Source organism: Oenanthe melanoleuca, chromosome 2, assembly GCF_029582105.1.
Source record: "Oenanthe melanoleuca isolate GR-GAL-2019-014 chromosome 2, OMel1.0, whole genome shotgun sequence".
Taxonomy (NCBI): Eukaryota; Metazoa; Chordata; class Aves; order Passeriformes; family Muscicapidae; genus Oenanthe; species Oenanthe melanoleuca.
In genome coordinates, this window is record NC_079335.1 from 119,935,942 (window position 1) to 120,165,229 (window position 229,288).

The following is a 229,288-nucleotide window of genomic DNA, read 5'->3' on the forward strand; positions in this document are numbered from 1 at the left end:
TCACCCATCCCCCCAAACTTTTTAATTTCACTTCTTTATTTTTTACTGGAAAACAAAGGCAAGAAATGACATGAAGTAGAGGTGGGCTCAGGAAAATAATACAGTGTTCAGATCAGAGAGCTGGCCCACTTGGAAAGCTGGATACCTACCAGAAGTAGGGGACAAATGATCCCAGAGGAAGCAAGCTTAGCCAGTTGTCTTACTTTTTTCATTGTCCCAGCAAGTAACTCCTCTCTCTATTGCTTTTTTTGATGTTGCACACAAGTTGATTACAGAAGTGCAGAAATCATACTACATGAAGTCTAAAAAAACTTGGAGGGATTTAAAATACGTTGGCAGGGTTGCTAGATCTTAAACAAATACTACATTTGAGCAGAAGGAGAAAGCATCAGCTGTTCCTTGGTCAGCTACACATACAAGGATCATACCTGGTCACCCACAACAGCCTGAAGAATTCCCCTTCACATTCTTCCTTTGTCTGTGCATTCAATTTTGTGAAAAACATTGAAATACTGGAGGATCACCTTGCTGAACTTCTTTGTAATTTTTTTTATTCAATGGAAGGCACCACATACACAAAACTGACCCGTCCTCAACAAGTGAAACACGTCTGCAGCAATGTTGAGCTCCTGGTTTCCTGACTGTGTTCACACAGATACAATGGTGACAATTATCTATGTGCATCTAGATGTTCTCTTATTTAGAAGGAGAGGATTACCAGCTGGATTGTTTTATTTGGTGTCTACACTGCAGGCCATGGAGCACCCAATTCCAAAGTCAGAGGGTATTTTCTGAAGGAACAGCAGCCTGTGGACAGGCCACACAAGAAAAACTGCAACCCATAGAAAGGACCAGTGGTGGAGCAATGAGAAAATTGTAAGGAGTAGGAAGCAGCAGAAAGGGGAGCAGCAGAGAGGAACTCTTCTGGGCTGTCCACAAATTCCCATTGCCCATTCTCCCTGCACTGATTGGGGTGAAGAGGAAGTATAGGAGGTGGAAATGGAGGAGTGAAGTAAGCCTGGGGAAAAATGGGCAAGCAGGGGGGGAAATGCTCCTTTTTTTTTGGCTTTGCTTTTCATTATATAAATATATTCTCATTGGAAAGAAATTAATTTTTCCCAAGTAAGGTCTGTTACCCTGGGACGTCAGCTGGATGTTAGCTGGAAGTGATATACCATCTGTATCTCAACTAACAAGTTTTTAAATTCTATTTTCTCCCTCTGTACAGTTGAGAAGAGGAAGTGAGTGAGCAGCAGTGAGTGGGAGGGTGTCTGGCTGCTGGCCATGGTCATTCCACCACAGATGAACATTTTTCTGTTGGTACTGGCTATTAGTTACACTGCATGGTTGTCTCAAAGCTCCAGCTAAAACATGAGTGAGTTCCTTTACTCAAGATGTTTCTTACACAAATCTCTTCTCAGTCTCTACCAGCCACAAAAGGTTAATAAGATGTAAGCTAAAGCACTAAGAAGCCATCTCAAGAAATGCTTTAATGTCACTAGTTTTCACTTCTTTCCTTTCAACTCTTATGAAGTGCTGCATGTATTTCACACTATCTGGCCACGCCCTAAAGAACAGACTTCAGCCTGGTGTTTAGCATTACTAAAATCTGGAGTAATAGTGTCTTTCTTTTTTTTTTCTTCCCCTCCAAATGTGCTTTAATTAACAAAGTCTTCAAGCCTTGAGAAGAGATTTACTGCCTGTCAGCACATGAATTCATGTTATTTGGGCCCATAACACTTTCTCTGTTATTTCATAGCCGTAATTTACTACATTCGAGCATCCTATTTGTTTTGCTAACTTCAAGCATCCTATTTGTTTTGGTAACTACTGATGCATATTGGCCAAACACATTTGCTGAGATCTCTGTTTAATAACAGGGTCCATGAACAGAGCTGAGAGTTGGGAAGCTCTGGTGGTCTGCAGTGGCTGAAGACATTATACCCAGAGAAATCAGGACAGACAGATCCTCAACATTTCTATCACACTCAAAATGTCTCTCTTCTAAGTTGCTTTTATAAATCCACTTAGATGTGCAGTTTTCATAAATCCACTTCGATGTGTAGTTTTCACTACAGAGCTAAGATAGGAATTAAAGCCTCACATCTTGACCAAGGAAAACCTAGTTAGAACTGGCTACCTGGCAATCACTTTGGAAGGTCAGAAGTGACTGCACTTAATGCCAGCTGCTCTGACCACTTATGGAGTGATGACCTGCATAAATTAGTTTGTTCCTGGTGCACAAGCCCATAGGATTATTTGGACAAGGTGTACACAGAAGCTTGAATAACTCTCTGTCACAAAACCAAACTCACTCTACCCTGTGTTGTTATACTCCATAAACAAAATATACAGTGGCATTCTTCCTTTTAATAATGGATTGTCAGGACCCATTGCATTCTTCATGTATTTAATCTCTCACCCCTTCCATCTTTCTCCTCTTTTGTACTCCTGTAACAATCCTTTCTTTCATGTGAGAAATAGTCTCCATCCAAACTGACTTACTGGCACAAGGTCTTTGACATTTTTCAAGGTAAATCAAGTTTCTGAGCTTAAGACACAAATCTTGAGACTGAATGGGTCCTACAGGTAACATCCCAGTATACACTGGAAATTTCTATATTTATTCAACACTGTAGTGTTATGTTTTTCCTGAATACTGCCATGTCTTAAAAAAGATGCAAGATGATTATACTTTCTGTGCACAGAGAAGTATGTGAAAAAATGTTTGTTTTCCATATGCAAGAACTCTATGAACTGTTTTTCTCTAAATGCCTTCAGAGTTCCATGACCACATGTGAAAATGTTTCCTGTCATCCCTTCATGTTTCCTATAAAAATCCAGTATGCTGCCATAAATGTCAAGAATGAGGCCATATAGTTCCAATTACTTGTTTCAAGAAGATGCCTTTTCAATCACAACTTTGTACTCAAAGGGCAGCTGCTGGGGTCACATTACACGTCAAGAGGCAGACTTTGTGATTACTGAGATGTTCTGTGTGTGTAAAGCCTCAGAAGGCAAGGAAAAGCAGACTGCTTACATAAAAGAGCATTTCATTGTAGGAATTACTTCAGATACACGGGCTACCACTGAGAGGATGGAAATCTTGATAAGAATATCCCTGTGCTGTACGGTTTATTTTCATTTGATATGTGTCACTGTGGCTAGAGCTGCATGGATCTGCAGTCACATCATTCCAATGTCCCCAGCAGAGACAAGAGAGGTTTAATAGATGTGATTTCTTCATGGCCAAAAATTGTGTGAAGTCTCAAGGACAAAGAAGAATTTAGGATGAGGGTGTTGTTTTTTCTGATTTAGCCAAGAATTTAGAGAAAATGCAAGCAGCAGGCCTGCTTACAGGTGGCCATGTACATTTATTTTTTCAGTTTCTTCCCTTTCAACCTAAAAAAGCTCATTCCTGAAGTCAGAAGGATCTGGAAGGTATGTGTCATGTTAGAAACAGGACACTTATATGTGGTAGAGCTAGGAAACCTTGCTGAGGTACACCATATAAACCAAATCTGCTGGCTTGCTTAACCTCTGTTAGTTCATTATTTGAAATAACCTCCTGAAAAACTGGGATAACACAGCCTGGCTGTAGAGCTGGCTGGTGAGGTGGCTTCAAAGGAAGGAAGGCTCCATTTCCTGCCTATAGTCTCTAACAGAACTGGGGGCATCCATGAACAAAGGCTCTCCTGCTTACTCAAAATATATTCTCTGTAGACCTGCTGTGGACTTTACATTAGCCAAATATTCCCACAAGCAGAAGTCTTCATTGTGCTTTTCCAAAATCTCTTTCTCACCCTGCCTAGATGTGAGGTGTTTCTGTGAAGCTGAAATCTGCCCCACAGGAGCAGGTACACACCTCCTTCCACAGCTTCCCTTAAAACTGCTTATCCCTTCATGCAATGACCTAAACCAACAGCAGCCCCAGGGATCTCCTCCACCTGTGAAAGGATGTGGGAGAACTGACAGCAACCAATGGCATCAACAAATCAACACAAATTTTAAATCCTCTTAATAAAAATTAAAATAATCTTTCTTGTTCTCATAATAAGAATTTTTCTAGAGCCATCAAAAACGTTGCTTTTTGCAACACAATACTGCCATGGTTATGAAAAGAAGTCCTGTCTGGATATTTTTAGACATACCTAGGCTTGATTCATCACTAAAAAAAATTAAGGCACCTTGTGGTAAATGCAGATTGGTTGATACAAGTTGTGGTTTGTAAAAGTTCTCTTGCACATCCTGTTCTCTGAACCAAAGAAGAATGAAGCAAAACTAGCTATAAAGAACTTCAAACAAGTTAACTTTTTGTAGTAGAAGTGTACATCTGTCTGGGGTGAGGCAAAACTGACTGCATACTGGAACTTCCAGGCAGCACTCTTCCAGAGATTTCTGAAAAATACTTTGCCAGTTAATCTCCATCTTGATTCAAACGTTAATTATTTGCTCTTTGTTTTCTTATACTGTTCCTTACCTGCATTGTATGCTAGAAGCTCATGTTTTTATATAGTTTGTATTTAGACAATTGTTTTTATCACAGCCATTGTCACAAAAATACAAAAGAATAATTTGGGATGAAGTTTCCACACGATGAATGACCAATTAAATTAATTAAATCTGCTATTACAGTTCATCTGTTATAATAAACAGTAACAGTGAAAATATTACTGTTGTTTTTTCCAGCTTTCCAGGAGTTTCCCTGAAACTGAACTACAGCGTCACATGCCATAAAAACTCCCACATCTCTGTGTCAGAATTGTTCAGTGAAAGCTCTGATGGTCATAATTGACTGTGAAACAAAATTATGACTAGAACTGATAGACATTATCATCATGACACATGTATTATGAATGTATTACTATGCAATTCCCAGGGGCAAGAACATACCAAAAATACTGAGACACCATAGCATATACATGGGTATTTCCAAAATAATTTATGAAAGGAGTAGTGGAAAATGCAGTTCCTGAGATTTATCATGAGCATAACCAAAAAGTAACACCACATAGTCAGAGAAAGGATAGCTCAGGCAAACATGGGGGAAATTATTTAGGCCAATATCACACAACAGAAGATATACCCACAGAAATGATAAAATACTGATTAGTTGGTAGAATGTGGCATGAATATTGAAAGATTTAATCAATTCCTTGGAAAGCAAAATATCAAAGTCACAAGAACAGAGATTCAAATGGTAGTTCCAGAAGTTAGGGATAAGAAGCATGTGAAGCAAATCATAAATATGATAAAACACCATTAAATTAATTAGGCAAGTGAATGAAATAAGAGATTACAAGAAATCTACATAGCTCTTTCAATTTGCTTTTTTTTTAATCCATAGAAATTTGTCATAAGTAACCCACCTTAGGTCTTTACTTTTAACATAGAAAAGATGAAGCACTATCAAGATGTTCACACATTTTTAAGGTGTTTGTAGAGAAGATGAAGGAAAAAATAGTTTTGGAAGTGACATTCTCAATCATCTCTCCACTGATGCAAATTATGTTACAGCAGTAAGCAGAGTAGATACCTTTCTTCAGTAATAATTATCACAGAAGAGGTTCACATGTCTGTGTTCACAGCTATAAAATATATTATTTTATGTAGTAATGCTTTCAGACTGAGAATAAAAGAAAATATTCTTCCTTCTAGTCCTGCCCAGAGACAAAGGAAATGCAGAGCCTAATCTTCACCTGTTGGTCTGGGTTATTCCTACAGTGCCATGTGATGGTGAACAAGCCAGTACTACATGCACTTCACCAATCACCACCTCCTGGCCTCCTCCAGAGCACAGGTGACCTCCCTGGTGCAGGATGGAACTCATCTGAAAGAAAGAGGACATGGCTAGACACTGGGGAGCAGGAACCTGGTGCTGTGCTTTGGTGTTGTGGTATGGCAGGCATTTCAGAGCTGGGAGTGTTGTGCATAAAATAATGTGACAGCTGGGAGAGCATAAAGAACACTTGGAACCTTTTTGCATTCCAGACTCCTCTTGTGTGCATTTTGGATAGGCCTGGAGAGATGGTTTGAATAACCTGAGTCAGTTTACTCAAGCCTAAACCTTCATTTTTAGAATTAATTACTGCACTTTGGGAGGAAATATAATTATTCATGCCTCTACAACATAAATTACATAAACATAAACAATAAACATAAATTACAAAATCACTGTATAAACTAGGTTGGTAAAGACCTTTGAGATCTTAGAATCCAACCTGTGACCTAACATCACCTTACCAGCTAAACCATGGCACTGAATGCCTCATCAAGTCTTTTTTTAAACACCTCCAGGGACAGTGACTCAACAACATCCCTGGGCAGCCCATTCCAATGCTGAAGCACTCTTTCTGTCAAGAATTTTTTTCTAATATCCAGTCTAAACTGCCCCTGGCAGTTAGCTTGAGGCTAAATCCTCTCTTCCTGTCACTGGTTTCCTGGGAGAAGAGAGTGACCCCCACCAGACTCCAACCTATTTTCAGGCAGTTCTAGAGAAAAATAAAGTTCCCCTGAAGCTCCTTTCCTCCAGGCTGAGCAGATCTGGCTCCCTCAGCTGCTCTGCATAAGGCAGTTGTGTAATTTCAACACTGTATTTAGGTACTGTGGGTTTGTTTTCTGAATTACTTAGTAGTTTCTGTAACAATCAGCCTATCAGCAGAATATTGGTACTCTGGCAGTGAAGCAATCTGAAATTTGGCTGGGGTATTTGATATTTTTGTTCTCTTCAAGACATTCCACTATTTCTTCTGCTCTTTACCTCATTCGATAGCTTTGTCCAAATGTTCGCTGTTTATTTTTCCTTTATGTAATTCCTCAGTAGTTTTGAAAATACTCATTGTTTACTATGTGTAATGATTAAAAAATAGATCAAGTTATGTTATTGTCACTATTTCACAAATAAATAAATAAAATTCAGATACAAAGCTCACCAAAGACCTTATGTGCAGTATTTTCATAAAAAGCAAAAACTGAAACCAAACAGTAGTGGACTGGATGAAAAATGCCATGGGAGACCAGTATAGCTGCAAAATTAGGCCAACTGGGTACTCAGGGTAGTCTGAGATGACTAATTCTACAAAAAATTCCTTTTTCTTTCTTTATAATACCTACATTTATACATTTGCAATGGCATTTCTCACAGTACAGTTAGTTTACTAATTTCAATTATGCCTGATGAGGTGATTTTTTCCAGGTTTTTCTGTTCTTTGTCATGTTAAAAATGCTTTTGAGGTTCACCTCTGGGATAAATTCTGATTAAATATATAAATATATATAAATATATATATATATATATATATATATATATAAAGTGAGATATTTATTTATTTATTTATTTATTTATTCACAAGCTCATTTTCCATATGTGAGACATGATACTATCACAGGTAATTTTAAGAGTTGCTTACAGATTATACCATGGATAAACAGAAACATAGTTTGGTTCTTCTCGTACCCAAGAACTTTTCATACCTTTAGGGCATGGTTGTGAAAAAAGAATATTTGTGGATGAGATGTTGCCGACTTGAGCTTTAAATCTTTAATTGTGAGCTGCAAAATCAAACTGAGAGATTGCCTCTAGGTCCCTGCCTGGTTTTAATTGCATAGTTTTAATCTGTGGTTGTCCTATTCTAACCATTTCTGCTTTTCCATTGTGAGCATTTCTGCTGGTTGTTTGAGTGGGGTGAGGAACTAGATATGCTTTGTTCTGAGTCTAATTTAATGTGGTTATATTTCTGGAGTTTCATGAAATTCTAAAACAAAAAAAAATGCAAACTGCTGAACCTGGGATGAGCTAACACATTGCAGTGGGGTAGTCTGGAGGCTTTAATAGCAGCTCTGATGAAGAAGACTGGGGTCTTGCTTGCCTATATGCTCTACATGAGCCAGCAGTGTGCCCTGGCAGGAAAAAAAGGCCAACAGCATCCTGGACTGAATTAATAAGACTCCTGCTACTGGTTTTTCTCCTTTGCATGGCACTTATTGGACAGCATATGTAAACCTGTATCCAGTTTTGTACCACCAACTACATGAAAGATGAAGACAAACCTTGGCAAGGGTATGTAGAAAGATTCTGCAGAGAGTCAGGAGCTGGAGCAACTGACCCATAGGGAAAACCAAGAGGCTTTGGACTTGACTATCCCAAGGAAGAAATATGTTAGGAAGGACCTAATAGAAATTGTTGTGGGATTGGAAGAAGGAGGCAAGATTTTAATTGGGGGAAGAAAACATAAACTGGAACAGGGAAGGTCCTATCTGGATTCAAGGACAAAAGAAAAAGAATCTCTGAAGATAATTAAACATTTAATTAGGTTACCGTGGGAAGTAATGGGAACCCTTTCCTGGAAGGTTTTCAAGACCCAAATGGACAAAGTCCTGAGCAATGTGGTCTGAATTCAGTGTTAAATCTGCCCTGAGCAGGAGAATGGACTAAAGACCTCCCAAGGCCATTTCCAAATTGAATGTTTCTGTATTTAAACACCACTAACAATTTTGGAGTAAGTTAGGAAACAGAAAACATATTCCTCTTTAAATAATTGAAGAAAACATTGATTCCTCTATTTTTGAAAGCCTGTATTGGAAAAAGTCAAAATACCATGACCTGACAGCCAAGAAAGAGAGTTTTATAAAGATGAGAGGAAGATAAAGAGGCAAGAAATTACCAGGTTTTAGAGCATCATCCTATTACCCAAATGCAATCTCAATGTGGTCCCAGTGAAACATGTTCGGTATAGTACAGGCATCTGCTAATTTTTGCTGTTGCTGTCATGACTGTTGTCTTTGCTTCCAGTTTAATTTGGTGGATATTGCCAATCTAAGGTACCTCCCTTCAATAAGAGCCCAGGGTCAGCTTTCTGTCCTTGAGGATAGGTTCATCCTGGCAGTTGGCTGCTGCTCTCCCTCTGTCATCCACAGCAGAGACATGTGGGACAGATTTCCCTGCACAGCTTTAGTACAGATGTCCACAGTGCACACTTCCATATCTCAGCTGGTCAACCTCCATCAAACTGCCTCGTTATCAGTGGAAATGCAAAATCTTGAGATCTCTACAAACCTATTTTAGACTTCTTTATTAGAAGGCACCTAATCACAGTGCATTTGCCAGAGGGAAAATCCCCATGGCATTTGCATCATGTTCATATTGGAGCAGTGGTTTTCATCCCACCTGAAGTAAAGAAGTATGGTCAGTTGTGCTGTGGCATCCATTTAGCACTCTCATGCAACTTATGGCTACTGGCAAGCTCAGCTAGAATTTAATCAACATGCAAGAGAAGGGGAAAGTATTTGTAAGCCACCAGCATTCCCTCATACAGTCCATGTCCCACTGCTGATGGGCTCTGCCCATTACCACTGCAGTAACACTGCACTCCAGACTTTGCTCAGCCTTTGTTCTACTTTGTGCTTTTATGACAAATAACAGACATTCTTTCCAACAAGTTTCCAAAAGTTCACTATTTTCCTTTTCATCATGGAAATGTAATGTGGTAGAAGCTGAGTGAACCCCAGGGCTGTTGCAGCCCACACCACACCACACCACAAACCACACTTCCTGGCACATGGCACCAAAACCTTTCAGCCAAATACCAGTTACAATATTTTACATGTATATGCAACAATAACATATTTTTCATTCAATCAAGGAAAAAAGATGAAGTCACTGGAATCTCTAACATCATCCTTTGTGCAGCATCACCATCATAAATAACAAAGAACTGTCAGGTTACACCTGTCTAATGATACACCTCACTAATTCAAGAAAAAGGTTATACTTTATTCTGAAAAAAAAAAAAGCATATGTGGGAATGTACCACAGCTGGAAGCTATTATGCAGGCCTTGGAAATGATTGTCAGGAGAATATCAGTTAAACAAGTGTATGGTGATAGCTAGGGCATATAACAGATTCACTAAGGTTAGCTTTAGTATTGCTAACACAAAATTTTGTGTCTGAGATATCTAGTTCCTTGGGTTTAAAATCTGTTAAGTAGGTTTTGGATCTGGGGTTTTTTTTTTTTTGAGATCTAACATTATCTATTTTGATGTAGGTGCTAAAGAAGAATGCAGATATAATGAGATCTTCCAAAAATGTGACTGGAAAGATATCTAAAGAGACTAACATCAACTGATGGAAGACAATCTCCTAGGGTGTCTTTACCTGGTACCTCCCATCCAGATCCCATCTGGCTTCTCCAGATGGTGACTTAGAGTAGACTTATCCATATGTTTGCAGTCATCTCTGTTGTCTCCATTGCCTAAAGTGGTGGTTTTAGGGAGACCAACTGCTTTAGGCTAGGCATAGCCTGAGTGAACACTCCTACAGAGGAAAATGCAAGATGTTCCAGTTTTCCCCACTGGCCTCAAGGCCAGCTCATCCACATCTTATAAAGATTGTATAAGACAGAAAAGGCACTCATATAGAAAATTCTTTTCACAGAGGCTAGTGGCAGATATTTCTACTCAACATTTGAGCCTCAGAAATTGGGAAAGGTTCTGGAAGAAAAAAGATGTGGGTGTCATGGGATAGATTGTATTAAGATTAATCATTAGTAACCAGTATATAAAAAAATCTGTAAGAGAGGCAAATGTGACTCAAGGAGAAGTAATACAACATATTTTCAGAGAGATAATAGCTGCACAGGCCCATGTGTGAGACCATATCTGTAACTTAATAGTACATCTCTGTTCAGGAGTTCTGAACTCCTGCTAGAATAGATGCAGAAAAGACCAACTAGATGTGGTAAATGAAGAAACTCAAAATCCTTTCTTTGTTCCATCCAGAAGAAAAAGGTGAAATTGAGATATGATTTCTCTGCAGACGTACTTGAGAGCAAGAAAGACAGAGAGAAGCAGCATTTGGGGCAATGCTGGCAAAAGGGCACTTGATCAGAAGTTGCCAAGTCTATGTTCAGGCCAGTTAAACCAGAGCTTCTCCAAAGGAGTGAGTTTCAAAGGCAGACTTGAGAAAGAAGAATGGCACAATTCCTAAGTCATTTTAATGCATATATAAGCAGGATATTATGATGTGGCTGCCTCCAGGAGTGGAGGACAGCACTTGATGACTCAGTCCAATGTTTCTGTCTGTCTCCTATTAATCCTTGGCTTTATAAAAGCAACAGCAAGAAAATACTGTAGCTAGAAGCTAATCTGAAGCTAAAATTTTTTCTGCATCAATTATGTGGGCTATAAATGTAACAAAAAAAATAGCAAAAGGTTATGCTTGGCCAGGCTAAAAATATATTCCACACTAAAAGCAAACTGTTGCTCAGTAGAAGCCATACTGTGATAATTACCAGTTTTTAATGGCCATGGAGATAAAGAAAAGCAAAACCTTGGATACCTGTCAGCACTTCAAGATACTTCCACATGTTTTTACATGTTTGCCATCTCCACCTTTGCCACTCAAAGTGAAAATGTTTTCAGTTAGGTGAGGCTAACTTCACCCTGCTTTTCAGATGTGAGTTGTAGAAAGAGGGGACCACAGCAAGCCACAGAGTTTTTTTGTTTGCTTTATGTTTTATAAATATTCAAGTTTTCTGAATATGCTGTGTAAATAAATATATAATACTGAATATAAAAAAATATCTGTCAGGATTGCAGTGAATGAGCTCAGCTTCTCAGCTTTAGGGGAACAGCTGAGCACCAGCAGAGGGGTTGGTGCAGGCACCCCAGGCTGCAGCTCTATGAGCTGCTCAGGTGAGCAGTTCTGCACTGTGATGGCCAAAGCTGAAGCCTTTCTGTAGCTAGAGCAGCATGGTCTGCTTAGGCAGTGAGGAATGATCTGCTAGAGCCCCTTTTTGGCAACTGGCTGCTGGAGATAAACATTACTGCACCATGAGAGGTCCACATCAGAAGAGAGGCTTGTCTGGCTTCTTCAGCAGAAGTCTGCCTGGACACTTGCCAAACACCTCAATCCCACACTCTCTGGTCCAGCAGATACACTCAAGAACATGCCTCACTGTAAGCATATGAGTGACCCTATGGACATCAGTGGGGCTGCTGAGGTGCCTAAAATTCAATATGTATTGAGTGCTGTGCTGGAATGGGACCAAGGACTCAGAAACTTGCAGGATCAAGGTTTGGCCAAAGAACAGAGAGTATAGAGGGAGACAAAAGCTGAGAGATATCATGGCCTCTTGTGTCAGTCCTTCAAGGAACCCCTCAATATACTAAATGGAATATCTGTGCAGAAAGCCAAAACACTGGAAGATCCTGTACACACTCATTTTGCAGCACACCATGTCTTTTGCTTTTTAGATGGCATTGCATTTTAAAGCAGGTATAGTGATGTCACTGCAGGAAAACATTGCAAAAACATTGCAGCAACAGGATTTCTTTCAACAGAGGCCTGGTTGACTCACTCTCACAGCTGCAGCAAAGTAGTACAATGTGTTTCTGGAGAGCATTCTTGCTTGTGAAGTCTTTATTGGGACACTCTGACTGCAGGGAAATGCAGCCGCTTTTCATTTCTTGTGGCAGTCAGAAAGTTTCATTGAATATTTCTAAGCTCTCAATCTCTTCCAAAACATATGCTGAATTTCCTGGCTCTCTTCCTTAAAATCTGGTGTGGGTTTCTACCCCTGTCACCTCTCAAATTACTTTATGAGCACATATATTAAAAAAAAATAAAACTGAATTTTTCTAAATTGATTTTTAATTGCTTTTTCAAACTTTGTTAATTTTTATGTGCATCCATTTTTATGTTTAAATTGTCTGTATTCTGAACTTTTCACTGGAATAGAGCAAAGTTGAAACAGAAAGAGTTGTTCTTTTGCTATTAGTAATGCAACACTGCCAACTAGAGGCACTGGTAATGATCAAATTTTTGTCATGTGGAACACATGGATAAACCTAAATGGATTGCATACCTATAAATATTGAAAGATCATATTTGCATTACAGAAGTCCCACCCAAGTCCTTCAACTACAGTTGTACTTAACATATCAATTCTTTCAGTAGGTTATTTATTGAATCCAAGCACCACATCACATCATCCAGAAACTCAGATCAAATCAAGTCAGATAGCAAATTACTTTGGGTTCCTCAAAGAGTTATGGAGTCATTTGAACAGCTTTTGGGAATACACCTCCACAAGACATTGCAAGAATTAAAAAAAGAAATAAATGAGATTGTAATTTTCACATAAGTTCTAGATATTTTCTCAACTCATGATTTAAATAAGGCTTCATAATTTATTATTGCTAAAGAAACCATAGTCTATTCAGGTGGTCTAAAACACAATTTTTGTGAAGGTTTTCAGCTCTGTAAGGTGGCATACACCTTGAGGATAGTGTTTGCTCACAGCTGAAGGAGCAATACTGAAAAAGGAGAAAGCATGTCCTTGACCAGAAGGCTCAGCTACTGCCTGTCCCATGTGGTTCCCTGATGTGTCTGTGGTGATTGATTCACTGTGTGAGAGGGGCCAGTGCAGAGCTGTCGGTGTTTGTGCTCTAAAACAGAGCCTGGTCCCTGCAGTGCTGCCCCTCCTGCTCCCTGCCATGCCCAGGATGGTCGGGCACAGCATCCCACAGCTGCCCAGAACACAGCAAGAGGGAGCTGGAACAGAGCAGGACAGGGACTTCTGCAGGTCCTCATGCCAGCCCAGGTCCAGCAAAGCCTTGGGAAAGGCCCAGGGGAAGGAGTGTGGGGTACCCCTCTTCTGGGCTGGCAGTGTGTGTCCTGGGGTGCACCAGCAGCTTGGGAGCCAGGGTGGCTTCCCAGGCTTTGCCTGGCATGCCTGGAACCACACTGGCACAGAAAGATCTGCTGGTAGAAGGGCAAGTCCTGCCTGCCAGGGCTCTCACAGCATTGAATAAACAGTCCAGAACTGTTTGTACTTTTGGACTGAAGGAAGGAGCCAACAACATCTAGCTCTGATTTCCTTTTATTTACCAAAACACATTTATTCCGTAAATCTCAGCAAAATTCATGAAAAACAATAAATTACTTTTTTTCCCTTCCAGTCTTCAAAGCTTTGTGTCTATAAAAAGTTCTGGGAAATCCGAGAAGCCTAGAGGACAGGAAAATAATCTTGTTGAGAAGTGGGAGCCAATAGACAGCAGTGACTCACAGAGGCACAGAGCTGCAGAGCAGCTGAGAGCGAGGTGTCAATGAAGCCTGGAACCAAGTTTTCCAGGGTCTGTACCACAGGGCAATTTAAGGATGGAGGGGCCAGTTTCCAAAAAGTGCAGAGAAAACCTTGGAGGGGTTGGAGGTGACAGTATTGGAATAAGTTGAAGGCTTGAAAGTGAAAACATGGGCATTGGCCTGGGAAGCAGAGAAAGCAAAGAACACTGTTTGCAGCCAGTACAAACTACTGTAAAAACTAATCCAATAAATGCTTTTCCAGTTATATTATTATGCTTATGTTCTATAACAATATCTTTACAAGAATACAAAGCTGAAAAGGTGCAATGGTCAAGCAAAAGCAAACAACTGGCATGCAGATAACATTGGAGTAGTTTGTTCACTTGAACAGTACTTAGAGCTCTGCTTTTTGGGAAGGGGGTGGGGGGAAAGTACATCTGCAGTGAATCAGCTTGTAATACCAGAAGAACTATTTCCACAATTATGACTATTTTGAATGACACACACACAGAAACAAACCACCATGTCATATCTAGATCTCTTTAAATTACTTTATTGAAATGACCCAGAAATTAATTTTTGGCTGTCAGTCAAGACCTAAACCAAATGGATATTTGCAGGGTTTTTCCACTTATTCCTTTTACTGTTTGGCAGTGAATGCTAATGCTCAGCACTCTAAGCCCCAAGAGTAGTTCTCTGCTCTGGTACCCTGTGATGCTTGAATGTGCACTGAGGTCCAGACTAAGTTCACACCAAATACCTGTGTTAACAGCCAGAAGTACCTCCTATACATGAAAATATGTGTTCTGCAAAGTTTTCTTACGTTGTTTAGTGTAAAATTTGTTTGGGCATTTTTGGTGGCACATCTCCCCGCTCCAGGCCAAACTATGACCTCTCTTTTTCATCTCCTAATTAATTTTGTATTGATTTGCAGAGGCACATTGATCACATGTAAAAGTCTTTGGCAGAATTGCCAATAAAGGTTGAGGAATGATGCTGAATTGCAGCTGTCACAGGAGCTGTGATCTCATGCCTTGCTCACACAGGAGCTAAGGTAGAATTTGAGCGAGTAAGAAATTCATCAGCAACCTAATTTTTGCAGCATTCCATGAAGTAAAGTTTAAAAGCCACTTTCATTTTTCATAAATGGGCTACATATAAGAATACTTACCTAGACTTGCTGCTGCATGGCTCACACAAAAGCAGCAGCTTGAGATTCCAAGTGCCAGTTACTCTGCAACATCCTTCTCTCTCCAGGAGTCTTTTTCACATACTTTATTGCTGCCTTATTCTGCCCTACTTTTAGATAGTTACTCCATTTCCTAATTTTGTCTTAGATGTAATTGTGTATACACAGTTAACCCATAGTTGTTGCTCCAAAACTGATCTTTAGAGTGGAGGAGAAAAATTGAAAGACTTTCCACCCCCTTTACCCTGGAGCCTAAGCTGGCCGAGTTCAATGAGTGGGAGCACACGAGTTCAGTGAGTGAGTGCAGAATTGTGTGCTCTACACTGCAGAGATTGGATATTTGGCTGGAAACTGCTGCTGCACAGGTTGGTGTTTGACTGCCAGGCAGCACAGATGGAGCTGGGATGGAGCTCAGGCTTCACACTCCGTTCGTGAACACACAGAGAAGAAACCAAGGACAGGCAGCTGGTAAGATCCACATAGCAAGCAGTGACTGAATAGGAACACTGAAGGCAACCAGCCTGGTTTTATAAATTATTACTGTCATTTTCTTTCAGCATTAAACCATAACACTGTCTTTTTGACCAGGGCTGCCAATCTCTCTAGCAAAATTGACAAAGGCTGAAATCCTGACCTTCAAACATAGAGGCAAATTGCTGAACATGATCCTGCTAAAGGGAACCACGGGTAGCTCAGCAATGATTTCAGTCTATATGATTGAATGTCTACCCCTTTATGTCTTACAATAATAAACCTGTGACACGAAAAACCCAACACCTCGGAGCTTAAGAACACAAAATCTCAAAATTACTTCCATAATTTTGGAAAAAATCAATATTTCTAAGAAATGCAACCATACAGTCCATATAAACAAATGCACAGGAGAAGAAGAGGCAAAAGGGGATTGCTTCTGATTACCCAGCAAAAGCTATTCAAGGAGGAGATAAAGGTGATCCACTTCATTCCTTCTTTGTGCAAAGGTGATGAATAAAGGACTTTGCTTGTATTCATCAAGTTCAGTAAAATTATATCAAGCACCATGTCCAAAAAAACAGATATTTATAATTTACAACTCCCAGGAGAAATAATCATGTAGTTTAAATCATAGCTCTTAAATAAATAATTTTATTTCCCTCTTAAAAAAATAGTTTGTTTTATTTGTTAATTACACTTCTCTACACAAAGTAGCCCTTGTGTCTTCCTATTAGGTTCATTCCTATCTTCAAGCATCAGTGAACTCTGCCATTCTCTGGGAACAAAAGCACCTCCAGTTCCAGCTTTCATTGGTGGTTTCTTTTTTCACTGGACATAAGCCAGATCCAAACTGTTTGAGGGGGGAAGTAGCAGACACACACAAGCCACTATTTATTTCCAGTCCTCATACAAGACACCTGATACAAGCCAAGATGAAGAGAAATGCAAGGATTCGGTGTATAAGCATGGGAACTTGCAAGAGAGAAAGTTGGAGGCATGGCAGAAAAGGAAGGGGGAGGGAGGAAACACATTATTTGGGTTTGCAGCTCAAAGCTTCCTCTCATTTTTTCCCAGGTGAATGTGCTGCTGTTGCTACACAGAGGCCTGGGCAGCTCAGGTGTGCTTAAATTACTGATTTTTAGCTAACAAATTCCAGGGAAAGGACCTTCAATCAGGAGAACTTGTTGCTGCTGGTGGGCAAGTATTCCTCATTCTTAACTCTCCTTTAGTAAAGCAGTGAGGTTTGGTTCACAAATGCCTTACAAGCCTAGTTATACTAAAAGACAAATGATAGATGCATAGAGATTAGCTAGCAAATGTTTGTTCTGGCAGGGAACTGAAGGCAATCTATATGGTGTTGGCTGTCATTTTTTTTCTCTGAATCAATTAAATAGCATTGGATCATGTAGCATCAAAAAATATGGAATATTAAATTTAAACTGCCTCCAGCTGCATTTTCAAAGCCCTCTTGATTTTCAATAGGATAATAATAAATTATTATGCTTTAGATTATTATACCTGTGATTTAAAGAGATTAACACTTTGATTTTTTAATGAATACATCGTGAAAGACTATTTCTTACTTCAAAATGACAATTCCTTTTTTTTCTTAGCTTTTGCATATTTTAATGTACTTTTTCTCCAGCCACCTAAATAGAATTAGTTTCTCCAACTGAGATTGCCAGTTATTAGAAATGGACTTTTGATTTGTTCACAAGAAATTTAACTGCTAACAGTGATTCTGTGATGTGATTTATTAAAACAATAGTTTTCATGCCTCTCAGTCCTAAAAAGTATGAAGCATTTTCTTTTGCCAGTGCTTAGGGTTGTAATTCCATATTAATATCAATTTTAAATGCAAGTTAGAGGTTTTCTTTTTCAGTACAGGCACAAATGTCTTGGGGGATTTATTTTTTTTTTTTGCGAGGCAGGGGTGGAGGGTCGTGATTATTTTTGTTCATTTGGTTTGGGGGGATTTTTATTTAAGTCAATGCAATTTCTCAGTGGGGTATCCTAGTGGTTCCTAAAGCTCAAAAGTGGAATCTACAGCAAGATGACTGAGTGGTATCCTGGCCTACATGCATTACATTTCTTAACTCAGCTGAAACCATCTGATATCCACCTGAATATCAGATCTTTAATACCTAAAAGTGATTGTACTGGCAGAAAGGAGACTTAGCAGTTTTAAAAGATTTGGCTTCATAATGCTTTTTCTCAGCTCTTGCTTTTGTTCTCTGACTTTTATCAAGGTCAGAAGTTACTGAATTTCTTATAATGATCTTGGTCAGGAAGAGAATACTGAACCAGCCAGAAACACAGATGAATTGTATTATTCAGAAGGAGCTGAGCTCAAATTCAGTGTACAAGATACAATGAAGAATGGGAAAATTTTTAAGTGGAGACTTTAAAATTACCATAATTTCAACATTTTAGGTGGATTTGACAATTTAAAGAGTATTATACTTGAGACAATACTTGCCAATCTTCCTATTTAATTAAGAACAATATTATGAGACACCTTTCAACAAAAAAGCCCCAGTGTAAAAAGAAATAAAAAATTCCATGCTGTTATATTTCACTGAAATTTAAAAACCTGGAGAAGAGTCTTGAAATTGTTGTGACCCATTATTACAACATTGTACTAGTTCATGAGAATCCCATGAGAACAGTACCCTGCAGCCTAATTTTGACTGCTGAAAGTAGCATTGCACAGTATAATCAAGGACCTCCAGTTTTCATTTTCCTCACAAAGGAAAGCATTTCTAGAAATAACCAAAAGTGTCTCTGAGGTACAGATTGTTAGGATGCCGCTAATATATTAATTTACACTGCACCAGGTGAGAAATTCATGTGACTTAAGCTGTTTGTTTGTTTTCCAGTCTCCTTGCACTGGGAGGGAAATAATGCTCCATTCTACATTGGCCTTGTCCCTCCTGCTAATTGCAGTCACTTCCAACCTTGCAATGGCAATTAAAAAGGAAAAACGAGCACCTCAGACACTATCAAGAGGTACTGCATGCTCACTGAACATAGTTATCTCCTTACCTCACCATATAGACCAGCAAATATTTTTATTTTGAATGTACATTTACAGAACATGTATCTATATATATGTGCACACACATATATTTATAAAACATACATAAAATGTATACATATATATATATTGAGGTGTGTTTTCTTTAGTTTTAAGTGATGCTCTAATATATATTCTTATTTCACTTTTGACTATATCAGTTTATTCTTAAGGATATGACTGAGGGCCCCATATAACCTGCATAATTTATGTTACTCATAGTGATCTAACAGAAGCAAATAACCTAAAACGAGTCTCTCAAATCAAGATGTACATGATGTATCAGTGAAAAAATATTCTTTCATAGACCCTTCGAAATTGTAACCTACCATTATTATTGTAACCTACCATTACTATTGTAACCTAGCATAACATCAGTTGCTATGGAACAAACTTTCTACAGACTCATTTTTGTACACAGAACAATTTGAACCACTTTTTCCTGCATGACTTTCTTTCTGCATGACTTTTTTTTTTTTGTCTTTTCATCAGATGTCCACTGCAAAGTGTGACTGTGTGTAATTCACTTCCCCGTGGTGTATAGTTTTCAAGCTGGATGTTAAATAAAGACCCTGTTTTAATAATTTCTATCTGATCAATCCTTAGATATACAAGCAGAAAAATAGCTTAGCAAGCTCCCTTCCCCATTCTTTTTTCTCCTTTTGGGACTATTCAGCAAAAAATCTCCATCTGCCTTCCTAATCTCTTCTGCAAGCTGTGCAAAGCCTGCAAATCCCACAGCTCACCTATGAATTTTCCCTATCCTGGCAAAGTTGCACATCTCTCAGAGGTTCCATCTGAGCCTAATTGCTCAGACACCACTTGACAAATTCATGCACCACCTGGACTAGCCTAAGAGAAAACACTTTTTGTAAGCAGTATCCCTGGGGAAAGGTCATTATCATCTGGGATGTTTTGCCTATTTTGCCTAGATCAGGATTTATTTTTTTTCCAGTAAACATGGACAAAAAAGATAACAAAATATTTTGCATTACATCAGTTTTGAGGGAAAAAAAACAAACCAAGCAAACTACAGAGCAGTCACAGAAAATAGATGTAACTTTTCTAATTCTGATTTCAGGCCAATTGGGATGCCTTGAGCATTTTACCTGTAATCTTCACAGGAAATTCTGATATGTGTACTGAAAGAAGACATGATCTAGAAGCATTACAAGCAATTGTCTTATGAGAAATCCAGCAGCAAATCTGGGCTGGTCCAAGCACTGTCCAGACAGCACAGAAGAAGCAGAGTTTTAACCTTGTCTAGGTCCAGAAATTGTTCTACAATTCCCATGAGAGTTGCCATGAGTGGAACCACACTGCCTAGGATGCAGAAGGGACCTGGGTGCTGATTTAGGGACCTCTGAGCAATTAGAAAGATAACTAACAAGTCTGTCAAAGGACTTGAACTGAATACACAACCAGCTGATATTTTTGGGGGGATTGGGTTGTTGGATTGAGGTTTTTTAACCTTTAAGTGTATCTGTCAGGAGAGGTGAAATTAGCATACCCACAATGTTAGAGGACCTTTGACTAAAAACCCCAAATATTATTTGCATACTAAAGTTGATTGGCATAAACAAAAAAGAAAAAGAGTAAAAATGGAATTTATTATGAGTTACTTGCCTGGCCAGCAGCTTGTCCTTTTGTTTCATTTCTAGGGTGGGGAGATGAAATTACATGGGTACAAACTTATGAAGAAGGGCTTTATCAAGCAAAGAAAAGGTAAGAGTTTAAAAAGTAGTATGAAGACAAAGTTGTTACTCCATCCTGCTGGAATATACAATAATGAGACAGAACAAAGAAACACCATGAGAGCTGATCTGCAGACCACCCAGTTAAATAAAAGCAGACTCTGTCTATAAACAAAAGGACTTGTAGGATTCTTATGACTTTGAAGTAACATCATGGGCCAATAATGTAATGTTGTCATTTCTTTGCCACAAAAGAGGTGTTGTCATTTAAATTATTGATCATAAATAGAGACCATAATTTTTTAAACTACATCTATTGTGTTTTAATATAATGTACTTCTGATTATTTCCTTGAAATCTGTTACATTTACTCTTGCATGGTGATCTACTGCCTTTGATGTTTCCCCAACACTTTATTAGTTGGAATACATTCATGATACATTTTCTCACTATCTTGATAGAAGTCCCAAGCTCAGTCTTCTCTGAGACTCAGCTGCAAATATATTTGAGAATTCATAACAATAGTTATTTAAATATCCTTTACAGTTTATTTTAGATCACAATAGTGTAGCATGAGCTATTGTTAAATTGAAGGCAAATTATTTGTAAAACAAAAGACAATTAATTTAATGTACCCTGTGTGAAAATGGTTAGAAATTAACAACCCCTGACATTGAAAGCAGACCAAGAATTAGTAACTGACCTGCTGAACAGTACATATAGTTTAAAAAAATACAGGAGAAAATGCAAAGAACTTGTTTATGTTTTGACATCCAAAATATAAAATTTTAACACTTTATTAAACTATTTACAGAAGTATTATGGATGTAGTATTGATGATAAACCAAATCTCATAAAACCTACTTTATTCCAGTTCATATGTATTACTTTTATTTTCTTAATCCTAGAGAAATTCACACCTAAGCAACATTAAATACTGACTTTGTCTGATTATTTACTACCTGGGAATGAAATTATGGTGGATCTGTTGCTTGTTTCTTCTAGAAACTCTTACTATAAACAGCCTATTTAGATGTAGAAACTCTGTTTCTATATTTCTTTCTTTTATGAAGTGTTTATACACTTTTCCCCTGCTCAGAAATTTCTGTGATATTTTACAGAATCTCTATATAGTTTTACTGTGGGTTAACATATGATTAAATGTAGTTTGCCTTTTTCAGTATGCTAGTAAAATCATCCATCTGAATATATGTCAAATGACTAACTACATCTTTCATTATTATTAATAAAGTAACAAGCCACTGATGGTAATTCATCATTTGGAAGACTGTCAATACTGCCAAGGTAATTTTGATTTTTTGTGTGTTAAAATTTCCTGAATATTTTTATAAGAAACTGAACCTACCTATATATTTACATAGCACTTACTGAAAATTATTCAGAAAAACAGGTAAATAAAAATGTATCTGTAAAGTGAAAAATTTATTACCATTATTTCCAAAAACTGCACTGTGAAACTACGTAATAAAGAACATGAAAAATTCTCACTGCTGCTGTAGTGCTATCCTGAATGCAGCACTCAGCTTAAATTAAGAGGCAAAGATTGGCTACTGACTCATTGAACAGATTTAATATTGTTTAGCTCTCCTGAAATGGTAACTAAAGAAGGAGGCAAGGACAGGGCTGCTGAAATTGATCTAACAAGAATTTTCTGAGAATAATGCTCTTTTGTCAAGACAAGACATGGTATTCATTGAGACAACAGGCTCCATAAATAACAGAAGAGAGCTTCCATTTTCATAGCCAGAGGTTGTACTGCCATAGGCCAAAAAGCCCCCAAAAGCAGATAGAGCCCTAAAGTGTCTCCTCAGGAATGTGAATCAGCAGAACAATGTGCCCCAGTCTCTGGCCAATGTGGTGCCCAAGCACAGATGGAAAGGCAGCGTTTGAGATGGATTTCAAAGTGATCCTGTCTCTTCTAGCACTGAAGAAAGCCTTTGCAGAAAATGAAGAAATACAGGAAATGGCCCAAAATAACTTCATCATGCTGAATCTCATGGTATGAAGGGTTTGGGGCATTTGACTGCTATTGTTTCATGGTCTGTGTGTTCTCTTTCTTTGTCTTGTTTTTACACATCATTTTAGATAATATATCTGAGATTTTAGTTATTTGAATAGAGGCATTTGTGAATGTGTATTCACACACAAGTAGTACCTATTTGGTTTTGTCTTCTGGTACAAGGTTATTCACAGATGGTACTATTTCAGCAAAATTTACAGAAATTTTTTAACAACTAGCCTTAATTTTTATACCAGCATGAAACCACAGACAAAAACCTGTCACCTGATGGACAATACGTGCCTCGAATCATGTTTGTAGGTATGTAAAATATTTCTCTATCGTCAAAGTTGTTATATCTGAATTATGCCACTGTTATCCTGTGGGGACATCAAAATTATTCATTTTGACAAAAGAAAATCTCTCTGCCTCTGTTGTATACTTTGGCTCTTGTAAACTTCCTCAGATTACAGATATATCCTGGAGGGTACTAATTTGGGCTTGAGAGCAAGATGTTTAAAAGTCTGATAATATCTGGGCTTTTGCTGTATGTGTTTCTTGCTAGTGCTGTTAAAGACAAAGTTTACTGGAAAAGTCAAATATCTGACTGAATGTAGATGGCTATAAAGTGGACATTACCACAAAATAGATCAATAGTCAGTGGCATTTAAGGATTTATCCCATTGTAAAGCTGACTTCTGGAATGGACCAAATTAATTATGCCCCAGTGTGCCTGTTCCTTCTCACTCTCTGTACAAAGAGCCTGGAGTGACTAGCTCTGGGATTCAAAGTTCAGCCCACACTCAGAGAGCAGTGTACTTACAGCAATCAGTAAATTAACAAAAAATTTGGGAGGGTAACTAAGAGAAGAGAGGTTCACAACAACTGATTCCCACTCTGGGAACATTAGGAATCAGAAGATTTTCATTCTGAAGGCTCTAGGTAAGCCATAGATAGGCATGGCCCCCACTACGTGTGCATCTGGTCAGATTAACATCTTCTGATGTAAACTCAGAACCTGTAAAACAGGATATTTTTCTTTAAATATGCATGAAATGCATAAGTAACCTAGCACTTAAAAATAGCTGTGTAATATAAAAATGAGCATTAGCTTTTGTTCAGGAATTCTCCAAGTAAAGAGCAATTGTTGGGAGCAGAGCGTAACGGCCTCATAATTGCTGCATTGATGAAATCAGAAACAGGGCTGCCAAAGCAATGCCACACCATCACCCTCAGCTCTCGTGGGAATGGAAGGCAGTGTTTAACCCAAATACTTTTTCAGACCCATCTCTCACAGTAAGAGCTGATATCACAGGAAGATACTCCAACCGGCTTTACACGTATGAGCCACAGGACATGACATTCTGTAAGTGCCCTTTGCCTTGTTACTCTGCATTTCACATTGTGAGCTGCCAGACACCCCCATCCTGATCACTTGTGTGCTTGAGAATCCATTGGGATCCCAAAGTAAAGAATAAATACCTTGTGAGAGCATTTGCAATAAATTATAATGGTCTAACCTGTTCTAGCAAAACAATCACATGCATTGTCCCGTTGAATTTATTGGGACTACTCAAGTAAGAAAAATTGAAAGATCATGGGTGAGAACCTTCAGGATCAAGGTCTGAGCAGTTTTATGGAGAATGGTGAAAGTCTCTGAGCTCAAAAGTATTCGACTGTACAATGTAAATAGCCGTGGTGGGAGGGAATCAGTAAAGAAATGCAGGTGGTTGTGTTCATGCCCCTAACAGCCATATTTCAGAAAGGAATGTGATTTTTCAGGTTGAGCCAGTTCTTACTCTATGCCATCTATTTGACACCAATGCAGTATCTCACCACAAATACACACATCACATCTGATTACCAAGCTTGTTTTGAGAAATGAGGGAGGTGAAAGGATTCTTGTCAAATCCCTTAAGTTAAACATTTTGATTAATGAAATTTTTTTTACTTTCTGTTTTAGTATCAATTAAATAATTTTCAAAATAGAAATCTCTAAAATAAAAGGTGTGACAAATCAATTTCAGTGTGAATAATTTACTAAATCAAACTAGGTGGCGTTTTTTCTAATTGTACAAATGTACTTCTAATACATTTTCACAGTTCTTATTTGTTTTTCTTTCAGTAATAGAGAATATGAAGAAAGCACTACGCCTCATTCAGACAGAACTGTAACCAGTAACAGTGAAATGACCATAACCTCTATGAGGTGAAGCTGCACCTCTCTGTCTCTACTTGCAAATTGAACTTTTATCAAGCAGATTTGGTATATCAGATTTTATAAAAAATGTATGTGTATAACAAGGAGAACAAACATAGAAAGACTAAAGCATCCATTTGGAAAACATGAGGAGAAATATATAAAATGCTTTGAAATTAATTATCTAAACAACTGAAAATGATGGTTTTCAGTGCAGCAAATTTGAGCTGTGTTTTAGCAATCCAACTATGACTCTGTTAGATCAGCTATGACTTGTGAAGAGGAGTTATAAACAATCTCTCTGATGTCTATTTGCAATTTATTACATGAGTTAAAACCTGAATCTTGCCTCTCCATTTTAACTTTTATTGCAAGAAGCTTATTAATTGCTTTATACAATCATTTCTCATTAAAGGAAAGGATACTTTGCTGTCATATCAGACCAGAAAGGTCATGCTATAAATTTTGGAATAGCTTACATAGAGAAATAGGCAAAAAAAAGTGCTCTGGGCTTAGCTTTCCTCTGTATAATCCTTTAACTTTTGTTGTGGTAGCTGAAAACAGAAGAGACTGAGCATGCAGTCTCAGTGGGGTGAAAATAATCAAAAAGCAGTTACATATTTTGCTTCAATAAAGAAACAGTGAAGCAAGAGAGATGGAAGGAGATAGACCCAGAACTCCAGTCCTGAGGCCAAGTGATGTTTGTAAATTCTACCATGGGAAAAAATGAGGAGGTTTGTCCTAGCTCTTCAAGTTTAAATGGAATCTCAGTCACGGGAAGCTCATTCCAGGTCATGCTTCCCTTTTCTGCAACATTCCACCATGAAGGTGGCTGCTTATTGAGGGAATCTGGACATACAAAATCTTGGCAAAATTTTCACAGGATTACTGTATGCAAGAGTGGACACTTGTTCTGAGTAAAAAGCTAAATTCGGTTGAAATGGTTTATTATCCCAGCAATGTGGGTTTTTGTTAGAGCAAAACAGTCAGCAATTCACCTGCAGTAGGAGCATGTATGTTGTGTTTCATGTAAAGCACCCATGTCATTTGTTTATGCCACCTGTGTTTGCTGTGATGTTGCCTGTGTGCATATAATAGATGAGAGAAGGATCTCTGCAGGAAAGCTCTGCTAATTCACAATACCTAGTATTAATATGTCATGAGTGAGTTATATTGCACACATCCATGTCTTCATAATTATGTAAAATTTGAATATAAGCATATATTCTAATGGAGTGGAGATAAATGACCTGTACACTAAAAGAAAAAAAATTATTTCAGTTATTAGAAATGTATCATCTTTACAATCAGTATGATGTTTCTAACCTATGGGGAAAATGCTAGAAGTAAAAATTAACTGCAAATCTCATTACTTTGATTTGTGCTGATCTCTACTCATTTATGTCTATCTGTTCCAGATTTGGCAAGATTTCCCTATCTGTAGTCATAACCTCTTTTGAGCGTGCCAGAGATATTCTGGAGCAAGGAATGCAAACTAGCTGCCAGAGATGACCCAGGGCAGCCATGGCAGCCATTCACCTTCCTTTTCTCCAGGCTAAACAGCCCCAGTACCCCAGTCACTCCTCATGAAGTCACTCCTCTGTGCCCCAGACCCTGCACCAGCTTCATTGCCCTTCTCTGGACACTCACCTGCCTTATTGGCCTTCCCCCAACTCTTACCCATAAACACTCAACCCTGCCATCACTGTCACCAAGCTCTAGGCAATCAAAACTAACATACAGGGTTTCCCATTCCTTGCCTGTCTGCTTTGAAGAGTTTGTAGCCACCCAGTGCAGCACTCAGTTGTGCCAGTCATCCCACCATGTTTCCATGATGGTAACCTACACCAGTTTTCCTGCTTCACAGTGGCTTCAAGTTCTTTCTATTTGTGCCCATGCTGTTTGAATAGTGTAGATGCACTTCAGCTGGGCTATTGATTCCCACCTTTTTGAGGGGAGAAGCCCTAATTCCTACATGACCATTCCCAGGCACTTTGTGGTTTCTAACATCAATAGCCCTGGCTCCTTTGGTGACACATGGCTCTATCCTCTACCTCCACTGAGAGGGCAGACCAAAGGATCTCACTAGCAACTGTCCCTCAAACATTTTTGTGCCACTACCAGACTTAACTAACTCCAGGGAGCCTCTTCAAATCCAGCTTAAAGTTCTTTATTCCATTCATAAGCAAAAAGGTGGCTGTCAAGAATGCACAAAGCTGGAATCCCAAAATATTTGTGATACAGGACCACAGTCCAGATCTTGCTTGATCTCAGGAAAGCTTAACTTCATAATCTCTCTCACGTCAGTGCTGTAAAAGGAAATAAATGGTAGAATTACCACTTATTGAAATGGTGGAAAAAACAAGTAATTCAAATCTGACAGAAAACAAACTATGCGAATTAAACATAATAAATAACCAAATTTTCAGGACAATTCAATGACCACTGACTTAATTGTCAGATGAAAGCTAACCTTTAGATTTACACTGCAGTGAATGTTATTTTAACATTTAAAGAAAATCCAGGTTCATTTCCAAAGGTATTATCAACAATGGTTGCATCTGTAACCTTGAACAGTATTTGCTGCTGTGGAAGTTGGTAACAGTTTTAACAAACCACTAGTTCAAGCAGAGAGTAGCCACTTTCTAGAGATGTCAGAGGCACATGAGTTATGCTGTGTCAGATGAAATGTCTATGCAAAGTAAATAAAGGGGATTTTACCTCCTTCTTTCCCTTCTCAAATCCCCATAAGTACCATGCTGAACCTCTTCTCAGTTACAGCCTTCAAAAATGGGACTAAATCTTTGAGATCCCTAAAGACTCAGATTGAGTCCTTTTGGTGGAGCTAGATATTCAGGTAAAAGACACTCTGTATGCCCATATTTTTTATTCACAACTTAGTTCAACACTCGTCCTAATTTTAGAGCTGTTACTACATTTCTGCCTTCTTTTTGAAGACTCTTTTGCCAGGTAATATTTCTGTTGGTGGAACAGAAACTCAGATCTCAGATTCAAGTCTCATTTCTCTGAGATAGTAAGCCTGTAACCTGTTCAATAACAGACATAACACGATTCTTTCCCCTCTTTTCCATTGAAATGAATGGCAATCCACTCTCTCTTTTATTCTCTGCTTTTCTGTTTGCACAGCACACAAATTTATTCACAATATTAGTGGGGAGATTTTTATTTATACTCTTTACTTTCCACTTTCTTAAGGAAATAATTAGAAACTGTTCCTTTTGTTCCTTGGTTATCTGGAACTAAACCAACCAGGTTAAAGTTGAAGGAAGAAAATAAAAGACTCAAAATGTGAATGTGAGAGCAGAAGTTTTACACAGAATAAATTCAGTCACAGTATAAGGACCAATAGATGAGAAAACTATCTGTGTAGATTGTGTGCTTTTACAGAATTCATAACCTGTATTCTCTATGTTTAGATGTTAATATTCACGTGGGCATGATGCAGCATCACATGTGGAAATCCAAGTTTTATACAAAAAGTTTTCTCTGAGTTTTGCCTTTGGTATGAACACAGCATATCCAGGGAAGCAAAATGACTGCCACCTGTTCACATATCCGTCTCTACTTTACTGTCTGGAGTTATCTGGTGTAATCAAGAGTAGACAAACAAACGTGGACCTAACGTCAGTGAGGTGAGGCTCAGGAATTGAGAAGTGACAGAACAGGATCCTCCCCTGTGTATCCGTCTCAGCCAGAAAGGCGTTCCCTTTTCCAGGCAGATGGCTGATCTGTTGGTCTGTGGAGCTAAAACATTTTCCCATGTGCAAATATTTGCACCTGACAGAACAAAAGAAAAGGCACCATACCTTTGTGTACTGTGGAGGTGAGAGACTGTGGGACACCTCAGCACTTAAAATGCAAATGGCCTTGCAGAATGAGACTGATATAATCAGGCTCATTTCATGTACTACATGTGTTCTTGCCAAAGGCTGACACAGAGAAATTTCCAAATGCTGAGGTGTCCTCCACAGGACCAGCCAAGTCACTGATCTGCTTCCTTTTGTTTGTTCCTTTTTTCAAATGGATATACAGTTCTACAGTATAAGTCAGAAGGAAATAAATAGTCTCCACGGCAATTAAAAAGTCCAAAAGCATCAAATAGAAGGGAAGGAATATTTACTTTTACACCAGAAATTCTACAGAATTTGCAGTCTATCTATTAATTCCTTTTCCTTGTGCTTAAGATGCTCATGCAATTCATCACTTCCATCTTTGGTTGCTGCCATTTATTGTAAAGTAAATGACCCCCTAGTCACTAAAAGTGCACCTATTTCAGCAGACTGTTTTCTCTTATGAGGTATCAGATACTGGTTAGTCCCTTTAGAATCAGAAAAGACACAGAAACTGCTGCTTCTCTTATTTTTGTGTAATTAGAAAAAAACCCAAACAAGCAGAATCATCTTTTAGTTCACACTACCATGTCAAGAACTGTATTTTGAAATTTCCCAATAATGCCAACTCCAGTAGACATTCATCAAGTCACCCTTTGTACACATCTAAGCCTGATCAGTGAGAAGGAGAAATACACAATAACTTTTCAAGTTTATAAGACTCAAAAGGCAACACTCCACATGGAGTGTGTTGGTGCTTAGACTGTGTTACTGTTTTAGGAAAGAGCCTAAAACAGTTTCAAAAAGATTTACCTTTCTGAGGTATCACCCATTACTCCTTAGCACACCCTGGCTACATGTCCCCAGGTGATTGTTTGTAAAAGGCTGGCACACAAGAACCCACCCTGCTATTTAGCACTCAGCCAGCTGCAGAGACAAGTTCACGGATGTATAAAAACCACCAGACTCATTGCTCATGTTCACATACAGGGAAGAGAACAGTGACTGCTTGGAGGAGAAACTACATCCCATGGTGAGGAATATTGCATAGGATGGAGACAAAAGTAGCCTTGCTCTGCTGAGGGATTTTTTGCTTCAAGCCTACAAGTACCTGGGGCTGTGATTTTACACAGCTCTTGAGCATTTTTATCAGAGCATAAGAGTGGAAGAAGAGCATGCATCTTCCATACCTCCACTGCTTCACTTGGAAGACAACTCCACAACTGATATATCAAATTATTATGTCATCAAACATTTTTGTATATACATTCCTACTGAGGAGAATTCTTGCCCTATGGAAAAAAATATTCCCTCAATGGCTTAGCTCTCAGTAATTCATATATTCTCGACCTTGACAAAAAAAATAAAATTTATTCCTAAATCCCATAATGAATTCCCAAAAGGGTTACTCTGGACCTGGAGATTAAATATTTCCTTCCTTGGAAAAACGCCCTTTTTTATTTACCTACCAAACAAATTAATGCAGAGGGAGTCATAGTCCAGTAAAAATGTATTATGGGCTGTCCTGCATTCTTGGACTAAAGATATGAGACGCAGAACAACTCCATTAAAGAGAAATAAACCTTTAGTGTTTGGTTGGTTGGTGTTTATAAAAGCCAAGAAACAGCTTTTTGGATATCTCACAGTGAACTTCAAATGAGTAAGCAGTATTTCACATGCTATTTCTGGAAGGCAACAATGCAAATGTGAACAAATCTGAAGTGTTTATGTGGCAACCACTTTATTAACACCATCAGGTATGACCACTGGGGATTCCTTCAGGCTGCCTTTCCTGACCAAATGTGTTGACTGCACAGATGATGAGCTGAGCTTGTACAGCCCTAGGTACAGCTATAGGGCATGTCTGGAGCACAAAGCACCAAACACCTTAAGCACCAGACAAAGCTGCATCCACAGGCAGCTGTGCTGCCTGAAGGTGTCCTACCTTAATGGCAGCAGCATTAAAGAGACTGACAGCTCCTTTGGTCACTTACCCTGAAGTGAGTTGCAAGAGCTAAGGATGTTTAGCTTTCCATATTTTTATAAAGAAGGAACTAAAACACAAGCAGGTTAATATCACACAAAAAGCAGGTGGCAGGTCATGGAACTGAGGGTGCCTTTATCCAACTAATATCAATGGGAAAAAGCACCAACTAATTATCATTGCCTCTTTCTGACTGTGGGTCTGTTCTATCAGTCATTTGAATTCCTCATATTGAGGGAGAAAAGGCATTGTGCTAAGACAAATGAAAGAGAGCATCCACAATTCTGTAAGCAACACATAAACCATAAAGCCTTTCCTTCCTGCACTGAAGCAAATCAAATGATACGTGTCCTTTGAGAGGATGACTCACCAAGAAAGCTAAAGAAAAGTCTTGCTGTTATATAGTTTCATAACATGGTCTACTGAGCCATAAACCTAGAATTAACAATGTCTTTGAGAAAGAGTGAATTCCCCAAATACTTTTGGTAAACATAATTCCATAGCTCTACCTACATTGGTAGAGGTTAGCTACCATGTCTCCAGGTAAAGGTGAACTTCATTTAAAGAAACTGTGGCTCCAAGTCTGACACTAGCAAGCATTGCCAGAGCCAGTGAATACTTTGCCATGACACTATGTGTATATTTTAGTCATGTAGGGTCAATATGTTTATGGAAGTATGCTGATAAATCATGGAAATATTCAAGCTACATAGGGACTATAAGGGCAAGTTGCCAAAAAGATGTCAGGCTCATAGCCACATTTTGAAACAGCAAAGTTGAAAAACAAGCAAAATCTCCCATAAAAGTAATTATTATAATTTAAAACAGTGCAGAGAAAAATAAAAATCTTACATATTTGTATGCACAATTTGTGAAGGTATTGGCTATACTTGCTAAATTGGGAATAAAAAGTATTCTTTAAGGGGTATTTAATTTATGAAACTGTAGATTGGTTTGCATGCTGATACAGGGCTGGGGGAAGGACAAGTGGCAGGATTATGGCTCCCATCCCTTTTGTGGGTAACCAACACAACTGGGTGCTCTCTGTACTGCCTATCCACAGACACACACAGCATGGGGAGCACATGGGAGGAATTAGAGGCCTGCATGAAGTTGCTGGGCTTACTAGGACTCTAATGGATGATGCAAGGCCAGCTTGGATGGGGCTCTGAGCAAACTAGTCCAGTGGAAGGTGTCCCTGACCATGGAAGGGGGTTTGGAAATAGATGAGCTTTAAGGTCCCTCCCAATTCCCTGATTCCATGGAGTGAGGACAGAACTCAGCACCAACAGCAGCACATATTGCTGACATGAACCCCTTTTTGGCCACTGTGCTCCTCACATGGTATTTGAGGTGAGTGATTACTGCACAAGTAAAATGCACTATTCCTACCCAACATGAAGGGAATGCTATGGTAGCTGTCATCATTGCCCTGCTTGGCTCATTTAGACACATAATTAAACAATAATCATAATCCCTTGATTGTTATGAGCTTATCTGAACTTTAACTAGTAGCTAAATGCTAGTTGGCCTTGTACAAATTAAAGGGAGAAGCTTCTGTTTCAAGGGCAGAGTATCTGCCTAAGGCAGGTGGCAGGAGAAGTAAAGCCTTGGCACTACATCTACCAAATATGAAGCTAACTCCCATTTGGAGAACAAAAATTGCCTCAAAGCAGAGCCTTGGCCTTCAGGGTGCACCTAGATGTGGAGTCCTGAAGTTTCCTTACACATTCTTTTCTCTTTTTAGGAATATTACTCCAAAATCAGAAGTGTTAGCATGAAGAGCTTTGGTTTGAAGAGATGCCTGAATTCCTGTTGACACCTGAAGGGAAGTGTGCACAAGCACATGAGGACCTATCACTGCCTGTGATTTACCTACACATCAAGTGCTTTCATGCAATGCTAATACACACTTGGAACATGTTGTCTCTCCTGTATTGGGTGGTAGTATTTTTAATGACTGATTTTATTACCTATAAGAAGGATATAAACTTACTGTATGAAACACCAAACATATTGCCAGTGTGTTTCTGCAGCCAAATTATGAAGAGTTAGAATCTCTTGTTATAAAAAGCTTGATATAGAAAGGCTGCCTCCTTCTGGCATATGTTGGTTCTAATCACTTCTTTTAGCATCTCTTCAGGCAACAAAAAACATCTGTAATTACCCTCAGTTACCAAAGATTTATTATGTGATCATAACAGAAAATTCTCAAACTCATCTCCTATATAGGCTATACTCTGTGAAACCAGAGTAGAACAGCAGATAGAAATTAGCTTGTTAAATAGAGAAAGGACAGCTTTTACACAGTTGAAGTGACAACACCAGGCAAGAGTAGAGCCTGAATAAAACAGATTTCTTTGTTAATTTTAGGTGCAAATTGATGAAGTAAGTGATAACTTATATAAGCAACTTATATAAGTGTAGCCATTCTACATTAAACTTGAAAAATGTATTCTCTCTCTATAGCTGTGTCATTTCCTTTTCATGTCAACAAAACCACTTATAACATATGGAACCTAAAATTCATCTTTACGGTTCAATTAATTATTTGGATAAGACAGCAAAAGGGACTATAGATGGGGATGATAATTTAGCAACTCATGCTACTAAACCATGAGTTAATTTATTGAAAGGCATTGCATACTAGGGAACATAACAATTATAAACTTTAATTTGTTTTTAAATGTGTACATGCATCTTAATTCTCCAGGTCATTGTTACCACTGCAAAAAATTTGATTTAAGATGAAAAAACATGATTTAAGATGAAAAACATGATCTAAGAGGAAAAACATGAAAGGAAGCAATGTCAAAAGTAAGACTGACTTTGGAAGACTGTAGAGAAAGAAAGGATAAGCTATTCACTGAATGATTCCTCTGTATATCTTAAATGATATTTTCCTGAACTCAAGTCAGAATCAAGCCAAAAATTAAAGACTTGAGGCTGTCATTCTCCAGGAAAAAAGCATGAGTGAGCTGTCAGTGGCTGCCTGGGGAAGGGAGGGTCATCACTGACAGGTATTTAAGACAAATATTGTAACATATACTTGTCCTACTCTAAGGAAGATGGAGTGACACAGGCTGTAAAGAACAACAGTGCAAAATGTGCCTTAATAGGTTCTTTTCTCCAGAGAAGGAAAAAAAAAAAAAAAAAAATTGCATCAAAGAGAGAGTCTGAGCTACTTTAAACTGCCATTTCCCTGCATGGATTTCCTAGGGAAGGAGCTCTGGAATCTGGCCCCTCCCCATTTACAGGGATTACACATTGCTCTTTCTCACATCTCCAGGACATGTAGCTTCCTTGTGTAGGCAGTTTGTGCCTATGCCTTCTCCTCCCTGGAATGAAGAAGGAAAGGAATTGTGGGCATGACCAAAGGAAGGCCACTGGGATTAATTGAGCTGGTAAATGAATCAAAGATGTCAAGAATGTAGCTTCCACAGCAAGAGGTATAAATAAGGAAATACTTCTCCAGTGAATTTCACTCATAAGCAAGTAGAAAATTATTTTATCATCAGGGCACATAATCTAAGTAATATTCATAAATCAAAGGAATTTTCACAAACAGAGAAAAACTGCTATAATTAAAATACATATTTTTAGGTAAAACTATAGGTATTATGGGGGGCTTTTCTTCACCAAAACAGCACTTTGTGGTTTTCTGAAACATATATTTGATTGCACAATTAAAATAACCCAGAAATGGGTATGTATCCATGACAGCAAACTTCCAGCTCCTGCACAGAATTTTGACTGTTGCTCAACATTTCTTTGTCATTGGTTTACTATATCACTTTTTCTATTTATCTCCATTTAGAGATCCCTCTTTCTGAAACACAGGAGAGCAGAAGTGAGCCAAGCCCTTCACAATGCAGCTATTCACTGTGCACTCTGCTGAGCAGTGATCAGGGTTAGTCATGTCAGGAGTGGCTGCAATTGTTCCACAGGGTTTGTGGGAGGTTTTGTGGGAGACAACTGCATCCTTTCCTACGCCACAGGAAGTTCACACCATAAGCACGTGTATCACCACCCTGACTTTTCATTTCCTCCTCCAGCACAGAAGTGCATCCAGGCAGGAAGAGCTGGCAGTGACCATCTCACTCTCCCTTTTTGGCACAAAAAGCACAGGGCAGCTCTCTTCCCTTTTCACCACATGATGACTCCTGTGTTTCATTGAGGATCCTGTGCACGTGCAGTCCAAGCTCCTGTCCTCTTTGCCCTGTCTCCAGCATCCACCCAGCTATGCAAACAGGGCAAGGCAAAGCTGTGCTCAGCTGCAGCAGCAGCCAGCCTGCACAGAAATGCCACTCCCTCTGCAGAGGCACAGCTTCAGCTTCATTTCCAGAACACATCTATCCTCCCAGGTTGGTCTGCACAAAGCATTCTGTGTCCCTTAATTCTTTTCCATAGATAAAAAGCCTTCACTGAATGCACAGCACAGCCTCAGCCTGAGCAATGAACTCAATGTGACCAGCTCAGGGATCAAAGGTCTTACTGCACATTTGCAACACAAAAAGAGTTGTCAAACAGTATGACAGGAATGATCAAGCATTCAAGAATCATTCCCTATCACTTCATTTGATAGGATAAGCTGTTTCCTATGCTCCCTCAAGACCAGAATATTACAGGGGGCAAGAAGGCAGAATATTAATCTTCAGTAATCGGGCAAGAAGGAAACAAATAGCTGGGGTCAGAATGACAGCCATGCCCCAGCGTGGGTATATTTAGGGCCTTTGTTGAACAGGCTACCATGTGAAAAACCTCCCAATAGTCCTCCCAGCACAGCAGCTTAGTGCAGTTGTTTAGTCTCTCATTTCTGAGCCCCTCACCACAGGAGCACAATTAGAGCCAGCACAGAGGCATCCCTCAGGCTGGGCTGGCAGGGCTGACCTCCTGCCCTCCCCTTCACCAGAGGAGCAGTGATCTCAGCAAGCACCAACCACATCACTGACATCACGCTAGGCACTGTAATGAGACAGCATGTCCTTTGTCAAGGGGCACATTCATCCAACTTGGCAGCCCCCAGTCCCAGGCATGGCTTACTGGTTCGGAATAAATTCACTCAGAGAGGAACAGAGCTGCCTGATGTCCACAATGGAAAGACCCTCTAATGGACAGTCTTGATGTCACTCCTCACAAAAAAAAAAAAAATAAAAACTAGAAAAGTTTATGAGGCTTTTCAATTTTGCAAGAGTGAGCAGTTAATAGATAATAGATATCAAATTTTTAAAATTACCACCATGAAAGAAGCTTGTTTCATATTCCCAAACATTAACTGAAAAAGAGGCCTTTTGCATCACTGCTCTGGCAAGACCCTTTGTCCTTTCTGGAGTCTGCACATGTATAGAGATAGATAGATAGATAGACAGACAGATAGACAGATAGATAGATGTTTTTAAAATGTAGATTTGGCAGACAGACATGGCAATTTGAAATCTATGGATCAGATTTTAATGATATATAGATATTTGCCTTTATAGAATCAGTAAACAACAGGAATAAAAGTAAACAAGATTTGGCACAGGTCCGAGATTTAGGACAAATTATTTAAGACTGATCAACCTGGAAATAATTGCTTAATACAAAGGAAGTTCTTTGCAACTTAAATTAGAAGCAGCTTGACAAATTGAAACCATCATGGATAAATATAGCATGGGTATATTTATTCCCTGAAACTTCTTGAAAACATCAAGTCAGTCAGGAATAGGCAGGCAGCCCCTCACAAGCTTACACATTTTCTCTCCATCAGAAAAAGTGATCCTAAAGGGATTTGCATTACAAGAATACTCAAGAGATTTGCTATTGCTTAGCACAACATGCTGCAAATAGAACATTTGCAGCAAACTTATTATCTGACCTCGGTCATCTCCTGATTAAACATATATAGATTGGAAGAGATTAGTCATTAAACAAAGTGGAAGTACAAGCCAAGCTACTGCTTACATGAAGAAACTATATCCAATTAGCTTTGCAAGTGAGCTAAATGCAGGAATTAAGAGGAAGGTAGTTTCAGGACACTTCCGCCAGCACATCCTGTTCAGGATGCCTGAACACACACCTGCTACACCCTGCATTATATTGAGTTACACTTCCATATTCTGTGCCACAGGGACAGTATTTCAAAGATTATTAAATATTGACATCCCTAAAATCAGGAAAAATTAAGGATTAATTTAAAAACCTGAGTCAGTAACAAAAAGTTGCCCTGCCACATTGTTTTCAAACCAAGAGTTATAATCATAAATATGCATATCATCATGGCCTCACACCATTCAGGGAGAGGGCTGAGATCTCACTCTAAGCTGGTGCTTCTGTTCAAAGCCAGTCCCCAGGAACTGGACAGGAACCAGGACACAACCTGACACACAAGCTGTACCTCAGACAGCTTAACCTTAAAACCACTTCTGGCAGAAGTGAAACTCTTCATTTAGACCTGGCAAAGGAAGGGCTGCTCAGCACTATGACAAAGCACACCCAAGAGGAAAGGGGAAGTTCTTCAGTGACTGGAGAGGAGTTTATAGATGAAGGCACTAGTCTAAGCAGCCAACTGATTACCCACAGCCTGGTGCATTTCATCTGTCAAAATGACAGTATGATCACTCCTGTGTCCCAAATAACCCCAGAGGTGCTTAGGCCAATTTTTGCACAGTATTATATCAGATAATAAGATTTACTACTGAAAAGGAGAAGGTTTTCCAAACATTTGTGTGGCTATGCTGTGACCTGCCAATTCCTCCACTTCTGTATGTACTTACAACAACACTCTGCTCCAGTAGCTCTGGCACAGGGGACTCCATCAACATCACAAGCACCCTGTGCTCTCACATCTTCATTTATATAATTTCTCTTTTTTTCATTATAATAGTCACAGTTTGCCAGCACAGTTTAATTGACACAGTTTCATAACTGCTCTGATCTATATGAACAGCTTTAGAGCTTTACAGTTGGTTATTTGATTTCACCTTTGCAGGCATAAACAGTAAAGCTCCATGGAAAAACTGGATTCAAAGTGTAGATGTCATATTGAGATGCCCCACAAGAGCTCTGGAATGACCCAGGTTCATGTCCAAAACAAACTCCTTCAGAATGGTAAAAGCTGTAGTCATTGTGCAGTGCTAAACACCTAAACTACATTTAACAAAGTATTTCTAATCAACAAGAACATGAGGGTGACTTAGTAGAAAGTCACAAGTAAATTTAGTAATGGTAGGCACAAAATGCAAATACAGGTCATAGATCCAAATGTTGAGTCCAAAATTGCTCAGATTTCAGGGGCATTTTGTCCTGAAGTTGCAGGTTGAATGAATAGAAACTTCAAAATTTTGAATCTCTTGTTCTAAAAATTTTTAAAGCCTCTCTATGTTTCAAGGAGCACTTAAATTCTCCATTTTTACTCTATAAGACAAAATTCCACAATCCGATTTTCTACCAGGAGTGGGAGACTCTATGGAAAATTACAAATTTCATGTGTCATGCTGCATGATTTAACCAATTTTATCTTACTGATCTCCCACCAGACTGTTCAACTGGTTGAGTCCTTTCTGAAACACAGACTTTGTAACTGACTCATGCTTTCACTTAGAGAATTATTCACACTGTGGATCTCCACAAATACAAGCATTCTCTGTGACAGTCTCATTTTGGGAAGTGAAGCCAAAATAATTACTTTTTCCAAACAAATTTTTACATCAAGGAGAAATTTTGCAAAAAAAAATCCTACTTTTCGCACCAAAACAGATTTTTCTTCTTTTTGCAAAATGACAATTTGACGCAGCAAAAATGCAAGTCTTTGATCAAGCACTTTTTTTAAATTTACTGTTTTCATTTAAAGTTTTTGGTTGGCAACAACTCTCTGGATCCCCAGTCACACCTTCTAAAAACCTTGTCTAAATCATAGTTTTCATCCTTCTGCAGAAGCCTGAGGAAAAAAAAAAAGAATGAATGAATGAATGAATGAATGAATGAATGAATGAATGAATGAATGAAAAAAGAGTGGTCTGTATCTGACTCCACTGTCATTTTGAAGTTTCATGGTCCAGACCCAATGAATAGGCCCAAGGGCAGGGATAGCTGTCACCTAAACAAAGAACAAGTGTTATTACTCCAGCTCCAAATATGCGTTTATTTCCCAAAATAACAAACCTGGCACTTGTAGCAAATGGTCAAAGAGATGTTGGTGGATCTTTCATTAATATCTTTGCCAAATTCATGACTTAGCATGAACTGGACAATAACACAATCTTAAAACATAGAATAATATAACAAAACCCATAAAACTGTAGAGTGGAGCTTTTGTTTGCATTTAGTTTTATATCCAATTCATTTCCTGATAGAAGAATTGCATCAATATTTTGGTACAACTTAGCTGCAAGCTACTGTTCAACCAGCAGAGTAAGCCCAGCATTAACTTTCACCATCTCAGATTTGCTGAGAGCTGCATTCCTGCATTAAAATGCTGTCTCCAACACATTCAGAATGCAATACTATCTTGCATAGAACACACAATGAGAAAATAAAAGGGTATCTTCCTTCTTGGACAGAATAAACTCTTTGTTCTTTATCTGCTGTAATATTTAAACCTCATTACTGTTATATACCACAGGCAGGCCTGGTCTCTCTTTCTCTCTCTCCTCCTCTCCACTTCCCTAGTCAAACTAAAGGTAGCAATAGGATATTTTCATCATTAATTAAACAAAGCCACTCCCAAATTGCTATGGTGCCTCAGAGCAGAGAACCAACACCCAGGGCTACTGCTATTAGAGATTCCTGCTCGCCAGCTCTGCGAGTCATCCTGGGCAAGACACACACAAGGCAGATCTCAGTGAAACCAAGCAAATTGCAGAGCAGCACTGCTCTGGGGCTGGTTAGAGACTTTGCAGAATTCAGCTCCAACACAATGTATCTTCCACTTGAACCAAAGCATTTTATCCAGCAAGGTTTCTATATAAAGCAGTTTGCAAGGACAGCTGAATTTATCATATCAGCTGATGCAGTCAGAAAAAGCAAAGGATGCTCAGTTTGAGATTCACTTAAGGGCTGATTTGAACATTAGCACTTCTGTACAAATGTTTTAAAATGGCCTTTTGACAAGTGGCCAAGAATAGAGCTTGGCTTTAAAATTTTTAGACATAGCAGTAAGACAGATGCATAAAAACTTGGAAGCTGAAGTCTCTGCACTGAGTGCAAACCAGATCACGGACTGCACTCTCAAAAGGTTTGTTTGCTCACCAAACAGGCAACAGAAAAGAAACATGGCAACATTGTGCACTCTCATGAAGGCAAAACTCTTTGAGACTTTCCTGTAGGGGTCTTTGCTAATAGATTCACCTTGCTAATAGAGTCAGGTACTGCAGAGCAAAAGGAGTCATTTTTCTTTACATGAGCAATGTTACTGACAGGAAGAAAACCTTATGTACAGTAAGAATAATACCCCTGGATCAGTTTTGCTTTTCAATTTAAATTACCTGTAAACACAAAGCACCAGTTTCATTTTCCCCAGACCTTTGTGAATTCAACACTTCTTTTAAATTAACATCTTTATTCTTTTAATCTGACCATAGAAATATAGAATATGCTGAGTTGGAAGGGACCCACAAAGGTCATCAACAACTCCTGTCCCCAAACAGGACAGCACCAAGAATCACACCGTGTGCCCCTTTAAGCATCTTCAGTCTTCCAAGGCATGTGTCAGTTTTTTGAAAAAGATTTGTTAAATTAAACTCTTTTTCCTTATTTCCCAAATCCAAAGGAGCTAAAAAGCCTGTGAGTAATGTAGACCCAAGCTCTGCTAGACAAATGCACATTCAACAACAAATGGCCCCACTAACTTTGCTGGAGCGCCTCACAATGTTAAGGCATCTCCCAGAAATTCTTACAGTCTGCAGCTGAAATAGTTAAAAGGTAGAGCTACTCATATCAGGAGTTTTACATTCCTACATTTTCTATATTTAACAGAGAAAAAAATAGGTTGGTTTTATTTCAAAACCAATCTGACTGACTCAAGGAGACAGTTGGAAAATTCTTATTATTATGGTGAATTCATGCTTAAGTTTCATTGACATAGCAGTGTCAATCACCAAAAGGATGATCTCAAAATTCAAGATGCAGCTTGATACTTCTTACAGTAATTCTTAGGCTTTTATGATGACTCTACTTTAATTTACCAGCTATAAGAATGCTATTTATTTTTTGGGCTGAGCCAGGACAGTCAAGACCAAAAAGTAGGACTGGTTCTGCACAACAGCTACATGAGAAACTAAGTCAGGCAAACTAAATGCTGATCTCTTGCACACATCAACCAGGAAGTTGGCAAGAAAATACAGGTGTGACAATCTTATTGGTGAACAGAAAGAAAAAAATATAAGGAACACCTCTCAAAACTATGAAGGCATCCTCAGTTGAATAGACTGTCTGATAGATTACTTTTCTTCTAAAAGAGGAGGAAAAATAAAGATTTTATAGGAGATCATGCCAAAGGTCTCAGCTCCTAACCAAAGAGGACAACTCTGCACACACACAGTGTGACACTTGCAAAATCCAAGTGTCCACAGGAAGCTCATCTAAAACTGCAAAAAAATTTTTAGCTTTTTAGGATTTTTAGTTAGAAAGTACAGGGAGCTAGAACAGAGCATGGGGCTTATAAGCTGTTAACAGTTAATTATTTAATCATCATATGAGCCAGGTGAAAGTATTGCCTACCATATAAACCTGTAATGTAAATAATAGCAACAATTATTGACTCCCATGCCTGTGGTCTTTTGGCATGTTGTAGCCACATGAATATAGCATTGAATAATTGCTTCTCTCCAAAGAACTGACATCATTCACATGACTGCCGTCCATTACCTTCAGCTTGCTTTTTAATTCTTTTTATAAGACATTTGACATTTTAAACTTAGGACCACTGGAGGGATTAGCACTGTCCTGAACCAGCAGCTTGGATTCAGCCCTGCTAACCAGCCCACCAAAGCAGCAAACAGCAGAACTCCACAACAGCCAAGCAAAGACAGGCATTTCCTCCATTCTTCCTGTGCTGCTGATTTATATCCCCTCCACTCGTTCCACTGGTCCCTGGTTGCTTCTGCCCAGCAACACCTGCAGAATGCAGGAGGCTGCTGCTTGCAGGCAGCTCTCCACCACTGCCTGTTTGCTCTGCAGCTCCAGCAGCTGCAAGATACGAAATAGGAGGGCAGGAACTGAAATCCCAACCTGCTGGTGTTTGTAATGACTCAATGCACTCAACTCTGAACACCTAGCTAGCTACTGCAGGACAGCTACAGATCTCCCAACACAAAACACTTCAACACTTTCTTCTCATTCAGACATGTTAAAAGCAGAAATGGCTCCTAACAGATAATTGACACAGGAACCCTGGTATGAACATTTTTACTTATGTATGGCTCTTAATGAAGTGGTTACTTTTAAGTGATCTGCTTTCAGATCACACTTGCATCTTTATCTTTTTCCACACAGTTTTTTTGGCACACAATTTTTTTGACTTGACTATGTGGGAATTCCCTGCCTCCCGGGGAATCCCCAAGTTATACAGCTAGATAGGGGGAACAGCTGGATGCAAAAAGACCACACTGCTAAGCTTGCTTCTATTTCAGTCATTGTCAGCTGCTGGAATGACCTTGTGGAGAGGGAGGGCAAATGAGAGACGGCTGCCCTGTCCCAGCTCCTGCACCTCTGTGCTTACATAGCTGAAACATATTTCAGCCTTTTGACCACCAAGTATTTCACAAGATTTGGGACAGCATTGCTTATGCCACCACCAGAAAAAAAAAATTTAAACCCAGCAATTTTAAATGACGGTTTTGCATTTGAATGCCAAGATAGAGCCACGTTACCATCAAGCCATCAGCTGGAACTGTGCCAGCAGGAGAATGGGAACACCCATCCTCTATCAGCTCCCTGTGACTGATACTGCTTGTTTAGTGTCACCACCTGTGGGGGTGTGCTCACCATTTCCAGGCCATGATGTTTAAACAAAAATTTAAGTACACGTTGCCTAAAGTCACTCCAGTTGGCTTGAGCAGCCAGCTAGCTGTCCTGATAGGGACATTACAACTGCATTGTACAGTGTATGACCCACACTGTAGTGAAACATGAGTACCCCTGGCTAAAAGTTAATAGCCATTCATTAATGTCCCAGCAATAATATTCTAACCTGTGACCATATTATGGCATTTTCCCATTAATTTAGCTTATATTGGACAACAGATCAGGCACAACTGAGAGTAGGATATGCATGGGTTCAGTTTAAGTTCACTTTTGTACTATTTAAACTTTCTTTTATACATACTACATATGTAGATTCACCAAATAACAGAATTTTTGAATTTGGCAGGCACCTCTGGAGACTGTCTAGTCCAAGTCTCCCGCCTGGGGAGGAGGGGTCACCTCTAGCAGGTTGCTCAGGGCTATACCCAGTTGAGTTTTGAATATGTCCAAGGATGGGGGTTCCACAACTTTTCTGGACAGCCTGTTCCTGTCTTCAATCATCCTCACATTACAAAAGGGAAAAAAATGTACTTTATATTTGCATGTAATTTCCTGGATTTTAACTGACTCTCATCCTTGTCACTTGATGTCAGAGAAGAGTTTGGCTTTTCTGTTTTTAATTGAGTTAAAGAATCATAAAATGGCTTGGGTTGGAAAGGACCTTAAAGACCTTGTAGTTTCAACCCTCCTGGCGTGGGCAGGGACACCTTCCACTAGACCAGGCTGCTTAAAGCCCCTTCCAACCTGGCCTCGAACACTTACAGGGATAAGGCATCCACAGCTTCTCTGGACAACATGTCCCATAGCTTTACCACCCTTTTAAAGGATTTCTTTCTAATATCTAATGTGAATCTACTCTCATTCAGTTTAAGGCCATTAGTCCTTGTCCGATTCCTACATGCTCTTGAAAGAAGTCCCTCTCCAGCTTTTTTGTAGATCACTCCTTTAGATACTGGAAGATGCTGTAAGGTCTCCCCAAAGATTTCTCCAGGCTAAAACCCCAAATCAGTCACTTGAAGACATGGTCCAGCCTTCTGATCATCTCTGTGGCCTTCCTCTGGACAAGGAGGTCTCCACAATCAGATATTGATACATGTTGATGAGATCCCTCTGAGCCATCTCTTCTGCAGCTGAACAGTCCTAGCTCTCTCAGCTCCTCCTCAAACGACAGATGTTCCATCTTTTCACCACCTTGGAACCTTTCTGATGGACTTGTTTCATTATGTGCATATTTCCTTTACTGGGGATCTCAGAACTGGACCCAGTACTGTGGATGTGCCCTCACTTTCTTTGTCCCTGATGATAATTCAGTGGTCTGCAATATGTCATTAGAATATTGTATAACAAAAGGCATTAAATTATATCAATATTTGAAGACAAGGATTGTAGTGAGAAACTTTCAAAAGCATGTTCAACATTCTGCATTAGGAACCACCTTATAGCATGAAGCAGTTGGAACAGGGTGCTGTATTATTTCAAAGTTCAAGTTACAAACAGTTGAAGGTTGGGCAGGATAAAAATACTCTTTCCAACCCCATCTCTGTGCATAATGAATAATGGCATTAATAATCAAACAACAAGTTTGTTGAACAACTCTTTGAAACCTGACAGAAGACTTCTCTGTGTAATGTGCCAGTGGTAAACTATTCTCTTCACAAAGATGAAAAAACAGCCCCCACATTCCCTCCACCAAAAAAAAGAAAAGGTAAGAGGGAAAAGAAGTAAAGTAAGAAGGTGAAAACATAGAGGATTTTATACCTACATTTGGAGAGTTAGTTTTACAACTTTGTCAATGAGACCCAGATAAAAATATAATATTCAGGACCTGGAAAATCCAGCTCATAAATGAGACTGCTAAATCCCAGATTTAACCTTGACAAGGCAACTGTAATTGCCCAAGCAGAGACCCCCACCCAGGTCAGACTGAAGCAGAGGGAGAAAACCATGGCATGTTTGGATGTGGTGGAACATCTGACACAGCAGCTGAGAGCTGGTGCAGAAAGGACTCAGCACTGGGGTCTACTAAACCTGTACAGTCTGTGTGGCTGACTAAAACTGCACATTCTGTGATGAATACACAAGCCAAGGAAATGTCAAGAACTTGGGAGAAGAAGGAGGGTTCTGTGGAGCACATCATGTAGAGAGTGTCAACACCACGAGAGTCTGCACAGCTTGGAGAAAAAAAACAACACTACTAGGAAAGAGAGAAACTCAGCAGAATAAATGCATACACTTCATTGCAGAGGTCATGCTGATTGGGATATTGGTCCCAAAGCAAAAGCAATGTTAAAAAAAAAAAAAAAAAAAAGACACTAGCACACAAGCAACAGAAGGGCTAAGAAAGCAGCTGTGTCAGTGGTCTCAGCTGGAATTTCACTGAAATGTATTTACTGTTCATTGAAAAAAAAATAAAAAGAACAGGATGTAATCCTTCATCTTTATCTTTGCAAATTTCCAGGTAAATTAGCAAGAATAAAGAGAGTCCCATCCATTATTACTTAAGGACCATGAATTCTGGAGTCAGTTCTGGGACATCATGTCACTGCTACTCACTATAAGCCAAACATTTCTGATCTTTCAGGCAAAGCATTAAGAAAACTAAGAGGATCTGGGTTACAGATAAACAGACATAAATTTGAAATAAGAACAATGAATACAAAGGAGGCCTACAGAGAGATCACAGCAAGGTGGCAGCTCTGGGAGACTTGCTGAATTATGAACATTGTGGCTCAGCTACTTGCCTGTAATAGTGTTTAGCATCCAAGGACCAAGGCAGGCCAAAAACAGAAGGGGGCTCAATCTAAAAAAAGGTCCATGTGATACTAAGTACAAAAATAAGCTGTTCGAAACATAAATGCTTTCCCCACTGTTCTCAAATATCACAGCATAACAAAATAGGAACTGCTGGCTTACAGATTTCAAGTTATACTGAAAATTTGATATCAGCTACTCAGAGAAGGAGTCATTGGCTTTAATTTTGTAGCACAGCAAATTTTCTGGCTTTAGATAGAATTATTTTAATTTCTTAAAATGCATTTACTTCAGTATAAAAATTTCAGACATGAAGCATTGCTGATCACAACTGGCTGGTCCAGTTAAGAAGACCAGATAAACAGTCTTCTTCACAGGCTATGGTACAACCCCAGCTTCCCAATCCCTCTCATCACAGAATTCCTCTTCACCCATTCGCCTCTTCCCTGGGGGAGTGAAAAAAATATTTCAAAGCTAAATCTAAATGCTACCAGGATCAGGCTTTCTCTTACCAAACACAACTGAGCAAATAAGTTCCACATATGCTGGAAACCTTGGAACTCCTTGGTGCAATAGACCATGACAGTTTCCTTATTGTTGTGAAAAGGGCATTAAACAGTACAAGAGCAAGTACATTTAATATGGGTCTTCAAATGACTCCGTGATTTTAAAACGTGTCATTCAGCAATGCCTTCCAGACATCACATCTAGACTCAAAACAAAGTATGGGATAAGAACTGGCTACATGACAAACCCACATCTTCATCTAAAACTGTGTAAGGGATGGTCCATGCTTTTCATGACAGCCTGTATCTAGTGGTGGTGATTTGTATTATAAATATCCAGTGAGTGGAAAAAATGCCTCCTGAGATATCAAAATCCTCACAGATTGCTCTTTTGTTTTGCAAGCAGTAATTAAAGAGTTAGACTATTTAAATCCTTAGTGTCTCTTCTTCTGGCCAATTTGAAATATATTACCAATAAACTATAGGTACTACAAGTTAATTGAGTAATTTATTCAACCAAAAAGAAGAATGGGCTGACATATTTTGGAAAACCATCATCCTTCAGACAAATCATCAGATTCCTAGCAAAAATTTACCTGAGCTCCAGTCATCAGCTTTAAATATTCAGCAACAGAAATCTGCTGAACTTTTGTCTTTCCAGCCATATATTGAAATGTTGCTTCGTAATGAAAATAAAGTAGACCAGGGATGGTTGAACCATGGTTTTCCCACTCTCAAGAGAATGTCTGGACCACTTATAAGACATCAGTTTCTCCTTTAGTAATGCTTTCCATTTGCAAGTGTTAGCAAATATTTCCTGAGCCAATGTGAGAAAAATCACTTTCTTACCTAACAGATCATAACTGGGCAGGCCTGGGATTCAGTGCCTGCTCCAGCACAAATGCCTGTCACACAAATAAACATTCCTGGCATGTGTGACAAGGGACATCGATTGTCATGGCATAGCCCAGTCCAGACAGCACCTACCTATAATAGTCATGAAAAGGATTTGAACTATTTCAGGGCAAGAAGGAAACAAAATGGAGCCTGCATCTGTCAGAGGTTTAAGAGGATGTCTCAGCTTCTAAATTTTGGGGTATAAGGCTTTCTGGAAAATTTTAGTCAAATTTGATCCAAAGAGCTTTCAGGGGATAAAAATCCTGTGTAGGGCAATGCACTGACAAGAGAAATTTGACCAGTTCTCAAATAAGTTTTGTTTGCTTTCAAACACTATGTCTTACAATATACTACTACTTTAAGAGCTCTGAAAGATTGATGATTTCCAGATCTGGCTGTCTCTGGCTTTGACTCAGAGCATTGCTAGTGTGGGACTGACTACACATCTCCTTCATTGCTTCTCATTCCTTCCATCTAAATTTCTGATATTTATCCTAAGAGCAGATCATAAGATTTGGAAACATGTGTTTATTATGAAATTAGGAGAAATGCCTGAATTCTAAAACTTCTGTATTGCAAAACACAAGAAAAAACAAAGCACATCAGAGAATGCCTTCAGAGCAGATGTAACATCAGCCACCTGAAACATTGCAAATTTCTGTATAATATAATGAACAAGGGCTCCTCAGAGCAGGGGAACCAAAATTATATTAAAAACCTGATGACTAGTTTTGTAAAGATGTTAATATTTAACAGTAATAAGGTCTATCAGATCTTTATAGACAAAGAGGAAAAACATTCTGGAGTAGTCCTATTGGGTTTGAAGCTCTCTGGGCCATTTCCTGCAGGATTTAGTGACTCAGGCAGAGAAAGTAGCCCATCATAAAAGGCCAGAAGAAAACTTAGCAGCTGGGCACTGCTCAGTCTCAGGGCCCAAGCAGTGAGCTGTGGGAAAGACTGAGCTCCCCCCTCTCCCATTACCAAGGCACAAAACTGGTTTGCAGACTATCTGCATTGAGGTCACTGGGTTTGTGCTGACAGGGAAACCCCTGTGAGTAGCTGTATCTGAATTACTGAGTCTTACAGGAAGCAGTTCTGTCAGAGTACAACAAGGCCATGTGGACACAGGCTAAGATAAATGCATCCCCTGAAAACAGGAGAAAGCAAGAGAGCAAATGAAATGGAGATACATCTAAGGCTGGTGCCAGGAGCAGGTAGGGGTTTAGCTTTGGGGATGCATTGTGTGAGTGAGAACCTACCTGCTTATTATCTCTTCACAGCACCAGAGAGCAATTAGAACTTATTTGACAAACTTTAAAATTACCAAATGCTCTTAGGTTGACCTGAGAAGATAGTCAGCGAGACTGTGTTAAATTACAATTATGAATTGTATAACTTGAGACCCAAATGGGTACCCAAGGTTACTTCTACATGTGCACTAAAGAGGATTTAGAATGTAACCTGAATTGTCCAAAGTGAGTGGTCCCCTGTCCAAATGTGAACCTTGGAGTCTTCTTTTGGTCTATGTTTTGAAAGAAAAGCTGAGAGTTTGGATGGACAATATAGGAGCAAACAAATTATATCTGTAAGTCTTCAGGGACAAGTGCTGAAGGAGAAGAAGAAATTTACATGCATATTCTCAGGAAAACATTCTTATTTCATGAAACATACAGAAGGGGCAGTTAAAATTACTGATATGCCTGGGAGCTTTGGTTTCACCCACCTAATACACCAAGCAGCTAAGCAAAGCATGGTAGAACTCAAATTTTTTTGCTGAAGTTCACCATCTTGCTTCTGAACTTTGTTTTCCTAATTACTATTCATGAAAAAAAAACCCTCAAACCCAAAAAGCAAGCCAAATCCACACTAAGATCCAAAGCTCTTAATTCTCTCAAGTATATTTGTAACAAATGGTTGCTTTTAGCAGCCATCAGACAGCACCGTGAATTTCAAACAGGAAAATCCATATCTGATGGATTTCATCTACCCAGCTGAGAAATGTTAAGCATTTACTGCCCATGAAGAGTGGATTTTAATCTCACTGAAATATATGAGGCATGCAGCAAGGAGAACACACTGCACTGACCTCTGGGGAAGGACCATGTGTGGCCAGTGCAGCAGTGGGAATGACCATCCAGGTCTCATTTTCCTGAGCATTGCACTGTACTGTACGTGCATCTGAAACCAAAGATGCTTGGTTGGACTCATGTAGAAGTTAAAAATAAATGTCTACACAACTAATTAATTGTGGAATTTAAATTAAGTGTTGGCTTAGATATCTGCTTATGAACACAGTTTTTTATTATAGCCTCCAAATACATTTTTGTGGAGACCTTCATAAAAAAAAATTTTTTTAGGTTTGAATACAATTCTGTATGTTGTTATATGTGCATGTGTGCACATATATCTGTATAATGTGCACAGTTATTTATCTAATTAACATCCACAGTTCTGAGTCATCAATTAACTTTTTCTAAGGACTAAAAGGACAGCAACCCATACTGGTTTTCCAACCAATCAAAAAAAGACAAATCACTCTTCAGGCAAATCAGGAGTCTTGACTTAAGCTTACCTGTACTTGGATCTTTGCCAATCTTTTAAAATCACCCTTCAAGAAATATCCCAAAAGTCTACAGAAATGTCTCTGAGCTTTAGATACAGTATCTGACAGGAAGTGGTAATGTTATTTAATTACAAAATTAACTCTGAACGTTTTGGTGGGGAAAAACTCAGAAGTTTAGCTCTTTGAGAGTAGTATTCAAATTCAAATCTTGTGGGTGGAGTTGGGGTGTGAAGGTGCATAAATAGGCAGTAGGACCAGCAGCACTCACACTGAAACCAGGAACACCTTCACATCCTGGCAGGCAACTGAGAGTAAACAAGGTAAGGCACTGCACACTCCCTGCTCCAGCAGGTACCCGGGGAGCTGTGAGCCAGCTGGGGATGGGGATCTGATCACTGGAAAGGAAAGGCTGCAGCAAAGCAGGCAAGGTCCAGCACAGCTTGTTGTGAAGGAAAATGTCTAGAGAAATATTGGCTTTGCAGGTTAAAAAAATAAAGAAACAGAAGAGGGGTAATTTGGAAAGCTTCCAGAGGCAAAGGTTTTAAGGAGCAGGTTTAATGTTCTTCTGTCTTTTCTTTCTGCATGCTGCCTCTACAATAGCCTAAAATGTGCCTGATCTTCAATTTCCTGGTTGTCCAATACTTTTTTTATTTTTTTTTCCTTTTAAGGAAGCATTACTTCTGCCATACAGCTCTAGCCAAAACAATTCTTGAGGCAACCCTGACAATCTAGAGTTTAACTAAACTTCAAGCAATTTCCTTCCTTGCCAAGGAGCCTTTTCTTGTGGCAGAAAAGCAGTCTGCAGTAAAAGTTGTGTTTCATACCATTGAAACAGGCTCTCTCTGGACATTTGAGCTCTATTGGGCATCCCTCTAGCAAAGAGCATTATATCACTCATGGAAACTCAGCTTATGTCTCCTCCTGCAGTTCCTACCTGGAAAAACATTTCTGTTTTCCTGGAGTCCAGTTTTCATTGTCTGAACTTTAAAAACAGTCAGTCTGCTCTGGTGAGGGATTTTTTGGTAGGCTCCTTTCTCCTTTTTTTCCTTTTTTCTTTTCTTTTTCACATGAATCTTTTCAATGTTCTGCACCACTTTTGGAATCTCTTAAATTTTCTCTTGGTACCCATTATATTGGTTCTAGTTTCTAGGAGGAAATGTAATGGGAAAACACAGGGTCATGTTGCTGAAATGATTTCCCCCTTCAGAGAAACATCCCAGCTGAAATGCTGAGGAGTTTTCTATCAGATGTGTCTTGTCTCCATGCCCCAGGCTGGCTCAGGAAAAGCTCTCTGCTTTGTGCTGCTTTCACTCTCAAACTCCATTTCAGTTCTCACTGGGCCACACATCAGCTCCTCCCAACTCTTTTTGTTATACATTCTGCTGGCTTTAAGGATTAGATAATATTTTTAAGGGAAAAGACAGGATTGGAAGCTTCAACAACACCATTATGCCGTGTCTATGTTAATGTTAATTGTAAAGCCTAGCTTAAACTTTCTGTCTTCTCATTTGAGAAGTCAGCAAAATGGGGGAAGAGCTGAGACAAATGAACTTTTCAGCACCTAGAGCTGGGAGATCGAGGTAGAACTGTGAACTTATTAGGACCTGCAAGGACTTTGGGAATTGCTGTAAGTCAGTTATTTTCCTTCATGTAAAAAGAAGAAATTATCAAGCACAGACACGCAAAAGGGCCATAGCCTGGCCGGGGTGGGAAGCAGCCGGGTCCCTCAGGGCGCTGTGCTGAGCAAACCTGACCCTTCCGTGCCTGGAGCTGCTGCTTTCAGCCCTGCCTCGCCCCGCTGCACGTTTGTGACCGAGCTTTGCCTGTCCCGTCCCTATCGCGGGTGCCTCGCCGCCAGCAGCCGTGGGGAGGCACCGCCACCAGCGCAGCCTCTCACCTGTTCCAGGGCAGCCATGGAGAAGAGTTACCTGTCCTTGCTCCTGCTGCTCATTGCCATCTCCTGCGCTCTGGCCAAGGATGCGGCCAAGAAGGATTCGAAGGACGCTACGGCTAAGCCAAAACTGCCTCAGACACTCTCCAGAGGTAAAAAAAAAAAAAATAAAAAAAAATTAAGAAGTGCAATCTGGTGGATATTTCAGCTACTATGCTGTTCTAAGAAATTAATTCTCTTGCAACTCATTCTGCCAGACCTTTCCTAGTATTTCCTAGCCCCTCTCCTCCCTCATTCCCAATTTAAAGCGGGTTTGTCCCAAGCCCCTCCCGCAGAGGTGGGCAAGGGCAGGGCAGGGCTCGCTCCCCGGCCCGCTGTAAGGCTCTGTCTGAGTGTGTGTCTGTCTGTCTGTCCCCCTGCAGGCTGGGGTGACCAGCTCATCTGGACGCAGACCTACGAGGAGGCGCTTTTCCGAGCCAAGCACAGGTACCCGCCCCGCCGCGCCCCCCGAGCCCCCCGCGCCTCCCCGCCCTAACCACCGCTCTTCTTTTCCAGCCAGAAACCCCTCATGATTATCCACCACCTGGAAGACTGCCCACACAGCCAAGGTAATCCTTTTGCACTCGGGAGGGGAAAAAAATAAAATCAATCAAGTGTTTCAATTTTCTGGAAAAACTCTGCTTTAAAGAAAAAAAATTAGATACCGTTCTCTTTAAAACTTAGTGACTACTAGCTTGCAGTACTAGCTTGCACAAGCATAAGGAGTGTTCTTCAAGTTACTCTACCACGAAGGTGCTTTCTAATGTGTAGAAATAAAATTAAAATGGGAATTCAGAATTGCATGATAGAAAATTAATATAGAAGTGAGCACAGGTTTGACCTCTGGCAAATCTGAATTTGGTTCACAGGACAGTCAGCCAAAATCAGTAGCAAGATATAATAATTTGTTGGAAAGACCATATTCAGCTCTTTATATCATCAGTGATTGAGACTGAATCCAGCCAGGGACTAAATCAATCCAGGCTGAAACTGAGCTCTTCCAGGATTTCTGGTAACTGGGACTGCTCTTTTCCCAGTGTCATTGAATTTATCTGAGGACTCTCCTTCCTGCAAGTCAATCCACATGGCTTATCTTTGCATCCATCCATAGCTCCTGTTACTCCAGAAGGGTCTTTGTACAAGCATTTAAACCCTTCCAAATATTTAAGTCTGAAGCCCTACATGCTGTATTATCAAATGCCTTAAGATCTGGGGCCAGAAACCACTATAGTAGAACAGGAGGTTTGAAGGGTTAAATGGTCAAGTTCAAACTTAAGCAGACAAAATTGAGAGCCAGCTGAACCCTCTGAAGGAAGATGGGAAATTTTGCATTATTGTAATTACTCTTTAATGAAGAATATAAATGAATGGATCATGTTCCAATGGAATGAACCGAAAATCTTTGCTGCAGTTGTAAACTGGAAATTCTCATTTTGTTTTATCAGTTTGTTTGAATTTCTTTTTGGACAACAATATATTTCAAATGCATCTTTTTAATTTTCTTTCCCATTTGTTTTTACTCTAGCCCTCAAGAAGGTCTTTGCTGAACACAAAGATATACAGAAACTGGCTGAAAAATTCATTCTCCTGAACCTTGTGGTAAATTCCCCAGTTACACTTAATTAAGTGAAAGTGACAAAGTTCTGCTTTCAATTTTGGCTTCTCTAACTTGAGTTTAATAGCTAGGGTTGGCTAGGAAAATGGCCACTGCTGAAACATAACAGATTTCACAGTAACTCTTTTTCATTTGTAGCTATCATAAACTCAGAATGTGAAAGAATGTAAAGTTTAATAATAATATTAACTGTTACCAGTTTGCAATTCCAGCTGTTAAAAAACTGCAAAATGTATTATTTGAGCTGTGTTTCATAATACAAAGTACGGTGAAGGAAAAAAATACTTATGTAACATGCCCTCCTTGACTAGGAACCTTCTCTATTTTCTTTAAGTATGAAACCACAGACAAGAATCTTGCACCTGATGGCCAGTACGTCCCTCGGGTTTTGTTCATAGGTGAGTACCTCAAGCATCAAAGCTGATCTCAGCACAGAGCCCCTGCTGCACCTTCATCCCAAATCCTCAGGCTGATTAACAGGAATTTATTTCATGAGAAATATAAAGGTTTGAGTTGGTTTTGTGGATCAAAACCACCCAGCTTCACAAGTCCAGCATTCCTCCCTCAACAGCTGATGCCACAGTCGCTGGAATGGGTAGCTCCTCCCATTCCTAATAAACCTACAAAGAAAACACTTAAAACTGAAATGTCAGTAACCCTGTTAGAACAATCTCTTAGTCAGCGGAAGCAGACATGTCTCACAGACACATTTAGGAAGCAAGCAGGAGCGCAGAAAGATTTATTTCCTTTTATTTCCTTCTGCTTGAAGGTTAACCTCGACAAATTCTCTCACCCTTTTTTCCCAGATCCTTCCCTGACGGTGAGAGCAGATATTACTGGAAGATACTCAAACCGTCTCTACGCATATGAGCCCTCTGACATTTCATTGTGTAAGTAGAGTGTTCTGACACATTCTGGAAATATTCTGAAAGCAGTCCCATTTTTCATGCGACAAGGAATAACACCAGGCATTACAGATTCTCACCATCAGGACTTGCTGAAAGACATTTAACTAGGATTAAAATTATACAGGATGCTAGACTTAAACTCAGTGAGATGAAGAAAATTATGGCAGAGCCCTGGAGCTTTAAGCATCCATCTGTTTTAAAAGCAAGCATACATCAGTAGGAACTTGCATAATTCAGCAGTGTTCACTGCAAGCAACAGTGAGAACTCAGGAGTCCCAACAGGCCAGGTCAGGAAATTTTCTGGGAGCAGGGAAAGGTGTTTGCTACAGCCATCCCTCACTGCTGCACAGCTCCAGTCTCTGCCCATGTGTTGGCATTAATGAACATTCTCACCAGTAAATATTAAATCCATGACGTTCACAAATTGCTCGGAAGAGTAAGTGCATCTGACTCCCTATAGTAATAGGCATGTGATTAAAAGCTTTAATAATAATGACATTTTCTCTGCAGCATTTTTGGATGCTGGCAGAGGAAGTTGCAGCAAAAATAACATGCATGAATATTTCATTTCCAGTGTATTCAAATATGCAGAAAGCGCTGAAGCTCCTGAAGACTGAACTGTAAGAGGAAGAAAGCCCTTAAAAATTATGGAGTCTTATCTTCCATCTCTTCTCCACACCTTGATACTGGTGAAGAGACTATTTAGATACTTAGTGATGTGTAGTGATGGTTTCTATACATAAACACTACAGTTTTACATTAGCACTTTTGTACTGGGAAGCATTTTTAAAAGCTGGAAGCTTTTATTTTAAGGCGTACAGAAGAATACTGTATGATCCAACTGTAAAAATGATTTTTTAAAAAATAAATTCATTTCAAGTGTTTACATACAAAACATTGCTGTGTTTTAAATTTTTTCCCTTATCTTCATTTACCATTACACACAGTAAAATCACCATGTTGCTTGTGACCACAGCTTGCATTTTACATTCAAGCAATCTGGAAGGAAAAAGGTTGTCGTAGTTCAATCCCAGCCAGCAGCCCAGCCCCACACAGCCATTTGCTCTCTCACTCCACTCCAGTGAGAAAGAAGAGAGAATCAGATTGAAAGTGAGAAAATGTATAGGTTCAGATAAAGGCAGTGTAATAAGTAAAGCAGAAGCTGTGCGCACAAGCAGAGCAATACGCAGGATTAATTCATTGGCATTAATTCACTGGCAGGATTAATTCACTGCTTCCCACAGGCAGAAGAGCAGGGCCCACCAAATGTAATGGTGACTTGGGCAGACAAACACCACCACTTCAAATGTGCCCCCCTTCCTGCTTCTTCCCCAGTTTGTAGGTGAGCATGGCATATCCTCTTATTCAGCTGTCTCAGCTCTGTCCCTTCCCAACTAGTCTGCAGCCCAGGGCTACTTCCTGGCAGGGCAGTGTGAGAGAGCAGCAGACCTCAACTCTTTGTCAGCAATCATAGAAAACAACCTTGTGTTATCAGCACTGTTGTGGCTGCAAATCCAAAGCACAGCACCACACAAGCTACTGAGAAAAGAATCAACTGCACTCAGCCAAAGCCAGCAGAGGAAAGCAGCTTTTTATCTCCAGTTTCAGCACCTAGCTAAGTTCCCTATTACTCAGCCTACTTTATCTCCAATTATTTTCTAGTAGCACCAGCCCATGTAGCATTTCATTATCAGCCCTTTCTTTACAGCTAAAATAGCAAGAGTCAAAAAATTCAAAAGCTTTCACAGAAAAGTACTTGAGACTAGAGCATGGGATTGTTTGCATACAGGGTTGTTTTTCTTCAGAACTGGATGTATTCTGAAATGATTTAGGATGTAACTACTTCCCTTAAAAGGTACCTGCTTACATCAGATTTCAGTAAAGCCCTGAGATGATTAATAAAGGGATTCCACGTTGACTATGTGGCTGGTTTCATGATTACTTGTTCAAAAGCCCAAAAGGAACAAGGGAAGTCAGAACTAAAATAAATGCCACAGATGAACACCATGAGAGTGTACATTACATAAAGACATATGCAAAAAGGAGATTTTCCAGCCCCAAGTATCTGCTATCTCTGAACTCAGTAGCAGCATCAGTGAGAAACACTTTGGCCATGACCATGCCTTCATTATTCTCTCAGTTCTTTGGCAATAGCAGTATTCTTACCACTTCTATTACCATTACTGCCACTACCAGTCACGGTAAGAACTACAAGAGGAAGATGCTTGGGAGGGCAGGACAGGTGAGAGAAACAAGGGTTTCACCTCAACGGAATCTCTCAGCAAAATCAGACGGCAACACTCTTCACCGTCCAAAAACAGACATTGTGTTTTACTGTCCCCTTCAGAACCAGGTTTGGAAAGCAAATCCACACCTCTGATTGGGAATGTCAATGTTCATGTGAGTGGATGGGTTTGTTTAACCACAATCCCAGAGAGATGATATATTCTTAATACGACAGAAAAACTTTAATCATTCCATACAACCCACTGATCTGTCTTTTGACTACTAAAATAAATTCACATTATGAGACATGAGTTTTGGAAGTGGTAATATTTTCAGTGTTTTTGCATTGGTGCACATTTACACTCCAGTATCATCTACCATATTTATGAAACCAGATCCATCCAAAACTAAGCACTACAAAAGCAATCAAGAAAAAAGAAAGTCAAAATTGAAGCAGCAATGTGGTATTATTTTAAGCTTCATTAACCCTCTCCCTATGACAACTCCTTGGATTTATTACTGTAATGCACAAGTAATGCACAAAACACATAGTCTGTCTGACCAGGAAAATGAACTGTTCCTAAAGGCGGCCATGAAATCACCACTGTTCTCTTGACATGCATTGGGAATGGCTGGGGAGCAGCTGGGGGAAACAGGACAGCAACTGGGAGAAGGAAAGTGCTGTGTACATTGTATCAGACTTCAGCAGGCCTGAAGGCTCTTAAGGTTTCAGCACACAAGTGGGCTTGTACCCTGGATCTCAGGTATGTGCTCAAGCCAGGCACAGCAGCAGCTCCCAGAGCAGCTCCATGAGAAGGTGCTGACCATGGATGCTGAAAACTCAGCTATACCTGAAGAGCTAAGCAGTTCTATAGCAAGTTCTTGACATCCCTCTGCTTTCAGTTTCTGCTCTTCCCCTTCAAAACCTCAAAATGATTCCTTCTTCAGGAGCACTCCGTCCATGAAAGGCTGAAAGTGCTTTGGTGGGCATGTGTTTCAACTTCTTTTTGCCTCCTCTGTAGGAATAAGGAGTGATTTCTCTAGTAAAGGGCAACTATATGAGAATCTACTTCTGTCTCCTGCCAGACTTCCTTTCCACCTTGCTCAGGTACTGTATTTCTTGGCAGAGGGCTTTAACACTCTTCCTCTTTTCTTCCTGTAGACTTGTCTTTCAGGCTACAGCAACTGCCTACCCTGCCAGCAGCAGTAAGTGAATAATGAATGAAGAAAAGGTGCAGTGTAGATCTGCAATTCAGTATGATTAGAAACAAATGGAATATTGTGCACCTTGGGTGTTTAGATGTCTTCTGTTTCAGCTGATGTACCATTTCTTTTACAGACAGCAAGAGGGACCACAGTTTCCTTCAGCTCAGACAATACTTTCTACATGGATAATGTACTAACTTGAATTTTTTGTTTTCAGAAAACAAACTACTGGAAACCATTTTTTGTTGCTGTTTTTCTTTTTTTTTTTTTTTTTACACATCATTCAATCTCTCATGAAATCAAGACTGTTATCTGGATGACACAGAAATATACACTGCTGAGTTATTACAACAATGACTTTACACCATCTAAAAAAAAATAGCTGTACAACAACTTTCCAGATATCAGGTTTCTTACATCAGAGATGACAGACATTGATTGTGCAAATTCACTTGTCAAGGGAAAAAATTTCAAGTTAATCAGCTGCAGATTACATTCTCCTGGTTTTCTTCATTCATTGTTCTCATAATGACAGTATTCATTAACATTGTTTTTATTCTCAACAAAATTCTAAAGCTACAAGAAAAGCAAAACAAACAGGGAAGGGGAGGGTTGAAGACTACAGTAGTCATTAACATACACTTATGTGCACTATAGAAAATAACATCTCTAGTTTCTATTTTTATTTCAACAGGAAAGTGGGAGACAAAAGTTTACAAGAGTACATCCTAAAACCTAAGTAAATCATACCCAACCATCCACCATAAATTTTTATTTTTATGAGAATTCATGTGAATTTTTGTAATCAATGAATACAGCAGAAAATACCTCTGGGGTTTTCTTTTACACCAGATAACTCAGTAGTGCTATAAAACTCATTGTATAGAGTTCACCATATCAATTAACAAAACCTTAACCAGCAGTTCAACTCTGCCCAGCTACTGAATGCACCCATCTACTTTAAGATAGAGATTCTTAGAAGAAAAACAGTAAAAATTAAATATGAAAACTACACATTTCTTACAGAACTTGAGTTTTATTGTGGGTACATGAAGAATATCTATTATGGAGAAATACCAAACTATGGAGAATCAGTATTTTTAAGTAGAGGGTGCAGAGAGAAGATTTAGTCCTTTATAAGTTTATCAAATAAATGCACTAGGGTTTGCACGGGGATCCTTTTGGTTCCTGTATCTGTAGGTCAGCCAGACTCCCAGAATCTGAAAATAAAAACCAAAGATATTATTAAGCAGAGAGTCTCCACCCCATCTTCTAGTTTTACAAAATTTGTTTTAAACATAAAATCACGACAACGAATTTCCAGTATACAGGTTTAGGATATTTTACTGTTGCTAAAATTGTACAAACACACTCCATCTTTCTTAATTAGAAAAAAGAATGCACCCTCTCTCTCTCTGAGAAAAATCATATCCTAGCAACAGAGAGAAAAACAAAACGAAGACCACAAAACTATAAACAAAAGCCAAACCATATTCACAATGCAATAAAAAATTTCCATTGTTATAATGAAAGTTAAATTATTCTTCTCCTCTTCCCAAATAATACTCATAAAGCTGCTTTTAGTATAATGATAAAAAAATTCTCCAAATTGTTTCATTTTACCAGTACCACTTAACTATACAGCTATTCTTGTGCAGTTTCAAATCTTGCTATTCCCCCCAGCTATCTCCCTTCCCTTCCAGCACCTTCACTTTTTTAGCTGAGATGACTGAGGTCAGCATGATTCTGTTTAAGTTGCCATATCTCTCTTGTTGCTGTCATATGTACAAACCTTCTAAAACTCAGTTAAGCAACAGGAAGAACATTTTCACATGCTCAGCTCTGGGATTAGAAAATACTTGCTCTGAGGATTTTATACTCCAATCAATAAAGCAAGTTATGCATTATCATGGCACTAAAGCAAAAAGCCTAAAGAATTTTTAATTTTAACATAGTGTATAAAATACAGTTCACTCCTCATGCAACTCTATCTTTGCACTACAGGTGGCACCAAAAAAAAAAAAAAAAAACCAAAAAACAAACCTCAAAGACCTTATGTGTGCTAGAGTGAGGAACAGGTGGGAAGAAGAGGGAACAAGGTAAAGCAACAGCACTCTTTTTCTGACTGTTGAAGAATGGTACAATTGAACAGCTAACTTTCTGAATAGCTTAAACTTTACAGTACCATATTTTAATGCTGAGGTTTCTTGTCTAAATAACAAAGTTGCCAGAAAAGTCTTCCTTCTGACAGACTTACGCAAGCTCATAGTTTTGAAAAATTTGGCCTAATTAATTATTTGACTACAGAGACCAGACTGAGGTTTCCTGTAATAAACCCCCTAAAACTGTGTTTCACAAAACAAAACTTTACAAGTGGGGAAAAAAGCACTCAATTTTCCAACCATCCACTCACCTCTGTGAAACTGAAGAAGAGTCCTATCCCTCCGACAAATCTCAGCACCATTCCAGCATATTCCTCCATTATCGGTGCACACGGTCTACAGTGGAGAGTTCTAAGACAATCCTGTAGCAGATACAGAGAATTGCTTTCCATTTGCTGATGACACTTTGTTGTTTGAAAGCATCTAGTTTGCTCCAGAGGAGACTGCTACCCATGGATAAAACTCCAGCAGTTTTAAAAGATTCCATGAGAGCAAGTATATATAAATGACAGTGGAGTACAAACTTTGCAGGGTGCCCTGTAATTGTCTTTCCAGTAAATTAAGAGAAGAGCTTAGTGTCACTGCAACAACTACATTACACATCTGTTAAAATGCTGCTTTCTGTAACTGTGAAAACAGCTGTACATTTTTGAACACAGTGTGCAAAAGTTATGGTTTCTCACACTTGAAGAACTTACAGCAGCGCAGGTTGCATTCGAATAGAAAACTCGGAATCCACAACAATTCAGATTTCTCTCAATATCTGATCTTGCACTGTTGGTGTTAGTCCATCCCACCTCTAGAAGTTCACTCTAGAAGCCATAAGCAAACACATATTACATTAATTGAACTGTTTTACACTACAAGCCAATATACAAAATCAAGCTGATAATGCTCTAAAGCTTTCAGATCTTGCTGCTTAACAGGAGAATATAAATATATTAAAGAATGACTGGGGTGTCCAAAGAGGCTGCTGTTCAATGGAAGAACAGCACCTAACAGCAGCACATTCACAGGTATAATTCCTTTCCTTCCACTGTTTTTGCTAAACCAAACAAGATCACTAGTAAAGGGACATGTGACTCTGCCCAGGCTATACACAAAAAGCACCCTCACATGCAAAAACCTATTATTTAGTCACTGTGTCCTTACTCACTTTAAGAACAGGTCTCCATACCACATGGAAGACTGTTTTACTTTCACACATAACTGCCTAATGTAGTTATGACCTTTCCAGTTACATAAGAACAATTCAGTGACTTTATCAAACTTACAGCATGATTACTGTATATTTCATCAGCTTATCTGAAATTGCTGAGCACAAGACATATCCAAGATATCATGCTGCTACACCTGTGACTATAAATCTAGAAAAGAAGCTTAAAAACAAATCAATTTTTTTAAAAAAAAGTCAGATTTGGCCCCAAATGTATTTCTTTCTAGCTGTCAGAGCCAAGCGCTGACCAAGGTCTAGTGCTCCTAGATAATAACGTATTATATAAATAGGACAATGCTGATTTTCTTAAAATATGCTATTTCCATTTTAGGGAGGACCATACACAAATACATGTGTCTCTGTACATATATATTTATAGTGTTAAGCTATAGATTAACTGAGAAGTCAGGAAACTTTTCTTACCTGCTGTTCCTCATTTAATGCCAAACAGGCACAGGAGACAGAAAACTGAACAATAAAGACTAGCAGAAGAATAATCATGTACTGGAAACAATCAGTAGTTAAGGATATACTCTCAAATTAATTCTGCTTTTATAACATATGCATCTAATGGTATTCCTTATTTTACTGCGTAACAGTTAAGTCCTTTAAAACAAAAGAATTATGAGAGCAAATTCTGACTTGATGTGAAAAGATTACCTAAATAATGTTCACAAAACCCAATCACCATGCACTCTTTTTGGCTACTACTATACATAGCTGGTATTTCCGGGTTAGGCATTTCTTGCCTAGCAAGAAAACATGAGCAGAGAGGTTCATAAAAGGAGCTTTGAGAGAAAAATCTCCAGCTATTTTTTCCAGCTTTAGGGGTTTATGTAATTTCAATATATTTCACTTAAATAAAGTAGTAGAGGAAACAATTTTCTGGGTATTGCATATTCAGATTACTTTTTTTTTTTTAATTATATAGTCCCGTAATTAACTACAAAAAATAACTTTAGCATAGATTAACAATTAAAAAAGGTAAGAGTTGCTCTTGGAACACAGCCTCACACACATTTGGACTGCTGCATCTGAAGATGGTATAAAACAGAAGGAATAAATTTTGATACTAAAATCATGATTTGAAAGTTGGGGAGTACTTCAAAATTTGGCTGCTGTGTTCAGAGGCAGATACTTCACACAATTAAGCTGTTTGTAAAGTGGAGGTCAGTTCTTATTAATAGACCAGAGAAGTTAAACATTAATAGTTCACCTACTTTAGCTCTGTGTATGGCTGAGCACACAGTAAGAGGCACCTGCGACACAGTGAGCTACCACAAAAAGCTCTCAAAGAATTAAGAGTCTTATTTTTAAAAGAAGATGTGAATACTTCTATCTTCAGAGCACAAACAATGGGGGGAAAAAAGGAAACTGAAACAAAGTTAAATGGGAAGGAAGTGTAATTTAGAGTGCACTTGACCAAAGCAGGATTGTGAATTTCTGTTGTTTCTGAAGCACTTCCTCCAGCCATCTCAGCTGACAGAGGAGGTTTTTTACATGGCTCCAACAATGCTGCAATCAATGCAATGCATCAGAAGGATACAAAGAATAGCAACACTTGATGATGTTTCACTGCACCAATCAATCCAACTAAGGCAATAAAGAAGAGGAAGACTCCTACTGCAATTACCACTCCAACAACTTTGAAACTAGAGATGAGGCCGAAGCCAATTCCCCATGCTGCAATTCCAATCAGCAGCAGGCTCACCAGCTGGAGGGAAGAGAAAACACAAAGTTAGACTGCATACTAAAACAGACTCCCACACAGAGGTAATTTTTTACATTAAAGTTGTTTCTAGAAAGGTACAATTTTTCTTTCTGGTGCAAAGAGAAGAAACACGACCCTAAATAAACCAATCCTCCATATCATTGTATAGGTAACTTCAGTTCCAGATGTTTTAAGGCATACATATTCTTCCACACTGCCAATGTGGAACTGTTACAACTCAAACTACCTATAAGTGAAGCCATATTGTACTATCAGTGACTGACTAGAGACACTAAACTTTAGATCCTAATGTAATTGACAAATAAGCTAAAAATCATCAGCTTTAATTCAGAGTGGAATAAGAATGAAAATTTCTGATATTTTGTGAAACTGTGGCAGTGTATTTAAAGATAATAGAATATACAGCTGCACAGCTCTGAATGTGTAAAAAAGAGCACTTTGCCAAAACTTACTGCAATCAGCTGTATTAATTCATTGAAGAAGTTTCTATATATTTGATGATGTAACACAACAGTTAACACGGTCACACAAAAATACATTTTGGATCTGAATTTCAAGGATGTTATGCAGTGAAACAATAAGGGCATCCTGTCTCCTCTGCAAATTTCTTCAAGAAAATAGCTCTACTATTAAGGGAATCCTATTTAAATACCCAAAACACTTATGCTGTTTCCTTCCTTTTAAACATAGTATTCAGTGAAGGCAGGCAGGAATCTGTCCCAGTTACTTCACAGAGATTTATTGTTTATATGGGCAGGAAGCTCCAGCCTTTCCTGTTTCCACACCAAAAAAACATGACCTTGAGAAAAAAGAAATTTCAACATGAAAAGCTGCAGAGAAATCAGTAATGAAGTCCAGCAGAAGGGAAGCAGCAGGCAAAGCCAACCTAGATGTCCAAAGGACAAGACGCCCATGACTCTGGTTTGAAACAGACCTATGTGTAACATTGCTCATTACATTCTCTGTTAAATGACATCAATTCAACACGCAAGTTTTAACTTTCCAAAACTCTGATCTCACAAAAAACTTCCCGCTTTATAGCTACTTAAAAAAAAAATCCAAACCAACAGTATAAAACAGTAGGGCACTTAGTCTAGTCCAACTATTTGGCTTTGTTTAGTAACAGGTATAGAGCAAGCAGTTACACTTTCTCACCATTTCCATCCAAACAAGGCACATTCTCACAACATTTTACTGCTTACCCAGAAGGCAGGAAGGATTTAGAAAAAAAAGGTAATTTCCAACTTACCACTTTAGAATTCCCCTACAGCTGGGAATTCTTATTGGTTTTAATGCCAAATACATCTGTACACTTTTTCTATTTAAGTACATGTTAGAGGACTAACCTATGTAATATAGCTCTTGAAACATGGAAATCTAGGATAACATCAAGAGAAAGCTAGTAAAACAACTACAGATGCTAATCAATATAAAAACAGCAGGTGGATTTTTTTTTTTTTGTGTTCACACAGGAATACATCTCAAACTTTTTACCAAAAACCAGTAATCCACACAAGAAATTTAAGAGCCTGCAAAAACAAAAGCAGGATATTTGTCATACCTACACTACTCTCTTAGAACATAAAGAGACAAAAAATATATAACATTCAAAGGAATTGTTGTGAAAATGCTGTATCCAGTCAGGCAGATCCATGATCTGGATCAAAATCATTACTGGCCACTCCTTCCATGCCACTTGAAATTGTGGAAAATTGACTGTTTCAAAACTAACATGGAGACTACAGATTTACTGACCACTCCAGAAACTGATATAGTATTAAGTTTCTGTCTCTTCCACATGTTTACTGAAAGATGAAATGATTATAAAATCATATTCAGGTTTGGTATAAACTATCTGAATGAGAGGAATAACTCCCTCTATATAGTTTTTAGTGCCATAATGCAAAAAACTAAAGTAAAACACTACTACAAAAAGGAAAAGTAACTTGTTTTGAAAAGAGTTTTTACAAGTCTGTAAAGCAATGCAAGGCTCATAGTCCTAGGCACTGTTTAGCCACCAGAAATGACCACTTAACAGTGCTTATTCCAGTGTTTTGAGATGAAAGGATTTAAATGCAATATTTCTAAAACTGAAGCTGCTATGCTGTTATAGTATAATGTAGTTGAAACAAAATTAATGACCCAAACCACTTCAAATGAGTAACATGTACATTCTAAACATACAAGCCTTACCTACGTGCAAAAAGGCCATATATTTCTGTTAAATAAAGGAAGGACTCTCCATTGAGCTTCTGAATGGCACATTTTATTTAATTCAGACCACATTTCACAGCAGCAGAAGTTTGCCAAAGTGTCATCCTTGCAAGACAACTATCTATGAAACTTAATTTTACCTATATGAATTTACTTACACAAAGCTAGCTTTGGTTAGTAACACTTCAAATATTTGCTTGATGCATTTACCAGAAATATCTGAAATAACAGTCCAGTTTTTAGTGATTAGGGCTAATTCAGTTTCCCACAGGAGGGTTGGAGAAATGGCCTGTTAGACTAAATAGCCACAGACCAGATTGCTGAACTTTAAGAACACTAATTGATGGCTCAGCATCAGCTGGTAGCAGGTAAGCATCACCACGAAGGCTGACACTGGAGCCAGTATCACACAGTATCTTCATCAACAACCTGAATATAACACAAAATTAATTATCAGAAAATTTGTGGATGATACTAAACAAGGAAGAATGGTTGACTCTTCAAGAAGAGATTTAACTCAGATATATCTTGATAAACTTGAGGAATAAGCCAATGTTGGGAACCTTGCAAAGTGAAAATTGTGCTCCTGGGTGCTTCAGTGGAGTCTGGGATTGGAGCAGTTGAACAACAGCCTTACTGAGACAGATATGGAGATCAAACTGTTTGTCAGGTTGAACAGAAGCCAGGAGACAGCTCTCTGCAAACAGGGAAAGCCAAGAGTGCAATCAAAGGAAACACAATGCTGGTGAGACTGCAGCTCAAATATTGTGTTCTATTTCAAGTCCCCCAGGCGGAAAAGGAATTTGAGAACCTGGTATGAGTCAGTAAAACGGCATGGAGCCTTGAGAATGAGAGTTCTGAGAGGAGGTGATGGATCTGGGTTTGTTCTACAACAAAGAGGCTGCCTAGGGATCATCACATAGTAATTGAAGCTGAAGGCACATGGAGGCAAACTCTTCTGGATATCACAAGTAACAGCTTGTGAGGTTCAGACTGGACATTAGAAAACACATCTGCAAGGTGGTTTGGCGATGATCTTTGTTCTCAGGGGTTTCCAAGACACCACAGATTAAGCCACAGACAGCAAGCTACTGTTATTCCTAATCCTGCTCTGACCGGGTGCCTGGACTGAAGAGCCCCAAAAATGCCTTCCAGCCAACACTCCCACACACCACAGCCAGCACTTTGACCATGCCGCTCTCTCTACACCAAAAATCAAAGTTTTAACAGGTAAATAAGAGGTGGCTTTAGCACTGATCAAGGACTTTTCTGCACCATCTAGCTCATTGCACAGCTTCTAGAACACCTATCAGCAAAACACCTTCTTAAAAGCAGTAAGAAGGTCTCTCAATAAAAGGCCAATAAACGATTCTTCAGAAGTACTTACACGGCTTCAAAAACACAAGTACAAGTCTTTAAAAGGTCACACTCACTTAAGACATGTTCACATAAAAACCAACAAGCATTACGAGCAAAGAATTTATAATAACCTTGAACTGGAGTAATTTCTGTACAGAATGATGCTATAAGCACATACTGTCCACAAACCAGAAAAAACAATACAAAGCCCCAGAAAGTGCATACATGTGGAGGGGTGGCAGTATTTTGTATTTAAAATCTTCATTTACTACATATTATCTTGTCCACCAAGTCAAGCTCTAGCTACCTTACTTAAAAGGCACACACAGAAATACAGGCTTAGCTAATTTTGACATTAAGTAAATGCTTTACCAAAACAAATCTTTAGGTAGCACAAATTCTAAGTGATGATCAGTAGTTTTCCCTACAAGATAAAAGCATTTCTACTTTAGAGTAAAAAAATGGGAAGAAAATCAAGCAAATTGTCAGTAAAAAAACATTACCCCAATGCCAGTGTCGGTACAGGGAAAATTATAGGCAAGATTTCAGCTGATCAGTGGAAATATAAGACTCCAGTTTAGGTGACTTCCCTTTTTTTTATACACATATATACACACATTTGAACTTCAAAGACATTCCAAAAATAACAGTTTCTCTAACAAATCTCCTAATTTGCTCTCTTCTTTAAATCGAAGTTCTCTTGCAGCACATAGCTGCTCATTTCCCTCAATCCTGTACTGGAAAAAACATATTTCTCTCCACAAGTGCCCCTTCTGTACTTATGTGCAAGTATACAGTCTACATTACAAAAAAGAAACGAAAATACTGACAAACTATTTCTCTATGCAATGCCACGAGAAACAATTCAAATGCTAAAACCACTTCCTCCTTCTTACAACAAGAAGCTACCAACAAATCTGCTGTCTTGACTAACTGGCAACTTTTTGGTATTTCAACTAGCGTGGTCTACTGGCTGGGAAGGAAGTCATATGCAGAAGTTGCTATTCCCACTGCTTCCTTACCACGTCAGTACAAACAGGGGCTGGCAAAAACTGCACTTCAGAATTTAAATTTCCCAAACTACTGACTCACCATTCCCAGGTAAAGAGATTATATAGCATTTATACTTATATCAGTAAGGGAAATATTTACAGAATAGCTGTCAGGGTGAATATGGAACAGGAACTAAAACCAGAGAGATTACACAAATGATGAAATACATACTCTCTAACCTCTCTGCATTTAAGTTCATATTCTAGTACTTTTTAAGGGTGCTTTAAAATTTAAATGTCAAATGGCATATTTACTGAAGGTGGAGGTTTCCATCACTCTCCCCTTCAATTTGGGCAACCATTTCTGCACAGCCATAGAGAATCTAGACAATAATTCTGATTCCTGGCACTTCATTTAAAAACACCACATTAAAAAACAGGCAGTACATAGTGGTGTAACCATAACCTTTAGTGAGTCAAAATTAAACTAAATTGGTTTCTATCACAGGTGTAAGCTACTCAACCTGTAAGCAACTTTATTTCCTTACATTACTACTTCAGCTTTACTGAGAGCAAAGGAAAGCTCTCCAAAGGCTTTCCAGCAGAAAGCAAAATCTTCTACCTTTACGTGACTTACCTAAATGAAGAGTGATCAGTGGTCTGATTACTGAACAGCCTTGAGACACGCAGTCTGGAACAAGCAATTTATGTGAAAGGCAGCATTCCTGACTCCTGTCACAAAAGCCTGTTCTTTCAGTTTCAGGCCTTGTAAACAGTTCTTCACCTTATTGGCCATGTAACAAACTACTTACACACTAAAATGTCAGCTAGATTTAACCCCTGCCAAACACTCTCTGGTCTTTGGAAATGGAAGCTTTCTGCTGTGCAGCAGGAACAATTATGCTCTAAAATGTTTACTTTTACTCACACGTTTGTTCATTGTTTGTTTAAGAGGTTATGAAATGTTTTCAGAAAGCCTCGTGAGCCCACAGATCCCTCTTCCATACATCACATCTCCTTCAACACAAAAACAAGAGTACAAAACCCCACAACTCATGAGGTATGCTACAATGCTTCTACAGGGCATTCAAAGGGGTTCTCAATAATTCTGCTGGTTTTAAAGTGCCCACCTGCACTACCAGGATGGCTGAAAACATCAGCAGTACCAAACACCATGCTCCATACACCCTCGTCCTGTGTGCCCTGTTGTTCTCCTGCTCTTTCCCTAAGGACAGGCTGCCTTCTTGGCTCCAAACGCCACTGCACACTCTGCACAAGAAAATGAAAAACCAAAACACACTCCTGGCTGGTCTATGGACCCACCACCACCACAAACTGCTGCCACTTTGGCTGTAAACTGACACACAGTATAGCCGAGGGCCTTTCCAAGCCCTGGGAAAATATCTTTATCTATCTGTACTTTTGCTGTACTCTTCCATGAGCATAGAAGCCTTCCCAAAATGCCAATGAAAACAAAAAGGCCACAAGACTGACATGACCAACATTACCTTCCTTGACTAATACCTTGGAGCCTCTGTACCAATTTTATTCATATGTCAAGACTACATAGCCCAGCTTATACTGCCATCTTTAAAATGTTCTTGAGAACAGGAATGGCTCCAAGGCAACCCATCCCATTTTGCTGACCATCCAGTCATGACAATGAGTGAGACCAGCACAAAACAGGCTGGTGCTGGGGCAAACCCTCCATGCTGCACACCTAAATGCTGACCAGAGCCTGTCACACAGAGCAAGAAGTGGGTTATCTACTTCTTACAGCTGAAAACAAACTTAAGACAAACCAAAATGGAGCTGCACTCAGAGATCACAGGCTCACCCACCAGTGTGAAAGAAATTGCCCCTTGAGGCAAGAACTGTGCTTCTTTAACTCCTGTCTGCTTGTACCTGGCTCTGTGTAGCCCCTGCACCAGTCAGGAAATATCAGAGAAAAGAAAGGCACATTCCCTTTCCCGAGGAAAATCCAGATGTTCGCCCTGCCTCTGACACCAGGTTTCCCCTATGCAACAAAAAGATGAAGCAGACATTTGCATGGAAGATGCAATATTCTCCAGGAACTTTGAAAAGTATAACAAACATTATTATAAAATAGATTAGTAATTAAAAACCCTCTTAAAATCTTCAAGGCCAGGTTGGATGAGTCTTTGAACAACCTGGTCTAGTGGTAGGTGCTCCTGTCCATGGCAGAGGGGTATCATGATTTTGAAGGTCCCTTCCACCCAAATCATTCTATGATACCAAGCACACACTGTCCAAATCTGAGAACTTCTATACTTATCTTTGCATATTTCCATAATAGAGGGAAAGCAAGTTTGATAAAGAGGGCAGAAAGCCCAAATGCACCTTCAATAATTACAGCATCACGAGAGCAAAAACAGCGATAGGAAAAACAAAACAAGCCCAAAAAACACAATGCTTTGAAAATGGATGCAAAAGTCATTTAATAGGCAATCAAAAAAAGAGGTTCAGTGAATGAAGTAATATAAAAAGTGAATTATTTTGATACGGTACTTTCTACTGTTACAAGTAAATGTGGATGTTTTTATGGAATAAGCTTTGTGCTACTAAAAAAATACACACTTATAATGGAAGAGGTACTGTATGTTTTAAGTGAAATCAAATGGCTGCTCTAGGTGTAAGAAAAACAGAAAGCCTGCACATCAAAATGTGAGATGTTTACATGCTGCCAACAAACATTTCATGTTTCCTGCTGCAGCAATAATTAAGCAGCTGCTTGGGTGACAAAATCAGCACACACCACCTGAATGAACTATCAGTATTTTTTAAATTTGAGTATCTAAACTCATGGCTTACCTACAACTTCAACCTTTCACCACTAGTTAGGAACTTCCCTTTCCAAAAATCAGATTTGAACTGTTTGCACTTCAACACAAACATTGAAGACTTCCTTGGAAGCTTAAGTTTTAAGTTACAAACACATCCCTGAATTTGCATTAATTCTGTGGACAGGCACTTTAAACAGTGTATATGGATTTGCCATTTGATGGGAAATGCAAATATCACTGACTAAATAAAAACTAAATAGGCCAGATACCCAAAGTTAGTATTTTAAAGGTTATTGTATTCAGTTCTTCCATGTAAGGCTTTACTCTGACAATTTGCATCATCATATACCCAGAGTCAATAAATAGTCTAAATTATTTTTTTCTACTCTTCCTCTACGCATAAGGAACCATACTGAAGTCAGCAAGACTCAGCACAGATGCCAGAATTACTCATATAAAATAGATTGAAAAATAGAATCAGTCCCTAAGGACACTAACTTAGTCAGGAAAAGAACAAAAAGTCATCAGCAAAGTAACATCAGAAAAGAACATTAAGTGAGCAATTAGGTTACTGGGTTTCTGGTCTCTTGCCTTAAATCAGTAAATGATTTATTAATGTCAGGACATGTATTTTTCTTGGTGTACTACAAAAAAAACTCAAAAAAGGCAGAATCAAAAAATAAATTAAGGTCCAATATAATATTTTATCTTGGAGTGTTTAATTGAAAGGTAGAATACAAACTGAAACCTCCAATATACAGTTTTCAGGGTTAATTCACATCACATAGATACATCAGTGCTGGCAATAAAAACATCCAAGTGTTATCTATCCCTTCTTACCACACTACTCCCTTCTCATCCCTTATTAGTGAATCTACACTATTTTAAAGAGATGATTATTAAGTTATTGTCCTGATTGTCTTCTGTATTTTTTTTCAGCTGGGAGAAAATAAGTCCATCATTTACTGTGATGCTCCAACCCTTGTATTTCCAGTTTCTGTCTAACCAAGGAACAGAGAATCCCACACATTTTGCTAGATCAACTCTACCAGGCCAACTAAGCACCATGTTATTTCTCCAACTATGGATTTAAAAGCATTAAGTCTTGTAACTTGTCTATAATTAATAAACAATACTAGCAATAACAACTGGATATTCTTGTAACTATAATTTAATGATGTCATTCCTTCCTTTCAGCAAAAAACATTTGTTCTGCATAGGTCAAGTGACACCCACAAAGTAAAGTCTACTCAAGGAGGCATCAGAGATTAAGGCTGTAAATACACTGTACAGGTACCACAGACAGAACTACAGAAGTCCAAAAGTTCAACCCACCCTTGCTGAGGCCAGGTATGTCCAAAAGACCTACCAGACTCATTACACCTGGTTAATATCTGGATATATGCCTACAGAAATAAATGATGGAATCATTAGGGAAAAAAACACCTGCTGTCCACATGACATCACAATAAGATTTGTGCATCCATCTGAGAATGATCCAAATTTCTCTCACTCTTCTGTCACTCAAGGAATAATAGGAATAATAAAAGAAGTCTTGCATTAAGTGAACAGCAAAATTGGGATGGGATAATGCCCCAAATAACCCATCTTCTGGGACAGGAAAATCCCATGAGAAGCTGGCCACAATGATCTTCGGGAATCCCTTTCAAACCGAGCTATTTTATGATTCTAACTCAGCTCCATCATGACACTCTATATACATTAAACTTATCTTCAACTACAGATACTAAACACCTATCTGCTCCCCTGTTCTGCCTGGCTGTAGTCCAACACCACAAGGCATCACAGGGATCCAGGCTGACTTTCACAGTGGGTAGGCTGGGCTGCCTAGGCATGATCCAGACCTTTTCAGGGACATATTTCACTCCTCAAGCTCCTCCAAGGACAGAGATCAAGTAAGAGTGCAGCCTCTCCTATATAAAGATTTCTCTTCTGCTCTTTTCTGAGGAAAGGAGGGGTCGGGTCACCTCATACACCCAAGAATATAACATCAACTAACTGGCTTCAGCACAGGTGCTCCCACACCCCTTCGTGCTCCATCCTGGTGATCACCATCAGGTCCAGTTACTACCAGCTACTGTTTGTTCTGATGAACAGTGTTAGACCTGCTTGGTTCTCCTGTCCTGCCTTCAGCCAAGATCATGCAATGCTTTTGGAAAAGCACAGATACAACTGCCCACAAGCCCTGGATGACCCCAATTTCAGTCTGCTGGAAGCCACTGCCAAGCACAGTTGTTAACCTGAAACATTAGAGGACATTCTACCTCTCCAGATGTGTTGTGAGAGGAAGCCATTACACTTACTCCCGTTTCTTGCTATTTCTGACCCCTTTAAAAATAGATAGCCAGAAAAAAAAAATCCTGTAGCAACACCACAATTGGAAATTTTATTATTTTCTGTTGAAAACAAGCCGTCCAATATGCTGGAGCAAAATCAGGCACCTGCCTGGAGCTCTCCAGCAAAGTAATTTATTTAACATCCTACTTCTTTCCCCCTCCTCACGTATATTCCCACCACCCCAAACAGTCGGACTTGGCAACTCGCTGGTCCATCCCAGGGAACACCGGGGGCGCTGGGGGCCTTGTCACGGACCGAACCGCACTCATTTGGGCACTGATCCTCGGCTGAGGAATTACAAATTCCCTGCTTCACGACAGGATTGGTGCGGCGCCCTTTCCCGACGGAGAAAAAGGGCACGGGCGGGCCGGGCCCCGGGGCCGCTCCTTCCAGGAGATGAGCCGGCCGCCGCCCCGGGCGGGCAGCGCTCCCAGGCCGCCCTGGATTTTGATCCCGAGCAGCCACGTCCGCGCGGCGACAAAGCCCGGCCTAACCGCTGTCACCTCCTCACCCTCCAACCCCATCCTCCCCAGCCGGAAGCAGCGACCGCCCAGCGGCCGCAGCGCGGACCCCCCCCCGCCGCGGCCACATCCCGCCGGGAGACGCGCAGCGAACCCCGCCGCCTCTCCAGCGCAGCACAGCGCAGCCGGCGGCGGGAGCGGCGGGAGCAGCAGAGCCCCGCGGGGTGCTCGGAGACGAGCGGCACGCACCGTGTAGAGCAGGTTGAGGGCGCACAGGCAGTTCTTGGAGCAGGCGAAGCCCCCGCACGCCATCGCTCCGCCGCCGCCGCCCCGCGCGGCAGCCGCTCCGCCAGGAGGCCGCGGCCCCGCCCCCGGCCGCGCGCGGGTGCGGCCGCAGCAGGTGAGCGGCGCCCGCTGATTGGCCGCCGCGGGGCGCAAAGGTAAATGGATGCAAATGAGGGCGGTGACGTCGGCGCCGTCACCCGCTATCCGCCGGCTCGCGCTGGGCGGGTGCGGCCCTGTCCGCTGTCACCCGTCACCGCTGTGGAGACGGCACGAGCCCCGATCCCGATCCCTGATCCCCGATCCCCGGTCCCCGCTGCGGAGACGGCACGAGCTCTGCTCCCTGATCCCCGATCCCCGATCCCCGATCCCCGGTCCCCGATCCCCGATCCCCGGTCCCCGATCCCCGGTCCCCGATCCCCGCTGCGGTGACGACACGAGCCCGGGCCTGGCCCCCGCCCGCCGGGCCCCGCTCTGTTCCCCTCACGAGCGACGGCGCCTCGCCGGTGCCGCCGCACCCCTGTAATCCGTGGCCCGTGTAATCCCAAGGAAAACATCCAGGGCTTTACTTGTACAGACCGTGAAATTGTTCGGAGTGCTGGTAGTTCCACCAGCGCTTCATAGAATCATCAAGGTTGGAAGAGATCGTCAAGGCCAACCGTCAACCCAGCGCTGCTGCTGTCCTCTTGGTTCTAGTGTTAACATATTTTATTTATTTATTTATTTATTTATTTATTTATTTATTTATTTTCAGTAGTATCTTTATACTCTGCATTCTTACATATTTGTGGATTTCCTTATTTTGAAGGTTAATTATTTTCAATTACAATTATTCTACTTTACAAAACCTTCCACCTGTGTCAATAATTTCCTGCTTTTCAGTACCTGGTTTTTATTAAATGTTCATACTTAGCTTGAGTAGTGTCCTGGTTCACTACAACCATCCAAAATCCTGTCTTCAGAGTCCCCGTGGGCTGCAGCCTGCTAAATGATCTTTATATTGAATACAACAGATCTGATATCTGCAAGCTATTCCAGTGTGGACACGTGTTGCCAGATTAGTGTCCAAGATTGTTTCTTATCTTTTTTCCTGGGCTTCACAAAGAAACAAGGACATTCTTGTTCCTCCCTTGGGATGTCTGTAAGGGTACGTGGCACTGTAGTTTTACTTTATCAGGTTTTGATGTGTTGATCAATTCCTAGTAAGCAAAGGAAGCTGCATCTATTCTCTGATGAATTCATGACAATTCTTAATAGGAACTTGTCATCAAAACAGTTCAGGGAGGAAATTCAGAAAGTGGGTTTTTCTGTAATTTGGCTGACCTTCATCTCCTAAGGAAGCCCCAGCAGGCGAATAATCCTTGCCAGCAGTGAGACAGTGAACAGCAGCACACTTTGTCTTTCCTAGTCTGTCACTCAGATCTTTTCTTTTTAGTTTTAAGCATCTTTTTTCCATGCTCCTTGGTATTTTGCTAGACTTCTCTTAAATACAATACACTGGGGGTTTTTTTCTCATGCAGTAACAAAGACCTGTTGCTTTTCTGTTGATGTATATATCCACCTTCCAGCTGCTAGACAGACAACTAATTCAGATTCTGCATTATTTGTGACCACAAATTAAATCTGAATGCTCAACAGCTGCTGAAGCTTTATGTTTGGTTCTAAACTTGACATCACTGCTGCTGGACCTTTGTGAAATTACACAAAGCATTAAAAATATGTTGAGATTTTTTTTCTCTGATAATTAAACTGACTTAATGTTGTGGCTTATTTGTCTTGTTGAATATGCAGATTTACTGACTGGAGCTATTGCCGTTACTGGCCCATGCTTCTGATCCTTCGGGCTCAACTCTGAAAGCATAAACCCAGTGTAAAGTCACTTGTTTCAGCTAATTTTACTAGCAGCCTAATATTTTATTGTAAAGACCGGTTTCAGAAATTGTCCACTTGATAGGAAAGTGTATTTTGGATGTATGCCCTTTCCTGAACACAGGCAGCCATCAGCATATCAAATGTTTTTGTTGGATTTTGTTGCAAATGCTAACATCTAAAGTTACTGTGCCATTGTTGCTTTGGTTATAGTGCTGAATTATTCAATACGATCATCCACTGCTCGTCTTTTTAGAAGATCTCTTTCACTATTAATTATTAAAAGCTGTACCACCACTTTCTTAATTAATGCTGGTGTTTCTTATTAAAGAACCCAGCTCCCACAGCCTGCTGGGGTTGGGAAGTACCTTTTACATGTTCACTGCTTCATGCTCAGGTAGGCATCTAACCACGTGTGATGCAACGTGGTTCATACCCACCTCTGACCATAAACTCTGGGGCATAGTTCAGCTGATGTAAGCACTCAAAGGCTCCAGTTACGTAAATAGATCTATGACAAATGCAGCAGGGCTCCTTCCTCCATTCCCCTTCCAATTTTGTTCACAAGCTGTAGTACAAACTTGGAATAATATGGTTTGGATTTAAAATAACACTTTTGGTGATACAGCAGTCGGCTATGTTGTCTGTAATTTCTGATGGTGGTCAGGAGTGTGTCTGTGCTCCCATTTCACATCAGGCTTCACTACTTAGCTTGTATTCTGGCTAGAACTAAATTGGCTCAATTCTTTTAAATGGCTTATTATGACTTGCTGGTTTTGAAAAGACTCTCCTGCAGCTGGAGGGAAATCTGTCCTTCTTTTTAGGGAAAATATAGATAGTGATACTTTGATATTTTTTTAAGATTAAGTACCTGGTCCAAGTGAGGATCCTAGGTATTTGTCTTCTCAGCCTTTGTCTTTATAGGGGATAAATTCTGCACTCCCATTCTGTTGCACAAATCCAGAGCTGCTGGACATAACCAAGAGCAGAATACGCCTTTTTCCTTTTCTTTCCTCCCTTTTTTTGTCTTTCTGGTGCTTATTCTCCGCTTCCTTGCACACTCTTTGTTCTCCTGCCCTTCTGTGGTGTGTTTCAGTGGCGCTGCTGGCAGCAGGAGGAGCTACAAACAGTGTGCATTAGATTTTCTTTCATGGGAAACTGCAGTGGGGGGAGAGTACCCTGGGCACTTGTAATGCTGCTGACGTGCACTTACAAGACAGTACAAAAAGTAAATGCTTGTGCAAAGGGAGAGGGGATGGAAACACGGAGTTACTGGGGCTCAATGCTGGCACAATTCTTACTAGTCTGAAAAGCTTAAAATGAAGCTGTTTGGGTAGTTTACTATTGATTTCCCAGTAAGCTCACATCATCTGGATTGTTCTCTGGAGGATTGCTGCATGAAGCCTGTTACTGAAACACACTAAATGAAAACTCAGCTCATAGGTAAATCTGTTCTGTTTCTGTAGGCTGTGGTCTCATGTGGGCACACTGGTTTCTGTTAGCTATGGTGTGATTGAAATCTAAAGGTCTGTGACACTTCTGAGGCATGAATTTGAAAAGTGAAGGCTCAAGTATGTACAAAGTTCTCCTAAAGTGTATACTGCTGTCTTAAAATTAAGACAGTGTGACCTTTTTTGTTACTCTCTGCTATTACGGGGTGTCTAAAATGTTGTGAGTGAAACATTGTTTGCAGAAAATGATTTTTATCACTTTATTTTTCCCAGGTTTACAATAAGTCGTTCACAGCACTTTAGGTATTTCATTTCACTCTTTGTCTTGTAAAGTCATTTTTCTTCCCCTCATTTGTATAAAGTCTCTCATGCACATCAAAATCAGGGAGGGGGAAAATAGGGTTTAAGAAAGCCAGGCGTTTCCAGGAGTAGTATTTATTGTGTACAGTTGACATATTTAGATGTTAGTCTTGAGGTGAACAGTGCGTACGCCCAACAAGACAGGGTTTCAGCTGGGTTTACTTGGAGTAAATAAAGTGCTTATCCTTCCTTGGCAGTTGACCATTAAAGCATGTTCCCATGCCAGTTAAGCATGGCTGAAATTTGGTGATGAATGTAGAATCTGTCAAGAAAGTCTGTGAAGTAAAATGCTGTTTATCATCGATCGTATTCCTCCATGGATGCAGAGTTTCCAATGTCCACTCATTTCTTGTGTCAGTGGGCAGGAAAATCTGAGTCATCTGAGTCACCTGAACTGCCTCAGTTATTGAGTCACGTTAGTCAGTCACCTTAGTTGTCAGTAACCTATGACTGAACATATGGAATCAATTAAACATACACTTTAAATGTTATCTGCTGTAACAATCAAGATTTTTTTTTTCTCAAATTCAGCGCAAATATCCTGTGGACATACCCCAGTTATTTCCTGAGGTGTTAGTAATGAACTGGCTGCGCTGTGCTGCTTGCTTGCAGTCATGAAATTCTCCCTGCTTCCTGGAACAAAACCAATTCCCAGCAGTGCTACTGCACTTGTGCCATTCCATTGCCAACCTTAAAGAAGCCCTTTCTGGCACTAGGCAGTGAGGAGTAGCATGAGAGGGTGGAGCTGTTGCATGGATCTTTGCTGTCTTACAGGTTGACATGCAAGGTGTTGTGGTGCTGATTCTTGTTAGTGATCACTACGAGCCAGACACTGTGGAGAGGCAAGCCTGGCATACAGAATAAATTTGTCTATGTTCTTTGGATTGGAGAATCTTCTCTGCAGGGAAAAAAAAAAAATGTAGAGAACTGTTTGGGATTTTTATCCCAAAACTGTTTGGGTGAAGTGAAGCATTGTAGACAGAGAAAGGGAAATTAGGACAGGAAAATAGGCCGCTTAAGTACTGTGGCTAGGGCAACCCACAACTAGGTCAGAAATTAGCTCCTCCAAAAGCACAAAGACATAGCTTCTGTTCAGTTTAATAAATCTAACAAGTGGCTACAAAGGAAATAATGGTTTGTTCATCTTTGCTCTTGGACAGACAGATAATGAGTGTATTCTTTGACAAACTTTCTGACCAGAATCCAAGTGGCATAAAGCTCTTGGATTGAGTCTGGGAAGTTAAATTGCTGTTAGGAAACTACCTAGAAGGGAGACTTACTCAAGCAGAAGCAGCTACAGGCAAAATCCAGACTTACTTGGCCTGTTATGTATAGTGTACTTGTGTGTCTCTCTGGAGAGGTGGATAACTAGCAGGAAAGTAGCCTTTCAGAGACTGTGTCTATCATTCTTTGTTTCCATGGGAAGGGGATCATGGCAACATGCTGGTACCTGACCCACTGCCACATCTATTCTTCAGGTCTGAAACAAACCCAGCAAACTTCAACAGCAAATATAAGTTAATAACTCTGTAATGAACAGGACATTTTAATGCTTGTGGACTAACACTGGAGTGTAAGCTGTAAAGAGAGTAAATAGCTTTCAGATTAATTGCAGGTTTTATTGGGTTTATGTTATGTCTGCTGTGGAATCTCATTACCATTGCATCCCAAAGAGTTCCTATTTATCACATTCTGGTGATAAATACTACCTTTTCAAGGGAAAATGGATGCTATCTGCTGAATCCCCTTCCAGGTGATTCCCTGGGAGACTTCCCAGAAAAGAAGCAGAAATCCTAAGCCTGTATAAATACAGAGCAGAACAGAAGAGGGTGGTTTGTCCAGGACCTTGTATGGTGGAGGCATAGGGGTGGGGAGAAAAGCTGGGCGACACAAAGGAAATTTGAGCACCAAGGTTCTGATGTAAGTTGATTTGCTAAGTGATCATCACCAGGTGTGTGTTGGCTGTGTCACTGTTCTCCTGTGCACGTGAGCTGTGTGATGAGCTGTGTTGTGCCTGTCACTGAAGCATGGAGAACACAGGTTGGAGGGGACTCCTGGGGGCTGATCCAGCATTCAGCTCGAAAGCCAAAGCAGTTTTCCCAGAGACGTGCAGTCAGATATTGAATGTCTCTAAGGATGAAGGGCAACATCACCTTGTTCCAGTGGTTGAGTACTCTCACAGTGAAAACCTTTCCATTATCAGAATTAACCTTGTTGCAACTTGTGGCTGTCGTCTTGCTCTTTTGCTGGGCCAATTGAGAGGTTTGGCTTTGTCTTCATTCTAACTCCTTTCTGGATTTAGAAGAGTCTTCCAGTTTCTGGAGTGGAAGACTGCAGTAAGATCTACCCCCAACCTTCTATGTAGACTAAATAAAGACAGTTTCATTGTCATTCCTACGTCATTTGTCCAGGAGCCAGAACAGTAATTTTCTTCCCTGTGATATCATGACTGGTACTTTTCTTTGATATCCTGCTAAAGAACAGAACAGAGAGAGAGATAGAGACATTTCATCCAAATCAGCAATCCCTCGGTGAAACAAATTCACAGGGCAAAGAGAAAGACAGAATGCCAAGTTCTGGTGAATCTGTTATTTCTTTCTGTGGTTTCTGTAAAGCACAGCCAGTGTTCTCACCCTCCTCTATTAGTGTGGCTTAGCTGTGGTAAAGTTAGCTGCTGTGCTCCTTTGGTGAGGTAAGAACTTTTCAGAAATAGACAGTTTGGTTATGAGCAAAACCTTGAAATCATGAACAATAAATGGCTCAAAATTCAGAAGTTAAATCTAAAGAACCAATTTTTTTCCTAAGATCAAATCTTAAACCAGTGTCATAACTAAATTTAGACACGTGACATACATTTTGAAGCAGTCGGTTCAGTGATAATGCTATATGCCTCTAGCAAGTCATCTTTAAAATATCTCATTAGAGTAGCCTAGATTCTATTCTTGCAAACAGAAGACCTATAGCTGTGAGCTGCCAGTAATGTGAATTCAGCACTTCTGAGCATGCGTGAGGAGCATATAGAAAAAGCTGTGGCTCTTTAGTTAGGAAAACAACCTGCTGCTGCCAGCCAGTTCTGCTGCATCACCCCCATCATCTGTGTGCAAGCTGGGGACAAGCTGGGAAGCAACTTCATCATCAGGTCTTTTCCCTTGACTGCACTGAAAGTGTACCAGGTCCTCACATAAAAATTTAAAGCAACAAGAGTGCTCAGGAGTATGTTCATCTATAGGAACAGCTCTTTATTTTCCAGTAGTCTTCTTGCAAGCAGATAACACTAACAGCAGAATGGGTATCTAGTAACATGGAAATAGAAGAAACAAACCTTGTTTGTTACTTGAAGTGTCAGATGATAACCCAGGGTTTGACAGTGAAACCTTGAAGTCTCATGCTTATTCTGAATTCTCTGCTTTGCTCTTGAGCTATTATAAATCCAGCTCCAGTGCAGTGGCACACATATCACTGCAAAAATCAGCCCATTTTTGTATGTGTGGAGTGCATTTCTGGCTTTATGTAAGCTAAGCAGTATATGGGCTTACATATTTAAACTTGGTTTCTTATTTTATCCCACAAGTTAGCTGCTTATGGAGTCTACTGCCAGTGCTTTTTGCTATCAGTGCCCAAACATCTGCATTAGGGAGATGGCACAAGCTGACAGTCAGATACTGGTATCTGCAATAAGTAATTAATCCCTTAAGCACACAGGAATTTTCTGCCAGTCAAATTGTCTTGGTACAGTTTCTGTAAAAGAAAAATAAAGCTGATAGATCATGGCTTATCTTTCATCAAAGTTTCTTCTTGGCTTCACAAGATTTGTCTCTTTTTACTGCCTGGCTTCCCAGCTGCAATCCACTTTAGGGTTTGCCCTTTTGAAACTGTGGGTTTCTGTCGGTGCTGATCAAGATTGCCATCAGTTAAAATGGTTTTATATTAATTGGCCAGGTATTAGCTTTGGTTTAATTTTTTTTATATGCAATTGTTTTTTACTGTGCAGTTTACACAAAGAGAAGTGTTCTGCCAATGTGTTAATACAGTTTCCATTTAATTGTGTACTTCACATGGATCAAGAACCTTTCTGCAAGAGGGTAAGAGAAGCAGTTAGGAATGATAACAGTTAGGAATGAAGGAAGAATAAATTGGGTTTTATACAGTTCTACTTTTTTTTTAAAAGAAAGTAAGTAAAGATTCCTAAAAAAGAGTATTTGCATTCTGTGCTTTACAGAATGCACACTGAAATCTAAGCAACTCTAAAGGTAAATCTAAACTTTATTCTGCAGACAATTTTAAATGATGGTGGATTTTAATATAGTTAATAATTAGTTTACTTCCTACTATCAGCTGGAAAGTGTTTTTGACACCATCTTGTGTTTTATTTCCACCTTCTGTGTGTGGGTGAGAGATGGCAGCTTGGGAAGCTGCCAGCCTGTTGCCACAGGAGTGGCTTTTCTCCTAGACATGTATTGGAACTCAATGGCACAGTTTCTGTAGAGCAGCCCAAGTCCTGGCAGCTGGCAGTACACCTGGTGCTGCTTCCTTTTGATGCCACCAAGACAGACACAGCAGCTGACAAAGCAGTAACTGGGGTGCTGATGGGAAAAAAGGCTGCTACAGCAGTAGGAAACCATTTTAAATATGAACCAATCTTTTTAGAGGATCCAGCCTTAAATTAATACATATTCTGAATAAGGTGCTCTTAAAGGCTGCTTTCCCCAGGAAATGTTTTTTCCATGGTTTAGGGAGAGCAAGCAGTCAGTCATGTTAGGAGTGGAGAGATGTGGAGCACTGGCACCTCTGGGTGCACTGTGGTCCTGCCTTGCACCCATTCAGTGGGATTGCTGGCGTGAGGGATAAAAGATTGCTCTCAGGTATTACAAGTGATGATAGAAGCAGGCTGACAGAAGTGGGACAGACTTTATGGCCTGATGCACTTTTTTTTTTTTTGTTAGAGTTGGGATTAAAGATGGTACTTTTATGTTTGGATTTAGATGTTTATTGGTTTTAATTATTATTATAGTCTTACAAACTGTGAGTTGTACAGCACTTCAAGTTAAACTGAAAAATGGAGCTGTATTTTTTTTTTCCTACAAGGTCTTTTAAGGATTAACTCTTTAATTAAGAAATGCTACTTAAATTATTTTCATTTTTAACTTAGTAACCAACCACTTGTGGCCCACAATGCTAACTTTTTTATTCAATTACACAATATTACCCAAACTCATGAAGAAGACGAAGAAGGACTAGCTTCTGCCCTAAAACTTCCATCTTGCTTTTTATATACTACTATATTCTAAAACTTTAAACTAACAAGTTTTCCACTATGTGATATTACACACTTCTATTCAAACTACACACCTATAATTCTAGTTTTATTGTTCAATATTGGAAGCCTACTCAAAGGCCTCTGGTCAAATGCAATGTTCTGGGGGTCAGTGCCTATCAGCACAGAAAGTCTAAAATTCTCAGTGACCAGGGTTCCAACAATGGCCCTCTTCTTAGCACCAGCAGGCCAGGGTTTGTTTCTTGTCTCAATTCTGGCTGTGGCTGCAAAGAAGTTTTTCTTTGAGAAAGAAAGGAATGGATCTCAGGTCTCTTACTGGCTTCTCATTGCTTTACCTATGTTGGGGCTGAGACCACTTCACCCTGCTAAGTCTCTGCTGTCAGAATCCATACAGCATTTACAGGCATCTTAATGTCTTCCTTAAGTGTCATCTCCATTTCTGAATCAAAGGGCAGTAAGGTCACAGGTCTGACAGAACAAAGAAGATCTCTTAAAGGATTTACTCCAAATACTGGTTAAATCCTTAACTACTAAGACAGTTCTTAATTTCATTATTTTATTTGACACTCTTGTGTCAAAGACATGTGACCTTCACTAACTGAATGCTGCACTAACCAAAGAACCTCTGCATTTGAGGAGTAGAGCACACTTGATATTTTTATTTGGCAGTCAGGGTTTTTTTCACAATGCTTTATCACTTTATCTATTTAATATTATTTTCCTGAGCTGGATGATTTCATGGGGGTTTTTTGCCTCTGAAGAATACATTTCTGTCCCTTACAGACTAGCACAGCAGTAAAAAGTGCTTGGTGAGAGGTGGCTCAGTAATATAATGATACTGTCTCCAAACAGCTTCTCCAAACAGGAAGGTGTCTCTGACTGTGATGAGAGAATCTTGTTCCTCTTGGGGGGTTATCTGGATTCTTCCATTTTATGGGTTGGACTAAAACCCCTTGGGAATTCAGAATATCTCTGGGTTCCTGATATTTTAAGTGACTTCTGGTGAGAAAAGTTAACATGAATTTCTGTATGGAAACAAAATTCCAGCTTAAATGTCATCTACAGCATGATTCAGACCTCCCACTGTTGCAGGACTGGCAGGTTGTTGCTATGCTGCCTATTATGTTTGCAGAAGGCCATGCTTTTGTGCTTTTCCTCTAGTTTACATTTAGGTTCCTTTCCATACTATTAATATTGTCCCTAGTGGATTCTTCCTTTGATATGGGAAGATGCTGTCCTTTTGCTTCCTCTCTGAGGGTTAGTGTTCCCCAGAAAACCACACTTCTCCTCTGTGCTTTTTTCACATTAAAACTCCAGGGCTGCTTTGCAGCATCAGCACCACCATGTGTTTCTCCTCAGTCAGTTGCCCATGCAGCTTTCAGACCTCTCCCACACCCTGTTGAAGCCATTTGGAGTTTAGGGTCATGAGAACCAGTTGCTTTCAGACTTCTTTAGTAAATATACCCATGTCTTTGATTTATCCATGCTGATTCTTCTTGCCTGCATCTGATTCTTGCATTTAATCCATCCTACTCAAGTTCAGTAATGCATAAAGGTGAAGTTGCACACAGGCAAAGCATAAACAAGTTTGGTTTTTTAGTAGCTGAAGGGAGGATAGTTTTATTCAGTTTAAATAAATCATCCAGATGTGTGCCTGTATCATCTGAGCTGCATTTTGCCTGAAGAATCCTTCAGTTTAAAGGATTACTATGAGCTGCTCTTTCAAGAAAGTTTCTTAGTAAAGAAATTAATTGCTATGACAGCCACTAAATTATAACATAAATATGACACAAATGCTACAAAAATCGCTAAATTATAGCCAGTTATTATAAAAATAATAAAACTCACCTCCACAAAAAAAAAAAAAAAACAAAAAAAAGATGTAAAGAGAACTGTGGTTGTGATTATGCACAAAATGCTGTTAAGAGATGAAATAGGAAAAAAAAACAGAAATAAAGCACTCTCTGCTCATCAGTAACAGGGATCTGGTGTGACTCTAAGAGGGGCAACACAAGGGAGTGTTACATAAGTGCTGTTTGGGACCACACATGACCTTGAATGATGCAGGTATTCTGAATTATCTTTCTGTCCTGATTTTTGTGTCCTATACTTCTCTTGGGACTGCTACTTCTCTCTTTCTCTCTTTCTCTCTTTCTCTCTCTCTCTCTCTCTCTCTCTCTCTCTCTCTTTCTGTCTTTGGAGTGTTTGCTGGCATTTCCCCTGACAAGCTTCTGGCCTCTTTGGGATCTCCAGGGACTGCATCCCTATGATTGTGGTGCTGTGATTATTTTAGTCCTCGTCGCGCATTTCCCCGAGGAGCAGCGGAACTGTGCCAGATGTGGTTCACCCCTGGGCCCGGCAGGGAGGCTGTGTGCCAGCTGGAGGGACACCAAGAGGGGCTGAAGCGATGGCCTTGGAGCCTGCCTCAGCCCCTGGGAAAGGAGGATCTTCTTTCCTTCCTCCAAGCGAGGGGCTGCAGGTCGTGTCTCTGCACAGGCTCTCCAGCAGCATGGGAGAGCAGACAGCTCTGACTGCAGGTCCAGAAACTGAGCTGAGTGTGGCAAAATGCTTTCCTAGTCTTTCTGAAAATCTAGGCCAATCTGTGAGGTTGAGGAAGGTGAGAAACCACAGTAAGTGAAAGGTGATCTGTCTGGGAGCAAAAGACATTTCCATGTTGGATTTATTGAATTAAATGTGGTTTGTGATGGGAGAGAGAAATCAGGGCTTTCTCAGCTGGATACAGGATTAGATACCCTTTGATTAGAAATCAGCATTAATGGGTTCTTCTAGAACTGTTTACAGGTTCAGTTTTCTGGATTCATTAATTTCTTAAAGCAAAATGCAGAAGATACAAAAACTATTTGTGATAATAATAATGATAATAATGATAATAATAATAATAAATAATAATAATTATGTATAAAGTAGTTTCTATTAATCCCAGAATACCATTGTCTTGATCACAGAAAACTGGGGTTTATTTTCAAAAGGTGGGAAAAATATAATCTTCCAGGTCTTCCACTGCTTCCATTTCTTTAGACCAGAAAAATTTCTGGTTGTGGAAGTAGAGTGTCATCTCCGGCTCTTTCAGAAGACATCTTAGCATTGCTGTTATGCAAAGGGCCTGGATCGTAGGGACTGAAAGGAACAGAGTTGATGTATGGATGGGCAGCAAGCCTCATGATAAATTCACTTTCTCTGTCTATGTCATCAGTAAAAGAGAAAGATTCTGTGACAATTTTTTACCTTTTCTTTCACTGACTGTCCTATTTATTCCACAAACTGTAAATTATCTGCCTTCTTACTTCCCTTTAGAATCTCCTTCAGTATCACACATACCATCTATTTTCTTTTGGGTGGTCTTACTAATACAGATCTAACTAAATTTTAGATTAGTTTTTCTCAGTTGGTTTTTATTTTTTCAAGGTTGCTGCTTCTATTTTGGACCTGGGGAAGGAAATGTAATTGAAAGCTTATTGATTTTTCCCAGCTAGACAAGTGGGTTTAATAACATATGTCTGGCTAAAAACCTTATTTTGATCATATCCTGGGATACATCAACAATACTGTTTTGTTATTTCTTCTAGCATAATTTATGGCTGCCAGTGTTATGCAAATATCCCAGCATTATTATTATATCCCATTTCATCAGAGAAAAATAAACAGAAAAATCTCAGGCAACTGATGCACTTTGAGAGACTGCAACACAAATGTATCTTCTTGTTATGAAGTTGACATGATACAGTCTTCTGTTCACTGTGGATTGAATATATATATATATATATATATATATATTTTATTCTTGTAGGCTCCTAAATCAGGGAAATGTGGTGTTCAGGCTGTGTTTCTCCCTGCTGGTGACACTCCAGAGCAGTTTGCAGTTTCCCTGCAGTCCTGTTGGGTGAAGAGTGTGCAGAGCATGGAAGCAGACACTTGAATCTTGTAACACCATCAGCAGAAGAGCTGTGGTGAGTGTAGGATACAGTAAGCAATTGATAACATTAAACTCTTCTATGAGACACTTGGGCTGAGGCAACTGACCATGGGAGCCATGAGCCATGGCCATGAGCCATGGGAGGGACAGATCCAAGTGCCAAAATGTTACCTGTCAGTCTGCAGCCGTGTTGTATTAGCAGCTCCAGCACTGTCCTCTTCCCTCCAGCACTATCCTCTCCTAGTGCTGACTTGGAGATGATGGATCTTGGCATACACAGTCCAGAAGTGCCTCTCCCATGGTGGGGGACATGTCCTGCATGTCTGCAGAGCAGAGCCATGCGTGGGGTGCTGCTTGCTGATGACTGAGATGACAAGTGCATTTCCTGCGTAAGTGTGGGACAAGCAGCAGGAAAACAAGCACGTACCCTTCACTCTCCTAATCTGGATCTCCTCACTGCTCTCCCAGCATGGCCTCTGGGGCCCCAGGGCAGCAGGGAATCATGGTGAGGTGGGACTCCAACCTGCACAGCTCCTGCTGAAGTTCCTGAGGTTTTGTAAGCTCAGGACTTCTTATCAGGGAATAATGTTGGTGAACTGGAAAGGAGCACCTGACCCCCTGCTGGTATGTGGCATGACATCAGCTACAGGCCTCTGTGGGAGGAACTGAGGCTGTCACCATGGTGTTAATCGGATTCCTGCCAAGAAAAAATAGCAAGTGAGCTATTTTAGTCATCCAGGACACCAGTGCAGTGGCTCTGTGACATGGACCAAATATAAGTTACCTGCACAGCCCAGGAGTGCTCACCTGCCTGAATTGTGTCTTCTGCAGGTGTTGGCATAACTTCCCCTCCTGGGATTTGTTTTCATTTACATGAAGCTAAAAAGGCCCATGTGGCTGGTAAGGAGCAAGAACTAGCTTTTGCTTAAAATATCATAGCAAGAACAAAACCAAAAGCCTGGTGGAAAAGTGGAAGAAGTCAACCCTTACTTTTTTCCCCCTTCAAAATCAAAAGATGTGGCTTTTTTTGGAAAATATATACTTATGTAACTTGTCCTAATTTTGGTCCTTAATAACCAGCACTAATCCAGCGAGAGCTGAATGGTTGCTGCAATTAAACTCATGTAACATTATCTGTGGCTCTTTCTGAGAAAGGACTGGTTTGTCTCAGCCCACAAGACTTATTTTAGATAATCACTGTTTTTAAGTGCAAATGTGATTTTAAAGGTAGTTATTCTTGTCCATGAACATGACAGGCGTTTAAAAGCCTTTGAGATGCCAGAAGGGACCTGTTAGAATTACCAGGCACATAGAATTTACCAGTGCCTCAGTTAAGGGCATGCTTGGGAGCAACGGGTTTTATTCTCCAAATGCTGTTCAGACAAACCTGGCATGACTGATTGACCATGTGCCCCCCATCTGCAACCTCTCTAGGCTGAACCAGCTGGTTCTGGTAGGTCACATTTTGAGAAAGGGGTTCAAAGCAAAAGTCAGAGTTCAGCAACCCTCCACCCTTACATTAGTGAATGTAAGGGATTGGGCCACCTTTACTTGCCCCTGCTTGCCTTGAAGTGCTGGCTTGTCATTGCTGAAGTGCACAAGCTGCCCTGAAATAAAGCTGTGCTGCTCAAATACAGGCACAAAGAAGCTTTTTTACTGCTGCTAATAAAATACCAAAGCTGCTTGTCAGTGCCCTGACCCAGGCATCACCTCAGGGGAGCTGTGCTGGGAGTGGGAGCCCCACGAAGAGCTGCACCAGACACCCTCAACCTGAGTGTTACCTGGAGTGGGGAGGCAGGGTCTCCAACATTGCCCAGACCATCAGCCCCTCAGAGCTGCTCAGTCAGTGATGGGTGTTTGGTCTGATCAGAGCTCTGCCTCTGAAACTGTGGATTATGGCAGCATTAAAGGGTGTGTGACTCCCACAGCCACCCTTTTATGAGGCATTGTTTAACACTACCTTGTCACTAAATGGACCAGGGAGGAGGAAGGCTTCCAAAGACTTGAGAAAATGGCTTTATATTACTTGAAGAGCCACTTCCGTGGAAAAATCTTAATCGTGCACACACACAAGACCACCTACATAGCCCTCCCAGGAGAATCTCACCTGGTACATGCTGGTTTCTCTGGGTGTTAAATGCCTTCCTTGCTCAGCTAGCCTACAGCTGCCACAGGGATGAGGTTGGCGAGTTTTCCATAACTGCTTTTGGCACGGGTCTGGCTGCTGGGTTTGGGATGTGTTGGCCAAGCAGAAAAGGGGGATGTTGGCAGAGCAGGTCATCACCTTCTTGGGGGTAAATCACTATCAGGTAAAGCACAGTAAGGGTGAAGCAAGATTGCTGTTGAAAACAATGCAGGGAGCATCAGCTCGATGATGGTTTGTGATCTGTGGGATTACTGACTGCAGTGGACTGCACAGGGCTTGGCATAGTAAGACAAGCCTGCAATGCAATTAGGTAGTTGGAGCAGCAAGAAATAGGAATGGTGTCAGCCCTTTCAGATTTCTAACCAGTGCTTTAACCAACCTCACTGTAAAACCTCACTGTTGCATCCCAAGGATGATGTGGTCTCTCTCCTGGAGAGCACTTGTACACCAGAATGTTTTAAAGCAATGTAATTGGCTTTCTTAGTTAAAACCTCAGCATGATTTCAGAAGAGAGAGGCCAGAATAGAAGAATCACCTTCAAATTCAGCAATCCCTATTTTAAAGTGCACCCTATTGCAATTTATTGTAAAGTAAAAGACGTATGGTTCTGACATTAAGATTGAAGTTTCAAAATTGAATGCCATATCTTATGTGAAGCACATTGTCTATAAGTATCTTTTTATTTTTACAAGACAACTGATTCCATATTTAAAGCATGTATTTGGTGCTGAATGTAGCTTTGATTTCTCTAGCAAAGAAACCCTAATTCAAGAGCTGTGCTGAAGAAATGCCTTGGGTTGGGAACATTTTAAACTGAAATTCTCTGATGGATTCAAGGGAAGGGCACTTTGCCTGAAGGGAGTCACATCAAAAGCTCTGCCCAGCTTCTAATCTGCAAATTTCCTGAAAAACCTTATCATTACATGCTTTTGTACTGACATTCAGTCTGATGCAAACCAGATCTATTTGTATGTGCCCCTACCTACCAGCATATAGGTGAAATGCTGGATGAAAAAATGCACATATAAGTTCCCATCTAAACTGATCTCAGAGATTAAGTGGGAAAAATTCCTGAAAACTAGATTCAGAAACTCTTAGTGTCTAATAATTTTCCTGGGGGAGGGCAAGCTGAGAGGGGCTCCCAGGAGCTACAACATTAGGCATGATATGAACACAGAAGATGTTTGGGTTTTGGGCATGGCCTGACTGAAAAGTGAACAACTCCTGTCAGCCCAGAGTGCAACTCCTCACCCTGCTCCAAATCACAAGTCTCAACTTGGCCAGCAGCCCTGTGCTAAATACACCCATTTGCCTCCAACACAATGTCTATAAATGGAGCTAGGACAACTGTGTCAGCAATCACAGAATATCTCAACTTGGCAGGGACCTGAAACGATCATCAGGTGCAACCCTGGCTTGGAGGCACCTGAACTTCAGTGCAGTGGATCCGTTCAGCTCTGCTTGCACCTGCAGTGTGCTGGGGGCACAGTTGCAGCAGGCAGCCCAGACTTGCTGCCTTTGGCCTCGCAGTGCTCTTGCAGCCGATGATTTCTGTCTCCAGCAGATGGCCCAGCCAGCCCACAGCCAGCCGTGCCTGGCTCTCCCTGGCAGCTCACTGCAGGGAAATGGGATTGGGATCTCTGCACACTAAAGATTGGCACCTTTGAGATCAGCCAGACTTTAAGATTATACAGAAAAGTGGGTTTATGAACACCAAAATAAATAATCAATAGTGGCTGCATATCAATGACTCACTACTACCACGTCACAGCTGCAGAGTTCTGTGCATGTATATTCATGCCCAGCAAATTTATTTTCTGTAATAACAAGGACCAAAATGGAAAGTACGCTGCTAATGCATCAGTTCTGCTTTTTAATATGACTGGCTCTGGTCTTCTTGAACTTACTGGAAACATCACCATGCCATAGTTCCCCTTCCAAAGATCGATATCTGTTAGGAAAATAAATGCTGTACTAGATGGAAAGCTGGCACTCAACAGCACTTGATTTCCACTTGCTAACTGCTGTTTACAGTAAAGCTAGATACACACTGAGACATGACACACTCATATGATCTGTGGTTTATATGAAGTGTTGACTTTCCCTCAGAAAAATCTGTACTGTCTGTTAGCCTAGTGGTTCCTAATGATAAAATACACCACTTCATTAATTGATTATGTCCTTGTCATGCTTTTCCCCTGTAAGAATACAAGCCTGGCTTTTCTAAACCTGATGTAAATAAATTTCAGATTTCACATGAAATGACTTCTAGTCATGCATATTTTGAAGCTAAGTCTTCTAAAATGAGACAATTTCTCTTTCAAAATTCAGCGATCACCAGTAACTGAGTGTAGTTTGAACTGAGCAGAGCACATTATCCTATATATCATTTGCATAAATTGCAAAATTGAGATTCCACAGATTTATTCCTGTACATTTTCTTTGAATTAAGGAACAGAAGGAATCAGTATTTGTTTTATGGAATATTGTTAATCTGTCTGAAGTTGTATGTAAGGATGGGAATAAAGATTAACAATGATCTCTACACCAGTTAACTACAGCTGCTGATTTTTTGGGGAAGAAGTATGAAAATGGTCTGTTGGCATTCTTGTGTAATTTTCACTTGAAGAATCATAAAAACTTTGGCAAGCTCAAACTTTTACATACACACTAATACCACAAAACTAAGATATAAAAGCCATTTATTCAAAAAAATGTGGTGGTGTCAAATCACATACACAAGCCAATATTGAGCTACAAACACAGACCAAACAGTTCTATAAACAGAAATTGGAGTGTTCATATACCATAGTACCTGAAAAAGACCGTTAATAAAAAGGAGTCCATAAGTATTTCATTTCACTTTTTCTATATGGCTCCTTGCTGAATGTCTTTGCCTAAGTTAGTGTACACTGAGCCAGAGGTAGAGTCCCAAGTAAAGCATCTAATGCCTCAGGGCTCCATTAAAAACCTTTATTCTTCTAAACAAAAGGAAAGTCTAGTCTATAGTTTTCTGTATGACACTGAAGTAAAGCCTCTTTGCTTGAACAGTATGGCATTCCCAAGCGCATTTGGCATTAACCTAGATTGAGACTGTGCTTTGTGGAACCACCTCAGTTCTCCTCCCCTTCAGACTCCGACTCTAGAAGAGAAGAGAGTAAAACACTTCATGTAGGTTGCACAAGAACACTGATGTGAATAATTCTATAAAAATAACAATATATCCTTCCAAAATGAAAATGAAAATTTTCACCAGGCCTAGTACTTCCTAGGAAAGGCTGGCAGGTCAAGCAGAGCAAACACAGCTTCAGGAGATGGTTTACTCTGCTGCCCTCCATGGTGGGACTCTTCATTTACAGATCAGTCACTAAAATTTTCACCATGTTGCTGTGAATGATTCTGATCCTCATCTACAGAGCCACACAATGTGTAGCTGAATTTAATGGATCAGCATTATTTGCTCACTCTTCTAATCTCTATGAGTAGACTGTACTGCTCTCATCCAGGAAGCACCCTTAAAACTATTTGCTTTGCAAATATCAATATCAGCATCACCATCCAGCCAATCCAGAAAGGCTAAGTGAAACATGTACAAACCAAATTTTTTAATGATTTCTATAGCATAAGATATAGTTCATTTAGTAATAGAAGCAAAAGTAGTAGTAGTAACCTATAAGCAGGAATACATGCTGGTTTTGTAACCTAAAGCTACTTTGCATCATATTGCATTTCTGTGTTCACCTGACAGGAAAGGGCTCACTGCCAAAAAATATTACACCATAGATCAGATTTCTGAGAGCAAACATGGTCTGCGTGTTCTTACAGAAACATTTTGTCTCTGTTTGTACTGGACTTTGTAATTAAGGACATCTGGCAGAAGGGACATGCAGGAAAGGATAAAAATAAAGAGCAACTGAGGCATAAAGCAGAAAATTAAAAGGAGGGGGGAGGAGGGAAACATAATTTGACCAAGCTTGTCCATCCAAAATCTCAAGCGTGAAAGCAGCTGCCATTTTTATACTGCTATCTGAATGTGTGAATTGCTGCTAAGTTTTATCTGTTCCTTGTCACTAGTACATATTCCTTCCAAGTTTATAAAATTAATTGTATTAAACGGATGCAAGTGAACCCTGATAATTCTATCCCTATCTATTACACATGGATTTATATTTCCAACTACTGGGGAAGTCTTCTTCCATGCAAAAAAAGATAACTTATTCGGTAGAAGTATTTTCCTATCAAGAATATGAGGAAAAGCAAGTTAGGGACTAAAGAAACTAGCTCCCCTTCTAAATAACCACTTTAAAGCAGCAAATACAGACCACATAATCTTAACCTGACCATTCAGCTAAAGCCAGTTTCAACAGCCAGGGCACAGGCAAGCTCATGCTATATGCCATTAAACATGACAACAGCAAAAAAGGCACTGAAATAGAAAAGTGGTCGGCTGCAGGTGTTAGCACCAAGGTACTTGATGCTGTCAGTGCAGAGTTCCTCCCTGCAGAAGCTAAAAGAGTTTATCTATAGACAAGTGGTACCAATGAATAAAGGTCTTCACAGGGACACCATAATCACTAATAAAGCAGCAAGTGTTGTTAGGTTTTGGCATGCCTGGAAAAAATTGAGACTGTCATGCCTGCTGTTACGTATTTTGAGTCCTGAAAACTTCATATCTTGGTACAACTAAAATGTGAAAAAAAAAAAAAATTGTTTTGCAAAGAGACTACCATAGTTCTTCAAATGAACTCATACCTTCTTCAGCGTTTTGCAGCCACTCCACAAATTTCTTCATCTGGTCAAGAAAAACACTTTTGCCTTTAGCAACATGTGCTTCTTTATACCACTTGAGGATAGCTTCTTCACTCAGAACATCAGCTGAAATACAGATCAGTGTTTGTAAAAAAAAAAATTATTTTTTAGAGATTAGCAGATTTTGAACATGAGAGGAGAAAGAATTTTTTAAAGGCAGCATAAAGCTAATATGATTGCAGTGGAACAAGTTTTTCATGATCTATATTAGGCTACAAATACAGAATATTTGATGCATATAATGGGTTCCAGACACAATAAAATGTGTAATGAATTAGGCTTAAAATAAAGTATCAAATATTGTGCTTCTGTCAAGAAGAGTTCTATATTCATCTGTTTTAAATATACCACATAGATTGCTGGATAAAAAAAAATAAAATAATCAGCCTGCACATCTTGGAAGTTACCACAATAAGAATTACCATGCTTTTTCTTGCTGTTGTATCACAGAATTGTGCACAGTTCTAGAAGTCTGAAGTGACAGATACCTCCTGACTGAACACTTAAGAGACAGCCAGTAGGGATTTTTTGCAATCATTTCCCCCTAAAGGTCTTATATTGTTTTCAGTTATTAAGTTTTAAGGTCACTATTCAGACCACCCATTTTAAGGGATTGGCTTGGATGGACAGCACAGATGACATTTTTATGTCAAGCATCAGGAACAAAATAGCTGTCAGTGAGCATACATGAGGCTGAGTACATTTCAGAATAAAGAAATACTAATAAATAGCAAGGACACTTATTGTTACCAACATATGCAAATTTAGGTCCAGCAACAGACCTCTAGCCCCAGGACAAAGCTCCTGTGATCCAGCCAAGCATCTCAGTAATTGATGGCTGTGGAGGCAAAATCTGGAATCCACAATGGTATTTTGGCATTATGTAATACAAGAGCCAAGAACAAACATCAACAACAACAAAAAAAAAAAAATCAAACTGTATTTGTTCTATAAAAAGACTAAAGACAGCTTTCTACACCTCATAAAAATTTCCATTCTTTTTGTCTTTGAACAAACTACCCTCCCTGCTCAAAATCAACACATTTATGTACTTCACTGCTTCTCTGAGCTTCTTGGTGCTGTCCCACCCACTGGATATTTGCTTGCCAAGGCACTGACCCTGACCATCACCTTCTGCTTCAGCCTAAAGTTAGAGCAGATGTGGCAGGGAAGGGAAGAAGACAAACTGAAATAAATGACACTAAAACCCCAAAGCATCTGATCAAATGAGACAGAGGAGACACATTTCACATATGCTGTTGAATAATAAACACATGGAAGCAACCAGGGATATGTTTGAACTTAATCAAAACTATTCCAAAACATTCAAAAGTAACTGAATGTGAAATCTGCCTGAAAACTAGTAATTTAGTAAGTGCATCTGACTGGAAATTTGCCTTGTCTCTCAGGCACTTTTCCAAAATAAAACCTCTTCTGCAGTTTACTGCAGCTGACAGTAATGCTGAGAAAATACAGGGAAAATGGGACTGAGCTGGCTCTAGGCTTTTACATACAAATTGTACATATAAATCATGCTTAGTGAACCAACAACAGGCACAAAATCCACCATCTTCCTGAAATCACAACCTGCCACAATTAACTTTTTCTCCAATGTTACAGAAATGCTGGGAACAAGAAAGAGGTTTCGAACATGTTGCATTAAATACTTGCTGATAGCCCTTAGCAGCAGCTCAAAGGCATTACAGTGTTTAATGAGTCTGGATTTTAATTTAGCAAACCTGAAAATATTTCACATGGACTCATGAACCTGCAGTTTAATGTAGAAGTGTGTGCCCTTAAGTTCACACAACTACATCTGCAAAATTATTCAGGGTATGACACATAAGGACAGGCAAAGAAAATCAGGAGAGATTTCAGACCAAAAAAAAAAAAAAAAAAAAAAAAAAAAAAACCAACCAAAAAACCGAAGTACAGCAACCCTGTTCCCAGCTCAAGCTCTGGGGCACTGTGGACACTCACAAGTATGAGGCAGCTGTATAGAAGTGCTGAAGCTCATTGCTGCATCACAGGTCACATTATGATACTGTACAAAGAAGCACCTCCAGGTAGGCACATAGCTCAGTTCAAAAGTAATAGGACTCAAGTCTGTTTTTTTTATTTGAAGCCCATAAGCTCGATGGTTTTGTTGCCAAAGGGGAAAGTGCAATTTCTTCCTTCCTTCCCAAAACCTCAATCTGATAAAAGCAGTATGTAGTCTCACAGTGTGCCTCAAAGATTAAAACATTCACCAGCCTGGAAGATGAAAAATTTGCCTGTATTTAACTCCATAGAAATAAACCTCCTACCCTAACAGAGAAGTACAAAATGCTCTGAACTACAAAAAGGACAACTGCAACACTCCTTTAATTTCTAAGAAATATTATGTGTAATACATTCATGCCTCCAGTGCTCATAAGGGATGGCATTCTCCCACCAGCACAAAGATGCTCAATTCAACAATCATGCAGGACAGGGTGTAGTTAATCATACCTCTAAGTTGCTTTGAAGCAGTGGGAAGGGAAAATGGAAGGAGGATGAAGGGAATGACTCATTTTGTATATATATAGTTATTCCTCATTGTAGTTGATTATAGACATATTTTAATGGCTGAAGCTGAGCACTGCGGTTTGTGGGCGTGTGCACATCATTTTCACTGCAGTCCCAGGTGATGTCAGCCCCAGAGCTGCTTTTCCTGCAGGTGCAGCCAACTGCCACTCAAACCACCCACGGCCAGAGCCTCCAGGGACGTCCCTCATGAAAGGGAGAAGCTGCAGAGGAGACTGAACAGCCCAGTCTCTTTTCTTCAGGGTTAACTGGAAAGTTACTTGAAGTTCAGGTTTCGGCTTTGCACTCAATCACCCGGTTCAAGTGAACTTCTGCTTTTAACTCAAACCACATAGCCACAGGCAGTAAAGGGAAAAGCACACCCTGGCAGCTGCCAACACAGTCAATCAATCTGCAGAACTCAACTCTATTGCAGCTAACTCAGCTGGGAGAACAGAGCCTTCAGGCAAGAGTTCTTTCAATGCAAGGAATGTCACTCACAGTACAGTTAGGGCCTTTCTGGTTTGTTTTGGGCTTTTCCCAGGAAAATTTTGTATTAAGTACCACAAAAAGTAATTGAATAATGAAGATATTTAAAGATAATTGTGATCCATCAAAAAACAAAAACCCTGGATGAAGTGAAACTTGAAGATTCCATTAATCTAAGTGTTTCCTGCAGAGTTTTGAGTATCTCTGTCAGTCTGCATCATTTGGTTTCTGTATTTCTGTACTGCAAAAGAATATCTCTGAGGCTTAATTATGCCTCAAACCAGAGTCCTACTCCACGTGTACTAGCAATCAGTTATTTCTTCTTGTATTTTGTAAATGCTGTCTTGAATTCTAATGAAAAAGTACACAGAGGCTTTGTGCTTCTCGTTCGAAGGATGAAATTCTGATCTTTGTGAAACAAACAATCATTAACTTCAAGTGTCAAGATTTTACATTTGAAATTTCAAGGACAGATATAAATAGAAAAGAAGGGGGATCAACAGGTGAATATGATATATACATATATATACAAATATATATGCATTCCAATAACAATAGTGCTTATTTTATCAACAAATAAGGGACACACTGCAACACAGAAAAAACTAACAAACAACATACATCTTACAATGCAAGCAAAGAAACCAGCAAACTTACTGAGTGCCTCTCAGAATTCAGTAATTCTTATTTTGCAACTGGCTTTTAGATCTTGGTCCAAATGCAGCTGTCAGATTAACAATTGTACTGGCTTTAAGTGAAAATCAGAGAAGCAACATCATAACCATAGCAACATCATAGGGAATCAGTATAGAACTGGACAGCTTATTTTTCTCTATACTGTCTCAGAAACATAAGGCTAGAATAATTATAATACAAATAATAATGATGATGTTGCCAATAAGCTTTAACCAGCTGTGGAACTGCTTTTGTAATTATACCTACAAGCTGGTAAGAAGCTGCTGCTACTTACGGGAAAACAGAGCTTGGGTTCACATTGGGGAAAAAACAGATGTTCCTTCTTGTTTAGAGACAGAATAATAAATAAAAAAATCAACACCAAAGATTTTCAAGATCTTCTAGGTGCTAATTAGCCCCAGCTGTCAACATGTTTAGGTATTTCCAGGTAACTCACAGGAAAGTAATCCAAAGGCTATTTCATAATGGAAATATGGAAAGCATTAAGATGCAAGATATTGGACATGCTGATGAGAGTAGTCATAGAACTAAATTAGTCAAAGCGTGACTGGCATTAGGTGCCTACCATCACTGCTGACTATTTTTATGCCCAGGAAGCACTCCCTCATAATGAGTAACAAGCAACAAACTGTCCACATTCATGCTGGCACAAAGCTGCATTTTTATCTGCCCATTCACAGATATTTAGATACCTTTATCTGTCACTAGATGAAGTTCACTAGGGACCCTGAAACCTCTCCAGATCTTGTACATAATTACTGAAGAACAAGAGAAAGGGGAACAAGGCTGTCTGCTGTTCCCTCACCACTGACACAGCCAGTAACAGCTTTAGGGAGATTTTTTCCTCAGCTATTAGGAAACAAAAGACACGCTGTCATTGGGAAGTTACCTAAATAAAGTGTATGTCTCTAAGAAGACTTGATAGTTTGTTTTTAGTGGATAGATATGAACTGGGGAGAAGGAAAGGGTGAAATCTACCAGCACTGAAGCAAAGAAGAGGCAGGAAGCAAGGAACTGCACAAGCCACACCATGAGCCATTAAAGCTCAATAGAGTCATGTAGAAGAAACAGGAGCTTATGGCCTAATGCTCCCAGAATCTTCTCCTGTTGACAAAATAGCATGTCCTCACCTAATGGACACTGTTTAACTCCAAAGCTACCAAAATCAGATGGAGCTGATGCTCCCTGCATCCAGCAACCAGAAGGGCTCTACGACAGTGGCTGTAAGGTCAGGCAGGCAGCAGGTCTGTCAAACAGGGCAGACCCAGCTTCAGCCTAAACGGGGCCAGGAGGGGCTGGCAGCCGTGCTGCCACATGACTGCATCAGATGGCAGAGGCAGGTGCTGCAGCACACCTGCCCCAGGTATTCCAGCACGAGTACAGGTACAGCACATATTGCACACATTGGACAGACCATACATACCTCCAAACACTCCTCTAGACATCACACGAATCCTAAACAGTATTGTGGCACCTCTAGTGCTGAGGCTGAAGTCTTCTCAGCCCTCCAAACAAGCCTGCCCAAGTAATCTCCAGAGTGAGAACAAGAGCACGTGGGGTGAGCAGAGTAGGTGGGAACTAGGTTCTTCAATCATGTTAAGTTTAATATACAATTCAGTGATTTATTTTCTTTTTAATTTTTAAATGCTTTGGGAATGTCAGGGTTGCTCTTGCAGGCTAACACAGTAATGAATCCACAAAAGTTCTGAAGGCAATCCTACACAAGACTATTTCTGGTTTGACCATCAGTTATGTTCTGAGTCCACTGCAATTACACCTCTCATTCACCACGTCCACAGCAAATGTTCTTTCCCAAAGAAAATTGAATCAAGTGATTGCTGCAGTTTGCAGCCTCAAGTTGTTCTACGGTCATTAATAGCATTTACAAATTGTAGAATTTGAGGGCAGAAGGACAAGGTGCATTGCTTTTTCATTTATCATTGAGGCCATGCTATATTGAAAGAAGGATAGAAATAAATCCACATGACTCACTTCCTTCTGCCTCCTGAAACCATGAAATTATTTTAACAGTTGGAACTAATTTGCCTTGAACATGTACCTGGACTCAACAGGGTGAACAAAGATCAACATTAGGATCCTACTCCTGCTGATTTTTCTCCTCTAGCTATTTATAGCAAGAACGTCAGAACAAACTGTTAGGCACCCACCCATCACACGCAGTGCAATACCATTAGTCTCTATGACAACCTGATCAGAATAAACTTGTGAAGAAGTCAATTTCACAATAAAAAATGAAATCCATCAAAACTATAGCACCTGCAAAAAATTGGCAGGAAAAGAAGAATAAGAAAAGCTCCTTCCGGCAGCGAGTGAGTAAAAAAACCTCCAACTCCAAACCCCTGAAAAATCTTTCTGCTAAGAGGGTTTGCACTTTCAACACTTCTTAAAACCAAGCTCTGATCTACTTTTGAAATCTGCCAGAAGTTTATAGAAATATTTTCTAGAACTGGTTTTATACAATGACTAAACTGCACTTGAAGTGACTGGACAGTGCTTGATTCTACTCATGCTCCTTGAATATGGGATGAAAGCAACAGAAGGAGAGAAGGGCTTGTTTTGGCTTTTCCTGCTGCCACACACTCATTTGAACTATCAAAGCACAAAGTATTCCAGAGTTCAACACCAACACAGCCTTCTCATATGCACTACCTGGTGAAACACCACAGGAGAGTGGTTGACACTGAGAATCCAAGCACAGAATACAACACTGGATTATACACTTTTACCTTTATAAAAGAGTACCACTATCTTCTGAAAGGCTTTCATGAAATGGATGTTGTCATAACAGTACTCCTGCACCTTCTGGAGTAGGATCAACTCCGACTGGCCTTGAGTGCTGAACACAGCAAGCAGGGGGGCATATTGCTGAAAGGAAGAGATGGTAAAAAACAAAATGCATGTCAGTATACTTAAAAATAAATAAACTTTTTTTGAATAAACATCATGAATTTCATCCTTGAAAATGTTTCACTGAAACCTTAAGATTTACTTGCACACTGCATTTTCTAAAACACATAAATGCATATACACATATATCCATGATTTTTTGTAGTATGTCCTGCATGCTGTAAACTAAAATTCAGTACCGCTTAGTTACTGAATTCTGTAAATCAATTTATAAAGCCCAGTCTGGCATTACTTCTGTCATACATTTCACAATGCAGCATTCTGTTCATTCAGGAGTGATGCTTTACAGATGTTCATAACGTAAGACATCTCATGATTAAATACATGAAAAAAAGTCTCCAGTTTCACAGGGGTTTTAGAAGTCCCAGGATACTGAAATAAAGCAAATTATTCCAAGCTAAGTATGAACAACTGCCCTTACTTTTTCTCATTACCACGGTCAAGAATATCATGACACCCTTTGGTAAACAGCAACCTTTTTCCAAGCACAGGATTAACTGCTAATCTTACTATGACAAGACAGTAGTAGTAAATGTCCTTGTCTTTTCCTGGAGCTGATAATAAAAAATACAGCAAAAAATTATTTGTTGTGCAATTTTCCCCTCTTATTTCAGATCTTAAAACTAAAAATTACTCTGAAGGACCATATCTTTCATTAAAAGCTAGTGTTTATATCCATATCTCTTCAATTTCCTGTCATCTTAGCCTGTGATGAGTCCAAGTAAGACTGCAATCGTAATATTAGGAGCATTTTTCAGAGATGAAGTTAAATTACCTTTGATCTTCAGAGATCCCAGTCAAACACACACGGCATATTACTATTTCTTTTGCTCTTGCACTTATCAGCTCAGCCTTTCTTCCAAGTTTTCAGTAACCCCCAGTTCAGCATTCTCAGCTGGATTTGGAACAGGCTGATATCACAGAGATCTGATCTGAGTGACCAGGGCTGCTGCTCGTCTTCGGTGACAAACCACCCACCACCCCCTGCACTGATGGGCATGTTTAAAAGTTCAGCCCCTCTCTGCAAGGGGCTACATCCTGAGGGGTGATCCATGGAAATGATTATTAAAACACATGAAAATCAACTGAAATTCGAAAGGTTGTTCCAAAGAGTGTTTTTCAATAATTATCAGCTATTTAAGAGAGCACAAATTCACAATAGCAATGAGCAGCTCAGTAGGCTGATGGTATGTTGTACTTTGGGAAGAAACTCCCTTAAAATGGTTAGATGGAGCTAAGAGCACAGGCCAAGTTTTTCTGCTCCTGGCAGGTATAGCCACATTTTAGAAACAACGTCAGTGCTTTGGTAAGATCAATGAAAAACTTGTGCAGGCTGAGTAGCTCTTTTTCCCTTTTTAGCCCTTGTAGCATCAAGCTGGTATCTAGGCAAAGTGCAGAGAGACAGGGCAACATACAGTGCAGTTGGTTTAATACCCTCAGCAGAACTCACCCCCATCCACATGTTTGTGAAGTGTTGCTGTCTATAAACATTAACTTCTAATAAAAAGCCTATGTTTTCAGTTTGGAAGTAAATTGTCTTCATTTTGCCACATCTGACTTTATCCCCTTCACATTCCTCCCTCACTTCTCAACTGGTACAGGCTCACAGTTACAAATTTCAGAAATGTCTGACTGACTAAGGAACCTTCTTTGCATTGCTGAGCAAGTGGCATTATTTTCCATTTGCGTCATGTTAGGGAGCAGGAGGGGGTCAGCACCCACACTGCTGTGAAGCTCACCAGAGCCTTGCCTCCAGTGAGAATTGTCTGGAAGATTCTCATCACCCAGGGAGAATATCTCTTCTCTGCACTGGAGGAGGCTGAGGCAGTAAGCCCCAGTGTCACAGTGAGGTTACTGGGACAATGAGGAGCTTATTCTGTGAGATCCAGGGTTGAACAGCTTGCCCTGTCTCCTCCTGAGGTCAGCTCCTGCTGGTCCTGCCATATGGATGGCACATATGACTTCTACTGCACTGCCCAAGTATGCTGGTTCATGGCTACCTGCCTCGACCCTGCCATCAGGTAGCCACTCATCCAGCAAGGCTTTTTAAGATCTGTAAACTAGGTCAATACTCTGTGTTCTGACACATCTTTTCAGGGGTGCCTTGTGCACAACTTACTGAAAGAATCTGGGAAGTTAAGAGACTGGTACCCAGATGTCAAAGCTCTGGCAACGTGCTTTGTGAAAGTTACCTGTCAGCTAGAGCCATACAAGAATAAACTCACCATCTGGCATGTCACACATCAAGTATGTATTTATACACATCCCAATCACAGCACCAGGTCAAAGCAACTCCCTGACTGTTTCCTGGGACACTGACACACAGGAGGGCACAGAACTGAGCTCTGTATCATCCTAACACTGTTAATCCACTTTCTGGAGTTGGCTCATACACTGAGGTAGCTGACAGCCCTAACAGAAGGATGCAAGATCTGTCTCCATCTATCCCTAAGAGGAAGGATGTGAAAAATGCTGTTTCATTTTTGAAGACTGAACTGTAAAGAAGCAGATATCAAAATCTAAATTTCTATTTCTATTAAAATTTTATCCCTGAGTGCAAATAGTAAATAACCCACACAAATTTTCCTCTGTTTTTAGAAAATGGATGTACCTAGAAAGATGCCTACCTTATGTAGGCAAGACACCTTACCTAATTCACTGGGGATATATACATAGCTGATGGATTGGGTCAGTGAGATGCATAGGACTAAACATTCAGTCAACAAGATTTGTACAAAGCCAGCTATGTTTCTCTTTTCCCAGAGTTCAAATATTCCAGAAAGTGTTTGTTAATTTGCCCTGCAGTACTAGACAGTAAATCTCAATGGATATTTTGTTACAATTCAAAGAGAGATAATCAAATTTTACATCAAAAGAACAAGAAAAACAATGTCTCTCCTCCTTCTGGAAACTATCTTGCCTTTCCCCTGCTATTTGATCCACTTGAGAAAACTTGAAGGCATTCAGTCTTACCATCAAAGACTACACAACATCCCAAGTGGCTGCATTTCTAGGATTACTGATTGGGAAACCAAAATCAGACAAAAGGACAGCAGCAGTAGGAACTAAACCAACATGAGAACACCCAAGTATGGAGAGACATCCAATGTGAAGAAAGATCTATTTTATCATAAATAATAAATTCCAGACTGTTTTTGTTCCAAGGCAAAGCTTTGAAGCCCTGGCTATGAGGGAGTATTCTCCTTGTCACAGATTATCTGCTTAAAAGGACTAAATCTGCTGAAAAGCATCTGCTCTCAGATCCAGTGTCTAGCACTGCACAATTACTTCAGACTTAGATGAGGAATACCAATGATGGCAGTGATTGATGCCTCTGCATTGCTTTGGTGTTTCTTTTCTATCCCAAGGTCTTTAGTTTTGGTACCAACGTGCAAATGGTGGTACTGCAACATTGCATTCTGTCTTTTTAGCTATTCAGTTCCCTTATCCTCAAGGACAGTAGTTGGATCAGAGAGTAACCACACTGTATGTACACAGTCCCAAGCCAGCTCCTGGCTTTTCACTTGACCAGTCACTGACTATCTAGCTACCACAGCCAACATTGGCAACAGTCAATTCACAGACTCTGGCCTCAGCATTCCTGCCTAATCTATCCAGCCCTCTGCACAGCCAGCACAGGTGCTGCCCCACCATGCTCCCAAAATGTCTTTGCTTCTGGCAAAGACATTGCAAAGACATTGCAGGCTTACTAGTCAGGTCTGAGCAGGTGGATTTCCAGCAGCTGCTTAGCCCTGCCCCACTGCAAGAAGCCTCTCAAGGACCTGGCATCCTGGGAAAGCACAAGGAAGAGGTGCTATGAGCACCTTGGCTTGTTCTGGCACTGCGGAACTCAGGGTACTCTATGAGCTGAACTACCTCAGTTTTTGCATCTATCTGACTGAAGTCAGACTATATACAATGCTTGGTATGCTCAGCATCAGCCTTAAAAAATCTAAATCTCCTGGATTTAAACAGGTAAAAACTTGACAGCCAAAGAATGCATTCTGTGAATTCACAGCTTTCTTCTCCTCTTCACCCACACACCTTTAGATGTTTGAGTGCCTGCTCTGCAACCAGCTCTTCTTTCTTGTTCCATTCTACAGCATTCATGACACAGGTCCAAAGGAGACCAATCACTGCTGGCTCTGGCAGCTCATTTCTTTTCATTTCTTCTTTCACATAAAGCACTACCTGGAGAAGGAAATAAGGGACATTTCCAATGAACCAGAAATGATGCTGACTTTCCAAATACTTGTAGTCATTTACAACACCATGGTGTAGAAGTATTAAGATTAGAACAAAATTAGAACAAGATTTTGTGCCTCCCCTCCAACATAACAGTTAATGAAGTTAAAGGATAAATGAAGGAAACGCCCCCCATCCAACAGAGAACTACACTTGGAAATCCAGAGGATATTTGCCTGCTTTAGTCTTAAGCACAGAACTAATGAATAAATTAAAATAGCTTAAAGAAAAACAGGTTCCTCCCTACCTAATGTTGTTTTAAGTCTTTGATTATGATTATATAAACAGAAAGTTGTAAAAAAATCACTTTTACCTCCTTAATTGGGCATTCCTGAGAGAGACGTTCCTGTAGTTCTTTTTGAAGTTCTTTACGAGTCCCCAGTGACTGCTGAACTCTAAGGAAATCTGAGAGCTCTTTTAGACCTGCTTCAGTAAAATACTTGGCAAAATGGTCCACATTCTGCCGGTTGGCTGGAAATAGTTCCTAAAAGGACAGGAATGCTCTCTGTTAAATAACCAACTATGACTCTTGACAGAATGGAAAGAACATTTTTTTAAGAATGAAGAGTGGGAATAACCTGTTACTTCACTTAAAACACTGCTTGTATCCACACTGAAAAAGTCAACACTTCATTCATATTGCAGTGTTTCACTCTAGTGGAAGGAAAAAATGATGTCCAGTTACGCAAATAAGCTAACACCCACTCCATGTGAAGTGCATGTACTTGTGAATAGCCACGAGCCCAACATGTTGCTAAAAACAGTCCTAAGAGGAACCATACTTTTTGCAGATTCCCAGAGTCTTTTAGGGAAAGTACAGAGGAATAGATGGCAAAGGCATTATAGGCAAAGCACACTTATCATGCCATTCCAGCCCATCCACACACTTATCTCTTCCGAAAAATACATTCAACAATACATAAGTGGGCCCAGCACCCTGGCATACCACTAATGCACCATTTAACAAAAATTACAAAATCCACTATGTACTGTTAAACATTAACTCCTGTAGGCATTTCTAACTAAAAGACACTGTCAATTTATGAAAGTCCAGCTACTCAGAAAAGTTAAAAGTTAAAATTATTCTTAAAAAACACTATAGAAAATACCCCACCTTGGAAAGCATTCCATGGCATTTGCTTACCACCCATTCTTGGTGTCCTAACAATGATCTGTGGGATGGATAGTACTTCTTTTTAACAAAGAAGCTGGAAACTTTCCATCTATTTACTTACTGACTAATGAGATTAAGAAGAAACTTTCATGAGGGCATCTATACTAGGCAACATCATCTGATACTTTACAGTTGTTTAACAGAGAAGAGTAATGAGAGCAACAGCTGAAAGTTTAAGTCAGTCAAGCTTGTAAGAGAAATAAAATGCAGTTTTCTTCCTCACCCCCTCCCCCCCCAAATAAACAGTGTAATTAGCCCATTTTCCAGCTTAATGGCAAATTATTTGTGATTTGGACATTTAAAATCAAGTACAAATTGAAGAGATGAAGGGGCGTGGGAGGCTGCTTCACTTCTGAAAGATACTTGCTTAATTATATATTATTGAGGTAGAAACAGGAAATACTGCAGAGTCTCTGGGCAGTGCTACACAGCAGCATATTTGACTGGATTACTGCAGCAGCAATCCTTCTAAGGATTAAAAAACCCCAAGTGATCTTCAGAAAAACACTGGGAGAAAAAGGCACATGAAATTTCTACATATTCATATATTCTCTGAATACCTTGCTACAAGCCCAGAACATAGGTTTTGAGTCCTAAGGCTGAAAGCCTTCCTGCACTGCACCTACTAAGTCTGCTGTCACCACTACAGGACAATTTATGCTACCTAGATGGCTACTGCTGCAGAAAATTAGCTTACTATTCATTCACTACGCTATTTAAACACTGATGCTTCAGAAACTCATATTCTAATAATAATTTCTTATACTTCATATATTATTTACAAAAAGAAAACATATTTAAAGAAATACAGCTTCTAGTGCCCATTTGCTGGTGTGTTTTGCTAGCAATGGTTAGAAAAAAATCCCCATTTATTTAAATCCCAAGCCCCATATATACAGTCTCTCAGAAGGCATCTGACTACAGGAAAAATAGACATAATGTAAAACCATGTGAAACTTAATATTCCTGAACCTGTATCAATGCTACAGCCATAACAATATTGCTGTGTTTAAAAACATTTTAGAAATGTTAACAGAGTCTGAGGGGGAGTTAACATGCTTACAGCAAACTACCATCTGCATTTAATTTCCTTCTTTTTCCCTGGGAAAGATAAAGATTATTGAAAATATATTGTACTTACTAGCAATCTCTTATCGAGGTTGGCTTTTCTTAAAGCAGAGGTAACAGAATTGGCATCTTTCTCTGCCATCCATGCTTTAAAAAGCTTTACAGCAAAAGAGGCTGCAATCCCTGTTAGAGAAAAGCACAAAAGATATTTCAGCAATTTTCAACATAAATTAGAGTTTATTATAAGAAGTTCAAGGTTACAAAAAAGTTACAAGACTGTGGAATGAAAATACATTTATGACAACAGAAACAAACACGTAGCACTGAAACGCCCGTTTTTTCTTTAACACAAAATTAGTTTTCTGAATTATGCTAGATTGCTTGAAAATCTTTTTTGCTCATCTCCATTCAGTTGTTCAAAGATTTTCTTTGCAATTATTTTTCCTACATTCCCAGACTCAGTACAGATGAGTACAATGCAAAAAGAAAAATTATGCATTAAACCAATAGGAAATTATTGGCACAAAACAAATGATAATCAGAACAAGAACTAAAAAACCGTATCTTCAAAAGTTTTTTAAGCAAATCCCGGAATAGGGTTAAATAACTTCTCAACTTCAAGGTGACTGATAGTACTGTTCCTCCTAGGAGGCATTTAGTAGCCAGTTGTACCAGGCACAAAAACTAAGTGAAAAACTTCCTTCCTTGAGGCACAAATTAATATTTGTGTATTAAATCAAATAAACTCTACCTCCACTAGCTGTGGATTTCCCAGGGGAGTTAATAAACCATTAAGCCCACACCTCCTATTTCCTAGAGCTGCACCAGCACCACAACTGCTCCAGATTCTCCACTGCAGGGAGCAGAAGGAAGCTGAAAGGGCTCGGAGAGGGAGCTCATCCTTGAGGAAGGTCGCCTGTAGGGCAGTTATAATTCTCCATACTGCACTCAACCAACATCAGGGCTACTGAAGGCAGTGATAATGGTAATGCATAATGAAAAGCACAACCCCAATGTTACAGCTGTTCACTGCAGTTTTCTGTCTCACCTCCAGGTAGTCCAGAAGCTCTTAGAGTTAATGGGACCTACTGGTGAGGAGCTTCATCACTCTTAGCACCTTTACAGATAGATATTAATTATTTTTATTTCTAGGATACTTTGACTAAATGAGTCACCAAACAAGAACAGAAGAGACTATTCTCAGACTACTGTAAAGTTCACAAATAGTCCTTACACATCTCGACTGTTGTGGCAGTTTTGGCAAGCTTATTTCAGGAGCTTGGTTGTAAGACACGATCCTTAGGGAAGTACTGTATGGACAAGATGCATCCTAAGTACTGCAAGCTGACTAAGCAAGACTCACAAAACTTGGTGAACCAGTAGGTGACTCAGGCACAACTTCCACTGCAAACACTTCAGCATATCCATGTTCTTATGTGCTCAATACCAAAATTGAATGGAATGGTCTCTGTCACCAAGCATTGTTCTAATACAGGTATCCTACACTTTCTTTTCTAGTTTTAGCTTAAAACAAAAGTTTCATGCCAGTATCAGTATTAGAGGGTGTGCTGTTTTCAGCTGGGGTAGAGTTAATTTTTTTTCAGTGGTTGTATGGGGCTTTATTTTGGATTTATGCTGAACATAGGGTTGATAACAGATACGTTTTTGTTATTGCTGAGCAGGGCTTACAAAGAGCCAAGACCTTTTCTGCTTTTCCAACTGCCCTGCTGGCAAGGAAGTTGGGAGGCATCACAGCAGGGGCAGTTGACACCAACTGACCACAGGGATATTCCAGACTGTATGACATCATGCTCAGCATATGAAGTGGGGAGAAGCAAGAATGGGGGAACATTTTAAGTATCTTCATAAGTACCTGTTATGTGAATGGCACCCTGCTGTCCTGGAGGTGGCTGAACACCTGCCCATAGGAAGCAGTGAACAATTCCTTCTTTTGCTTTCCTTGTGTGTGCAACTTTTGCTTTCCTCATTAAACTGTCTTTATCTCAACCCAAGAACTCTCCAGATTTTACCCTTCCCATTCTCTCCTCAATCCTGCTGGTGTGGGAGTGAGCAAGCAGCTGTGTGGGGCTTGACTGCTGGCTAGGATTACACAGAGACAGGTTGTTCTAGGACTTCACTACCCACATATTTTCCAACTTGCTTCTCATTACAGTCCAAGTTTATCACTGGTCTGTTCCTAAACTCTGTGCACGTGCTGCCACTCTTTTCCTTTAAATAGCTCTTCTCTTTTTGTTTGCTTCGCTCTTTTTCTCCCTTATTTGCAGAAAGTAATTTCAGCCATTTATTTTATTGACTAGCCCCATTAGCTGCTCTTTGTATTTGCATAACTTTGCCAGCACAGGGGACAAGAAGGGTACACTTAACCCTGAGGAGATTCCACCACCACCTAGACCTTTCTCTGTCTCTACTAAAGTATGTCAGCAATCCACGAAATAATATTTTGTTTCCCATCTGTATATAACAGTAATGACAACACTGAAATGAGGTAATCTAAAAAAAAATTAAATTTGTGCTCAAACTTGACAGATCTCCCATCCACACCATCTACCCTTATCTCACTTTCAGCCATTTCTCAGCCAACGTTACAAGTCCCATGCTGATCAACAACACCCTCAACTCACCTAATTGTTTCCTCATGTATTTTAAACACACCTGCCTGTAGCATTGTATTTTTGTAAATCAAAGAAATCATCGAGTTTATTCATGTATGATCTACTTGCTTTTTTAAACTATCTTTGCATGTTCAATTACTCTCACATAAAATATCTGCCCCACGATACTGACTGAACAATCTTTCCTCAAATTCACGAATGTATTTTTAGTATATATAAAACAAGAACTAAAAGCTTATGAAAGCTCTGACAAAAGTATGGGCTCCTAGAAACATAAGTTCATAATGCAAATAAGAATTGCATTCTTAAAATGCTAAATTTAAAATATAACAATTCCCATGATTTTTAAAAATTTGAGTTTTCCAATGCCTCTTGTCTTTCCATAACTAGAAGACTTTCATTTAAACACACTGCAGACAATCACCCTAAAAACATGGATTAGTTTTTTGTTTGAGATTTTTCCTAGTTTAATTCTGATTCCAAAAGCTGTGAGTGATGACAGAGCAAAACTGCAGCTGTGGCTTTTCTTTCTGCAGCATTTATAAAACAAATGTAGTGGTTAGCATGCTGCAAATGAGAACATGAAGTTAGAATAATTTTTTTAAAAATGAAAATTAGAATACATTTTAGTTGATATGTAACTATTTAACAAAACCAAAAAAAAGGTAATGAAAACTGCTCAACACTACCAGCTCATTTGCAATCATGCCAGGTAGTCAGAATTGGCAGAGAAAGCAATTGTTGAGCAAGCAGTTGCAAAACTGGGACTCCAAAGTAGATGGCTATAAATATGTAAGAAAAATCCTTTAAAAAAAGTAATCTCAAAAAGGCATTATACCTTAAGACTGAAAGAACTCCTTTACTCATCATATAAGAAACACAAATTCATGAGAAAGTTTATCAGTCACCGATCACTAGTAGTATGAAGGCAAAATGAGAGATTGATTTTACTTCTGCAACGTCCTATTGGCCTGCATGGGATCTCTGTCCCACTTCTTGCTCACAAGATACTAGCAACACTTGAAGAAATGCCAGCAGATCTATCTCAGGAATAGATATTATACATCACACCTTCTAGTACCACAATAAAACATAAACTCTAAAATTTTGCACAAACAAGTATGACTTCCAAAAAACCACAAATTCTTTGGGGTTTGTTTTTGTTATGTGGCTTTCTTCTGTCTGACTGGCCTCTTACAAGATTTCACTAAGATTTCCACTAAGTTGGGCACTGCTGTCTGTATATGCTTCCACTTTAAAATACTGATTGCTGTTGCATAGTCACAAGTTTCCAACTTCCACTTTATTGCAATATATATAATATGTTGCAATAAAATACATCTTCTATTAAAAAGCTAAGATAAGAAAAAAGATATGGAAAATTACCTTCTTTGACTATATTGTCAGTGAAGAGGCTTGTTAAAATTGTAGCAGGAAGAGTCCCATTGGCTAACAGGATGCCAGAAAGCATTGCCAGTTTTGTCTGCTCTGTCTCAGTAAAGGCTTTAAGAAACAACAGGAGCTGTAGGCCAGACAAGGAAAAAAAAATATATATTTGAGGCATAGGTAGACAACAGGTAGAAATGAATGCTAACAGTTTAATTTCTTATTTCTTGAGAAGTCTCAATGCAAATTATAGCAATCACATCAAAATCTATCCAGGAGCATGACAGTGTCATTTCACTGACCCCTTATAATTTCACTTTCCCTAAGAACACAAGATAGTGCCTGAAAGGAGCCTACAAAAAAAGATGTAGAGAGACTATTTACAAGAGCAGGTACTGACAGGAAAAGGGGGAATGGCTTCAAACTGAAAGAAAGCTGGTTTAGATTAGACATTAGAAAGAAATTCTTAGTTTGAGGTTGGCAAGGCTTTGGGATAGGTTGCCAGAGATGATGTAGATTGTGGCAGTGTTCAAGGCCAGGTTGGATGGAGCACTGAGTAACCTGGTCTAGTAAAACATGTCAGGAGGTTTGGAGCTAGATGGTCTTTAAGGTCCCTTCCAACCCAAGCCATTCTGTGATTCTGTGATTGTGTGGGGAATATGGCCTTAGTCAGATATAAAACACCTGTCTTCTTCAAATATAAGTATATATGTATAAAGATAAAAGTACTTGCCACAGGTTTGAGACACACAGAAATGACAAGATTACAGACACAAGCCTGCCTATTCACATCTTCAGACTTCCAGCTAAACCACACAGAGTTACAGTTTGTTTCCTAAGTTTTGAAAATTATTACTCATGCAAACAATAAAAGGACAGGAAAATATCTTGGTTTACTTTTAGGAAAGGGAACACAGCACAGTTAAAACACATTTTTTACTGGCTAAGAAGAATTATATTTCAAGTTCAGACACTATTGATAAAGCTGACAAAGGACAGACAGGAATACAGTCTGATTTAAGACCTTGCCATTCCCAGTACTAAATACAAGAGAAAACAAATAGCTTCAGAAAAAAATTACAAATCTCAACATCCTGGAAGATCTGAACTTATATACACCTTTTAATTCTAAAAGTATCAATTAAGTCTATTTTTAAAATCTTAATTTCATATGTTAAAATCATTGACTTGAGAGCATATTGATGAAGTACATTATGCTCTTTTTGCTTTACAACAGAAAAAAAAGTCCTGAAAAATCAGATTTTTTCAATGGCATTACTGTTAACAATAATGTTTTTCTAATGTTTTGTTAGTGATCACAATATGAGTGATGGGAAAAAAGGAGGGAGACAAAGGACAGTTTCATTCAGTGCAAAAAGCTGCTGATTCCACCAGATGCTAGCTTACAAATTTACAGTCACCACAGAAGAAGGGAAAAAAGAAAAGTACTGCAGATACAATTTTCCAGATTTAAAAAGAATTCTCGTTTTCTTCTTCATAAGAAAGAAGAAATGGCAGCCCTCCAAAAAGGTGCCATGACCACCTGCTGTCAGGACATCCTTTTTTCTTTTCTAAATGAGCAACAAATGCAATTACAGCAAAACAGTCTGTTTTGATAGAAAATTCCCACAAAGTTTCCAAATTAAGGAATTAATTACTAGATTCTACCCATACAAAGGGACAGAATATTACACATGTCCCTGTCCTTGTTTGTTACCATGGACAGTGAGAGATCTTTTCTGACATATTTAAGCAGCTTATCAACAACTGTAAAGCTTCCTGAATGCAGTGATGTTTTTAAAATACAGGTAACTAATTAAGTTGTTAAATCTCATGCAGTGTTTTATGAATAGTTCTGCTCTGCATCTGTGAACAGAACTAAAAAAACCTCATTCATACGGTAGTACTTACATAATAACATCAGCTTTAAATTACAGCTTACATAGGCCTGAATGACTCAGCCACAGACAAATCACTCAGAATTTTTTTTCAGTGGGCTTCAGCCATACACTTCTAGCTTAAAAGAACAATTATGAAACTACCAAATCTCAAGGTGTAATTTTATTTCAGCAAACTGTGACTCAACCACAAAATGTATGAAAATTTGGGATGCAGAAGAATGGAGTCATTATTTCTAAATATATGAATGAGAAACAAATGGTGTGCTGTATTTCCAAATGGTGTGTATAATGGTGTAGGCAAAGGAACTCCAGGGCCACATTTAATGGAAAACAGAACATTTTTACAGAATTTCAATATAATCCTAGTGTAAACTGGAAGCCTGTGGATTTAAAAGTTTCTTTATATAAGCTTTATCAATAATACTGCACTAAAATGAGATCTGCACAAGGAAAAAAACAACCCAGAATTAGACCTTTTTACTGAAAGTACCAAGACTGTTAATAAAGAGGGAATGGCTTCAGATTTCTGTGTACCCCACTTACATCTTTTTTCTTTTGCTTCTATATAAGCAATAGGTCAGGATTTTGATTAGAAAGTTGTCACACTGCCCACTTTAATGTAACAGACCAGGTTTTTATGTACTTCTGAGCTCTAACCTCCATCCTTTTATCAGTAACACGTAGATCATGTATCCATTCATGTCAAATTTGAGCCAGGAAAGCAAGAACTCAGCTGCAAAGCCAAAGTTACAGCTGCAGTCCGAGATAGATTCTATGAGAAGGACACACAAAAATTTATGAACTCTAATTCTGAGAAATCTGTATTTGTTCAAATGTTTTGGAAGGTCTGAAACCACGTCTGTGGAGTTTGCAGTCTCATCTTCTTCCCCTTCCTCTGAAACAAGCTCCTTACAAGTCTGTTAGCATTACTGTGGTTTCTGGTGTTCTTGAACTGCATCCCACTGAAGCATGTTTTAAACAGAACCCTCATCTTCTACACATCCCTTGCTACTTAAAGTACTGTTGGCGCTACTAGCCTAGTTTTTGTTTTACTATTATTTTTCAAAAGCAGCTCAAACCTAGATTTGTTCTTTTCTGCTGTTTAAGGATACTATTCTATACTTTCCAACAATTGTGAAACATAATTTAGGGGATGACTGGGTGATAGAAAAATCCAAAACCTTTCATAAACCCCTTCTAAAAACATGAAACAGAACCTAAATTTCAGTTCAAAGTTGTTACTTCAGATTTTTATTGCTGATTAATTTAAGTACTCTTCTTTTACCATCACAATCACAAACCTCAGTAGGGGAGTGACAAAACATCCAAGACATTTCAGAATAGTTCCCAACCACCCACAGAAAATTCTCTAAGCTAATGCTTCCCTGCTGTTAGCCAAGCACAGATCTTACTGCCTTCCTTAGATACAAACTGATTCCAGGCATAAAAAGGGCAGCTCTGGCTCATAATTTTGTGTTTCTATGATATCTATAAGAACTCCCAACTGTATAAGCAGAAATTCAAAATACCTAATAAGCACAAGACCAGACCTAATGTGATATTCCCTGTTGATTTTGTCACTAAAGTACTTTAAGCACAATTTCTGGGCATAGCAGATGCACACAAATAAACACATGCATGCAACATTAAAAAGCACACAAGAAAAACAAGTGCTTCTGATCACCTTTTGTGACCTGGAAATCTTAAATGGTGAAAATTAAGGAACTCTACCCACACAGAGAGCATGGTGTCTTTATGTCTTCATTATCTGAACTGGTCTGTTGCTGACAGTTTGTCGCATCTGCAGACAGCACTGAATTGTCAGCAATGGAGAAGGCAGCTAATATAGCAACAGATATCTGCTGACTGAGTCTTGCCTTTCATTTAGCTGACTTAAAGCATTTCTGCTTACTCCCTATTCAATCTCAGAATGTTATTCTCCTCTTATTTCCTAATTCCTAGCTTAATTTATGGTTCTTTCATTAGGAAAATAGGAACACGAATAGCGGACGTCACAACGTCTCCCAGCACTTAGACTCAGTAATATTTAACACTGTTAAGACAAAGAATAAATTTATCTGTAGTTTATCCCAACTTTGATATTAAAAAGTTTATACAGAAAATTATTAAACATGCAAACATACTAAATACACAGATAATAACTGCCTTCTTCATCCATGGAAATACATATGTAGAGAAAGACAAACACAAGTTTGGAACTTGGAATTTTACTAAAATTCTGCAAAATGTCATGGGCCTGTGCCAGTACATTGGGATATGCTCATAGGAACTTAAGCTGTCTATATCAAAACACAGCAAGTGAACAATCTAAAACATCTTTGTCTTCTGTAGAAATTGCTTGCACAAAATAATTTAGATGTAAAACTTTAGATATATGGTTTACTTATGCAAACTGGCAATATTGAGGAGAGAGAGTTAAGAAATAAAACAACTGAAAGCTAGAAGCAGACAAAAAGTGGAAAGGTGATAGAAAATAATGTCCTAATGACAAAGTTGTGATCTAGAAGACATAAAGCAAATACTTATGCATATAAGATAATCCCTCCTGAAAGGAAAGTCCCACTGACACCATCTGCTTCTTTAGTGTGAAACTGCTGGTATTGCCTTGGTTTTTTCTGGCATACCTTTTTCTATGAGAAGAGCTAATTTCCCTCCAAATGCTCTATCTGCCTAATGAGTCTGACAGAAACATCACTTTCATTGCTGGGACAATGATGCACAAAAAAACCATCAATGAGTCACTCTCTTACATATCTAACCACCGACTAACTGCAGCAGCCTCTGTTCTAGCAGAAACACTTTCTGGAAATAGGAACCTATCTATCTTCTGGACCTCTATGGGCAGCCATTCCTGCACAAATTACATCATGCAGGGATTAAAGGATTAAGTAGTTAAAAACCCTGCAGTCTTGTAAATGAGAAAACATCCACTTTGTGGGTTCACACAAGCAGGGGGAGGGAGAAGATAAGCAAAAGGCACCTACAAGTAGTCCTCAAGGGTTTTAAGGGCAATGGCAGTGGAGGTCTAATACACAGGAACAAACACACTCACAACCACATTCCTAGTTTCTAGGTTTCTAAAAACTGGATTAACAGAGGAAGAGAATACCCCACATCCCCAGGAGCTACATCAAGACTCACACCAGCACCATGAGTGGTGATGGATGGACAGATGGAAAGACTTCCCCACAGGCAAGGACCACTGCAAACCTCATCTCATGATTTGTCATATGAGATGTAGACTGATACTGAAAACTATCCAAAAATCATGTACATAAAAGTGAAGTTTGCAGTCTGCAAGATGAACAAGCCTGCTCTGATCCCACACTGGCATGGCTAGGAAGTTTCCAAAGGCTTTCAATGAGTAGCTTGGCTCTAGTCACACTGCATCTCAAATGACTGCTTTCTCTCAAGCTGGCATGTGGCTAAACTTCACATCAGAGGCACTTTATCCTTTACTAAGAGTTAAATTATTATTTATTAACCATAGTCTCATCTTGTCACTAAGAGTGCAAAGTGAATTTTTGGAAGCTAAAGAGGATGCAAAGCCAAGCAAGCTACAGAAATGAACAGAGGAGGCTTGAATTGACATGGCATTTGCTTAATATGCTGAGTACTCTCTGAAACTTGAATGCTGTGAGTCAGCGCTTCTCATGTCAGTGATTACAGTAATTAACAGCAGGAACATTAGATCTGTGTGGGGATAGAGGTAAATTTAGGTCTTTAGAATGATGTACTGAGTAATTAGCATCAGTTGATAGGCATGCTGGCCACAAGTGTAAAAATAATTTCCTGTATGAGCAAGAATGTATAAATCAGAGCCAAATTAATTCAGGCACAAGAAGTGCTGGTGAAGCATCAAGCTCCAAATATGCCCTCATCTGACCCTTGCACAAACCCTTCTAATGTTTAAATAATACAGAAACACATTTTTATGTCTAACAAACATGATACTTTAGTCAAGGAGCAGGTTTTGCCACTACCAGCATGCCTATTAATTTATGGGACAGTACAGTGTTTATTACTTATTCAAGCAGTTAGAAAACGATATTTACATCTATTATAACTAACTCAAAATAGCCAAAATAAACCTGTACATTGTTTTTCAAACATTTTTACCCTGGCCTCTCCTGTCTCCTTGGAATTCAGTATCACAAAACAATACAGTATCCACAAATAGCCACTATAGTCTAACAGGCAAATCCTGAGCACTCTGCCACTGGTGAGCACTTTCTCTTACAGGTATCTGTGGCCTCAAATACAAAAAACTTGTGGTTGGGATTCATTCCACAGTGCAGGAGTGGCTTAATACTCATATATCAAGAGACATTTTGCATAGCAGATTTGCATTTATTATTTGGAAAAAGCAGAGAGATGTTCTATTTGCAATATAGTAATACCACTTCTCATTAAGAGGTGTATCCCAAAGTGTATCAAACTTCTGCACAAAACAGTCTGCAATAAGAAAGAGAGTTTGGTCAGAGAAACCAAAGGAATCATTAATTCAGAAATACTCTACAGCAAGTGCTTCCTGCAGTAGTGCCACAGAACTGAATTTGCAGAGTAAAGCTCCCTCCTGTTGATTCCATCCTCTTTTCCAGTAGAGCTAAATAAAACACCTAACAGCACCATATTTGTGCATATACAATTATGTTAGAAATACAGTAAAAAAAACCAGCATTCCAGTAAAGACTGCCATCAACATTACCTTTTTGATTTCATCTTCAAATGCTTTCTCCAGATATTTGTATCTCCTGATAAGTTTATTGAAGACCTAAAGATAAACACAGATTAACTTAAAAACTGTAAAAATTACAGCCATCTTTCTTTACAAAAAAAAGCAGCTTGCAAAATGGTATTTCTCTAGCATTGTCTGCCACATGGAGAGCATGAAATACCCTTCTCTCAATTTTGTGATTCTTGCTTTATAGAGCAATGCTTGAATCAGGGAATTTATTGCAGTTTGAATATTTTCATATTTCTCAGAATGTTTTTTCCTTCTCTATTTTTCACCCTATCCATAGACAAAAGCAGGGGAGAGGAGAAGGAGGGTGACTGCACCCTTCCCCCAGTAATGCAGTACTGGGGAAGCTCTGAGCTGTAGGCTGATGGAGTGAGGTAGTCAGGATGCTGGGCATCTTCAATAGATGCAGCATCTTGGCAAATCAACTAACATAAATGTTTACAACAAAACACACTACTGTCAGGGAAAGAGGAAGAACCTTTGCCAAAGCTTCTACTACAGTTATGTTATTGGAACTACTTGTTCTCCAGTTTTGACCATTCGTTTCCCATCATGCGACCACAGATTATGAAACCAGAAGCAGCACAGGTGCAGCGTTCATTCAGGGTGAAGAAGGAAGAGATAAGAAATTAAATAAACAAATCATCACTTGCAGTGCTGTACAAAGGCACAAAGCATATGACTCACTGTCACAGGTAAAAAGGTTTATGTGGGGAACAAATTACATTATTGCCACACTGGATGGGGGAGGAAGGAAAACCAGGTTTAGAAAGCTTCAATTCACTTTCCAGAATATAAAATACATCCAAACATCCCAACTGGTAGTATACTGGCTCAGAAAAAGTGGAAAATCAAGTGTGGTCATGCTGACTAGTAGAGTCACACAGAATCCTAATAAAATAAGATAGAATCTGAAAATGTAAGATCCTTGTTAATATTTCCAAACAAAATTCTGCATATTTTTAAAGTCTCTGTAAATGACAGAAGTATGACTTCATATGCAAATAATCTGCTAAAATATCAATACTAACTTCAGTCTTTTGACTTGAAGACTTTTCACTTTTAATTGTTTCTATAACTAAATCCACAAAAATCCAGCCACACTACTGGTTCATTTGGGAGACAGTAAGAAGTTACCTTCTAGGTATCTTCTAGATAAAAAAAGATCTAAATACTATTTTAGACTAACTCCACATTTTCATCATTCAGTAAGAGCTGTATTTTTCATTATGCATTAAAAATGGCAAGGTTAATAAAATGACACATCTCTTCAGGCATTAATTACAAAATGTTGATTTACTTTGGTGACTTTAGGTTTGAAGTGCAGAGAATTCATTGAAAATTCCACTCCTACAAATCCTGAAGCAAAGCCTCCCTTTCCATTTTTCAATATGCAATCTTTTACTTTAAATTTCTCCTTGGAGGACTGGTACTGCCAATTTTTGTTCAAAAGATTATTAAAATATTAAAATTCAAGAAGACAGAATCAATGCCTTCACTGACAACAGAGATTTTCCTGAAGCAGAATACTCTGTTTTTAAGAGATGACAAAGCTGACGCGTAAGAAATACTGACTCCCTTTCCAAAAATAAGTATATTTCACTAATTTAGGTTATTAAAGATGTTTTTTAAAGGAGGTTTCTGCTATTAAACAAACTTTTTTTGCCAATGCAGATTTTGATCCCAGCACTCTTTAAATCAACTAGACACCTTTCCAGGAACTTCTCACCCTAGACACCTTAGCAGGGACAGCAGCTTTTATGCTTTTAGTTGCTGTCTCCAGCATTCCAATAATACCTAGTGATTTAAAAAGATAAACACATACATAACTAACAATAGAGTTTTGACATATGGGCATTGCAAGGGTATTGCATTTTTATGCAACACTACCAGTAGACAGAATTGCATGGTGGCTTTGAACTTTCCACAGTTTTTACTGTACTTTCTCATATAATTACTACCTTCCATTAAGGAGTTACATAAAGTTAGCTTCTTTTCAAGAATGTTTTAGGGTTCTTTGGTCTTTTTATGCAAGCTTTATTCCTGCAGGAAGAAATTATAAATCACATATGTAGGAGAAATGAAAGCTCTTGGAATATACGCCCAACTCCTAACTAGTTATGCATGTACTTTATAGAATTGTTTAGGTTGGAAAATAACTTTAAGACCACAGATTTCAATTGTTAACCCAGCAGTGCCAAGCACCACTAAACCATAGCCCTAGGCTACCATGTCTACAGATCTCTTAAATATCTCCAAGACTGGTGACTCCACCATTTCCCTAGGCAATCTACTACAATGTTTGACAACTCTTTTAGTGAATAAATTTTTCCTACTATTCATTTAAACCTCACCTGGCACAACTTGAGGCCATCTCCTCTCATCCCTGTCACTTGTTATGTGGGAGAAGAGCCTGACCCCCACCTGGCTACAGCCTCCTTTCAGTCAGTTGTAGAGAGCAATAAGGTCATCCCTGAGCCTCCTTTCCTCCAGGCTAAACACCCCCAGCTCCCTCAGCTGCTCCTCACACAGCTTGTGCTCCAGACCTTCTCCATCCCCACTGCCCTTCTCTGGACACTCTCCAGCACCTCAATGTCTGTCTTGTAGTGAGGGCCCCAAAACTGAACACAGTATTTGAGGTGTAGCCTCAGTAGTGTGAGTACAGGGAGATGTACACTGCCCTGATCCTGCCAGCTACACCATTGCTTATAAAAGCTCAATTTCTGACACAGTTCATGTGTTTCTCAAAATATGCTCATATAAATGTTTCAGTCTGCACACAGAAAAGGTCAACAAAATTAATAAGGATGGTGTCTAGAAATAGACTCAACCAAGGGTAGACAGCGATAAGCAAGACTGCTTTTTGTAAAGAAAGCATTGCCAACTCTGATTACTTTATCTTAGACATCCTATTTTCTTACCTAAAATATGTATGTTAGGGCAGATTAATGATTAACTGGATTTTCAATTGGTCTGAAACTAGCCTAGTGCAGCCTAGACAGTCTGCAGATGTTCCACTATAATCCCTTTTGACACATAAATGGAAAACAGTAATCAGCTATGCCTTTACTGACCTGAGCATAATTTCGGATGGCATCATGATCTTCATCTGCAAAAAATACACAGTGATTGGTCATCTTGGTCTTGTCATTGTCATCTATGCGTGTGCCTCCAGGAGCTATAAGAAAGGAGAAAAAAAAAAAAAAAAAAAAAAAAGGCAAGGAATTATTTATTACTTTAAAGAATGTAAGATTTAATAAGTCTAGCAAGTCTTACATTAATATCACCGATGCAAAAGGCCACAGTAACAATTAGCAGGGGAGAGGGAGAACAGACCAAACTTTGCTAAGATGTGGTGGCACCTGACAGAAGGGACACCTGGCTGATATGCTGCATCGTAGACCACACAGTCCTCACAGGACTGAGTGATTCAGTTCACCCTGAAGAATCTCAGCTGGTCTTGAGAGCACTGAGAGTGATCATATAAGTATGGGTTAGAGCATAACCCTTACACATTATTTTAACACTTACTTTAAACATCATAATAATAATGCAAATCCTTCCCAAAGAGAAAAGTATTAGCACTGTGTTAGTAATCTGGGTACTTGGAACATCCTGCTAAACCCCTCTAATGCTTACCAGGCTCATGTAAACATTCAAAACACTGGTTTATTTTATTGAGCTTTTTTTCCTAGGTATTTCCACTAGCTGTTGTTTCCTGTATTACCTCAAGTCTTACAAAAACATCTTTTCTTCTTACATACAAAAGAGCAGGAAGCAGGAGTCAAGCAACATGACCAGTAAAAGGAGATAACTTACTCAAAATAAAGAGGAAAGTGAAAAGTATGCTTTTGCCAGAAGCCACTACTGATACTTGGTAGAAATGTCCCATGAACATCCACAAAGCATGCATGCCTTATTATCCTTCACTTCTCTAAGATACCTTTTGTTGCAACATCTACAAAGCAAGATTTGCAGCAGCTCTTAACCTGGAGTGCAGCTTTTTATGCTAATAAATCTTTCTGTTTCCTCTAGTTAGCATCTCTCTCATTCTCTTTGCTGTTGCAATTATATGCTGGTTTAGCTCAGACTGAATGCTTCTCAGAGCAGTACCGAGGTGTTACTGCACAACAAACAACAAACAGTGCTATGATACAAGATGCAAGCAGCGAAATTGTAATACAGGCTATAATTTCCACTGTGGGGGAAGATAGCATCTTAAAAAAAGCAAGCAAGGCTGATCATCAAAATTCTCTGTCAGATATTCTGCAGGTTACCTAACATGCTGCCAGCTACCAAAATATCAAAGAGTGTGTCAGCATAGCGGCGATAATCAAGTCGTGAGCCTGCTGCATCCAGAAACTTGGCTATGGCCTCCAGGTCATTCCCAGCTTCATTGAGGCCTTGGACAATTGTATCCCTGAAGACTGTGGGTTCAAATTTCTCCTTTTCATCTGAAACAGAGAAAAAGAAGGAGAAGGAGAGAGAGTGTCAGTTTTTAAACCTGTTAAAATCCTGTATCAGTCAGCAATTGAAAGGACTATGGCACCTAATATACTCTTCTCATTCTGATCAACACACCAAAAATTTGTTTGGCTGGTACAATTTCTGGAAATTCTGAAGTGCTTACCCTTGCTTCCCCTCTCCTCCTCATCTCCTAATACCAAAACAAACACAAACATATGGGAATAAATAAAGAGAGGAAAAGCAACTACTGAAACTGTTTTCAAACTTCATACTCTTCACTTGCTGAGGATATTGTCCCATGTGTGTGGCACCGTGCATTGCTGAATCTGAATGAACATTTCACTTCTCATCTCTTGCTATTTTTCTTTCAATAACTATGGTCACACAACTAAAATGTTTTCAAAAAGACAAGTCTTCAGGAAAAAAAGGAGATTAAGTTATTAATAAGTAGTTTTGAATAAATATTTAAGGCAACACAATTTAACCAAGAATTTATCTTTTATATTCACAGACCTAAGCAGCACTCAGAACACAGCACTCACACTGCACCTTCCACAGTTGTCCCTTGTTGAATTAATTAAGGTCAGCCTGACCCCCAGACAGTGTCCCTGTGTCAAGGTCATCAGTCACTGCAGAAACAACTGCAACCTCCAGAAAACGCTTATGTAGATTTACCCGTACCTCCTGCTGCCTTTTTGCCCATGCAGTTACCTGCTTACCCCTGCCACTTGAAGCTTCTTAAGAAAACTTGCCCTGGCTTTAGATAAGGGCACAGAGGAAATGCTTGTTACTGTTAAAATAACTTTGAACTTCAGAAACAAAATTGCAAGCTGTCCTGTGCACTCAAACCCAGGGTTGTTATCACCTGCGAACACAAACACTGATACAAGCTCTTGAAAAACTGGAAAATATTACATCCAGGGGATCAATCCAGAGATTTTTACTTACTGAGATAAATGAGGATTGGTTAAATTTCTGTCTGAACATGTGCTAATACAGTCTGAAACATGCCAGCTGCAAATCTTGCAGGCTTTTTGTCACAAAAGAGGTTCTGGCCTTCATGCATGCTATGGTTGCAGGCTTCTGTTCCCTGCTACTCATAGCAGTTTTTCATCCCAGGCTTTAAACAAGAAACCTTGCTTTTTAACAGCCTCTCTTCCCTAACCTCTCCCCTTCTGCCACAGAACTTTCATGGCAATTAAATAACTATTTTACAGACAATTCCTATTTTTGATAGCTTTTCTATTTATCATGCTGAAAAGCTCTCTCTCCTCTGCTGCATGTACCCAGGGTGAGCTTATTCTAGCACTCTCAGTACATCATTTGCACATTCTCCTCCACTTCCAAAGCATCCCCTTCTTCCATAGCAATTGTACCTGGAAGGCATAAAGCAGTCCCTCCCACTCAGTGTCCCAGGCCACTAGGGGACTAGTCCACTTGTCCTTCCAAAGAGCCTGGCAGCACACTGCCAGCTGCAGTTCAAGGGCTGTCTCCCAGGCACTAAGCACTGGAAAATTGCAGCATTCCCTTATTTTCCAGAAATCCCCTGCTATGCCTAGTTTTCCGTGACTTATTGAGTCTACTACCCATCTCCATTCAGATTCTTCCCCATGCCCCAAATCTGACCTCCTCAAACCAAAACTGAGACAGCTCCAGAGACACCAATGCTCATGCAACTATCTGCTCCCAACTCTGGCTCATCCTGAAGTGATACACACAAACATAGGGTCAACCTAGATCCTCCACTATCACACTCTCACTACCCAATACACTACTCAATATGCCACTTCTCTGGACTGCAAATGATTTCTTCCCAGGCTTTTACTCCACACCAGACTTTGGAGATGTTCAGGCTCTCAGCCATGTTACCTCAACTTTTCCTGTGATGAAAACCTGGAGTCTGTGTTTTGAGGAACCACCTCTCCTATCTGCACTATGAGTAGCAGGGAACAGAAGCCTGCAGCCAGAGGATGCATAAAGGCCAGAACCTCTTTTGTGACAAAAAGCCTGCAAACCAGTCTTTTACTGAAATAAGTACTTCAATATGTGTATTTCAGGCAGTTTTACTTTTGCACAAGAAACACAGTTTCACCCATAAACAAGCATCTGAATATAATTACTCTCTTTTGGATTGCCAAATAATTATGTATTATTTGAAGGGTAAAAAAAAAAAAAAAAAAAAAAAAAAAAAAGCTTGATGACACATTAACCAACAAGAACACAGACTTTTGTCTTAAGGGTTAAAAAAACCCCATTTTACTTTTTCAAATGTATTTTGCCTTAAAAATTTAAGATGATCCCATCTAAACTGGAAGGTATTATATGCTTGGTATCAAGGGTACACAGTGCTCAGTGCAACACAAATACCATGATTAATATTTCTTAGTTATTTTAAATAGATTCTTCCATTGCCCCAGAAGTCATCCTCTCATCTGTAGTACCCTACTATTTTCTTGTCTATCACATTCTAAAAATCTACACAGGAACAGGAAGTGAATTCATTGCATGAAAAACGATTTATAATTTTATTGAAACATTTTCCTACCAAGCTAATGTACTGAAGAGGAATATGCTGATGTAGTACAAGAGGGTGAGTAAGAAGCCATCACCAGCAAGGGGTGACAGTCTGTTGAGCTGTCAAGTGCACAATTACTAAACAAGCACAGCTCCAATCATGGGCTAGCAGAGGCAGGTGTAGCTTGCAGATGTGATGCACACAATATCCACTGCAGCAGTGCTATACACAGCTTTTAATTTTCAGCATGTTTCCAGGTCCTTATTTCCTATTTTTTGCTGCCAAGAAAAGCACATTCATGGCCCTGTCCTTAATTAATTCTATCACTTCAACAGAAGGCCCACAACTGTAATTCTGTGGAAGAAAAAAGACAACATGAATTAAGAAGAGGGGTCAAACAAGGTAACATAAAGGTGTTAATATTGACTTGTTACTAGGTAATTTTCTTATCTCCATAAACATAGCTCCATAAACACAAATACTGGCCAGACACTGCTGACCCTCACTGAAAAAGGAATATTCATCAGGTACAGACACTATAACAAGAATTAACCAAACTATTTTATTTGTCTAGATTGACAGGAACTGTGAAATGCCTCCTTTCCTTGGAAGGTTCTTCCCTTGACAGCATCATTTTTCTTCCTTCAAATCTTTTTAAAGTGATTTGAATGTCTGCCACTATATATGCTGCATGCAACAATTATTTCTTTCATTTGGTTAATCAATATAACTAGAAAGAGTGAGATGTACAAGCACCTCCTCCATGGTTCTTTCAAAGATATTTTATACACTAAGCACACTTTCAAACTTTAAATTGAAAAACATTGTATTATTCTTGTTTTGCTCTCTGAAAGCTCAGAAGCTGTTCACAACCCAAGATTTGTTGCAGCTAGCTGACCAGTGATAAGAGTTCATATATGCAATTAATTTTATTAGATGCCTGACTGCATCTTGTCACACCTTGCTGAGATGGGAGTGCTCCAGGGATCTGCAGAAGGGAAAAAGGAGTATCATGGGACACAAATGGGTAAAAACAAGCAGCTCACTGTCCCCAGCATATGCATGTTTCAGACCCCCTACCTGCCTTATACACCACAGTACAGTCTCCAAAAACTGAAAAGTCATGGTGAAAACCACAGCTACTGCACTCTGTCGTACCTGGGTGATATTTCAGGATTCCCTGATATATTGAAACTCAGCATAAAAAAAAAACCCTAATAGTATAATTTAGTCTTAAGTCAAAGACCTAACAACCTGTGACACTGCTGTGATACAAAACTATATGGAAACCTAAGGGAATAAACATACTTGGAAGGCATTTCTCTTCCTCAAACACTCTGCCTCTAGAAAGAACCAAGTATCTATAAATATCTAAGCAGGATATTAAAATATTAAGGCAACCAGGATGCCATCACTTTTGAAGAAGAGATTTTATGCTTTGAGTACAAGAAATGTTTGCATATAAAAATTTCTATGTGAAAGCCACTTAATATCCACAATCCCATGTAAATAACCTCTCTCAAAAGAAAAACCCCAACCAATCTTTCAGACCACCCTCCATGTCTTTTCTTTCTTCCATGTAGTCAGAGAGTTACCTAGGGCTACTTACAATCACTGTAAACAGAAATTCAATGGATTGGCACAGAACTGCAAATCAAATATCTTTATTTATTCTAATTATTGCTTGCATTAAATAGTAGTCAAAGACCAAGTCTGTATTAAGACACATTATGCCAAACTCAGTGGAAAACATAAGGTGAAAGTCTCTATGAGAGAGAGAGAGAATATTTTCTAAGACAAGTTTATCAAATAACATGTTTACCATAACTGACTGACCTAGACTGAAAAACACATGGGATCAATCCAGCAGTGTGTATGTCTGAGTGCTTTTACTGGCTGATCTGACAGACAGATTTCTTCAGGGATTGCTAATTCCACTCCTCTGGCTGCACCTATATGGTTGTGAGTTAATGCAGAGTACAGCTGCTGCTACATAATGCTCTTGACCATGCTGATAGAAAGCTAACACCACTAATTACTGGAGCACCATGATATTTAATTACAAACAATACTGATTTCTTTTTTTAATTAGTTATCTTTTACAAATGTTGTAAGTGCACCATAGGAAAGACATTTTGCATTTAAGAGACTGTACTAGTGAAACAAATTGAAGAAGTGCTGGGTGCAAGGGAGGAAAGAGGCACTGCTTTTTAACATGACTGAAACCAAACTATTTTGCAATTCCTACCTAAGCTTTGTGATCATCCTAGGTCTCTTGACACTCATCATTCAGCTCTTCAGACTTGTGACAGAATTTGAAATTCTCTGAGAAAGGTTACCAACTCTTTGATTCTCTCATCCATACTAAGAAAATGCTCATATCTACATTTTCTGTCACAAGACATTTAGATAGGGTGTCAGCTTTCGATCAGAAACAGGAAAGTCAAGATGGAAAATGTTTCAAGATCTTTCATGACAGAAAGGAACTCCACCCATGTCTGCTGTAATAATCTACTATTAGACCACCAAAAAATATAATCCTTTTTTTCACAAACCAGACTTTCGGTTTTGTTTTTTTGGTGGAGGAGCAGGAAGGGGATAAATTAATAAATAAAATATATTTTGTCTCTCTGCCTTGAACTGTTGGGCATTAATCCCAACCACCTAAACTGCAGCAAATGAATTCTGAGTATAGTATGACCAAGAACATTAGGATAACACCTGCTGTGCCAGAATACCTGGATAGTCAGTACAATCAGCACCACTCAGCTTTCTTTAAAACCTGATGCTCTACTGTACTTAATGAAACAAAGTGTTGGTCATATTTACAGAAAATCAGTATCACAATGAGTAAATTAGGACTCACACAATTGCTTTATTTTAACAACTAAAAAAAAGACTACACTAACACAGGAGAAATAAATATTTGTGAAAAAGGAAGTTTCTGACCTCCTTCTGACCTGAAAGCAGGGCCAGTGAGATGATCTGACCATCTCAAGGAGAAGAAAGGTGAGAAAGTTCCTTTTTAGATATGAAAGGTTCACTTAGAGACATGACACTCATTTGAGTCAAAGAATAAAAATGAAAATCAAACAAAAAATGCCGAGATAATTTCTTTACACAACCTTTAAGTAAAAGTTCATATTCTGCTTTCTTAGTTGAAAAGGGCACTTCAAGAAACACCCAAACCAAACATCTAGTAAGTTTTCTTTATCATATATAAAGATACTATAAATTCATTTGGCATCTAATATTTAACAGAAACCTCCACAGGACTTCATAGCTAATAAACTCAAATTTTAAATAAAGTTCTAAGGTATATAGTGAAAATAATAGAATTTATGGAGCTTCGTTCAATGTAACATCTTCAAGATGGTTGAAAAGAAGGGGAGAAAAATCCTTAAGCTGAACTTTCAATTATTCCACCTCCTCTATTTCTAGTCATTTTAACAAAGAAGAAAATAAAGTAAAAACTGTAATGCAACTTACCCCTCTTCCTAGTTTTGAACCGCTGGCCTGTTAGCACCGGCTTCTGATTCTTATTCATAAAATTTCTGGAGAAAGAAAAAAAGGGAAAACTATTTATACTCCAGCATTTACAGCAACAGTTTAATCTAAAGGCAAAATAAAGACTCCATATGGCAAAATCCCAACATATGAAAGGTAAAGAAAGTTGTTAACACGTATTCCGAGCGCAATTCACATCATCTTTAAGATGAAGAGCACTACAATCCAAGGATAACTTCAATAAGATTATTTCTCTTAAAATCTGGGTTTTGGCATCTCTGTAAAAAAACTGTGAAGATTCAAAACTGAACAGGAAGGTGATCAAGTCACTGCCCTTACTCCTGGGGCAGTGGTACAGCACCACTGCCCATGCAGCTCATGGGAATGCTGAGGGCATAGAACTAGGACTGGGAACCATCCTGGTGAGGCTCAGCATGGCACAGGTCTCACCCTCTGACATGGTCACCAGGCAGACTCATGCCCAGGGTTACACACTGTCCAACTCAAGACAAGATTCTGTGGTCTAACCATAAAGACAGTGCTTTAACCATCAAATTCTAATCAAACATTTCTTACAAGCATCACTGTATCTTAGCAACTTTTAGTTCTGAAAAGCATGTGGGTGTTGTAAAAATAACAGAAGATAAACAAATCCTTCACCCCATCAACTTTGAGCATAAATACAGAGTTAAGGACCTACATGGCACATCATAAAACAGTAAAAAATACTGGGCTTGTATTATTGGGAAGTGATAATATATTAGTGTCATTTTATCTAAAGAAAACAGAACTATTTTTAAGCTTTGGATATAATCAGTTTCATCGCACAAAACAGTTTACCAAGAGCTGAATGCAAACAGCAGCAATTAAAAGGAGGCTCTGCAGCACACAGGAATCACCACAGGTCACCACCCTGTCCTGCCCACAGCAAGTGCCAGCCCTGGGACTTAGAGGACACCAACTTCTCACCCTGCAGACCATTAGGCCACTGTTACATATGAACTGCTTGTCCAAAATTAAGCCTTCTCATGCAAGACTTTGAGTGTGTTCTTCTAACAACTCCAGTTTTACAGAAATCTATATGATTTGTATTTCTTCATTGTGGATTCTACAGGTCTAGTTTAGAAGTACACAGATTTGCCAAGATGCTTCCTACCACAAATAAAAAACTCAAGTTCCATGGCTGAGAAAGAAGCTATCAATCACACATTATTGTCCAAGTAGTGTTTTCTCTACCCCGAAAGTTCATTTAACAATGCTCCAGCTATACAATATATTCTCATTTACCAGACTTCTAGTGGCAGCATCTCTAGCTGGCCACTTTTGCAGCATTTCAAAGGTTTTACTTGGCAAACCACTTCCTTCTAGTCTAGGTTTACCACTTATCCAGTCAAAAACTCTGCATCCAGGCACATGAACTGGAAATAGCCAGTAAAGTTCAGAGTCAAGACTGGGTTTGCTTCCTGTAAGTGCCAAAAACACAAATACACAACAAGTAGTTCATCTGACATTCACATTAATCACTGAGAATTAAAGCTGAAGTTGTAATCTACCAAGAAGCATTTCCAAACAACTGCAACACTTAACAGCCTTCTGGAAAAACGTTCTGCTCATCTGCAAAGAGAGTTAAACGTGGTAAACCAGGATATCACTGGATCTTTCAAGTGCTGTAGGACCCAAGAGTGCCTTCACAGCAGAGCTCAAAAGGCTCTTTCCCCTGATGAGACAGCTCCGTGTTAGAGGAACAGGAGGTGCTTTGCAAGTTAATTAGGCAGATAATCTAGCAGTCTACAGGGATAAGCAACAGCCCAGCCTCCAGCCAGTGACTGGCTAGATTTGACATATTTATCAGCTTTGTCTTTCTGACCTTCAGTTATTGCTAAAGAGAATGATCTATACCATTAGCTAAGTATTTTTGACTTGTTAAAACAGTGTCAAGCGAGCCACACAGCAGGTAAGAACTGCAAGAATCCACTTTTCACAGCTCTTCCAGAATACAAACATGCTTTCAGGCTGGGGTCAACAGTGCCCACTTCCTTAAGGAACATGCAAAAGTCTTCAACTCAGCATACTGATAACAGTTTCCCAGTTCCTATAAAACACAGAAATGCATATGCTAAATTTCTAACACCAGACTTCTTTCCTTGGATGCAGTGTATTTTTAAGCTGCAAAAAAACTTGCATGCACCTGAAGCTTGACTACGGATTTTAACTGTGAACATAAAATATGTCCTTTAAGATAGCTGAGAAAAAGATTTTTTAAAGAAGCACTTAAAGCAGGACTTACAAATTGTGGCAGATTTAATGACTACAGGTTCAGTGCAACAAAACAAACTCTTTAATTACTAGGAACACAGGATATGCCTTCTTCTATATTTAGCTTTAAATGTATTGTGTTTTAATCTGCTCAAGTGAGGGCCTGGGTTTATAAGGCACTGCCTCAAGCACTGGCCCAATATCCTTCATTAAGAAACAGCATCTTGAGACTGAGCAAAACCAGCCCAATGATCTACAATCCAGAATGGCATCAGCTCCTGAAAATGAGATTTTAAAGTGCTGTCGCTACCACAACAGATGCCTGGATAATAGTTTAAAATTTACAAAAGTGAATGCAATGCAAAAACTTTTTTTTTTTTCTTTTTTTAATCAAGAAGAAACCAACAGCCCAAAAGCGGTGGCTGAAGGCTGTAAATTTGGGGTGGCAGCGTATAAACTTGCACAACACATTTATATCAGAGAATGCAGCCTGCCTCCCATGTGTCAGCTGTAAAACCTTGAAATCACACAAGACCTTGAACTATTACATATATTCTCCATTTTGAAAGGTACAGCACCCAGGCAACTCAAAGCCAACAGCCAATTTTGAAATGGCAGCTAGAGAAGTCATAATGGTTTCAGCAAGGATCTTAAAGATAGATATGGGTAGCAAGAGAATAGCCTCCAAAACAAAGCCCAAACCACCACTCAAACTTGTATCTTGCATCTTGCAACTCCAAGATTCGTATGAATTGTCAGCAGGAAAGCAAGCAAGAGATAGAGAAATGACAGCTCACTCCTTTCACAGACTCCACTGTTCACCAGAAGATGGGAAAGGCTCAGCAATAGAAGCTTTACTCTCAATTTACTGCTCAGTTCTCAAGCAGATGTCAGAGCAGTATAGACCCTGGTACTATTGCTCCACAATGGGTTCATTATCCATACAAACCACAAAATGTCTAAGCCTGCTAATTACTAACTTGCAGCTAAAAAATTTATCAGCAAAATTAAAAAATGCATGACTTTAAAGTTACCAAATTCTACACCCACTCTTGTTAACAGGCTTGTATAAAACAGATTCATACTTTAAAAATTCATAAATCAGTGAGTTAGCACATTCTTCTGAGACTGCTTGAAGTCCAGGAGCTAAGCTTTCTCTACAGTTGCTCCTCATTTTCATGGTAAAGACCCTAAACAGTTAAAATAAAACTGAGGAACATCTACAGTTGTAGATATTCAGATATATATTATACGGCAGTTACTCTGATCAAACAATCCTTCTCACACAATTAACATAAATAGTAACAGTTTTAATTAATAAACCAAACATTAATAAAATTAATTTATAAAATCTGCAACAGATGAAGTAAAAGTTTCCTTACTGTTTCAGCAAGTATGAACTCAATAAGTTAGAAAAATGCAGTCTTTTATGCACACCACAGGGAAATTCTTATGATGATTAACTCCTGAATTATTTAAAGCCTTTTTAAGGCTGAAGTTTCTCCCATTTGTTCTTGGAAACATTTTGCTCTAATTGAAAAAAAAGATATACCGAAAACCTTTATTCAAAGCAACAGGATTTTTCTAAGCATCATTTTACACTTCTTTTGACCAAAATATCAGAATCATCTGAGATTCTTCAAACATTAGCATGCTTAGATGAATCTGGGAACAGTTGCTTCACAGCAGTGAAACTTCACTGCCCTAGTTACAGAGAGAGGAGAATCAGTGCCAGACAACGTAAGAAAAAGATTGATGCTTTAATAAAAACTACCAAGATTTTATGGCTCTGTGTATGCAGGGCACAAAATACAGCTCCCAGGGCAGGCAGTGACCCTCTTGGCAGCCCACTGGATTGGGGGCTCGAGCAGCACTGCTCCACAGGATGCTGCTGCTGCTGCTGTGGGGACTGGCGCCGATGGCGTTTGACTGACAGGGCGATGGAGAGAACTGCCAGAACACCACCAACACAGCACCACCAGCCTTCACAGGAACAGATGCTTGGCAGGAATTATTTCCATCTCCTTCCCTTGCTGAGATATCATGTAAGACAGGGGCACTCATCACAAAGGCAAATAAAATAGAAGTATAGATGGGTAGAGTTGCTATGAAGGAAACACCCCAACTCACATATCAAGAGCAATCTTTTCTTTCCCCCCAAAGAAGGTCCAGGACATTAAAAGGCTTTAATGGGTCTTTTTTATCTAGCAATGTTATTGGATGTTTTCATTCTCACACAGTTACATTTCCAGGCTTGGGGTAAAGAGGGCTTTCCACCCCTTCCAGCAGCAAGCCAAGAAGTTACATTAAATGCAAATTACTGAATTTGAGCAGCATAGAGGAAGAGCTGCCCTTGTACTTTTGCCAGAGAGGAAACATGTCAGCATGCAGCTAGCAGCTGTCTTTGCTCTCTGAAAAGCAGCAGACAGCAGGATTATGAGCTAACAAAATCTGTAGGTGGAAAACTTATTACCAGCAGAGAGGAACAGAGCAATGTACTGGGACAAGAAGACAGAGCAGATGCAATGCAGACGCAGGTCCTCAACAAATCCTCATCAGGCTTCCCACATTCCACTGGGACAGTGTGCCCTTTGTTCCTAAAACATAGGGATTTTTTTAAGTGACAAATAAGCTGGAGGTGTGTAAATTCAACTATGGCACAAATCACCAGGAAGTGCAGCACTGGCTATCAGGTTTATCTTGCAGACTTGCCACAGAGGCACCAGCACAGCTGCCATGTTTATGAAACCTTTAACCCAAAGGTGCTGGTTATTAGGAACAATAAAGCCAGAGCCAGGCTCTTGCCACATTAAAATACCTTCCCTGATTTTATAGCCTCAACGGCAATGTGCAGGGATAAAACAGTACCATAAGAATCTGCAGGGTAAATACAATCAACATGGGGTTTTAATGTTCACATGAAATACAAATATTGCTGAACCACATGCCCTGGCTTTCCCTAAAGAGCCTTCCAAAAGCTCTCAAGGCACTTAAATGTTTTTAAAAATGTTTCTTTTTAAATCACAGAACAGTACTGGTCCACAGTAAAAAGTGTATCTACTTCAATAAAAGTATCTGTCCCTTATTAGCATGCCTAGTGTGAGAGAGAAAACAAAGAGATGAAACAAAAAGAATTGATTTAACTCTGCAGCAAGTAGAAACAAATACTTGAAGAGAATGAAACTTACCACACGTTAAATAATAAATAAAAACCTGTGCTCATGCAAGATTCTCCAGGAACAAACTGGGAATGCAGCTTGTGAAGAGTTATCCTAGAGAAGAAGGAGGGGGAAGGGAAGACCTTACTGCTCCTTGCAGCCACCTGAAAGGAGGCAGGAGACAGATGGGGCTGGTCTCTCCCAAGTAACGAGCAGCAAGACAAGAGGAAATAGCCTCATGTTACATCAGAAGAGGTTTAAATTGGGTACTAGAAAAATTTTCTTCACTGAAAGCAATTGTGAAGCATTGGAATGGGCTGCCCAGGGAAGTGGTAGAGTTACTGTCATTGGAAGTATTTAAAACACACGTAGCTGTACTTGGCAGACATGCAGATGGCACTTGTGGACATGACAAACCCAGAAAAAACTAGAAGACAGACTCACTGAAGTCTGCATCATAAACCACATCACCTAACAGCTAAACTGGGATGCACAGGAAGATGTTTCTCAGAAAACAGTCAGAAAAACCCCAGCTCCCACTGCCACCAATGAATGCACAATCATACAATGCATCAGAGATCCACCTCACTGCACTTATTTCAGAACAGCAGGTATTTCTTAAGTCACTACTCAGAAATTTCTACAGAAGTGGCTCACTTCTGTAGTAACACTACTGAAGCACTTTCAATGCACTTCACAGTGTCAAGAGAACTGTAAATTGAGCACTGAGACAATGGACTTCTCTGTCGTGTCACCATGAACCACATAAAAACATGACACAGTACAGTCAATGAAAGAAAAGAAAAAAAAAGAGCAAAAAATTCCTAATAATTGACAGGTAGAAATACAAGCTAAGTAAATTAAATCACACACTCAGGTTGACACACAAAAAATATTGTCTTTCAGTAACAAGATTTCTTCCAGCAACTAAGGAGGAGGAATTAGATGTAATTCTTTAAAGAACAAGGTATTAGCAGGAGCTTTTCTCACTGTTGAGAGCTCTCTTAGGTGCCGTGCTATTAACTAGAATTGGCTGTGATAATGGAGATGGTGTATTGCTACAGATCAATTCATATCCAATTAACATTCATCTTAAGGTAAAATGTCAACTCCAAGCTTGCATACCTTGCCAACATGAAAACCTCTTAGAAAAAGAAGAGGATAAAAAGCATCAGGCAGAGATCGGGGTCAGGTGAACTAAAAAACAAGTGGAAGAAAGACAGAATTCTTCCAAAGCTAACTAAGTTTCTTCCTCACAAAAGACACCACTTTCAATGGACTGTGTAAATGCTACACAGTTCTCGAATTTTGACACACTGGATATCCTGATCATCCTGAAAAATACAACTGTCTTATAAATTGCCATAGAGATGGTTTTGTTATAGGAAAAATGGTGTAGCTGAAATTCTGCAAAAAACATGACTGTAAAGGTACTACAGCAATTTAGCTCAATCCTTCATTAATGTCTGGGGGAGAACTGCAGTACGCACTGTTCACAGCACATTTGCAAGAAATTATTAATGGAGTTACTTTATAGGGTTCCCTTAAACCAGGTCTCTAACAAACCAATAAATACAGGTATTTGGAAGAAAACATGTTAAAAAAATACTAGAGAGGCTTCATTCCCAGGAACAAAGCTTGTTAAGACACAAGATAACACAGTAAAGAGTTCAGTAATGAAGGCAGGAAAAACATTCTCATGTAGAATACCACTCCTCTGTTCAAGTCCATCCTGCTTCTGTTTTCTTTAATGTATCATGTCTACTGGAAGTTTTTACTATGTTGACCCTACTCACACAATTTCATTATCAACAATAAAATCAGAAGATGTACCTTTTCCATTCTTCTTGCTACCACAAAGCTCTGAGAGGCAGCAAAAGCACTGGACATCACTAGTGCCTCCAGGACACCGCACTGCAGCACTTGAAAACCAATAAACTAAGGGGCTAATGTTAAAAACAAAAATAAATAAATACAATCTGTGCATTCTCCAGAAAGCAATGCCCCCCAGATGCTAGCAGCTCATTATTTCATGAACTAAATATAGTAATGGGAGGAGGGATGTATTAATAGCCAGCACCTCCTACACATCTGCAATTGGTTAACACCTTGATTTTAACAGAACAACTGCTTTAAGCATTAAAGCAAGTTTTCAGAACTCCCTAATTGCTTCTTCAAAGCATGTGCAGGGAGTTGACCAAGATAATGCATGTTTTTTTACCTGAGGGAAAGTGAATCAGCTTCCAGATATCTGAATTCTGATCTTTCTGGCACTAAGGGCCAGCAGTGAAAATATACAACACTTTGCACCATATCTAGTATTCCAAACATACCAACTAACACTGATTATGCCGTTTGAAGTAATCACTCAGACAAAAAAGAAGTCTGTAACTGACTTGTGTCATTCTGCTTGCCAAAAGTAGTCCCATATTCCTTGCAGCTATTTCTTCCTCCTCAGAGCAGGTGGCCATTTTGACAGAACACACTAGTTTTGGGTAAATAAATTCCTGGAATGGTGAATAGAAGCAGTCAATGCTTGGATTGCTTCAACCTGCAGTTATTTCCAGGCAATGGTGGGTACAACTCCTCTCAGATCCAGCTAAGATAATCCCATGGCAATAGATACTGATTCACATCCAAGCTACCTCTTGGGGGAAAAAAAGAAATAAAGGCCACCCATGGGGTGCCTACACAATCAATATTATACTAGGTGAGTCAGAAAAATACCTATTACAGACTGAGGAGACACTTGCTGTACTATCCACTGCCTGGCAGCTCCCATACCAACACTCTCAGCCTTACTCCAGAACAGCATTTCTTCACCTCTATGTGGAAACCTGAAAGTTCCTAGATTAATTCTTGGAAGAAGAGTCTATCAGGGGCTATTAAACACATGAATGATAAAACCTTCTAAGCTGGAAAATTGCTGTGAGTTTGACAAGACGTGAAAGAGAAACGTAGCACTCCCTTCTATCTACATTGTTGTTGATGGGGTTTTTTTGTTCTCTTTGTTTTTCTTCTCTCACCTACCAACACTACAGGCTACTTCCAGAGATGAGACTATAGACCCAAAGCAAATTTCTCCCTGGAAGTCAAGCTTTGGTGTGAGAAGGCTGCCTCTTAAATCCATAAACACAAGACAAGCATTACTCACCCATGACAGTATACTCCACCAGAGTATTATGGCAACAACACTAAAAGCTGGGTGGCACCTGAGTAAGGTCAGGATAGGAGGAAAGGTAAACAAAAATCCCAAGAGGACTATCCTGGGTCAGCCTGTTGTATTACTAATTTTGCAGGAGGACTTCAGTTGCTTTTTGTAAGATGAGGGAAAACATTCAAATCAGTTTTCTTCAGAGAGCAAAAATCTTTGAGACATATTGTGATTCAAGCCACATATTTCTTCCCAAAAGCTGGGGGTGCCCGGAGAGAATATTGTCAAGACTGGCAATGGGAATCACATCAGTATTGTGATTGAATGGTGTATTGCAATTGCTTTACTTTGTTATGTGTCATTTACAATTGTAAGACATACTCAGTATAATTTTTATTATTCTGCTAAAACAGAAATCCCATGTAATATCAACTACCTTCAGGTGGGGAAATTAGATATTAAACATCATACTCTCTATATGTGGAATATCTAAAAGATGCTGATCATAGAGTACTGGACTCTGACACTATTCACATATCAGAACTGGGAGATCAGTTTTGGTTTGGTAACCTAAAGCTCAAATGCCAAGCAACCACGTATGGCAAAGTTACCCTTATTTTGGAATATCATACACAGACACAGTTCTGAAAATTCTGAGAGCATTGCATCTTCTCTCAATTTTGAAAGTTATCATTGCTTTTCTTAATCTTCTTCCATCCTGTATCTAAATATAAATGACATTGAACACAAGACTTATCTGAAAATATAAATGCATAAAACCAAGAATGTCTTTGATGGTAATCTATATTCTGGAGACTTTGAAATACATCAAACCAAACCCAAAGAATTCACAGTCTATCTACAAACACAGCACTGCAAGCAATGGCTATTATGAATGCTTCTTAAGTTTTGCTTCTGAAAAAGTGGTAATTATATGCAATTTTGATAATTGCAATCAGATGAAAACTTGGTTCTCAAAAATACATTTATATATACAGGTGGCCAAAATCTCACAACTAAGAAATACTGCCACAATAGGAAGTCAAATAAAGCAACAATATAAATCACTTGAGGTAGAAAAAAAATTTCTATGCTAGAGCAAGTAGCCTGTTGTGTCACTAATTTGTATTTATTTTCCAGTATAAGCATCATCCCCTAACAGTTTAATCACAAGAAGCTAGTAGAAGTTACTGAGACATCTGTTTCACCCAGATGTAGATCAGAGCAGGTATATATATTACCCCACTCCACCACAGAGGCAGCAGGCAGTGCTGAATACATTGCAGTGCTTTGTGCCCACGCACTGGTAATGGAAGCAGAGAGCTGTCAGTCAGCTCAGTTCAATGCAAAACCCAGCAATTTAATTGATGATACTACTGGTTGTGAGGACCACTCCCTGTTTCAATGTCAATCATTTTTGAAGGCAGTCAGCTAAGCCAAAACTCCTATTGGCTTTTCTTGACTAAACAGCCAACTGTCAGAACCCAAATATGGGCTGCATTTGACTTGCCTTTAAAAATGAATGATGACACCTAGTCTGACCCTGCAATTCATGCCTAATTTCACCATAAGAAGAGACAAAACCATTTCCAGAAAATAGCTTATCTAAAATATTCTGCTTGCTCATCTTAGTGATGGGTAAACAGCTCCACAGTTTCAAAGTACTTTTTAGGTATCTGAATCAGATCAAACTTCACACCTGCATGTTGGCCATCTGTGTGAAAGTCTACAGCTCAGTGATACCCATAAACATCTCAGGCAGAGTTAGGAATTTAGTTACTCACCCAAATTAACAATAAGGCAATTACGATTTCTATACTATTCAGTTCTATAGTTAATTCAGTAGACCTGCTTTTTTATCTCTCTGAAATAATTCACAGAACTTCCATTGTTGGTTGAGAAGTTTCAAAATCCAGCGTACCACGAGTCTGTTGAGAGCATAGTCTCAGCATCAGACCACAGCCATCCACCCACTCCCAACCCAGTTTCTGAAGCCAAGCATTACTGCAGGAGTTATGGATTTCTAACCAGAATATGTTTAGTATCTCTTTTAAAGGGCATAAAGCATCACTATGCCAGACAGCCTTGCTTCCTTCAGAGAAAGCATGCATCCACTTTGTGGTTGTTTGGCCTATGTCAACGTCAGCTTGGCACAACGATATTTGACACTATTAATAGGGAAATCTATTTTGTTGTTTACAGCATCACTGTTCATGCACTGGAAAGACCAATATCAGCAACCTACTTCTGCAGATAACCTAATAAGGGTTCCATGGAATGTGTATCTGTAGCTGTATGCATACATATATATGTACAAGAGAGCAAAAACACCAGTAAAAGCTACGTTAGATTTCTACAACTCACTTCCTACGGAGATGCAAACTATGAAGAATATAAAAGGTTCACTAATGAGACAGCTAAAGGATTTTTTTTTTTTTTTTTTTTTTTTTTGTGCTGGACTGAGAAACCACAATAAAAGGCTTGGCTGATCCTTCTGAGGCTTCAGAAAGACATGGCAGTTAACCTAGCTAAATCCTGAAATGCAGAGCTGTTCAGCCAAACTCTCAAGTCACCGAACTGACTGCTGGAGGCCATGCAAATGAACACATTTGTATCCCACCTCAAATGTTGCTCTGCATAGTTTGATACACTCTGTAGAGCAGAATAACTAGTAAAGTTAGCATACATCATTTGCTAAGGGAGGGTAAAAATGCAAAAGTAGAACCGACAACCTAAACGAATTTTTTTTTCCAATTCTAAAACAGAAGAGAGCAGATATTAAACATGACTCTCAACTGGAGGCTTTGCAATAATTGGTATTTTTTTGCTGCTCTTGACAATGCTTCAAAAATTAAGTTGATATTCCAGATAAAAATATGTCAATATGAACCTTTACTAACCAAGTGTTAGTAACATGAATTAAGGTCTTTTACTCAGTAATTTAGCAGTCTAGTTTTCAACATAAATTAAGTAATTTATCTTGGGATTACAATAAAAAATGTAACAAGTATGTCGAAAACAATAAATGGGGAACACGGCCTAGAGTTCTTGTTCCCATCCCATCTTGCTCTCCCTCACCTTCAAAAGACTTTATGTTGTCTCCTCACACCATAACACTGCTTTTGAAGTGCCAATATCTACTACAAGATCAACAATTGTTCAAACTGACAGGACAAAGGAAAATGGGGAAAGAATGAGGCCTTCCTATACCTCAACATTATACAGCTTAGGGAGGGCACTAAGATACTCAACTAATCCTAGCATCAAACAGGTTACCCATTAAATGCTTTGGCTTGATACCTTCGGCTTCAGGGAGCTGGGAACCACTGCTCACAGGTAAAAGTTCAAGAACTGGACAACTTCCTCACAAGAGAGACCTGAGAGTCTGATGCCTTGACCATGCAGCATGGTTGTGTGTGGATCACCAACCAACCAGTCCACTGTCATCATGAAGAATCTTAGAGGCACAACAGCAATGCAAATTGACATACTGATGGCAGAGTACATTGGGAAAACAGCACTTTTCAGCATACACCAGTAAACCAATACAGCAGGAATAAAACAACTGACAAAATAAAGCCCTTCCCTTGGATCTTCTAGAGAATTATGAGTATCCTTTCCTTCTTCTAACTCAAGAAGCCTCTTAACAAGGCCCCACAAAACAAGATAGCCAAGAAGTAGGTGTTTCCTCATGCTGGGAAGGAGCTGAGTCTGATGGGCGGGATGATAAATTTGAAGGGCAGAGCCAAGAACTCACATGACCCTGGGGGCACACTGACTGGGGCCTCTTTTCATATAAAATGTAGAGAAAGAAATCCACAAACATCTTGGCAGAATATGGTATTCAAAAGCACAACACTGGGTTTCCACAGCACTGGCTGACGACTTTGGGATGCTCAGGTCACAGTCACAAGAAATCACACATTAAGAAAAATATACTCAAAGCAGACCCAAGACAAAAGAGACTTAACACAGGCCTCAGAAAGGTGCAGAGACATGGAAAAAAACAGCAACCAGACTCCAACCAAACTCACATCAATATTGGTGCATACAAAGGTTGTAGATTGCAAAGAAACTCACCATCCCTTCTTCTAAAGGGCTGACTTCCCCTCGAGCATTTAAAAGAAATAACATACTTTGTTTTTGTAATTTTCTGTTGCTCAAGGCATGAAATGGTAGTGAAAATAAATGACAAGCCCTGTACCTAATGCTCAGTAGTATCTTCCCAATATTTCACCCCTGTGTTTTATCAGAAGAAAATGACTAATGTGTAACTTGAATGCACTGAATATATCTTCCCTCTTAAAAACATTTCTAGAGAACTAGAGGAGTTTATTTATGGAAACAAAACTTAAAATGAAAGGATCACTTTAGCTTGCAAATTACAAACCGTTGAACTGCTTAGACTTCTTTTCTGCATGAAAACACATCTAAGGAAAACACATGAGACAGTAGTTATTACAAGCAAGTACAACCCCAAAGCCATATTTAATTGTTCTGCTTGCAGTAGCTAAAAGAATTGTAGAAGGGTGTAACTCGTTGAGATTCAAGACATCACAGAAGATGCTTCCTTCCAATGTCCCTGGCCAACCTCTGTCCCAGACTGTGTCTAGCATTTCCTTTGCCTGTCTGTCCTCAGTCTTAATTCTCACTAGAGGTAATCCATCATCTTACAGGCTGAATAAAAGCAGTAATCTTTGTCTGCCACTACGACTCTGCAAAAACTGTAAGTGATCTCTACGCAAAACTTCTCCATCCAACCTAAGAATAGCTCAGATTTTGCAGAGCAAATCCTTATACAGAATGCCAAAACATACATATGTAAGGACTCAGTGCATTTTAAAATTCACTTTATAGTTTCTGTAGTAGGAAAAAAAACCCACCACATTTCTAATTTCAAAAGCTCTTAGACACAGAGCAACTAAAAGCTCTCATAGATGAAGTAGGAATTACTACTGATTTACTTCCTGGAAGTATTTTCCTGACTTGCTGTAATTTAAAAACCAAAAAAAGGTAACTCAACATTGATTATTTACTTTATATGGCACACATGAGGAGGACTTTTTACTTTATTAAAACCAGCTTAGCCAACAAAAATGTATCCAAAGACGGAGTAAGAACAGTCCTGCAATCTGATTTACATGAGCTGCCACACTTGGATTTAACCATCCCCATCACAAACAGCGATCCAAGTCAGAAGTTTTACCAGCAAACTGTTAAACATACGAGTTCCCTCTATTGTGCTTGCACTACACAACCACACTTTACAGAAGACCAAAGCTATTAAACCCTGAAACTCAAGTGTTTCATTCTTCTCTCTGCTGCACAGCATGTAAGAATGGTAAAGAACACCACAGTGCAGTAAAATGGCCATCACACCACTGTACATTAGTACTGGACTCTGTCTGACTTTTTGACTTCTGCAGTCTCTTACAAGATCTACAGCTACATTTAAGAACTACGGTATGGCAAGTTCAAAAGGTTTTCAGGCATGCACTCCACAGACTTCTCTCTAGGGAGAAAAAAATAGATGTTTTTCATTTGTCAATTTTCCTCTCACATACCAGCATTACCTCAAAGTGATCCTCGAGTATTTATCTTCGAACAGATAGTTACTACTTTAGCATGTAACTACTATTGCAATTGGAGGGGAAGAGTCATTTTTAATTAACACTGGATCACATGGAAAAGAAACCGTTTCAGAAATCAAATCTACAGTTTAATGGGCAACCATGGCACTTCACAGGGGATTTATTGCTCATAAAATATCAAAATGGAATTACTTCACCTGTAAGCTCAGGCAGAGAGACAGATGTGGGTGACAGCCTACCGCCTTATGAGAAACACAGATGTAGGAATTCTTGAATTTGCACAGGAGGAATGAGGACAGAAAATAAGATGAGGAATAAAAGATGATGTCTCAAAGCAATCTGAATTTAACAGCACACATCCATTCAATGCATGATCTAATTCCTCTGTCCTAAACAATAACCTTAAGCCTACAAAGAGGTACATCTATCTGCACATGACTGTAAGTAGAGTTTAAATAATCTTGTCTGGAGGTCAAAAAAAATTACTCACTAATTAGATCTAATTAAATGTTTAACCCAAGTGCCTCCACCATTCTTTGCCAAAAAAAGGATTGTCACTGACTAAATGCTAACACTGTTTTTCCCAGTATTGCACTCATGAATCCCCAAAACCAGTAGAAATTCTATGTGTGCTGTGATTTTTCAAGCTCCTCCTACACACAGATATATTTCCCTTGCAGCTTTAAGTAATTTTATTTACTTTATATCTCTGAAATTTTGAATTTATTTTAGGAACAGCCATCTGAAAAGCCATTGCAAACTAACTCTTACAGAAGCTGTGCTAATACATTACTGGGTTATTGTTACCACCTGCAAACCTTAAGTGGGAAAAAACTTAGTTTTGCAAAGGTCATTCTCTGACACATATTGCTCTGCTGTCACTAAACACATCTCAGTCTTTAACAGCAAAAAGTGCTTGTATGCCTTCTCCTCGAAATAATGCAAGTACCTACCTATGTGGAATTCACAGGCATTAAACAATTTGTTTAAAGCTTAGATTTTAATTCAATAAAACCACAGTGACTTAGAGCTACACATGAAAAGCACAAAACATGTATTGTCGAGCAAGACCAGAACCACCTAGAACAAACATTTAGGAGAATGTGAACTCAACCTGCAAAAGAGCAATTTATTGTTTCCTATGCTGGGTATATAAAAGAAGAAAGAGGTTCACATATCTGATTTTGTTGTGAAAGCAATGCTGACTTGTTCAAAGGAAGCTTTTAACCAGGTAGTACAATTGCACATTCATCTAAGGCACTTACACTGCCCATGACCATCATCACAATATCTGAGCACCTCAAAATTTCTTCTTTGCTCTGTTAATCCTCACTCCCTGTGGGAAGATGCCACATGCCCTGCCATGGTTAGCAGTTAAAGACACACACACAAAAAAAGCATATGTTCAAAAATGCACTTTGCAACATATACAAATAAACTTGTGAACAGTTTTCTTAGAAGGAAATTCTACAGGTGACTGCTATTCTGGATATATTTTAGGTGAAAAACCACCAAAGCTGGCTCTGCTCAATCAGGTCAAGTCTTGGAGCAAACCAACACCAAGTTAAATCAGACTACTAAGCCCAGACAGGAGTTCCTTACAATTACACAGACTTTCAAGCCCCAAACTGGTACTTTTCACACTGCTCTGACCTGTATTTCCTGCTGGAGAATACTGCTCACCTCAATCGTGCTCATCCTACAGTCTGGATCAACCTTTTGGAAAATACTTTGGTGTCCTTCTGTCCCATATATGTAAGAGTCCTTCAAGTCAAGGATTCAACAGAAGACGAGAGAAGCATACGCCTCATCTTTCCAGACTTTGGATACAGCTAGAGTCAAGCCCTGGGATTTGCTCCTAAAGTTCAAAGTGTAGAGAAAGCCTCACTTCATGCAAGGTCTCACAAGGAATTGGTAGCAGGTGGAGATCTCTATCGAGGTCTCAGATTAGCATTTTAGCTACAGGAATACCTTGTGTGTAGCTATCGTGCATACACCAATTGTGTTCAAAAACACACATCAGTGCTCGCCAGTTTCAGTTATTTTTCTGGGGTTTTATAAACTACCTTCTGGTACAAAACAGGCCTTAGCAATGTTGCAGATCATAACAAAGACCAAGTGGCTGCCTTGAGATCCAGAAACAGATGAAAGTTGAAAAAAACATCCCTTACAATAAAATAAAAACACTTAAGGAAGTCAAAGAGTTATACAATGCCAATCAACTGGGGGAGGAAGCAACTTATCCACAGATTACTATTTGTGAGATCTGAGAGGAAAAAACAGAGGATGTTTCTAGCAATAAAAACCCCTTGAACTTGCATGAACTTGAATTGATCTAAATGAATAATCCTATTAGATCCTCTTAACTTTGGCCAGGATATAATTATAAGGATTGGAGACAGCAGGACCAAAACTCAGTGGGGGTCTGTCTGCAAAGCTCAGCTCCACTTGAAGGAGATTTCCTATTGCCCAGGGCATGCAGGAAGACAGAGCTAATTTACAAAAACATACTTGGCAACAATAAGGAATGGATTTTACACAGGAATGACTCGATACACTGAGGACTTCAGCTTGGCAAAAAGACAATGGCAGGGGATACTACACGTCTGTCAGGGCATGATTGCAGGTCAAGGCTGAACAGGAACCAATTCCTCATCGGCTCCCAAAACAGGAACTGGGGGCTGGGGTTTGAACAAAACCATGAAGCAGGTTCAAAAACAGGAAAGAAGTGGTCCTCTTTCAAGCAGTCATGAAAGTTATAATCATGGGATGCTGCATACACACAATTTATCTAAATTTAAAAAGCCTACCAGCCTACTTTAGGCTGTCAAATATAAAGGTAAACACAAAGACACCACTTCTTGCTGAGGAAACCCCTAGCTGAACCAGTTAGAAGGCAGATAAGAAATAAGTCACAAAACTATGCATACCTGTTTGACCTATTATTTTATATTCCCCTAGACAAAATGTCGTGGGTCAGACAGGTTTCTGACCTTGCCAGGCCCAGGCACTGAAAGAGACTATGGGATCTCTGACCTCTGCAGAGTACATGCCCAGAATTCAGGCAACTCTCCAAGACAAAAGTGGAGGTAGGTCATCTGAGAGAAAAGAGTGAAACCAATTCAGCATTTCCTTTCCCTCCCTTCCACGTCCAAAGACTGAGTGTTTCATGGTGCACTCTCCAAGGCATAGGGCAGTCTCTTCTACCCAAATTGACCCAAGAAAAAGGTTACTGCTCTGTACATTCTCCCCAGATGAATGTCACTTAATTAAAGAAATCCTTATTATTTTCTTGCATGAATCTTACTCCTGACAATTGCACACAGGCACTTAGGATCATCTACACATTGGTAACAACAGCTATCACAAATCCCCATGAGCACACCTCAGTGCAGTAAAACCAGCAAACCACTGGGGAAAAATGTGACCACTGGTCTCTGTTTCACAAATTACAAGTATCATATGTATCACCTGATGAGGAAATAGGGAATTTTTAATATGTAAATATTTAATTAAAAATCTAAAAAATATTCTGAATCACAGTGGGGTTAACATTTCCTGCTCTCTCTGTAATACCCAAAATATAAATTATTAATTACCAAGCAGTAATACACACATCTTAAATATGTGAAACAAACAGACACAGCAGATTAAAGAAAATGCATTAAGGGGCAAGACACAAAGGCATAGAACCAACATTTTAATGTTCCAGTTCCCTATCCTCACACTGACTCCCTACATTTCCTTGGAAAAAAAAAAATCACTTGTTGCCTCCATGCTTCAAATTATGTCCATAAAATGGAGGCAATGCCACTTTATCACAATCTCACAAGGATAAACTGGAGATTGTGAAATGTCTGGATAATACAGGATTGAAGGTCATACAGAAGCCAGGTAAGAGTGAGAAACATGTTTCAACTAGCACTGAAAGTATTTTATTACCCATGCAGATGGATCACTCCTGTAGCATTAGTCACCAAGTGAGATCCAGTGAGGCTGCCAAGGAAAAACTGTGTGTGCCTGTTCACTCTGTGAAGAAGGGCGGGATGGCAATAATGATATTCTCATATTCAATAAAATGAATCTAATATGCATACTTCTGTGTGCTGAATGCACAACTGGTTTTGGGTTGGGTTGTTTTTTTTAATGTAAAAGGAAGTTTGAAGGCTCTTCTTATTTAACAGTGCCACAGAGATTATCAGAGCACTGTAGTATCAAAAAATTTGTTCACAGCAGGTAAAATTCACACCCTGCAGTGAACCAACAAAAGATCACTTAAACCCTAATTTCAGCCCTCACGGTTGAGCCAGTGACACATTTCTGTTAGCACTACATGGGGACCATTTTCTGGATCTGAATATTAAAAGCACTTGTGCTTCAACGGCATTTCTTTCTAGACATTTTTTGTTTCCCCCAAAAAAAAGCCAATCTGAAGCCCAACCAATCTGTTTTATTTACACTTGCTGATGCAAATAAAACTAGATAGTGGTACACCCCTGTACTTTCATGATTTTTAAAATCATGGAAACGTACACAATTTGGCTGTTTAGGTAAAACAAAATTGTATCACATTCTGCTTTTTTTACCCAAATAGTTACAAAGATATACTATATTCTGAGAGCATGCTTTTTTTTCACCATTTCTGAAAGTCAGTCAACAAGTCATTAACAAATATCAAAACAGAGAAAAATATTAGTATTAGAAAGAGAAATTTCAATATGTAAGTAAACATGAGATGACCTGCAAGTAGTAAGGAAAGGAAAAATTCGGCTTGCTGATAAAGCGAGTTACAGGAAAAAAGTGGGTTCCCTAAAAGGAAGGATACAAAAAATATACATCGAAGAGTAGGGCAAAGGAGGGTAAAAGTCAGCACCAAGTACCAGGGTCCTGTTCTTTTCTCTGATATAAACACAAGCAAAAATCAAGGATATTAAACCTCAGTCCCTGTCCCTTGGAGGGAATCTGCAGGATCGTCCCTGCGCCTAGCGAGCTTCCGCTGGAATAGTGGAAAGTTGGATCTGTAACAAAGATTATTTTTCCACCAACAGTTTAATTTTAGAAAGGCGCCAACAAAAGGCACCGCTCTGAACACCCCGAGCGCGTTCCTTCCCCTCCCGATCCATCAGTGCCCGCTTCCTCCTGGAGACACGATGCCGTGGCACAAAAAAACCACGGCTCCATTCGGCCGCTTTAGTCGAAAAAAACGCTCTTCCTGCGTGGAAAAAATAAAACAACAAAAAGCCCAACCACCCAACCAAGCGATGCCATAAAAAGGCAGGAAAGCAGGAGTAGGGAGGGAAGGGCCGGCGCGCACAAGAGCCCGCACCGCCGCCCTCCCGCAGCGGAGCCGGCGCCGCCGCTGCTCCGCGAACCCGCGAACGGCGGCATTTCCGAACCCAGGCTCCAGCACCGACACCGGGGCTGTGACGCGGCCGCCCGCCCTGCCCCGCCATGGCCGCCGCGCCCGCCCGCCCGGCCGGAGCTGCCCCACGGCAGCCGCGGTCGCCAGGGCAGCGCGGCCGCGGGGGGCCGGCGGGGCTCCGGCACAGCTCCCGCCCGGCGCTCTCCCCGTCCCGGCCGCACCTGTCCGGTGGTTGCGCGGTCCGGGGCGGGGAGGGCGAGCGAGCGCGACGGCAGCGGCGACGGCGGGAGACAATGGAGGAGTGAAGGACGGACACATTGACACACCGGCGCCTCCGCCCGCCCGCACCACTCCCGGCACCTCCCCGGGGGGGAGGAACGAAGGAGCCTCGAATAAGCCAAAACGGGGAGACAAAAGAAAAGAGGAATGCATTTCTAAATTGAAAACAAGGGACAAGAGCGGACGGACTCCTTCTCTCCAACAGCACCGGGTGGGAAGCTGGCGGAGTACGAGAGGCTGGCACGCAGTGACCCCCATCGCTGGGCAGGAATGGTTCGCCCCGCGGCCGGCCCCGGCAGGGCGGGGCTGCGGGCGGAAGGCTCCATGAGGAGCGGGGCGGGGGCGGTGCCGCGGTCGGGGTTGCTGCGGGTGCCGTCCCGGGCTGATCCCGCCTTACCGTGCGCGGGGGCCGCGATGGCTCCCCCCAGGAAAGGCGACCTGAGCGCGGAGGAGAAGGACTTGTTGGCAGTGATCGCCACAGGTGAGCCCTCCCGGCCCTCGCCGCTCGCGGCCCCGGGCCGCAGCTCCCACGGGCCCCGCTGGCCGTGCCCCGGGAGGGATTTCGTGTCCCCACACGTTGGGGGCGGCGGGTGAGGCGCCGTTACCGGCCGCTCGCCGCGGGCTCCCCCGCCCCCGGCCGCGCTCCTCGGGTCCCGGCGCTGAGGGCCGCCCGCCTTCCCGCCCCGCCGTCGGGCCGGCGCCCTTCTCCCTGCCGGGCAGAGTGGCTGTTCCCAGGGTTTGCTTCCCTCTCGGGCAGGCCCGCGCCGCCCGGGGAGTGCAGTGGGGGCACCTTGCGGTGCTAGTCGAGCTGGGAAGCTCAACTGGGCGGGTCTAACTCTGCCAAGGAAAGCTTGCGTCTTATTGGCAATGTCTGTTGGTTGCTGAATTATTGGTGTGAGTGTCCACTGCCAAAAAAAAAATTAGTTTTCTTGGGGATAGTCCAATCTTCTAGCGTGCTGTAAGGTTTTTCTCCACGTGGTGTTACCATACCAGGGCGTCTTTGCAGACGTGTTATTCTCACATTGGGAATAACTTGAGCTTGTTTGGGGTGTTGTGCACCTCTTATCTCTTATGATGTTCTGTTTTACTGTCCCTTGTACTGGCCTCTTAGAGAGAGGAGAGGGGATCAATGTCTGTATGAAGGAAGGGTGTCAAGATGATGGAGCCAGGCTCTTCCTGGTGATGCCAAGCTGCAGGACACGAGGCAATGGGCAGAAACTGGTGCACAGAAAATTCCACCTGAAGAAGAGGAAAAACTTCTTTACTGTCCAGTTGACCATGCGTGGGAACAGATTAACCAGAGTTGTGAAGTCTCCCTCACTGGAGATTCTCAAGAACTTTGTGGATGCAGTTCTCTGCCATGTGCTCTAGGATGAGCCTGCTTGAGCAGGGAGGTTGGACAGATCACTGTGGTCCCTTCTAAGTTGACCCATTCTGTGATTTTGCATTTCATGTGGGTGTTACAGTTTCTTCGCACTATCTGGCACACGTGCTTGTTGCCAGGGGAACTTTCTGTCTTATAGGTTTCCTGGTCCAGCAATGTGAATTTTGTAACCCCGACTAAATAGTTATCCTCCAACTGGTATTTTGAAAATCATAAGCAACATTTGTTAGTTGGTGGTAAACTAAAATTACTTTGTGTTCCATACATTACTATGTATAGTTTCCAGGCAATTTGAACTCGTGAAAGTTTTATTACACTTCATTCTCAGTTGTATTAAAATGTTCCTGTGCGTCAGAGACACAAGCATAGGACAGTCAGCAGTGAATTTACTGTGGACCAGAACCACTTTAATTGACTCACTTTAATAAGAGTTGCAGACCTTAGTCTTGCAGACACCTCTGTCTAACTTACCTAAAGCTTCTGATTAGGGTCATGGGATAATTCAGGTTGGAAGAGGCCTCAGGAGGTCTCTAGGCCAACCTGCTGCTCACAACACATCAGCTGTGAAGTCACATGTGATTCCTTAGGGCTTCATCCCGTCAGGTCTTGAAAACTTCCGAGGAGGAAGGCTGTACAGTGTCTCTGGGCAACCTCTTTGCTTTACTGTGTTCATAGTTTTTCCTTGTATCCAGTCTGAAGCTTCCTTTTATTTCAGCTGCTGCCTGTTACCTCTTGGCTTCCTACCATGCCACCACTATGGGGAGACTGGCTCCAATTTTTATCTTTGGCCAGTTCTAGAAGTCTGATTTACAACAGTTCAGTGTCTTGTTTGAAAATCCTTCAGTGTTTTGTCATACAGAACTCTGAGTTGGTAAATGCAACTTTGCTTTGCTTATATTAAAATTTGCTTGAAGACTTTATCTTACCGTTCTTTGTTCTTTGGCTGGGATATTATTCTGAAAACTGATTCAGTTATTAAGAAGCTTTTAACATGTTTAGAATATATGTATGTCTGGGGGAGTAAGGTAGTGGATAGTTTCCTGATTGTCAGTCAGGGGTCTTTTTCAAGTGTGTGAGATGACTCAGGTGATTGTCTTTTTTTCCTTAAATTAATAAATTAAAAGAAAAATTGTTTAAAATGTAGTTAAACCACATGAAAAAACCTTATGAAATGAAATTATTTTTAGTATTTTAATGGGATTTTTAGCTAAAACTGAAGTTGCAAGAGCTGTTTTGCTGAAAAATTGCTCCTTCTAAAAGAGTGAAGGTGAACATGGAAATCATTAAAATAAGAGATGCAGTGCTTATTTTTATTAAGCACATCACTGCTGAAAGAGCTTTGCTTATGATTGAATCAGTAATTAGAAGTTTCTGTTAGTTTGCAATAAATATTCTCCAAACTCAGACTCTAGGAATGTTCTTTTATTTCTATTTGTTTGTGCCTGTAGAAGCTGCATTGGCAATATCTGAATAGTCATTCAATGGGCTTTGTATCAGGTTCTTGGAACTGTGGCTTAGCCAAAAGGATTTTGATAAGGAATTGAGAAACAGATGTGGCCTGTTTTTTTCCTGACACTTTTATTTAAGACTTCTGTCTACTTATGTGTTTGGCAATTTTTAGGAATGTCAACAATCAAGCTATCTGGATCCTTATCCTTTCTGTCTCTATTCTCTATTACCAAAAGTGACTTCATTCCACTCCTGTGAATGATATGTTGCAAATTTCAAATTGAAACAGGAAAAATGGCATGAATAAATGATAGAGCATGTTTCATTCAAACAAAAAAGTCTTTGAAGTGAGGTAATTTCTTTTTTTGAGAATGTAGACAGCTCTTTTAGACAAAAGATGCTCCAAAGAGCATAATGTGTTAAAATGCTCAGTATCATTATACTCATTCAGAGCTGTTCATGTGCTTCTCATGTTTATGATGAGACTTGTGAGTCCCATTCCTGTGTGTGTAGGTCAGTTACTTCACAAAAAATGGATGTTTACTTGTAGTTTATGCTTTCCAACTGCTATCTGATGTTGTGAGTTCTTGGCTTTTATCTTCTAGAACATAACACTGTTTATTCCTAGGCTTCTTCACTAAGTGCAATCAATTTATTGGTGGTTAATCTACATCCCAGGCAGTTAACATACAAAGATTTTGATTCTAATGAGAAATGAAAATTACCATTTTTGTCCAGGTTCTCAGTTTATTCTATTTCTCATCCCCTTTTCTTTCTGTGTCTTTTTATTTTTAACCAAAGGAAACACCGAGGAGGCTGGAAGGCTGCTGGGGAGCAAGAATGTCCGTGTCAATTGCCTGGATGAGGTACTGCAAAACTCTGCAAGCTTTATGCTGAGTTTAATAAGGAAAATGCTAGGTCTGAAGGCCTTCATGTTGTTGAATAACATTGCTCTAATAGCAATTGCTATAGCCCTGAAAATCAGAGTTACTGTCAAGATATTTCCAGCCTGCAGCTGAATAATGAACCTTTGAAGAGTTCTTACTGGTTTTTAAAGGAAGTTTAATGTTACTTAAAGGACTGCACTGTATTTTGTCTCAAGTTCCAGCATGAGCTTTGTAAGGAAAGATAAACACTGCAGCAAAACACATGAGGGTGCTCCTTGATTTCTTGTCACCTTCACAAGCAGTAGTTCCTCTGCTTAGTCCCTATGTGGCAGACACAGCATTGCCAAAGCCCTGTCATTGTCAAACCATAAACTTGGAGGGTTAGTAGCCCAATCAGAAATTGAACCACAGCCTTTTATACAGGTAGGTGTGGTAGACACGTAGTAGAAGATTAAATCCTCAAGTGCTACCTGAAGATGGGAATAAGTTCGTGGAGAAAGGAACCTTACCTGATATTCATGTTTCTTCTTTTTACAATGTTTTTCTAAAGCATGCTAAATTAATATGAAATGTAACATGCAAGCAAAGCTAATTCCCCATCATGCATGTTAAATCCATGTATAATTTATCAATTTCAATGTTAATTTGTGTTTTTTTCACAGCTTTATAATTTCATAGGAATCACTGGGAAATTCTGGTAGTGTGTCTAGTTCAGCTTCTGGCTCAAAGCAGCTTTAGCTCCAGGGTCAGATGAGATTGCTCCGAGTTTTGACCTGTCTGGCCTTGTAAATCTCTAAGGATGGAGATGCACAATATTTGTGGGCAACTTGTTCTACTCTCTTACGGTCATTACAGTGAAAAAGTGTTTCACTTATCTCTGAACCTCAGCTTAGGCTCGGTGTCTCTTGCCCTCCTCCCACCATAAGTGAAGAGTTTGTCTTCTCAATGATGTCCCTGTCAGCTCTGGCAGGCTGCTCTTGGGTCCCACCAAAGCTATTTCTTCTCCAGGCTGAGCAAGCCCAGCTCCTGCAGCCTCTCTTCACTGCACAAGTGCTGAGGTTCCTACCGTGTAGGGTGGTACTCCATTGATTTTGTTGCAGTTTATCCATATCTTTGTTGCACTGATAGGCTCAGGATGGGACAGGGGATATTGTAGATGTGGTCTCATGAATGCTGAATGGAGAAAAATTGCCACTTCTTTTTTTCCAGATATCTTCATGAGGTATTGTTAGCCTTTTTTTTTCCTGCCAAAAGATCAATTTTTCTGATTGTTCTTAAGTTAAATACTAAACCTGAATTTCTATTGTATGAATTTCAACAAATTTCTGTAAAACTAGTCAAACTAAGCTTTACAGTGAACTTTAGGAACCCAAGATACAATGCAAGTGTGCTTTATTGTATAGACATCCTTAAGTGTATTTGCTGAAGTCGTGCTGAATGATGGCAGCCTTGCTGCAGTGTTAGTGCAACATCCAGGATTAGTGTTGAGAGGATATAGCTTATTCAAATGAACCATATCTGAGTAATGCCTCAGGCTATTGTTATAGAAATAGTATTAACAGTATTTGCCTAAGGCTCACATCTGACTAAATACACATAAGGCCCATAAAACTTTAAAGTTCATGCAATGGACTTCTTGCAGACTCCTTTTTATCCCCAAGAATGGTGTGTAATCATGCATATTAAACAGGAAACGATTCAGATTTGTTTAGATTTCTTTCCATCAGCCATGTCAGCTTTACAATTTTTCTTTTATAACCCATTTTTGCTCCAATGTTTTATTCTAATATCTATACATAAGTGTGTGAAATCCCAGTTAAACATCAGCTTCATCTGTTATTGTTGCCGCCACAACTGGAGACTTCTCTCAGTACATCAGGTCTTACTTTTTTCTCTGTTGCCTTAGCTGCTTATCCTGAAACTCATATTTATAGTAGTACTATTACTTATTTTATTTTGTGGATTCTCTCACGTAAAAAAGTCTTTAAGGATGGAAATGAGTTCTTAACTGAATTGAGCTCCCACTTCAATACCTAAGCATTTCATCTTCAGGGATTCCTTATTTATATATATATTAAAATAAGTTTAATGTAATTCTGTCTTCTAACTGTGGTACAGCAAGCATGTAATCACTATTTAATAATTTCAGGCTGAAGAAGTCACAGCATCCAGAAGCAGGCTAATATATAGTGCACTTCCTAATTTAAAGAAAACATACATAATCTGTTCCTTTCATTTTCTGATTGACCATATACCCTAACTGCTTGGATCTGCTTTCTTGTAGATTAAAAACTACTAACAATCAGCTGTCTTTTCTCTATGTACCTTTAGACAAGTCATATTTTAACATCTTCCAGATGCAGTGATCTTTTAAGTATCTTACCTGAAGTTACATTTCTGCAGCAAGTGAGCTATAACAGTGGCTCTTTTTCAAATGCTTTCCAGTTGTTTTGGCTTCTTATTTCAAAAACATACATATGAGCTGAATGCAGTATTTTCAGCATTGCTTCTGCTGTTGATACATGTATTTAAAAATAAAAAATTACTCTTCTCAGTCTGCTTGCTTTTCCTGCCCTTGTTCCAAGACTGTCTCATACTCTTTACCTCCTGCTGTCTGCCAAGCTCTGCTGGGAGTGTCAGCACAGAGTAAGATCCCTTCACTCCAATGAGTTTCCCAGATGCCCATCTTCCAGAAGGTTGGAGATACCCAGCAGATACAGTCCTGTTTTTTCTCAACACTCTTTCTGACCAAATAAATTGCTTTGTTGTGTCTCTGTGGATTTAGGTAGACAAAGGAAGAATATTTAGGCTTAATCACTCTGTGAAAACAAAGAAATGCAGTGGCTTTTCTGCAAAACTGGTCTTCAACAGTTTTGCAGCTTTAAAACTTCAGGGGTATTTAAGTTGAGGTCTCCTGAAACATTAGGGCAAATACATAGGCTGTAGAAATGGATGTCAAATAAATGCAAATATATTTAACTTAAATGCACACTGCTTAGTAATTTTTTGTCCCATTTTAAGTGAACTGGTTCCTAATTATAATAACTAATAACTTAGTTTGGGAGAAAGTATTCAGAACTTTTCTTTCCTCTGAGAGTCCAGAGCTTGTAAATATTGTGACTTTTTGTCAGCACTTTGCTGACTTGAACTCCATCATGTGGCTAAAATATTTCAGATTGTTACAGAAAGGCAGACTCAAGGAAGCACCTGGCCTCTCCAGGTATGGAAGTTTCTTCTGGTCTTGTTGGTAGTTAAGGTTGCAATGGAGCACTGTAGTTACTATATGCCCTATTTTCTGCAGATCAAGCCAACAGACTTGACCTAAAAAGTGCATAATTTTTCTCTATTTGAAATAGCTGTAAGGTTGTTCATAATCTTCTTACATAGAGAACTATCATCTGGCATTAGCAGCATTACTTCTTTCCTCTCGTTTGGTAATTCAGCTGTTCAGTTCCGTAATACATAATTTAGAAACAGTCCCCTTCTCTATGCTACAGAACCAAGTGCTTCCTGGGAATTACAACAGCAGCCTGCTTATTCATGGCTGAGATGTGTGCAGCTTCACTCATACTGAGTATGTTCAATGGAGGGTTCTTCAGGTAATCTGTCTTGCTATTCTAGTCTGAATATCCTATGCTAGCAGAAAATGCCCAGATCCTTGACCTTTGTTAAGAGGAAGAGTTTTATCTTTTGATGTTTTTTATGTAGTACTTCAAAATACACAAACCAAAGAAAACTCCACTGCTAGTAAGAATTATCTGGTTTCAATTCAGGTTGTTGATTGATTTAGGCTTTAACTTTTCATCACTGCAGGTGAACTGAAAGATCATCAGAGGAATCTAATGTTTTACAGATGTGAAACCAGCAGCTGAGCAGGATGACTGTAAAGGAGAACCATAGCTGTGACCAGCACTTACTGAATAATGTTTTGTGTTCTAATTAGTCCATATTTAGCTACAGCTAAAATCATTTGTGCATGTAACTGTTGACCTCCTTCCAAATCCTGCTTTTAGGAAATTTAAGATGTGCAAGGGCAGTCTTATTCAAAAGCTTGAATGGTTAAATTTCTAAAGGCTTTCATCCAGGAGAGTGTCAAGTTATATTTCTAGACTAGCAGCATTTGGTACCAGAGAGCTGATTTTGAAGATATACATCAACAAGTATTCCTGCCTTGTAGCACCTGTTCTTTTTACATCAGTTTCAGTAATGTCCCAAATACTGTTTCAAGTAAAAGCCAAACCTAGAGTTATGTGTTTTGTTATAATTTTCTGACTTAAACTGTTGCCTGAATCTAAAGGGTAAAATAAGACACTCTTCCTGTGTTGATGTGGGACTACATTCCTCATTGGAAAATGAGCTTAGAAAGGGAGAGGTGAATGCTTTAGTATTGCTGGCATATAAGTGTCTACAGCAGTTTTTCAGCTAGGGTTTTGACAGCCCTTTCCCTTTCCTTTTTTTTTTTTTACTTTTCCTGCTCTACTTAAATAGTTGGCACTCACATGTGCAATGTCTTAGTGTACCCCAGTACCTGCTGAGGGACTGCTCCAGTGTGATCCAGCCTGTCTGCCACATCTTGACAAGGTTGAGGAGAAGGGGGAAGTGAGCGTGGGAGTGCTTGGGTTGTGCTTTTCACTCGAGTAGCACAGGTTTAATGTGGCTTTTTCCATGGTGAATTGTCATCATGTTATCCGCAAAACAATACACATGATGTCTGTGTTCTTAGCAGTCAGCATGAATGTTTAAATGTTCACAAAATGGAGAGGTTTTGTGCCAAATAAGTACATGTCACTGGAGTGGGAGATCATTTGTGTACTGTTTGTTTGTTTGTCCCACTTCATGTTCCCTAGCTGTCCTGTGTTTCCCCGTTCCACTGGTTGATGAAGGCTGAGCAGGAGTTTTGTTGGAAGCTTTCTTTGTAGCTCCTAGGAGGCAGAAGGTTGCTTTTCCAGTTTATTATCTTTATAAATTTGTTTTTATTCATCCCATTCAAGCACACCTCAGCTGGATGCTGGAGAGAGATTGACCTGCTTTCTTCTTCCTCTGTGTCTGGTGGTGGAGTCCAACCCCTCCCTGGTTCTGGTACTCATCTACCTGCCCTTCCACTGACCCTATAGTTCATTGCTTGAGGTTTTTTTCATCAATTGACTTCCCCACCATGGCAGCAGTTCTTGGAATCCCATTCCTCAGTCTGCTTTTGGGTTATTTTCAGTGTGAGGAACTGGAAAAGATGGTCTCTAATGGCCAGGCTGGCTGTGCCAAGAGCCCTGTTGTGCCAGCAAGGCCTTGTTGGTTGGTCAGCTGGAGAACCCAGTCAAGAGAAGTGATTTTTAGACGCACTGCAAACTCTATTCCTCTTGTATGGTAGACATACAAGATACTTACAGCCCTGCAGAAGAGGAGAGATGTTACCATGTAACATACCTGCAAAAAAAAACAGGGAAGGATTCGATTTTGTCCTGGGGAATAAGATTAAAAAGCTCAATTTTGTTGGTTTTTTTTTTGTTTTGTTTTTTTGTTTTGTTTTTTTTTTTTGGGGGGGGGGGCGTTTTTTTTTGGCAGAAGAACGTTGCATGGTAACTGCTGGAAAAAGGATCCTTCATATGACGTTTTGTAGTGGAACAAAAATATGTTTCATCTGAATGCTTAATAAACCATCTGCAAGTTTTGTCTTTTAAGTTTGTTGTATTGACAATCCAAATGCCATCTGTTAGAAAACAGAGATGAGAAAAGTGCCTCTGAGAAAAGTATTTGCAGTCAAGCCAGTTTCAGTGTAGGGACATAATACAGGATACCATGCATTTCCAGATAAACTTGTGTCTAGCCTGACCCTCTTTCGTTTGTTGTGAATGTGAAAAAATGGTATTAATGAGACTTTAAATCTGATTTTATAGCAACTAACCACATATTTTCTACCTGATACAGTTTTGTTTTGATCCATGCCACAACCTGACACTTCCAAATTTAATCAAAGGATTTTAGAAACTTCTGGGAGGAGAGGATAAAACAAACCCGTTTTTTACTTTGCCATATAATCTTCAGATCTTAGTTGAAACAACTGGCTTTCAAGATATAACCAAACTTAAAGTCATTGTTTTATAAAAATTCTTTCTCCCATCAAAAACCGTGCTGTGTTTATATTCTCTTACTGCGGTACCTTTCTGTGCTGCTAAAGGAGAAAAATCCCTACTGTGACTGCAGACTGGGATTGGCCTGTAAAATTGCTTTTGATGTGACATTATGAAATGTGATTTAATAAAATATATTTTATATAGTAGCACAGAAAGTCTTAATTCAACTTTTGTGACACCCCGAATGAAATCTAGCAAAAGCATTCTATTTCATATTCATGAAGTGATCTCTTTAGGTATTTTGTTTCTTCACTGGCAGTTTATATTGCAGTTTATCAAAATATGTGGGTTACTAAAATAAAATGCATCAAGTAAGCACTTTGTATTATTTCTAGTTAGTATGGAAAGTAATGAAACTGTAATACCTTAAAATTATTATACTTTTAACTTTTCCAATTTCCCTCACTTTTAGAATTTTTTTTGGAAATTATGCTGGTTATTTAAACTTACTTGGGTTTCACTCAGCCATCAATTGAAATGAGTAATATGTGAAGGCTCAAACTGACAATTACATTATTTCAGAATATCACATTATCAGGCATTTACAGAGCTGCAGTAATGATGTACAGGAATGTACTCAGGCACACAGACTTGGCTGGCAAAGCAACAGAATGCCATTTTGCTTTTCCTCGGGAACAAACTAAAGCATTCTCCTTGGTATGCAGTGTTGGAGGGTTCTCTTGGGCAATTAAGGTGTCTTGGCTGATAACATTAATCCTGACCTGATGTTAAGTGAGATAAACAGTATATTGGAAAAAGCATACTATATTCTGAAAATGCAGGGGAAGAGAGCCTGCACTAACAGTTCACCCTAGTTTCTGAAAATTTCTGAAAATTTCTTCTGAGATTTGCCCAGCTTTTTAATTGCACCTCAGTCCTCCCATTCTGAAGTGAATCCTTTTTGTGCTGGGGCAGTTGATCAAATCAGCCAGGTTTGTAAAAGTCTGACAAAAGATGTGTGTCTTTGAGGGCTTTCAGGGCTCTGGCTGATCATGGGCACAATGCCAAAAGGGTTGACAAGTGGGAGAAAGGTGGATGGCAGAATTTCCAGAAATCGTGACTAAAAATGGGCAAGATGGGTTTCAGAGACAGCAAATCTTTGTAATGTTTGAAATAACAACAACCTTTTTCTGGTTTTCTTACTGTTTATCATATAAACCACAGCAGGGGAGAAAAGAATAATGTAGGAAGCTAGCAAGTTTTCTAAACTAAGCTTTTCCAACTACAGAAACATTAGTTGTCTTCAACACTAATGCCTTACATAAAAAGACAATGATAAATTGTCTGTAAATGGTTTTCATTTGTTCAACACTACTCTGTTTTCAAATCTATAGCACAGCATAATCAGAAAACTGACATGGAAATCTGCTGCATGTTAGTAACCGTATTTTTTCATCAAGATTTTGTGAGGTTTTTTTGTAAATAGAATACTATGTCAGGTTTTGGTAGTTATATTGAATATGTATGGCCAAGTAAAAATAATTGGTGGTATGAAGATCAAGAGATGTAACATTCTTTTTCTATGCTTCTTGCTTCTCCTTTCTTTTGGCAGCATGGCATGACCCCTCTGATGCACGCAGCTTACAAAGGGAAGGTGGACATGTGCAGATTGCTCTTGAGACATGGAGCTGATGTAAACTGCAATGAACATGAGCATGGATACACTGCCTTGATGTTTGCTGGGCTTTCAGGTAACTTCTTACTAAACTCAGATCACTTTTACTGATTTTTGTGACATCAATGGGCACAATTTGCCATAAGTTAATAATGTAAAAGTGTTTATATGCTTTTATTATTCAGGTTTGCTGTTATTTATGTGAACTATGCAACTATGTCATGACCAGCAGAATCCTGTGGGCAGTGCAACAAGAGAGCTTCTGTTCAGGCTCATATAATAATTTATTTTGTTCAGCATTTTGAGGCATACAGTCTATTTGTCCTGTACCTACTTTGTCCTGTTTGTTAGAGATCTCAATATTCACTTTCCTGGGAGAGTTTTCTTGTGTAGTGGGATACATTCTGTTTACTTAGACTGTATTACACTGAAAATGGTGCTGCACCAGTAGCTTTTGGTAATGTTTGAGAATTTTCAATCCAGTATTTTTCAAATTTTGTCTTTCTCCTACATTATTTTTCCAACTATCATGTGGGCTTTTAAGAATGTATTTAGTAGATTTAAAAACATGTTTTCCCACGATAGTTTTTACTCTTCTCTTACTTTTTTTCATGAGAGTTCTTACAGCTGTATATATCTTTTCCTGTCTCAAGTGATGGTTTTCATCTTTCCTCTTGCTATTCTTTTTCCCTGATGGATGGAACAGTAATTTCCTTGAGTGAGAAAAAGATACTACCTTAAAACGGTGTTCCTTCTGGGGAAAAAAATTTATTTGGGAATGTTAGGTTATTTTAAGTATCTTCTTTACTAGGCCACTTATGTCTTCCCAAAAATGTGATTCTAGAGGGGTCAGTTTTCTTAGCAGGTAAAGTTTAAACTGCCTTCTTTCATTGTAAGTATGAAAAAAATAAAGGCTTATATGTGTATATGAGCCATAACTAGATCATCAGATTGTTTTTCAGCTACAACTAGAAGCATTTGGGAAATTCCAGTGTTCTGTGGTATTGAGCAAAATCACAGCTGCAGCAAAGACATGAGAACAAACGTTTAAAGGCTGTTCAATGACTGCAGCTTTATGGAAAACGTTGAATTTTTACAATTTTCTCATAGCTGAGCTTTTAACCAGTCATTCTGGGTGTGAAAGCTTCTGAATGTTGACTTTAGGATCTGTTATCTCTGAGCACAAAAGGTACATGAGCACTCCTGACGCAGTGACTTTGTTTTTAAACATTCATTTTCATCCACCATCCCCTTTTTGTATTCACTTTTCTGTACTTAGCATCTGCACAAAAATGGATAAAGTAAGAGTACCTTTGAAAGCAGAACTTGCAGGAGTGGTGACAAGTGTCCTTTTTTAGTCTCTGAAGGGCACCAATTAAGTAATCTAATCTTCCCATCAAATTTTAGCTTCATTTTACTTGGTATTTAGCCCAGTCTGAACACCCAGTTCCCACTGTGGAGAAAGGAACAATCTGTTCTGTTCACTGTGTTCCTGCTACATCGTAGTCCTGAATGTGTTTTTCTTCTTAGAAAAGCGAATGTAGCTGAACTGTTAAACTAGATTAGTAGAATTTCTCTCTATACTGCTTTCCAGAGAGACCAAGCTCTAGTGTAGCTTCATGAGTATGACTCCCATAAGCTTAATGGGAAGCTGATTGTGCATTACAGAGAGCAGAGTTACACCAGCTGGAACTCTAAATAAACACATGCCTTGCCTTTAATCCACGCTTAAAATAACGACATTAAGAACATTCATTTTCTTTAGTGTTGTTCCTGGTCTTTAACAAATTCAGTACATCTTTTTCTGAAGCATAGAGAATTACAAGTTCTTATTTGTTAATTCCCCCTATCTTTCCTGCAAATTCAGGAAATAAAGAAATCACCTGGATGATGTTAGAGGCTGGAGCAGAAACTGATGTTGTCAACTCTGTGGGAAGGACAGCAGCTCAGATGGCTGCTTTTGTGGGTAAGATGAAAATTATTATAATTTCCTAAACTCCTAAAGAAGTAAAGTGTTAGATTCTTATGCTTTTTGTTAGAGAAACATTATTTAATGACCTGTTCTGAACTGACAGATTGTTGAGCTTTGTTTTCAACATCTCATCATGGTAAGAGTCAATTTGTGTTCTCTTCCCATGTTTGATTTCCTGAAACCACAGATGATCTTACCTGTGAGAACAGGTGCTGTGTTCAAGTGTGTAAGTTTTTGCAATGTCACCACTTTGGAAATGGTAAGAGGAAGCTGGTTACATTGGAGGGGTCTGAAGTGTAGCACCAAGTTCTAATTGGAGCTTCCATTGTGGGAAAATACAACCACAGTGCAGGGGGTCAGAAACTCAGCTGGGCTTTGCAGCTGTGTGCTGGCAGTGAGCCACCCCCTGACCTTTTCCAGCTTCTGGGAGAGGGAGAAGTCTTGGAGCCTCTTCTGAGGTAGTCACCACTTACTGACCTGAACTTCACCAGAATAAGATAAAGATTTGTCATTCCAGCATGCAGAATTATCTGTGGCAAAACATGCAACAGGCTTTTTTGCTGATGTTGTGGGGGTTTTTTTTGGTCTTTTTTTGTTTGTTTTTATAAGCTGTTTTTAAATTTTTTACCCTCCTTGACAATACTAGGCTCCTGACTTAATGTTCCACTATTTCTCTAGCAAGGAGAACTGATAAAATATTATGAGGTTAAAATGAGTAATTTTCAATGGCACAGGTATTGCTTCCCAAAAACCCAAAATGAGGACATGTATTTTCTTTCAAACACGACCCTCTCATGGTGTTTAAATGCCTGAGAATTCCCTTTCAAGTCCTTTCTGAATTCAAGCCAACCTTGCCATTTAGATTTACTTCCTTGAATAGTGGTTTAGTGCTAAGTTTCAGGTTCCATTGTATTTCTTTCTGCTATTTTAAAGAAGAAAAGGCTGACGTTGCTCACTTGAGGTTCGAGCAGCCTTAACTATTCACTTGATGTATGAGAAAAGTCTATTCCTATTAATCATCCTTTGGATTTGGAGAGTCTTTTCCAATGTGATGTTCTATGGAGTGAATGGGAAATATTATCTCCAACATAATATTTGAGAATTATTGTTTAAAATCTCATCACATCACCAAGGTAGCATAAATATTTTCAGGCATGCTGAGATACACTACTTTGTCAAAGTCTGCACATTGGAATCCATTCCTGTTCCTTTTTTTATTCTTTGTCCAATCAACATTAATTCATCTGCCTATGTGTGGGAAGTGAGGATACTTCTTCCTCTGTCATTTGTCTTATACTGTGCTCTATTAGCTCAGAGCTGTCTCTTCTAAAACAGTGGAGGATTTTAAATGCTGAGATTTGGTTGGCTGTGTCTTCTACTGATTATAGGATTAATGCCAAGACAAATCAATCAATTTAAAGAATGTGGTTCTGGACTAGAAAAGATAATTTTTACTTTCCCTTTAGTCAAGTAATCCATTGTATTGTCAAATGTTGAAAACAAGAAGAGGGTGTAGCTTCTCATCTTGTTACTTTCATTACAGTCCTTTTATTTTTGGTAAATTTTAAGCATGTTCTGTTCTTATAACTTCTCCCACCTTAGGTTAATACAGTTATATATGCTTCAGGTCTGAAAACTTACGAGTCTCAATGTAAATGTCATTAATTTTAGAGTACAAAGTGGAAAAATCTTATCTTCAAAAATTATAACACCAGTATGTGACTACTAGAATAGTACAGTTTCAGACTAACTATTCTTAGTTGTGGTTTACCAGGGAAAGAGGATGCAGGAAGCGGACAGGATATTCAAAATGAATTTTCATGAGGGCATTCCCTGCTAGGAATCAGTAAGTTAATGGCACTTATTCAAGATTAAAGCTACACACAAGAGTTGCCTCTTTGCAGTTCAAAATATATCACGCAAGACTCCTTTTCATGTGGGTAATTCTCACTTGTATTGTTTATATTAGATTTGAGTTTAGTATTTTTTTTTGTTGTTATTTCAGTGATGATTTTTTTTCTTGTGTGCCTTTAGGTCAACATGACTGTGTGACTGTCATCAACAACTTCTTTCCACGTGAAAGGCTGGACTACTATACCAAACCACAAGGCTTAGACAAAGAACCAAAACTGCCAGTAAAATTAGCTGGGCCTCTGCATAAAATTATTACTACTACCAACATGCATCCTGTCAAGGTGGAGTTATACGTAAATTGTATGTTCGTTGGTGTGGGAGCTGTTTCTTTGTGTCAGAAAGCATCTGGCTCTTCTGCAAGTTCAACAGAGATCAAAAACATCTTTAAGTGGAGAGATTCTTGCTTCTTGTATCAGTAACCATAAATAGCTGTCTTTTTTGGCTTTATTTCTCAGCCCCACTTGAGGGGCTTAACAAAATCTCATTGTTCTCTCAATGCTTTATTTAGCATGTATCTTCCTACCTTCTCACTGATTTGCCACAGTAACATCTACCACTGCTGCCGTTTCTAAAAGTATGTGCAAGAGAATGTTTATTTTACTTCCCAGGATATTGCTGACAATAATGTCTTTTATGGTTTGCTCCTCCAGTGTAGTTCAGAGAAGTGAATACACCTAAATTCAAATATAAATTCCTTGGGCTTGCCAGTCAAAGTCCAGAATTTTTAACAGTTTCCAGCCAGGTATCTGCAGTAGACAGAGACAGTAGTGCACCAGTGGTATCTAATTGAGTGAGTAGAGCATACAGTTTCCTCTTAGAACATTTTATTCAGTGCTTTACTAGGCAACAGGAAGTATTCCACAATTATGTGAGGTGTTGATGTGTTCTGTGAAACTGCTTAAATCATTCAAGTCCAATTTATTTTAATGTTGAAAAGGAAAAAGATTTTAGGATAGTGAATGATAGTTTCTGTAACTTTCTTTAGAAGTAGTTTTGATTGTTCAGGTGCTTATTCTAAAAAAAAAAAAAAAAAAAAAAAAAAAAAAAAAATTGCTATTTTAATACCAGTCTTAGTTTTAAATGTTTTCTTGTATGGGCACTGTGAATTGCAGTATATGGAATAACAGTGCTAAATAAAAAGAAAGGGAAGACTGCATAAGAAGGAAGTAGAAGAAGATCAGAAACTCCCCTGAAATTTATCTACATTGAGATATATTAGCTTTAATGCCAATGAACAAGTCTTAACTGGATTACATTTTCTTCAATCTTTCTCCTAGATCGTGTTGCTGGTGAAAGAGAACCCTCTGTTGGCCGAAGTAGAAGCACTGCAGAAATGTTATAGGGTTCTGGATCTCATTTGTGAGAAATGCATGAAGCAGAAAGACATGAATGAAGTTCTTGCTATGAAAATGCACTACATCAGTTGCATCTTCCAGAAATGTATTACATTTTTAAAAGAGCGAGAGGATAAACTAGATGGGTTTATCAAAAGGTGAGTTTTTCTGCAGAGAGGTCTGAAGGCACATGTATGCCCTGGTGTTACAGATACCAGGAAAAAGACAACTGAAGGAATAGATTGGATTGGCTTGGATGAAGGCTATGACAAATAACTTGTTAAATAATCCCAGCTGCATTTACCTCAGGGTGGCACTCACTCCTTTTTCTGTGTCTGAAGTGACATTGTCCTTTCCAAGGTACAAAGGAAACGTTCCAGCTGTTGCTGGAACTGGTTTGAACTTGGCATTTACATATACACCATGAAGCAGCAGGCAGCAATGTGTGATGGAAAAAGAGGGGAGTGATAGGCTTAAAAAAAGAATTTCTCAGTATCCAGTATGGTCCACCTGGGAACATTTCTTGTGCCATTTTGCTCTCCAGCAGTCATGCAGGTTGAGATTTTTATTTCAAAAACACTTAAGCCAGTGAGAACTGCAAATCCCACAGCCTCTGGATGAAACTTAGACTCTTAAATCACTTAGACAGATCTTCAAAATCTACTGAGTTACAAACCAGCTGCCTGATCTTACATTTCCAAGTAGGTGACCTGGCTTTTAGAAGGATCACATTCTCCATACATCTCTGTAAATTTTTCCTGAAATCGTCTGTGGGACTGAAAATAAGCTATGAAGTCAGCTTTCACATAATGAAATTGAATAGTTCATCAGTCATCCATATAAAAAATAGTAGCCAAAGAGGTGTAAGGACTATAACATGTTATTAAAGTGGAATTTGTGTTTTAAGGTATTGTTCATTTACCAGTGGTTATTATTACAATGATCATTTTTAAACAGCACAAGGCATTGTGATATTTTAGTCAGGTATAGATAGTTTACCTATAGATTATTATTTTTCTTTGTGGCTGAATTAGTAAGTCCTGGTTTCAGAGCATGCATTTATATATTGTGTATTTCATAATGATTGTACATTAGAATAAAGACACTTTCATTTGCATTTTAATATATGGACTTAATATATGAAATTGCCAAATCATTATGAATTATTCTCTGTATACAGAAAGGGGACAGAGTATATGTTTGTTCTTGAATATTTACCATGTGATTTCTTATTTTACATGCATTTAAAAAAATTTAGCCTCTTGAAAGGGAGAGATAAAGATGGTTTCCCTGTGTATCAAGAGAAGCTAATTCGAGAAAGTATCCGGAAGTTTCCTTACTGTGAAGCTACATTGCTCCAGCAGCTTGTGAGAAGTATTGCTCCCGTTGAAATTGTAAGTTTTTCCTGTCAAGCAAATCCTTTCTCAGGAACTTGCATAGTAAATCCAGATTGAGACATCTTTCTGTCCTCAGCTTCTGCAACATATTATATTAAGCAAAGGGTTTTGATATCCCTAAACTCTGGAGCTGGATTTTACTTACGGCAGGAAAATGCTGTAAAATACTTCAACTTGTGTTTTTTTCATGTGCCCATAACAAATGCTTAAATACCTCAGCTTTTAAAGAAAACTGATGCCCTGAGCTCTCTTTTCCTCCTCCGGGATGTCTGTTCAGTTTTTCTATGCCAGTTCACTTATTGAAATGGTAGATTCAGACAAAAATGATGCTTAATTTGCACTCTGTTTTCACAGTGTCTAAATTCAGTTTAAGATTGAATAATTTCCTAGATTTAATGTATTAATTTGTACACAAGAAGTTGGTAATATATGATGGTAGAAGAAGGAGAAACGTTCTGTGAGGTTCCTTTTGTCACAGAGGGAAAGGCAAGATAATGCAATGTGCAGCAAAATTTATGTCTAAATTAGGAAATCAAAATTACGAGTTAAAAATCTAACCTCAGTTGTCCTCTTATGTCTTGCTAAGACACTCTTCATTTTAGGGCTATTTATTGCTTCATAATAAATTTTACACAAGAGTGGCTGTTCTTTTTTGAGCATGTTCCCTCTGGTCTCTGAGAGCGAGATGTTGTACACACAAACACTGGGGAATTGGAACAACCCTGTGACATGTTTGGATTATTCAGAGTCAATTAAATATAGCCTCCATCTTAAGTGGCTCCAGGTCTGCTAAAATGTCCTGAGGTTTAGTGCAATCTCTACTGTTTGTCTAAGCCAGAAAGATAAACACAGTGTGAAAACATAAGCCCAGTGATGCATTACAACTTTCCTTCCTGTTGCTTTTTTTCTTAGGAGAGCCTGCAGTCTTTTCTGGCTTTAAAACAATGATAGTTTATTCTATTGGATTTCTGTCCATTATCCTCCTTATGAGAAGGAGGAGATACTATAATTTTTATTTATGTGAAAGCCTTTGACCTTTGTCATTGTACAATTACTTGGATTTAGTCTGAGCATCTCAGTGTTGTTGTAGTAGTTATGATTGTACATATTCCATGATAGCCTAACAGTTTAAGGAATGACTTACAGCCAGAACAACTTGGCTGTTTTTTTCCAAATATTTATATTAGTGTCCAAAAGAATAGTTTTAATGTATGGTTACCTAAATCTTACTGCTTGCATTGCATGGGAAGGATGCTGCAAACAACATCCAGATAGTAGAAAATTTCGAATTCTGACCATTTGGTCTGTAGCACCTGCATGCACTGAGCACAACAGTAGCAAATGATATTTTTTTTGTGTGGCAGCACAGAGACTGAGCTGCAAAAATCTGCTGCATAGGATCTACAGTTGTAAAGAATGTGGAGTTTATTAATAAACTTAGAGGAAATATTACAGAAGCTCAGGATTTATGTTAACTTCATACATAAAAGTTTATCTAAAGATAAATCTTAAGTTGTGCATGTTAGTTGAAGTTCTGTGAATTGGTTTTATGTTTATACTAATGCAGCAACTTCAGTGAGACCGACACCTGACTTAATAATTTCTGGTCTTCCCTTGAGCGTCCCTCTCTACAACAGTGCTGGGTTTTAATCTCATTAATATCTCTTGTCTTTCAGGGCTCTGACCCCACAGCTTTTTCTGTTCTTACACAAGCAATTACTGGCCAAGTGGGTTTTGTGGATGCTGAATTCTGTACAACTTGTGGGGGAAAGGGAGCAGACAAAAGATGCTCAGTATGTAAAATGGTAAGAATTGAAGAAAATAGTTCCACTGGGGTGCTGAGGATTTTGAATGCTTCCCTATTTACTGTGTAGACTTAGGAGGATGGCATTCATGCCTGCACTGAAGATGTTCAAGTCTTCTTCTTCTAGGAAAGGTGCCTGAAATTCACAAGTAGGAAGGAGTACTTGGATTTCCAAGTGTGTACACTTAACAATGAAGAAAGAGTAAAACTTCTGTATGTTAAGAGTTAATAAAAAACTGTTCTTTATAGATTCTTATATAGATTAGAATCACTCTATATGACCTTACAAATTGCTTTAAAAATACCATTAATTGCTATGCATAGATGCTGCAGTAAGAAATGCAAGGAAATTGTCTATTCTTTTAATACATGAAAATTAATTGATAGCTCTGGTAACTTTCAGGTGATGTACTGTGACCAGAACTGCCAGAAAATACACTGGTTTACCCATAAAAAAGTCTGCAAGACCCTGAAGGAAATTCACGAGAAACAAGAACTAGAAGCTGCCAAAGAGAAAATGAAACAAGAAAAGAAGCAAAAGAAAGGTTAGAATCTGTTCCCTTGCTGAAACTAATGCTGTGTTAACTGCATCATATAACAGGTCTTAAAATTGTAACAGCTGAGGTTGGGAAAAAATCTTTGAAATGTAACAGCAAAGCTGAGTTTGTTGGGATTCTGGCCTTTCAATTTACAAATGCTGTATACTTTCTCAATGTGTTTTTTAATGATGCAGTTACACAGATTGCTACAATGAAAGTATTCTGATTTACACTGCACTGTTTCAAAATCCAGATCTTTAATCAAGCTGGTGCAGAACTTTAATGAACTTTATTGGAGGTGTTAGGACAAGTTGGATAATAAGCAAGCAGTCTGCTCCTTCCAGTTGCAAAGGTTAATGTAGATGTCAAATCTCCCATAATACTTCTCTTCATAATCACAGTATCAAGTTAATTGTGCCGTGTGCTTCGAATGTGAAGAAAGCAAGCTGTAGTCTTTAAACTGCTCATGGTGGTTTTCTCCCTTCAAGAAACAAGTAATTAAAACATAATAACTGAATAAACACTGTATTGCACCTTCCCATATTTCTCCAAGTAAAATAATAGGAAAGTAGGGGATGAAATCACTTTTTCTTTTTTACAACTTGCTGGATTTCCCTTCCTTTAAGGATTGTAGAAGTGCACTGCACAAATCATGCTTGCCTTACAATGGTAATGTTGTTCACTTCAGCTGTGCTTAAAATAGCAGGATATAAATCAGTAATAAATTAGTAATAATTGAAGTTTTCAACAGTTTCCTCTGTGGATCCTGTTACAAGAGTTGCTGTTACATGGGATCAGGATGACTGTGAAAGTTGGAGGCAAGGATATTAGAAATCCCTGTGTACCAGTACAACAAAACATATTGAGCTGTGAGCAGTGATGCCTCACACTGGTGCCAAACACACGCCCTTGCAGGTTCATGTTTACTGAAGGAGTCAGTGGCCAGGTGCTGTCCTTTTCAGAGGAAGGGCAGGATCTTGGTGCATGCCTCTTCTCCCTCACTGCCTAAAAAGGGAAGCTAACATGTTTGGTTATGTTTCTACTCCATTATCTACATGTTAATCTCCACTAACTGATTCAGGTACACGGCTAGCACACTATAGACCTTACCAGATTATGACTGTTAGCAAGACACTGAAACTGAAGTAATTTGAGCTACAGGTCACCTTGTGAATGATGTTGTATCAGAGCATTTAATACCAACAGCAGTTTTATTTCAGAAAGTTATTAATATACCCTACAAATACTGTACATCAGGAAAGTAATAATTAAAAAAACAAATGTGACAGCTGCAGCTACAAGCAAACCCAAGAGTTTAAGTGTTTCTGCTGTGCAGGGGTGAGTGTCAAGGAAGTTCACAGTTCTGCCTGTGCTGAAGGCTGTTAATTCACTGCCATCTAAGATCTTGGCACGGTTGTGGCTAGCTAGCTGTGATTGTTTTTGGCTGGCTATCAATCACAACAAAGAACAAGAAACCAAGATTGGTCAATTAGGCTTTCCCCTCCTCCTTTTCAGAATTCCTAGCATGCAAGCATACTTAGTAGAATCAGGGGAAAATAGTTATTTAATGACTTTTTTTTTTTCTCAGAAAACATTACTTGAAGAATAAACGTGCAAAAGCTGGTTCTGTTCATGCAGTCAAGTTACAAACTTTAGGATGACTCATTTCAACCCAAAGTTCATTTTTTTTTAAGCATGTAATTTCTTCAGTCTGATGCAGAAATGCTTCCTATGTAGTTGTGTCCATGCCTTTTTGATTTAAAAAAAAACCTCACCTGTACTGAGTGTTTAGCTGGCTTGCAGCCGTTCTCTGAAAAGCTGGTGATAAGGATAGTGTCAATAAAGCATGTTGAATTGAAAGTTAAAATAACTGTAGTGTCCTACTCTGCTCTTCTCTATAGTTTAAAAAAAAAAAAAATAGTCTAGCAAAAATAGAAGATAAATTAATGAGAGTTTTGTATAGGGTTAGTTCCAGAGTAACCTTATACCAGCTTAAGCAAAGCTTTAATGTTTTGGGTTTTTTCAGTTAAGATTTTCTAAATTAGCATCTGTAATTGATGCAAAGTATCCTAGTGTTACTGTTTTTCAGCAATAAAAATGTTTGTTTGCAAAGGAGTTCAGTGTTTATTAATTGTGTGATTTCTCTTTTGTTTAGATGAAATGCAACTAGTAGAGGGTAGTTCTACAAGTGAACAACAGTCAGATCCTGGTCCAGATCCTACAAAAGAAGTGGATCCAAATCATCCTACTGATGGAACAGAAGAACCTGAATTTACCAAAGAGATGGAGGCACTAGCCCTGCAACCTGAAAGTCCACTGGAAAGTGAAACTACCTTAGATAACATTGATCTTCAAAAAATTCAAGATTCTGAGGAGTAAGAAGAGGGTAGGAAGGGGCTGAGAGTTCTCAAGGCTACTAAAGAATTCTTTATGCTGACAGTGTCCTAGTTCTTGGAGCATGGTTTGTGAAAGACTTCCTTTAAAAGACAGAGTGTCTCTGTTCATCAAGAGATAGAATACTGGCTACTTTGTCTATAAATACTCCGGGTTTTGTTGTAAATTGTCAAGATAGGTATTTATTATCTGCTAAAAATTAGTGGCATAGATCCTTCTGTACGTATACCAATAATAAGCCTAGTAGAACTGAGTTTCTGTGGTTAATGAACCACTTAGTGAAAAATGAACAGCATTTCATTTGGATTATTCATGTTTTCAAAACTTAAACTTTATTTTAATCATAGTTAATTTTTTTTTCTGGGAGTACATAGTCCTGTAATTAAAAGCACTGGAAGGCCAACTCTTAAATTGCTTTATTTTCAGCACTTTATGAAACTTTATCTGAAGGAATTCAGTAGCAATTAAGTTTCTGAAGATAACATCTGAACTCTCAACTTTTCATGACATTACTGTAAATATTTTTGACTAGTGAGAGCACAACAATAATGTACATTTTGTGGCAATTGTAGTAAATGAAACTGCTGTTTCAGGTCTCTCAAGCTGATGGTGAAGTGTATATTTCACTATTGGTTTGGTCAGAAATATTCCAAAGTCTAATGAAGGGAAGACCAGAATGACTCAAAATATTTTGACTGACAAGAATAATGCATTCAAAATCATTTTTCAGGTAAAGATGCCTTAGAGCACAGTGGTATGTTGCTTATGAATTATTTCATAAACAAAAAATGCTTAATATTTTTCATGCTGAACTGGTCACAGTGAATTAGATGAGAAAATTCATGTGTGCGTTGATACAACTGGGATTTCACTTTGGCTTTCAGCTAAATACCAGATCTAGAAAATAGCTTCCTTCAACTTCGTTTTTCAATCAGATTTATTTATGTGTCATGAAATCAGTGGGAATGCCACAACTGAAAACACCACTTGCTGCATAAGGATGGCAGAATTGGAGACTGTCTTACTGTCAGCTGAATCACTGGTATTTTAAACATGGCAGTATTCTTCTACCTAGAGGAGTAAGGACCATCCTCAAAACAGAGGGAAAACGCTATTAATTTTTTTACTCTTTAATATGTTGAAATGTTTTGTTTAATATTCTGAAAACTGTACGAGTGATGGTATATAAATGCACCTGTGCAGGGAATGTACCTGTGTTTTAATTTCAAGGATTAGTAGATTGTGAAGAATAAAGGGAATTTTTTTAAAAGAAGGGGGCTATGTGGCAATTCTGTTTCCTTCGTCTGTAACACAGTGACTTTCTCATGTGACATGCTGGGGCCTCTTGTAGCCTGAGTGTACAAGTTTAACTTCATGACTTCTGGAACTCAAATCTTTAGTCATGCTGCAGTCACCCTCCACTCTGAGATCTGGGAATGCAGAAGTGCTGCTGCCTCCCTGTTCCACTCATAGTCTTTGGGGCTCACAAGGGTGTGTTGCTCTTCAAGGATTCTCTGAAAATGCCATCCCTTCAGGGCAAAAGAGTGAGGGTTTTGGAAGTGTGCTAAAATCCCCAGAACCAATCCTGTTTTCATTCTCCCAGTGGTGCTGCCTTGCTCATTGGAAATCTTTGATTCCCCCTGACAGGCCACCAGACAACCTCATCTCCGACCTGCTTCCAACAGGAAGGCTGGGCTAGATAAGCTCCAGAGATCCCTGCCAGCATAGACTGTCCTGTGGCTCCATGCTAACTTAGGAGAGAAGAAAGGAACTCAGAAGACAAGCTACAACCTGAAAGAAGGTTATGTTTAGAAAGCATCATTGACTTTAAGCATCGACAGAATGGAAGGAGAAATATATGAGGAAGTGTATTATAAGAAATAAAAGTATTTATCCTTAGTTTCCTAAAAATTAGTGTGCAGTTTAGTACTTTTGGATAACAAAATTATGGTAAGAATTGCATTTCAAGCAACTTTTATTATAACACTGCCGCTATTTATTGTTTGTTATCTTAATTTCTTCACTCTCTATGCTACATATGGTAAATGTTACACTAACTTATTTTTCTGGAAATTCACTTAATTAGATGTGTGTTGTTGTGTACTTGTTTTACTGAGCTGTTAACCTACTTATGGCTTAACATTAGAGAGAGAAATTGTGGTTTTCTCATCTAAACTGGACTGTCAGCTTCTCAAGGGGCTCTTCTGCTTTGTTTTTAAGCCGTCTTTCTTGACAGGTGGCTACTTTGTTCCAGTCCACAGAGGAAAATTCCATTAAAGATCTTGTTGTTGCCCGTACTAAAACTGCATCTTCAGGGTCCTCAAATGGTACTCTGCAAAAAGAACAAAGTCCATTAGCTGAACATTTCCAAACCGTGTCAGAACTAATTTACAACACACACTCTATGGAAAGTGAAAGTAGCAGTCATGATGTGACACTAAGAGGGAGGATTTAAATTTTTTTAATTTTTCAGAAGGTTTTCTTCTACCAAGTTTAAGAAAGCAAAACAAAATGAGGAAAGGTCAGAGTCATGGGATTCTATCTGAAAAAAATAATGATAAATTATTTAAAAAACATTTATAGTATTTTAAAATGTCTTTATTTTCAGTTTTTTTCCCCCACAAAAGTTATAGTTGTATACTTTTAATGCTCTGATTCAATGGACATGATTCAAGTGATTTGGTACCCATTAATGGAAATGCACATTTATTTCACTGTGGATCTCTTAACTAGCCCACAGGCCAATATCCTTTCTCCAAGCTCTGAATCCAGATGACTGTGAGCTTGTGTTCATGTATTCTGCCACAGCTGCAGTCTGGGAGAGAAAAGCAGCAGATTCACAACATTAAAGCAGCACTGACAAGGAACCAAAACCTTCCAACTCACATACAATATAAAATCTTTATCTTATAAGAATTTATTTCTTGAAGATGTTCCTGTAGTAACACACCTCATATAAGCCACAGGACTATCTCCACTGAGTATAATGCACTATGTCACCAAAAGGCACCTTGCACAGCCTCAGCATTTCCATAATAGGACTTGAGGCAGCTGTACATTCATTCTATCAATGAGGACAGCTAACTGCACTGAAGGCAGGTAAGAATTAATTTTTCAACAGAAGTTCACTTGATTTTTAAAGAGCTGTGCTCAGAGTACTGTTAAAGGATATATGTAGGCTCTCCTTATTTCCTTCAATGCATTTTTCAAATCTTTTCATGTGTAAAGCTAAAAAGTAAAGCCAAGCCTGATAACCCAGAATTTGTAAGTCTACTCTTACAAGTTTGCATCTAAAATGTCATCACATTAAAATGCTACCTTTCTCCTGTCTCAATCCAGATGCAGAGATAAAAGTTTTACATTTATTTCTATAATTTTGAAACTGAACAGAATAAAAGTAACATCATGTGCAGACTAAAAAAGTTTCATTCTACAAGTCATAATATTTTCCAGAGAGTGTATTTTTGAACAGCCAGTCAGGAGAATGTTTTCTGGGACATAATACAGAACAGCAACTCTGAAGCTCTAATACTCTGAGCATGCTTTTTCTAGTGATCAGTGCTTGATCTTAAAATAAATGGCATTTTTATGTACCCATTTCCAAAAGTGGAATATCGTTCAATACTAAATTGTAGGCAACAAACCTAGTGCAGAGTTGCAGCTACGTTGAATACAAATACCTGAAACGGTTTCAATTTCATTTTTTACTGGATATTTTCTCTAGTTAGGGTATTTTTTAGGCATGGGAAGAGGAGCTTAAAGGTTTCAGAGATGAAAAAGGAAGAAGACACTGAAAATATTACTTACTTATTTGTGTTATTTCCAAATTCATGACCTATAACAGAAAGTTCAAATTGTGACATTAATGGTTGTACAGCAATTTGAGTAGCTAAGAATTGATTGCTATTCTGATCCTAAATTGCTTGTTCAAATTAATTCAAAACTAGTACAATTTGAAATGTTTAAGATAATATTTTATTAAATTACTAAGGAAGCAAGTATTTGCAGGGTTTTAAGTGTATATATTTTAAGTTTCTTGTATTTTATTTCCTGTAGACAAACACATCCAGGCTTTTTTTTTCTTTCAAAGAAAATTTTGCCACTGCACATGTGTATGGTTGCAGGGTAGAGATAAAGACAGCTGTCTGCCTGCTTTGATAATCATCAGCAAAACAAATTATTATATATGCTTAAACTATTCTCCTTTTCCCAACCTCTTCAAAATCATTGTTAAATGTGGTGCTTTCAGTTTTACTATTGTGATATATACATTTTAAAAACTTGCAGGTATTTGATTACTTTCCAAACTTCCATCTACACTATTTAAAATGCTATAATTTCACTTATCTATGCACAATGGTTATTTTTTATTTTTGAAACATCAAAAAGCTGACAAGATTGTGTGGGATTTTGAAGTTGGTTCTGGATTGTGATACAAGTCACATGGTTCCAGGTGGTATTCACCTGATTTCCTATGCCAGGATCATGCTGTCTTCCAGATCTGAGTGTTTTAAGAACCCTAGAAATTGCTTTATATGCTATTATAAGACATGATTAAAATATTCTTTACTTAGAAGGCATAAAGACGAATCTGCTTACAAAACCAGGCAAGATACATAAAATTTAGAACACTAGAAGAAAACATTTTCCTCAAGAGATTAATCTTGTAAAAGCACTAGAGGGCATCAAAACTCTATGATGCTGAGTACTGAGAGTCAGAAGTGTATTGAGATGTTTTAAATATAAGAAAAACTAAACATAAGACTAATACTGAGAAATTTTTCAGTTATCTTTAAAGACAAGTATGGGGTGTGACTAGAATTTATCTGCCACAATTCTCTCAGTAGAAGGATTCATTTGTTGCCTGTTGCTGCTATGACTACTTATTTTATGAAGCAAACCAGCTGAGTTCTTGATGCATTTTTTTTTTTTTTTTATTAAAACAAATAATGTTTTATCAGATGAATGAAAAAAAACTGTTTCTAATTCAAATGACCTAAAAAGTACGTCTTCCTTCAAGTATTACAAATTACCTGAGGGCATTATTGGACCTCTGGCTGGTTGAGTGCATCTGCTAGATTCCACCATAGTCTCCAGGGATGCATCCAGTCTCCTCCCAAAAGCTATTGACTGCATGACCCAAGTCCTTTTAGGGTTATAAAGATGAAGCGCTGACTCCCTTTCTCTTTGTGTAACTACTGTTAAAAGGGATATTAAAAAATGTAATTTTGTTTCTGTCAGTTGAAAAGGCAGCATACAAAAGGTGATTAATATCTTTTCTGTGCAGTTTTTAAACAACAGTGATGTTAATGACACAATTTCATAGCAATTCAAAATGGGGATATGGAGTGATACTTTATAAGGCTTTAGGGTGAAGCCCTGTACAATAAAGTATTTTCTTCTGAGTGCAGTAGGGTCAGAAGTTTTAAATGAAGATGCTGGAAAGAAAGACTTTTCATGCTGCTTAAATAAGATCTCTTGCAAAAGTCAGTAAATATTTGGAAGTGTCTTTATCAATAGCAAAAACAAGTCCTGATTTCATTCCAGTTCAATTCCTGTTGGTCAATTACAGAGAAATCCCTAAAAGTGCAATCAATAGAAAAGTTTAATTTTTTCCTGTTTTGCATTTTAATTTTTAAACAAATAGTTTGAGACTGTTATGTTGGGGGTGGTAGCTTTAATTTTATGAACCTTATACTAATTTAGTATTCAGCTATGGAACAGAAGTCGGCTAAATTTTTAGAACAAGAAACTGGCAGAAGCATGTTCAGTTCAGGGAACTTTTGGAGTCACGGTGTCTAGGGGACCAATTAGGAAGGAACTGCAGAAGTCATGCCTGAAGGTAACGGAACATGAGCACATGTCTTGTGTGAAGGAGACAGCCGGGACTATGCTAGCAATGTTCTACAGATGGTAAGGAAGCTTTGCAATGTTTTAGAGAAATAGTTCACTTATTAGAAACTCCAGGAGACACCTTGATACAAATTACTGCCTCAAATCCTAATCCTGGACTGACTACAGTAGAACTGTTTTTAGGAGATGAAGTCCAGGAAGTTTTATATTTCTAGACTTTTAAATGTAACATGTATTTTTCAGTGCATTAAGCTTCAGTCATCACTCCCCAGTCAAAAAGTGATATTTAGTAACAGCCTGACAAATGTGTTAAGCAGAAGTGTAACACAAGAGCAAGTGCTCAGGAGAGTGGAGGTACCTGTGCAAAATGACTGTGTGAGCAAATGGGCAGCTGGTCAGATCCAGCAACTCCTCTTCAACCCCTGGCACCTGCTGGGGCCTATCCAGCAGCTTTCCTTTATGGCAGCTGCACAGCTTCCCAGCACCTGCAGATGTCCTGCATCTGCCTTGCTCAGTTCCCTTTCAAAGAGGTGCTGGTGTTTCCTTGCTACTTTCTTACACAGCCGAGGTAGGAATCAGCTACTTTCATTATTCTCCAGTAATTTTCAGTGCTGTCAGTCACACAGTTCTCCGAACACCAGAGACAAAAATCACCAATGGTGATTTTTCTGGGTACATTGTGGCATATTTATGGATTCATTGATTTAAAATCTGGCTATTCCTAAAACAATTTTTTTTCTGTAGAATTTACAGTAGACAAGCTATGAAAGATCTCTTGATAACTTGTGAACATTATATTCAAAAGCTTGATCTGCATTCACTATACCAAGAAATGTGTGTATACATACTTAAACTGTACAGAAACATGTAGACGGTTCAGGATATTATCCAAACCTAAGTAAGCCCACTCACCCATGTGAATATACAATCTGAATGCACAGAGGTAGGTACATGTTTCTAAATATAAGCTTTTATCTTTACCCAAACAGACCTAGACACAAGAAAAATGAACACAATTTAAAAATAAAAAGAAATAAAAAGCATTTGACAAAGTGTTTATGCCATACAAACTCTTTTTGCTTGATAAATCTTACAAAAAACATGTATCTTGTTCATTAATTCTCCTTCTCTATCAACAAATGCATGTAAAAGAACAGCTAGGATAATTTCACCTATTTTTCCAAACTGGTTAGAATTAAAAGCAACTGTCAATGCTTTATGAGAGAGGAAAGCAATCCTTACACTTCCTGTCAAGGAGCTGAACTGAAGGAAGGAAGTATATCACATAGAGCCGGTAGTCTGGATCATATGCCAGAGGGTTTTGGAATAGGTCTGCAAAATGTATACAGAAAAAAATGTCACAAAAACCAAACTCAGCAAAACAGCAACTTTTCAAGGCAGGAAAATTAAAGGTGACTAAGAGCCAGAGATTTTGTACAAAATACTAAATTCAATTTGTTCATAGGCTGGGTAAACAAAGTAGTCTTTTTACACACCTGAAATCACTCATCTAAACATGGACTGCAGGAACTGACTTACTGCAGAGTATGCAAAATACCACAGGCAAGAACTGAGTAAAGGTGTCATGTACTCCAAACATTTACAGTTTTTTTCTATTTTTTAAGATTTACAGAAAGAAACACTGAAGTGTTAGCTTTGATTTTCTTACTTATTGTTAGGTAATGCCTATTTTAAATAGCAATGGTCTTTTAGGTGTGACAGCTTAAATGTAAGACACAAAATTTGTAGGAGGATGCGGTTATTAATATCAGATGAGCTTTAGGGTACCTAAGACTTTATCAGAGCTGATAAAAGGCTGTATCCCACATATACAATAAGAAATGCAAATACACAGCTTTCTGATATTTTAACAGATGATGAGTTTGAACGTAAGAGAAAAATGTTTCAGAGGGCCTAAATTCTTAAGAACCTGGGTCCCAGTTGCTTTCCTTGAGACTGGAGATACCAAACTCCAAAAGCCCATTAGCAACTTGGCTAAAATATTTCTGTTCAGTTCATATTGCCTGTATAGCCAAACCTTTGTAACACAGAGACAGGTATTAAACCTGTGCTGCTGCTTTGCCAGGTGTGGAACATTAGTCTAGCTCACGTGCCAAATCAGTCTGTTTAGTGACAGGGATATCTGAGGCTGTTAAAATAGAAACTGGCTCATTCACAGATGAGCTAATATACAAGTGTTGTGGGGTGGGACCTCTTCTAAATAAAAAACATAACAATGGTTTTAATCTCCTTATACAAATGCTGTTCCTCTAAGACTGTAAAAATAATCAGGAGGCTGTCACTGTGAGACCAGAGCAGGGGAAAAAAATCTTAAATTAGTAATTTTTTCAACTACTGCTACAGTCTTCAGTCATCTGTTTTTCTGAGGAGAGGCTGTGGCTAATACTTGCTCTAGGGTAAAAAAATTATGTCATTTTAGCAGTTAGATGGAGGAAGATGGTATTACAGAAGCAAGTAAGAGATAGTAGAAGAAAAAGTCAGACTTGTAAACTACAAGATGCAATTTCATGTTCTTCAGGACAAATACGACTACTGAGAGGGCTCAGAGCTTGATGGGATTTAGCAAGTGTTTTGAAGATGCATCTTCAAGGCTGGAATGAACATTTGTCTTCTCCTACACAGAAAACACCTGTTCATGCATTTAGAGGTGAACTTTTTATTTTAATTCCTTAATATTTTTTTTAAATTGCTGTGCTTAAAATTAGTAAGACACCCACAAGGTGGCAGCAAAAGAAAGTTCTATTTTAACTGAACAAATTTTTTCCTAGAAAGTGTTAATCAGAAAGGATACTATGTATGTATCTGATAAGTCTGTTGTTGAGTCAACAAAATATACTACTATAGCACTCCAAAGAGAAAAATGTTTCTGAAAGATCTCTAAAAGCAGATATGTTTGGTAATGGAATAGAATAAAGATTCGAGAGAGACTTTTTTCCAAGGCACAAACCAGATCTGATATTAAACACTTGTGAATCTGGATGCTGCTTGGACTACATCCCTGCTCAATAGCGCTGATTTGTAGATTTGTTTTAGAGAATGTGCGTTTTTCTACTACTCATTTTTACAATAAATTCAACCATTGTACAGATCAAGATGGTTTTGCTTTACAAAACATCTGGGATCAATTCCTGGCTGAGCTATCTACTTTCTTGTCAAGGTCATGCAATTTTAGTTCTACAAATTAGGATAATGCTTTCTTCCTCCACAGTTTTGTCTGTTTTCTCTATTTGGAGTGTAGGAAAACAGTGTGCCTCTGCCACATGGGGCAGAAACATAGTGAACAAGAGAGTTTTCTGAGGTCTGAGTTTTCTGAGCAGGACAATAAATCAGCTGTGGACAATAAATCAGTTGAGGCAATTTTCATAGTATGTAACAAAAATCTTGGATTCCAAAAGGGAGATGTGAGCACAAGGTGAGCCCATAAAGGAACACTCTGAATCTCCCAGAAGGCTGCAGTTGTAAGCAGCATGTGCAGTAAATCTTTTGAAGCTGAGTGTCTTCCCTAGACACCTGATGAAGGATGGTATGCTACACATCCAGTGCAGGGCAGTGGCTAAAATCACGAGAGAGCCTTCAAGAAAAGAAATGCAACATTTTGGCAGCTGGATGCTACTCCTGAAGCAAACAATAATACTGTGTTTTAATAGTTCTATTGTCCCCAAGAGCTACAAAACAATAAAACATTGTTAAGCATCCAGGAGCTCTACTGAAGGCTAGCAAGTGATTTTTTTTTTAAATCAGATTGGCAATAAAAAAGATCTACCTCATAACAGTGATAAGTCTCACTGGTTTTGTTTTATAAAAGTGACTTATGGGCACAGCCCTTTTCAAAGCTACACAGTGCAAATTTTGCACCCACTTAATATTTATTAATATTGCAAGAAGGCAGATAAATTATATAGTAATACAATATACAGGATATGACTTTTAAAAATTATTTTGTTCATTTACTGAATTAATTTACTTCAAATATGACAGGACATTTTATGAGACCCATAGACACCTGTTAATTTGAGAATTCATTATTATGAAGTCCCCTTGAAGCAAACACATTGACAATATTTTTAATGACTGCAAAGGTCAAGAAGGAATGACTTTGATGTTATGGTTATTAAGGTTGTTAAGCTTCTTCCACTGATTGCTATTTTAATCTACAACATTTTTTTAAAATCAGGGTAGATTAGTATATTATATATATTGTTTGATTGTTCTTTCAAACAATTGTCTTTCAAACAATTTTGTTCTTTCAAAAAAAATTGTCCTTTTCTATGGTGGTGGCCAGTTCAATTTATATCAAATTTCCAATGTGCCTTTGCAACTGCCATTTATAATAACTCAGCAGCACTTTAACTATCTTCTGTGTATTTCCCACAGACAGTTGCAACAAGTACAACAAAATTCCTGTGCTTGTTGAAGCTCCTTATTAATTTGTAGAGCTAATATTAAATTCAAGTGACTGCACCATTCATACACAGGATGTCTCTCCCAGTGATGCCGATTCACTTCAAACAACTGCATTCTTAAATGGACTAATTTTTCTATCTTGCATATAATGAAAAGAATTTCAATAGTTTGGCTGGCATGTTGTCTTCCTAAGCACTTGATTATTTTTTCTTAGTTTTGGCCCAGGGTCAAGTTCCATTAAAAGTTTAATTTTTCATTCATATTTTCCTTTCCCACAATCAGACATTCAGTTTTCTGAATGCTTACGGAGGTGTGATGGCCTGGTAAGATTCTGACATTCACCTCCTTAACCATGTCATCAAGGCACAAAACTTGTTTACTGTCTTCTCTAAGTACTAAGCATTTGGCATTTGACCTATGTTGACATTCCTTTAGGAATCATGGAAAAAAGACTGCTTATATTTTCACTTTCTGTATCTTAACAGCACATAATCCTACCTTCCCTGGAGGCTACTTCTTACATTGTAACTTAGAGTTGCCAACATTGTTTTGTATAATTTCATTCGAAATTTCAGACATGGTGCTATTTTCATTTTTCAGTGTATCAGAAAGTACACTCCTTAACAGATATTGTTACGAACAATACCTAAAGTAGATTTATTCTTACACTCTAATAATCCACAGCCTGCCAAAAAGATGCAGAAAGGAAGTTCTAGAAGCAAAAGAATTAATGAGGCAGGAATTTGGGTTCTCTAACCTATCACTCACACTCTCAAAAGCAATCACAACCATTTTCCAAGTCCTTTCACCTCTATGATAATCTCACTGTACTCCTGTGTTCCAATACAAAGAGGCAGCTGTAAACTGCTTAGACACCCTCCAAGCTACTCATCCAAGCTACTGGCTAGCCAGCAGCCAAAAAGTTAACTTCTGAACTCACTTAGCAGTTTTTCCTCAGTTGAGGTACTCTTTGTGGAATTTTCATGTCTTACAGACCTCTTTCTTCTGTCAAATTTGGCTGAAATTGTTAATTAGCTTCAAAACCTATTGGCAAATGATGCGGAAATAGACAAGAAACGTCCTGATAAGAAACTAAAAAGCTACTACTTGCTGTTCTGCAAAATAAAAATAAGGTATTACTTAGAGTCTGCAAGCTTATCATTCCTTTCAATTCCTTCACTGTTTTGCCAAGTTTTTTTAACTCGTTGTTGTGAAGAAACAGAATCTGTAATGAACATAAGTGTTTCAGAGCACCTGAAATAAAATGAAAAAGAATTAATAATTTTCATGATAGCTGCCTTTATTAGAACATTACTTCGCTATGCTGTACACTGAATTTCGTATATAGTTATCTATCTAGGCCTGTCTTTTGGTAACACATTGCATGAGATGTTAATTATAACTATAAACTGAATATATTTCAATATCCTTTTCACCTTTATAGTCACATCTTTTAAACACATGCCTAACTTTTTTTCATTCCAGTTTTTTCCATTTGTCCATATCACCTTTGCATCAACAAATCAGCCTCAACTGCAACCTCTCTTCTACCTCTCTTCATTCCTCCAATAATCCTCTAATGTTTGGTAAATTCACTGCCTTTTACTTTGACCTAATATTACCTTTCCCTCACAAACAATCCCTAATACTACCTTTGTCTCACAAGTAATAAATAGTGAATTCCTTAGAAAATAGTTCCATTTCAAGTAATTATTGATGTATTAAAAAGCTCTTACAAAGTATTGTTTTGAACCAGACTGTGTTCACATCCTCATCCATCAAGATTAGACATTTCATTTTCCAAATTTTATACAGTATTTTATCCAAATTTCTCTACTAATGATACCTTTCTGTTTACCCATATTTTGTTATCATCTGTATTGTCTGTTGTATCCATGTTTATGTCTTTCAAAGATAAAGTTTGCTTGAAATCTCACAGAAATTAATCAACACCATTTCTCATCCCAGCATTTTATAGGGTCAGAAAAAACCCAAAATATTAACATTTAAAATGTCTAAAATATTTAGAAATATATTATTCTTTGGCCTGTTCATTCACAAATTTACAAGATTTTAATCTACAAGGGCAAGCAAAACTAAAATATAAGACAGATGCATTTTTAAAACAGGACAAGTCTGGCAGTAATTTTGCAAAATTTGTCTAGCTATAAATCCTCAATATTAAATATGGTCATGTAAGATCAAAAATATTTCACAATTGCCTGACATAAAGTGAATTAAATTTCATCCCTTACACCAGAAAAAACACATCACTTTATTGCCACTCAATTGCTGGAAAATTTAAATATCTAATAATTAACATGTATTAATTATGCATACATGGGAGCTTTCTACCAATAAGTTATATGCTGTCATCCAGTTTTATAAATTTGAATGCCAATACAGAAAAAAGAAAGCATAGGCCTCTGCTCAAGAACCTAAAAAGGGAAGATTGGTACCTGATATATCTGTCAGCTCATTATTGTTGAGATAGAGTTCAGTCAAGTAATAGTTTTTGATCAAGAAGGTTAAATCTTGGATCTGAAATTAGAGTTAGACAAACTGTTATATGTCACTCTGAATGTAGTGTTGGAGAATTATAAATGTGGCCTCTTGAAAACTGTTTAACCACAGGTAGTTTTTATATTTCTGTTTAAGAGTGGTTTAAGAATTCTCTTGACAGCTGAGCCTTCATTAGAAATACTAATTGCAAATCAAATACAAGCAGTACAGCCTCAACCGATTTTTTGAACTACAGATTCAATGCTTGTATTTGGAAACATTTCCTTGAATGACTGGTCTCCACATTTTCTCTTACTTCTATTCACATTTGAAGTAATTTTTTGAGAGAAGACCCTTGTAGAGCATAATAATTCTATGTTGGTTTAAGAATATTCCTAAAATATATCATTGGAATAAACCCAGTATCGTGTTTTTAAATTTTTTTTTCACCAGCAAGTTTAAAGAGTACAAATCCATTCTAATTTACCAGAAATGTCATCTAATCATATTTAGAGAATCAATTAGAGTTACAGGAAAAAAAATCAGTATGTGTATGGCTGCATTCCCAATAAAGAGTTATCTTCAGTCCCTATGGAATCACACCTCCTTGTTTAGAGAAGCTCAACTCCAATACACTTTTGACTCCAGTGCAAGGTAAAGTATCTGCAGTGGGAGAGCAAGCTGACCTTCATAATCACTGAGAACTGAAAGTATGAATAGTGCTGAAGTTTTCATCCTACAGTTTAAATGCAAGAACAACAAACAGAATTTTATTCCTGACTCTTTGAATTCTGTGATGAAAAGTAATTTGTTAGGAAAGGAATTATTTCAGTCCTTAAATTTTGCCACTGACTCTGAAATAAATGTGCTTTGCTCTGTGCATTAACAATATCTGAAAGCTGGAAGGAAGACCATAAGACAGAAGTTTTTCCACTCCCTTGTACAGTGGTTTCCCTATTTTTTGGCAAGTTTTGTTTTCAGAATCATAAATTATTTTCTTTTTTTCTGAAAAATTATTGAGTACAGAAAAATATGCTCCTCCTATTGAGGCATTTAAGTGAGACTTTTCCTATTAAAAGCCACTGAGTGACTTCTCCATACAAGTTATATAGAGCAACAAAATAATGTTCTTTGTTATTGCTTAGGTAGGAAAGTGACAGTTGTGCAAAACTCCAATTATTTCCCTTTTTTGATCAGAAAGATCAGTTCTGCTTAGTCATCAGGCCATTTCTTCCTTTTTTAATGGCATTTAGCTATGCAAGGAAAAGCCTTATCATAGCTGTGATTTTAGTTCAACATTTTAATATATCTATACATTTGCTTTTTCCAAAAATGGTTAGTAAAGTAGAGATATTTTGATGAATTGGACAACAGGTGCCATATAACTGATGCTGGCTTGGGGCAGCAGATATGCATGTGCTCTGAAGTGACATGGAATGTAAATTTATTTTTTATGCTGCTCACAGATCTACTTATTTACCTGAGCAAGCAATTCTGGAGATTTAAGAACTTGGGTTTACTGTGAAAATCATGTAAACTAATGTCCAGTAAAATATTCCTACCCTGTCACCCCTAGAACTGCAGTGATGCTTCCTGCACACAGGGACAAGCTCATTTCACAGAGTTTTATGTCACTCTTGTGTACATGACATCAAAAAGGAGCTTCACTTCGACCACCAGCCTGCCAGGAAATAAACTATGCATGTCTGTAAGAATGTAAAAGAAGAGGCATGCATTTCCTGCAATCCTGTTCTACAGCCACATCACCCCTCAGTCTGCTCCAAGAACTGCCTGCTCTAGCTACACTGGGAGCTCAGGAATTAGCACAGAACCTCAGCTTCTTAAATACACAAAATTAATAAATCTGACGTGAACCTAAAGGAAAATACATTATCTTATACTCTGTAATGTTAAAAAAAAAAAGTTTTCTTCAAATCTGTTAGATTTTACAGTTAAATTAGCCCTGAAATGAAGAATAATTTATTCGATAGTTATATAAAACTTTATGCAATAAAAAAACACAAAATAATAATCAGGGAGTATAGATTAAGCATTGTTCTGCTCTTTAAAGGAACATCTTATTACCTTATTGTTGTTGATCCACAAATACTTTAATCTGCGAAACTGTGATAGACTTGGGATATTTCTTAGTCCTCTGGTCGAAGAAAAAAAATATTAACAAATTTCTTAACATTAATAGTGTGCTTATTAATTTTATCAATATTTTAATTTTTCATAAATAATATTATGCAAGAACTAAAAAGGCACACTTCCTTAGACTATATAGCAGACAAAGACACAAAGAAAAGATGGCAGAGACAGTGTAAGCACTCTGCACACCTGCAAACACAACAAGGCAGCAGGTGGTAAAGAAACAGGAACAAAATAAGTGATACATTAATTGCTTTTCCATAACAGCATGAGTTATGAGCCTGAGTGACATGTACTTTGCAGTTTGTAGAAATCCTGCTCAGAACACAGAACGAGAAGTTTGGCACCCTGGGGACATGAAGCTAAAAGCAAAACTTCTTTGAAGGTGCAGCAGGGATTGTCTGGCCACAGTGCCAGAGAAGCCAACAGAAGACAGATATCAAGCACAGCAATGTGCATTTTTTATTATTTTTCATAGTAGAGTATATCATGAAATATTTTGCTTTTTTTCGCACTCCCGTCCTAGTCTCATAGAACCTTAATACATCCACTGAGGCTGAAATTATCTACCCCTAGTATGGTTTTATGTTTCAGTGTGTATCCAGCACTTTGAGCTTGCTGTAAATAAAAAATTACCTACTGACCATCACCAAAATATTAGTGAGCTGCCAAGTGATTTTAACTAATTACTCTTCTTTATTTTCATTACTATAAATAAATGTTCCTAATTTCTACTAGAAAAATTATAGATTACTTTTACCTGACATTTTTAATTGCCATAATAAAAATTTCCCTGTGGATTTTAATGGGTTGCAAGATGAAGGCCAGTGTTTCAGAAAGTAACAGGACTGATAAAAATTAACCTCCCATCATCAGGATAAAGGTGTGTTTGTTTTCCAGCTGTGAAGTCTGGTCTCTATCTTTCCATGTTGTCTTTTATTTGTTGGGTTGTTTTTTTTCCAAAACACCCTCCAGGTACAGACAAAGGGAGGGTGGATGCCTTTTCTCATCTTGCTTTTGCAAATGAAAAGTCTGTCAAGAGCAAACCCTACAAAGTTGAGGTGCTGTACTTCTAGTCCCTTGTCTTACTGAAAATCAGATTATCCTCTCATGTTGTTACTTTAAATTGTTTATTTGGCTTCCTCAGATAAGCCATAAAAACTAACCCTGCAGCTTAATGTCTACTGTCACAAGTAACAGAAAAAGACATTACTGCAAGTAGCAGGGACAAGCAGATGCCTGTTGACAGCTCCTACAGAGCTCCTATCTAATTCTCCTGTGCATCCCTGAACTACATTTCAGGTAGCAAAGCCCAAAAATTCTTATATTCTTGGTCACTGCCACTCTATAACCAGTTTACAGCTTTACATTTAATTGGCTTTACTCCCTGTCTAGTAACAGCCTCATCTTGACTATCTTCAAGCCTCAATCTGTTGGTTTTTTGGTTTTGGTTCTGTTTTTTTTTTCATATTAAGGCATTTAATTTGCCCCAGGTAGAGCTTAATTCCTCTAACATTTTAAAAGTGCCTGTCCTTTTCTAGATATTTCCAGACTCTGTGTGTCTTTTATAAAATGATCCTTTTTGGCCTGCAGCACTACTTTTCTACCTACTGCTAAGTTAATTAGTTTTCCTGGGATGACAGCTTTCAGTGTCCAAAATACATTGTTTCATGTCCCTTTTATAATAGTAGTTTAAAAATATAAAATCATTCCCTCCTATTTGATTGACTTTAATTATTTTTTTTCCATTTTCTTATTTCAGCTAGCAGAAAAATATGTCAAACCAACAGTAAAGGAGGCATGATCTGATACTGAGCTTGGCTGGCGTTCAAGTTTATATAAACTGATAAAGAATAAAAGGAGTTCACTTCTATCCAATCATGAAAGAATCCATCTTGCATCATCTTTACCAAAACGGTTTAATGGGAAGACAGATCACTCCTGTATCTGCCATGTGAACATTTTTTCTATTCTATACTAAAAGAAATACTTGAAAGCCAGTGAGGGCACATATTAAAGCATTTAAAAACAGAAAATATGCCAATTAAGACTGTATACACAGTCTTAATTCTTTACATGTGTGGTATAATAATTGTATTGTTTAGAAAGTATGTAGACATGCACCTTGTAATTTTCTCATTATTTAAGACTTCTCACTTAAATTTTAACTCTTCTTTCTAAAATGCACATTAAAAAAAATTGACAGTAACTATATGCTTTACTTTACAAAGCATAAAATACTTTCTCGGTGTAAACCCGGACATGTGATAAGGAATTTAAACATATTAGTGAGCACATTTCGATTTGCAAGACCAAATGATTTCCACTAAAAGCAGACTAGACAACACTGAAATCCCTTAACACCTTTTTTTTTTTTTTTTTTTTTTTTTTTTTTTTTTAACTCATTGGACCAAGAGACCTTGAAAACTTAGTCCCTGAATTATCATACTATGTTGGTTTTTCTATATTCTATCAACCATTTGAGCAGTGGATGCAGTTGTGAGGCTGCAGACAGGTATGCAACACTTGGAATTATGCCCTGGCCAGAAATTCAAAGCATGCTTTCCCAAAACTTTGAAGTATGTCCTGTCATGTATCCATCCCTCTATGGCAGCCTCTCAGCATGTTCATATTACAACATACACCTCTATCAACCTAGATCACCCACAGGTTCATGAAAGCTTTGCCTTCCTTCACTTAGCACGTCTTCTCCTCATCTGCCCTACATCTCAAACTGTTTCATAAAGCTCTCAGAGATCAGCTCTCTCATCAGTTCTGCCTGCCCAAAATAAGTGTTCTTGTGCTTGTATTCACTTCATGTTGCCCTGCCCTCTCTTCAGTTCTCAGCAGCACAGACGCAGGTAATTTCAAAGGTGGTACCACTGAGTTTTGCCATTGCAGTAATGTATTTCTTCAGGGAGGTCAGAAATTTGGCAGTTCTTATACTGGGCAGGTCCAATGTTCTTTCATTTGCCTTCTTGATACACCTTCCACCCAGCCTTACAAGCCTGTTAGAACAGGCAGGGATCAGCCCATCAGGTCTCACTCCTCTGCTCCCCATGGAAATTCATGTACAACTCTGAGAACTCATAGACCCTCAAGTAACTCTGGGTTGCTGGAGACAGATTGTGTGTCTAGGGATGAGGCTGTTAGCTGTGAGCACAGTGCTGCTGTGTGTCAGTGCACCTTCACCACTTCTTCATTCACAACATGTATGGATGACGTAAGAATACGATTTACTGGTATTTCACATATAAACAGTGTTCAGACAGTTCCTGATACAGAAAAAAGATTACAATTTACTATAAAAGATTACCATTTACTTCGTGCTCTACTTTTACTAAAGTCAAAACAAGAAACATTTTACTTACTGTCTAGCCAGATACAGTGCTACGACATCCACATTGCTCTTATAGCCACAGATCTTCAGCTGGTTTTCTATTGCCTGACAGTATACAGTAGGTTTGTCAGTATAATATGCTGCAACACTATGGATTTATTATATTGTAACATACGTGAAGTCTGTGTTTAAAGTAACATGCAGACCAAAATTAATACATGTATCCTTGCAAACTGTAACATAGTCTAAGAGAGATAAAGAAGTATCAAATTTCCAGTCTCTATTTTAAATTGATAAAAATACTCTGGTGATTAGACTATACTTACACTAGTTTTCTTTTCCTGTGGAGAATCATAGTTGGTAGAAATGAACATAGAAATTAACATATGTTAACTGGAGAATGGGCTTCTCCCTCAGATCGGTTAACCAGTACTTAGCAGTACGAAGGAAACTGCTTACTTTGCATGACAGTTGCAACTTTATTTTATGCATCTTTACTTTAAAACTGTGCACGACCTTTTAAAACTACGCATCTAGAAAACTCTGCTTGTAAATTTAACATTGAAAAATGCAGATGTGATTTGTATTTTCAGAGTGCATTACTGATTTGTCATAACTTGCAAAAGGAACAAAACCTATTAACATAAGAATGATGGATCTCTCTTACTAGTGGTTGATAAAAACTAAAATGTGTATCAGAAAAAATGGATTTAATACATGAGCTATTGTGCCCAACATCATTATGATCACTCTTGTTTAAAATTCGTACAACTTTACAAGTACAAAATGGCTTGGAAGCACTCACAGGCATGCCAAGAGTGGCCTGCATTGGCTGCATAACCACTCCAGCGTGTTCTGAGTGTACTAACCCTACACAAAATAACTTGCAAATGTGTGGGACCTGTGGCACGCTGTGACCAGAGGCAGGCAGGCAGTCGCAGGCCGCTGTGCAGGACCCTGCCATTCACCCAGAACCCGGCACGGCCAGCTGGCAGCTGCAGCTGTCGGGCAGGGGAAAGATCTGGCATAAATGACCATAGTTTTGTTTCTACACGTGCAAAATCTGTCCATGGAACACCAAGTGATCTCCGGAGAGGAGCAGTTGTCAGTGCCGATGTCAGGCCCGGGCACTGCAGACACACCGATGGGGACACAGCGGGGAAGGCACACCTGCGGCAGAGAGCACCGACCCCGGGTGTGTCACAGCAGGAAGGCTGTGCTCCAAGAGTCGCATTTCGCATACTCCGTGATGCGAGGTCTCATCCCTCCCCACCCCGAAGCCCCGTGCCCGCCGGCCCCGGCGGGGCCCGCACGGCTCAGGCGTCCTCAGGAAGGGCAGGAAGGCCTGCCCCGGCTCTCCCGGAGGATCCGAGCCGCTCGCTGCCGCCCCGGGGCCGGGCGAGGGAGCCGAGCGCCGCCCGCCGCCGCGGCGGCCCTGCGGAGCAGAGCGAGCCCGGGCGGGGCGGGGAGCGGCCAGGACGGGCCCAGGGGAGAGGAGGGGCCGCGCCCGCTCACCTGCCCGCCGGCCGTGGCGGCCGCCGCCATCTTAGAGCCCCGCGGCGGGCGGCCGCGGCCGGGATCGCGAGACGCGGCTGGGCTGGGCCGGGCCGGGCCGAGCTGGGCCGAGCCGAGCTGAGCTGGGCCGGGCAGGACGCGCCGAGCTGGGTCTCGGGGCCAGTACCCCCAGAGCGCCCCTAGAATCACGGAGGCAATTTAAGAAAGTGCCTCTGGGATCACCAAGTCCAACCTATGACTGATCACCACCACCTCAACTAGATCACACCACTGAGTGCCACATCTAGTCTTTCCTTAAACATCTCCAAGGTGACTGCACCGCCTCCCCGGGCAGCCCATTCCAATGTCTAATCACCGTTTTTGGGAAGAAATTGTTTCTTCCTCTGGCACAGCTTGATTCTATGTCCTCTGGTCCTGTCACTGGTTGCCCGGGAGGAGAGCCTGATCCCCACCTGGCTACAGCCTCCTTCCAGTGTGGAGAGCAATAAGGTCACTGCTGTGCCTCCTTTTTCTGCAGGCTAAACACCCCAGCTCCCTCAGCCGCTTGTCATCAGTCTTGCGCTCCAGACCCTTCACCACCTCACTTGCCCTTCTCTGGACACGCTCCACCACCTCAGTGTCCTTCCTGAACTGACGGTCCCAGAACTGGATGCAGTAGGAATGGTGTAACACTGGAATGGGAGGCCCAGCCCGGGCGAGAATCAAGACAGGGCTTCGTGCAGGGAAGGAGCTCAGTGGTGAGCGAGGGGTACCCACAGCGGGACCAGGACTTGGGGAGGAATCCTGGGTGGGCCAGCGAGAGACCCCGGTGGGCAATGGCCAAGGGGAACTGGGAGAGACCTAGAGACCGCTGGTACCTCTGGGCTGGTTCTGGATCCTGTTCACTGACAACTCAGGAAAAGTGTGCTTGCTTTTTTTTTTTTTTTAATTTTTTTTTTTTAATATAGATTCTCTGTCCACATGTGTATATCACAGAAATAATTAGGTTGGAAGAGATCTCTCAGATCACTGAGTCCAATCTATGACCAAAACCCACCATGTCCACTAGACCGCTAAGTGCCACATCCTGTCTTTCCTTAAAAACCTTCAGAGACTGAGACTCCACTGCCTTCCTGGGCAGTCCATTCCAATGTCTAATCACCTTTTCTGTGAAGAAATTCCACCGAAATACATGTCACTTATAAAGAAAGCACTTGTGCATTTAATTTACAGCTAATTCACACCGTATGTATTACTCCCTTGCAACTTGCAAATCACCTTGGTGCCTGAGAGCCCCTCTCCCGTGCTGGCTCCTGGAGTGGGCCCACTGCTGCGACAGTGCTTTGGATTGAGTTTGGCTGTAAAGGAACACAAAATGTTTATGACATCCACATGTGCAAGCAACTGTTGCCATGTTGCTATTTTTATAACCATTTTACTGCATAGCAGAAGCTGAAGAATAGAAAAAGCCATTTACAGTATGTGTGTGTGTGCACGCACTCATGTGCAAGTAGGACAATAGAAAATGTTTGATCAAGCTACAACAAAAATATGTCTGAAAACTCGGAGCTTTATTTAGAATTTAATTTACGCTGAGTACTCTAGTTAGCAGAAATAGTCATTGTAAATTATGTGTAACTGATATACAAAGAACAAGAGTTGTGTGTGCAAATATATGAATAAGCTGTCCCTCATGGAATTAATTATGTGCATGCCTTTGCTTGTTCAGACCACTGAAGCTAGATGTAGTGTGTATGATGGAGGAATGGAACTACAGTACAAGTATTATATTGCAAATATCTAATTTTCATGGAAAAATTTCTGTGGGTGGCTTCCATTTCAGCTAGGTAGCTTTAAACAAATAGAAGCCTCAAATAAGAAAAGTAGACATGTTAAAGGTATAAAACTGACATGAGAAATTCCTTTAATCCCTTATTTTAGCTTCTAAAAATATCTCTAGGGTATTTAAAATCATGAAAAGAGGAACTGTAATGGAGAAGAAGAAACTGGTAGTGAGTTCTGTATTTTTTCATTCTACATTCAAGTTCAGGGTTTTCAATCAACAAGATAGAGCTACCAGTTTAGAATTGTAAAGGGCAAGGTAGTTATTAAAGTCACATTTAATAATAAAAGTGGCTTATCAATTAGTCGAACTAACATGATAGGACAAGAAAATTCAGTAATTGAGTATGGGAAGAGAGAGAGAGAGAGAGAGAGAGAGAGAGAGGGAACCTCTGGAAGGTATTTTGTTGTATTCCCTCACAGGGGTGTGATGTACATGGGGTGAGGCGTTTTTTTGATATGTTTTGGGGTTTTGAGGAGCTTGTCTCTATTGGCAACTGGTAGCTACAGACTTAATCTGGATGATTAGATAGAGACTGTCTCAAATTCAGTAAAGTTAATATCTATTTCTTTCTGCATTTGCAAGTTGATGCTGAAAATACCCAATAAGTTTAAAGGAACTTGGGCAGAAAATTAATACTTTTTATTCAGACTAAACTGTCACCATATTTTACACTGGCTTGGTATTGGGTTTTTTTTCCAAAATGTTTAGCCTATCACCTGTTTATCACTATTCCTGAATTGCTGTCCATAAGTGAACAAATGATCATTTTTCCTTTGGGCCACTCAGAATAATGTCTGACTTGCTACACATATTTTTCAAAAAAACTTTGCATATTTATATAGTAAAAATACTTAATGTGCTTACACATGGATAAATAATTGCAACAAGACAATGTGACCTTATAGTGATAACAGAACATAGAAATAGGGGAAAGCACAGACAGATGTGCTTTTACTGACAAAGGTGATAAGGCAGAACAGGAGGTTACTGATTTTGTAAATCATCAGACTACAGGTGCCTTGGGAAGTAGCACCTTTTGTTCTCTACTTCAGAGGCCTCCTGGTATGTCCATGCTTCAGCCACACACCAAGGATATAGGAGATTGTAATTGTATTGCTTTAGAGATCACGTTATAGACAAGCAGATTTGCTAGGGACAATAAAATTCAGATTAAACCTGATTTAAAATGTAACATGTCTCTCTTGGTTGCTGTCTTGTTCTGTCACCCACATACTTCACTATCTCTGGGAAGAACTCTTCTGTGGAAGAGTTTTATCACAGTTTAGCAACTGACACTTGGACAATAATGATTTGATGTGCTAAGTCATTCTGCCATTGTTTTACTTCCCAATGATTTTAACAGTATTTTACTCAAAAACTGATTGCACAATACCTTTTTGGAATTAGCCTGTTGTTCAATGGCTGTGAAAGATTAAATATGCTAAAACCAATTCCTAATATGTGATATTTTTAATCACCAAAGTTTATAATCTTCAGAATTTAGTTATTCTTTGCTATGATATTAGAAAAGGTACTGTGATGTACGGCTTTTCCACAAGGGTATTTTTAAAAACTGCATCTACATTTTATAGATTAATTTACATAGGAATGGATTTCTGGAGGTCATCTAGTCCAACTCCCCAAAGAAAGTAGATTACAGAATTATTTTCCATCTCACATGTTTGTGCAGTTCTGCTACTTATAGAACATCCATCAAAGAACAAAAGCACTATCTGGGATGAATTTAAAATTGCCTATGTTATAATAATGATACATAAAAATTAGTACAATTAACTTGTTTTTGAGGTTATTAAATATGTTTCAGGTGGAAGGTGAAATGCAAAATATTGCAGATAAATGCATATTCCTTTTTTTCTTCTTGTAACCGGAAATATGTTATCAGTGTTTATCAGGTGAAAGCCAGAAGCCTGAGGAAAGATATCCCACCTGCATTCCAGCTATTGCTCCAGAAGAGTGCAGTTCTCTCGTAGGTCCAGTAGCTGCAAGCCCTGTGCAGATGTTTCAAATACTCAGAGCTGTCTGAAGCATTCAGGAATTTGAATCACTTCTCTCACTCATGCTATTAATCTTGCTGATGGCACGGATAACATCCCAGCGAACCTTTAGCAGGCTCAGGAGCAGAATTTTGGTAGGTGGTTGTTTCCTTTTTAAAAATAAATAATACAGTGTTGATCCTATATCTAAACAGTTCAGACTATTTTCAGTTTGAAGGTAATGATTAACTGGAAAGGTTAGGGTGCTGCCTGGGAATCATTATTTAATATTTCTAGTATTATGCATAATATAAATTAATATATTATACACAATGCATGTAAGGAAAGAAGATAAAACAGTCCAGATACAACCTATGGCAAAATTGTCCCAGCAGACTGCATCATATGGATGAACCACCTTATTTGAATCCAGCTTCACTCTGACTTGATAACTGAATACTACTCTAGAGAATAAAGACCACCATCACTAATGTGACAAACCTGCTGGAGAGGAGGTCCAACAGGTTTATAAATACTCTGTCTTATTTTTCTATCAGCACAATTTGGACATATCTTTTATCCCAATATAGCCATCTCTTAACTATGGCCATCCCTGGCCATTCTGCATGCTGGAGTGTCCCTGCAATTTGGCTTCCAAGTCTGACCAACAGTCAGGAAAGAAATTATTGTCTGCTGCAGCTCTTTTATGGGTATGTAAACAATATTCTGCAAAAAACAATGGCAAATGATCCTATTATTCTAGTCTCAGAAATTTATATCTTAATCTTTCAAAATGTTCTATGTGCACTTCCACAACCGTTTATAGCTATTCTAATATATATTTAAAATATATATATACACACACTAATATTGATGGTATTTTTCATAAAAACATATAATGCATATTTAAAACTTTTAATATTGCTTTCTAACAAAGTTGAGTGCCTTAACCTTGAAGAAATAACTGTTTTCTAGAAGAATTTCTGCAGAGCTTTCTACAAGGAGAAGTCAATACTGTTGACTGACCCGGTGTCCCTGTTAATTCAGAGATTTATTTGTCAGTGAGGTGTTTTCTAACCTGCAGATACTAAAAAAAAGCCCTTAACTTTTCATTTTCAAATAATATTTAATAGTGATATTGGCCAATGTAATTATCAGATGTAAGCTTCCAGTATTCTGTCTTTTTATTATGTTGACAATGAGACTGTGCTTATATTGTGCAAGACTGTACCACACAGAATGCACAAAAGCAGTTCTAAATCAATTTCCTTGGGTCTTGGAGGGTCTGTATCCTTTGCTGACCCCTAAACATTCTCTGTGGAGCCAGGAGAGTTTAGAGAAAGTTCTCAGAGAGCATAAGCATTCCCAATAACAAATGTCATAATTTAATTGCTCAGTTAATGCCATGGAGATAGTACATGTCCTGTGCTGAATTCATACTGTAATATTAAATAGATGCAAATTATTATATGCAATACAAAACAAAATTAAAGTCTGAAGAAGAGTTTGAATTTATACATGTAAGAACTTGTATGTACATTCATTCAAGGGAAAAGGAGTGCAGTCTTAATACCAGCACTCTTAAAATTATTATCTGAATTATAAAAAAAATCTTTATGTATGTAATACTGATCACACATCCTAATCTAAATATGGAATACATTATATCTCTTGACTATCTGGTTTGAAATTGGTTCTTCATGCATTTTGCCCTGGGAGAAACTCTGATTCATCTTTCTCACTGATTTGATATTTTGGTATCCTGTAACAGTTGTTTAGTCTATCAAAGCTCTACTGACCTGAACTGTGTGAATGAATTACTAACACACTATGTTACTACTGCTGTTCTTATTCTACAATTCTTGCCATATACTCAATACTGTACCTAGGCTGCAGCTACAAAAAAGTATATAAACCTAGTAAAAGAGTTAGGGTCAAATGACTTCTGGACACCAGAGCAGTGCATCAGTGGCAAGTAATGAATTAATTCTCAGGTGTCTCTTAAATTTTTGTACATGGCAAAAGCCACTATTGCAGTGCCCAGCACAGTAAGTAGCATCTAGCCTTGAAACAGATCTTCTAGATCAAGTCCTCTGTTTTCCTCTTAGGTTCATGTGATCACATTCATAAAGTTGTCCTATTTTTGTCAATTAGCAGCAATTAGCAAAATGAAAATACCATAATTATGTTTCACAACTGTTTCTGATTTTGTTTCTTCTTTCTTGCATTCATGTTGGAGAAGATGGGAGCAGGTAACATTTAATGGTGAAAAGCTAGAGGAGATGCTTGAAGATCAGCTTAATGAACTTCAAGATTTTCACAAACTATAATTGTTACTGATTTCAGAGGTTTTTTTACAGCTGGTAGGCGTGATGATTTCCCTGTCACAGGAGAACAGTTTAATAAATTTAGATCAAAATTTTCTTTTGGCCATATTCTTATTTTTCATGATGATTTTGTGCAATGATATGCAACGGTATGTATATGCCAACGGTATGTATATGGTATGTATATTGATATATTGAATGTACTGGCATTATTCAGGCCCATGAATAACAAAGATACATGTTCAAGTTTGCAAAACTGCACTGGGGAGAAAAATATTGAGAGTATTTCTGTAAAAGTGGTAGGGAAATTGAGCAAGTAACAGTCTATGTAGCAGCAGAACACAATTTGAATCCAGTATGGACCCTTTGGAAATTTGTCAAACATAGAGGAATTGCTGAAAAAATATGAATTATAAAGAACATTTAGACAATTGGAATTCTAACTACACTGGTAGCTTTGAGAATTTTACTTTTTGTCTGTCAGCATGAATTTGATATTTCTTTTTAAAAAGACTGGCACGACTTATAAAGTCACATATGGATAGAGCCCATTTTCACTTCTACAGAAAAATCTGTGTTTTTTTAAAAATGTGCTAGATGTGTTCTGTAAAGTGTGCCAGCAGACCTTGAAAGGAATTGTCATCTTAGACATTTGTTCTACCTTCAAATAGTTTGGTATATGAACCTGGCTTTAGTCCATATTACACCTCCTCTCCAAGTGTATCTGATAATTGCACCAGTACTGCTCCCACAGTAGGCTAACTTTTAAACCCTTGAGTTCTAGGAGTTTGTTTTATTGGATAAAAGAAGTTCTTCATGATTGTGCAGTCTCTAAGCACCAGCTGAAGTATTTTTAATGCATTTACTGTATTTATATTTCCTCAGACTCCTGCTAGCTTGATTCCTTCTTAGGTGAATGTTTACAGTAGCTGCAGGTGTCAGAGCTACCTGATTATTTGCCTTGAGGGACCAGAAGATTTGCTGTTAGTTAAAGGTTATTGATGCAAGAGAGCTCCTTGTTTTGTGTAGTTTGAGGATTAGGAATATTTTTCCATTAAAAAGTAGATGTCTCATACAATAAAAAGAATTCTAATCACACACACCCACATCCACACCCACACCCACACCCTCACAGAACATTGACTTTTTTTATTTTAGCTCATAAGGTGATAAGGTTTTTACCTAAAGAATGCTACCCAAATATATTGTTTTGTTAAAACTGAGCATTTTCAGAAAGTCTAAGAGATCCAGGAAACATGTAACTTCAGAATGAAAAGGAGAATTGTAATAGCAGAAGTTTCAGATTTCAAAAATGTTACTTTGAAAAAAATAATTTCACATGTTTAAAATACTTTGTTCAACAAGGGCAGGAATCAAATACTGCTTAGTCTGTACTGTGGTAGTTTTCTGCAAGATTTCCTGTATCTTCAGTGCTCTGCTGGGAATTTACTTGAGTTGGATATGTATCTGCAAGCTTTTTACTCAGTATCAACTCTCAGAACAAGCTAAACCATATACCATTAGAACATTAATATCTGCCAGTAGCACTTCTGCATTTTAGTGCTAATGTTAGGTCACTAGTAAGCAGTGCTGAATGTTTAACTTGAGAGTAGATGGGACTGTAGTTAAAGACTGGGTTTTTTCCAAAATAACTACCAGCAAAAAAATCCACTACAAATAAGAACAAGCTGAACTGCCATTCATTGTAACTGACTTTCTGGTTTGGGGTTTTTGTTGGGGTTTTTGGTTCTTTTTTCCCCCTCTCTATTGCTGTGCTAACCACATACATAAACAACTCTGGCATACAATGTATGTGCTAAAATTAAACAGTACATCCTGAACAACTTGCTGTGGTCTTTTCCCATACTGACTAAAAGAACCAAAGGAGTCCCAGTTAATGTTTTGGAAGCAGTGTCAACAAAGGTAGAAAGCAGTTCTGCAGAATTCTCACAGAATTTCAAAAGTGATACAAATTAATATTTGGAACTGGCACCTGAGACTTCCCATGGTAAAATAAGTGGGTGTTCCATGACCTCAGAGCATCCTCGTCTCCCTCATCAAGGCACAAATCAGTGTCCCTCGCTTAATAATCCCATTATGAAATGTAATTGTGTGAAAATTTTATTCAATACTCAAAAGCAGAAGATTTTTGTAGAAGGGAAAGCTAAGAGTTAGAAAACTTTGTACTGCTGTTCCTGACTCATGAAAACCTTCTCACTTACCAAAATTCATAATTTTGAGTGAACTTGCCATGCTGGAAATATCAGCTGTCCAAAAGGGAATTAATTGAAATCAGTTTGCAGTGCATATTGTAAGCTGAGCTAGCCAACACAAAAGGCAATTTGCAGCTCTGACATCTGCTAGGTGCCCAAAGCACCCCAGCACCCTCTTCCTCTGCCTGTAAAGAATGAGGAGAACATTTAGAGGTAATTTTTGGGCAGTGGTACCAGTACCAAGTGGGATTCCTCTTGTCTCAGAGGCTCTTCAGCATCAGCACAACGTAACAGTTCCATCTGTTCTTCTGCATGTATTTTCCTCTGAGAAGGTCATTTATGCCCCAAGTCCATTGAGTATAGAGGACCCCATATTTCTCCTCTGTTAGATTTGTGGCAGGAATTTCAGTTCAAGTCTTCCATGAGCAAAATGTAACTGCTTGTTCACTGGATATACTGCAGTGGTGAACCTATTCCACTTATGGTTTTAGGTCTCAAAGTTGTTCTAGGATATATAGATAACTTAGAGTTTTTCTTGGGAGCCAGCAACCAAAATTAGTCTCATTGGTTTCTGTGAATAGATCTTTCCATCGATAAATCCTGAAGCTTTATACTAAAGAATTTATTCTTATCAGTGTGAAATTCAAAGCACAAAATAGTAATGAAGGAAACAAAATTAAGATCTACTGACTCTCATCATGATGCTCAAATAGCAGAGCTCTCTGCAATTAGAAGGGGGGAAAAAGGAAGTGGATTGAAAGATACTTTAATAAAATAGATTTAAAAACTCTTAAAATACTTGAATGCACACAGTGAAGTTTGAGGCCGAGAATAATTCTTTGAAGTGCCTGGCAATTGGTATGTTATAAGCAATTCAGCATTCTTGCTTGACTGGGACATTCACAGGTTATAGAGATGGTTCCCATGTTCCCTTAGAAATGTTAAAATAGCTTTTTATTCCAAATTTTGGCTGAGAAGCAGGACATCTCAGAGAGAGAACATACTCTTCCCTCAGCTTGTGCTATGGCAAAGTGAATGTGGTCAGTCTTCTTGAAAGATGTATACATATTTAGCATTAACTTTTGAGACAGAATTTTTAAACGGGAGTATTTTTTTCTCTTAGTCTGACTAAGAATTTCCTTTATGTCTTGTTTTGTAAAGGCAGACAGCTTACTATAAGAACATTTAAGAAAAACTGGAAATTGAATTGAATCCAAGTCCATACTGTGAGAATGTATTTTCATGTTTATATGACAAAGACACAACTTAAAATAAGCAATTTTAATTAAAAAATGATGTCACAATCCTAACTATTTGGACTGGTTTTGATTTCAGATATAAAAGAGTCTTAATTTTATAGAAAAGATGATGGGACCATGTATTATTCAAAGTTCTCAATTGTCAATATAAATACTGTGATCTTGTCCAACAGTGAGGGGATTGTATTCGTTTTGGCAATATTCAAAATGCAATCAACCATAGATTATGAATGCCTTTAGACACTGTGCAATGGTGCATAAAACCAATCAATTATCTTTTTTGACTAGGCTTATCTGGCACTGAGACTGGAAACCTGTCTTATTGTGAATTGTGTGCACCTCAAAAATACATAGAAACTATTTTCTTGTTTCTGTTTTATTAATTAGTATACATGACATTCCTAGTTGATCTGGGCATGGGAATCTTTACCATCCAATTTTCACATGTGTCCTATTTCTATGAAATTTATCCAGGAATTAAATAAACCCAGTTTATGAGTTCTGTGTATCTTCCTGCCTCAGTCTCATGAGATACCATATTAATGTACGTGTGCAGCATGGAACTCACAATTGTGTAGCATACCATGAGATTTTTGCAGCATTTTGAACCCCACAGGAAAATAAAGAACTAAATGTGTTTGCATTACAGTTTCCTGAATAATTACTTGAATTATTCCACCAGTATAGGTCAGTTTGGATCTTTGCCACCACTGCTATTTGTAATTCAGATTAGAAATAGGCAATTGTGCCAAACTGTGCATCCTGTCAATGTGCTTATATGAAACTCAGCAGCACCATCAGGGCATTTCCTTGAATGTTATAAAGTGGCCTCCCACAGAGGAATAAAGGAGCCAGAGAAAGATACTGTATTCTCCGAGCTTCCTGCACATCACTCTGCTTTATCCAAAGTGCAATCCCCCTCTCTTCTTGGTTAAACAAGCCATTTGTTTAAGACTTGATTCCAATCAATATTCCAGTTCACCATTATATTAAAAATGGCACTTGCCATTTTATCACAACTGTAAGGCATGGCACATTCCTTACTATGTGTTGGATTTAGGGGATGCTCTCTTCAATCATACTATTACTGTCTTGACAGTTCAGTCATTGTTATTCATGAGGACTTCTTGATGCTTATCTGCAAGTTGTTCAAAGATCACACAGTGATGACCCTGAAATGAGAATGAATAAGGCCTTTGTGTTCTATAAATCTCTAACAGTCAGCACAATGCTTGTATTTTTCTCCTGGGAAGGAAAAAACAGAAAACAGAAAAACAGAAAAACCTGTGTCCATAAGCTTCTGTGCTTGTACATGATTCCTGTTACAAATGCAAAATTAAATCTCTAGCTGAGATAGAAAAAAACACCCCTCAAATTAAAGTGAAAAGTATTCAGTTGAAGCTGCTAGAACAGAAGAAATACTGAGTGTCAGAGAAGCCAACGAATCTACATGATTCAGAGTCTTTGAGCAACACTTTAAAGACATTCCAGGAGAGCCTAACATAATTAAAAGAGCTGTAGATATAGATAAATGCACTAAAGGAATAAGCAAATAACACACTGGAGGAAAGTGTAAGTATTACTGAGCACAGCTAAGTATATTAGCCTGCTAAAGCAAAAATGAAGCACTGTGTAAAATTTTAAGTTAATGAATAGCATTACATATAAAATAGCTGTTGGAAATTAGTAAGGAAGAAAGTCAAACTGTATTCTCCAGAAGTAATTTTTGGACCTCTATGCATAAACAATAGGGAAAAGTTACCAGTCTTGCTAGAAAACCAACTATCAGATTAATAATATGTAAAGCTTCTGTTTTCTTTTTGCCAGTATAGCAGTTGAATCACAAAGTTGATGAGAAGGTCTCAAAAAATTCAAAAATGTCTTGGCATTCTGTATAAAACATGTAGCTCTAAGGGGAATTTAATAGAAATTCAGCAGCTACTTTATATGGAGAGACTAAAAGGATTGGGAGTCATCAGCAGTGAAAGGAGAAGGTGCAGAAGAGAAGTTACGATGTCATGAAAATTCTGGATAAGGTAGAAGTAAAATTTCTGTTTATTCTGTCCTATAATATGAGAACTTGAAAATAATAGAATATCACTCTAAAACAAATTTTAAAATGCATTTTTTTAAACACAAAGTAGTGGACTTCTGGCACTTACTATCACATGGGATTTCAGGACATCAAGAGGTTCCAAAAGGAGTTAGAGGAATGGACAGACAATATCACAATAGGGTGAGGATGCATCTCTGACAAGCCTGGCACAACACAGTGGTGTGTCATGGAAAGAGAAAGAAGAATGGGCCTCTGGGAACAACTGGGTTTGTTAATCTCTGAATAGCTTTTCCTATTTCCACTGCTGAAGACAGAAAAGTTGGCTGGATAGACCATTGGTCTGACCCAGTAAAACCTTTCTTACATTCTTAAATTAAATTAAGAGCTTTAGGTAAATGCAAGGATCAAACTGTTAAGCATTATTAATCTTAAAAAGTGAATATGAAGCTTGGATAGTTCAGCTTGTTGTTAAAATAACTTAAGAAATCCATGTTACTTATCTTGACCTCATAAAAGTCAAAATTGGTCTTGCCTAATAAAAATAATTTCAGTAAATTATGTCCTCCCTTTACAGGAATACTGTTGCTTTCTGAATAGTAAGAATTTGTGATTACTTTGTTTTACATATACAACTTGAGTATTTTAAGATCCTTTATTGTACCATATGATGGGAAAATACTACATGGTTGCATGTGCTTATAAATGTACAGCCAAACTTAACCTAGAAAACAGCATACAGAAATGTATTATACCTCTTTAGAAATATAGTGGTGTAGATAATATTTCCCAACACTGCTGCAATGTGGAAAAGTCCAGGCTATTTAACTCATTTGTTGGCACAAAAGGGGTGATTGTGTGAGGTTTTGCTGAGGATGAGCTCACAATAGATCTGCAAATTTTCAGCACATCAGCTATAATTATACACAGATGCAATTCAGTCTCCATTTTTTTAAAACTTTAATATTAAAAAAGACACCCTATGTCTCTCTTTGCATGCTTCATGAGAAATACAAACATAGCAGACAAAATGCATTTTCCAGGCAAATGTATAACATACATTGTCAATAATGCTGTCTTCAAAATTCTTTTTTTGCTGCTAGGAAATATCTCAAAACATTCATCCTATGACACCAAGGGGGAAAAAAAGCATATTCTACAAATTAATTGTTCTGGACTCTGACTAAAGAGGAAAATTTTGATCCAGGGCTTTTTACCTAGCTACTATATTACAATACCTTATGTACATGCAATGAATCCTCGAGGATAGAAGAGCCTGCCCCAGTTGTCTTTTCATTTTGTAGTTCACTTTGCTGTATGGGCTGAAATTTCCAGTCAGATTTGCAAAGCCCATCTAGGTAATCTCTGCTCTGCAGGTAGGTTGAGGTGAGCCACATGAATGATGTCTGCTTTAATGAGCAGTGCAGGCCAAGGGGAAAGCATTTCTGGCATGAATTAGTGCTAAGAACTTAACAGCCACATCACACATTTCAAGAAGACATTTCTGGGATAAATAGGTAGGTAGGTAGGTAGGTAGGTAGATAGATAGATAGATAGATAGATAGATAGATAGATAGATAGATAGATAGATAGATGGATGGATAGATAGCCTGGACTTGTGGCTGTAGAACATTAGGTGTGCTTTTGGACCATATCTTCTAGATCAATTTTTATCTAGAAGCTACCTGGTTTCTATGCTTTGAGATTGCTTTGTGATGTGAATAAAAGCATGATAAATACAGCAGAAGCATGGGCTAAAATTTCAGTGATTAAATGATGCCATGGGTATCATCAACATTTGAACTTTGTTATAATCAATACTTTGAACACAATGGTCTGATAGTCTGAGTTATTTAAAGGCCATACTTGTGAAGGATTTTCATCACAATATTGCTTCTTACCATTAGCATGATACTAAACACGGCTACAAAAGTGTAATATATCTGAGCAAAACCAAATTTTACAGTACAAAAATATGTATTTGCTTGCAAATATACACATTTGTTTTAAGTATATTTATCCACTTTATAGATGGCTCACAACATAGCCCCAGGACCCACCTAAAGGAATGAGGAACAGTTGTGTGCATATTTCACAAATACCAACAACAGATTATTGAAATTCACAAACATTTTTTGATACTTGAATGCTCAAGGGCAAATTTTATAGTTTATTAAATTGTCATATCTGGAAAAAAAGAACCATGGTAAGCAGTGCTCTTTATTGCTGAATTACCTTTTGCCCATTTTCATCTTTCAACAAGCAGGGAATCAGGAATATCTCAAGTGTCCATATTTTATTAGAACTGAAGAAATTCTGCAAGGTTTAGAGAATATTAACACTAAATTAATTAATTCAAGCTGGTTTAGGAAAAGACCAGGCTTATATAAATAGAAAATATTCAACAGTCTACTTAATGACAAAATTTTGAAAAATGGAGGCCACTAAAAAGTGGAAAAATAGATCCTTTTAAATAATGACTCAACAGTGGAAGAATGTTGCCCATACCCATCTGTGTCCCAGACAGAGTGAAGGAGATGGTTTATCTCCTGCCAGGACAAAAGCCAGCACAAAAGGAAGATCTTACAATAGAGCATTCTGGTGAATCTTCACTTATGGTACCCCATGGAGCCTGTAGTAACAATAGAGAAAGGAAATGTGACAGACTGAAAAAAATTCACAGAAAACCACAAGATAATAATTGAAGTCTTTTTACTGAATGGAGCTGTAGGTGTGTATTTGAGTGCAATCTGGGTGTGTTTATGAAAGAATACCATATCACTTTAAATTCCCTACTAGCAAAAGAGTAAGTCAGGAAAAAACAAATAGAAAATAGAAATAGAATCTATGGTTCCTGTAGTGTAATTCATTATGTATATGTCAGCTAAATGAAACTGTTGCTAAAGGAAATTTCTTTGTTGGACAAGTAGATACATAGTCACAGGTAAAAAAAAGGTTGAGTCCACACCATGTAGATCCCACACTCAAGGTTGTGATTGATTTAGTTAACTTTGAAGAACATCAATTTTTCTTTTCCTGGTGTACTCTCCGGCATCTGCTTTGGATGAGGAGGTGGGTTCTGGAGCTATCATGGTTCAGGAGGTGGATTCACTGTTTCATGGTCTCCCTCTGCTCCTGCCCTGTGCAGTCCTCCCAACAGATATTCCCCCAGCACAGGTCTATGCTTTGTCCTCATCCACTCCTTAGCCACTTCTCAAGTAGCATGATTTGTGGGGAGTGACCTCCTGTGCAGAGAGCTGGCCCACAATGACAAATAAATAACAGTTACACTAAAAGAAAAAAGGGGGGGAAAAAAACAAGAAGAAAAAAAAAAGGAAAAGCCCAAGAACTCAGGCTTCTTTTGGCTTTCAGTTGTAAGACTTCTATGAAATGGTTGAGGTAGAGCTAATAATTTAAAGTATAAAGTGCTAGTGATGATGTACAGCTACTTGGCATTGTATTTAGTAGTATGCTCCATCCCTTAATTCACTCTATTCTATCTCTGATTTTCTAGTTAGTTTCCAATCTTTGTGCTATATCCTTGTTTATTAGTAGAATTTTGGGTTTTTTACTTCCCTGTGATTTCTATAGCACTTATGAAACATGAGGAGCAATTTACATGTACCCTTATGTCGTTTAAAATGTCAGCATTCACTGCCTTTATTCCTTGGTATGTACCTGGACTGTCACACTCCACTGGTATGTGGGGCATCAGTATAATTGCTAAGGCCTTCTGCAGATTCCTGTGTTTGTCTGATGAAATACAGAAGAAATATAGAAATATACCTCTAGGGGATGGAAATTTTGGTCTGAAACCACAGTGCTTGCCTGAACATGTAACCTTGCTTCCAGTTCACATCAAATGACACCAACCTTCATCCCACAAGTTCTAGGAAGGCATTTGTCTTGTGCCCATGAAAGCACCAACTTCCCAATTAGTGCACAGCTTTGAAATTGAAGACAATGTCTGTATAACTTATTCATAAATCAGTACAGTTCAGTGAGATCAGTCTAATGAATCTGGAATTTATACTGCAAGATGATTCTAGAGAGAATGCAAATTTGGACTGTGCAGAGGTACAAATTACTAGCATCCAGTGAAAAAATTAGCAATCAGCCTGAAACAGGCCCAGTTCTTTTATATTGTTAAAAAAAAAAAAAAAAAAAAAAAGCAGCCAAAAAACAGAGGCAAGGGGGGTCCACCTCATCTAATTCATTTTTTAGAACTACCTATCTGCATGATGGAGCAAAGCTTGTAAAAAGGTCAAGATGGATATAACTATTTTTATCAAGGTATTCTTCTGACACGGCTCAGAATTTGACAGCACTGTTCTTAAATTAGGTTTTTGTCATGAACGCCTTGATGTTTTGTACTCTGTGTATAGCAGGCCTCATACCATATTCTTAGAGACAAAAATAACTCCTTTGTGTTCAGCAGAGTATCTTGGCATTGTCTGAGACACTGAACAATGATAAATGAGAGAAATAAAAGAAGACTTAGAGATCTCTGAGACTTAGTTGCCTGTATCTTTACAAGGGTAAGTTCTAGGTACTATTATAGCCAGAAATCTTGGTGGTCAAAAATACAATCCCAAGCCTTCAAGTTACAGATAGGATATATATTCTTAATAACAAGGGAGAAGGTCCAGATTAGTAGAAGGGATGGATTCTGCATTTCTGAAGAAGTCTTCCTTTGCATTTCAGTGTCTTTCTGAAACATGTGTTTTAGTCAAATACAGGTAATGAAGTTCTGTCCAAAAGAACCTGGATTTATTGTATCAAATCATCTGGCAATATCCCCTGGCCCTCCAATCTTAACAAAATCTTGAGAAATGAAGTAAAATTGGATCTATTTTCTGTTTACTCTTCCATCTAAGAATGAGTAACAAATTACATTTGAATACTTTTCATGTGTAGGCCAAGTATTTTGCCATATATGTAGCCTTTAGAATTAATAATTTACATATATTTTTGTGGCTTTTGTAGTCTCAGATTCTTTGTCTATAATGAACAGTAATGCTTTGCTTTAGTAGAAAATAAATCGTCCTCATGAACCAACTAAAGTGGACAGCTGATTTCATTCGGCTCTTTTAAGGACTTCATCCAAAATCAATTTTCCATTTTTTATGTTTCTCCTACAAACACAAAATCAGAAACAAGAAAAATTTGCATTCCAAATTACAAAAAAAGGACTTCTCTTATGTTTTTCTAAAGTGTTATCCCTGAAACAAAGCTATACTGTTAAAGACTTTCAGTTTGTGACACAGAGCAACATACACAACGTGGCCAGGAGACCATGTGTGGAAAGCTAAAAAAGTTTTAATGAATAATAGGTCCCAAAAAGCAACTTCAATTGTAATCATTACTTTCTTTTAAAATGAACTTGGTCCAATTTTAAGAGAATTCTTCCAAAAACTCATTTAAAAAAGGAAAAAAAATGTTAAAAGAAAGTATGTAGATTATAGTTTACTTTTTGAAAGGGAAGAAGAAAATGTGTATTTTAAAATGTTTTTTATATATGTTTATTATCTGTACCATATGAATTGTGTTTTGTCCTTACATTTTCTATTGATAATTTACATAAAACTCTTGGATGAAGAATGGGCCCTTTGGCAGAAGTAAGCTAGCATGGAATATATAAACCAAAAATCTGTTTCTTTGGGTGAAATACATTTTTAGTTTCTTGAGACTTTTGCCTCAATACACAAAAGTGCAGTTTCAATTTGATTTAGTATTTGTAATGCCATGTAGTAAATACTTTACTTTTCCAGTCTTAACTAACAGCATTTCAAGCTACTCTTCAGCAAGCTAGATCCTGCCTTACTTATGCACAATTGCAGTTGAACTGTGTGAGAGTTCCTGCTTCTAAAGAAGCACACATTTCAGTCCTGACTTGTGTCGAGCATTTTTGGATCTTCCAACATACTTCATGCCAAAATACAATGCTACAGGACAGTTCTACAAGCGAACAAAAAGAGCACTCACTACATCCTCCATTTTAATTTCACTCTCACAAAAAAAAGCCTGTGATTTTAATACACACATTCATCCAATATCATTACTTGTATTAGTTGCACAAAGTACTTAGTTTCTCTAAAAGTTACTGCTATGTTTAGTATTTTTTGTTTTTAGCAGAGCATACCAATCAGGCAAATGAATGCTAGCAACATTCAGTTTACTCTCCTGTAGGAAAGGGCTTTTGCTTGTCTACAGCCTCACTAAGGCTTTGTACCTGACAACTGTCTCATCTGCATGCAAAACTTAGGAACTATTTTCTAGATATATCTGTCAAGGAAAGCCTAACACTCTAAGCATTAGCTTTACGACACGCAGACTTTTACTGTTCCAGTCCCAACCAAAGTACCTTCCCAGGTACTTAGTTGACTACTAAAATTTTCAATCAACTGAGTATTTTGAAAAATCCAGGGTCCTGGCCATTTCATGTAAATAAAAACTGTAGTATTCATTCAATAGTGGTAGAATTTTAGTCTAGTGTTCATGGCCAAAACTTCTGTAGTCCAAAGTATGTGTTGTGTGACCATGTCTGGTTGTTGCTCCCTATGCAGTTTAGTCATATTTAGGTGATTTCAACTGAAGGCAGTTTTCAAAGTCTGTTGGGACTTTTCCAGATGAAAAGCACTTTATAAATGTAAAATATTTTATTATTACAGCTGCCTCCAAGAGAGAAGCTGTGTTTAGCTGAACATTCAGAAAGAATATTTACAGAAATTTATTAGAAACTTTAATTTTGTTTCCAAACCACACTCACTAGAGATTCGAACTATTTGTCTTGAATTGTACCTGCCAAATTTTGATGACATGAAATTCCCCCTCCCCATTTAAAAGAGAAGGATTGACCACAGTCATACTGCAGACATTAAAGTAACCTGCATTATTAGGTTTTCTCCACATTCCAATCCATCTGCCTTAGGGTATTAAACCCTACTTTCATCTCTGTGAGATTCAGTATTGCCAAATCCAAGCCATAAGGCCATGTCTAGACTACAAACTGAAAAGTGGGTTTGACTGCACATATGGGCACCCTAAGCCACATGTCCCACAATTTTTCCATCTCTACTTTTGTACATAGCCCACTCACAGCTTGGTTTTAAATAATTTACACTGTTACAAAGAAAACCAACCTCCCAGCACTAGCTGATGAACCATTACTATGATTGATTTTGCCTGGGTGCAGGCCAGGCAGGCTGCCTGAACAAAAGCTTGGCCCACACTAAGCCACTGAGTATAATCAACGTTTCTGAGAGTAGTGAGAGTTTTTCCATCTCCTGGCACTCATCTAAATAACACCTCGGTATTAGTTTAAGGGTTTGTGGTGTGAATTATGGGAGAATTAGGTCTTGAGAATATTCTGAGATCCACACATGCCTGACAGTAGAGATGCAAATCCTAGACATAAAAAGCATTGTAATGGCCCCAAAATCATGAGATTAGATTAATGAGATATTTTCAAGTACCGCCATCTTTTGATGCTGGAGCCCAAACCAATTAAGGTTCAGGATACAGTCTGAACTTTTACCATGCAAAGATTATGTGTGCCACAAAGCTGAAGGCTAGATTTGGAAAGCAAAGTCAGTGTTTCTGCTCCTCAGGTGGTAATAAGGTAATAAGGCAAATAATGACTGACTTCAATCCTCTGCAACACCCCTAGCCAAAAAGGACCTTAATAGCCAGGAATAATCCTGAAGTATGATTACATTAAGCACCTTCTGTATTCCTGGGACTGTCTTCCATCCTTTAATCTTTCTGTGTGGGATAATTAAGATATTTTCAAGTCCTTTCAGGTATTGTAGTTTCACAAAGTGTGATATGTCTTATGTGGTGACATGGTATTAAGCAACTGCTACATTACTTATTGTATCAAAATAAAGAACAGTGAGTGATACAAAAAAGAAATGGGAATGGGAGAATTCCCAAGCCTCTCTTTCAAGGACAGCCCTAGATTATTTTATAGTGGCGTTACTGTATGTGGCATGAAGTTGAAATTGGAGTCTCGGTGTTGAATGTCCCTAAGAAGCAATGCATTCTGGGGAGAAAGGATATGATACATTCACTAATGACCTCAAAACAGATTACACTTCTAACAATAAGCATGAATAAAGTCCTCCCTCAGATGTTTGGAGTGAGTACTTGGGAAGGACTACCATCACCTAATTAGCACAAGTGTGCTGACACTAGTAATAAACATTAAATAATGGAAACAATGAAAAGATGTAAACTATTTTAACAAGTTGGATAAATCAAAATTTTTATAACCATGCTATTCATAAATACAATGTTTCTAACATGGAAACGTGAATCTAATACTAATTGAGCAAAAGCTAGTAAAAAGACCATTCTGATTGCTGCATATAGACAGTTAAAATTCATACTGGCATTTATGTCCAAACAAGTTACTTAAGAGCTTTCTGGGCTGGTGATGACATGCCATTACTGTATTTATGTTTTAGACTCTGAAATCTCATGTGCCACCTATTGCAAAGATGTTTTGGGTTATTTTTAAGTGCACACTCAGAACCTCAGAACACAGATTATCAGAACTTGGCCAGCTACTCCTTTGGTGAATGTTTAACTGTATGGAGGCTCTAAACACAACTCCCTGTGAGATGATTGAAGGGTTCCCATTGGCTTCAGCAAGATTCAGACTGGATCCCTAATGCTGAAGCAAAAGCATGCATGGCTCTTCCTTGTGACAGTTTAGAAAACAAATTATCTAACTTAAACAGGTTTTTTTGCAAGTGTTTTCTAGAATGTACAATAAAATGCATTCCATGGCCATACATTCCTCTGTCCTTAGTTACCATCATATCCTTTTGGCTTTTTTTTATACTTGTTGATTGAATTAATTGTAATAAAATAACAACTTCCTCACTTTACAACAGAGAAAGTCATTAACAAATAAATTCACTCTAGCACTTCTGTTTTAGTTATTTTCTTAACAGATCTTATACTGATACTATGTCTACAAGAATTATGGAATTGGTTGACCAGAACAAAAGAGTTTATTCTATGTAAGAGATTCTCTTTTTTGTTCACTGTATTATCTGTTAGAAGTAGCAAAAAAAAAAGTATTCTATGCACAATTTATAAGAGGCTACATATGTACATATCCTACAGTCGAAGTAAGAAGCAGTGGTGAAACTTTATATCAGCTAGAGAGGGCAAAATCTCAAAGTTCAGGCAGGTGTTTGAGCTATAACATTTACTGACATCCTCTACACCTATAAAATACAAAAATTATGTTATAACTTCTTTTACATATAGAACTAATTTTTAATTAGTTTTCCTTCATGTGATTTGCATAAAGTAAGCAAGCCATCACAGATGTGCTTCTTCACTGTTGTAAGAAGCTCTACAGAAACAGGTACTTTCATAGAATCATAGAATCCTGTAAAATTCTTTTTCACAAATTATCTTTTATAAATGGGTGCAAAATGCATTGCCAACACCTACTAGTTAAGAGAATCTCCTCAGAATAACAAATTGATAAAATATGTCCCCAAATTGTCTCCTGGACCTGCCTGATCTTTCTTACCTGGCTCTTTCTGACATTGTGCAAGTATGCAGGTTTTATAGATAATTCAAAAGCCTTTGCTTCCTCAAAAATTCAATTTTACAGAAAAATCTCTGGAGAGATACTCTCAATCCTCTGTCTTCTCTCTTGGTTGCTAAATGTGCTTCCCACACAGAAGAACCAGGTGGACAGACATGGGAATGCCAGGCAGTTGTTATCACACCTCTCATGCTCCAACAGCTTGCCAGAGTTTGCAATGGAAAAAGAAAAGGAGGCAGTCGGCATGGGGCACTAATTCCACTCAGCTGTGCAAGAGGTGGGTGGAATTAAGCATCTGTGAGGCAAAATGGATGCTGGAAGACAAGATTTCATAATCCTACCCTCCTAAGGGGTGGCAAAGGTAATGTAATGAAAAAAACCAAAATTAAACAAAATACCATCTCTTACTGGCTGTTTATACCAAGGTGGCTTGACACATCCAGCCCAACAAATGACAAAGGAAATAGGCATCTCCAAGACTTACAAGAGGCCAGTCTGGTTACCATCAGGGAAGAATCAGGCCAGGAATTTTCACCTGAGGGATTTTCCATTTATAATAAAAAATGTTTCGTTGTTCTAATCAGGCAGGCATGAATAAGTAAGATGAGAGCTACATTTTAGATGAAAACTTCAAGAAGGAAGGACACTACTCTGGTTTTCTTCAGAGGAAAATTTATTGGAAATATTCCTCCTGAAAAACAAACTCAGATGTTGACAGCTCTGAAAGCTTTATTTGTCCAACATTTCCATGCTAGGATACATTTTAGAAAAGCAATCCTTTGAAAAGCTCTGAAGAATTGCAGAAAGGCCAAGCGAACAGACAGAATGTTCTGACATTTCCTTTCTTGAATGCTGTTTATAAGTCATCTAAACCAGTTTGTCATTGCAAAGACCAAAGACTTAAGTCCCAAAATAAATGTTGCTCACAACAACCATGCTTTGCATTGGAAAAATAATGTCTTCATTGCCTGAAGGTTACAGGCATAAACAGAGTCAAGGTTTTGAATATTGTGTAACATGCATTTGTTGTTGAGCCTGTTTAGTTCCTGGACAGTGAAGTGAGGTGCAACAGTGACAAGAGCTACTGTTTTGGCCAGTTTTGAGCAGTATGGACAACGTTTAATCTTTGGAGAAGTAGTAATTTTTAAATAATCATTGCTGATTATCTCTGCTGACAGCAGCTTCATTGTTAAGTTATTTTGTAACCATATAACTTTAACTACATTTTAATTCAAAGTGCTAACCTGTTGTGATCATATAGATATATACAGCATTAGATGAAAACTGAAATCCCACTGCACTTCAGGCTACAGGATTGCTTTGCTTAAAACTCTGTTATTAAGCAAGTACAGCTAATAATTATTTATTACCATGAAGGCATACTAAGTGACTTCTAAGATTAGATAAGATAAAATAAATAGTCCTTTAAAACCTAAGGCAGGGATTATCCTATTGCTGGTGAACTGCGACTATTAAAAGTCAAGATTAATCAAATAAAAAGAAAAAATAAAAATAGTGACATCTGGCTAGATTTTCTTATTTCTCTGAAGTTTCTTCTGTCAGGAGTCTCAGAATGTGAAGATTTCTTTCTGACGTGGATTGAAGAAAAGATTTTGAAATCTTGACATTTATGGCTGCAATGATTGCCATTCTTGTTCTTCCCTGAAATGTTTTGATATTAAATTTTACATAGAACCTGGAGAATGGTGGAATGAACTGAATATTCATTCCCACCTCTCAAATTCATGTCAATAACATTTTTCACACTCTTCACCAAACAGGCTGCGTATGTGTTTCTATGTATTATATTTGTGAGTGACATGATTCAACTGCAACAAAAAAATGTTCTCACTTTAAAAATGCCTAAAAAACTATTAGGCACTTAGCCCTAGAATTTTGGAAACCTGACTCTCAGTATGCATTTTTCTACTTTATTAGTTAAGGTTTTGTAGTCAAAATAAGTTTTACTAAGCTTTAGTTCAGTAAAATTGTAATTTTGAAAGAGATTCTAGAGCATTCTACTGGGATCTCAATCAGCTCATGCTGTTATATTTTCTTTTTACATGTAAAGTCAAGGTAATGAAAATTGTCAGAAAGGAAGTTTGGAATGGGCTGTAGTGTCTGTGTGGTCAGATGATACTTGGTTCTGTGTCTTAATTTCATTCAGACTGATTAATTCATTTATTGCACGAAACAGTTTGTGACATAAAAATATTAGGTGACGTAAAAATATTAGGTGACTGAAACTAACTTCTGATAAGAAAGGAAATACTCTCAGTAGTTGAGAGTAAAAACCAACTCAACAAGATAGATCCTTTTAGAGAGAGACAGATTTCAATTTTAATTAAGGTTCTGAGTGTTTTAAACTGTGTCTGGGCTGATAATGTAAAAACATTTGCTGGATTTTAGCAGATCCCACTTCTGCAAATAAGAAATTCTCAGTACTGTACAAATGCACCATCATATTGGATGGATTAATTTTAATAAAATAAGCTCTATTCACTTTGATCAACTATATTGTGGTTCATGGGTGAAACCTTGATACTGAGTGTGTGGTAAACCTGTGAATTTTTTGTGCAGGATGGGCCATTTCTGTCTCTTGGCAGGGAAAGGATTACACAGTATTACAATTATTAAAATTCTAATTTGGGGCCAGGTTTTGCCCTCAGGAACTTCCTTAATTTCAGCAGGGAGTTGTTCATGTTTATCTGATTGAAGAATTTGGACACTATCACTCTTGGTTAAGGTAACTTTTTTCTTTAACAAGAATGTGCACTAGTCAAATCTAAAATCTGAACGTAGCAGGGATAAGTTTTCTACTAGGAGACAAATGTCAGTAACTGTTCTGTTTTGATAAGGCAAAGCAATTTCCTTGTAAAGGGAGTGGGAGATGGAGCAGAAGGAAGGAAAGAGGGATCTTCTTCCAGATACCTTGTAGGCTTGTTTTTAAATTATGACTTTGGATCTAACAACAGGTTTGGCAAGCGTTTGCCTAGGAAATCCTGACACTGTGCCAGATTTTCTTAGCTGGTTTGTAGTAGAGTGTGCATTTTTTAAATACACTGTAATCATTTCAAACCACATAATTAGAAACACAAAGCAGTTTACTGAAACATAGTGATATATTAAGAGTTCAGTTAATTACACATAAAGAAACAAGTCAGACTTCAAAACCTTTACTCAGTTTCTGTTTTATTTGCAACTGGGGCATGCTGATGGGACTTTGCCTGTTTAACATTGAGTAGGAGTTTCAGAATTTTAACCTGAGGGTAAAATTTTCAAAAGCATTTAAGTGACTGGCTCACTGAAAATCAATAGGACTTTCACTCCTTAGGGCAACACTTTAAAAAATATGTGGATACCAAAGTCCAGTTCACTTCAGTGTCTATGTGTAAAAAAAAAATAAATCCATCTTTCCTGTGCTAAATTTCCTTTTAAAATAGAAGTTATACATTTCAGTGTCATCTAAGGGTTTCTGAAAATGTTATCACAAATGGACAGGCTGTTATTCTCATTCTTTTTTTTTTTTTTTTTTTTATGTAAAATGTTTTGTTCTCTTTCAACACATGCAGAAATCATATGTTTTGGATGATAAGCCACATTGTCCTCAAACTTGTCTTAAAATCTTACTGCAAATGTTCAAGAAGAGTTCTTTACTCTACTGTAAATTTTTCTATATTATTTTTCAAATTTCCCCTTTTCAGTCTATTTAATGTCTTTTTTGATAAAAGTGATAATTTACCTTCTTTGAAGCCACAGCCTTACCTAAATTATTTTGTCTACATTACGTATAAGAGCAAGCAGAAAAATATATTAATATGGCATCTTAGGGAGATGAAGAAGACATAAATCAGAACTAATTAGTAATTCTTATTAATGAGAATATGTTAAGTTTTCCACTGAATCTCTCAAATGTAATTTACTGAGATAATTAAAAAGTATCAGTATAGAAAAACCTCAGTATTAAAAGAACCTTTGGGTTTACAATTTGCAGCATGAGCGAGTGTCTTAGTTCTCTAACATGTTTTCTGTATGAGCTTTAAAACTATGCTAGCTTGTTGCACAACAGCTTACAAGTTCTCAACAGTCGCATTTATTACAATTTTACCTCACTTTCAGACAAGTTCTCTTATCAAGCTCCAAATCACATTTTAGGCAGCTTTGAAGTACCTTACTAATATACTTATTGCTTAACAGAAAATAGCCTGACAATCCTTTCTGTTTTAAGGTGCAAAGTAATAAATGTCAGTTTATTTTTTGCAATCATTTATCTGAGCCTGTGCTTACTCTCAAAGTATCTGGCCTTGAAACAAAGTTGCAGTGCTCTAATGGTCTTCTTGTAAATAACAATAAAAATATAAATATAAATTTTGAACCTTTCTTTCCATGATGCCTTCATTCTAATTCTGGCCTTTTCCTGTCATTAAAACTGGGCAGACCTAAGTTTTATGAAAACTTAAGGATTCCTTCTTTTTTTTGTGCACATTCAATGATCATGTGGTTTGCAAGGCTCTCTGGCAGTCATTTGTACTTGTCAGTGCATACTCTTCTATTCCCTGTGGCTGTTTTGTGCTGCTAGACAGGTGTGTGCACTCTGCACAAAACTTTGCCCTTTGGACATCATTAGAGTGTCTAAGAAACATGGAGAATGGGATCTTGACAGACTTATAAATGACCATGAAGAAGGGAATTCTCTTTTGGGATCTTTATGGAACGTATGCCTTATATTATTCCACATCCATTGAGAGAGCGTGGTTTTTCCATCACAGAAAATGCAAAAAGCAAGATTTAAGGTGCAGATAACTCTGGGTACCTTTCTCTCTGAAGAGTGATGGATGGTTTTACCACTATGTTTAGGTTCACTCAGAAACAAGGCTGTTAAGATAGGAGGAGTAGTTAAATTGAAAAAAGTGTGTAGTTAAATATAGCACTTTATCCCTGGGTACATGTACAAGCATTTAAATTAATTTGGTTAATGGGTTTCTGCCCTCTGTCTTCTCCACAGTTACTTTTCAAGCATCTGAATAAACATGGGCCTTTGCACTATGCCAAGCAGCAGAACTAAGCTCTCTTGTATCCTTGGGAGCAGTGAAATCCAGACTCCTGGACTCTTCACACTGAGCACTCAACCTCTCCAGACACTCAGGTATCATCAGTATGCCCCAGCTAATCTTAAGCATCATAATGGAAGATAAAGGAGAGAGAATTTATTGCCTGGGACTCAAAGCACATAGAGTTTTATAGATCAATAAGAACATCCTGACTTATGCCCAGGGGCAAAAAGGAAGCCAGTACAGACTTCAAAGACCTTGTGTAATATATTCCTTATGGCCAATATTACAGATTAAGCACAGCGATGTTCGACACAAGCCATCAAATCTGACCAGAATGAGAACAGACTATACACTGGATAAATTTATTTTGGAGGCTACAAGGATAACTTAGAGCCCTCACCTTTGAGAACTTAACACAACATCTAACTAATGATAGCAAAATATATTTTAAGTCTGGGAACTCATTCTGAGTTAAGCATCAAGAAACACCTTTTGATTCTGAAGTTCACTGAGGAAGAATGAGCAAATTTATCTGATCAGAATTCCTTCAAGCAACTTCTAATCTCTCTCAGGGAGATTCAGAAAAAGTGAAAAACTGCAAGCTCGAGGTTTGATAAAGAAAGTATAAATCAAATTAACTGACAAACTCCTCATAAACCTGGTTACCTTTCAAAGCAGGGAGGTTGACAGTACTGACCAAAATATGAAATCACAATATTTTCATACAATATTTGTAACAAGTGGAAAACACAAAATTAATACAATATCTACTCTGTGTCTAGTGCACAGAAAAATGAGGTAATCTGTATTATCTTTCCTGTGGCAAATTCAGGTCCAAACTTTTCTTTTACAAAAGGCTGCAGGAGGCTTTTCTTGAGGTCTTCCTCAAGACCAAGAGATGTACGTGACAAACCTAATGGTTTCATCTAGACTAAATTTAAAGGATGATCATTAGCTTTCATTGAAAGCTGAAAAGGTTGAGGCCTAGCAAGCTGGGCAAGACCCAAGTCTATAACAACTCCAAAGCCCCATTCATTTTCTCTGTGAGAAGATTATACACCTTACTTCAAAGAAAACAGCTCTCAAGGAAACCTCTGACTTTTTAAGACTTGTCTAGTGTGGGAAAATCTCTCTACTAGGAAGAGGTCCCCTGACTGGTACTCACAGATATTGTGGATAACTGGAAAATTGGTTCCATGCTTTTAATTACAGTGGCTCAGTTCAGCACAGAGACTATCCTGCAGGGAAGGTGAGATGTGTAAAGATCTGTATAATCTGTGACTATGAAAAAAAATGAAGTAGGACTTGAACATCAACAAGGTTCACTGCTGTTGAAAAAATAAAAGAATGCTCAAATATTAACGATCTGTAATGTACATACCTTTTTTTGATTATTTGCTTAAGAAAACTTGTTTTTTTAAGGGAAGGTAAAATGCACATCTTTGCTTTTGGGGTTAGATGAGATGCTCTATGAGAGTGGAATTTGGAGGTTTGTAAGGGGTTAGCAGTGATCCCACTCCTCCATACATTACCCTGCTGAAAGAGCTCGCTCTGCCTTGCAACATTCTTGTTATTCCAGAACTGGGTTGGGCTAGTCATAATAGATGCAGGCAATCAACTCAACTTCCCCACACACAGCTCTGCCAGTAAAACTCACTTCACCTTGCAACACTCCTGTTTTTCCTGTGTCCTTCAAGCAAAAGCTATCAGTTTGGCACTCACTGTGGACGTGTCCTTACTCCTACTGAAATCCAGGATAACTTTCTTAGTGATGCAAGAGGAAAGTGTTGGTGATGTAGACAAATCTCTGCGTGTGACTAGGGTGAAACAAAGTTGTCTTCTCTGAATGACAGATTTTGATCCTGGCAATAGATGCAGCTAACCTGTGCTCCACTTAGGGTTTTATTACAGCAATAAAATCCAGTGTGACTTTAGATATCAACTCAGTAACAGAGAGTGTAAGTGAGATTACACTCTAACCTTTACATAATATGGCCTTCTGCAAGGCTGTGCTTTTCCCCAAGTAAAAGGTTTCCTTTCTAGTTAGAACACTAGAGTTTTCAGTGTTGATTGCTGTTGTTTTTTTTATTTTGAAAATCTATAGAGCGCTCACCATGATGCAGACAAGCATTGGCCTACTGGCAACATCTCAGTTTACACTGGTCTTTGTGTCTGGGCCATGCAATTTTATGTAAAATCAAGTATGTGCATAACACAATAAAGTAAGGATTATTCTTCCAAAATTTTGAAAAAAGATTTGCATGTTTTCTCTTTGTTTCCTTTATCACATGAAATAATACATTAAAATATAAGAATTCTCTAGGCAATGTACAAAACTAAAAAAAGACTAGTTTGGTGAATGAGCATGGTGAGAGCCTATGAATATGGATACGTTTGTACTAAGGAGCCTAGAGGAGATACTTTTTATGTGTGGTGATACAGAAATACATACTTATAACTCTGCACACCAGGGAGAGAATATTCCCCTAAACCAAATAATTTCCCTTGCAGTACTCCCTGTTGATCAAAGCTGCATAATTTAAAGCATCTAGAGGCAGCTTTAAATTATTCACAATATTTTTTAAAAATAATTTTGGTATATTACAGACAGTATTTGTGCAACTAGCAGTCTTCTGTAAGTTCTATACATTTTGCACCCTTGTAGAGCTCATCTCAGTTTGAGAAGACAGTACATAACTTTGCATAAATTGGGCAGGAGAGACTCACTCTGACATTATGTTAGTCACACCATGCAAAGTGCCAGGCATGCAGGACCATAGGGAATGGCAGAGCAGAGCCGGCAGTCTCTAGGTCTCAGCATGAATGCTGCTGTGTGCAGGCTCCTAAGAGTTTTCTGATACCCTCAAAAGCCCCAAATAGGAATCCTGCAATTAGTGCATCTAACTCCTCCTTTACTGCAGTCTTCTCTCCTATTGGTGAAAGGTCTTCGCAGCTCATGTAGGGACCCCACCCCTTTTGTGGGTTTTCATTCTGAAGCTATCCACAACTTTACACCTGAATGAATGCCAAACCTCTCTGAATATATAAAGGAAGCCTTCAAGAGCAATTCCAGTTACACAGAAGAAGCAGAAGGAAAAGATTTCATCCAGCTTTGTGAAACAGAGACTGAACCAGCCATGCTTCTCCCTGCCATTCACTTCTATGGCTTTCTCCTGGCTTGCATCTTCACGAGAAGCTATTTGGCTTTCAAGAACGATGCCACAGAGATACTTTATTCCCACGTTGTTAAACCCGCTGCGGCGAGCCCAAGCAGCAACAGCACGTTGAATCAAGCTAGGAACGGAGGCAGGCACTACAGCAGCACTGGATCCGACCGTAACAGTGAGTATCCCACCGGCGGCACCTCCACCGCAGCCGTGGGCGGCAGCCCCGCCCGGCGCGGCCCCGGGAGCGGGAGCGGGAGCGGAGCCCCGGCCGGAGCCGCGCATCCCGCGGCAGCCCCGACCCCCCGCCCGAGCGCGGCGCTCCGGGAGCCGGAACCTGGAGGAAGCCCAGGGGCCCCGGGCCACGGGGAGATGCTGCTGGTTCCGGGCCGGGATCTGCCTCGCCGGGCGGCCCCCGAGCCAGCCGCGCTCCCACCCCCGTGCTGGGAAGTCCTGTAGGACCGGCTCTCTCGGGCAGGTTACTTCCTGAGGGAGGTTCATGCAGGAATGCCGGCTTCTATGCTATCTACCCGGCAGGGAAGCGAGATAAAGAGAAACGAGAGAGAGGCATTTCCAGAGCGCTGGCTTTTTTGACTCACCTCCCACTGCGGGCAGGGGAGGTGTCTGGGCTACTTTTCGAGTGCAATAAAAAACTCTGAATTTTGTTCCCGCTGTTTAGTTTTATTTCCTGCTGTAGCACCTACCCGCTTAACACCTCCAGCAAAAGTAAACAAATCATCTCGTAATTTACCTATGATCTCTGCTCTAACTTGCCTTTTTATATCCAGTCTTTTCCTTCTGAGTTTTATGTATATATGTCAGATACTTGGGGATCTGGAAACCTGCTGACTTTATCTGTTCCCTCCTCCTTAAAATGAAAGAAATCCAAAGAGAGAAACATACACACACCACCCCACCCACAGCAACTTGATAAAAATAGAGTCATCCCTGGAAAGTGAAGGCAACAAGTGACACCGATATCTTTCAGCTAAGCCAGGTGTGTCAGCTTCTATGAATGCTAAGGGTTTAAATGCACAGGAAATATCTCATCATTATGAGATTACTGGAACAGCCCAGTAGGTATTCATTGTCACTGAGCTGTCACTGGTGAAAAGCTTGAGCCGGGGAAGACAGAAAAACAGAAGGAAAGACAAACTCAGATCTGTGACCAGATGTTTCCAGGTACATTCCTGAGTGCAGCTGCAGGCAGACAAGCTTGAATCTTTTCTGCAAAGCAGGCAGTAGAGCAGCCCTGTCAATATTCCCTGGGATGAGCCTGCAGATTTACAGTCCCCTCTGCCTGCCCACCGAGACACAGAGGACAGGGTGAAGCAATCTTAACACATTGCCTCCGTTCAGAACTTGCTTCCAAAATTCCAAGTAGAAACAGAAGCAGCCTGTAGCTGTGATATGTAGATGTACCTTCAAAGCTTTTTATGATTCACTCTAAAATGTTTCTAGTAATTACTTCTATTTTAAAAGCGTTAGTTAATTGCATTGTGTGTAGAATCTGTGCCGTAATTGTCCTTCGAAAAGAGGGAGAGCACAGCCAGTAAAGATTGCTTATTAAAATTAAGCACACTGTGGGCGTTTATTTCAAAGTGTAATTACTGAAATAAACAGTTGTGTTTATTGCAGGGTGCAGAGCCGCACATAGAGGCGGGTACAAACATGCCTGTGTGAGAAGCTCTGCATGTTGACTCTGTCAGCTGCCTGAGAGAATTTGCAGGATTCTCTATGTTACATATAACATGCAGACTACTAAGTTACAAAGATGGTGTTCTCTCGGGGGGCAAAAAGACCCCTCTGAAATTGTTACTGCTAATCATTCTGCTAATTAAACTTCATAGGCAGAGCCCCATTTTGTGTCAACCTCAGCTGTTACCACTTCTGCAGCGTCTGCTCTGAGCCGCAGAGTTCATGGGACAGTTCAGTCCACTGTAACCATGGAATGAGAAGAAACACACTATTTGAAATTCATTTAAAAGCATTTCAACTGTTTCCAAAGCAGTGTTTTCTCCCTTGCTAATGATCCAACGTAATTGTTGTAAACATCGCAGAGCAGATTCCCTAGACTGTGAACAAGCAGGAAACATTTCTTCCCTTGGGGCATTTTTTCCTCTTCTAAAAGGTATGTCCCTGAGAAGAAGTATAGAGAATAAAATTGCCTCTTCTACCACAACTGCTGAAGTGCATGTAATTAGGATTTCTTTATGCTGTGGTATTATCCAGAGATACCATCACCACTTGAGGCCCTTGTGTTGGGGGACACAACAGTAAAGAGATGTCCTGTAAAGATTACAGCCTACTTTTAACTTCTGCAAAACATACCTGGGTAATGTGAAAATGACTGGTTAAGGAAATCATTCCATTCTGAATCTTAGTGTTTCTTGTTCTGTGCACTCTGCAGATCGTGTTCAAGTTGGTTGTCGAGAACTGAGATCCACCAAGTACATCTCAGACGGTCAGTGCACCAGCATTAATCCCCTGAAAGAACTGGTGTGTGCTGGTGAATGCCTCCCTTTGCCACTGCTCCCCAACTGGATTGGAGGAGGCTATGGAACCAAGTACTGGAGCAGGCGGAGCTCGCAGGAGTGGAGATGTGTCAATGACAAAACTCGCACCCAGAGGATCCAGCTTCAGTGCCAGGATGGAAGTATAAGAACCTACAAAATAACTGTGGTCACTGCCTGCAAGTGCAAGCGCTACACCAGGCAGCACAATGAGTCCAGCCACAACTTCGAGGGAACCTCTCAAGCAAAACCCATCCAGCACCACAAAGAAAGGAAAAGAGCCAGTAAATCCAGCAAGCATAGTACAAGTTAGAAGTCAAACATTCTCTGCTCTCTCATTTCCCTCTCCTTGTGCCAAAATTGAACTCACCTGTAACCATTTGCTTTACCATTCTGACTGCTTAAAGACAAGTCTGCCATTGCTGTGTTCTCAGTGTGACACTACATTATTATTGCTTTGACCAAAATCAAAAGGGGCATTCTCAGCATATGGACCTTTTGGGTGATTTTCCAAACACTCAAGATGGAGAATAATACAAGCCTTCCAAATACCATAATGTAAACCTTCCAAAACCACATTATAAACTTTTACAATTTCTCCAGCCACGGAAGTGAAGAAAATTTGTCAAGAGTATTCACTGAAGTCAATTTTGTAAAATGATGCTTTGTTGTTTGTTTTCCTGAGAACAGTTATCACATCTATTGCCTTTTATATCATGTTTTATGATCTTCTGACAACAGCTTAAAGTTCAAAACATTGTATCTGCTTTCAGATTAATTCTAAAAAAAAAGTGCTTTGCATGCTCATCTTTCTCTTATCTCAATATACCAAAAATTAAAATATGCATGGCAGCAATCAAAAAGTAAAGCTGAACAAACTATTTATTTGTTGTTGTAATTATTTAATGAGCTTTTATGTGTGTTATTTCCCTTAAAAATTTCCTTATGTTTATAGCTTCTCATATGTATCAAAGTATTTTCCTATGATTTGGGGCTGGATTAGAACATACATTTTGTAGATAATGTAAAATAGACATTTTAGCATTTAGGTATATATATATAAATTTTGAATATTCATAGATTTAGGTGTTATTTTGACATAGCAACATAAAAACTGTATTTTTCATTCTTCATCTTGTATTATTTTTGTTTAAAAAGTGTGCAATGAAAAGACAGATATGACTTCCTTTCAAATTCATTGGTTTCTTTTTTTTTTTTTTTACAAAAATAAACACTGCTAAAAAACTGTATTGTCTGGCTCTCTGTATGAAAATGCACACATTTCAACCAGTCACAACACTTAAACTTAAAAAAAGGGAAACATTATTTGGTTTAAAAAAGTCTATCTATGAAATTTAACATTAAAACAATCTTTCTCAATGTAAAGATCTTATACCACAGTTTAACAGATGGTGCTTATTAATGGTCCAAGTCAGGTTCTTATTTAACAGTTCTCAAGATCTACATTTCAGAAGAAGTATATATTTGAGAAATTTTACAAGCTGCTGAGACACCATCATTTTTTTCATTAGTAATGATCAAGTCAGAATAATGTATAAATTACATATGGTTTCATTTTTTTCTATAGAACCAATAGAGTCCTGCACATTTATTCACAAATTCTTATAGAATGTATCAGAAAATTAATAATTAATCTACTTTTCAACACATAGTGCATGAATCATCTGTCCTTAATCTTTCAAGCTGCATTTAAACACTATAGGCAAGATTTCATCATGGGATTCTGCTGTTCTTAAATCATTAACTTTTACAATCCATTTGCACCCAAAGTAAAAATTACACAAGAGGAGAGTAATGAGAAATCTTGCCTGATAAGGTCTCACCCAAGTTCTCTTTGACCTTCTTTTTATCTCATTCTATTTTGCATTTTAATTCCAAAAGATTCATCATTAAGTCCTTGGCAGAGATCTTGGTCATTAATGTAGAACTGTTTGAAAATCACTGCTGCTGCCTGACTTGACTTACTGCGTCTTAATTTTTATTGACGAAATGTAATGGTTTTCACTCAAAGTTACTTTCACGAATTCACTTTAAAATTTGCCATATGTAAAAGAGAGGAACACTTTCAAATTCAATTTTACGTGATCCACATGGTAGTACAGTTAAGAATTCCCATTGCATTAATGAACTAGCTTTTTAAATTCAGTTTTGTGATTGTAAAAATAGCAAGATGGTGAGACCAGAGACCACTTATACTTAAATTCTCTGATCTTAAAGCTACTTCTTTTAAGCATAAAAGAGAGATGATGAATAAAGGAGTTAACAGGGAGAGAACTGAAATTACATTGCTGCTAGGCATATCAGTTCAACAGACTTAGAGATTTATTATTTTTTTTATTTTAACAGACATTATAGTCTCATTCAATCATTTCATGACAGAAAAATTTTTCCCAAATGCCAAACATCAATCTATTATTAAATTGCTGTCCAGCTACTTGTTGAAGATAATAAAACACAAAATATTGAGATAATGGAACAATATATGACCAATTTCATTGCCAATAATCACTAAAAATCAGTAAAGCTGCTCTACCTGTTCTGTATTTAACATCCAGAAATAAGAAGGATGAAAAAACTGCACATCTTGCTCATAACTCTTCTTCAGTCAGTGAAGTTGGACTGTAGGAACAAAATACATGTTTAATATCAGTTTACATCTAGAAATAGGAATAATAACTTCTAGATTGTCATTTTATGCAGAACTACCCAAAGGGGAATAATCTGACACACTTCCACTAAAATGACTTTGTGAAATTTTGCTGGACATGCTATAGAAAGACCATGGGCCCCATTTCAAAGTCTGGCATATTTAAGGGAACATGAGGGAAGCCAGCAGGAGCAGCATTTTAACTTAGATGTGCCACTTGAGTTAGCCAAGATCTCTTCTTTGGCCATGACTAGCCTTTTGGGGGAGAGATCTGCAGGAAAGCAGCACTAGAAATATGTTAGTGTAGAATTTTCTGAAGGAATAATGTTACTCTGTGGTGCAACTTGTGGCTCTGAATGCTTCAATGTGGCCTGTACAATCTGCCTTCTGTTTTATCCTGTTACATGTGAACTCACAGGGGTCTATCCAAGGATCCAGACAAAAGGCATTGCATGAGTACATTTAACTAGTTTCTTCTGGAGAATCTCCAGCATGTAAAGTTGCAGTGGGCAGGATATGGGCCATTGCTCTTGTGGAAGTCAGTGGCCAAAGTTTCTCAAAGTCTCACTGAAATAATTTTAGTTATGATACATCTCAAGTTTGCTTCCAAGTTAAAAAGGAAAGATAAACATGCAAAATTTTTGACCTAAGTATTAAGTCAAATAGATACAAGTAAATGTTTTGAAAAAGTAAAATGTAGAGGCAAATTAGATTTTTTTTCCATACATTAGGCTATTAATAGTCTAGATTTATTACACCAAAATTTTATACAAATTGACTTTCTCAATGTTCAGTCATATAGGCAGATCAGAATTGCAAATGCTTTCTTAAAAAGCATTTCAAACATCTAAAATATAACCTAGAAATTTTATAATTTCTCATACTTGTTTCTTGAGAAAATGAAAAATGAATAAATTAGAAACAATCTGTTAATCTACCATCACTATTTCATTACTTTTGAGTTGATGAAATCTGCTCCCAGCTAAGGGGTAAATTGTTTTGTAATGAGTGGAGATCAGTTTTCCTTAGACATCACTAGAAACAAACTTAGCCAGATGCTGATTGTTTTGATAGCATGGACACACTCAGAGGCACACTTCTTAGAGGCAGTGGTAGTTAGTATGTGTCATTAAGACATTTATCAACTGTGGAAGTCATAAGGGCCTGACATTTGCAATCTAGTCTAGAAAGGCCCTTGAGAAGTTTATTTATTCAGTTATTTAATAATAGTAACAAATCTGGTGCTCTCGCCTTTCCAGCAGCCTTGGAATCAAAACCACCCAATCCAAGCTCAGTCATTTGTTTGGAAATAAAGCAGACATTTGAATAACACCCTTCAAAATACCTAACAGATTTCTGCTAGTAAATCACTTTAGTCCTTCTAACCTTGACCTTTATATCCTTCCTGAAGAAGTACATTAATCAAGAAAGGACTGTTCAATACATTCCACTGTGAGAATCTTGTTGCTACAGTATTAACCTGGAGGTGTTCAGTTGAAAATTATAAGGAATCTTTAGAGTTGGAAGGTATCCTATTCTCATGATGCATTTCCTTTCCCGGAGGCCAGGCAAGGGGCTTTGATTTTAAGTTCATTGACATACATATAAACATCACTCCAGGCTAAACCTGAAAATTCTCTAGAGATTTATGAGCTAGGCAGACATTCTGTCACTGGATTTGCTAATTTTGCCTGAACGTCGCCCCCACAACAAAAAGCCTGCCCATGCATCTTTCTGAAAGACATCCAGCCTTTCAGATCACTCCTTCTGTGAGTTATGTGGACTGACACACTAGAAAAGTGTGATTTACAAAAGATATTGCCTACTGCTGAGTTAATAAACAAACATCTACCTCACTCAGTATTTCCATGACAAGAAAATACTCTTAATTTTAATTAATGCTTATTGAACAACATATCATGAAAATAAGTAGTCTATAATAATTGCTGAAAGAAATCTTTAGAAAGACAGGACTGTAACTCCATTATGGGAGTTTGCATTTTCTTACCTCCCTTTGGTTTGACATGATAGTGAAAGAGGTGATGCTACATTACCTGAAGTTCAGGCCTTAATGCTTCTTTACAATCACAAATAAACATAGAGGATGTCTTAATTGAAAAGAAAATCTGGAAAACTTCTTTAATACGGATGTTTGGAATATGGTACTACTTGAATATGATGGAAAATGAAATAAAATACAATAAAATACAATAAAATACAATAAAATACAATAAAATAAAATAAAATAGATATCAGAAAAGAGGCCCAAATGAAAATCCCCTGAAATGATAATATAGTTCTTGTCTACTAAACTGCAATGGTAACTCCTGTCAAAAAGTGATTTTTACTACCATCCACTTAAGTAAAAATAAATTAAATCACCAAAAAATGTTTGGAACACTTTGTCTATTTCTTGTCCCTTGCTCTATTTTAGTAGTTGTACAAGAGTGTATAATTGTCTCATTGTTTAAACTCTTAGCTGTTCTGAACTATATTACTACAGCACACTTGCTTTTTGATAAATAAATATTTTAAATCTCTTTTTAGAATGTCTGGATGCATTATTTTTAAATTTTGACTACTGAGAGGAAAAGCAGGGCTCTGGCTTGGCTTCCACATTTGGTTTGTTTTGTTAGCCCCAGTGAGAAGTGACTTAGTGAAGAAGCTGTAAAGCAACTTAATAAAAGCATAAACCATTTTGTGAAGTGTGATGTTTGGTTGGCTAAAGAAGAGCTATCCAGGCACAGTCATTAAAGTTCTTTTATGTAAAACAGTGGAGAGTTGAGAGAGAGGGCCTGAGAAAAGTACTTGCTCTACTACAAGAACAGCCACTGAGAAATCGAGTGACTGTGCAAAGCTTTAAAACACTCTGCAGCACAAAGACTTTATTTTCATTGCAGCCAAAGCAAGTTTAAACATCTGTTGCTTGTTAGATTATTATTTTATTTATTTTATTATATATTTATTCATTTACTTTGGGATGGGTTGGAGAAAGCCATTTTAGATTCCCTCTGGCCATTAAGTTGCGATGGAGGACAGAGGTCTGAGTGTTTCTATAAAGTAAAGCTGCAAAAATTTTGGTTTTAGCAAGGAACACTTGCTTTTGGTGTTTTTTTCTTTTTCTTCATTGAAAAAGCCTGCTGAAACTTTTGCTTTTGTGCATCTTTACTACAATTTTTAGAAAGTAGCCAGAATATCTTATAGCACCTGGCAACTGCTTGCACTGCACTGCATCTTTTGTTTTCAGATATTGAAATGCCTGAATCTGGGTTTGCCTAGAAGAGGAGAAAGAAGAGAAAATGGATCAAAATAAGTGAGCAAAATGGCTTGTGGAGGACAATATGTGCTATGTGTTCTTCATTTTCTTCTGATCCTCACAACTTTTCATGAGACTTCAAAGGACTTGCTCCATCTACAGACTGCCAAGCCCAATAGCCCATGAACACTGCTACCCCTGGGATGTAGCAGACTGTCACGTGGTAGAAAATAATTTCTGATTGTCTCTGTGCCTTCACTTCCCATGCAAAGGGAAGAATGCACAGCACAGTGTGTCTGTACCATTCCACACTGAACCAGAAAAGTAAGGGAGACTTTAGAATCTGCCATCTTCATAGAAATGCACATTCCACTGCACTGTTCATATCTTCTGGTGGGTGACCACAGCCTCCTATTTCTGAGGAGAATGAATACTGCCTAAACTGACAAGATTCATGTATAGGTTTCTTAGAAAACTGTCCATCTGCCACACACCAGGACTTCCTTGTTGAAGAATTTGGCTTAAAATCTTGCTTACCCCCTACATAAAATATATCAAATATTATATACATGTATAAACAACATTAAACTGATTTTGTGAACAAGACCATCAAGAACACACTAGTGAGTTATACATAAAGCCTCTTCAAGGTGTTATGCAATTAGTGTACCCATATTTTCTTTTGATCTTTTTGTAATCAGTTATTAATCTTGACACCTCTCCTAGACGAAAATGTTTGCAACATCTTTTGCCAAGAATAAAGTAAATATTAAGGATTTCCATTTTTATTTGCTTAATTTAATACTTCTTGGCATATGTCTTCCATAAAAGCCTGCATTAGATAGACCATTCAAGCCACTGTGTGAATCTTAAGAACATGGTATTTTGTGATACTCCTTATCCACTTAAATACTGCAGTCCCTTGCCTTGTTTGTTTCTGCCCCTCCCTTTGAAACTTCTGGCCCTAGCAAAATCAAAATCTCTTTCTCATGGTATTTCAATGACCAGGCTAGTTTCTTTCCAGTTTTTAAATTATCTGTTCCACAGTTCTTTTACACCCACACCCACACACACACATACATATACACACAGAGAAGGATGCGTTACTTAATCCATTATCTGAAACATTCAGTACTGAAGAAAACAATATATGAAAAAACACAATAGTATTGGCACAGGTAAGTTCCAGGAAGAATTTTTAAAAGTAAAATGAGTTGGAATGAATTCCTCAGAAAAACAGTAGCAGGATACAGAGCATTTTTCATCAAGTACTTGGTTTGCATCCAGCTAGATAAGTAAATTGGAAAATGGTTAACCTTTGATGGTTGTTCAGTATGTTAAACACACTTGAGTCTCTGTATAATTGAGGTAGCCACATTGCTGCAGTTGGGAAAATCTGCAACCTTGATCTTTCTAAGAATTGAACAGGATCAAAGGATTGACCATTTCCAATCTGATATTTTCATGCTAGAACTGCACAAGTCAGCAAAGGATGAGGCAGAGGACTAGGACAAGACTAGTGTTTTCAGGGACTACCATCCTGCTCATTTTGCTCACTCTAAAGCAACTGTTTGGAAAGAGAAAAAAGATCCACAAACCTTACCACAAGGCAGACGGCATTTTAAGGCACTTCCCTTTACCAAGTACCAAAAGGGTTAGAAGGTAACACTAAAAAAACAGAAGAAGAGAAGAAAAAGAACTACTTGCATATAATTATTTTGTCTAATGTATACCATATAAATATGCAATGAAGGCTAGGTCTAGTTTTTGTATTGGATACTACCTTATCTTGCCTGCTGCAATTTCAGTCTCTGATGGCATAGTTAGGACCAGTCTTAATTTACTGAGTAAAAACTGACATGGATGGAAACCCTCCCATATGAACTCTGACAAACTGACTTCATCTATGTTCCTTAGACGTAGAGCCAATAAATAACATTCCTGGTATTCTTGAAGTAAGGACCATTATTAACATGACAAGAGATGCAGAAACAATGCTTTCAGTGCAGCAATAAGTGGTAAAACTTGTACACCTATACATATCAAATCTTCACATTTTTATTGGTATT

General features: G+C 38.7%; 7 protein-coding genes across 11 annotated transcripts; 4 read left to right on the top strand and 3 right to left on the bottom strand.

Moving 5' to 3' along the window:
• The first annotated feature begins 18,650 nt into the window (after positions 1-18,650).
• AGR3 (anterior gradient 3, protein disulphide isomerase family member) lies at positions 18,651-24,712 on the top strand. Its single transcript, XM_056485362.1, has 7 exons — positions 18,651-18,756; positions 20,485-20,548; positions 21,770-21,822; positions 22,461-22,537; positions 22,795-22,858; positions 23,820-23,903; positions 24,663-24,712. Exons 1-7 carry the CDS (start codon positions 18,651-18,653, stop codon positions 24,710-24,712), a joined length of 498 nt encoding a protein of 165 aa, XP_056341337.1.
• A 24,846-nt stretch (positions 24,713-49,558) lies between these two features.
• Positions 49,559-54,640, top strand: AGR2 (anterior gradient 2, protein disulphide isomerase family member). The gene is made up of 7 exons (XM_056484339.1): positions 49,559-51,335; positions 51,606-51,669; positions 51,739-51,791; positions 52,748-52,821; positions 53,172-53,235; positions 53,644-53,727; positions 54,320-54,640. Exons 1-7 carry the CDS (start codon positions 51,206-51,208, stop codon positions 54,367-54,369), a joined length of 519 nt encoding a protein of 172 aa, XP_056340314.1. The 5' UTR covers positions 49,559-51,205; the 3' UTR covers positions 54,370-54,640.
• Positions 54,641-56,279: 1,639 nt separating this feature from the next.
• On the bottom strand, positions 56,280-72,849 carry TSPAN13 (tetraspanin 13). The gene is made up of 6 exons (XM_056484338.1): positions 72,725-72,849; positions 62,102-62,269; positions 60,979-61,059; positions 60,038-60,151; positions 59,591-59,701; positions 56,280-58,397 (listed from the first exon to the last, which is right to left on the bottom strand). Exons 1-6 carry the CDS (start codon positions 72,785-72,787, stop codon positions 58,323-58,325), a joined length of 612 nt encoding a protein of 203 aa, XP_056340313.1. The 5' UTR covers positions 72,788-72,849; the 3' UTR covers positions 56,280-58,322.
• A 17,628-nt stretch (positions 72,850-90,477) lies between these two features.
• Positions 90,478-147,310, bottom strand: BZW2 (basic leucine zipper and W2 domains 2). 2 transcript variants are annotated; one of them, XM_056484344.1, is made up of 12 exons: positions 147,117-147,310; positions 126,902-126,966; positions 120,708-120,884; positions 119,505-119,608; positions 116,395-116,460; positions 109,765-109,900; positions 105,819-105,928; positions 103,817-103,987; positions 103,303-103,449; positions 99,078-99,216; positions 92,545-92,667; positions 90,478-90,934 (listed from the first exon to the last, which is right to left on the bottom strand). In XM_056484344.1, exons 2-12 carry the CDS (start codon positions 126,957-126,959, stop codon positions 90,906-90,908), a joined length of 1,260 nt encoding a protein of 419 aa, XP_056340319.1. In that variant the 5' UTR covers positions 126,960-126,966; positions 147,117-147,310; the 3' UTR covers positions 90,478-90,905. The 2 variants fall into 2 exon arrangements, with proteins under 2 accessions (XP_056340319.1, XP_056340318.1); XM_056484343.1 differs by lacking the exon at positions 147,117-147,310 and adding an exon at positions 146,662-146,792.
• Positions 146,698-174,496, top strand: ANKMY2 (ankyrin repeat and MYND domain containing 2). 3 transcript variants are annotated; one of them, XM_056484340.1, is made up of 11 exons: positions 146,698-147,200; positions 150,354-150,418; positions 158,120-158,258; positions 160,050-160,148; positions 162,189-162,349; positions 163,346-163,560; positions 164,661-164,796; positions 166,476-166,604; positions 167,007-167,148; positions 169,298-169,517; positions 171,184-174,496. In XM_056484340.1, the coding sequence occupies exons 1-11, from the start codon at positions 146,990-146,992 to the stop codon at positions 171,233-171,235; spliced, it is 1,569 nt and encodes a 522-aa protein (XP_056340315.1). In that variant the 5' UTR covers positions 146,698-146,989; the 3' UTR covers positions 171,236-174,496. The 3 variants fall into 3 exon arrangements, with proteins under 3 accessions (XP_056340315.1, XP_056340317.1, XP_056340316.1); XM_056484342.1 differs by having other exon boundaries at positions 146,975-147,200; positions 169,298-169,528; positions 171,184-171,272; XM_056484341.1 differs by having other exon boundaries at positions 146,975-147,200; positions 169,298-174,496.
• LRRC72 (leucine rich repeat containing 72) lies at positions 171,181-189,480 on the bottom strand. Of its 2 annotated transcripts, XM_056484345.1 has the most exons (9): positions 189,323-189,408; positions 187,839-187,912; positions 184,402-184,471; positions 182,274-182,355; positions 180,955-181,068; positions 176,632-176,721; positions 174,570-174,734; positions 173,344-173,371; positions 171,181-171,868 (listed from the first exon to the last, which is right to left on the bottom strand). In XM_056484345.1, the coding sequence occupies exons 1-9, from the start codon at positions 189,350-189,352 to the stop codon at positions 171,703-171,705; spliced, it is 819 nt and encodes a 272-aa protein (XP_056340320.1). In that variant the 5' UTR covers positions 189,353-189,408; the 3' UTR covers positions 171,181-171,702. The 2 variants fall into 2 exon arrangements, with proteins under 2 accessions (XP_056340320.1, XP_056340321.1); XM_056484346.1 differs by lacking the exon at positions 180,955-181,068 and having other exon boundaries at positions 189,323-189,480.
• A 29,091-nt stretch (positions 189,481-218,571) lies between these two features.
• SOSTDC1 (sclerostin domain containing 1) lies at positions 218,572-222,513 on the top strand. The gene is made up of 2 exons (XM_056484347.1): positions 218,572-218,960; positions 221,193-222,513. The coding sequence occupies exons 1-2, from the start codon at positions 218,642-218,644 to the stop codon at positions 221,606-221,608; spliced, it is 735 nt and encodes a 244-aa protein (XP_056340322.1). The 5' UTR covers positions 218,572-218,641; the 3' UTR covers positions 221,609-222,513.
• Positions 222,514-229,288: the final 6,775 nt, after the last annotated feature.

Excerpts from the sequence above, each read along its gene's own strand:
- AGR3 (XM_056485362.1), top strand. The coding sequence starts at position 18,651 with ATGCTCCATTCTACATTGGCCTTGTCCCTCCTGCTAATTGCAGTCACT. Across the intron at positions 18,757-20,484 it reads ACCTCAGACACTATCAAGAG|GGTGGGGAGATGAAATTACA; the intron begins GTACTGCATGCT and ends TTTCATTTCTAG. Across the intron at positions 21,823-22,460 it reads AGACTGTCAATACTGCCAAG|CACTGAAGAAAGCCTTTGCA; the intron begins GTAATTTTGATT and ends TGTCTCTTCTAG.
- AGR2 (XM_056484339.1), top strand. The coding sequence starts at position 51,206 with ATGGAGAAGAGTTACCTGTCCTTGCTCCTGCTGCTCATTGCCATCTCC. Across the intron at positions 51,336-51,605 it reads GCCTCAGACACTCTCCAGAG|GCTGGGGTGACCAGCTCATC; the intron begins GTAAAAAAAAAA and ends GTCCCCCTGCAG. Across the intron at positions 52,822-53,171 it reads TCATTCTCCTGAACCTTGTG|TATGAAACCACAGACAAGAA; the intron begins GTAAATTCCCCA and ends ATTTTCTTTAAG.
- TSPAN13 (XM_056484338.1), bottom strand. The coding sequence starts at position 72,787 with ATGGCGTGCGGGGGCTTCGCCTGCTCCAAGAACTGCCTGTGCGCCCTC. Across the intron at positions 60,152-60,978 it reads CATTAAATGAGGAACAGCAG|AGTGAACTTCTAGAGGTGGG; the intron begins GTAAGAAAAGTT and ends TATGGCTTCTAG. Across the intron at positions 59,702-60,037 it reads CGAATGCAACCTGCGCTGCT|GATTGTCTTAGAACTCTCCA; the intron begins GTAAGTTCTTCA and ends TATCTGCTACAG.
- BZW2 (XM_056484344.1), bottom strand. The coding sequence starts at position 126,959 with ATGAATAAGAATCAGAAGCCGGTGCTAACAGGCCAGCGGTTCAAAACT. Across the intron at positions 103,988-105,818 it reads ACCTCGATAAGAGATTGCTA|GAACTATTTCCAGCCAACCG; the intron begins GTAAGTACAATA and ends CTGTCCTTTTAG. Across the intron at positions 90,935-92,544 it reads GCTGCAAAACGCTGAAGAAG|AGTCGGAGTCTGAAGGGGAG; the intron begins GTATGAGTTCAT and ends CTTCTCTTCTAG.
- ANKMY2 (XM_056484340.1), top strand. The coding sequence starts at position 146,990 with ATGGTTCGCCCCGCGGCCGGCCCCGGCAGGGCGGGGCTGCGGGCGGAA. Across the intron at positions 150,419-158,119 it reads GTGTCAATTGCCTGGATGAG|CATGGCATGACCCCTCTGAT; the intron begins GTACTGCAAAAC and ends TTCTTTTGGCAG. Across the intron at positions 160,149-162,188 it reads TCAGATGGCTGCTTTTGTGG|GTCAACATGACTGTGTGACT; the intron begins GTAAGATGAAAA and ends GTGTGCCTTTAG.
- LRRC72 (XM_056484345.1), bottom strand. The coding sequence starts at position 189,352 with ATGGCGGCGGCCGCCACGGCCGGCGGGCAG. Across the intron at positions 176,722-180,954 it reads GATAAGCTTGCAGACTCTAA|ACCTATTCCAAAACCCTCTG; the intron begins GTAATACCTTAT and ends TACATTTTGCAG. Across the intron at positions 171,869-173,343 it reads TTTGGAAATAACACAAATAA|AGTACCATTTGAGGACCCTG; the intron begins GTAAGTAATATT and ends TTCTTTTTGCAG.
- SOSTDC1 (XM_056484347.1), top strand. The coding sequence starts at position 218,642 with ATGCCAAACCTCTCTGAATATATAAAGGAAGCCTTCAAGAGCAATTCC. Across the intron at positions 218,961-221,192 it reads CACTGGATCCGACCGTAACA|ATCGTGTTCAAGTTGGTTGT; the intron begins GTGAGTATCCCA and ends TGCACTCTGCAG.